The sequence below is a fragment of the Mytilus galloprovincialis genome, chromosome 5, assembly GCF_965363235.1.
Source record: "Mytilus galloprovincialis chromosome 5, xbMytGall1.hap1.1, whole genome shotgun sequence".
Taxonomy (NCBI): domain Eukaryota; kingdom Metazoa; phylum Mollusca; class Bivalvia; order Mytilida; family Mytilidae; genus Mytilus; species Mytilus galloprovincialis.
Window position 1 is genome coordinate 7,203,292 of NC_134842.1, and position 241,312 is coordinate 7,444,603.

The window sequence follows — 241,312 nt, forward strand, 5'->3', positions numbered from 1 at the left end:
TTTCATACTTATTTCATATTGATGGCGGTTAAATAGGAGAAAAAGTCATCCATCCGAGGAAAATATTGATTATAAAATGTATCTATTACTAATGGCAAAGGTAAATACAATAAGCATTTTAAAAGAAATACATTAGTTATCTGTAATTTCAAATGACAAAAAGTGGCCGATGCCACTTAATATACCAGATAATACGAGTCAAGTATATAGTCTTTTTTGGTACTGTTTTTGTAAATTTTATTGCATCTGTTATTTTCTTCTATGAGCACGCGGGATAACATCACCCTCTTTTTAATGCTTTATTGTTACTCACCAGAAAATATTACCAATCCATGGTCAATATAGTGTTTTATTTTCATTGGTACTTGAAGTAAATGGCTAAGCTTATGACATTCTATCGGTGCTATTTGAAAATAAAACTGAAAATTCAAGACTTAACTTACATAAGCTTTTTTTTTTATTGTAATACATAGTTAAATATTTTTATTCGGAGTAAAAAGCATCGGTGGTAGAACAGTTTAATAATAAGATATGAAATATATTCAATATCATAAAAGTTCTGATATTCTATTGAATTATATGAATACTTGTGATTTCACAACCAATGAACAGACATTTAACATACAATTTGATTTCATTGAATAGTTTAAAATAATTGATTACGCATTTTTGGTTCGAAATAGTTTAAAAGAACTGGTTATGTATTGTTTGATTGGGATCGACTAAAAAGAAAGATTTGATAAAATTTCAGATACTTTCGAGGCCAACCAGTTGTACAGTGTTTAATAAAAAGTTAATTTAATAAAAAGTTAATGGAGTGCCATTAAAAAAAATAGAAAAAATAAAGTTAAATTGATAAATAAATTTCAAATAACTTCGTTTACAAATAAACAAACGGTGGTAATGAAATGAAAGTTAAAACACAACTGCTATCATCTTATGGCACACATCATTTGAGGTAAGATATAAGGTAAAACTCTAAGTGATTATCTACAGATCTGTATCAAAAATAAATCACGGACAGATTGATTTTAATTCAAACTAATGACAGATACTAGGTTATAATTTGGTACGCAAGACGCGATTTCCTCATCAGGTGCGCTCGAATCAAGGAGTTGGAAAGCGAGATCAAAGACAAGGTTGAAGAGCATCGAAAACAGATATTATCTATCAACTTATTATAGAAAAACAAGAATTTTAGTGCAGAATGTTTGGTACCATGTTTTTTAAACTCAAGCTTACTTGCAAAGAGAAGTAAAACAACCAATTAACAGTCATTGGTCGTTGAAAAAAAGCATGGTTAAGGTAATGAGATGAACAGTCGTCAGTGATAAACAGCTACAGACATATACAGCCGCACACAGTTAGATTAAGAACTATTACTAAAAGCAGGTGCGTTTTTTTTTAAGAAAGAGTCTGTAAATGGTACAATGTGGTATTTAAAACTAGTTTACCTCACCACCTTCTTTGGTCTTTTACCTACATTAATTATGACTTACACTGTTTAAAATTTATGTTTTCCATCTTTTAATCTTCATACTGCTTTACCAGTAGCAAGTATGTATTAAACAGTAAATAGTGAAAGATATTACAAAAGCATATAGACTAAATTATGGCAATGTGGCCACATACGTTTACTAAAGTTTGCAATAGTTGATTCAGAGGAAATTGTTAAAATGTTTTTGTTGTAAATTCGGCGCGAACACAACGCGGGAACGTCACTTATGTCTTATATTGTAACGTCAAGACTTTGTGACGTGTCACTTGTATACTTGGGTATTATATAGATCGATTACATTATTAGAACATGCAACGTTTTATTCCTTAATTTACGTATTCCCGACATTTTGGTGCCGTGTCCAATGGATTTGAATAAGCTGAAATCGATTAGGAAAGCGAACAGAAGTGAAGTTACAAGACACTTACGGAAAATCGACGATTTGAAAAACGAAGCGGAGTTAGCCGGGGTAGATCTTTTAGCAACATTTGAAAGTGTGGAACAGAAGAAGAAACTTTTAGAAGATTTGAATCAACAAATTATAAGTGCAATCGATGCAGAGGATATTGAAGAAGAAATTCTCAACACAGATGAGTATACTTTAGATTTAGAAACTAAACTAAAACACTTGCGTATATTCATACAGAGTTTAGACAATTCGAATAATCATAAACATCAGCAGTCTACTTCATCATATCAAACATTAAATTATGAAGCGCCACCTTTTATTCCTACTTCATGTATTGAAAATCAGCAACAGAGTTGTATTGCACCATCACTGTCAACGTTCAGCAGTCAAACACACCACCTTCCGAAATTAACTTTGCCCCATTTCAGTGGAAATATTATTGAATCGCAATCTTTCTGGGATTCTTTCGAATCAGCAGTACATATGAACCCGAGTCTACCAGATATTCAGAAATTCAACTATTTGAAATCACAACTCGGAGGTGAAGCTTCACATACTATTGATGGGTTCGCATTGACAAACGCTAATTATAAGGAAGCAATTAACGTATGAAAAGAAAGATACGGACACTCGAATAAAATTATACAAGCACACATGAAAGCATTGCTAGACATTACACCCGCAAATAATGAGTTAGCCAGTTTACACGTATTTTATGTTCGCATAGAGGCATCCGTACGCGGATTGGAAGCGTAAAGGCCAATCGCAAGACACTTACGGCACATTACTAGTCCCAATAATTTTGAGCAAGCTTCCCGGAGAAGTAAGGCAACATTTAGCGAGAGATCATGGATCAAACACATGGTATGAAACTAAAATTGAAAGTTGACAACACAGAAACTATACAACTATCATGCTTCGGAGACACTGGCAATACTATACAACACCTAGGTAAAGGTGCATTACTGGTCGAGACAGAGACGAAACAGAAAATACCAATTGATGTACTTGTCGTACTGAAAATAGCCGTTCCGTTCAAAAATCATATCCGCAAATTAGACTTGACTGAAAACAAGTACATGTATTTACAAGGATAAAATCTGGCTCATCCGATCACAGACGAAAGCATATTAGAAATTGACGTTTTGATAGGAGCAGATTACTATTGGCAGTTTGTTGGAGACCAAATCATCCGCGGAGATGTACTTACAGCAGTAAAATCAAATCTAGGCTACCTTCTATCCGGTCCGATAAAGGAAACAGGTATCGCGAAATCTTATGACAATACAATAAAAAACAAAGAGCAAAGAAGTTTCTTTGCAAGAATTGATGATCTTGACCACATTTTCATGGTCATATACCAAGGACCTCAAATCAAAAGACCCTAGGTCTGTAATATGTATGGATAATGAGTTTTATCACTTTACTCATTATTCTCAATATAAAAGGGGGGAAATCAATCATTTACTGCCAAGGTATCCTCGCAATCAACATTCAAGTGTTAAGACATGTCGCAACTAACAATTTAGTGAAAATAATTTGTTGATATATTATATGGTTTTTGAAAATAAATGAAAATAAGCCAAAATCAAAATTAAGAATATGACCTTGACCTTTGACCTTGACCTACGTTTTTTTTTATAACTCTCATATGGAGTATCCGTAAAGCTGTGGTCCAAATGAATATCCTAATCCTGAAGATGTAACGAGCAATTTGGCAAAATAAATTCGTCGTAATCTTTAACGGTTGCGAAGGAGTAGTGGCCAAAAGAAAAACAGTGTTTGGGGAGATAACTCTTACAACGTAAAGTATTTGGTTACGCGGTTGTAAATTTGTAAAGCGTATAAACTATACGATATCATATTCCAAATATTTAAGCGACATCTTTTGAAACATCAATACTACGCAAGAAAAAAATTTAGGCGGAAGAAAAAAAAAATAAAATGAAATAATAATTATCAGAACAAAATCAATAGATCTTTCCATGGAATGGTGGAAAGACCGAATTACAAATATTTGGTTAGAAAATTAAAAGAATTAAACACATTTTATATAGCGGTTATTTAAGAAATAATTCATGCAACCTAACATCATTTACCATTTCATATTATCACAAATAATTTGTATATCATTTTATTCTGGTATCACCTAAGTTGAATTATAACATGCTGCAAAGGACAAAGTTCACCTTAAGCCAAATGTGGCCTTTAATTTCAACTTTATCATAAAATTTCAAAACGACCATAATTTGGTTCTTAAATGGATCTATTTCAAAAGCCTTACTTCTGTGTTAAAACCAATCTCTTCATAAGAGTACATTATTGTCTTTAAAATCAGTATATTTTGGATATATTGTAAAAATACGATGATTTTGTGCATTTTGCGGACCTTAAATCTTGAGAAAACCCTTGGCCGCAACTTAGGATCCTAAATATTCTGTAACCAAAAGTTGCCAATGATGATATTGAATCCCTAGACATAAACACGTTCTGGATCATGGATGGCGGCTAATGTAAATTACCCTAAAAACTGTTTAGAATTATTAAAAAAAAATACCAAAACTGACGTTACAACACAAAAAATGCACACTTAAGGAGTCAATACTTCGTCATTTGTAATGTGATGTCCCAAAATGAACTTTTTTGTATTAATAGTAATATCACAACTATTTCTATGTGAAATATGTAGTATTTTGGCCTGATCATCAAAATCTTAGGGTCAATTTTAACCCTACTTGAACTTACTTCTTTCAGTTGTACCGTCAGTGGCTCTCCGACATACATAATCAAAACTCTTAACTAAAGCATTTAGACTAAATTTTGGCAATGTGGCCACATACGTTTATTCAAATTACCAAAGTTGATTCAGGGGGTAATGTTTAAGTTTTCTGTCGTCTAAGGTATTAAGAAAAAAACTATGGTTCCAAATGGCGAACACATTCAATTTTCGACGGGTTTAGCGGACTGACAGCATAATTCCAAATTCCCTGATTTTTTTTCACACCAGAATTTTTGTTTTATTAGTTTACATAATCGAAACACTTACTCATTTATTACATGCTTCAACATAGTTTCCTTCAACATGTTTAGTTTTATTACCATATTTCATAACTTTTTAACAAATACTACTTTTAATAGATTCACACATCAAAGCGTTTAAAAATTGCAGATATCCGTTTAAGATGAATGCTGGGATGAAAAACTAATCCAAGATATTTTCGTTACGTCTACCAGTTAAAACTCACGATAGGCATATGTAAGACAGTAAAAAATTATGCTATTAAATCAGTATGCAACTTATTAACAATACTTACAGATAAATACATACAGTGCATTTTGAAGGACTTTTGCGGGTAAGAAATAATGACATTATTCCATATATTTAAATATTTAGATATAAATTATACGATGTATTCCTAATTGTATGATAAATCATCAGAATACTGTTACAGGTGAAATATTGATAAAATATAATATAAGAGTATTGATAGTTTAATTATTGACTGGATGTGTTTGTTAGGCGACAGTTGGTTCATGCATATTACAACACAATTCATAAAATGTAATTTTTATATTTTATAATACGTGAGGACTCGTAAAATTAGTGTATTCCATGATTTGTATATGTATTGTTCAAATAAATGAAAAAGGCCATTATTTTAAAATGTAAATCTACCTTAAGTCATCACTGGTTTTCGATTTATTTTTACAATTAGGTAACAATATGTCCATCAATTATGCAATTCTTTGAAATATGTTCACAGGTTAGGGGCATTTACTACTTTATTATAATAAGCATATCCTAGGCCCGAGGATATTAATAGTTGAATAGTCAGTGATTTGGTGCTAACACGATTAATAACTCTCAGTTGATTTATTTAAGTGTTTCTGTAAATTAAGATGTCTTTTCCCTCATGAAAGGTTGACCTGACATGGATTCAGTTATTCTTGTTATGTCCTTTTAGTGATATAGCTCTTTCCATATTCAAGTACTGGTACAGCCTTTGCTATATTAATTTTGGTTTAAGTGTTCCTGTTGAATCAAAGTGCTTCGGACGCAAAAAAAAATATTAACCGTTTTTTCATTATTATTTGTTATTACGCAGAAACCGAAGTGATGACAATTGTTTCGCCTGATTTGATAATATACCTTTTAGAACTGTTATATCTTCCTAACACAAGCGGACATTAAATATAGGGTATTGAGGAATACCAAAAATTATCGTGTACAACTAAAACATAAACATTCCTATATAAGTAATTTCCATCAATGTTTAAAATATTTGCTGAAAATACCATTGAGGCAAATCAATTAAGAACCAATTAATGTCCAATTAAACTTTATATCAATATACTAATAGACTACTGTAAACACAAAAAGATTTAATATGTCAAAAAAATATCGCATCACACTCGATACAGTAGTAGAATCTATATTTTTAAGATTGGGAAAATAGTGTTTGGAATGGATCGAAGCTAGTCGACAATGTATACTACTGTTGCCTTGAGTTGAGGAAATAAATATATGTTAAAGGAACAGATTGAATGTTTATTCTGCTTCAACATGTTCACTTAGTATCAATATTTCGTCTCCAATCAGTAAAGTTAAGTCATGCGACCTGGTTATGCTACTCTAGCATATAATTAACTTCGTAAAAGCCATGTATAGTGAATGTGTTTTAATGGAGATATTATATAACATTCAGTTCATATTTTATGGTTCACACATAGTGATTTTGAAAATAAAAATAAAGAAAGAATTATTCCGTTTAAATTATCTAAACGTAACAATTGAATATATAGGACATATTCCTCGTTCTTATTAAAATTTCACAACTCTTAAGATATGTATTGCTATAATAGTTGTTGGAAAATGACATTTATAGTTTTTTAAATTATGGTTGAACTGTTCTGTATTAGTTTCATACATCAAAAATATACGAAAAAGATTTTAAGATGACATCAATGGTGTCAATATTTATTCTTCGATATAAAGCTAAATTTTTCGATTGATCGTGATATGGACTTGTTTTGTATTTACTTCAGCTGACACCATGAGTGAAAGAAAAGCTGTTATTAAGAATGCTGACATGTCGGAAGATATGCAACAAGATGCGGTTGAAGCTTCCACTCAGGCCTTGGAAAAATTCAATATTGAAAAAGACATTGCCGCATTCATCAAAAAGGATTTTGACAAGAAATATAACCCAACATGGCATTGTGTCGTTGGTAGGAATTTTGGAAGTTATGTAACACATGAAACCAAACATTTTATTTATTTTTACATGGGACAAGTTGCAATATTGTTGTTTAAGTCTGGATAATACAGACAGATAGATGTGTTTTAAATTAAAATTTATGGTCTATATGTATATTCAAAGGATTGTTTTTTTATATCTATAAAAAATAAGAAGATGTCGTATGACTGCCAATGATAAAATTCTCCATCAAAGACCATAGGCAATAACAACTCTAGGTCACAGTACGGCCTTAAACAATGAACAAAACCCTTACCTTTAGAAAACTATATAAAGACCCGAATTGATCTCTTTTCATATAAAACGTAAGTTGGATATCTATGGATTGTATAGCACAGGTTTGGAATAATAAACTATTTCGGACCAGACAAAATAAATGTCATAAATTACCAGACGATCGTACTGCAAAACAATATCATTAGACAACAACAAGGCATATCAAGATCAATGTTAGATAAATTTGGGGGGACTTATGAACGAGCAATTCAAATGGTCTACATAAAGGTGATCAGAATAGAGAGAATAGAAAAGAACTAATAAGAGAAGAAATTTCCTATAGAATGATATAAATGAGAATTTTGGTTCCTTTCCACTGTTTCGATTGAGTCGTTGATGAGTCTTATCGAGTAAATTTGTATCTGGCGTTCCATATTTTACGTATTGTATCTTAAACAGTCACTAGGTCGATGCAACTGCGTAGGTTTCGTCATTGTGGGTATAACCAGCCCAGTAGTCAGCACTTGACATGAAATATAATTTATAAGATTTTTTTTGTAAACTATAGGCCTGGTACCCTTGATGTGTTTTACCTACGGTTATTTGCTTGTCAATGCGCCTTTCCCCATCTAGGAACCTTGACTGTTGTTGTTTCAGTCCTGTTAGGGGGGATTGGTAGATGTAAATTCTACAACTGTCATTCATAGCCGAAGTTTGTAGCATTTAAGGGTAATGAATGGACCAATGGAATCAACACAAATGTTAAAAAACAGTCTAACAAATACAACATGGAAATACAATCAATCAGGTTACTAGACCCAAGTTAAAACAAATCTACGGATTAGTACCTCAGGTGATCGTTAAGGGTGAACAGAAACTGATACATTCTAAAATTCAGTTTGATTTAATTTTGAAATTCGGTTTATGTATGCGTTGAAATTCAACGAAGCTACATTTTGTATTGCAAATGTCGTTACTCATAAAAGGATTCACTCCGCACACGTCTCTTTAATTACTGTTAAAAGCAATACCCTTTCCAACAACAGTGTTAATTTTCTTAAACCTGTAAAACAATTATTGTATAGAGTGAAATTAATTAAAAATCGCCTACCTATCTTTTTTATATTAAATTTATTTCAATGCATTCATGTGTGTAGATATGGTAAGTGTGAATGGAGTTTCGAACCAATTTACATTTAGTTGGTCAGTGACCTTAAGTTTGCGTACTTCATAATTTTGTACACATGTTAGCAAGTTTGGTGGTGTATTTTGAAAGATGGATTTAATACAGGTATGAATAATCTAGTCTTATACGTCAACAAGTCTTTGGACTAGATATGTTATTCTGTTGAAAGAAAGGAAATTATTATCGTTATTGTTTTTATTCATTTTTTTTTAATATTTATCAGAATGGACCAGGCCATACACCATCACAAAAACTTTGCACCTCCCATAACACAAAATGAGTTAGACCATCCTTTCTATTGTTGCCGATCCCCTTTTGATTCTGGAGCTTCAACACTAGTTATCCATATAATGTTTCTCAAACGTATGGTTCTGATCTTCCGTGAGGATGGATTGGAAACTGCGTGTTGGATTCACGGTTTATTATAAACATTTATTATATTTATAATTGATACATAATGATTCTACCACTGTATCGAGTGTGATACGATATTTATCCACTCGAGACAGTTAAATTTTTGAATTTAAAACGCGAGGCTCACCGAGCGTTTTAAATATTTATAATTTAATTGTCGAGAGTGGATAAAGATCGTATTACACAAGATTTAGTTAAGGAATCTCTAATGATTTCTAAACAATATGCGGGCAAACTTATTCTTTCTTTTGAAATGAACTGCAACAAGATGTGTTCTTTCTATGTGATGTCATCAAGCATGGTTGCCTTTTTTTCATGCCGTCACAATTGGAAATTTAGAAGAAGGCAAGAAAGTTTGACGTCATAATCGAATTTTGACCAATGAAGAACTGAGATCAAATAAACCACACGTTGAATAATTAAAAATAATCAACAGATCGGGTAAAGGATAAATCGAGTAAGAATTAGAGAAATTTTGTTATGAAAACAATCAAACTTGAAACTACAGAGGGCAAATTTAAACTTAAATAGTTTTGGCATTTTTTTAAGTCCCATTAAATTATATAGTGTTCCTATTTTTTTCCTAATTTGTCTATTTCAACTTTAGGATTTGAACGTTAATCATTTCAAAGGTTCATCCATAAATGCTGATAGATCGCATCGAGTACATTTTTATTTATTATAACACGATTTTGAATAAAAATAATTTGGTAGAAAAAGAGTTGTCTCGTTGATGCCAAGACACGATTCTACTCCTTTTTAGCCGATATTCAACATAAAGCATAGTCACTTAGAACAGTACAAATGAAATATATAAAGCGTTTTGTATAACAAGAAATTGGAAATTTACCTCAGTACTTTATTTTGCCTTTAAAAAAAATGATTCGAGCGTCACTTATGAGTCTTGAATAGACGAACGCGCGTCTGGCGTACAAAATTGTAATACTGGTATCTATGATTATTTAATTCATACACGTTGATTTAATTCTTGAAAGGTCCGGGTGAGATACTAGCCTTAGTTTGCCTAACTTTTTAATGAAATTTGAACGAGTTTGTTTTTACCCATGAAATCACATTTAACGATGTCTTGATGTCACGAAAATGCATAGTTTTAGCTTGCAATAACCAACAATATAAATGTACCACAATGTTTGTCTTAATAAACAGGAACTTTCCCGTAAAATGTAATTGAGCTAACTTGCGCTTGTTTTTTCCTGAATGATAAATATCAATGAGAATCTGCCAACGATGTCTTAATAGAATTTCAATAGAATGTCGCAACCTTTAGAATATATAAAATCTCTATAAATATTCATCATATTTCAAAAATATGACGCTTTAAACTTTCTCATACTTAACGATTATTTTTAAGTTTAATTTTTTTTAATTTTTTACCTAAATTTTGTATACCAAAAGGGTCGCTTAGCGCATTTCCCCCTTTCTGTATATACTTTAACCAACTCTACTTTAGTGATTTTCTAACTTTGTTGATCTTGAGGCGCATTCAAAACGTGAATATTCGCGTTTATTTTCACTCGCAAATTACGAGATAAAACAAAAACTCTCGCAAAGTTAATTGGTTTGAATTATTTTGTTTCAGTGTTAATTTAATATTTGTAATCATTTCGTCGAATTATATGTCAGAGATATCGTTTCATGATCATTTAATTTTTTAAACACGAGAATTTTCATCTTTATCTGGCAAAATCCCTGTGAAATATTAATTGCAAAGTTTTTCAATTCAACTTAAAAACTATATTTTCATTTCTCAATTTTTCGTTTGAGAACTTTCTCTGAAAGAACTGTTAGCTCATGAATATGTATTTACATGTATGTAACAAGGTTACAGTAATTTTGAATTACTAGGGTGTATAGATATTTCCTGAACTTTTTAAAAAGTATGTATAATCTCTGGTTCATTAAGGGATTCAATATACTCATTTCATTATGCACAACTAGAACAAATGTTTTTTCATGATGTATAATCACTAGAACAAATGTCAGATATTATAACTAATAACTGGAATGAGGGGAAAAAAAATTTTAATATAGAAAAGTTAATAAATGTATAATATAAACTCATATAACACCTCTTTACAAGCCTAAACATCAAAACGCTTTTCTGCATGATTATCTTTTTGATTCACACCGCTTCTGGCTACACCATCCACATTTATAAAAAAAAAAAACATGTTCTTCAGATTGTAAATCTGACTAAACTGCACATCGAAGAGAATAAAGACTGAAATAAATAATCTGAAGTTGCCAAGCAAACTGAATCAGCCATCTCGAATTAATCCTTGTGCAGGGTCCAAGCTAAATTCCATGTTAAGTAGACACGATATTAAATATCCTTTTTATATTTAATGATGACCAATATATTTTTGAGGTATCCTTTACTCGGTCCACATGCTGAATCAGTATCAAAGCATACCAGTCAATGTCGGTCTCATCCAAATTTTGCCTAATACGTTCCGCCTCATTTTCCAGATAGTTGTGTAGGCTCTCTTTGTTTTAATTACTTAGACACATATATTTTGTCATAAAATATTAAACAAATAAAACAGATGTAACATAACATCAGCAATTTTTTGTGTACTATAAATTACTCATATGCACAATATGCATTGACATTCAGAACATGAATATTCGTGTGCTGCCAGTTTTTTGCAAACCATACATTTTAAAAACTATATTTTCATTTCTCAGTTTTTCGTTTGAGAACTTTCTCTGAAAGAACTGTTAGCTCATGAACATGTATTTACATGTATGTTACCAGGTTACAGTAATCTTGAATTACTTGGGTGTATAGATATTCCCTGAACTTTTCAAAAAGTATGTATAATGGTTTACTTTTATAAATTGTTACTTGGATGGAGAGTTGTCTCATTGGCACTCATACCACATCTTCCTATATCTATGAGTTATCACTATCAATCTTAATAGTAATTACTTATTTGTTTATGATGAACCGGGGTTGAACACAGTTAAATAGCATATCACTGCAAACTTACAAAAAGGATTTCACAAATGGATACGGAGTGAAAACTTCATTTACACTTTGAAAGGATAATTGGTTAAATGGTGTTTGTATTATTGTATTGATAAGACCTAAAATCATATCAGCGAATTTGTAAAATAATTATCAAATTTTTTAGTCACTATATAAGATCGGTGATTATATATAATCTCTTATAAAATTAGTGATTATGCATTATCACAGGAAAACTGGGATATTTCACAATCCCTAAAAACCAGGATTCTACATATTCCTTGTAACATATTAACCCTACAATTACGTATTATCGATATTGACACCCTCACCCCTCAATTTACAAATTAACAAAACATATTTCTACAGAGAAAAGAAACATATTTCTACATAAAAGGAAAGGATGAAGATTTGTTGTTTTGGTAACAGGAGGAAGTGGATTCCTTGGCCAACATGTTGTACAACACTTGCAGATCTATGCTGAAAATGTTCGTGAAATTCGGGTATTGGATATGGTGTCTTACGAACAAAAATTAGATAGGTGGCTTACAAATATTCATCTTTCTTATTATGTATTTTTTTGTGAACTATAACATCTAAATCATTTGTTCCTTTGACAAACTAATGTGACCAGTACACTTATTTAACACAGGTTATATAGCTAGCATGTTCAATATAGTAAAATACATTTTTGTTTACGACTAAATGATTTTCAATGTCCCTTTGGTATGTTTCGCCTCCTTTACACTTTACCAAATTCTCATACATATATTATAAGATATAAGATATTGAAATGTTGGCAGAATTGACCATGTCATGAGAACATTTGAACTTAATGTAGTTCATTTTTTTAATGGCGATTTATAGTTAACACATAAGTACAATAATGTTCGAAAATACCTGGTCTGAATATATATATGTATAATCGCAGACTATTTTCAAAGTTTCATTACGATTCACATGATAGGTTAAGGTCTAAATCGATCTTAAACTAGAAAAGGTAATACATTATAACATCTACTTCTTAGCATTAGAAAAATGTGAAAGGAAAATGTTATCCAATGAATGAGACAGACGTTTACACATTACAGGGGTAGCTCTACAATGAGATCATCTACTTCAGTCAAACATAGCTTAAATGTATTTCGTATTTATTAAAATCTTTCTTATCATATTTCGTTTAATACTTTCTAGTTTCTTACTTTTATTGATTTTTCAGACTTCCAGGCAAGCAAACCCTTGCGTATCTTTTCTGGAAGTATAACGGATAACAAGTTGGTCGGAGAGGCATGCCGTGAAACTGATATTGTTCTTCATATTGCTTCCAAAATAGATTATTCCAATTTCCCCGACAAAAAATTATTACAAGAGGTGAACATAAAAGGTATATAATTATTTGAACTCTGAAATCAGTAATTGTAAGGATCAACAATATTCTAAAACGAGAAATCAACCTACGTTAATGAAGGAATTCGTCATTGATTAAGTGAAACAAAAAAATAGATATAATGGTATATGTGGATTAAATAATACCGGTTCCAAAGAGTTAAGAAACTTTTCTGAATTGTTATTTGTACATTTTCTACTTCAACTGACCGATATTCAAGGGGTAGGGTAGATCATGTACCTGCCCCCATGTCATGACGCTCGTCAGCGGTTGTCTTCACTTTTGTTTATCCCGTTTTTGTCATTCAGGGAGTTAGTTTTTTTTCTGTGCTAGATCTTTGGTCGTTTTCTTTGAATTTTTTTTTTTTACTTTCGTCGCTTTAATTATATATTACTCTTGTTCCTTGTTGAAGACTATATATAGATTTCTATTTTATTTCAATGTGTCGTTGAGATTTTTAATTAGACAAAAAACGCATAACACAATGGATTTTCAGTAGGCTGAACGTTTTATATAGGAACGTTTGTTCCTGCAAAAAATAAATCATAATCAGATGTAAAAAAAGACTAAATTAATATTATCATATTTAAGATTTTATTAAGAAAATAACAACAAAAAACTTTATTTTTGACGAATGTTTAAAGCATTCGACTAATATTTTAAATGATATACAACAAATCGAACTTTGGAAAAATCTTGTTAACAACGTTTGAATAGTTATGATCATAGATTATTTTTGGAAGAAATATCTGTTTACAACTGTAAAAGATATAATAAACTGGAATTGTAAAACTATAATTTACTGTTATGATTTGAATTATTTATGTCAAACTGGTAAACTCTGTTTGTTTTCTTTTTAATTTGTCCTATAAATCTTATAATGTCCGCATAAATCAAGAAAACGGTTGTATCATCCTAAGGATAAGAAAGGAGGTTAACAAACCTGTAAAGTAATTTCTTATTGACAAGTAAAACCGAAGGGATCGTTGACATCTTCACTATTTTCATTGATAATGACCTCAACAAACAATAGTGAGCAAATGAATAAGTTTGTACTATATACTATAGATAAACATAATGCCTTGGATTGTAACAGGGACAGGTCAAGCAACTGTAAAAATTGCTTGACCTGTCCCTGTTACAATCCAGTATATACCTCCCAAGTGATACGATATTCCCGTGCTTGCATTTCCTATCATGATTTTCCTGATAGAGGGTTGCTGCTCACAAGGAAGCTATTAAACCAAGTGTTCCAAACGGTGAAGTTGAAATCATCCCTTCGTAAATTTTACGGACGCCATCACGAGTTGGTTGACTGTTATGGAATAACCGTTTCACAAATTATATCGGATATGTTCCTTACGTCGTAACTACAATCCCCTTCCCTTTCATGAATGTGACCTACCGAATTAGACTATTTACCGGATTTGTTATCACATAAGCAACACTACGGGTGACACACATGTGGAGCAGGATCTGCTTACCCTTCCGGAGCACCTGAGATCACCCCTAGTTTTTAGTGGGGTTCGTATTGCTTATTCTTTAAGTTTCTATGTTGTTTCATGTGTACTATTGTTTGTCTGTTTGTCTTTTTCTTTTTTAGCCATGGCGTTGTCAGTTTATTTTCGATCTATGAGTTTGACTGTCCCTTTGGTATCTTTCGTCCCTCTTTTTTTAAAGTGATGGTCGTGGGTTATAACCGTTGAAAAATGTTATAAACAGTCAGGAGCAGTACTTAAACAAGTTATTAATTTCAGTACATTATATAGGTGATTTTTTTTTTTTAAATTATAAAATAACTCAATAGAGTTATTTTCAATTTCAATAAAAGCATGGACTAAATGTCGTTTTCGTGAATTTTTAAATCATTTTATATCATAAAATTAAGACTTTATTAAATTTCAGAGGAGTGAAGAAATAAAGTGTTACTTTAAATATAATGACAATAATATTACTTAAATAATTCATTTTATACATCTTTGAAAGAATTAGTAATGACGCTTATTTAAGGTACATATGTAATTGTTTAAGGTTACAAATTATAAATAACTTCAAGTCTTAATTAAATCACAAGTTTCCATCTATTTATATCTTTCTACTTTCAAGGAAAATGATATTTTAATAGTCCCAAGAGAATAATCTTTGACCCTGAAGCGTCGATATGAAAGATAAGTACGTCAGAAAGGCAATTAGTGATTCAGAAGGATTAGATTTTATATTTCAATGGAAAAATAACCAGATGACTGTGAAAATTTATTAAAGGTAGTAAAATCTTTTTAATTGGACATATATTTGGAAACATTACTTATATTATAAGTAATATTAAAAAAAGCCCCGTTTTCAACTTGTATAGGTAATTCTAAACGTTACCTGTTTAAGTAATGCCCCTGACTGAAAAACAACTATTTGTTGGATTCATTTCAATTTCACGAATTTACCTTTAACGTAACAAAAAACTCATATATAATGACGTTTGCAGTCAGATAGTTTCATTGGGGTCTAATAGTTTCCTTGACCGGTCAAACAGTTAATCGCTTGCAAATTGAAAAATAGTCAAAATATCGTGTACTTTTTTTATATAGAAAATGATAACTGAGGTATAATGATATAGAATATTAAATTAAGATCCCAAATTTAATGTAAAGGTGCATTTGTTCTATGATCATAATACCGATACCAACCCAAAAAAAGCAAATTAATGTAAAAGAAACAATTTCCTAATCTTGAACTATAACCAATTGTGTCTTCATTAAATGACATCTTTACTATTTCATTGATAATTACCTACCGAATCAATACTGATAAAATTATTCAATTCATACGAACTCCTCTTGATAAACAATGTTCACTGTATTTAAACCGGGACATGTCTAGCAAATGTGAAAGGTGATTGTGGTCTAAGGTTTTAGTCATCGAAAATAAAAGGGTACTATCCAGGCCAACTATACACAACGCTTTTATTGCTTCAAAAGGCGCACGACCCAGTTCATATTCTAAACGGCTCATAATACCGCTTTGGATGGAGTTCGTTGTAAGTTGGTGGTATATATGTACATTGAAGAACACAGATACCCTATACCTACTTATTAAACGGGGACAACATCTAGAAAATACTTCTATATTTCCTAAAATTTCATTTGAAAGAAAAAGAAACTTGTTCCATAAATACAGTGATAACTAAATGTGACTATCTATTGAACAATTGATTGAGATAAATTGGGGTTTTTTTGCTTGAATGAAGTTTTTTCAGCGAGTTTCAAGAAAAATGCAAAACGCATTGTCTAACCAGTAAGAATGATACAAAAAGGAAATAACATATTAGTGTATGTATATTACACTAAATTTTCCCAAATTCATGTGATACGTCTCCGTAAGATATCTATATAATAGTGTCTTTTTAGGAACAGAAACTGTATTGAATGCTTGTCGGAGAGAAAATGTTCCATATTTAATTTACTGTGGATCAGCTTCTATATATTTCGGTGGCGAAGAAGCAAGCTAGAGCAGCAACAGAGACTAACATTCAAACTCCATCTAAATTATGTTTTGGGAAATATGCAAAAACAAAAACAGAAGTACAGAATATGGTTCTATCGGCAAACAATTCTTATTTACACAATGGTTATTATAGAAAAGTAATTAGAGATAAAATTTTCAACACTATGGTGTCAGTATTTTCTCTTCATTCCAATTGCTATGTCTATCACCTGTTACAAAGAAAGCATCGCTTGAAGCGTCATCAACACTTCGAAAAAATTTAACCAAGTACAAAGGAAAAGTAAAAATACAAAAATACTGAATTCCGAAGAAAATGTAAAACTGAAAGTCCCTCATCTAACGGCAAAATCAAAAACTCATACACATCAAACCAATCGATAACAACTGTCATATTCTTATCTTCGATCAGGCATTTTCTGATGTAGTAGCTGGTTAATCAAAACTAGTTTTATGGCTAGCCAAGCTTCTTTCTTGAATGACATTCGCATCAAAGATAAGAAGATGGAAATTATCAGGAACTATGATTTGAAAATAAAACTGATAATACAATGAAAAAGTCCTAAATGAACATACAAAATAAAAGATTACAACAAAAAATTGGGATGATCGGGCAATTTGAATGTGTGATAAATAATATCCTCCACTAGTGACAGCTATTGTGTTTTTAATGTTTTAATCTCTTGGTAGTTACTCGTAAAGAACGTCAATCACATGAATTGTGTACTAGCTAACTGATTAGTTGTAATGCTTTATATATCACGATTCTATTTCAGGAAAACGATTGAAGACACTTGCCCTTCTCCCATTTGGAATGTATGGTTAACTAGATTACGGTAATATTCCGGCAGCAGTTCGACCATTCAATGGCAGAGCATTTCCACTAGTCGGTCAAATGAAAGCTAAAATACAATACAGTTATGTTGGGAATGTGGCAATGATGTTTGTAAAAGCAGTGGAGAAACTTCCAAAGTATCCAAAATAAGACGGTCAATATTTCTTCTCCGTAGATGACACACCGCCTGATACTGTTCCGGGTGTTTTTAAGCCTTTCCTGGATCATTTTAGCAGTAAGCCCTCGTCATGGTATATTCCGTATTGGCTTGCTATTGTTATTGTTTTCTTAATAACCTGTTTGACATTTTTGTTGAGATGCTTTACAAATGGTCATTTACTACTGTCACATTTTACATTTGGAAACATAGCATATTTGAATACCACATTTTATGTAACAAACGTTTAAGCCAGAAGATTACTTGGATATACGCCCGTTTACGATTATAATAATGCAATTGCGCAGTCAAATAAGTTCTATGAAACAATCATTTGAAGGTAAACATTTTCAACAAATTTTATTTTTAGAGAATGTGAAAATTCAATAGTCACACATCTACTTTTTTATTTTTTATTTGTATTTCTTATTTCCTTCAATGCTGTTAAATGTATACTACCTCGTGCTTAAAGCTACATCAATGTCATCATATTTATCTTCATAGTCATTGTCCTTATCCGCATCATCATAATCATCATCAATCTAGACTCACACAAGTTCTTTTAGCCATGGCAATATCTATTTTCCCCATGTTAATTATTATCAAATACTTATATATGTACATTTAAAGTCATACGACCACTTGTCTATTTAATGTCCTGTTTAACAAATACAATGACTTTATTTGTAAAAAAAATTTCTAATGTATTTTTTTATGTACTAGTGATTTGACTCTTCCGGAGTATGTGAACACACTCTGGGTCCGTATTGATTGATCTTTAATTTCTAATGACGTTGATTTGCTTCTCCTTTTTCCCTCTGGTCAGTAAAATTTATATACATTTTGTATGTTCTAGACTTGTAGTTTTTATCGACATCGAAATATGTCTTGGTTTTTTAAATATTAAGGTCGTTATCTCCTGCCTTCACGATGAAAACATTTCAATTCTTTTTTATTTGAGATGGATTAAAACCAGATTTATTTTACCATTTTCCAACTGACTATAGCAAGTATGGAACTGACAGTTGTAATCAATTCGTTTGATGTGTTTGAGCTTTTGAAATTGCTATTTGATTAGACACTTTCCGATTTCAATTTTCCTCGCAGTTTGGTATTTTTGTAATGCCTCTTTTGCAATTATGCATAGGTTATACAGGTATTTCTCTTTCTATGTCATCATGCATTCAGTAAAGGTGTTCCTCGGTATACATACATTAACCATTAACTTGAATTGCTGGTCTCTGAATCGCATCCAAGGAAATGGTTCGGACATGTTAGCATGACCTGCTTTATGATAGGTTTAGCGATACTAAATTTCTTGAATACAAAACAAAAGCACCCATATGGAACGTATTGCAATCACTGACACAGTTTCAAAGCTTGGACATGAATATGCGATATTATTAAAATAGTAACGCTCGGTTTTGTAATTATTTGGGTTTATTTTTCTTATCAAAAAATATCGTAAAATTAATGTGGAGACAGTCTAAAAGAGTGAAAAGGAGGAAGGGACTTTTGTTAGTTCAACATAGTATATTTTGTCACTTCCTCCTGTCAGCTTCTCACTCTGAGGCATCGATACAATATGTAAACTTGGAACTGCATTATGTGTTATCAAAGAATTAAAAGAAGACCTGTTAGTTTTTCTGAATTTTTATTGAAATCGATGACATATCTAGGAACTAGTAGTCGTATCCTTGGCTGTAATCTGCAATAAAAGAGAACACAAAAAGTACATACAAAATCAAAATTCTTTAGTTATGTTAGGTTGAGTAATTATCACATGATTAATCAATTTAAAGTTGATTAACAGTGGCAGACATTTTTAAAGAATATAGTTCATGCTTTTTGTTCACTAACGGATTTGTTTATATTATCGTGTAATGCATAGAAACAACTGACAGTATGTATATAAAGTCCACAACACACGACACAATTACATGTATCTTAGCCATGACTTGTTATGTAACAATTCATGCTTTAAAATGAAGGTTCCACATTCAATTTGTTGAATGTGTACTAATTGATGCTCAGGAGAGAATATAACTTATCACGTAACGGGTGGAGCAAGAAAGCCAGAAGATGGTTCCATCCAAAAGTTTGCCTGTATTTATTGGAAAAATATATATCTCATTCCTGTTTTGTTTTAATACACAATATAAAAAAGAAGATGTGGTATGATTGCCAATGAGACAACTATCCACAAAAGACCAAAATGACACAGACATTAACAACTATAGGTCACCGTACGGCCTTCAACAATGAGCAAAGCCCATACCGCATAGTCAGCTATAAAAGACCCCGATAAGACAATGTAAAACAATTCAAACGAGAAAACTAACGGCCTTATTTATGTAAAAAAATGAACGAAAAACAAATATGTAACACATAAACAAACGACAACCACTGAATATACAGGCTCCTGACTTGGGACAGGCACATACATAAATAGTGTGGCGGGGTTAAACATGTTAGAGGGATCCCAACCCTCCCCCTAACCTGGGACTGTGGTATGCCTAAATTATAATTCAATTTACCTGCATTTCTTCTATAACCTGTAATGTTAGCAAAGAGATCGAATGAACGTTTGACTATAAGTGACATACTATATGAATATCAAATAAAAGCTATACCAGTACCATTCAATAGTGAAATTTACTATTGAACGAAGTATTTCAAAATCTGCGTAATTGAAATGCATCTGTAGTCTCAAACTCCATACACCGTTTCGTTCGGGTGTAAAGAAGCGTAGCCAGATGTCACCGCTAGTTCGGGGTTTGCTGTATTCTATGATCTATGACATCGTTTGGTTTTTTTTTTTTTCTCAATCAATTTATGACTTTTATACAGCAGTATACTACGTTTGCCTTCATTTGTTTTGTCCAAACTTGAAAAGAAAAAATGTGTAATGTAATACTTAACTATAATCATGAATTTGAAAAGATCGAATAAAAAAAACAAGATGGTTATTCCTGAACTATATATGTCAAAACCATCATAGTAGAAAGTGGCTTTTACTTTGAAGTCCATTACTTGATATTAAGGTTTCGGAGGTAGTCAGAGGTTTGTGACAAAGTGTTAAAATTTAAACAATTTTTTTTTATTAAACTTAACTCTTATTTTCATCAAGAAACAAATTCGTGACGACATGCGTATCTATATTAATTTCCTATTAAAAGCGAGGTATGCACATATTGTATGTCGAAATATTATTTGATAAAATAAATATAAATCTGATTTGTACTTACGTCTTTTTCCTCCCATCATGCCTCCCATCCCTGTAACGTTGATAAATAGATAATATTATAGAATTTTGGCGAAGGGTTGAAACGCTGTGCCATATTAAAACTTTATTATATTTACAACTGATGCAGATGTTTTGTCGAACCACCAGGCTCATGAGTGCAACTTGAGTGGAAAAGCGAAAAAATAACAAATACAAAAAGACATTGAACAGGATAAATAGCATGATCGGTGGCAAATGAATAGCAGGAGATAATCATCCTGTCAACATACCTCGTCATATACTGTTCATATGCTTATTCTTCTTTTTTTCCTTTGTATTCAATATTCTCTTGTGATAATTTACAGTAACATTTGATTAACAACAAAAGTAACAAAGATATATATTAATCAAACTGCTATCAATAGAAAACGGTTCCATCTTCTAAAAAAAACATACATTAACACACGGTGCTGTCTGGTGTAACTGGATACCTAAGATTTAAGCATCATTTTGGTAAAATCAGAAAAAAAAACAATCATAGGAAAATATTGTGATAATGAATTCATGAAATTTTGTGATTTCATATTTCTTCTAGGTGTATTATTTCATACTTGCTGTTCGTCCAAAATCAGGGAAACTCTATAGCTAGTTCTGTCATTTAAATCATTACTCGTGTAAATGTACCAATCACGAACATAGCTTGCCTTTATCTTTTTTTAGTCATGATTAATTGATACGTGATTTCTTGAAATATATTTTTATTTCGGAAGAGAAAAACATGCAAGCAAACGCCACCCAGAATAAACGATGTAAATAGTATATAAAATAAAATTACATACATAATTACTGCTATTGATATCCATCACAGATGAATAATCTTTTTTATAATAATGTAAATACATTCCTTTTATGTCGTCACACATAACAGTTTTGATATGGATGAAAATAATTTCATACTTATTTCATATTCATTGAGATTACATAGGATTGAAACCTACCCATCCGAGGAAAATATAGATTTTGAACCGATCTATCATGTTTATTACTAATGGCAAAGGTAAATACAATATGTATTTTAAAAGAAATATATTGGTTACCTGTAATTGCAAATGCTAATAAGTGGCTGACGGAACTTAATATACGGGATAACATGATTCAACTGTTTAGTATTTAGAGTATGAATTACCGAAATCATTTACATTTAAGACCTGTTTTATTTCGCCACTTTCTTTGGAAAGTTTGTTAACTCACTCGACTCCAATCTTAGCTATATATATAGTTGAATAGGATAGTCAGTTTTCCTATCAAAGGTCAGTGGGTTTTTTCGGCCACTCCTGCTTCCTCCACCAATAAAAACTGGGCGCACCTATTCATAACTAAATACAAACGTCAGTATGCATGACCATAATATCCAAAATAAAACAAAAGAATTTCAGATCAGGAATACTACAATATATGAATGATAAAAAGCTAGAAAGTATTTACATAATGATATAATTGAAAATATAGTATATGAATGGGCTACTTAGGTATTCATATATTTGGAATTAATTCAGTAAAATATTACTTACCGTAAAATTATTAAAAGGAACCTATTGATGAATTGGTAACCTTTTACAATAAGTTTATAAGATACATAAGTTTATTCGGATTGTATCAACATTTTGCGCTCTCGGTTAACAGCTTCACAATAAAAGTTAGGATGAGCTAATCTGTTTGAAATATGTTGTGTCTGTTTGTTTTGTTCGCGCATCGGTGGCAATATAATGGAATTTGATGCGACTGTCATACAAGTGAGAGGTTTAAATAGCTATAAAACCAGGTTCAATCCACCATTTTCTACATTTGAAAATGCCTGTACCAAGTCAGGAATATGACAGTTCTTGTCCATTCGTTTTTGATGCGTTTTGTTATTTGATTTTGCCATGTGGTTATGGACTTTCTGAATTGATTTTCCTCTGAGTTCAGTATTTTTGTGATTTTACTTTTTTCTACAGGTACAGTCAAACCTGCAAAGCAAATCTTTGTACCTATAGAAGAATTTAGTAAAGTATTTTTGTAATTTGTGGTAATGAAATCCCTGACTTAATAAATTACTTATAAAATAAAGATTACGCTCATTGAAATTCGAAACGGCAGTACAGAAATGTGTAAAGCGAACGAGTTTGGATTTATACATGTTATTAACTCCATAAGAAAGTGCTGAAGCAACATCGTCGTCCAAAACAGGAAAAACAAGAATGTGTCCCCAGTACACGGTTGCCCCATCCATTTGATTGGACTTCAACTTCATCACAAAATACTTCGACCAAAAACTGTAACCTGAAGCGGGACGAACGGACGGACGGACGAACGAACGGGTGCACAGACCAGAAAAAATAATGCTCATAAATTTTGTGTAGAGTGGCTGGTGCAACACACAAATATCTAAATATAGGAAAAGACTTTCATATTAGATGAATTTAAAATAAGAACCTTTGAGTAAATTTCATCACTATTTGTAGAGATTTCTTAATTATTTAACTGACAAAAAAAATTCAAAAGATACCAGTTATATGTTTTAAATTTACCAATAAGTTGACTTTAAACGATTCTTTAATAGGTTTGGTTATAAACAACTAAGATAGTGATATTGACAAAAGTGTACATCTAAGTGTTGGAATGTATCATAGAAGAACTAATTGCAAGATATATACTCCATTGAAGCAGAATTTGTCTGTGTGATACTTTTAGTTAGCGTTATATGAAATTGAAAAATACTACTGGCTTCTTACATATTTTATGACGCACCTGTGTCAACATCTTTAAAATACCAGGAGTAGATTTCACAAAAAAACTTAGGACTAAGATTGGTCTTAAGTCATGAACAAAGGAGTATACGTGTACTTACGATCAATCTTAGTCGTAAATTTTTTTGTGAAATCGACTCCTGATATCTTCATGACAAATTTTGAGCATGGACAAAACAAAGGTGGTTTGTTAAACTTTAAACAACGGCTATGATACTGTAGGCAGTGGCTGTATCTATAAGTATACTGGCACCACTGTCAATGTGACATTTATCAACAACTATTCACCAAATACCCTTCGAAGTAAACAACAACAAGTACGGCTTTTAACTATAAACAAAACCAACAATGTATGTAAGTAATAAACGGTTTTTAAAATATCAAAGTATTAAGCAAAAGAGGGACGAAAGATACCAGAGGGACAGTCAAATCATAGAGGTTTATGTGTTGCTCAGTCTTTAGTTTTCCATGATGTGGAATGCGTGATATTGATTATCAATTTGGTCATTTTTCGTTTTCTTGCAATGACATTGTCAGATAATGTTCAATCAACTAGTTTAAATATCTCTTAGGTGTCTTCTCCTCCCTTTATTGCATATGATAACGTGAACAAGCCCAATGAAGCGAAAAATGAAGACGATTGAAAACGTACTAAGATGTATTACTGTAATTCCGTTAAACTATTGCATACAATTTGCCTTGTTAACAGAGTCAGGAACCTATATTGATATTGCAACAATCTATTTCAGTTTTCAAGCATATTGTATGAAGGATTATACCAGATCTTTATTATAATCACATCACACTGGGTAATGTTAACTACCATGGACAGTTATCCGATACATCTTACACAATTTAGAACTTCTGACAAAAACATGAAAATGCTGCAAAGGAGTAGGTCCGGTAAGGGCAGATTTTGGCCTCAAATTTCAGGTTCGTCTAACGATAGATTTTGGACACTTTTTTAACACTTAAGGGTCTATTTCAATTAATTTGAGTAATGTTTGAGAAATATTTTAACTGATTTAGTCATTAAAAACGCTCCGATTCAAGCTTAAATATGAAAAATCTATCAAATATGCCAAAAAAAAACCTCACTTTTCAGATGGTTTTTGTCAAAAATGAAAGTGGCCGCATCCGTGTTTATCCTCAACCTTTACATATGTTATGTATTATCATCAACTTCAACTTACATTTCAATATTATCAATGAACACGAATGCGGCCACTTTCATTTAAGACGGAAACCGTCTAAAATTTTACTTAAATGCTAAAATTGTGAAGATTTCAGTAATTTAGCACGACTTAATGATGCTAGTACCCGTTATATGTACATTGTATTGTCAAAAACAGCCTATAGTTATGTAGCAGGAGCATTCTACTTTCCAATAAATAGCTAAAAGATTACGATTTCATAATTTTATAAAACTGCTGGGGCCAAAAGGGGGTCTTACTGAACCTACTCCTTTTTGTTATAATGTCAATAGCTCTTCGACGCCATACTCGAAACTATTATCTATTTTATAAATGCTTCTACATGATATCTTTCAACATTTTTAGTCAGATTTCTTTAGTTCATAACTTTAAAACTAATTATAATAGTTAAAGTTGATATTAAATTTTATGTGTTTCACACTTCAAAGCGTCAAATTGTAAGTATACAGATAGCTATATATCCGTTACTAATGAATGCTGGGATGATAAACTAATCCAAGATAATTTTGTTACGTCTACCAGTAAAAACCACGATAGCAATATGCAAGACCGTGAAATAGTATTAAAATCAATATGAAAAGTATTAACAATACAAACAACATATACATACATACATACAGTGCATGTGCAAGGACTTTTGCGGGTAAGACATAGTGACATTATTGAACATATTTGAATATGTGTATATAGATCATACGGTGCATACTAATTTTATGATATGTCATTCTATACTGTTTTCTGTTACAGGTGAAACACTGATAAAATATAATAAAAGAGTACTGATAGTTAAACGACTGTAAGTACATGTAACGTGTGTGCTAGGTGACAGGTATTTCATGCATATTATCACAAAAATTCAAAAAATTTGTTTTTAATTTACATTCGTGAAACAAGTGTATAAATTAACCTGTAAATATATTTGGTTCAAATGATTGAAAAAGTAAACCATGTAAATCTACATTCATGTTATTAGTTTTGATATATTTCCGTTTATAATTCAACATTTGTGTTACGTTTAACTGTTTAATACAAATACTATCTTACCGTCATTGTCATTCCAATCATCCGCTCACAAGTCAGGAATTCTGTACACACAGAAATTATTCCCATTATATTTTCTTTTTTTTAAAGCTCCTTTTTTTCCTCAGACAGCAACGTTGACCTTATATGGATTTGGCTATTCTTAGTTTGTCCCTTTTGATGATATCCTCTTAAAAATGCTTTCTACTCTGGTTCAAAATAACAAGTTTTTAAAAGAGACTATTATAAATTGAATGTAAATAAATAATGGAACTACAAAGGCTTAAAAAGGAGCTTCTTTTCAAGATATAAGCTATTAAAAATATGGCTGGAAATGATTCTCTCAAGATTTTTCATACATTACACATTGGCACTTATTTTGGTCAAAAAGTATGAAAAATAACAGGGATTTAATAAGATTTTCAAATATGGCCTTTATAGTATATCTATATGTTATCAAATTATGAAAAGAAAAGAAGGGGTTAGTGGGTAAATTTTTGAATAACACTACATGGATAAAACCAGAAGATAACAAATATTTCTTAAAAAAAGAGGTGCGACTATCCTTAACATATTCAAGAACTAACACTTTCCTTTCAACGCCATTTTGGTTTTTAGCGTTCCTGTAGATCCGAAGTGCTTCAGACGCACATTTAATCTAAATCGTTTCATTGTTTTTATTTACTATCATCAAATCATGCGCAATAATTGTCATGGCATCAAAACCTGTATAAGTTTGTCTAGGGGCGGGGGGAGTAGCTTGGTTTACCTTGAGTTTCAAATTTGAATATAGCTAACTCTTAACAACACGTATCGCATCACACTCAATGCCAACGATAGAATCTATGATTTTGAAATAGGAAATGATATAAATTTAAAACTTTCCAATGACAATCGAGCAGCTGAATATGTGTTTAAGGAACACACGCGCATGTTTAATTATCATCAATGTTTTGCTTCCAAGCAATAGCGATACAATGTAAGTCATGCTACATGGTTACGCTACTCAAGCATATATCTATCTTCAAACAGTAAATTTGTTTTAATTGAGATGTTACATAATCTATATTCAAATTTTATGGTTTAAACATAGTAATTTTAAATAATAAAATGAAAGAAAGAAATATTACGTTTAAATTATCTAACCGTAGCATTTGACTATATCGGATGTATCCGATCTAACTTTATGTTTGTCTTAAGATTTACTTGATATAGACTGATGTTTTTTATTTACTTCAGCTAACATCATGACTGAAAGAAAAGCTGTTATTAAGAATGCTGACATGTCTGAAGATATGCAACAAGATGCTGTCGAATCTTCTACTCAGGCATTGGAAAAGTTTAACATTGAAAAAGACATCGCTGCATTCATCAAAAAGGATTTTGACAAGAAATATAACCCAACATGGCACTGTATCGTTGGCAGAAATTTTGGAAGCTATGTTACACATGAAAGCAAACATTTCATTTATTTTTATATGGGACAAGTTGCAATACTGTTGTTTAAGTCTGGATAAAAGAGAAAGATAAATATGTTATAAATTAAATACATGGTTTTAAGATGTATATATTTAAAGTATTTTTTTTTTTATGTATAGAAAAATAAAAAGATGTCGTACGAAGGTCAATGAGACAACTCTCCATCAGGGACCATGTAAAATAACAAGTGTATGTCACAATTCAACCTTCAACGATTACCAGAAGAATGCCTCCCCGTGCTTCAGGTCTATACTAGATTATACAGTGTTTGTCCGAGCGAGAACTTCTCTAATATATTCATTACTTTAAGAACATTTATAAAAAAAAATTCAGCCCAATTCTACTATTAAGATAAACGTCACACTCTGGTCTGATCTACTCTATCTTTTGTTTTATTTTTTCGGGTGATTGATGACAAATAGCGTTTGACGTCTTAATCCGAACAGTTTTATCATTTTCAAACAATTTAATTTATTGTGTGCTGGTTCATATTCTGGACGCCAGATTTTACTTCTTTCTTATAAAATCCACATAATCATTCGTACATATAACTCAACATGCAGACATCTTATAAGTTCACGTATTTCACATTCAATCTTTAATGAAAATATTCTTTACAAAGCACAAAGGTATTCACTTCAAAAGCTAACACAACCTTTGAACAGACTTATTAAGAAGGAATATAGTTACGATGATGTTGTCAGGTCATTAAATATTGCATATTTTGGCTTTGGTATTGATTTTCTTATACGTTCATTACGTCGGAATTAAACACATTTATTCTAAAACAAGTTGTTGGCATGCACGGGTTATATTCTTCTCATATATTTTATGAGTCTATAATACTAAACCCCAAACTTGAGGGATTGTGCTTGATATTCATATGATGAAGAAATAATCGTTCGTATCTGACGTTCCATGTTTTGCGTATAGTACATGTGTGAGTTAACAGGTCGGTCGACACTGGTGAGAACATTACTTAATGGATATTGTTTGTGAACTATAGGCCTGATACTTTTGATGTGTCTTGATCAACGGTTCATATCCATGTCAATGCGCGTTTCCAAAACCAGGAAATTGACTGTGGTTGTTCCTGTCCTGAAAATAAATTGCTGAATGTAACTTTATTTATGACCTATTTAAACGTTTGTAGCACTAGAATATATTTAAAAGCAACGCATGAACCATGAAAACTACACACATATCACAAAAATGTTAACAAGGTTTAAATACAACCAGACTGGTTATAGGACCCGATTTAAAACAAATATATTGATGAATAACTCAGCATGTGATCGGTAAGGGTGACAGTTGCATATGGGATATATATATCCCAACTTATTCGATATTCAAGAGCTTGCAGCTCCTACTCAGACTTTGTAAAACGTCATCAGTGTCTTAGTAGAAAGTTGATAAACCAGGGGTATGTCAAAGAAAGTCTCGTCCTTTTTCGAAAAAATTTCATATGAAGGTACCAAGACCTTGTCGATAAATATTCTGTATCAACTTCACAAATACATGATGGTCTTGGTGTATAGATTATGCGTACTAATGCTGTTAATCATCTTAACAACGTGTTTTGTTCTTTTATTTGTCTTTGTTCTATTATTAATATTACTTTTACTGTTGAATTGTTTTATGTGATATCCATTTAACGTGCCTCGGTACTAAAACATCCCGTCAATGTGTTTGTATTATCTTTCATGTTTTGCTGGTGTGTTTTGTATATGCGACTTTTTGTGTTTCTTTGGTTTTTATAACGTGACTCTGTATTTTAATAGATCCCGTCAGTATGATATTGTTCTATTGTAAGTACCGGGCCACGTCCATTTGTATTTTTGTCCATCTGATGAGTTAAGCCTTTTTCAACTGATTTTTATAGTTCGTTCTTATGTTGTACTGTTATACCACTGTCCCAGGTTAGGGGGAGGTTGGGATCCCGCTAACATGTTTAACCACCACCACATTATTTATCTATGTGCCTGTCCCAAGTCAGGAGCCTGTAATTCAGTGGTTGTCGTTTGTTTATGTGTTACATATTTGTTTTTCGTTCATTTTTTTTTTTTTTTTTTTTTTTATTTTTACATAAATAAGGCCGTTAGTTTTCTCGTTTGAATTGTTTTACATTGTCTTATCGGGGCCTTTTATAGCTGACTATGCGGTATGGGCTTTGCTCATTGTTGAAGGCCGTACGGTGACCTATAGTTGTTAATGTCTTTGTCATTTGGGTCTTTTGTGGATAGTTGTCTCATTGGCAATCATACCACATCTTCTTTTTTTATACATTATGATATATTTCTATTGTGAATTAGAAAATACTTTGAACCACAAACGTCAAAAATGGTTCAACACGTAGTACTAGTAGAATGAACTATATGTCGATTCTTATAAATTCTGTATAACTTTTTGGACTATTTTAAATCTCGGTCATTTATGAAATTAGTTCTTTCAAACTTTTGATTTTTTAACCCTGTATGCTAAAATTACCCATGTGGAATTTTAAAATTGTTTGTATATACATTGAACGACAAATTTATGTGACGTAGAAAATTTTCTGACGTCAGACATGCGAATCAATGAATGTGTTTGTAGATAGATGTTTTTGTGTTCTGTTAAATTGTTCCTTTTAAAAATTTACACGATGATGACTGCTGTACCCGTATTTTGATTATTTTATTTATTATGTCAGTTTAGTTCACGCATCATTGTAAATTCAACGGAATTTGATGACACTGTCAACAAAGGGAGAGGTTTAGCCTATAAAACCAGGTTTAATCCACCATTTTCTACATTTGAAAATGTGTACCAAGTCAGGAATATGACAGTTCTTGTCCATTCGTTTCTGATGTGTTTTACTGTTATACCACTGTCGCAGGTTAGGGGAGGGTTGGGATTCCGCTAACATGTTTAACCCCGCCACATTATTTATGTATGTGCCTGTCCCAAGTCAGGAGCCTGTTATTAAGTGGTAGTCGGTTTTTTATGTGGTACATATTTGTTTTTCGTTCATTTTTTATATAAATAAGGCCGTTACTTTTCTCGTTTGAATTGTTTTACATTGTCTTATCGGGGCCTTTTATAGTTGACTATGCGGTATGGGCTTTGCACTTTGTTGAAGGCCGTACGGTGACATATAGTTGTTAATGTCTGTGTCATTTTTGTCTCTTGTGGGCAGTTGTCTCATTGGAAATCATACCATATCTTCTTTTTTATATTTGTCATTTGATTTTGGCATGTGATTATGGACTTTCCGATTGGATTTTCCTCTGAGATTTTTTTTTTTAATTTTTATTCAACAAATTGCACTTTCTATTGTGAACAATATACCTCACTAGTTCAGCATACCAGTGAAGAGTCCCTGTTTGTTAATACCAGCAATCCAGGGTTGTTTTCTGGTAAGCATCAGTATATTAAATCAACTTTAGTTTTATAATGTAACAGCTAAGTTATAAAATTATCAGCAATGAAATAATATATATATCATCTAGCAATAATGACTTTGAAGTATTGGTTTCCGGAAATTTCCTCTGAGTTCAGTATTTTTGTGATTTTACTAATTGCTGATCAAAAGATACATTTTAAAATTCACTTTGATATGATTTTGATATTGGGATTATGTTTGCGTTTAAATTCAACGATTCTACATTTTGTACTGCAAATGTCGTTACTCGTAAAAAGATTCACTCAACACACTCCTATCTTGTAACTGTCAAAAGCAAACGACCTTATTTTTACAGCTAGCCCAACCTCCAACGTGTATGACAGTTTCACATGCGATCGAATTTTGGTTATAGATAATTAACATGTAAGGACTGGTTAAACAAGACACATTAAACGATCTGATTAAAAATGGAGCCTTATAATTAGTTCTGATATTTTAAATAATTTTGTATCAACGATCTGACTGCTTATCAAATTTTGATAGAGAACCTACTGCTCTTCATGCGCATTGGCAGCAGACGTCTGGTATCAGCTTCCAGAGATAAAATAATCGTAATATATTTTTATGTTTACTATATTCTGGCTGTTTGGGTTTTTAATAAATCAGAAGTAAATTTGCCGAATCAAAACAACAATTGTTTCGTAGTAATGGAATAATTGGTCTTCTTTCCAAAAACATTTTGAAGGTGCAAAATATAAGAAGCGTTTCAACAAGTGAAGCCTAATCTGCGTACCCTTTCGGAGCACCTCATATCACCCCAAGTTTTTGACAGGGTTCGTGTTGCTTAATAATTCTTTAGTTTTCTATGTTGTGTTTTTGTGCTATTGTTTTTCTGTAAATCATTTTATTCTTTTAGCCATGGCGTTGTAAGTTTATTTTCTACTTATAAGTTTAAATGTTCATCTGGTATCTTTCCCCCTTTTTGTAACACTGTACTTCGTGGGATAAAATTCATGGATATATTTCACCTTTAAATCTACAAACTAAACTGATTAAACATATATCTTAATTTTGCAGACGGTTCGCAAAAAGCAATCATATTTTGGACAAGTTCGTAACCAAATTTATCTATCTGTATTGCTTATGTGTGTACAGAACAAAGTTGACCGGTTAGTGTGCATTGTGTCTAGCCTATAAAGTCTGGACTATAATAATGTAATCTGATTATGTTAAAATTAAAGATTAGCAAACCTTTGATATTTGATGATACACAATTAGTTTATTCATCTCATTAACAACATTCGAAGCGGGTGAGTTGCATACGAATAAAGCATAAAGGACAAAAGTAAGCTGGTACGTTTTCTTAAATGTTGTAAATTAGTATTGACCACAAACCCAAAAGAACAACTGTGGTCTTTGTTTGAATTGGAAAATGTAAGATTTTTTCTAAAAAAAAAAAGAAGTTATCCATATGATTTTACCCAAACGTTTGGTTCTGAACTGCAATGAATGTTAACTGAAACAGCGTGTCGGATGCACGGTTTATTATAAGCATGTATTCTAGTTTTATTAAATTTAAAATTACAAAGCGCAACTTAAAGCTAAAATATTTTTTGGTTTTTGTTTTTGTCTCATTAAATTGTAAAGAGACATTGAGTTTTTCAACTTTAGTATTTGAACATTAATTGTTAAAAGATTCCTCCATAAATGCTCAAAGATCGTATTTAAAGTATATTGCATTTATCATAGCGCTATTGTGAATAAAATTGATTTGCAGATTTCAGGTTAAATGAACGTAAGAAGCTGAGAGGATAACAAAGTCACTTATAACAGAGGAATGAAATTAATCAAGCTTGATGTATAAAACAAAATTGGAAATTAACTTCAGCAATTTCGTACTTTATTTTGCCTGAAGAAAATATTGATTTGAGCGTCACTAATAAGTCTTGTACAGAAAAAAATACATCGAGCGTATAAAATTACAATCCTGGAATGTATGATGAATTGCATTTATTTCATACACGTTTTAATTCTTGAAAGGTTAGGGCACGACATTAGTTTTTTCTTTATGTTAAGTTTTGCAGAACTTTGAACTTTTATGTCTGTTCTTAAAACGTTGTGAGACAATATTTACAAAAAAAGATTTACTGAAACCGTTACATTTAATGATGTTTTTACGTCATGATAATGCATAGTATAAGGATGCGAAAATGGAGTGCGCTTGCAATAACCAACACTATTAGTACCGAAATATTTGTCATATAAATACAAACTTTCCCTTAAAATGTGTTTTGGTCTATCATACGTTTGGTATTCCAAATAATAAATTTCAATGAAAATCTTCCAACGTTGTCTTTATTTGAGAATATTATTTTGCTACATGTACCTTTAGACTTTATAAAATCCCTCTGAACATGAATTTTATTTCATAAATAATACACTTAAAACATTCCCATACTTATACTTAAAGATAATTTTATCTGTAAAAATATCTAGTTATGTACAAATTCTTGTTGTATACCGATGCAGTCCCTTCTGCATGTTTCCATTTATATATTCATATATTCTTTGAACACACTTTACTATAGCGATTTTGTTTTAACTTTGTTGATGTCGATGCACATTCGCATTTTTGACAATCGCGTGATGCGAGATGAATAAAACGCTCGTATTTTGGTGATTTTTTCCTTTTGCAAAGCAAGTTGGTTTGAAAAATTTTGTAATAGTGTTATTCTAACATTTGTAATTATATCGTAAAATTGTAAGCCAGAGATATTGTTTCATGAACATTTATTTTTTAACACTAAAAGTTGCATCTTTATCTGGCACAATCACTGTATATAAAGGCAACAGTAGTATACCGCTGTTCGAAATTCATCAATCGATTGATAAAAAAACAAATCCGGGTTACAAACTAAATCTACAGGGAACACATGAAAACTTCACATTTACGCTTGAAAGGATAGTTTGTTAAATGATGTTTGTATTATTGGAAACTCCTAAAATCATATCGACGCTTTTTTAAGATATTTATCATTTTTTTTAAGTTAGTATATAAGAACAGTGCTCAAATATAATATCTTATGAAATCAGTGACTATGCATAATCCCATGAAAACCGGGATATTATACAATCCCTGAAAAAAACCGTGGTTCTACATATTCCTTGTAATATATTACCACTACTTGTTATATTTATTATCGCTATTGGTATCCCCCTCTCTCAATTTACAAATAAACAAAACTTATTTCTACAGAAAAAGATATGAAGAAATTTGTTGTCTTGGTAACAGGGGGAAGTGGATTCCTTGGTCAACATGTTGTAAAACACTTGCAGATATATGCAGAAAATGTTCGTGAAATTCGGGTATTGGATATGGTGCCGTACGAACAAAAACTAGGTAGGTGACTTACAAAATATTTATAAATTTTGCCTATTGTGTATTTTTTTCAAATATAGTATCCTGTTCTTTTATCCTTTTGAGTTCTAATGTGACTAGTACATTTATCTTACACAGGCTATATAGTTTGCATGTCCTATATAGTAAAATACAATTCTTACGCTTGAAAACTTATGAATGTCTTTTCAATATCTTTCTCCTCTTTTACACTCTACAAAATTAGCATTCATGTACTAAAAGATATAAAATAAGGACGATTCATATCATGGCGTTGTCAGTTTTTTTTCGATTTATGAGTTTGACTGTCCCTCTGGTATCTTTCTTCCCTCTTCTTTAATATCGATTATACCTGGTTTCAATATATGTGTATAAAGATTGATTAGGATTCACATGATATGTTTAGGTCTTAACTTAAATCTTAAACTAGAAACTTTAAAAGTCCAACAGCTTCTTAACATTAGACAACCATGAAAAGGAAAACTTGACCGAACGGATTAGACAAACGTATACTCATTAAAGGATTAGACAAACGTATACTCATTAAAGGATTAGACAAAAGTATAACTCATTAAAGGATTAGACAAACGTCTACTCATTAAAGGATTAGACAAACGTCTACTCATTAAAGGATTAGACAAACGTCTACTCATTAAAAGGGCTAACTCTACCATTACACCATCCCCAAGGAAAGGATTAGACAAACGTCTACTCATTAAAGGATTAGACAAACGTCTACTCATTAAAGTGGTACCCAACACTTTAACTAGAATTAATTTGGCTCGTTTAATTTTCTTAAAATTTTGACAAAGTATTTACTTTGACCCTTTGACAAAGATATAAAAATTTCAAAAAATTTGAACCAACCGTTTTATCAGAAAAATTACACTGGTTATATAGCAGTTTGACAAACACTTATTTTGATCATTGAGAAGCTTAATATTCCCTTAACAACACAACGTAATTAAAACGTTTAGCTGATTTTACAGAGTTATCTCCCTGTAGTGTTAGGTACCACCTTAAAAGGGCCAACTCTATTAGAGCCATCCCCAAGCGCATTTTCTGTATCACCTTCAGGAAAAAAGCGTTAATGTATTTTGCATTCAAAATATTGTTCTTATTCTGTTTCGTTTATTACTTATTTGTTTGTTACTTTTATTGATTTTTTTAGACTTCCAGTCAAGCAAACCATTGCGTATATATTCTGGAAGTATAACGGATAACAAGTTAGTCAACGAGGCATGTCGTGGGACCGATATTGTTCTACATATTGCTTCCAAAATAGATTATTCTAATTTCCCTGACAAGAAAGTATTACAAGAAGTGAACGTAAAAGGTATACGTATATTTCAACTCTGAAGTCAGTATTGGTAATGATCAACCTATTCTTTAAACGTGAAATTAACCAAAGTTATTAATGCAGGTGGTAATTGATTGAAGGTGAAACATACATACATGGTGTCACATGGGCATTAAATAATAATATTGACAAGGCTATTAAGTAATAAGAAATTGTTTAACTGATGTTGTGTTACTTAACTTATATTTAACAAATATCGTAAAGTCTTGATATCATATTATCGGTTCCAAAGCGTTTAGAAATATTTCTGAATTGTCATTTAAGTTGTACATTTTCTTCAGCAATTGACCAATATTTAAGGAGTAGGGAAGATTAAGCAAAGACCAACAGATTTTAACATCACCATATAATCATTTTCCTTGCCGCAAGTCTTGGCGCTCGTCAGCGGTTGTCTTCACTTAATTTTTCTTTCTCCCGTTTTTGTCATTTAGGCATTGTTATTGTCTGGTTTTGTTTTGATCGTTGGCCGTAATCATTGATTTTTTTATGTTTATTTCCGTCGCCTTTATTATGTATACCTCTTCTTTGATGAAGACAATATGTAGATTTCAATTTTATTTCAATGTGTTTTTGTGTTGTTAAGTTTTTCTAATTAGACAATAACCGCAGAATATAATGTATTCTCTAATATTTGTGCTACTTTAACATTTCCTGACCGGTGTGAGAAATATATTTCTCCTCACCAGTGAAAAATCTGTTCTCGGCTAATGATTGGTTGAAATTTGATTGTGACGTTAAATTTTCTAGTTTTCTTCTGAATTTTCTAATTGTGACGTCATGAAAAAAGGCGACCATGACTGATGACGTCACATCAAAAGTACACAACTTTCCTCAAATCTTTGAAAAGGAAGGATAAAAGGCATAAGAGAAACAGATTCCACCACTGTAACTCGTGTATTACGATATTTCTCCACTCTCAACAGTTAGATTTTAATTACTTAAAAAGCTCGGCAAGCCTCGCGCTTTAAATATTAAAATTTAACTGTCTCGAGTGGAGAAATATCGTAATACACTTGTTGCAGTTATGGAATCTATATTTCTCAGTAGGGTAAACATTTTATATAGGAACGTTTGTTTCTGTAAAAAAATAAATAATAATCACATGTAAAAAAAGAGGCTGAATTAGTTTTATCATATTTGAAATTTCATTTAGAAAATATCAAAAAACAAACTTCATGTTTGACGAATGTTTAAACCATTTGATTAATATTCTAAATGTTATACAACAATTGCACTTTGGAAATTTCTTGTTACGGTGACCTATAGTTGTTAATGTCTGTTTGGTCTCTTGTGAACAGTTGTCTCATTGGCAATCATACCATATCTTCTTTTTTATATTGTAAATCTATAATTAACTGTATCAGTTATGATTGGAATAATGAATGTCAAACTGGTAATCTCTGTTTGTTTTCTTTTTAATTTGTCCTATAATTCTTATTAAGTGTTCAGCAAGCACGAAAACGGATGAATCATCTTATGGACCGGAAAGGAGACTAACAAATCTGTATCTTAATTTCCAGGTCGTTGACATCTTTACTATTTTCATTGATAATGACCTAAATAAACAATAATGATAAAATGCATGAAGTTATACTATAAACAGTTGACAAACAAAATACCTTGGATTTTTACAGGGACAGGTCAAGCAACTATTAAAGGTAATGATCTTGGGTCATAACCGTTCCAAAATCTTATAAACAACTATTTGTTGGATTTTTAACACTGTCAAGAAGAAACCTTTACCCCGTTGCTTAAAAACTCATATTGCAAGTTAAAGGCAGCAACTTATTTTGCCTTTTTTCTTAATTTTGTTGTAGATGTTATACATTACGCTAGTTCTGTGCCTCAAAAGTGTAAATGGGGGAGGAAATCAACGAATTTCACACTTGAACGATGGAAATAAAAAAAATGCCCGAAAATTTCATTTGTAAATTAAGACACAATATCGATTAATGAGTTATCAAAGGTGTATAATTTGAATAAACATAAAAACAAATAATCCTGGTATCTATGATGAGTTTATTAAATACGCCAGACGCGAGTTTCGTCTACATAATAATTATCAGTGTCGCTCCGATCAAAAAAGGTAAAAAGTCAAACAAGTATAAAGTTGATTATCCAAAATTCAAAATAAGGTTGTGCCAAATACAGCTACGGTAATATATGCCTGGGATAAGAAATATATGAAAAAAACCTAATCATAAAATATTGAATACATGAGTCAAGTTGTCTTGAAGAATCGCTGTATACCTATATCTACTTCTGAAAGCCGCAATGTTAAAAAAAAACAGTAAAATATGTATAAGAGCCAATTTTCTAATTTTGAACTATAACCAATTGTGCGCTCGTTAAATGACATCTTCACTATTTCATTGATAATCATACCTACTGAATCAATACTGATAAAAGTATTGAATTCATACAATATCCTACCGATAAAGAATAACCACAGTATTAAAACTGGGACATGTCTAGCAAATGTGAAAGTTGGTTACTGTCTAAGGTTTTATTCATCGAAAAGAAAAAGAGATGATCCAACTATACACAACGGTTTTTTTTTATTCGAGAGGCACACGACCGAGTTCATATTTAAAACGGGTCATATGACCGCTTTGGACAGAATTCGTTGTAAATTGACGCAGATTAAATAATACAGATACCGGGCAAGGGTAGAAAACTGCTTTCTAAACGTGAACATTATCTAGCAAATACTTCTATATTTCTTAAAATTTCCTTTGAAAGAAAGCGAAGAATATGTCTATTAAATATTTACAGTGATAACTGAATGTAACTATCTATTAAGCATTTGATTGAAATTAACATATTTTCCTGAATGAAGTTTTCAACAACTTTCCAGAATCATGAAAAACGAAATGTCTACCCAATATATTACTTTAAGCAAAATATTAATGTATGTATTTTAAACTTAATGTTCCCAAATTCATGTAATACGTCTCCGTAAGATATTTAGATAAATGTGTTTATTTTTAGGAACAAAAACTGTATTAAGTGCTTGTCGGAGAGAAAACGTTCCATATTTAATTTACTGTGGATCAGCTTCAATATATTTTGGTGGCGACGAAGCGAGAGCAGCAACAGAAACTACCATAAAAACTCCATCTAAATTATGTTTTGGAGAATATGCGAAAACTAAAACTGAAGCACAGAATATGGTTCTATCGGCAAACAATTCTTATTTACACAATGGTAATTATAGAAAAAAAAAACTCGACATGATTTTCAAATGGTGGTATCAGTATTTTGTCTTCATTCCCATTGATATATTTGTCAATAGTTATCAAAGGTGTCAACTGTCACGATTGGAGTATCGCTTGCAGCGTCATCATCACTTCGGAATATTTTACTCGACATGAACTACGAAAAAGTAAAATAACAAATGGCAAAATTAAAAGATCATAAACGTCACACGAATTGAAAAAAAACTGTCATATTCCTATTTTGGAACAGGCATTTTTCTATGTACAAAATAGTGGATTAAAACTGGTTTTATAGCTAGAGAAGCCACTCACTTGAATGCCAGTCTCATGAATCAGTTGGAAATTATCAGCAAAGATGGTTCAAAATTAAAACAGATAATACAATGTAAAAAGTACAAAATGACCATACAACATAAAATTTCACAAAAAGAAATAACCATGGGGCAATTTGAACCACAATGCGTGATAAATACTACCATCATTTGCTCCACTAGTGACAGCTGTTGTGTTTTCATGTATTAATCTCATGACATGTATGAGTGAGTAACTACATAAGGAATCATAAACAAGGCTTTTTGTAGATGATAACAATTTCTACAAATTTTTGAAAATAAAAATGGAACCCAACATCCACATATTCCAACATCCTTATTTAACTCATGTCAAACATTACTTAACCTGTCTAAGGAATACAATTATTTCATTGCTGGTGATATTTTAATATATTCTAGAAAATCACTAGAACTGACTGAATAAATTTATAGAATTGCTTGCATCGAATCCATGTTGTTGGGTTCCATTTTTATTTTCAATGGATTGGATGCAAGCAATTCTATAAATTTATTCAGTCAGTTCTAGTGATTTTCTAGAATATATTAAAATATCACCAGGAATGAAATATTTTTATTCCTTAGACAGGTTAAGTAATGTTTGACATGAGTTAAATAAGGATGTTGGAATATGTGGATGTTGGGTTCCATTTTTATTTTCATTTCAAAAACTCAGAATGTATGTTCAAATGTGACGTCATTAATTGGTCATTTTTTAAAATTTCTAATATGACGTCACTTGGCGTTGAGTTTAAACTTATTCGAATGTTTTGCATTTTTCCTGTATAAATTAGTTAATACTTCAGTTTTATGATGTACGTCTTTTGTATAGTCATTTTATTAAATTTACTGTTTGCAAAAGTATAAATTATTTTAAATAAGAGGGATGTTCTGGTACCTAACAGAAAACCCTGGCCGTTTTTGGCACAACTGTTTTCACCTTTTGGTCCTCGATGCTGTTCAATTTTGTACTTGTTTCGGTTTTCAAACTTTTGTATCTGGGCGTCACTAGTAAGTCTTTTGTGGACAAAATGCACTTCTGGCGTATTAAAAATTTTAAACTTGTTGCCTCTTGTTAGCTATTATTCGTGTGTTTCTTTGTCAATTGTGTTCTTCTATTTATTTATATTGTAGTCCTGTAATATTGTGTTGTCATTTTAATGTTATATTTCACATGGCCATAAAAGAGGGAGGTTTGCCACAAAACCTGGTTCGATCCACCATTTTTTCCTTTAAAAATGTCCTGTACCAAGTCAGGAATATGGCCATTATTATATTATAGTTCGTTTCTGTGTGTGTTACATTGTAACGTTGTGTTTCCGTTGTGTCGTTTGTTTTCTCTTATTTTTGAGTGTAAATTCACATTACTATAAAACGGGTCACGGTACTTATCTATCCAAAATTCATGTATTTGGTCTTGATGTTATATTTGTTATTCTCATAGGATTTTGTCTAATGCTTAGTCCGTTTCTGTGTGTGTTACATTTTAATGTTGTGTCGTTGTTCTCCTCTTATATTTAATGCGTTTCCCTCAGTTTAAGTTTGTTACCCCGATTTTGTTTTTTGTCCATGGATTTATGAGTTTTGAACAGTGGTATACTACTGTTGCCTTTATTTGAAACCTTACCTTATTTGGAATATGGATAAAAATAATATGCTGAAGGATTTAGGTCATTGGAACTGCCACCCTAAATTAACCAAAACACGTCTAGCTCTACATCGTCCAAAGGCTTATGCAAATGATCAATAGATTAAAAACTCCGAACTACAAGGTAAAACACATTCTGCTTCAACTTAAACGAAACAATTTGGCACCTACTGCTAAAAATCCTTCCTTTTGAGAGGCACATGAACATGTGGCTTGGTTTAACAAGTTTTCAAATGTCCCAACCCTGCCACTTTAAATCTCAACCAGTAAACTAACAAAACGTGAAAATATTTTGAGATGTTTCTATTTAGCAGCTATGCATTGCACGCTACATAATAATATATCAATGCAAAGGTTGAACATTATGATGACTTTGATTTGAAATGTTTAAGAAAGTTACTCGTAAAGAACCTTTTTACACCTATCTCTTATAAGCTAGCTGATAAGATTTATTGATTTATATCACGATTCTATTTCAGGAAAACAGTTGAAGACACTTGCCCTACTTCCATTTGGGATGTATGGTGAATTGGATTATGGTAATATCCCGGCAGCAGTCCGACCGTTCAAAGGCAGAACATTTCCACTGGTCGGACAAATGAAAGCTAAAATACAATACAGTTATGTCGGGAACGTGGCAATGATGTTTGTAAAAGCAGTGGAGAAATTACCAAAGAATCCAAAACTAGGCGGTCAATACTTTTTCTCCGTAGATAATACACCGCCCGATACTGTTCCGGATGTTCTTAAGCCGTTCCTGGATCATTTTAGCAGTAAGCCCTCGTCATGGTATATTCCGTATTGGCTTGCTATTGTTATGGTTTTCTTAATAACCTGTTTGACATTTTTGTTGAAATACTTTACAAATGGTCATTTACCACTGTCACATTTCACATTCGGAAGCATAGCATATTTGAATACCACATTTTATGTAACAAACGATAAAGCCAGAAGATTACTTGGATATACACCTGTTTACGATTATAATAATGCAATTGCGCAGTCAAATAAGTTCTATGAAACAATCATTTGAAGGCAAAGATGTTTTTTTTTTTATTTTAATAGAATTTGAAGATTCGATAGTCAAACAGTGATCTTTTTGATCTTTTATTTGTAGACCTTATTTCCTGCAATGATGTTTAATATATACTACCTCGTCCTAAAATCTACATCAATGTCAGCATACATATTATCATAATTCTCTTCATTATCCGCATTGTTATATTCGTCATCAATGTAGACTAAAAACGAAGTTCCATAATCCATTAGAATATATTTGTTCCCATTTATATAATTACATTAAAACTCATGTAACCACTTGTCTATTTAGTTTCCTGTTTAACAAATACAATGACTTCATTTAATATAATTTGCTTTTTTTCGAATGTAAATATTTTATATACTAATGAATTGGCTCTTCCGGGGCATCTGAACTCACTCTGTGTTTGTAGGGCCTGTGTTGAATTTTAGTTTAGTTTCTTGTGAGTTAATGTGTGTCTTCTTTTTCTTTTGATCAAAGTTCTGTTGTATTTCTTTGATTTGTGGGGTGGTTGTTCCCTTCGTAATATATCCTATTTTACAAAAAGTAGTTGTTATATCCTGTCTCGGCGATAGAAACATCTCAATATTGTTTTTCGATTGAGATAGTTACAGTAACATTTCATCGACCGGTTTTAGTTTGTAACCTGGATTTGATTTTTTTTTTTTGTAATCGATTACGTCTTTTTAACAGCAGCGTACTACTGTCTAAAGTATAGAAGTTGATACGATAAGCTCAATCGCATCGCACAGAAATGGTTAAGAAATTTTAGAATAAATTTATCAAATATCTGCAGATTATCGACAATAAATTTTCAAAAAGGAAAAGAAAACATCACCCTGAACACCTAAATACAATCACTGACACAGTTTTTAAGTTTTGACAGGAAGATTGAATAAAAATAATATCGATTGTTTGATGTTTTTGTTATTTTATTTCAATTTATACCTTATAGTCTAATTCTAAGTGTGGGGACATTCTAAACGGTTGACAAAGGATAGGAATCTTTTGGAAGTTTAACATAATACTTTTTTGTCTATACCTCTTGTAAACTGTATATATTCAGGGAGTCAATGAGTAAAGTCATAGAATTCGAGCTTCATCATGTGTTGTAAAACAAATTATAAAAAAAGAAGATCTGTAAGTTTTCTCTGAATATTTATTGAAATTGATGACATATCCAGGCACTAGTAGTCGTATCCTTGGCTGTAATCTGCAATTAAAGAGTATACCAAATGTACATACAAAATTGTAATTCTTTTGATAGTCAAGGGTATTGTCACATGATTAATAAATTTAAAGTTGATTTAAAGTGACAGACAATTTATAGAATATAGTTCATGCTATTTTGTTTAATAAGTAATTTGATGATATAACCGTATAATGCATAGAAACAACTGACAGTATTTATATAAAATCCACAACATACACTACACAATTTGATGTGTCTTAGACATGACTTGTTATGTAACAATACATGCTTTAAAATGAAGGCTCCACATTTAATTTGTTGCATTTGTACTACTTGATATTCAGGAGAGAATATAACTTATCACGGTGGAGCGAGAAATCCAGAAGATTGGTTTACATAAAAGTTTGCCAGTATTTATTGGAAAAATATGTATAAAATTGAGAATGGAAATGGGGAATGTGCCAAAGAGACAACAACCCGACCATAGAGCAGACAACAGCAGAAGGTCACCAACAGGTCTTCAGTGCAACGAGAAATTCCCGCACCCAGAAGCGTCCTTCAGCAGGCCCCTAAACAAATATATACTAGTTCAGTGATAATGAACGCCATACTAAACTCCAAATTGTACACACAAAACTAAAAGTTAAAATAATACAAGACTAACAAAGGCCAGAGGCTCCTGACTTAGGCAGGTGCAAAAATGCGGCGGGGTTAAACATTTTTGTGAGATCTCAACCCTCCCCCTATACCTCTATCCAGTGCAGAAAAGTAAACGCATAACAATACGCACATCAAAGTTCAGTTCAAGAGAATTATGTCCTTCATGTTTATTTTACTACACTAGCTTAAACTATAATACAATTTACCTGCATTTCTTCTATAACCTGTAATATTAGAAAAGAGATCAAATGAACTTGTGACTATAAGTGGCATAATATGAGTATCAAATAAAAACTATACGGCACCATTCAATCGTAAAATTTACTATTGAACGATTTACTTCAAAATCATCGTAATCAAAAATTTGTATTCTATGATCTAAGACATCATTTATTTTTTCTCAATCGATTTATGACTTTTGAACAGCAGTATACTACTTTTGCCTTTATCTATTATGTCCAAACTTGCAAAGAAAAAAATATGTAATGTGATACTCTAATTATTACTGTGAATGTTAAAAGATCGAACAAAAAAAACAAGATGATTATTCCTAAACAATATATGTCAAAACCATCATTACTTGATGTTAAGGTTTCGGAGGTATAATTAAAACAAAACATTTATGTAACTTAACTTTAATAATTGTTATCAAGAAGCACATGTGTGACGGACATGCAAATCTACTCATGTCCTCTTTAAAGCAGAATATGCAGATATATTATATGAAGAAATTATTTAAATGATAATATTAGTCTAATTTTTACTTACGTCTTTTTCCTCCCATCATGCCTCCCATACCTGCAATGTTGATAAATAGAGCATATTATACGACTTTTTAAATATCACACATGTGTCATCCCAGAACACCAGTATGATGCTAAAACTCTGATAGAGCCCGATTTTGGTGAAGGGTTGATACGGTGTTCCATATTGAAACATAATTATATTTACAACTGGTTAAGATGTTTTAACAAAACACCAGGCTCAACAGTGCCACTCGAGTCCAAACAATTTAAAATTAACCAATTTCAACAGAACTCGTTGGATAATGTTTGTTACTTTATTTGCTTTGAATTGTTGCCTAAGACAATTAAAATACTTTCTAAAATGCATTCTATATACAATATGCTCATATGTTAAAAAACACCATAATTGAATTAAGAGAGAAAGTAACGTAGTCATACATGCATCAACATTTTTTCATCGAACATAGTTGTATTTACTAGATGCAGTCCGGTTTCAACAACGAGTGCACACTTATTTGGCAACTGATACCTCTCACAAACTTAAGCTTGTACCAACAAATTTATTTTCTTGATATTTTCCATCTTCAGATTTCAAGGTTAACCTTTTGTTTTTGTTTCTGTATAGTTTTTTAAATCTAGTTGACTTAATTAGACTAAAAAAAACTTACCGCCCATCATACCGCCGCCCATTCCACCCATCATGCCACCCATCATCCCACCTGGCATGCCACCCATCATACCACCGGGCATACCACCCATCATGCCACCGGGCATGCCACCCATCATAGGATGCATTCCTCCCATCATACCCCCAGGCATACCACCCATCATTCCTCCTCCCATCATACCGCCCATGCCGCCGCCCATGCCGCCGCCCATGCCGCCGCCCATTCCTCCGCCCATTCCTCTACCATATCCGGCGGCATTTACTGCCACAAAGCATACGGCAAAGACTGCAATAACGGTTTGTAGAGGATTCATTCTGAAAATAAATGACTGCATATATTAAGCTATATTCATTAAACATTAATATTTACCATTGTATTTCTTTCCTTGTTATTCAGGTTGAAAATACCCGCGGACCAAATTCAGTTAGTGCAACTTACATACATATTATATATTTTGTTTTATTTGGACACCGATCAATAATAGTGAAAAGGTCTTTGTTTATTCAAATATAACTGACACTATACTTAGGCCATTTTCCTTCCAAACGTTATGTTCTGTAAACACGTTCACAATTAGTTTAAAAATTAAATTTGTTCTTATTAGTACAAGGGGTTTACTTACGCGTACATGAGATTTTTTACACGTGTAAACGTAATTTTGTATATTTGGATGTTCTTGTATATAAAAAACAAAAAGTTAAAAAAAAAATTGTGGAAGGCAATGTTGACCTTTAGATTTATCGATGTTTTTACACAACATATAATCTTTCTGAGGTATGATACCGAATTTGGTAGCCAACATATGCATGTTTTTGAAAAAAACTTTGATCACATACGTTATAAAGACCAAAATTCTGCTAAAAACAAAAATCATGAGTAGCAAAACTAAATCAGCTTAAATTGGATGATGTCATTTTAGCTTAACGAAGCATAACGAAGGTGTAACCTTTGGGTAAATTGGAGAATTAAATGAAATGAAAATTAATAGCCATCATGTATCATTAAAACAATACTATACCCCGGATCGGTTTAATCTGATTATAAAAACTATCAAGTTATACTAGTATTAGTTAAAAAAAAAAAAAAGATTTTGATTTCGTGAACATAGAAAAACTACAAATCGATCACTAATCTACAGTAAAAAGATTTTTACTCATTTTATTCTGCAATTTTTTTATGAATCTATTTTACATACCTGTGTTAGATGTGGATCCGATGGGAAATGACGGCAAATAGTGGAGTAAAGATCGATGGTCAGTTTGGCATTTATATAGTAAAATAACTCGGAAATACAGACATTAAAAATAAAGTAAAGTTACACGATTAACAATGTTAAAATGTCTGTGATTACTTTCTATGTCATGTCTTACATGTTATATGTAAAACTTTCATTCAACTGTATAACTTAAAGATTGAAGGTTAAACAAATATGTGACTTTATAACTGTAGTATTACATGAACTAGTCGTTAAGATTGTGTAAGATTTTTTTGTAATAATCACAGTAATCGTTATCCTGTTGTACAGGAAGATAACAAGATGTTTCTTGTAAATGGGAATGACCAATCGAAACAAGGAAACGGTGTTTTATCCCATTAAATGTGTCAGAAATTTAAAAGTCGTTTGTGTTTATACATGTAATAACTATACGAAGAATTGTTCGTTTGTCTGTCATTGTTTCTTTTAATTATTTTTGGGTTTTTTATATTCTGTTGAGAGGTCTTATATAAATTGTACCCGTTCATTCGCCCAGGTATTAACTATATAGTAAAGATAATACTCATTCCAATGTAATTCTTGTTTTCCACAACAGTCATTTTAGTTCGTTTTAAAAACGAGTGTGGTTTGGGTGGAAGGGCATTTCAAAGGCTAATTATATATTTTGCCATTTGTATTTTGTCAGCTGTCTTAGAAACCTATGATGTGTCAAATATTCAATCACAATCATAATTCAGAGACAGACCGTCCCTTTGGTATATTTCGTCCCTAATTTACTGTTATTGTATTTAAAACGAAAACCTTAATATGAAGATGCAAGATTGCAAGGTGTGTAGAATACATTACCTAACGGAAAACAGATGCTGGTTTATGTATTGAATATATATGAAAGTGTGTATTTTATTTACCCATTTGTATTCTTCCGTTGCAAATGGAATATGTAAAATAAAAGCAGGGAACCCTCTGGCAGCTGTCCTGGTCTGCTTTTTTAAGTATCCTGGTGATTTGAAGTAAAGATGATAACCAAATAAGCAAACAATTAAAAATAATTGTTACAGTAGTACATATACACTTACACATCTCCATTATGTAAATAATATTAATATTGTATCGTTATATGGATTGAAGATTATGATATTGTTATTATATATTTCTAAGTGAAACAAGTCATCATTTACACAATCAAACAAAATGTGTCTTTTGATGAACACATTACAGACTGTTATTTCTTTACTATCTTAATACGATAAGCATTTAGACAAAATTTCTTCAAATCAAAACAAAATACATTACGGAATATATAATCTTGGACCAGGAGACTGTAATATTCTGTAATAATTTTGTAGGCGAAACGGGCGGCTGGCGCAAACAAAATCCAATCTTGGTATCTATGATGAGTTTATTTGTTAGTCCCCCAGGTTCAACAAATTGTCATTAGATAGTAAATGAATACATTTTACAAACAATCACAAAACAAACAAAAATTTCGTTTTGACAAGGCATAGAATAGATTGAGTCATATTATTTTTTTTTAAACCAACATGTTGTAGAAGCATTGTACAGATTGGGTTATTCTATTATTTTAGAAACGTAAAGGTATACTGACTCATGTGGCTATTGCCAATAACATTAGATACTCTGTTATAATGCATTACTAAGAATAAAGCCTGTACACTAAAGTTGTAACTCAGGGGTGAACCTAATGTTTTATAAGTAGTTATTCGCTTTGTAGGTTGCAATTCTGTTAATATACACAATGCAATTTCCCACTTCTTTTGCGGCTAAAACAGTACCATTTTTACTATGAAGTTTTGTGAAAATTAGTATCCCAGAACGGAAAGTTTATATGCACTACTATTTTATTCAAAGGTCAAAATATAGGGCTGGGTTGCATATTTTCAACATGTATATGCCGTGAACCTCTAAGAGTTTAAACTTATTTTCTAATATGACGTGCTTCTTTAGCTTTGTAAAGAAACCATACTTTATTATCCAATAAAATTAGTTTTCCCATGCGTATATTGACTACGGCAGAAAAATGAATTTTATTAAATTGGTATACGCATTTAATGTATTTCATTAACTTGGGACACTTTTAAACACTAAAATATGATACACATTTTGTTACTAATACTTTTTCAATGACAACAATGTGTTACAATTCGAAATTGACATATTTGACCTAGATACCGCAACGTTCATGTTGGCTGTTCTAACTTCAAAACCCCTCCCACTGAAAAACACGTTTCATCTATCTTGTTAAAAGGCATGTATATAATAATTTCATTAAAACATATGATCTGACGATAAAATATAAAATAAAGTATAGGTTAATTATAACTGTTGTACTGAAATAACAAAATTGTTTCATATTTATGATAAAATGGATTGACCCTAGCAGGGAATCGAACCCCATTCTCCTATATAAAAAAATAGGCGTAATTACCAATATACCACCAAGGTTTCCAATCCATTTTACAAATGCAACAAGATTGTCTCTCAGTATTAATTTTAATCATCATGTAATACAGCATTTGAAATCGTCAGATGCACAAAGGCGTACGTGCCCTTTTATCAACTTTACAGAGTGTAGCTACCGCAAGTTTAGTCCAAATAATTATGACGTCTGGCAAGGCTATTTTTTTTTTTCTGGGACGCCGTTGAAGGAAGGCGTCCCAGAAAAAAATTAAAATAGCCTTGCCAGACGTCGTAATTATTTGGACTACCGCAAGTATAAATGAATCTCTGTCAAAGGGCCCCTCCTGCCAAGTCTCGAATGTCAGCACAACTTTATCAAGGAATCCTCTATCAGATATGAACATATTTACCAATGCTACAATAACCGGCGGAACATTTACCAAATTAATTTAGTAAATAAAGATCGCACTACCCGATTCTCCTTGTGCGTCCACCGCCATTGACAACTGACTTGAAAATGTGCGTGTCAGAAATTGACCTCAAAGAAAAAGACGTTGAATTATAACTTTTCCGTTATTTTGTGACACAAATATTGTTTAAGTTAATAAATTTGTTAATTTCTGTTTCAATTTTAAATTTTAGAAATACACAACTTTGCAAAATTAAACTGGTTTAAACTAGTTGAATAAAAATCGACAGGGAGGTTGATGGAAGAGCCTACACAAATATTGTACCCTTGAACACAGCGAACATAGAAATTACCGTAATTGTCCTAATCAGAATCGAAATAATTGATGCCAGCTATACTTTATTGTAGTTTTAACATGGGTAAAATGTTAAAACTACAATAAAGTATAGCTGGCATCAATTATTTCTTAACTAAAGTTCTATACTACCCTTGCCTTCATTTTTAGACCTCATGAGAATTAAAATTTAGGCACTACCATGTTTCTGTCCTGGTTACATCTCCAATTGATGTCTCTTTGAGATGACACACAGAGATCATTAATGGGAACCAGTACGTCAACAAATTAACATGTGAATGAATATTATATATCGCCACAAAAAAGGAGTGGTTTGAGAAACAGTTGTCTTTACAAAGTGCAACCTCTAAGGTTTTTGAACCAAAGTGAGTTATCTGTGTATATTGTTTGCTGTATCATTTAATAGCTGACTATATGATACGGGTTTTTCTATTGTCTAAGTCCGTAAAATAAAGCAGATACGTAAATCCAGTTCATTTATTTCGATTTTGAATAGAAATATCAAGCTTTTCGTAGTCTCTTTTTTAATCGCGTAACGGTTAAAATACGTTATTCAGAAATGGAATGCATACAAAAGATTACTTTTAATACAGGAAACATATATTAAATAACATGATATAGATAAATTTTATGCTAACAAGGAACACTGTATATTCTTGGATCTTCGTTTTTATATCTTTATCAGGAAGCTTAATACCCCAATTTATGATAGAAGAGAAGATTTTTCATTTCAATGCACAAAAATGTCGACATTTACCTCAAAAGCTAGCATAACCTTTACAAATTACCTATTACGCAGCAATACAGTTAGGGTACTGTAGTGAGATCATTTAGGATGGCAGATTTTGTTACTAATATTGATTCACTAATAGGGTTTTTGAAAAGAAAAAAACACATTTGTTCTAACACTAGTTGTTGGCACGATACGGGAGACTTTCATTTTAGAATTTTCATGTAGCCCGGTATTTTTGATATTTTACTTTTCACTAAACAGAAATAACTGTGCATGTTATGTAAGCATTCAGAAGGCTGTAATTTGGACCATTTGTTATTGAAACAAAAACTCTTTATGATAAAAAATATTCAAGTTTTCAAACAAGTATTAAGTTTTATAAGACATACAAATATTTATCGAGGTATAATATCATTCATGCAAAACGCATTTCGTTTTCATTATCATCATAGTCATCCGAAACTCTGTCAGTAGTTTAGTAACATGTAAGCTGTTTATACATTGTATAATATACTGTGGATTCATTTATTTTCGTGGTTTTGCCGGAGTCAGCATATTAGCCTTTAGTAAATTCGTTGAATATTTAATTTCGAGGTTCATCTGCATCCACTTAATCCACGAAAGCTGGTTTCAAACCAAAAATAATGAATCCACATAATATATGTTTATATTGTTTTGTGGCGAAAACATCATAAGTATGTTTTACTTGATTAGTCCTTTGTGGTTCCTTTGTGCCTGGACGGTTTTATTTATTAAGAAGATGTGGTATGGTTGCCAATGAGACAACTCTCCACAAGACACCAAATGACACAGACATTAACAACTATAGGTCACCGTACGGTCTTCGACAAAGAGCAAAGCCCATACCGCATAGTCAGTTATAAAGGGACTTGTTCTTCAGTCTGTTGCTTAGGTCTCTAAGTGTCTAGGCATTTTGTATTATGAACATTAGGCAATTAACATTCGTAGGAGACACGTACTATACGTAGTGTTTTAGGACGGTTTAGTTGGTGAAGTTTTTACGGTGTTGAAGTTTTTACGGTGTTGTCTTATTTGTAAAACTACTGGTGGTATCGTAGTTATTACAAATTTATATAGTCACTCGTCTCTTAGTCTTTTCTATTTTTTGTTTAATTTCTTTTGTATTAGGCATGTTACGGTCCTCTAAAATGCTGCTATATTCAGTGCTGTACAACTTTGTACCTTTTTCACTTTCGATCTTTTATATCTGGGCGTTATGTATTCGGGTTTAGTTTTCTGTAATTAGTTAATGCTTCAGTTTCTTTATGTATATCCCTTTCATATTCATTTGATAAAGTTTACTGTTTGCAATAGCATGAATTGTTCTATATAATAAGAATGTTCTTATCCCGGGCATAAAAACAATGCCGTATTTGGCGAAACCTTTTCAACTTTTGATCTTCAGTGTTGTACAACTTTGTACTTTTTTCACTTTCGATCTTTTATATCTGGGCGTCACTTGTAAGTCTTGTGTGGACAAGGCGCGTTTTTGGCGTATTGAATTTTAAACCTGATGCTTTTTGTTATCTATTAATCATGTTTTTCTTTGTCTAATATGTTCTATTAATTTGTATTGTAGTCCTGTAATATTATGTTGTCATTTCAATGTTATATTTAACTTTGCCATTAAAGTGCGAGGTTTGGCATGCCACAAAACCAGGTTTAACCCACCACTTTTATTCCCCTTTAAAAGTGTCCTGTACCAAGTCAGGAAGATGGCCATTGTTATATTATTGTTCGTTTCTGTGTGTGTTGCATTTTAACGTTGAGTCGTTTGTGTTTTCTCTTATTTTGAGAAATTGAGATAAGACGTGGCACGGTACTTGTCTATCCCAAATTCATGTATTTGGTTTTCATGTTATATTTGTTATTCTCGTGGTGTTTTGTCTGATGCTTGGTCCGTTTCTGTGTGTGTTACGTTTCGGTGTTATGTCGTTGTTCTCCTCTTATATTTAATGCGTTTCCCTCGGTTTTAGTTTGTTACCCCGATTTTGTTTTTTGTCCATGGATTTATGAGTTTTGAACAGCGGTATACTACTGTTGCCTTTATTTACTTTTTAAATCTAAGGTGAATAGTTTCCTTGTGATCAGCAACCTACACGGATAGAAAAGGGAGATATATCCTCTCTATATAAGAGCTGCTGGAAAGTTGCTACACAGAAATGGATCTGTAATTGTGAGATTCCCTGTTTTCCATTTGTGTTATAAAGGAGCCATGTTTGTGTGTATTCAATATTCTTGTGTTTCACCTGGCCATTTTAACTTTAGGAATATGAATGTGTAAAAGTCTAATTTTCTGCTTCACCAGATACAACTAAGTCATCTGAGTCATAGGGTTCTTTGTTCATTAATTGTACATCACATGCATTCATCTTACAATTAAATATACTAACCCTGGAATAACAAATAAACAATGGTAAAGATAATAAAATAAACGATACAATTCAATAGCTTAAAATACTAGTCTATTACATTTCTATTATCATTTCAGTTAACATGTTCTTATATAGTTAAAACATCCTATATTTTAACCTTTAAACTCATAACCGTTTCTCTCAATCGATCTGACTGAATACATACAAACATCATAAATTCTATACAAACGGTATACGGTTTGAAAATATCAAAATTTAAATTTACAAACAATAAACAATAACTTCGTGCAAATTATCATTACAGATAATTTGAGCTTTGTATATAATTTCTTTATAATATAATATAAATGAATTATCATTTATCATCAATAAAAACATAATTATTTAACTTCATGTGAATCTAGCTTGAATGTTCATAATCAGGGAAGATAATCCCAGTGTAATATTTCCAAAGTGACAATGAAATATCTGTCATAGTCAAGTTATACAGGTAAACATAAATAAAATACAAATGCAATCAATTTACACAGTTAAGTAAACTCACCAATTTGTGGAACTGAGTTTGTACAATATATAACATCAACAGCTACACTATTTAACTTCTATCCTAGTGTCCTTATACATGTTATACATATCAATATATCATGGATCTATGGTCAATACATAATATCGTTATCTGAAATCAATAATATAATTATAAGTACAAGATTCTATTAATCAAATAAATCTTTACAAAAAGGTACTTTCATTTATAAACAAACATAATATCATCTGACTTGTTTACCTTTTAATGTCTACGTCATTATTGACAATACCATACTATACATAGGTCAAGGTCACTGTTAAAATAAATCAAACTCACCCGTACAGCGAATACACAAAAGCTCTTAAAACAACCAAATCATATAATCATCTCTCAAACTAAAATCTCACACTCACTTGGACATTAGGGAAACTTACTTTTACCTTGCATGTTAATGAAATATCATAATCAGGATTCATACTTCATCCATCTGTCAGAACAAAGGCTCTCAATGTAAATAAATGTAACTTACTAAAATATGCTATATTTGTGGTTCCTGACTAAATATAAGTGTATCCAATATCACTGAATGATTCAATCCTTATATGAAAAGTAACTACAAAGACTGGATACTAAATAATTAAACTATTTAAACTTTTGTAAACAAAGACCAAAATTGACCAGCCATTTAATTTGAATTCCCTCTATACAAATGCTATAATGTCACAAGACCACCAATGACCAATAAAATAAGACCTAATCACAAGTAGATTGCAAACGAATCACCTACTTCAATAAATCATCTGCAAGAGATATTTAGAATTAGTACATATAATATAATCAATGCATCCAGGGTAAATGGCAGAAAATCCACTCTACCACAAAGGTATGTACAGTTTGAAATGTGCTCACCTTTCTTTTTTACGGTAGATTTACCAAAAAGACCTTTCCAGGTTTGTTTTTTTTTTTTTGTGTTGATTGTATGTCGTTGTGTCACTGGCGTTTACCCAAACATCTTTTTTATTTGTAGACATGAACTTGTTCAAAAACATTACAGAAATAAAGGCAACAGTAGTATACCGCTGTTCAAAACTCGTAAATCTATGGACAAAAAACAAAATCAGGGTAACAAACCAAAACTGAGGGAAACGCATTAAATATAAGAGGGAGCAACGACACAACATTAAAATGTAACACACATAGAAACGGACTAAGCATAAGACAAAATCCGATGAGAATAACAAATATAACATCAGCCGTTTCATTCTTGTAAAGGAGATTTGAAAATTCAAAATCATATTTTACCCCGCCATATGCTTTATTCTCCTTTGCCAAACTATGATCAAGTTCTATGATCATTAGTTGACGTCTGACTTACTCGATTTACGGATATTGCTGTACTTAAGATTAGGATGTTGTTTTTCTGTTTTAATTGTGTATTTATTACGATAATACCTTATAATAACTTATTATATATATATATATAAATGTGGTATGATTGTCAATGAAACAACTCTCCGCAAGAGACTAAAATGACACAGAAATTAACAACAATATGTCACCGTACGGCCTTCAACAATGAGCAAAGCGCATACCGCATAGTCAGCTATAAAAGGCCCCGAATTGACAGTGTAAAACAATTCAAACGAAAAAACTAACTGCCTTATTTATGTATAAAAAATGAACGAAAAACAAATATGTAACGCATAAACAAACGATAACCACTAAATGACAGACCTATACATACATGATATGGAGGGTTAAACATGTTAGCGGGATCCCAACCCTCCCCAAACTTGGGACAGTGGTTAGAAAAAAACTAGAATGTTGAAGACAAAATTGGAATTACTCCTAAATCAAGAACGGACATCGGCATGATAATGCACATTACATGTCCAGTCAAGTAATGGATGACAGTTCATGACCATGTTTACACACATGAAACATTCAATTATGAGTTTCGTGTTGTTAATTCTTTAGTATTCTATGTTGTGTCATGAGTGCTGTTATTTGTTTGTCGTTTTCATTTTTAGCCATGGCGTTGTCGGTTTGTTTTAGATTTATGAGTTTGACTGTCCCTTTGGTATCTTTCGTCCCTCTTTTTACTATCATCATAAGAATACAAATCAAGTCAGATATATGTTTAAACATTTATTATACAAGACAAAGATGGAATGTTTATGACAAATACTGCTCACATAACGGTGTTCAATAGTCGTATGAATAAGAATCTGAAAGAAAAGAAAGCCAAAATAAGTAAACGTCAGATGGAAATAGAAATATAAATAAAAATGTTGACATTAACTATTGCAGCGTGTATCATTTATTGTTATTCTCTTTTTTTTCTTTTTTTTCTAATTTGAAGCAAATAAAACTTCACATTGATTTTATCTATTGACTGCAATAAAACAAATTAACTAAATTTTGTGTTCTTATTTAGCTCTTGTTGTGACATGACCTTTTGTTAGGCTTTCATCAATCAATCAATACATGAATCTTAATGAGATGACAGGTACATTTGTAGCAATGACAGTCATGCAGTAATGTATGTTTTACTTTAATTTGCCATTTGAGACAAAAAATTAGTCTTTTTTAAATAAATATAAATTAATTCATTATAATAGATATCAGGCTAATATTGTTGTAAGCCAGCTTCTCTTTTCGTCCTTAAACGACTCTTACGTGATGTTTGAATAAAATAATCAAATAAAGTACGAAGTTGAAAAGCATTGAGGACTCGTAATTCCGATAGGTGTTTCCAAATAGAGATAATAACTATATTAAATGTGAGTTATAAATACCTGTGGCTCTTTTATATCCTGCAAAATAATATATATCAATATACCAATATACTTAGAAATATGAATGTGTGTGTTAGTAACAACATGAGATTTAGTGATTTGTTTCGTTGTTTCAATTGTTTTCCTCGGTTTTTAGTTTGTAATCTGGATTTGTTTTCTCTCAGTCCATTTTCGAACAGCGGTATACTACTGTTGCCTTTATTTTAATGTGTACTACATGTTCAACTCAATATGAAAAGTATTAAAAACAATCATATGAAATGAGAACAAATAATGAAGGATCATTCTTTAAATAATTCACAAAAGAAAAAGCAAGTGTCACGAAATCTTAATATGACATTTCTATTCAATTGTTCAGATACAAATAGAACATTCGATAACCGTATAGTACATTATAACAAATTGAATCTTCAATGGACTATGACTTACTTTTGCCACCTCCCATGCCTCCGCCCATACCACCGCCCATTCCTCCCATACCACCTCCCATAGCTCCGCCCATTCCTCCGCCCATACCTTTAAGAATAGAAAACATATATTGAAATAATACACTAAATCTTCCCATAAGAACATGTATTATTTATACAATATACATGGGTTTTTTAAAACTATTATAATATGTTGGACTATTTTGAGATATGCATTTTACTTTGAATATTATTTTGAATATACGCATGTATTTTTGCAAATCAATTAAACCCAAGTCCATTTTTTATGTGCTTTTCCACTGTCAGGTGCCTTTTACTCAATTCTTGTTTTTGGTTGCTGTATGCCATGTACATTTATTTTTGTTAATTGTCTTGTCCTAAATCAGGCATTTAGTTTTCTCTTTTGAAAACATTTATATCAAGGAAAGCATGATAAGAAATACAAGCTCTCGAATATTGTATCAACTGGAAAAAAGTATATATTAATTATACAGAAAAAAACGTAAATGTAGTTAGCTTGAACAAATTGAAATGGAGAAACCAGCAAGTCCTTGACACATTTGTAATAATTGCTAATTATGTGTTCACTTATTTTCAATAACATCTTTGTATTAGAGGTAATAATAATCCATGACAGTCAGACATAAAATGCGTTTTAATTACCTCCCATCATAGCAGCCATCATTGCACCTCCCATCTTTGGCATTGGCATAGGCATAGCCATTTCCATAGGCATTGGCATTCCCATTGGCATTGGCATTGGCATCGGCATTGGCATTGGCATTGGCATTTCCATTGGCATCGGCATCATCATCTTACCCATACCCATACCACCTCCCATACCACCCATCATACCGCCCATCATACCACCGCCCATTCCTCCTCCCATACCACCGCCCATCATCTTACCCATACCGCCTCCCATGCCACCACTCATCATACCGCCTCCCATACCGCCACCCATTCCTCCTCCCATCATACCGCCCATACCGCCACCCATTCCTCCTCCCAACATACCACCTCCCATGCCGCCTCCCATCATACCACCTCCCATACCGCCTCCCATTCCTCCTCCCATCATACCACCTCCCATACCGCCACCTTTACCATAACCAGCACCATTAACTGTGGCGAAGACAGCAATAAATGTGACAACGGTCTGGATGGGATTCATGATGAAAGACTGAAATAAAACAATTAAAAAACATTATTTGCAATTATATTTATATTTAGTTTATTGTTTGCTGATATTGAAAATGATTTATTTTAACCCGTTACGTGCTTTTAGTTTTGGCTTTTATGTTTTTGAGCAAGATTTTTTATTGTTTCAGTAGGACAAAACAATCTTAAATTATTGAAGTTAGTGTACATTTGATGTTACTTTTGTTTTTTGCGTAAAATTAACACTGTTTATTAACTGCTAAATCAATTTTAGAAATGAACTTTACCTCAGTATGATACAAACTTTAAATACCCATTATTTCACCCAAAAATAATTACAGATGACACGTATTAATTTGTTTTTTTTTTCAATTTATTGGATGATATTCAGATTGCACTAATGATGAGAGGCATTTCTAATAAGGAAATTGATTTCATCTTGAGGAGTTTAAGACTGAAAAAGTGAACTGTAACGTTGTTTGAAGTAAAATTACAAAAATACTAAACTCCAAGGAAATATATAAAGAAATGACCATAATCAAAATGCAAAATCAAAAGCCCAATCACAAATTCATCAAACAAATGGATAAAATGTGTCATATTCCTGACTTGGTACAGGTATTTTCTTATGTAGAATAAGTGTGGATTAAAACTCGTTTTATAGCTATCTTTGTATGACAGTCGCATCTAATTCCACAATTTGACAATGATGCGTTAACAAAACAAACAGATACAATAGATAAAATATCAAAATAGGGGTACATCAGTCAACATAAAGTTATTAAGTAATTGAGGCAAAATTTATACGAAAAAAACGTCTGTTTACTTTATTTGTTATTGTATATTATATAGTATCCCTGTAAATATGTTAGCTTCAAGGGAATTGAAAACAGGTATATGTTTCAGATAAGATTTAATTAAATGTCAAAATTTTGATATGAGCGTCACTAATGAAACGCGCGTAGACGAAACGCGCGTCTGGCGTACTAAATTATAATTCTGGTACCTTTGATAACTATTTTGCATTTTTTTCTCAACATTTTACATAATACATTTAAAAAACTTGTAGAATGTTTTAACTAAAATTAATATCTGCTTATCAAATGTCTAAAGGGCAATTTTATCAACTTACATTCACGATATAAATAAACACACATTCACGAGACCAATAAGTATTAATTCATGCTTATTGTTAATAAAATTAACGGTACCAATTTTCTTGCACCAGATGCGCATTTCGACAATCCATGTCTCTCCAGTGATGCTCGTAGCCAAAATATTTGAAATCCAAAGCTTATATAAAAGATGAAGAGCTATATAATCTAAAAGGTCCAAAAAGTATAGCCAAATCCGTGAAAGGAATCAGAGCTTTGCATGAGGGAGATACATTCCTTAATTTATAATAATTTCTATCATTTTGTAACAGCAAATTTTAATAACACAAACAATTCGTATTTTCATGCCAGTACCGAAGTACTGGCTACTGGGCTGGTGAAACCCTCGGGGACTTATAGTCCACCAGCAGAGGCATCGACCCAGTGGTAGTAATAAAATTAACGGTACCAATTTTCTTGCACCAATGCGCATTTCGACAATCTAATATATTTGGTTAACAAAAAGAGTTCAATCATTTGACCATTTACATTTTGATCCTATATGGTTCCACAATTTATTTATTCACATAAGGTATGTACCGAATGAATTGATAGACACAAAATATATGTTACAATGATTTTCACTTCTATCCCTTTTAACTTTTATGATTGCACTCGTTTTTTGTTTATTTTCATCATGAACGTTTAAGGCCAAATATTTGATAGCTTAGGATGAATTGAATGTTCAAATCCCGTAAACAACCAGCCATATGACCAAAATGACAAATATTTATAGCCAAACAGTAAGGACATTGTCACCTAATGGATGATACACCAAAGTTAACTGTTGAAATCTATATCTTAAATTCAAGTACAAACAACATACCTTTAGCTGTAGGGAGGACAGGTTAAATTGTGACCATAATCAGAAACTTAACATCTTTTATAAGGAATTAGCACAGGAAATAGTGAATTCAACTTTAACAACTTGTAAAATATAAACATGCTAAAACATAAGTAATATTTTTATGTGATCATGTATAACTTGTACCTGTTAATTTTATTGTATGTTTTAACATGTCAAACTAGTTCTTGTTACACGGTATGATTGATGTTATGTTGGTCTTTGATTGTAATAGGCGTGTTACGAAATAATATATACTTGACGCTGAGGTTGACAAATTTGACTTTGAATGTTAGAATCGTATCAAAACATAAAAGTGATTTGAAGATTTGATCTAATATACATCAATTAAAATTTAAATTTTAGTGTCTATTTGTTCATATAACAGACTTTTTTTTAAATATTATTATAGACAATGCTGTTGTGAATATTTAAAATTCTATTAATTCATAATATGTGTAACGAAGCCAAGATAAATTATTTTGGGGAGATAAAAACAAATAACCTGTCAACCTTGAAAAAAAGCTTTATATCATTGGTGTTTTTTTTATCTTGCGTTTTCAATATTATTAGTGAAGGACATTTCAACATAATCAAGGTTAGATCTTTTGAAATTTTAACACACAATGTAACCCCGTCTTATCATATAATTAAAATAATATTAGCGGTGGGCCGGATGACGAATATCTTAGCGGGATCAGTTACCCACTTTAATTTGTGTAATTTACTTATCTGACAGTGTTAACCTAGGGCTTTTTAACTTTGCACAATCTGTGTAGTATGTACAAAATAAAAAAATAAATGTGATCGTCCCTTTATAGATACATTTCGTGAAATATACTTATATACTTGAAAATAAAATAAAATTTGTGATTTTTAACGAGCTCTTGTTACTATTTGCAAATGAACTTATGCATATTTATCTGTTCATATATTCGCCAGGGACACAATTTCGCTGTTTTATGATTGTGTGGTGTAAAAACGTATTTCTTAGTATTTTTTTGACTGATTGCCCCTCATTTCACTTCTTTTCACCTTTCAAATTTCTGGTATTCATCTAAAATGAAATTGATTTGATAAATATTGTTTAAAGCAACGGTTATTGGGTTTTAAATAGTTGTTTAAAAAACGGCGAATATGTGTCCCCCTCTGACAAAACATCAGGAAATTTTAAATAGCCTTTAAGCTAACTTTTCAGCTAGATATAATATTTCCCATATAACTTAGAACGTCTATGTGTAACATTAAACATGTTGATCAATTTCTGTTAAATTGCTTGTGATTATAGAATGGGGATTATATTCATATGTACGGGTGAAATACATTTTCCCAGGAATGTCGCACCAACTGGGATATACATACTCCGTATGCATGTCCTGGAATGATGATTCATAAAAAAACAAAAAACATAATTGGGAATCTGAAATCATCTTTTCAGTTCTAAAGGTTTGCTTTCAACTGACATCATTGTCAATTTCTAGTTGTAAGATATGAGGCGGACTTATTTGTATTCTCTTTCTCAAGTTCGGTGAGATCGATTTGTTCAACAAAGTCACCAACTTTTCAATTGTTAAGAGAACATAATCTATATAGCGAAAAGTAAAGTCTGAGGATACTGCTAACTTCTTTTACTTAATGCCGATTGTTTGTTGAAAAATACGTCCTCCAAACTTAACCAATATGTTGTCCATCCCGAAATCAAGCATATGCAAATGTCAGTTTCAAAACAAATGTTATTATAATCAGAGTTATTTTTTACATAGTAGGAATTCGTCTCTCTAAGACACGATACTTGTACCTACGTTGGCTATTCTTTTGTCAACTAATCAGAGTCTAGTATATTTCTATTTTAATCTTTAATCAATCCCAATTCTATCTTACTTTTGAGATATAGTTTTTCATATGTGACGTAATTTTTCTGCTGTTTCAGAAATTTTATATATTCATATGTGACGAAATTTGTAATGCTTTTTCACCATCGTATGTGACGTAATTTTTAATGCCTTTTCACCATCGTATGTGACGTAATTTTCATAATTTACTGCGTTGAGGCCTGGACTGAGTCGGGTGTGTCTATTCTGTGTTGGTCATTCATTATGTATTCGTGTTTGTTTTATGTAATGAGTCAATACTTCAGTTTCATTATGTATATCTGTTATATTCATTTGATAAAATTTACTGTTTGCAATAGCATTAATTGTTCTAAATAATAAGGATGTTCTTATCCCAAGCATAAAAACTTAGCCGTATTTGACACAACCTTTTTCAACTTTTGATCTTCAGTGCTGTACAACTTTGTACTTTTTTTCGCTTTCGATCTTTTAAATATGGGCGACAGTGGTGAGTCTTGTGTGGACGAGGCGCGTTTTTTTGCGTATTAAATTTTAAACCTGATGCTTTTTGTTATTCATTAATCATGTGTTTCTTTGTCTAATACGTTTTCCTATTTATTTGTATTGTAGTCCTGTAATATTATGTTGTCATTTCTATGTTATATTTAACATTGCCATTAAAGTGCGAGATTTGGCATGCCACAAAACCAGCTTCAACCCACCATTTTTTCCTTTAAAAATGTCCTGTACCAAGTCAGGAATATGGCCATTGTTATATTATAGTTCATTTCTGTGTGTGTTACAATTTAACGTTGCGTCGTTTGTTTTCTCTTATTTTTGAGTGTAAATTGACATTGCGATAAGACGTGTCACGGTACTTGTCTATCCCAAATTCATGTATTTGGTTTTGATGTTATATTTGTTATTCTCGTGGGATTTTGTCTGATGCTTGGTCCGTTTCTGTGTGTGTTAGTTACATTGTAGTGTTGTGTCGTTGTTCTCCTTTTATATTTATGCGTTTCCCTCAGTTTTAGTTTGCTACCCCGTTTTTGTTTTTTTGTCCATGGATTTATGAGTTTGAACAGCGGTATACTACTGTTGCCTTTATATATAACACGTCTAATACAACGTTACTGGGTCATTATCGTTACATCTACATCAAGATTATATTCTTTAAAATGTGACCTTTAGTTTGTAACCAGGATTTGTTTTCTCTGCGGCGATTTATGACTTTCGAACAGCGTCATAGTACTGTTGCCTTTATATACTCCTTTGAATGTCAGGAATTTATACATCATTGGATGCACGGAATTCATACATCATGTCCGATCTTTGCTATTATGTTTCCTAATGGACAAAAAGTGAAGATTACGTTTTCGTTACAATATATAGTTTGGTCTCTTTTAACTGCATGTGATTAGATGTTAACTGTATGCAATTGAAACTGATTGTATTTTGTTTGTATTTTGTTGATCGCTTTTGATATAGAATAAGGATTGTTGAATGAATGCCACAGAAACGGCTATCCACTAAAGTCCGAATGACATCATTTGCAACTACATTTATATGTCACATTCGGAGTATGAAATGCTTTTCACTTTACTTGAGGAACTACTTGGACTACTCACTTCGATGTGCGATTGCGTTTGATTTAGTTCCACTTCAGTATTTCTATTATTCTGGTGTTTGCGTCGTTAAATTGATTTGTGTCTCTCTATTTTAATTTGTAACCCGAATTTGTTTTCTCCCAATCAATTTATGCCTACTAATTAGCAACATACTACTAATGACTTTTGTCTCATAAACTAATAGACAGTTGTTCGGCGATGACATGATTTATGAAAAAAGCTTTCTACAAATGTCCGTTTTTAAATGTCAAAACTATAAAGAAACTTAGGTTTCAACTCCCTCAGGCTAATTTGACCATAGATGGTTTTTTTTTTTGGTTTTTTTTTTGTATGTCTTTTTTGTAAAAACTAGTTGTCTTGAATATAGGCCAAGAGACTTTAGAACGTTATGTTATGTAATTGTTTTCCGTACTTTCGCGCTCACTGTTTTATCTAATATGTAACTTAACGTTATGTTACGTATCTAAAAAGTAAAATCGCAAACAAAACTGAACTTAGAGGAAAATCAATTCGGAAAGTCCATAATCACATGGCAAAATCAAATAACAAAACCCATCAAAAACGAATGGACAAGAACAGTCATATTCCTGACTTGGTACAGGTATTTTCAAATGTAGAAAATAGTGGATTAAACCTGGTTTTATAGCGCTAGCCCTTTCACTTTGATGACAGTCTCATCAAATTCTGTTATATTTAAATAGATGCGTTAACTAAACAGACACAATAAATAAAATAGTCAAAATATTGGTACATCAGTCATCATCAAATAACAATTTTAAAAAGAACAATTTAACAGAAAACAAAAGCATCTATCTACAAACACATTCATTGATTTGTGTGTCTGTCGTCAGACATTTTTATACGTCACATAAATTTGTCGTTCAATGTGCATACAAACAATTTTAAAATTTACATAGGCAATATTTATCTTACGACCATAAAGCATCTTAACTAGGAAGACGTTATTTTCTTTCACAAGTATTTCAAAGTTAAAAACCCTCAAGATACTCGTCAATATGACAGTTCTTGTACATCTTTGGCTGTCAAATATTTGTTTTTGCGTTTTCCTATTGACGATAAATCCCGAAATTTGCTGTAGACGAATGTATTTTATAACGTGTTGTTTTTATTTTTACAGCTTTCATCAATGGGTAAAACCCGACCAATTATTGATGCAGGTAAGTCCTGCTGAGTGATTCGGATACAAAAGGGTTTTGTTTTAACAACGTTGTTTCCATTCGTTACCTTTGTGCTTATGTTTTTGTTTATCATTGTTTTAATATTGTACGGAGTCTGTACTGCATCGGGAAGGTGTGGGATGATATGGTAAGTACAGTCAAATACAAAACCATTGTTATTGACGTCTTTGTCGATATAATCTCAACAACAAATATACATTTGTATGTCTGTTTGAATTTTTTAGTCATTTGTGATGAATGTTTATTTGTGACTTCTACTATTATATCCACGATGTCTGTTTGAGTTTCGCATTCAATTTTGTCAATTTCACGGAATTATACCCGTCATACAAGTAAGATTGTTAATAAGATAATAATCAGTTTTAAGGTGATGTGGGAGTCTAAAATAAAAAGGATAGAATTTATTCATTGTTTGCCAAAAATTAGTATCTACTGATATATGTTCAAAAATATAATAAAAACGATAAGTCACCGCGCATTTTCTCAAGCTACAAGTTGTGACAAAATGACACATTTTGTATGGATTATACAGGAATAACACCATTTTGTGATTAGAATCATCAAAAGAAAAGATAGGGTCACCGTATGTTTTTTTCCCGCTAAAATACAAAACAGGAAAATTCAATGTAGATTCCTTCAGAAAATGACCTGTTTTAGAGTTACCTCCCCTTAAAATGCCAATTTTAAAAAAAAAATGAAAACAACCAAAGATAATCTATACTTGCAAAAATATTAATATTTATAAGTTATATTCTTAAAAATTGGTTCTTTTTAATGAAATTCATATTAAATATCCGCATTCCTGCATCAAATTTTGCTAACTTGATAGAAAATCTGAACCTTAGATTGTCTGATTTTTACAATCCAAGATGGCGAAAGGCACCCATACCACCTTAACTCACCATTCTCTTCGGATAATGTCTGTATTCAGGATTATGGCAGTTATGTTCATTCGTTCTGTTGATTGATAACGTTTGATTTTGACAGATTCAACCCACCAATTTTTTCTTAAAATGTCATGTACCAAGTCAGGAAAATGGCCATTGTTATATTATAGTTCGTTTTTGTGTTGTGTTTCCGTTGTGTCGTAGTTCTCTTATATATGAGCGTTTCCCTCAGTTTCAGTTTGTAACCCGGATTTGGTTTTTTTCTCAATCGATTTATGAATTTCAAACAGCGGTATATTACTGTTGCCTTTATTTAAGCACTTGCTCTTTTTTAATCAACATAGCAGTTATTTTTTTAAACAATGTTGATACCATGGATATTGTCTTCTCTCAGACTTTTTGATAAAATGATTTACAAAGACGCTCCTCAACAAACTTTCCTTATTGTACATATGGAGCATTATATAGAAATTGTTATAATCGACAACATGACTTGCATAGTATTTATGTCACGTTTTATGTGTCGTAAATCAAGATACATGAGTTCATCTAGATCTAAATAGGGTGTATGTTTCTTCATTTCGTGTGATGTATAATGAACGCATGTTCGGTTTGTGGCGTAAAATGTGTATTTCGTGTGATGTATGATGAACGCATGTTAGGTTTATGGCGTAATATGTGTATTTCTGCTACTTTTATGTACTGGCAATTGCATTTAAGGTGTGATTGTAATGACTCAACGCAATTCTGAGATAGTTATACAATATGGTAATGGGCCAATCGTAAGAGACAAGGAATTTACCAAAAAAACTCCTGGTTTTTATTGTGTTGTTGGGTCATTTTTCTATGGCATTTTCCTAAACATCTATTTTGAATTATTTAATTTCAATTATATTTAAATATGATTGCCGTATTACTGTTGAAAGGGATAATTGTGCGGTCACAATCATGCACACACCTAGCGATATTCTTTATACGACTGTCCCAAACCATGCTGTTGGATTTTTTTCTCTTTTAAATTGTTTATTTATTTAGACAATGTCGTCATGAACAATTATCAAATACTTATTACAATGAAGAAACCAATAATATTGTCGACAAAATTTTTACTAGCTCCTTATTCACCAACCGTGTCATGATAAAAGTTGATGCATTTGCTGAACAGTAAGGAATAACCCATGACAATGTTTCCTCCAATGAATAAAGGTGTTGTATCGACTAAACAGTAATTCATATAAGGGGTGAACATCATAAGAAAACAATTTAGAAACATGTATAAACATTTATTATAATGTACAACAATGGTAAGTTTCGGACTAATACGACTTCTATGGTGGTGCTCAGTAATCATATGAATAAGAATCTGAAAGAAAACAAAATCCACATGAGTAAACAATAAGTATGAAAAAAAAATCGACTTATGTTTCCTTATGCTTACTAAGGGGGGTTCTCAACTCTACGACTAAAATAGATTTTGCTTGTTTATTTTCAAAATTCTTTGATAAAATATTTGCTTTGACTACCATAACCACGTGGTTGTTAAAAGTGTGTTAGCTTCTATTGTCGTACCTCTAATGTTTTTTTTTCGTAATATATTGTAGTTGTATAAAGTTATAGAGCATTTGTTCATTTATGTATTGATTTATGTATATTAACCATTTGTTCACTGCTGGTGTCTGAGGATAAAAAAACTTGAATCTGATACAAAATAGTGTAATTCCCTTTTAAGAAATGATTATAGTCTGCTAAATAAATATAAATGCTGGTTCTACATACCAGTAGATCTTCTATATCCTGCAATTTAAAAAATACGTGTTTATCAATTTATTGACTTTTATATTGATACAAGATCTATAAATATTTACACTTTCTATATAAAATTATAAAAAGACTTTGTATTTTTGTCAAATAAGTAACCACAAAAAAAGTTCAAATAATGATGATATAAGCGATTCAATAGTTCATTATTATAAAAATTATTCTGATATGATATGCATATCAAAGAATACGTCAATATGATTGATTGAAAGGGTATTTTGTAGAGGATCTGAAAGTCATTAATTTGTAGACGACGTTGACAGACAAGTTAGTTACGATAATGAAACACACTGTTTCGACGTTTCACATATTTATTTTCACTTCGCGTTCATCTTCTAATTAAACAAGAAACACAAAACATTTATTTGAACCAAAAAAATATATGAAGAAGCCATGCCAATTCAGTGACACAAATATACAGACAAAATAAAGGATCAAAAGACTTTATGAAGGATAATATTGTATTTTTAACCGAACCACGTCACTCATAAACATATCATAAAAGTCCTTTTTACTCTGATTAAATCTTGAATGAACTATGACTTACTTTTGCCTCCCATTCCCATTCCTGCCATTGCTCCTCCCATTCCTCCCATTGCTCCACCCATTCCACCGGCCATTCCTCCTCCCATTCCCATTCCTCCCATTGCTCCTCCCATTCCTCCTCCCATTCCTCCTCCCATTCCTCCTCCCATTCCTCCCATTGATCCGCCCATTCCACCGGCCATTCCTCCTCCCATTCTTCCGCCCATTCCGCCGCTCATACCTATGTGGAAACAAGACATATATTGAACATCATATACACTTTACATAATCAATACAAGTAAACAGATATTGTGTACAATATCAACGTTTCATTCATAAATATGATAATGTGTGTCTTACTTTTATGCATGTACAACTTTAAAATATATAAAATTCATCTTAGCTTATAATCGTGTCTAAATGTATACATTTATTTGTTAAAAGCATTGTCATTGATATCATTATAAAATGTACATTACATGTATCATGACTTTTATTTTTGTATAAGTCTTTTTCGTATTTATATTCGTATTAATTTGTAGGTTTTCAATACACCCGCATGAATCGGTTTTTGTATCATTTGTGAAAGGTACGCATCTGGTGCAAGAAAATTGGTACCGTTAATTTTATTACTACCACTGGGTCGATGCCTCTGCTGGTGGACTATTAGTCCCCGAGGGTATCATCAGCCCAGTAGCCAGTACCGAATTTTTTGTGTTATTAAAATTTGCTGTTACAAAATGATAGAAATTATTATAAAATAAGGAATGTATCTCCCTCATGCAAAGCTCTGATTCCTTCCACGGATTTGGCTATACTTTTTGGACCTTTTGGATTATAGCTCTTCATCTTTTATATAAGCTTTGGATTTCAAATACTTTGACCACGAGCATCACTGAAGAGACATGTATTGTCGAAATGCGCATCTGGTGCAAGAAAATTGGTACCGTTAATTTTATTACTTGTAAACATATATATTATGTCACATCAATGAATGGATGATACAAAATGGTGAATTTTGTGTTTTCTCCTATACAGCGTGCACAACAATTAATTGAAAAGTAGGAGAAGAAAATGAAATCAATTTTATTTACCTCCCATCATGGCAGCCATCATTTTAGCTCCCATCATTTTTGACATTCCTGGTGGCATTTCGATTTCCATTTTTGGCATTGGCTTTTGCATTGGCATAGGTTCTGGCATCATCATCATTTTAGCCATAGCTGCGCCCATTCCTCCCATACCACCTCCCATTCCACCGCCCATACCGCCTCCCATTCCACCCATACTGCCTTCCATTTCCATTCCAGCGCCCATTCCTGCGCCCATTCCAGCGCCCATCATACCACCGCTCATGCCGGCGCCCATCATACCACCGCCCATTCCACCGCCCATCATTCCACCTCCCATCTTTGGCATTGGCATTTCCATTTCCATTTTTGGCATTGGCATTGGCATAGGTTCTGGCATCGACATTGGCATTTGCATTGGCATAGGCATCATCATCTTACCCATACCACCGCCCATTCCACCGCCCATACCTATATGACATGAAAATAAATAAATAATATCATTAACACTTTACATAACCATAAATTATAAAAATAAGGAGATGTGGTATGATTGTCAATATCCACCAAATTAAATTAAAAAAGGGATTTACATTAATATTGAACACAATACAAATCGGTTTTGTTTATGTAGGTATCTTACGTTTTCACTTTCCCTAACTTCAACATGAAATACATATTTTTTTTTTTAAATATATTACATTTAATGTCAGACTTACGACATGAAATTTATTACATGTAATCGCAAACTTTCGACACGATTTACATTGATTTTTTTATTCAATTCGTATCTGATCGTTTTTGATTGACTATATTTAAATGACAGGTGAATTATTTTTGTAAGAGGTATCATGCTTAAACATATATATTGTATTATCTGCGGGCAATGAATGGATTATACAAAAGGGTGAAGTTTCTCGACCGTACAGCAAACAAAACATTGAATGGAAAAATGTAATTTAAATTTTAAAAAACAATTCTAATTACCTCCCATCATTGACATTGGCATTTGTTGTGGCATTGCCATTTGCATTGGCATCGGCATCATCATCATCTGACCCATTCCACCGCCCATTCCACCCATACCACCTCCCATTCCACCTGGGCCGGCTTCCATTTCAACCTGCATTCCTTTTCCACCGCCCATTCCACCGCCCATTCCACCGCCCATCATCCCACCCATACCGCCCATCATCTGACCCATACCACTGCCCATTCCTCCCATACCGCCTCCCATTCCACCGCCCATCTTGTTACCAGCAGCTGGAGCGGGTTTCATTTCAACCTCCATACCCATTCCGCTGCTCATTCCTCCCATACCTCCTCCCATTCCACCGCCCATTTTGTTACCAGCAGCTGGAGTGGGTTTCATTTCAACCTCCATACCCATTCCACCGCCCATTCCTCCCATACCGCCTCCCATACCACCTCCCATACCGCCGCCCATTCCACCGCCCATCTTGTTACCAGCAGCTGGAGCGGGTTTCATTTCAACCTCCATACCCATTCCACCGCCCATTCCTCCCATACCGCCTCCCATACCACCTCCCATACCGCCTCCCATTCCACCGCCCATTCTGTTACTAGCAGCTGGAGTGGGTTTCATTTCAACCTCCATACCCATTCCACCCATACCGCCTCCCATACCACCAGGAGCGGCTTCCATTTCCATCTGCATACCTTTTCTACCGCCCATTCCACCTCCCATTCCACCGCCCATACCACCACCCATCATTTTACCCATACCCATACCACCCATACCCATACCACCACCCATCATACCGCCGCCCATACCGCCACCGTAGGGAAAACCATTTACTGTGACGAAGACAGCCATAAATGTGACAACGATCTGAATTGGATTCATTATGAAAGACTGAAATAAAAGACGAAATGGTTGTTAGGAAAAGAAACAAATATTTGTAATTCATTTGTTTTTTCTTTATTGTCTGCTAATATTGAAAATAATTTCATTAGAAGATATTGTTTTGCTTTCCTGACATCGTGTAACATGTGTAATCTATTAACACTGTTTAATATTCGCGCAAGAGGCAAAAGAAACAAAAAAGGGAATTTAAACTCATAAGTAAAAAAAACCATTTTACGTGTATCTATTATTATTGAAATAGTTTTAGGCAATAAGAATATTCATGAAATATATTTCAGTGATCTATAGAATAAAAATAAATGATAAGACCAATCAATTTTGTTTTTATGTATAATTTTGATTAAAAAAATCTCTATGGGTAACCATGTTATATTTCAAGCTACAAGTCATGCAAAATTTCTAAAATGTGCATAGATTTTTAATGAAAAAAAACACAATTATGTAAGAAAAAAAAGTTAGAATTTTGCAATATGATATCAGAAGATGGGTTTTGTTGGGAATATGGAATATATCTACACATTACTTTGTGTCTCAAAATGTATGCAATAAATTATTCTGATATTTGACTGCTATTCAACAATCAAAGATAACAGAATACAGTTCAGCTAGATTAAGTGATATACTTATTATGTATTCAAATACTTAAACATCCTTGCTTTTTAATTTTTCTTTGTGTGGTTTGAGCACTCCTGGTTTATCTACATAACGTTTTTCAAACGAATCATATTTATAACGTTCAACATTCATTTTTATTGTAACGATATATGAATGTCTATCAATATATGTAAAATAGAGACAAGACAATTAATGATAATGTTTTGGTTTTAATTGATGTTTTTTTAAACCTACATTAGAATAGTTACAACAAATTCACGAGGGTATTTTGCATTTTTTAATATGCAATGATTATTGTAAATGTGTTAAAGATATTAATCAAGTTATGTACAGCCTTATTTCCTTTCGGTTTAAAATGTATGTATTCAACAGTTTCTTATAGGAACTATCACCTAAACGTTGAAGTAAAGTTTGATGCATATTGAATCTATTCTATGTATAAAAAAATCAGATAAAAACCAGGAAAAAACGAGGAAAAATTCCCAGTTATTGATTTTAAAAATGTGGTAGTTCAGACCTCATATTTTTATTTAAAATATATCGAATAAAATTTCTATATTTTCCATAAAATTGAGAATGGAAATGGGGAATGTGTCAAAGACACAACAACCCGACCAAATAAAAAACAACAGCAGAGGGTCACCAACAGGTCTTCAATGTAGCGAGAAATTCCCGCACCCGGAGGCGTCCTTCAGCTGGCCCCTAAACAAATATATACTAGTCCAGTGATAATGAACGCCATACTAATTTCCAAATTGTACACAAGAAACTAAAATTAAAATAATACAAGACTAACAAAGGCCAGAGGCTCCTGACTTGGGACAGGCGCAAAAATGCGGCGGGGTTAAGCATGTTTGTGAAATCTCAACCCTCCCCCTATACCTAACCAATGTAGAAAAGTAAACGCATAACAATACGCACATTAAAATTCAGTTCAAGAGAAGTCCGAGTCTGATGTCAGAAGATGTAACCAAAGAAAATATACAAAATGACAATAATACATAAATAACAACTGACTACTAGCAGTCAACTGACATGCCAGCTCCAGACTTCAATTAAACTGACTGAAAGATTATGATTTCATCATATGAACATCATGCACAATCCTTCCCAACGTATGTTTCTGTTCAGGAAAACGAAAAATAAATGTTGGTTCGTTAAAGGATACTACTAAATGTTTTAAATATGTCATGTACAATACTTATGCATTGTATAATTTGAAGACGAAATCGTTCGGGGTGTTTTTTTTAATTGCAGTTAATGAAATAAGATATTAAGTAATTTCAGCTGAATTAACTGGTAGCCTGTTCTTAATTAACTTTCAATCAAAGTCAAATATTTGAAAGCTAGGTATGAAAAATGAATATCACGAACCCTCATATGCTTAGCAATTCCTTTTAAATAATAAACCAACCAATCTAGGGTCATTATTACCTGATGGAGGCGAAACCTTAGTTAAATTGTCAAAACACCAAATAGTAAATTTCTATTAAAACAACCTACCTTTACTTGTAGCAGTGAGATGCTATGGTAATCAGGGAGGACAATCAAGTTGTGGCCATATTCAGAGACTGGACACCTTTTATAATAATTTACTACAGGAAACAGTGCGTTCAACTTTAACGCCTTGTAAAGTAGAAACATGCTAAAACATTAGTCATTTCTCTTTATTATCATGTTTGATTTGAACCTGTTAGATAAATTATACATTTTAGCATGTCAAACTAGTGTGCGATAGATGTAACGTATGTAATCGATTGTAATTAATATGTTACGAAATAGTGTACACTCGATGCTGAGGTTGACAAATCACACGTTTAATTTGGGAACGTATCAAAACACAAATTAAAGTGATTTCCAGATTTGAACTATATGTACGTGTGTGTTAGTTGAATTTTGGATTTTAACTGAAAAATATACTGATTATTTTTTTTATAACTTTTTGAAAACATTATAACAATTTTCTTATAGATATCAATTATTGAATTCGAATAATTCATAATATAATTTGTTGTGAGAATAACGGATTTATAAATTTCTTATCTATGTTCCTTTCATAACACTAAAACTTTTAGCTGTTAAGGTATTGCAATTTCAACAACAAAAATATTAAGATGATATCGGCTGTTTCATTTTACTTCCTCATAACTAGTTGTGTATGCCTTACACTACTATATATCTTTAATATAGATATGATATTTTTAAAAGTTGAATACTGGTACCTACGTCATTTTAAATGTAAAATACATTAAGCCTAGCTTATTTCAAATTAACTCTTTTCAAAGCACCTCCGTGATTTTCAAATATGTTCAAATAAAAGGAGACAGATATGATATACTTTTTAATGAGACAGGAGACCATCATAACAATAATATCAAACGTCATTTCGTGATCTACATAAGGTATCAAACAAAATATATATGTTCTTAGATTCTTAATCTCAAAAGTTACCTTATTCTTTTATCTTTATGAGATACTGAATACTAATATATTTTGTAGTTTTTAATAACCAAAATCATGTGTATTTTAAGTTTTTTTCTGAAATTTGTATAACGAAATATGTTACAGTTTGTATAGCAAAGCACAAATTCCTTTATTCCAACAAGCGTCGAATTTGTCCTATGCAAGGCTTTGATCAATATGCTTGTGGACGTGCATTGACGCTAACTCGTTTGACCGATGTTCGGTCATTTTGGTTATTAATACGAATGTGACTATAGAATATGTCAAATTCAACATTGTCCTTATTCTACAGAAAATGTATTTGTATTCTTGGCTTGCTTACATTATCTAAAGGTCAGCTTAACTACTATAAACGTCGATATTTTCCGAGCAGTCGTAAACTCTAATAATAATGGCTTTTACTTCATTGTGACATATGATTTAACGTCATACCAGAAGGGAAACAATACTTGTCCTATGGTCGAAAGAATCTGCAATGAAGAAAAAAACGAACGAAACAATAAAGTTTTTTTTTAGATTGTGATGAAAATGTATATGTTATTTCGTCGTTATGAAACACGCGCTAAACATTTAAAGTTATTATAATCATATGAAGACATCTGAAAGCGGTGTAACATTAAGTTAATTTGATTCAAGACAGGCAAATGATACCAAAGGGACATTAAAGCTCATAAGTCGAAAATGAAATTACAACGCCAAGGCTATCACAGAAAAAGACAAACAGTAGGACACAAATCATAGAAAACTAAAGACCGAACAACTAGAACCCCACCAAAAGCTAGTGCACCGGAAGGGTAAGCAGATCCTGTTCTACATGTGCCACCAGTGTTGGACTCATGTTAAAACAAACTCGGTAATAAGTCTAGTACGGTAGATCACATTCGACATAAGGAACATATCCGCTATCATCTTATGAAACGGATATTCCATAACAGTCAACAAGCTTGTGATGTCGCCTGTAAAACAACAGGATCATTTAAACTTCACCACTTGAAACTCTTGGTTTAACACCTCTTTTGTGATCAGCATCCTTCCATTGAGGAAATCATGATAACAAATAAAAGCCCTAAAATATCGTATCAATTGGGCGATATATACTTCGTATGTATGCACTGCTGAAATGCTGTTACATAGAAATAGAAACTTTACAATTGGGAAACTGAAATCATCTGTTTTGTCGAAAAGTTTTGTTTTCAAAAGACGCTCATTTTCAATTTTTAGATGTAAGTCATGATATGAAAGATACTCAACCATATTTGTTGTATCTTTTATTTCGTGTTTCATGTCATAGATGCGTTCATCATAGTCACCAATTCAGAGTTATTTAGTTAGAGAATATAATCTATATTGCGGAAAGTAAAGACTTTCCCTTAGAAGAAGTTAATGTATGAAATCAGCTTCAAATGAATGAATCGGAAGGAAGAGGGGAAGTTGGTTATCATGGGAATGCTGAATGTTTGTTGAAAAACGCAACCTCCAAACGTATAAAGTATGTTGTCATACAAGTAATTTTGTATCTTTGTAATGTCAGAGAATTTTCTGTTTGAATCAGAGTGATTATTTACGAAGTAGTATGTATGCCTCCGTTCTTGTATCTACGTTGGCCATTATTTTTATGAAATAAAGCAGGACCAATACCTTCAATTTTTCTTTTAGTTTGTATTTGTTTAAATACTATAGCGAGATGAAAGAGTTCCTGATTGCAATAGTTATGCAAGAAGTATTTAAGATACATAGCCGGTCAACAACACGAATATGGTTTAAATTGTTACTGTTAAATCGATAATCAATGTTTTGACACATTCCCTACATTAAAAGTATAATTAGTCAACCTTAGCGTCTGGTATATACCTTTATTAGTACGTCTGATACAATGTTACCGGGACACGACTGTTACAACCTACAATGTACATCAAGATGATTATATTCCATAATAAGATTTTGCAATGAAAAAAATGAAAAGATGAACTTATGATTCATATCATGTTTAAATGATTCAAATGGGATAACATGTCATAGAAAGGTGTTTTCAAACATATCGATCTCCGGATATATTGCATCACTGGATTTCTAGAATTATCTCACTTTTGGATATCAGGAATGTATACACCATTGAAAAAGGAATAAATACATCATTGGATGTTATGTATTAATGGCATATGATACAGTTAAAGGAGAGGTATAGATGTTGCTAACGTAAAAGTTATTTATCGTGAAATCAAACTGTGACATATCGGGAAAAGATGTATGTTTCTTATTTATCATTCGAACGGATTTAACTTGAAAACGAGTTCAATGACCACTTTTTTAATTGATATTTGGTTTGATTACGTACGAAGATTATCTGTAGCAGTTTTCATGAGAATCTCTACGATGATTTGGTTTTAGATAAGGTAAATAAGCAGCAACAAAAGTCCGGGTTTTTTTCTTAAATCCTGAAACTTTGGTTAAAATATTGTATTTTCATAAAATTGCTTTACAAATCTAAAGCATGCTCATGTACAGAAGAATTTTCGAATGTTTTTACAAAAATCTGCTTCTGTTTATTTTTCAAAACAAAAAAGTAAGGTAATGTCTATCCAACAGATAGAACTGTAAAAATAAACTAATTGTTTTAGTAAATGCCTTAATTTCAACCCCAATTATCTTTTTATAGTAGCACATGAAGGTATATCTTTTATTACATATTTGAAAAAGTCTTAGGTAAAAAAAAAACTTGTATGAAAGTTTTGTCAAAAATTCAATGTGGGATCGAAACTGGATCGTTTGCCCTTTATTCAACTATTAATTTACTGAATTAATACACCATTGCGTGTAAGGATTTAATAAACCATCGGAAGTAATGTTCAAATTCAACTTCGGGTGTAGTGTAATAATACACACATTGGATGTAGGGAACCTTTACACCATTTTATGTTTGGAATTTAAACACCATTCATATAGGAAATAAAGACAACATTGGATGAAGGACAATTTAAACACTATTGAACATAAGTAATATATACATTACTGGAGGTTATGTATTTGTTCAACTTTAGGTGTAGTGAATTGATACTCAGTAGTGTGTAGGAAATTAATACACCATTAGAAGTAATGTATTAATTCAACTTTGGATTAAGTGACTTAATACACAAATTGGGTGTAGGGAACTTTTACACCAATGCATGTAGGGAATAAAGACATATCTTGATGCATACATTTAATTAATAATACACATTTGGATCTAGGGAACTTAATTCTACACCACTATATGTATAGAATAAATACACCACTGGGTATAAGGTATTACAACAACATTAGACGCAGGGAAACCATACACGATTTGATGTATAGAATTTTAAAATACACCATTAGATATAAGCAAATTATACACCATCAATTGTAAGGAATTAATACACCATTTGATATTGAGAAAGAATGCACTATAACATGCAGGGAATTATTTCACAATAATTCGATCTTTACTGTGAACACTATCTTTATTATTGTTATAGATCACTATATGTATAGAATGAATACACCACTAGGTGTAAGATATTACAACAACATTAGACGCAGGGAAACCATACACGATTGGATGTATAGAATTAATACATTATTTGATATAAGCAAATTATACACCATCAATTGTAAGGAATTAATGCACCATTTGATACATGAAAAGAATGCACTATGACATGCAGGAAATTATTACACAATAATCCGATATTTACTGTTACGTTACCTTATTGAAAAAGGGTGAAGACAATCTTTATGTTTTAATATTTTATTTATTTTCTTTTGTTTACATATTTTTTAATACCAAGTACCAAGTACCTGTGCCAAGTCATGAATACAACAGTTGTTATCAATTCCTTTGATGTGTTTGAGTTTTTGATATTGCCATTTGCTTAGGAACAAACCTTTAAGAATTGTCCTCGGAGTTCGGTATTTTTGTTATTTTTCTTTTTTAGTGTATGTAAATGAACATGTTGATGTCTAGTTTGTTGTTTGTTGATCTCTTGTTACAAGGATGTGCAATGTGATTGCGATTGCGATAACTATTTACTAGTGTCAAAATAGCATAATTTGCATTTTTATGTCTCATTCGAAGGCATGAAATATGTAACGTGTTGTTTTCATTTTTAAAGCACTCTGTTGACCATCTGCTGGAAGAATACCAAGTCCTCGATGGTATTATCAGCTCAGTATTGACTACTCCAATACTGATATTATTTACATAACAAACTTCCTTCAATTGTCAGTTTTTGATTTTAATAAAAAAAAAAAAAAAAAATAAGGTTTCAACTTTTTCAAGCAAATTCACATTAGATGGATTTTACTATTTGTTAGTGGGTTTTTTTTTATTACATAGATCTTCAACTGTTTTCGTATATCCTATACACCCTTGACTTTTATATATCTGGCTGTATTTGTCCGTTAGAATGTAAATCCTAAAAATGATAAAGTGCTGTTTTCCTTCGTTGCTTCTTTCAATAAAGACCAAACTCATTAGAGAAGGCAATTCTATAAAATAAAAAGTGGAACAATTCAAACGAAGATACAGCAACCTGATTAAATATAAATACATAAAATTGATATTTATTTTATAGATCCAAATGTAAAATAAACCACACTCACTGATAGGTCTATCATTATTGTTGCCATATAACCAGCAAAATATGCAAAAAGGATTATATTTGCTGTTTTCGTGCAATTTCATCTTTTAACAAATGGCAAAAAAATCATGAACGGTTCAATATATTCAAAAACATAAGTGTGCGGTTATTTACATCACTAAGGTGCAACAATGTGCCAAATATGAACTCATTTTGTAAAAGTGACATTCCGTCGCTTTTGCATGGTTTTCCGGCAGATTGGAACATGATGCATCGAGAAATTGACAGTGAGCACCCGTTGATAACAAAACTTTAGATCAAAACTAAAAAGAGGACCATAATATTCCCATTCTCAAATAAACATGTGTTTGTAGAAATCTGCGTCATAACCATCTGCATATTGGTTTTATCTCTAAAATATATAATGAACAAGGGATTTGTCTGAGACATTTTTGTCCTTTTTCAAAAATATTCCACGGAGAGTACCAAGACCTATTAATAAATATTCAGTGTCTACTTCACAATTAATGTAAGTTGGTCTTCAGTTATTGATTATTACTGAAGTTGTATTTTTTTGCTTTACAGTTTTCCCTTTGTTTGTCTTTTTGTGCTATTGAGTTTTTTATCTCATGATTAATGACGGTATTTATGCATAACGCTGTTATGGTTTTCTTTTAATAACGGCAGTCCCGGTTCAGGTTCAGGTGGGTCCTGATGAACTATAAGGAAAAAAATAGGGATTTATTTGTGTTTTGTTTTTTACAGTGTCGTTTCTATTCGTTTTACACAATGTAATTTTATCTGCATCCTTGTCCCCATACTATCAACTACGAAATCTTTTATTTGCGTCTTTCGAAGATTTAATTGTACGTGTATTTGCATTTTTTGTCAGTTGTAATGCAAGGTAATATGATATTGACTGCGTATCCCAATTATCGTTACATTTACATGACTTATTCGATTGGTCTCCCAATGTTGTCAATGTAACAGAAATATAAACAAGTGTTATTCATGTGGAAATTTTAGCTAGCTAAAAATCAGGTTGTATGTTTTCCATGGGCAGCAAGTGTGCCTCTTCAATGGCAGACATGTACCTTAGCTAGCTATAAATCGGGTTGTATGTTTTCCATGGACAGCAAGTGTGCCTCTTCAATGGCAGACATGTACTGTTGCTAGCTATAAATCGGGTTGTATGTTTTCAAAGGACAGCAAGTGTGCCTCTTCAATGGCAGACATGTACTATTGCTAGCTATAAATCAGGTTATATGTTTTCCATGGACAGCAAGTGCGCCTCTTCAATGGCAGACATGTACTGTTGCTAGCTATAAATCGGGTTGTATGCTTTCCATGGACAGCAAGTGCACCTCTTCAATGGCAGACATGTACTGTTGCTAGCTATAAATCGGGTTGTATGTTTTCCATGAACAGCAAGTGCGCCTCTTCAATGGCAGACATGTACTGTTGCTAGCTATAAATCGGGTTGTATGTTTTCCATGGACAGCAAGTGCGCCTTTTCAAAAGCAGACATGTACTGTTGCTAGCTATAAATCGGGTTGTATGTTTTCCATGAACAGCAAGTGCGCCTCTTCAATGGCAGACATGTACTGTTGCTAGCTATAAATCGGGTTGTATGTTTTCCATGGACAGCAAGTGCGCCTCTTTAATGGCAGACATGTACTGTTGCTAGCTATAAATCGGTTTGTATGTTTGCCATGGACAGCAAGTGCGCCTCTTCAATGGCAGACATGTACTGTTGCTAGCTATAAATCGGGTTGTATGTTTTCCATGGACAGCAAGTGCGCCTCTTCAATGGCAGACATGTACTGTTGCTAGCTATAAATCAGGTTGTATGTTTTCCATGGGCAGCAAGTGCACCTCTTCAATGGCAGACATGTACTGTTGCTAGCTATAAATCGGGTTGTATGTTTTCCATGAACAGCTAGTGCGCCTCTTCAATGGCAGACATGTACTGTTGCTAGCTATAAATCGGGTTGTATGTTTTCCATGGACAGCAAGTGCGCCTCTTCAATGGCAGACGTGTACTGTTAGTAATCACAGTTTATGACCAAACTCAGTAAAGACCCGTTTAAATTCCATTTAATTGATAAATCCTGCACCACTTATCTTTATTATGGTAATACTTACGGTGAAAAGGCGTGTCATTTTGATGCTGATAATTCCGTGGGACAAAACAAAAATAAAACTAATTAACATTATTTGTTGTGGAGGTGCGCAAAGGATTATCACAAAACTACTAATTTGCATTTATGATTGCTGGGCACACACAATGTTTATGTGACGCATGTTTTGGCATGCTTAAAAAAAAATTGGAAGTCGGACGTAAACACTGTATCACAGCTGGTTAAAATTGTGTACAATTCTGCCAAATGCAATAGGTCAGAAGTTTATAATGAAAATGACTATGACGAAAACAGCTTGAAGTGGTACAGATGGGATAATTTCTTAACTAAATATTTTAAACCACTCAGAGGTATAGGAAAATTCCATCACTTCAGATTTACCATTGATGAAGTAGAAGTCGTTTTTGCGAGAGAAACTCTTGAACAACCAGAGAAAATACTGGTACTCCTTAAGGAAAGCTCAAACGTACCGGAGTTGCTCACGACACTTACAGAAGTTTTTCAGCCAGCAGGATTCACAGAGGAGAGAAGGCGTTATCTGTGCAATGAAGTCCGTCCTTTTGTTCAATTTAATTTCCGTGACAATTTTGTCCTCGTGCTTCAGAGGAGTAACATTTTACATAAACTGGTTAAAGTTGGATTGAAAACTTGAGAATCATGTATTGTTTCATTGTAACATGCTATAATGACGACTTCAGTATGTATACTAAAGAAATTTATCCTGTAGAACTTACTTTAAATAAAGCTAATGATAACAATGACCACTGCCCTTTCCTCGATCTTGATATCTATATCATAAACGGGAAGCTTAATACAAAAATTTATGATAAAAGAGATGATTTTTCATTTCCTATTGTTAATTATCCATTTTTAGATGGTGACGTTCCCTTGTCACCATCTTATGGTGTTTATATATCTCAACTTGTACGATTCGCTCGTGTATGTAACAATGTATTAGATTTTAGCGAGAGAAATTTATGTATTACTGAAAAATTATTATACCAGGGTTTTCGATATCACAAACTGGTCAAAACATTTACTAAATTTTATCACCGGTATAAGGAAATAATTCGTAAATATAACTCAACATGCAGACATCTTATACGTTCAGGTATTTCACATCCAAAATTTTATGGAAATATTCTTTATAAAGCACAAAAATGTCAGTATTCTCCTCAGAAACTAACAAAACCTTTAAATAGACTTATTAAAAGGGGATATAGTTACGATACTGTGGTCAGGTCATTAAAGATTGCATATTTTGGCTTTAACATTGATTCACTGATAGGGTCTTTGCATCGGAACTAAACACATTTATTTCTAAAAAAAACAGTTGTTGGCATGACACGGGTTATGTTCTTCTCATATATTTTATGATAGTATGATACTAAACCCCTAACGGGAGGGATTGTACCTGATATTCATATGACGAAGACATAATCTTTCAATCAGTTTAATTGAGGTCTGGAGCTGGCATGTCAGTTAACTGCTAGTAGTCTGTTGTTATTTATGTATTATTGTCATTTTATTTATTTTCTTTTGTTACATCTTTTGACATCAGACTCGGACTTCTCTTGAACTGAATTTTAATGTGCGTATTGTTATTCTTTTACTTTTCTACATTGGCTAGAGGTATAGGGGGAGGGTTGAGATCTCATAAACATGTTTAACCCCGCCGCAATTTTGCGCCTGTCCCAAGTCAGGAGCCTCTGGCCTTTGTTAGTCTTGTATGATTTTAAATTTTAGTTTCTTGTGTATAATTCGGAGTTTAGTATGACGTCCATTATCACTGTACTATTATGCATATTTTAGGGGCCAGCTGAAGGACACCTACGGGTGCGGGAATTCTCGCTACATTGAAGACCCATTGGTTGCCTTCGGCTGTTGTTTGCTCTATGGTCGGGTGGTTGTCGCTTTGACATATTCACCATTTCCTTTCTCAATTTTATTATAAATTGAATTAAATATTGTATACAAATGTATACATGTATTTCCATGTCTCTCTTTATTACGAGAAAAGGACCTATACAGAATAAAATTCATGCACGATAACGTTAATTTCACCACGTTGTCGTGAGATTCTGATGTTAAATATATACATGTATGTATCCGTCAAAACTTTAAAATGGCGAAACTTTGTAAAGAAGAAAGTTAGAGTAAACGTTTTTGTTGTATTCAAATTGTATGACTATAAGCAAAATTGATATGAACAAAACTCAAATTGAGATTTCTATTCGACGCGGCTCATTTGTAGATAAATAATAAAGAATTTTATAAAAATAATCGATAATAACTATCCTTTCTTAGTTCAGATATTTCAATTATACACGAGAAAATATACACTAAAATATACGACCATAAGGGATGGTGTTTGTTCCCTATTGTTAATTTCTATTTTTAGGACTACGGTGATGTTCCTTTGGTACCAGCTTACGGTGATTATATGATCCAAACTGTTCGCTATGTCCGTGTTTGTTGTGACGTTTCTGATTTCAATGAACATAATATGTTTATAACTGGTAAAATATTAAGTCAAGGATTTCGTTTCTACAGATTTCTTCTAACCTTTACTAAATTCTTCCATTGATACAAAGATTTGGTTTTGAAGTTCTGTTGTTCTTGATTCAAACAAAAGTAGCACATCATAAGTTTACGATTATATTATTTACCGAGCCATGAAATTTATGAGAGCTCCAGGAAAACTTATAGATCCTTCTAATTAGTTTTTCTGAAAGGTAACCAATTCAACACTATCAATTGTAATCTTTGAAATATTTATTTTATATTAGAAATATTTAATATTTTATTGCTATCAACATTGATTATTCTATTAGTTAATTTAAATCAATTACTTTTATATAGATACAGTTATAAGAGGCAAATTCATGGCTCTTGAATCTGTCGATACCTGTATCGTGACATTGCACAATGTCATCTCTTTTTCTGACTGTTAATGATGTATTTATGCTAAATCCATAAGATGTTGCATGTGTACTTATTAATACGTTTATCTTAGATGCATGAGTTTTATTTGTTAGTCGTTATTGGCTTTGAACTAGCTGTAAGTAACTGCAAGTACTCTCACAACTATATGTAAAACCTTTAAAGTGTGGGGTGGATAAGTACCAGTCTTCGACCGCTCTGCGTTTTCTGTCAACAAAACTTTGAATTTTTCGAAAACCTAAGGATTTTATTATCCCAGGAATAGATAACCTGAGCCGTATTTGGCACAACTTTTTGGAATTTTGGATCCTCAATGCTCTTCAACTTTGTATTTGTTTGGCTTTATAACTATTTTGATATGAGCGTCACTGATGAGTCTTATGTAGACGAAACGCGTGTCTTGCGTACTAAATTATAATCCGGGTACCTATTCTTGCTGTTTTTATATTTGTATCCATCTGATGGGTTCAGCCCTTTTCAACTATTTTTTATAGTTTGTTCTTATGTTGTACTATTACATCACTATCCTAGGTAAGGGGCCATCAACTGAGTATAGTCCCGCCTTATTTTGTATGTTCCTGTCCCAAATTAGGATCTTGTATTGCAGTGGTTGACGTTTGTTGCTGTGTAACATATATGTTGATCGTTTATTAATTCCACATAAATTATGCTATTCGTTGTCTCGTTAAAATTGTTTTAAATTTGTCTGTTTGGGTTCTTCTGTCACTGACTATGAAATATGGATTAGACCGTAAGTTTTCCTGTATGAATGGTTTTACACTAGTTATTTGTGGGGGTCCTTGTTGTTCCGTTTGAGTTAAGGACCCATGTTGAAGAACGGTCTTTGACCTATGATGGTTTACTTTGACAAATTGTTACTTGGATGGAAAGTTGTCTCATTGCCACTCATACTACATCTTCTTACATTCATTTGTTCATTGTTGAAAACCGTACAGAGACCTTTAGTGTTAATTTCTGTATCATCTGGTCTCTTTTGGAGAGTTGTCTCATTTGCATTAATATCATGCATATCATGTTCTTATTTTTTACCCACCATTTTGATCTGAAAATGCAAATTCAAAGTCGGAAATATGACATTTGCTTTTCACTCATTCCGTTGATTGATAACATTTGATGTAATCTGTTTTGAAGGACTCCCCCTTTTTGCATTAACACTGGAGTTCAGTATTTTTATATTTTTTTTGGTACAATGGCTTAAGATTTCTATCATGATTTTGAATAAGATGATTTATTTTTACAAAAACATTACTTCACCAAAAGTTCCTGATAGAAAACATGAATCATGATATCGAACGTGTTATATTTGACACCATGATGCCTGACCATGACTTGTTTAGTTGATAATTACTGAATATCGATGTTACAGCCCTCCTCTTTTCTTTGTACGTGATGTATAACCGGATAAGATTTATCATAATAACTCCATTTCAATTTTTCGTGTGGTGTGTATTTCTTCGATGTTAAGTATTTGCTGTCCTTTGGGTTAATTTGTTTGTTTGTCTAAATTGAAGGCAAAGGAACTTTGTTATATGATATGCCATTTGTCAATCGTAGGAGATGGTAAATTGACCAAAAAGACGTCTTCGTGCTATTGAGAATTTATTTCATTGACGTTTTCCCAATCATCTTTTTTTTATAAAAACATATTCCTTTGTTAGAAAATATGGTTGTCGTGTCACTCTTGTATTGGTGAAATGAGAACTCACAAACACATTGAATCCAGCCCTAGTCGTTATTCGTCTTTCCTTAATCACAAATGCACAATTTAGAAGCTGCTGCTTCTTACAGTCTGATCGTTTTCTATTTTGATTTATGTGTTTATAACTTTTATGCCCTACTAATAAATTACCATCATTATGTTTTATTCATTGAAGAATCCTTATAAAAGCAAAGAGGATGTTAATGAGACAACTTTCCACAAGATACCAACTGACACAGAAACTAACAATTATAGGTCACCGTAAGACCTTCAATAATGAATAAAATCCATACGGCATAGTACGCTACATGTTTGAAAGGCCCAATATGACAATTGTAAAACAATTCAAACGAATAAACCAGCGGCCTGATTTATGAATAAAAAAAAGAACATCAAAAAAATATATGTTATACAGGCATTACGAAAACTACTGAATTACAGGCTCCAGCCTTAGGACAGGAAAATGCAGAATGTAGCAGGGTTAAACTTGTTTTAATTCGCGGCAACCCTCTACGGGTCTTAATTTCTGATAATGGCAAGTGTTTTACTGTAGAGAATGACATGTTATCATTTTAACATCAATCAAAAATCATATATAAAATAAATCATATTGGTGATTAATATCATGAGTAAACGATCAAGGTATGTATAAACATTTATTATATATTACAATGATGAAATGTTTCTGACTAATCCAATCTAAATGATGTTGTTCAATAGTCGTATGAATAAGAATCTGAAAGAAAGAAAATGGCAACATAAGTAAACGACAATAAAAAAATAACGAAAGGTGTATATCAGTTTTTTTTTCCTTGATATGTACTTTTGAGATAAAGTTAATCGAGGAAAATAAAAGTTTAAAATAATTTTCATGTACAATGTAATTGATTAAATAGAATATAACAATGACTACATTTCGAGTTTTAAATGAGAGGCTAAAAATATATGTAATGTCCTCTATTTGCTAACACGCATTTGTGGAGATGCCACGTTAGGTGATCAATCAATCAATCATCCAACCCTTCAATCATTTAATCACTCAATCAATCTTATTAAGATGCAAAGTATTCGAGTAGCACTGACTATTACACGACAACGAACGTTTTCTTTAGTGTGGATTCTTTTGATTTTCGTGGGTTCTAATTTTCGTGGATTAAGGAAACTTGCATTTTCGTAGATATTTAGTTTCGCGGATTGCCAAAGAATAGAAAATTTTTAGTTCGTTGAACTGTTAGTTCCATAGTTCACTCGACCCAGCAAATCCCCGAAAATTGGTACCCAACGAATATTGATGAATTCACAGTACTTTAATTTGCAGAATTTAAGAAATTATGATATTCTTTTAGATAGAAATAGATGGCGAGTTTTACGTACCAGTGGCTCTTCTGTATCCTGTAATTAAAGAAATATATTTATAAATGGAAGTCGTATAGGTTTGATTAGTTGAATATTAGACATAAGACAAAAACAAATAAATAAAATTTCACTATAAATCTAGAGAAGAGAATTTTAATTTTTTTTAAATTATGTTTTAAATACAAAACTAAAATCAATGTCAAAATACTCAAAGACTATCAAAACATTCAACATATAAAGGAGATGTGGTATGATTGTCAATGAGACAACTTCGTCAAAGTTCAAATGAAATAAATGTCAGCAAATATAGAACATTCTCACAAAGTAAAGCTACAATAAACAAAGACTTACTTTTGCCACCTCCCATTTTACCGCCCATTCCTCCGCCCATTCCTCCGCCCATTCCACCACCCATTCCACCGCCCATTCCTCCGCCCATTCCTCCGCCCATTCCTCCTCCCATTCCTCCGCCCATACCTCCCATCATTCCTCCGCCCATACCGCCCATCATTCCTCCGCCCATACCTATATGAAAAAAGAGACATATAACAAATATCATAACAAGTCAATAAATAATATTAACAATAAAGATGTTTTTTGTTGTTATTATAGTAATATGTGTATTTCTTTTTCTTAAACATGAAATATATCAATGTATAACTTTCGATGTTTGAATTTGAATTCAAATTACTTTCAAGTACTATATATACACATGTAAAAAATAATTAAAAGTGATGTCAATAGTATTACACAATTTACATTCGAATGTTCACAAATAAAAGTAACCCAACCTTATTCTTTATAAATGATAGCATTTTATTCAGTAGAGAAAGACATAAAAGTTCAGCTTAACTTTTGCGGCATTAATAAAATTGAGTTGAAATTTTGAATGTCACACCAAGAGCGTGCTAGACATATTTGTGAGTTATTTGTGTATTTAGTGTTTGTTTTTATGTTAGCGGTAGTTGTGTATTCCTCACGTTCATCAGGCAAAACATTGAATGGAATAAATAGTTAAAAGTAAGAAAACAATATTAGTTCAACTTACCTCCCATCATACCTCCCATCATACCACCTCCCATTTTTGGCATTGGCATTGGCATTGGCATTGGCATAGATTTTGGCATTGGCATTGGCATTGGCATCGGCATTGGCATCGGCATTGGCATTGGCATTGGCATTGGCATCATCATCTTACCCATACCACCCATACCTCCTCCCATACCGCCCATACCTCCTCCCATACCGCCCATACCTCCCATTCCACCTCCCATTCCTCCGCCCATACCACCGCCCATCATCTTACCCATACCCATACCACCCATCATACCACCGCCCATACCTCCCATCATACCACCACCCATACCACCTCCCATTCCGCCCATCATTCCACCGCCCATCATCTTACCCATACCGCCTCCCATGCCACCACCCATCATACCACCTCCCATACCACCACCCATCATTCCCCCACCCATACCGCCCATCATTCCACCGCCCATACCGCCTCCCATTCCTCCTCCCATACCGCCGCCCATACCGCCACCTTTTCCATAACCAGCACCATTAACTGTGACGAAGACAGCAATAAATGTGACAACGGTCTGAATTGGATTCATAATGAAAGACTGAAATATAAAAAGGGAATTTTGTCAGTAAAACAATCACTCAGTAGCATTCTTTTTGTGTTTCCGAAAAGTATTTCAAACGATAACGATGTAACATCATAAAAACAAGCGTGATTCTGTAGATTCCTTTTGTTTTTGTATAATTTATTAACACTTATAAATTGGCAACACGTTTTTTAAACATAATCTTTATAAAAATATGAAATGAATCCTATAATCTCCCCTATAAGGCAATATATGTCACGTAAATATCATTTCTTAAATATATTTGTTGTTTAGTAGATGACATTTATTATGAAAAGAATTTATATTAAGGAAACAGAAATTAGCTCGCACAGTAGGAGAGGAAAATATTCAACTAAATATGAAAAAAGTTTACTATAACTTTAAAATTAAGTGTAAATGTTATACAAAAATAGTAGCATGTTTACTTTATTCCATTTACAAAATTTAATGTTATCATTTTATGTCATTCCAAAAAAATATATATTGACTCTTTCTCTTTCTTATAGCGACTATAGGAGTGATAGCTGAACATATTGTCCCTGTACGTTTGTTAGCGTAAAGGGAATAATAATCACTTAAATACTTCAAACCTGAATATTTTACCATTGAAATATTCTTCTTTTAAAAAGATTTACAGAATAAAATAAGAACAAAATGAAATGTATGTAATACGAAAATGTGGCAACAATTAAAGACAAAACATAACTGAATGATATTTTCAAATCTGTATACATGGTGTTTCGGTGTTTTGTTAAATTATTGAATCAAACACATCTTTTGATTCGTATTTTAAAAAATTTAGTAAAATTATGTACAAATCTTTATTGATATTTATTTTTTTAATTCAATAAATTGCTCAAACATATTTGCTAAATATTTCAATACATTTATTTTTTTTTAAATAATAAAAATATAAGAAGTATTGAAAATATATATTAGGCAATTAAATTATACTTCGACAGCATTTTTTATGTTATTGCTTTTCAGCTGTGTTAACGACAATGAATTACCAAATGTATGATATAAAAAATATATAAATAAAATATATGAAGCTGTTTGTGTATCGAATAGTAGTTCCCTTTAAGTGATTTAGCTTCTTACGTATATTAGAGCTAGCATTTTATTGGTTTTAAGATTAGGGGTTGAGGGATATTGATAAGAGTAAATGGCGAAAAATCGTCCTCCGACCCATCGAATTTATAAAGCGTAAATTTCATTTTTTTAACAATATGCAAGTGACAGTTTCTAAAACAAATTGTTTCAATATACACAAGACATTAAAAAAAAATTATTTCACAAATATTTTATTAATATTATCTATTCGACGTAATCCTATAGGAAGACAAGGGATCTCAAAAAACATTCACAAAGGAATGAGATATTAATAACAACGCAATGTTAATCGTAAATTCATAAGTTTGTTTCCTATTTTAATTTTGTTAACGTAAATAATAGAATTGTGTCGAACTTATTACAAACATTTTACAAGCATTTTTCAAGGTAAATAATATAATATTGATTGTTTTCTGTGCATTGCAAAATCATATGAACATTTATCCAAAATGAAGTAAATACGTCATCGAGTTTAATTCGTGATAATTCTGACTTTGTATTTGCAATTCAAAACGCTAAAATGAAATCACTTTTTAAATATTTCGCATTTTGGTCTGTTTTGTTCAACACAACGAAAAGAAATATAAATAATTCATAACTGGTCTTCCCAAAGACTCTTTTTGAAAATACAATGTCAAAGATTATTTAAGATTAAAGATTTAAACAGAAAACTGATGATTTCATCAGAATAGAAATTATAATCAAATGCTTAAGCAGATGCACGTGTTCAACACATAGATTTAAAATGAAATTAAGTTAAAGTGTTTATATCAGAAACAAGTGTCGGTTTCGTTTAACTCTTTATATTCAATACTGAATAACAAATTAAAAAAACACTGTATTAATGTATGTAGTGACGATCGTTCTGGAATTGTCTTCACCAGGAACGTTTAAAGCCGAAAACTTGAAAGCAAATGATGTTTAGAAACAAAACACGCAAAGAGCAATATGACTTAATAATAACAGCCAAATTCTTCTAAAGTTATTATAACATTAGTTAAAAGGAAAAACGCAAATCCTAATTTACTATAATACAACATACCTTTAACTGTAGCAGTGAGAGGGTATAGTATGCAAGGAGGACAAGACAAGTTGTGGCTAAACTCAGAAGCTGGAAATCTTTTATACGGATTTACCACAGGAAGCAGTAAATTCAATTTTAACAATTCGTAAAAGAGAAACATGCTACAACATAAGTTATATCTTTTTATTATCATGTTTAATTTGTACCTGTTAATTTGATTGTAAGTTTGAACATGTTGAACTAGTTTTTTGTAACCTATGTCGATTGATGTTACCTTGGTCATCGATTGTAACACAATGTTACCGGAACACGATCGTTCTATATACCTTGTACATCAACATTTTATTCATTTCAGTGTGAAACGTAAAATGAAAAGAAGAACATATGATTTATATCATGTTTTTATATCTATATTGGATACATGTCACAGTTAGGTGTTTTAAAACATTTTTATGTTCTTTAAATGTAATCCATTAAATGCTTTTCATTTCATAGTGAACATCGAATGATTTGTAAGTTATGCAAAATGATTTTGTTCTGACAATATTTGTAAAATTCATATTCCTTTTTATCCAGGTTTAGATTAGTTGCGCGGAATAATAGTTTGTAAAGGATATGAAAATTGTTTTAGTCGGTAGACTAAAATTTCAAGATGTTAATGTTAATATTAATGCTTTTTAATTACGATTATCACTTTTTGGAACCGCCATTGCTGGTCTATTTGAAGCGCAAGAGTTTCCATTTGGTTTTTGTTTGATGTTCAATCCTAGTTTTCTTATTTAGCTGTCATTTTTTATGGTCACCTTGGCATCCACCTTTATTCTACATACAATGTGAATAAAGAATGGGAATATTTTGAATAACAAGATTTGTTGTATTAATAATATGCAATGATCGCTGCAATTATACTTGGGAAGAAAAATTTAGGCCGCATTTCTTTCTTACCACAATTTTGTAAACGTTGTGCCGCGTTTGTTGGTTTTTCCTAACTGCTACAAAAGTAGAAACAAATACATCGTGTAACAAGTCTTTACTGACCCTGTTTGAACTTTCAATAATGCATGCACATGTTGTTGGTAAACAGACTTTTTACAAACGTAGATACAAATACTTCGTTAAATCAGATTGAAGTTAGAAGCAAATGTAGTGTTTGCGCTAACAAACGACAAACTGCAGACGCATTTTTAGCGTTTGCATAGTTTGTCAAAGTTTATGTAAACTTTGCAAACTTGTGTTTGAAAGAAATGATCAAAATATGTGCGCGCTTAGCCGTTTGCATCGTTTGTGTTAGAAAGAAATTCGGCCTTAGTCTTAAGATAAGGCGAAATATCATATATAAAATTTAGCATAAATAAATATCAATATTTTTTATTGGAGCGTTATACGTTTATGTTCCGGACCATATGAATATTGGACCATACGCGTATGGTGATGACCATATGGGTATACACTCATATGGTCGGGTTAATTAACACTCTGTTACAGTTTACTTTTAATACTTCCAAACTCTTCATATGGTATGAATAAAGGCAACAGTAGTATACCGCTGTTCAAAACTCATAAATCCAGGGACAAAAAACAAAATCGGGGTAACAAACTAAAACCGAGGGAAACGCATTAAATATAAGAGGAGAACAACGACATAACACCGAAACGTAACACACACAGAAACGGACAAAGCATCAGACAAAACACCACGAGAATAACAAATATAACAAGAAAACCAAATACATGAATTTGGGATAGACAAGTACCGTGCCACCTCTGATCTCAATATCTATTCAATACCGTTCATTAGAAAGACGATATCATATAGTTAATTTTATTATTATATTATATTAAAAAGATAAGCTAAATAAAAATTAAAGGTTCACAAGGTTAATTTTGCTTATTTGTCAAATTCATAGTAAACATATTTTATACCGATGGTCATTAGCGATTTGTTATTACGAGTGAATTGTAATATGTCGACTAAAAAAATTCCAAAGTTTTCTTAATGAACTGTTACACAAAAAAAATCAGTGGAAAGTAACATAGTTTTTTTAAAGTTGTCTTGTGAATATGGTGTATTGAAGTCATTTTACGATATTTGAGATCTATAGCTTCTTAAAAACACCGTAGAGATCCGAATGGTTAAAGACCTCGGTTTCACTGTACGCAACTGCATAAAGGCTAGATTTTCACTCGCAAACAAAAGGTGTAAATGAAAAGGATCGTGCACTAATTTCTTGCACTGCAACAAAGCTATGATACCGTTTGGAAGTGAATGTCACACCAAGCCTACATGCAAGAATGTAACCAGCGATGAAACTAACTATGGCATCAATATTTAATTTTTAAGTAGTTTTTGGTTTATAAAATTAATAAACTCTCGTGTAACCATCACTGGTTGTTTTAGATAAAGTTTTTGTATTATTGAAACGTTTATACTGTAGTTTAAAAAACAAATACCTTTATGGTCAAAATAATCATATGGTCCGGTCCGTTAATAACCAAACGAGTATTATACTCGTATGGTCGAACCATATGAGTATACGCATATGGTCATGACCATACACGTATGGTCCAAATACTCATATGGTCCGGAACATGTACATTACACATTTAACATTAAATTGTACATACGAAACAATAAAAGTTTTTTAAAAAATTATTCAAATTCAGTCTTTCTTAAATTATACTTTCATAAAACGCTTTGGCTCTTTCGATGCATGACCCATATTCATAAAGAGGTTTATATCCAAGCATAGTTTTCGCTTTGTCGTAAGTGACATAGAAAGTCGTATTAAGAAAGGCTAAACTACCAAACGAAAAATGTACTGTCGGCAAAGTTATTCTCAGGAACCGTAAAATAAATAGTATACAGAAAAACAGAAACATTAAAGACATCGCAATCCAATATGGAACATGCCATTTAGAGGTCTTAGTACCAAAATGGTTAAAAAATGGTTTCATTGTTTCAGGATATGAGGCTGGTGGTGTATCGTCGGCGGCAAAGAAAAAATGTCCTCCAAGCGACGAATTATTAGGTAAAGCTTCTGCTGCTGTGACGAACATCATTGCAGTGTTTCCAACATAACTGAACTGTACTGTAGCATCCATAGGTCCAACCACAGGGAATGTTTTACCCTTGAATGGGCGAACGGCAAGAGGTATCTGTACGTTGTCCAATTCCCCAAACATAGGCAAAGGTAGAATTGCAAGAGTTCTCAGAACATTTCCTGCCATAAATAATACAGTTAATAAAATATATGTTAAATGTTATATTAATTTATTTGGGAATAACCAAAGTTTTAAATCTGTCAGTCTTATTCCTTAATAATATCATGATATATTTCATTCTTAAAAACATTAAGTTATCTTTTATTTTTATTATTATTATTATTATTATTATTATTCGATATTATTATTATTATTATTAAATTAGAGGTCTTAAATATGTGAGGATCGATTTTTCGAATACATGTCCTCCTCGTGACGTCTGTTAAAAGAAACATGTGTCAATCAAATTATAATTTCTAAATTTGGAATTCTGTATTCTCGGAAATTACATTTATTCCTCCGGATTCATGTTGATAAAATGCATACATGGCTCACTTAGTCAAACATAGTGTATGATCTCAAACGACACATGCAATTCAATTGCATCAAGCTATAGTTTAGTACAAAATTTATATTTTGGGGATGCTGAGGACCACCTTCGCGTTTAGGATTTTCCTGCTGCATTGCCTGTCATCTGTATCTTCCCCATTTCCATTCTCAATTTGAGTTGTTCCTTTTTTCTACTTAATTGTTGAACATAATACATATATCACTACTATTCGGTCAAATTTTTAAACATGGCGTAAGTACTTACCATTATTCAATTTAGAACCATTGGCAGATAAGACCATATCTTGTGCTTTAGCTTTAGACGAGGCATAGGCTTTATAATAGAATCTAGATGGTTGTGAAACAGATGTTTCTGTTCCGTCCATCACAGCCTCCGGACCAAGATATAATGAACTAGAACTACAGTAAATAAGGTACGGCACATTCTCCTCCCGACATGCATTCAATACGACCTCTGTACCTGTTGTGGAAATGTTAACAATACAAATTAGATGGGTTTCAAAGCATTAAGAAGTTTTACTGGGATACATGCATAGCAGAAGATGCTTTTTCGCTAGAAATGCTCTTCACCTCGAGTTTGATTTGTCTTTTTAAAAACGCCACTTTTGAGTCAAATTAAAGCAAACTTGGGGGTAGAAATGAACTTTACCATTAGTCGTCAAACTATCATTTTCAGCTACAGTTAGCGTCAAATTGATTGAAATGTTACACTGATTCGTCTAAATATTAGGGATGGCAACGAGTACTCGAGTACTCGGGTACTCGCTCGGAAGGCCGAGTACTCGAGTACAGTTTTAATACTCGGATACTCGTTTGCCTGTTATACATCTTTCACATTTCCACTAACTTTAACTCCATTGAAATATCCACTTCGTAAAACTAAATAAAATTAATTAACAATATAAATCTGTTTATCCTGAGGCTACTATTTGTTATAGTAGTCCCATCAACGGCCTTTCCTTCCGCGAGGGAAGGTTTTCATCTGCACTACTTGTAATACTTTCATGAATTAAAAATAAACTCATCACAAGCCGTAAAAATTTCTTTTGTTTGTTAATCAAGAATTCTATGTAAACGTGATTGGTATGAGATATACATTTAAATTAATTAAGATTACCCGCATGCGATTATGCGCAGACACTGCCTAACAGAAACACTGCATCCCACCTAAAAACTAAACTTTTCAATAGACGTTTTAGATTCATCCGAGTACTCGCGAGTACTCGAGTATCATGACCGAGTATCCGAGTATTAAATTTCAGATCTTTTGACATCCCTACTAAATATCCTTATCGTGATTCGTCAGAGGTCTAAAAAAAATTATCGTTGCGGTTTTTATTGGAAAAATCTAGCGTCGTCATTCGAAAAAAAATCAATAGATTTTTTTATCGCATAGAATAGAGTACATTTTATTGTCATGAATCATAGATTACCGTTAACGTCATTCGGCAACAATTTTTATAGTTATTCGTCATGAGGGTATGCCTATTACGAGCATCAAACATGCGTCCTGTGTAATGATTCATAATTTTGTGTTTTTGATAATTTTCACGATGATCAATCACCCGATCTCCTTTCATTTTGAGTTCATGCCATTCCATCAAATTTCTCTTTCATTTGTGAACAAAGCCAATTACAAGGTATGACTAAGACAACTACATGCTTTTCGTTGTCCAATTTGTCCCCATAAAGATTTTTGACGATATGGAGGCAAATAAGGTCATCATCACAAAAAATGGTATACTGTCATAAACGAAAACATTGAATGTCTTTAACTAAATGTTGAGCTACCTTGAAATAGATTTATTAGGTCTTCATAAATTTGTTCTGTTCATTTATATATTTCTTATTTAGTGTGACGTCCATTCATATCACTGAACTAGTACACATTTTTGTTTAGGGGCCAGCTGGAGCACGCATCCGGGTGCAGGATTTTCTCGCTGCATTGATGACCCATTGGTGGCCTTCGGCTGTTTTCTTTTTGGTCTGGTTCTTGTCTCTTTGACATATTCTCAATTATCATTCCCAAATTTAGTTAGTCTTATAAATGAAGGCTACCTTTGACATTAACTTCATTTAGAATGGCTTGGTTAGGGAACTGGTTGTAGTCAATAATGGACGCAACATGTAAAACAATATCAACCCCATGGCAAGCTCGTTCTACTAAATCTTTGTCTGTTATACTACCGGTAAATGTTTGCATTGGCTTCTTAATCTCAAATTCTAAAAAATGAATTAAACACAATAATATCTTACATAACAGCGTTAATGTACATATTTTTCATTGGTGATACATACACGTGCATCCTTTTCATTATTGTCATCATCTGAACGGCATTGGACTAGCTTTCGGTAACTACAATTACTCTCAGATGTGTGTATTTAAGGGTTGATAATTTATTTTTGGTGTTTTGTATCGTTCTAAGGAGATATGTACTTATCAAGTACTTGTTATAATAGTGTGCTCTTACGAAAATGTCCCAGGGGATTGGATGCCCGCATCCATATATAATATAGTATTCTGTGATGCCTTTACTAGTATGTAACTCAGGGGTAATCGTTTGTTCTTGTTCATAATATTGTTTTTTCGCTTATTGGTTTGTAAATCAATCAGGTCGTTAGTTTCTCTCAATAGATATAAAAAGAAAAGCAAGTTATAAAGGGATTTAAACTGTTTTAATCTGTCCTCTCGGTGACTTTTGAAGCTTTCTCTGCATTATATGTTTTGTTCATTGTTAAAGGTCATATGGTGACCTACATTTCTCAGTCAATTGATCTCATGTGGCCAGTTCTCACATTGACAGTCATACCAATTCTTCCTATTTTTTATATTGCAGTGCGTGGTTGATCTATAATTTCTTAAATACAGCTGTAATTAACTGTATATTCAATTCTACATATCAAACCGATACACCACTGTTGTCTCATTTTAGTAAAAATAACGTTGTTAAAAGTATCAGTATATATATTTACCTAGCTTTTGCTTATAGTCGACCACATCTAACACTCTAATTTCTTTAACATTTTCTCCATAGAGTTGTAAGTGTTTCACAACATGCTGACCAAGAAATCCACTCCCGCCTGTTACCAAAACAACGTGTTTCATGGTTGTTTCCTGTGCGAAAACAAACAAAACATTTGCATAAATTTTCTAAAATTGTCCCATTTTAATATTTGCATCTGCACAAACAAAAATCATAAAAACTACTTCTAGTGTGTTCATGTTAGAAAAAAATCTGGTTCAGAAAGAGACATTTATTAATTTTCCAAGGTTTGGAGAACCATGGTCATTGAATAAAGAATATCTGTTTTTTACATAAGCAATACGACAAGTATTATAAGAGGAGTAGAAATAACTGACCTTACCAATGCAACAGAGTTCACCCTCGGTATTTCGTGAGTTTCATGTTGACTATACTTTTGGTTTCTGTATTAATTGTTGTGTGGGCTTTGAAATGTCTGTTTACCTTTTTATTAGGCACGGTGTTTTGCTCTATTTCGTCAACTCTTTTTTTTAAAGTCTTCTAATTAACTTTTCCACTTTGCAACTACTTACCCAACAGATGTCATGTACTCCTTGTCTTCGTTTTTGTATAACTATGCTAACTTGCTGCACTTCACTTTTATCAATTGTCAATCAGGTTATCACCACAATATTTTATCAGTCTAGACCTTGTAGTTGTTATCAGTTATTTACATCCCGGTTTGTGTTATTGCCAATAAACAAATTGTGCACAGAAAATTGAAAATAAATTATTAGATAACAAACATAAAAGAAGTCGAAAACTTTTAATTGAAGAATTGCAATAATGAAATAAGTGCATTTTAACGTTATAAACCATTTTGCATTTGAAGTTTTTTACGATCGATCGGGCAACAAAAAATGTATTCTTTAATTTGCTATTCTTCATAACGGTCATTTTTAAATGGATTGTATTGTAATGCTTCAACAAATGTTTTATTTTGGTTGATGCAGTAAGACATGATTTCTGTTTGTGGCCTATCTTTAAAGGAAACATAACTGTGGTACAGCATGTATGATGTCACAAATCTCGACTCTGATTTGACGAAATTTTGGACTTGAATAATAACTCACAAAAAAAACTGCATATGTTACAACAAAAGGAAAACATTCATGATATTACGGACATAAAATCAAACATAAAAATGACATTATCCAGATGAATGAAAATAAATTGAGATAAAGAAGGTTTCATTATCACCACTGTCATAATATTTCGTGGGTTTGTTTTCGTTTATAATGCCTTTTATATATATATATGTTAGTATTTTAATATCACCGACAGGTCATTAGATCTGCAAGGTCAATGAACTAGGCTATTAATAGCTCGAATGCTATAAGTAAATATCTTATCTATTTTGAGTACTTAAAAGTGCAGTCCACAACTTCGAAGGCGTAATAATTACCTCAAATAGTTACAGATGATACCTCGCTGAAGTACGTCAATTATTTATATTCATTATTCAAAATTCAATCATGTACATAGCTAACTATATGGTATGGGTTTTTTCCATTTCTGAAAACCGTAGTGTTTGCTATAATTGCTAACATCAACTTCATTTGATTTTTTTTTTTGGATAGGTGTCTCACTGGCAAGTATACCACACCTCCTTATTTTTTTTATATAAACTTTCATGCCGACTGAGACCTTACGATTTATTCAACTTAGTAGTGACTCTGCAAGAATATAAAAAAAAATACCGAGCTCCAAGGACAAAAGGAAAACACCGGTCATATTCTTGACTTGGTACAGGCATTTCCTAGAAATGATGGATTAAACCGTATTTAACAGCTAGCTGACGTCTCTATTGTATGTGTTTCTTTGCCTAATACGTTCTCCTATTTATTTGTATTGTAGTCCTGTAATATTATGTCGTCATTTTAATGTTATATTTAACATTGCCATTTAAGTGCAAGGTTTGGCATGCCACAAAACCAGGTTCAACCCACCATTTTTTTCTTCAAAAATGTCCTGTACCAAGTCAGGAAAATGGGCATTGTTATATCATAGTTCGTTTCTGTGTGTGTGTAACATTTTTACGTTGTGTTTCCGTTGTGTCGTTTGTTTTCTCTTATATTTTAGTGTGAATTCACATTATACTATAAGACGTGTCATGGTACTTTTCTTTCCCAAATTCATGTATTTGGTTTTGATGTTATATTTGTTATTCTCATCAGATTTTGTCTATTGTTTAGTCCGTTTCTGCGTGTGTTACATATAAATGTTGTGTCGTTGTTCTCCTCTTATATTTAATGCGTTTCCCTCAGTTTTGGTTTGTTACCCCGATTTTGTGTTTTGTCCATAGATTTACGAGTTTTGAACAGCGATATACTACTGTTGCTTTTATTTGTATAACAGTCTTTATCGCTATTTTGTGCATTTTTCCTCTGATCATTTTTGTGATATTTTTCATATCATTCTACTCGCTTGCGATGGAAAATTGTAGCTAGAAGCAAAGGAGTCACGTGGCGTTGCTAACGAAATTGACATGAAATCGAATCGCCGACCAATCGTGGGAAAACTGGAAAGCCGGAGTGACCTGCATGAATCGCCGACCAATCGTGGGAAAACTGGAAATAGTGGCATATTGAATGATTTAACATCATAAGTAATGTCATGCATATAAACTACGCAACACAAATTATAATTCAACTTTTATAAAATAACTAACAACAGAAACGATTAAAATGATGTATGACATTTTTTTTGTCACCCAAGTAATGCATTAATATAAGAAATCATGGAAAATATTAAATAGCGTCTATAATCCATTGTGGATGTGGTGAACAAGTGACCAATAGCCTCATCCATCCAATGTCAAGGATACATTTACTTTTTTATTTATTTTTTATTTTTGTTATGTGTCGTTAGTTTTCTCGTTGGAATTGTTATACATTGTCATTTCGTGGCCTTTTATAGCTGACTATGTGGTATGGGCTTTGCTCATTGTTGAAGGCCGTACGGTGATCTATAGTTGTTAATTTCTGTGACATTTTGGTCTCTTGTGGAGAGTTGTCTCATTGGCAATCATACCACATCTTCTTTTTTTTTTATATATACTTGTGTATTTATCAAAAATGTAAATATAGTATAGTATTTTTAGTATAACATACAAAAGAGATTTTTGCACAGTATGATTTACAATGACTACCACTTGAATTCTTTTGACAGTTAAACAAATTTAAGAACTTACAGAATTACAGTAAAGTCGTCGTTAAATCATTGCGAGACAGTAGTATACATGGAAAGATGAGTGTTTGAATTCAAAGTCTTCAGCAAAAAATATTAAACAGTATTTTATTTCAAATTATCTTCGAATAGAAGGTATTTGATCGTCTGACTGCAGTATCATAGTCATAGATGGGTTCGTATTCTAGCAATGTCTTGGCTTTGTCGTAAGTAACATAAAAGGTTGTATTTAAAAATGCTATGCTCCCGAATGTGAAATGCAAATTTGGCAAGTTGACTGGTTTAAACAGACGAACTATATAAAGTAAACAATAAAATAAAAACATCATAAACATCGTAAACCAGTAGGGTATATACCAGGTTGATGGTCTGGAACCTACTAGATCTAAAAATGGTTTCATTACACCGGGCAATGTATCTGGTGGAGTGTCGTCTGCAGCAAAGAAAAAATGGCCGCCAAGAGCTGGATTGTTCGGTATTGATTCTGCTGCTTTCACAAACATCATTGCTGTATTTCCAACATAGCTATATTGTAAAATGGCTGTCATACGACCGACTAATGGATAAGTTGTTCCTTTGAAAGGCCTTATTGAAAGTGGAATAGCCATATAGTCCAATTCGCCGTACATTGGTAACGGTAGAATGGCAATTGTTCGAAGCTGTTTTCCTAAAATGATAAGTTAAACTGATTGTTTTATTTTGAAAAGAAATTGATTTAATTGCTTTAAATTATGTGTAGTGTTAAAGTCTCCATGTTCCAGACATTTTACCAGAATAAAACTCAAGGTTTTTAAAAAATAAATCAGATTGCGTGTTTCTGAAGAAAAAAAAACAAACAAACACACACATACTTTCATTACTGTTTTAACTCTCGTTTTTTCTTTTCAGATTTATCTCAATATCTAAAACTACATCAATCGTATTTAAGCATATTTTTATGAATTGTACAAGAATCTTCATGTGTGTTTGAAAATACCTTTTCCAAGTCAGGAAAATTACAGTTATTGTCCATTCGTTTGATGTGTTTTATCATTTTGCCTTTTGGTTAAGATCTTTCCGTTTTGAATTTTCCTCGGAGTTTGTTATTTTTGTGATTATACTTTTTAGTTTTTTTGTCTGTATCAGTATCAAAGAGAAGATTTCCTAAGTTCAAAAAACTTGTATCTGATCCATGATTTCTAGGCTTTAAACAAAAATATACTAAATGTTATGCAACCAATTCTCTCATAATTATAGTATGATGTAAAAAATATAATAACGAATATATACCATTGCTTAGTGTTGTTCCGTTTGCAGATATGACTATGTCTTGTGCTGTAAGTTTTGAATACGCATATGCATCAAAGTATAATTTTGATGGATGTTTTACTGTCGTTTCCGTTCCTCCACGTGACTCCTCCGGTCCGGCAAAGATACCACTGGAACCACAGTATATTAGATAAGGAACATTCTCCTCTCTACACGCTTCAATAATAGTCTGTGTACCTTTATAAAATATGAGTTGAACAGTAAATTATATTTTATATGAGATACAATGAATGAAATGCTAGTGTTATATACTAAAGAGCATTTTGTTTCTTTCAATTTCTTTTAGTCAAAATGTATGTTTTTTCGTGTGTTAATTGCTCTGTGTGTTTATGTTAGAATTGATTGTTAATGTCTGTATCATTCTAAATGTTGTTTCATTTTTTTTTTTTTTCGTGAGGATAATTATGTGTAATGACTTTTTAAAGGCTGAGTTTTGTGAGATTTAAGTAGTTTTCATTTACGTATGAGGTTTTGCGACGGTTTTTTTTTTAATTGTCGTGTCTTCCGTTACAATAATGCCTGGCTTGTGTTATATCATTATGCCTTATTAAGTGTCGAAGGACAATAATGTCACGCATTCGAAAGTCAACCCAATAATGAACACGCACAATGCTTAGCAAAATAGTGATTTTACCTAATATATTTACTTCATGTAGAATCTTTCTATTCGGAAATAATGACCAGTCAATCATAGAGGCTATATGTAGAACAATGTCAACACCACGACAAGCTTGCTGGACAAGTGCCTGGTCGGTTATACTCCCTGTATACGATAGTATGCTTTGCTTTGCTTCAAATTCTACAAATAAATCCGAAATTCGTATCATTTGCATCCGTTTTCTTTCAAATCAAATAATTTCATAAGGTACTGAATTATAATCATGAAATATAATTAAAAAATAAGCATTTTGTGGTTTCCGTTTTAATGTAGAAAACTGATAGTTTCAAACGATTTTTGCAACTGAATTCATATTTCATGAGTAAAAACATTATCATGAATGCCAGAATCGTCCACGGTCATACTTGCCTGAGGTAATTGCAATCTTAGTTTTTACATAATGTTTTTAACTTAAATTTATACTGGTTAATTATAAAAACCAATACCTAGCTTTTGTTCATATGGAACCTTGTCTAAAACTCGTATTTCTTTGACGCTATCACCATACAGCTGTAAATGTTTCACTACATGTTGTCCGAGAAATCCACTTCCACCCGTTACCAAGACAACATACTTGCTCATCTTGCATAATTCATTCTGTATGAAAAAATGTAATAAAATGTTTGTCATCTAAAAGGTGCGACAAACGTAGTTATAATACTTGGAAAAGTTGTTAGTGGTTGATATTTGATGGTTAATATTTAACACCACTATCAGCACTCCTGGCTAAATCATAGGTCAATTTGTTGAGTGAGTTTTCTCAACCGACCTATAACAGGAAAAGGGGCAATCTTATTCAACTGAGATCGAAATCGAGAGCATCTTGCCCGAAGTCGGGTTCGACATCATAACAGAAGTGTTAGCAGACCAGTAATCACTGAAGATGGACCACTTCGAGAACACACACCCCTCCCCCCTCCCAACACCACCCATCCTCGTTGCTATAGGCAATCTGGTATGATCTCAATATCCACTATATACCTAGTAATAATTTTTACATTACAATTAAATCAAAGTCCTTTTAAATTTGTTCTAGATGCTGTCCTAAGTTAACTGTCGTTCATGTTATTTTATTAATCAAATATTTAATTGAGTCTTAACACTATCTCTTTATCTAGACAAATATTTCAAGCAGTTCTAGCTTAAATGCATGCCTTTTTTTTAAATCAAGAAAACAATGTATACATTATATAATGATGCAACTACTACTTACAAACTGGATCTATCAATACTATACTAGACGGTCGATGTCCAACTGTCTATCTTAGAATCAGTATAAATATATCAAATTAATATAAATAGTCATAATATTTAAATATATTCGTTTTTATTTATATGAGATAACATTTTACACGTATCGATATTAAATTCAAACACCTGTGCCACTTTGTAAGAAATTGAAAAACTAATAGAATATATTTCTCTAAAAAGTAACATTTGAAAATGAATAGGATAAACTCGGATGAGAAAAAAACCTGTGAACTATATTTGTTCCATTGTCAATCTCAATAAATGAACTCGATTGATTTGAATGATGTCGAAATTTAAACATAGTTTATGCGAAATATGCAGCTTATTTTTTTTTTGGACTGAAAAAAAGAAGACAAAGAGCATTGCTGACTAGGGACAGGCACATACAGTTATTGTTAGATTAAACTACTAGTTTTTTTTAAATCTCAAATAAGAATTAGAAGATACCAAAGGGGAGATACAAAATCGTCAGTAGAAGAGAAAATGAAAATATTACTGAAAAAAAAAACTAAAATCAAGGAAAACGTGGTAAACTGAAGACTTTGCAACACGCACTGAACTAAAAAAAAAATACACTCATCATGTCTTTCAAGAGGTATAGGAACGAGAACTCAAAATAATCTGATTTTTATTTTCATAATAATGTTTAATAGACTTATTTTTATATATTTTTTTTAAGTCTGAAGTTTTATTACTAGCAATTTGCGTCCTTCTAGACATATTATTAAAGTAATTCATCGGAAATGGGGAATGTATCAAAGAGACAACAACCCGACCATAGAGCAAACAACAGCAGAAGGTCACCAACAGGTCTTCAATGCATCGAGAAATTCCCGCACCCGAAACGTTCTTCAGCTGGAATACATGCATACATATGCATACATGTGTGGTCAAAAGTTTGACATATCAAATTAACTGTCAAATACTGCAGGCTTGAGATGAAAAAGACGATATTTATTAATAAACTTCAAATAAATGAATAATAATATACTAACTCTCCAATCTCAATTTTATTAGTTATAAGTTACAAAATTAATGAATATAGAAAATAGTTTCATTCTACTGCACTTTGTATAGATTTCTATCGGGACTTTAATCATTCATTATTTAAATAGTGTCAATGCGTGATAAATGTGATAACACAAGGTCACGTGGGTTATAACTAGTTCACTAGTTTACCATAGTACTTAACTACTTTTAAAAATATCACACATAACAAAGGTAAGAATGTAAACTATTTTTAACATGTTTAACTTCCTGTTTTTCTTATATACTAGTATTATTGGACCGAGTTTATTTTATATAGCTAGCATGATGGTTGAATAGATCATTCATCATCTGGAATTTATAAAAACTACATTATAGTAGAATTTGGAAAATACGTAAATGAGACGAGAAACACTGTTTATTTTTTTTTATAAAAAGATGGCCATTGGAACCTTATGTTATTATGATTCAAGCTTAAGTAGGCCTTAAAAAATTATTATGCAAGTTCACGTTTTAAAAAGAAAATTGTGTTAACATTTCCCAATCTTTATTATGTGAAACAGAAGACAACTCAAAAGAAAGATGGCTAGTGGTGTTGTCTTGGTAACTGGTGGGAGCGGATGTTTAGGACAACATATTATCAAACATTTACACCTTCTGGGAACTGATGTCAAAGAAATTCGTATTTTAGATGTTGTGAAATACGAACAAAAACTAGGTATGGCCTCATAATAATATTTCATAATTCCTTTGACAAATGCATCATGAACATTGAAAGTTACATGTGATTTATCTTAACTGTTACAATGTTTTTTTTTAACATGTGTAATAAAGTTTAAGAAAGTCGCCATATCAAGAATAAGTAATATTTATTTAAATGTTTTGAACTTTGTGAACTTTATTCTCACAAAACTACATGTCATAGTTACAGAGAAAATATATATTTACAATTACATATATGATTTTATAAGCATGCACATGTGTGAACAAATAACGTAACTTAACTTGGAGGACTGACTTTCACCAGTATTGTTTTTATAAACTTACATAATTTTTCTAAAATGATAATATTGTCTGAATTAAATAAACTATCAAATTTGTATGTATTTGGATTTTTACAGCAATATTCAGGTAGAAATTTCTTTCTCTCTAAATGTAAAGATTTACAAGTCATTATATAATGATATTCGTCACCGATTTCACTTGAATTGCATAGATGACAAAGTCTGTCGTTTCGTGACAAGCCTCGCCATCTTCCCGTCTCAATTGGTAAACGGTGACTACCGCATCTAAATTTGCAGTATACAAATAATAAATTATTAGGCAATATGTTGAGATAATTCTCAAATTTCAGATTATTTTTAAAAATTCTATAACATAGACATTTAGGTAAGGTTTCTATCTGTGACAAACATAATTGTGTGAACTGATCTTTAAGCTTTTGTTCCACACTTTTTGATACCCATTTGTCAGCAAAATGAAGGTTCCAAATATTAGACATTCCACAATTATTAAAAATATTTTTAATATAAATCAACCATTTACTTTCAAAACCATAGTTATTTAAATTTATAAGTAATAGTTTATAAAGAACATGAGCAATTTTATACTCTTTACCGTTTATAATTCTGCCCCAAAAATTTATCATACGAACTTTTGCATAAAGAAATAATGGGAATCTGCCCAGTTCTGCATAAACTATACAATCTGGGGTTGATTGCTTCAAATGTAAAATGAGTTTACAAAATTTTAGGTGTACTCGCTCTAACAAGTCAAAGTTTTCAAACCCCCAAATCTCTGATCCATATAACAAAATAGGTACAACAGCCTTATCAAAGAGATCTAGTTGACATTCAATAGATAAGTTATTAATTCTACTTTTCTTCAAGATAGAATACATAGCCTTTATTCCTTGATCTCGTAAGTATTTTCTAGTTTGTAAAAAAGAACCACTTTTAGAAAAAAATATTCCTAAATATTTATAATTTTTAACAATCTCAATTTCATTATCATTAATAAAAAAATTCAAATTTTGTGGAAGTCTGCCATTTGCAAAAACAAGAATTTTTGTTTTATCAACATTTACCTTAAGTTGCCATTTGTTACAATATATGGCAAAATTGTTTAACATATTTTGTAATTCAGTGCTACTATCCGCTAATAAAACAGTGTCATCAGCATATAACAGTAAGAAAATCTTAAGATACACATCTAGTTCATTTTCTAGGTCTGCACTTATTGACTGTAAACCTTTTGAATCTAACTCTTCTAAAAATGCTTGTAAATCGTTTAGATATACAGAAAACAGAGCAGGCGATAGATTTTCACCTTGCCGTACACCAATTTCGCAAGGGAAGAAGTCAGATTTCTCATTATTGAAAACAACACGGGATTTTATATCATTATACATATTTTGTATAACTCGGAAAAATTTTCCGTTAATATTATTATTCAACAGTTTAAATAAAAGGAGATTTCTTTGAATAGAATCAAAAGCTCTCTGAAAATCAATGAACGCACAAAATAACTTTTTCTTCTTTAATTTCAATAGCTCGAAAAAGGCATAAATAGCAAAAATATGATCATTTGTGTTGTATCCTGGTCTAAAACCTGCTTGGTTTTCTTCTAAAATTAAAAACTCATCTAAATAATCACCAAGTCTACTGCTTAAAATGGAAGTAAATATTTTACCTAAACTTGATAGTAATGTTATTGGCCGATAGTTTTTCGGTTCCCTTTTACTACCTTTGTTTTTAAACACTGGAATAACATTTCCTAAAAGCCATATTTCAGGTAAAAAACCTGTATCAAAAATTAAATTGAACATATATACATATATATCTAACATCAATTCAGAAGATGATGAAATATACTCATTTATTATCAAGTCGTCACCAGGTGACTTATTATTTTTAACACTTTGTATACCTTTGATAACCTCGTCTCTTGTTATTGTTTTGTTCAAAAAATAATTTGATCTATCACCATCAAAATTGTTATCTAGTTCAATATTTGCTCTGTTAAGAGTATCTTTATTCATTTCTTTAAAAAAATCATAAAACTGTTTGATATCAATGTCATTATTCACTGGACATTTAAACTTATTAAAAAATTTCCAAAAATCACGTGGCTTTTTCATACGTAATTCTTTCATTTTCTTCTTCAAGTCATGATTATAGAGACGAATGCTATCATCCATAGTTTTTTTATACATTTTTTCACTATTTCGTAGTCTAACTTTGAAAATATTAGAACCGTAATGTTTATACAATCTTAATGACTTTCTATAATCTCTTCTACTATTTTTACAATCGTGATTAAACCATTCTTTATTGTTATATTCTTCTTTTGAATTACTACAATCTTTCGTAACTACACCAAAAGTTTTTTCTGCTGAATCAAGCAAAATTTTAGTAACATTGGTAACAATTTCATTTACACTGTTTTGATCTACTTTACTTATATCATCATGTATTTCTAAGATATGTGACAATAAATCATTAACCTCATCTCTGTTTATGTTACTTTTAAAATCAGTACTCTTTTCATGTTTCCATTTACCTATGTATTTTTCATTATTTCTGATACATGTATTTTCTTTTAGCATATCTGTTTTTACATTACAATCTAATTTTAAAAAGATTGGTTTATGAATATCCGAATATAAATTGCTAAATTGCATTATTTCAAAATCAACAATTTTCTGAAATATATTTGCCGAGCCCATTACGTAGTCAACTACGCTTGAGTTACGACTTGTCGGGTTACCAACTTTGTCAGATAAAAATCGACCGTTCAATATAAATATGTTGTTATTTTTACAAAAACTGATAAGCTTTCTGCCATATGTATTAACTGTTTGATCTTGAGAATTTCTTTTCCTCGGTATACCAAGGTCGTCTAAAATGCCTATTTCAGAAAACTCATTAAAATCAATCAATTCATTTACAAATGTATCATCAAAATCATCTATATCATAAAAATCAGCTAATGTACCAGTACGACTATTAAAATCGCCAAATAAGCAGACATATTGTGAATCTTTATACATATTATGCAGTTCTATTTCTATCTCAGATATAGCATCATCTGCTGTATATAAAGTATTAATAGGTGGAATGTAAATAACACCACATATTAGATCTTGTGGTAACTGTACTAATTTCTTACAAATTTTAAACCAAAAGACAAAAGGACAATTTGAATCAATTGGAGTGATATAATTGTTTAAAGAACTTTTATGTCCAAAAGCTAAACCACCTGATCTATAATTTGAGATTTTTTTTCTATTTTTACAATAAAAAGTAAAATTTTCTAAAGATATATCATCTAAGTCATCTAATTTGGTCTCTGAGAAACAAACAATATCATGCTCTTGTAATAAATTTCTAAATTCTGGATATAAGAGTTTAGACTTTAAACCACATACATTTAGTATCAATAATTGTAATTTATTGTTTTCTTTAGAAGTAAAGTCAAGACAAGTCAAGTTTATTAATACACTCAGGCACATATTGTGTGCAACAAGAGCAGCATTATGTAGTATACAAAATAATAAATTGCTCAATAAATATTACAAATAAAAAATAACGCAAACCTTTTATCACTACGGGTGAAAAAGAAGTTTTCAGTATCTGTGAAATAAGTTTAGGATAGTACTAGCGTAGAAATAATTTTTCAAGATAGATTATTGATAGAGTTCATGCACTTCGCACTAATTTGTATAGGCCAGGCTTTAAATTACGTATCAGGTTCGTCAGAATTAATTCTATTCCGCTTCAGCATTTCCCGCAGATTTGGTATCGGACGATTCCATGAGTTAAAATCACTGGGTCGGGTCGAATTAATTAATGGACATTTATCCGATAATTCATCGGCTTCAAAAATTTGGCTGTTTCTGTTCGGTATTTCCTTGCGATCCATGTATTTTGATACTCTGTCATCGTTTGTTTTGTACAATTCTCCTTCTATGAAAAGTTTATCTCTTATCAAAACAGCTTTCTTTCGGTCTTTCTTTGCCTGCTTTAAAACAGGATATAGGCTTTTCCTCTTCTTTTCAATTTTTACAGGAAATTGTGCGCGGACAGAAATGTTTGTCCCCTTTAATTTGTGACAGTTCCTCATGACTAACTGTTTATCTTTCAAAGATACAAACTTAATCATTATATATTGTCTTTGCTTTCCGAAACGATGTACAGAAACGAAATTCATATTTTCAACGATTCCGAGTTTTTTGCGGATAAAATCCCTTACAATGTTCTCTGTATCCCAATTTGGCTCGTGCTTTAATCCGGATATAATGATATTGTTAGTCATTGATCTCCATTGTAACTCTTCGACATCGCTCTCCATATTTGACAATCGGTCATTGACGCATTTTATATCGAATGTGTTTTCTTTGTTATCTTTTGCTTCTTCTAGCAATGATATTTTCGACACATTTTCTTTGCAGCGATCTATAATTTTATGCACAACCGTACTCATTTGTTCTCCTTTTTCTTCGATCATTTTATTTCGGTTCAACACAATTTCGCACTTCTGTTCCACGTGTTCAATTCTTGTTATCATTGCGTCTAATTTCCCCTCAAATTGCGATATCCTTGAAACTTCCCGCTCAAGCTTTCCACATTTTGTCTGGAGATCTGCCACGACAGCAAGTACAGAGTTTAATATAGAGATAGTTTTGGTATCAAGTGCTTTGTATTCCGACATTATTATTCAAAATATATATAATAAAGTTATTGTTGTTGCAATTGAACGCCGAGAGAACAATGGAGAACAATCAATCTCCACTAACAACCCGACGACGTTAGCAACATTAGCATTAGCTACAAATCTCTTGTAGTAAACGAAATATTCAGAATATTTTTCATTATTGTCGTGAAATCTGTAAAGTTGTTGAAAAATTAATTTTACCGTTCGAATAAAATCCTCAAAATCTATGACTCCATTCCATTTGTTAAGTTTATATGCTGGCCTAGATCTTACTAGTTAGAGTTTTTGCCGGAGCAAAAAAAGCATGACTGTCCTTGCCAGTACTTCCGCCAATCAGTGAATAGAATTAACACTTTTACTACGGTGAAAATCTGTTCCGCTTGAGTAATTTGGTTGACAACAACTGTTCTTTAATCCTCCTTGACCTCCTTAACTTGGGGTTTGCGATTTACGGGGGTCTCGACCAGTGTTTCTTGTTTGATTATTAAGACCGTGGATGGAAGTTTTCGGGCGTGCCCCTCGTCCAATATATAGTTGTCTTTCATTTGTCTCCATTCTTGCCTCGTCGCTTCTGTCAGGTGGGATGAATTCAGCCCCGTCAATAAATAAACGATCCTTTTTTAAATGAACCTTCCGTTTTTGACTTTTGGCTTCTTTGAAGTAGGGCCACAGTATCTTTCTCCTGTCATTAATTTCTTTGGGAAATTGTTCATTCACTCCAAAATGGGTCCCTTTCAACGCCGAAGCAGCGTATCGAACTTGCTCCTGTCTTTGAAGTTTTTGAAACGACAAACTATCGGTCTAGTATTGTATAAGTTTCTATTTTGTCGGTCTTTAACAGAAGATTCCTTTCCAAATCTGTGTGCCCTATGGAAATCGATAGCGGAGTCCATTTTCATCTCATTTCTCATGAATTGTCTCAGTAAGTCCTCCGTATCCTCTGTTTCATTGGTCAGGGGTAGTCCAGTAAACACCAAATTCTCCCTCATAGATCTGGTTTGCAGATCTAAGTGTTTATTATGTAGGTTACTGAGATCAGATTTTAAATTATCAACATCAAGTGACATATCATTAAACCCAGCTTGTAACTGAGAGACTGAAGAGGTGACTGTCGTATGATCTGTTTTACTTATTTCAAACTGTTCATTGACAAATTCCATGCTTTTTTCGACATCGTCCATACGTTTAGAAACTTTATCAACATTTTTGACGAGATTATTCATGGTTGATTCAAATTTACATAGTTTTTCATTAACTTTATCTAGGGTTGTGAGTTTTTCAAAAATCTTATCTACTTTGAGTACTAGGGCCTCTATTATACCCTGAGTATCGGTACCTTGATTCATAGTAGATTGCATAACAGGTTGCATCATATTAGGGAAAGGACTGGAAGTAGTGCCAGTAAAAAAATCTGGTGATCTCTGATTGAACATCTGCATATTAGACTGTGGTATTTGCATCTGTTGCACATTCGGTGACATACAATAGGTATTCATATTCATCTTTTTTTGTAGATAGGTTGTCAACAGAAGTGGGTTTTCCCTCAGACTTTGATTTATTTACTGTTTTTATTTCATTTACATTGTTTGTTTTTTATTTCTAGCGTGAGCACTGTTCGTCGTTAACTTACTTGGGTTTTCTCCACTGTCATTTTGTCCTTTCGATTTTTTTCGTTTCGTCCCAGATTTGCCATTTTTCTTCGAATTCATGTATTACACTAATATGATCATTTTATGGAGTAAAAGAGAATCTCACATAAACCACTATAATGTTAATTAATCCATTTTTTTTAAATTTTCAGACAGAGAAAAAATGTATGCCTCTTATTTCTCGCACATGCGCACCCACTGTTTCATAATTTCTTAACAGATGAATATACATACAAGTATACGCAAATGTGCGAAGCATGAAGAATGTCTTGATCTCCCTTTTAATATTTGGTTTGTTCAACTTGAAATTAATAACATACGATTTACACATGAAAAACATCAAACTCATGTTTCCTTCGATTTTCAACAGAACTTATGATTAAAAGGGGATATGGGGTATATGTCTTGAGTTCATCTGGCATAGATGGCAAATACAGGGTAGGTTAAGGTAAAGGTGGCAGCAACACAGTTTCATACAAGATAGACCTGTAGGTTCTTTGAAGTATTTATAACCCCTTATTTTTCGGTATAACTCCGTGAATTTCGGCACGGGTTACATCAAAGTCTGTAGGTCTATAATTGACACTGTGGCTGCTTTAAACGCAAGGCCGTATACAATAGATACAAATTTATTAACACAAGTTTACAGCTTGAAAGCTAGGGGAAGACTGCCACAGCAATAGTTTACAAAACATACAAAAATTCATTAATCCCAAGTTAAGGACCTTAAGAACATTATAAAAGGCTCTCATGCAATATATCTTTCATTGTCTAATCTTTTGCAATAATAAACGGATTATTGTCCTCCGGCTTAACTTAGCAAAATAGCGATCATTGCATCTTTTGAACGGTTGAGTATAAGTTTCGCACTTTTGACAGCCATCGGATTCAATAATATTTATGGTTTATGGTACCGGATAAGATCTTTCCGAGCACTGAAGCTGAGAGAGGAAGAAATATTTTGTCTTACAACAGGCCACTTAAGGACCACTCTAGGAGTTGTTATACAAATATTTTTTTGCGTTCAGAGAGCACGTTAATCAACCTATTACATGAAACTTCGGATTAAATGTCGTCTCCATTACGAACAAAAGTGTCTGCGTATGTGTACATCCCACACAACCTACTATATACCACACTTTAGCAAGGGATGGGAAATCTTTAGTATGAAGAGTTAACCCGTGTTGAAACCAATATTAATTCTAGTCCCCAATAAATTATTTCTTAAATAACCCACAATGCCGTACCATATATAATGCTCGAGGTTACAAAAGTACTTTATCACTGATATCATAGCAGCCTATGATCATCATTTCTACTATCAATAGCTGTCCTTCACATTTAATGTCATATAACAATGTCACAAACTGACATTAAGACACCGCCTGTTTTAATGCAGAGAAAAAAAACTGTACAAATTTTGAAAACAGAAAAACAAAAAGAACATTTTGATTATTTCTTTTCCGGAGCATCTAAGATCACCTTAAGGTTTTTGGTTGAATTGATGTTGCTCCGTCATATAGTTATTTTTTATGTTGTGTTTTGTGTACTATTGGTTTTGTCTGCTGGTCTTATTCTATTTATAGCCATGGCCTCGTCAGTTTATTTCGACTTAAGTGTTTGGTTATCTCTTTGGTATATATATATCGCATGTCTTTAATATCGCTTTAAACTCTTTTAAATTGGTTAATTGATGCGCACCCAAAATAGATTAGATAATCTTTATGTATAAAAGTCCTAATAATGTTGATTGGTGAATGGAATAAATCTAGTGAAGATTACCAAAAGTTTGTAAAGCATAAATGTTTCGTTCATAAATATATAATGTTCTTACATTCGTTAAACCATTTCTTGTGCATGTCTGTTTCAGATTTTGAAAAAAGTAAACCAATGAAAATGTTTGTTGGAAGTATCACTGACCAATCAGTGGTCAATGAAGCATGTGATGGCGTGGATGTTGTTCTTCATATTGCATCACTGATAGACTGGAGGTTATTTCCTAATCATAAGACTTTACACGAGGTTAATGTCACAGGTAATGGTGAATAGACAAAAATAAATTCGTGCCGCGAAATTGTGTTTCAGTTTAGAAAAAAATGGTAAAAGAAAAAAAAGTACTTCTTATTTGGTGTAAAAATAAGAAGATGTGATAGGATTGTAAATGAAACAACGCTTTACACAAAAGACTAAATGGCATAGAAGTCAATATAACAGTATAGGTCACCGTATATATGAAATAAGAAGTTGTGGTGTAATTGTCTATGAGATGAACAAAATCCATATAGCATAGTCAGCTTTAAAATGCCCCGAAATGATAAATGTAGAACATTTCAAACGATAACATGTACAAACTCAGTATATTTCTCGGTAAGTATTGTATGCAAGTCCAATCAAAGAAGAATCCGAATCTACATGGCTACAGTTATTCTAGTATAAACATGTAATGCAAATGATAACACACTTGGAATAGGGAATATCTATAACCTTTAATGAGATCTGTTCAACTTTATAAGACATATACATGTATTAGCAAACATCTTTAGATATTTTAACCCTGCTTCGTACTCGACTGATTTACTGAATCGTTTTTTTTAACGGCCTAGTTTAAAGGGTAGTAAGAATTAAGTCAACTGAAAGCTATGTCACATTTATTGTGGTTATATTCGTTATACAAATTATTCTGATTTCGAGCCGGCTAGCCTTTGCTCCTTTATGTCGTGTGTTAAGCGGAGAACCGGCAAATACCAACTTTAAAGTCTTTCGTTTGATATGACCGGGTTTCGAACCCATGACCTCCTGCACTTGAAGGGAACACGCGTCCATGAAACCATCGAATCGGTTACGTAACTATAAGATATTTAAGCAGCCTGAGGGAAACCGCGAGAAGAGAAAACGAGTACTCCTTATATTAGGCAAAAATTTATGTTATAAATACATTATTCTATTTTTGAACTGCTTATATTTTAGTGTGCTTCTCCGGCCCCTATGCCTTTGCTCATATCTTGAATTTGCACCTCCATGCAGTCAATATATAGTGGAAGTTAGTTACAAAGATTTGAGCTGGTTGATCAAATGCAGACAAAACTACATAGAAACATATCTAAAATGTACTTAATCTGATTGTAATTTTTACTTTTTATTTGAAGGAACGGAAACTATTATGAAGGCATGTAAGGATAAAAATGTACCATACCTAATCTACTGCAGCTCTCTTAGCATATTCTATGGTCCACGGGAAATAAAGGCGGGAACTGAGACTTCAGTGCAACCACAGACTAACTTGTACTTTGGAGCATATGCTAAGTCAAAGTCAAAAGCTCAGAAAATGGTGTTAGGAGCAAATGGAAGTAAACTCAAAAATGGTAAATAATACATGTACATGTAATGTGTAGTATCCAGTCGACAAAGTACTCATTTTAAACAAATTAATACCTTACACAGAGTAAAAATATCATTTTGATTACCAATCTTTGGTACAAGATTTTGAAGTGAACGATATTTTTTGTCTTCGTGTTACGATTTTTATTATAACCTATAAAACAGTTTCCTACATATTTCAAAATGATGTTAAACAATCAAAATAACAACTTTCTGTAAGCGTACTACATTTATTACAAAATAACATGGAGGCCAAATTAATGCATTATATATATATATCTGGGAACATAAAATTATGTTAGTCAGCTCAAGATTTGTTTTAATCACTAGCGTTACACAGTTTATTGTTAGTTTGTACTAACGAGTACTCCTTATATTAGGCGAAAATTTATGTTATAAATACATTATTCTATTTTTGAACTGCTTATATTTTAGTGTGCTTCTCCGGCCCCTATGCCTTTGCTCATATCTTGAATTCGCACCTCCATGCAGTCAGTAACCATAGGAATAATTTGGAAGTATTAAAGAAGCTGTAACAGTAAAAACCAAGCAACTTATGAAGTTCAATTTTGAATCATTGTATAAAATTTTATAACTTGAAGCACTATAATACAATAATATCTTAGCGTCTGTAAGGTCGGATTTATAAATACAACAGTATCAATGCTAAAGAAAATATTTAAATTGATTATTAATTGGTAACTCATGATTTTTATATAGGAAAGTCTTTAAGAACATTAGCAATCCTGCCACTACCACTATATGGCGAACTTGACTACCACAATATTACACCAAGTGTTCAACCGTTCAAAGATAAAACGTACACTCTGATTGGACCAATGACAGCACGTGTACACTATAGTTATGCTGGTAACTGTGCTTATGTGTTTATCAAAGCAATAGAAGCTATTCAACGGAACCCAGAAGTTGGAGGTGAATATTTCTTTGCAGCAGACGATACACCACCGAACATATTCCCGGAAACCATCAGACCATTCTTTGAACAGTTTAATGTCAAAACGTCATCCTGGCATGTACCATACTGGTTAATAATGTCATTTGTATTTATTGTTTATTGTGTATTTTATGTTATACGATTCTTTACACCTGTAGATTTAGTAAATTTAGGATTCACAACCGGAAGTATATCGTTTCTGAACACCACGTGTTACGTCACGTACGATAAAGCCAACACGTTACTGGGATACAAACCATTATACGACTACAAAACTTCTATTGAAATGTCTAAACAGTTTTACGCAAAAGTTGTTTGATGAATATAATTTAGAAACGGATGTGTCAGTGAGATTTTTTTTTTTTCTATAAGTATGACTTTTTAGTATGGCATGATATTAATACATGTAATTCAGCAGTGATTTTCGTTGTTAGTTTATCATACATGTTGTTATGGTTACTTGGAACATTTCTAGATGATTATATACTACATTAGTAACTAAGTAAAACAAATTATGCATCTACTTTATCTGATCATTAATAAATTTGATGAGTAGTCTTGTACCTAAAAATCATTACGGACGTTGGTGCAGAACACCACTGCTTGCATATTATATTTCAACATCTGTCTGTTTTCTTAATCATAATTCATATGCTGTCTAAATTAAATGTCAATGTTTTGCGTTGTATATGTATACATTTAAAATTTAACATGTTTAACACTGACTAACTTTTTTTTTAAATGTTCATTAATTAGTATAGTGATTATCTTGGTAATGTTGTGTGCTCTTCTTTCTGTTTATTGGTGTTTTAAGGATGTTAATCTTATTCAAATAACTGTATCTTTTGCGCCTTTTTTTTTTTTTGCATCAGTATAGTGATGCTTGTGTATGGATCTGTTACCGATTGATCTGAGTAATTTAATCTTCAGTAATCACTGACAACACATTGGTTGTGAGTTCGAACAACACACGTGGCAGGAGCGTTTGATTTCGATCCTAATTGACTAGGATTGTCAGATTTCCTGACGAAGGTCGGTGGTACTCTCCAGAATCATTCATCAAAAGAAAAACGACCTCCATGATATATAACAAAACTGTTGAAGTAGGGTCAAACACAATCAATCAATATAGTGTTTGGTAAATCTTCTTGATTAGAAAATCTTGTTACGAATGTTGCTAGTTTGTTCAATTTCAACATTGATTTTTATATACGTCAAAGAGGGACGAAAGATCCCAGAGGGATAGTCAAACTCATAGATTGAAAATAAACTGACAACGCCATGGCTTAAAAAAAAAAAAAAAAATAACAGACAAATAATAGTACAGAAGACACAACATAGAAAACTAAAGACTAAGTAACACGAACCCCACCAAAATCTAAGGGTGATAGCAGGTGGTCAGGGAGGGTAAGCAGATCCTGCTCAACATGTGGCATCCGTCGTGTTGCTTATGTTATTACAAATCCGGTAAATAGTCTAATTCGGTAGGGCACATTCGTAAAAATGAACGTCTATCTTTCTAACTTTCCGTCAAACATGTCAAACTAAATTATCATAAAACATTATGATAATAGTGAGAGGATGGTTCAATAAATCGATGGCACTCTCTCGACTGTTGTATCAAAGCCATTATTGGCATCCACAGCATACTCATACAGATGTAGATATTATTCAAAACGTTTCGTCAAACGTCTACAAAAACCCGATGTAGTCACAATTCAATGGCAGCAGAAAAATGATTCGTATATCAATCTGATTGAAGGCAGACAGAGATTAAAATAATGCTTTCATGTAAATATGTACACCAGAAACGACAACGACACAAATTACAATACAGTGCATATTTGTACCCTTTCGTCACTTGCCATACACTGCAATACAGTCAAATTATCGAAGTTTAAAATAAACAATTTCGCTTGTACAAATGTATTTACCAGCGGACGGTAAAGCTATAGACGAAAAAGACGAACTAACTAACTAAATGGTCACAAATGGACGTGTGTGTTTCAATGATGAGTCAGATTCACAATTGAACCAAGGAAAAGGAAGATATCGTTCAATTAATTTGATAATTGGTATATATAATTCTTTATTCGGCTGATATTATATAGCAGGTACTTGTTCCACCTAGTGTACAGAGCACAACTGTATATCCCTTGAGAAATGGCAATGCTATCATTGTTCCGTTTTGAAGATTATCTCTTACTAAAGAATCTTTCATACCATTAACTATTAGACTATAGAATCATACCAATTTGTCCCTTCGAAACTCAGACTCTATATCAAAATTTAAAATCTAAGTAAAAAGGTTAAATACCACAAATAAAGATGTACCTAAGCACTTTCTATATGCACCGAGGAAACTAAATATGATTCTAACACAATTCAGATGCTACTCATCTTTCTTGAACTATGACTTGTTTAGAGTCAATATAATTGCTGATCCATTTTGTTTTTGTTGATGCAACATTGAGACTGTACCCCATGTCCTTTTCGACTGTTCTTTATATACACATCAGAGAGAAATTCTGATGAACAATCTAAGATGGTTTCCTGATGACCTTATAATGAATGTTAGGTTACTAACATCTGGTAAGCCAATCCTCTTGTATGAACAAGACGTGAATATATTTTAACATGTATTCGAATTTATTAAAAGTCCTGAGAGATTTCTTGGTATGTAGAAAAAGTGTATTTGCAGTACATTCACGTCATCATCATCTTCATTACAAATTTTTACGTTATTTCGATTTCATCTTTTCAATTGATAGATTTGTAAAGTATCGTATATTTTCAATTATTGCATGCTCATATTAATATTGTATTGTAATTCATTGTTATTCGGAGCGGACTTCATAAGTATGGCTTACTTGTGTCCAATCAGTTTTACTTTGAGTAAATAAAATATGTTTAAACTAATAGCAGGTACTTGGTTTTATTTGTGAAAAAACACAATCTTATTTTCAATAAAATATGTCTATCATTTCATCCAACTGTATGAACTGATTTAACGTGTTCAGCTGCATTGTTGTATTCACTTACTGCACGTGAGAGGTTTAGCTAGCTATACAACTAGGCGTATTCCGCCATTTTTTACAAGAAAATGTCTATACCAAGTCAGGAATTTGACAATTGTTGTCATTCGCTGGTGTGTTTGAGCTTTAGATTTTGCCATTTGAATCAGGACTTTCCGTAATGAACTTTCCTCTTGAGTTCAGCATTTTTGTGATTTATTTTTTCCCAATATCACCCCTCTACTAGCTACACTGGGGCTAAATAATAATAAAAAAACAACACTTTATGGTAACAGTCTTGAATGGACATAATGTCAGATTTTTTTCTCTTTCTGGTTCAGAATACCGAAAATTTTTCCTTTTCTATTATTATTATTTAAAGCTATACTTGATACAGAGATTTTTTCTGTGTGTTTTTTCTCCAACTATATCTCACATATCCTACATCCCCAATGAATGTGGTTGTTAAATTTGATAGATGCTTTTTGAGCTTCTTTTTTAAATATTTGTTTGGTTTGAGATTGTGACAGTGATGACTGCTGTACCCATATTTTGACAGTTTTACCTTTTATGTCTGTTTTGTTCACGCATCGTTGTAAATGTAATGGAATTTGATGTGTCATACAATTGAGATATTTAGCTCTATAAAACCAGGTTCAATCCACCATTTTCTACATAAGAAAATGCCTGTACCAAGTCAGGAATATGACAGTTGTTATCCCTTCGTTTGATGTGTTTGAGCTTTTGATTTTGCCACTTGATTATGACTTATATCTAGAAATTGAATATGAGGGTCGGTTGAAAACAAAACTTTACAACAAAAGAGATGATTTCAGCTGCCCAATGGTGACCTGTTCAATTTTAAACCAAGAGTTTAGTTAACTTAAATCATCATTTTGTAAATTTTACGAACTTAGCACGAGTTAATTGACCGTTATGGACTATCTGTTATAATAGATGATATCGGATATGTTCCTTATGTCGTAACTACAATCCTGTTCCCTTTTCACAAATGTGACCTACTAAATTAGACTACTTACCCCTATTTGTGACATTTTTACTTATTGTGTCTGTTTGTTTCGTTCACGCATCATTATTACTATTATAAAGGTTGATGCAACTGTCATACAAGTGAGAAGTTTAGCGCAATAAACCCATGCTCAATCTACCATTTTCTACATTTGAAAATGCCTGTACCAAGTCAGGAATATAACAGTTGTTGTCCATTCGTTTGATGTGTTTTATCATTTTATTTTGCCATATCATAAGTGACTTTTCGTTTTGAATTTTTCCAGAGTTCAGTATTTTTGTGATTTTACTTTTTTTCCATATATCCTACATCCCCATTTAGAGGAGAAAAGATTATAGTGACATAATGGCATAGTTATGATTGACTTTTGATGATTACATAAAGCGTTTGAGTTACTGTCCGACATATTGACAGGTGGACTACAATATACAAAAAGAGTTCCTGTAAACAGAGCCATGTTTACAAACGATGTTTCCCATCTACCTTGCATAGAATTAAATAAATCAGAATATGTAGTGTTGTTTGTTCCTCTTAAGTTTTATCATAAGTTTGTATCACCTAATGTATAGTTTCAAAAGAAAATGTTTCTAAATGTCCTTCTTTTCATCTGTCCTAGTTTGATCAATATCTCAATATTTCTGATTCTGATGAAACATGTGTGTAGGCACCTCATTAAACAAATTGGTAAAGTTTCCTTTGTGTTTGGAAACCCTGCAAGGTGTAAGAATTAATAAATTAAATGAATAAGTTGAATTTCAAGTAAACCAACATCTTCCAAAATTTACTGTTACAACCAAAATTAAAGAGTAACATTGAACTTTATACTATTACCTCTTAAATTGATACATGTCATCCTCTTACCGATATCTTCTTTCATATATCTACGTTTTATTTCAACTAACTTACAACCTGGAAACCAATTTCCCCCAATGTTTTTATTTATATTAACAGTGCATTGGACTTGTTTCATTCTTTCATATATTAAAAGGCTTCTTTTCTTATCTATATTTTCCATCTGTTCAAATGTCATTCCAATCAGACAGGGGAAAATCACATTAAAACCAGATGCTCCGCAGGGCGCAGCTTTATACGACCGCAGAGGTTGAACCCTGAACAGTTGGGGCAAGTATGGACACAACATTCAAGCTGGATTCAGCTCTAAATTTGGATTGTGATTAAATAGTTGACACAGCATAGGTTTCTGACACATAATGAATGTGGTCTAATGAACTTAAAATTTTTTTTGCCTTTGAGCAATTCACTATGCTGTTGAATATTAATCCTCTCAAAAAAATGTTTGAAGAAATTTTTTTTTTATTTATGATATTTGAAATGAAAAAAAATTGAACCCCCCCCCCCCCAATTTTTTTTTCACATCCCCCTTTCCCTTATTCCAAAACTGATCTCAATTCAAATTTCTAATGGAGTTTGCAACAATAACTACTCATCTAAATACATATTAAAATGTAAAAAAAGTGCTTGTTATCACTGAATGGTAAAGATTGTTTTAATTTATCAGTTGGTAGTAAAAGTGAATATACATTGTATATTGTATAAAGCAATGATTTAAGTTGATTCAACTACTATTCTGGACAAAGAAAGATAACTCCAATTGAAAATATGAAAATTTCTTGCTATTGCACAATATTGTGCAATTAGATATTTCTTGTTATTGTGCAATACTGTGCAATTGAAAATATTTGCTATTGCACAATACTGTGCAATTGAAGATTTCTTGCTATTGCGCAATACTGTGCAATTGAAAATTTCTTGCTATTGCACAATACTGTGCAATTGAAGATTTCTTGCTATTGCTGAATACTGTCCAATTGAAAATCTCTTGCTATTGCACAATACTTAATATAATAATTTTGGATCCTGATTTGGACCAACTTGAAAACTAGGCCCATAATCAAAAATCTTAGAACATGTTTAGATTCAGCATATCAAAGAAGCCCAAGAATTAAATTTTTGTTAAAATCAAACTTAGTTTAATTTTGGACCCTTTGGACTTTAATGTAGACCAATTTGAAAACAGGACCAAAAATTAAGAATCTACATACACAGTTAGATTTGGCATATCAAAGAACCCCAATTATTCAATTTTTGATGAAATCAAACAAAGTTTAATTTTGGACCCCGATTTGGACCAACTTGAAAACTGGGCCAATAATCAAAAATCTAAGTACATTTTTAGATTCAGCATATCAAAGAACCCCAAGGATTCAATTTTTGTTAAATCAAACTAAGTTTAATTTTGGATCCCCTTGGACCTTAATGTAGACCAATTTTAAAACGGGACCAAAAATTAAGAATCTACATACACAGTTAGATTTGGCATATCAAGGAACCCCAATTATTCAATTTTTGATGAAATCAAACAAAGTTTAATTTTGGACCCTTTGGGCCCCTTATTCCTAAACTGTTGGGACCAAAACTTCCAAAATCAATCCCAACCTTCCTTTTATGGTCATAAACCTTGTGTTTAAATTTCATAGATTTCTATTTACTTATACTAAAGTTATGGTGCGAAAACCAAGAAAAATGCTTATTTCGGCCCCTTTTTGGCCCCTAATTACTAAACTGTTCGAACCTCAACTCCCAAAATCAATCCCAACCTTCCCTTTGTGGTCATGAACCTTGTGTTTAATTTCATTGATTTCTATTTACTTATACTAAAGTTATTGTGCGAAAACCAAGAATAATGCTTATTTTGGCCCTTTTTTGGCCTGTAATTCCTAAACTGTTGAAACCAAAACTCCCAAAATCAATCCCAACCTTCCTTTTGTGGTCATAAACCTTGTGTCAAAATTTCATAGTTTTCTATTTACTTAAACTAGTTATAGTGCGAAAACCAAGAAAATTCTTATTTGGGCCATTTTTGGCCCCTAATTCCTAAAATGTTGGGACCAAAACTTCCAAAATCAATCCCAACCTTCCTTTTGTGGTAATAAACCTTGTGTTAAAATTTCATAAATTTTTATTCACATTTACTAAAGTTAGAGTGCGAAAACTAAAAGTATTCGGACGACGACGATGACGACGACGCAGACGACGACGCCAACATCATACCAATATACGACCAAAAATTTTTCAATTTTTGCGGTCGTATAAAAATGAACAATCCCCCATAAACCTTCAACAGTGATGGAGGAAAAATATATTAACAAAAGTACAAAACTCCGAAGGTATTCGTTATAGAGAAAGTCTGATAAACCTGATAAGATTGAACCCTTGACTAGATCAACCACCTGATTGATTGGAAAACAAGTGTCATATTTCTGACTTGGTATAGGCATTTTCCAAGAAAAGAAAGGTTTAATCTGGCTCTACAGTCAGTTAAACCTCACATTTATACGTAAATAACTTGAAACAAAGAACACTGAATATTTTAGTTGCTGTTGTAGTTTTTGGAAGTTTATTTGTAATGGGTAAGAAATGTGCTTTTATAACAATATGAAGTCATAATTTGAAAATAAAACATCTGGTATTTACTTTATCAAGTTATTTAGTTAGACATTACACATGTATAATGACCAAATATGCCTGCTGACCTTTTATGTACAGATAGAATAAATAGCCAACACAAATAGTATAAATGCTCAATTAAACTGAATACAAATACAAAATATTGAAATATTTTTTCGTCACTATAACAAAAGCTACACTCTTATAACTACATTACAATAAAATTGATTCATCAACTCACAATAAACATTAGATTATAAAAATAAAATATTTTGTCCTATCTGGTTACTCATAAGAACTGGTTCCTTTCCATTTTGCCAAATAAATATAAGTCCCCTATCCTACACTAGTATAATATACACAGGATGATAATGAATTTATGTTAAAAAAAATGTTATCTAGATATAAAAAAAAAATCATAGAAAGGCCTTTAGAATACAAAAAATCTCTGGAATAAAAAAAAGTAAAAAGTCCAAATAAAGTAGGAAACATAGGAGCATTGAAGACCCAATATTCCAAAAGTTTTTGTCTAAACCAGCTACACTTATCTACTCCTGGGGCCATCATCTAAAGCATTTCTATAATTCAAGTTCTCTTCTAAAAGTTTATTTTACAGCCTATATTTAAAGTTTACCGTTAATCCCAAAGATTTACCAAATTTGCTAATTTTGTTCAGTATTACTGCGAAATATTGATTGTCTCTAGACATATTCTCCTGTTGTTAATAAAACATATTAAAAGTTTCTTGTCTACAGGCTAAAATATTCAACCAAAATCACTCTAATGTAATATAACACTTGATAAGTTTGTCCAAGTGCTTTCATGTATACCTTTATGAGGAACACTCAACCCAAAAATTAGAAAGCGAATAATGTATAAAAAATACCTTAATATGGCCTGAGATATATAAACAAAATAAACAAGAGTGAAAATGAGTCGCCAAATTCATCTAAGGTAAGCTGGACCTGAGTGAGTCGGAACCTACATTTCATAATAATTTCTTAATTTATCAACAAATTTACTGATTAAAATAAATGGCTAAAACAATAATGAAATGTTTATGGAATGTGTGACATGACTGTAAACAAAAACAAGTAAACATCCCCACAATAAGTTGTATTTCTTTATGAACTGCTTTTTGGCATTAATCAGTTAAACTGACTTAACAAATAAATATATAACTACTATCAAAACTATCAGAATTAAAAGCTAAATTGATGATTATTTTATGATTCCTTCATTCGACCGCTCATTAACATAAATCAATTACAGTAATGGATAACTTATACAAATATGCAAATCATTATACCATAAATTCAGAAAATAATGCTTGAATTTATTATAATTAATCCTTAACTCTTGCAATAATGCAAATTTTAATTATGTGATTGCTAAAATTTAATGAAGAAAAATCGTTGCAGATATTTTGAATGGGTGATTTTATTGAATTCATGAAACATTAGCATATTTTGTATTAATAAAAAAAGCAATAATATCTGAATTAACAGTAGTTTTTGATTTATGCATTGACCTTTCTGGATAAAATATTCACAACATGAAAAATTTATATCAACTTAAAATAATATTAGTTCTTTCTCAAGATTGAAAATAATAATGTACATGTATTTCATCTTACCTTATAGATAAAAATATAAATAAAATCAAAATCATAAAAACATTTAAAAATCTGTTTTCTGAAATAAATTTTTTACAGCACTATGTCTTAGAGACTTACAATATAAAAATATACATTATATTGTGATTTGAGCTGAAAACACCAAAGTTTAATGTGAATAAATTCACAGTTACAACATATACAAATAAATCTGATTTAATTGACAAACTTCTGACATAAGGATGTGAACATGTGAAGGTGTACACAGGAATGATTTATGAAAGTGAAATGTTATAAATATTTCATATCACAAATCTCACTTAACCTCTCACCAGCTCATCTGTCACTTCACCTGTCAATGCTGTTTCTACATGGAATCTCATACTACATGTTTATGAGCTACCATAAAGCCTTTATTTATCAAATTTTTTTGATCTTCACAACTTTACACAAATAATGGGTTACTTGTTAATACTTATAATAAACAAGAGGTGTACAAATGACAGCAAACTTAGTTTTCCTTACATTACATTACATTACACTATCAAACAAATCGATTGACATTGGAGACTATAATTTTTTCTAATGGAGAGATTCGTTTCACCCATTATTTAAATTTTTGAAATAGGTCCAATTGAGAACAAATCAGTGGTCTTAATAATTTACATGCCTTTTTGATAAAGTTGAAATTTAGGTCATATTTTGCCAAAAGTGAAAGAATTGTTTGGACTATTTAAACATTATAATATGGAATTAAAGCAGCATTGAATATATGTCTGGGAACTGATTATCACAAAATGTTTATACAGATATGATTATGGAATATTTAAAGTTATTTTCTATGTATCATCCACCTTAAAAACATAAACAAAATATATCAAATATACTAACTATCTATCCTTCTACCATACACAAAAACATGGTTTTGCAAATTTTGAGGTTATATATCATCAAATTATGCTGTAAAATGCTGATTTCAAGTATTTGAAAACATTTCTCAAAATAGCATGAAAGCTACAAAAAACAGTAAATTCTAGATACTTAAATTCTACATTTAAACCTAGTCTACAATCAATACATTAAACAGACTACATACAAAACACAGATGGATAGTGCTTCAATGAATGCATTAAATGTATGAGACAAAAACTGATGTATAGAATATATAAATGAATATGCTGTTTCATGATATTATGCATAAAATGAATACTGTGGATTCATTATTATTCATGAAATACCAATTATTGTGGAATTTGTGGGTACAGGTGAGCAACTAATCTAAATATTCAATAAGTTACAAATTTTCTATAGGCTTGTATGGAGACTTTGGCGAATCCTTGAAATCAATTATCTGTGAAAATACTAGTTATCCTCAATCCACTTGGTACCCAGGAAAATAACTGAATCCTAAGTAGTATGAGACATCTCAGTATTTCTGAATGTTTTGATCTACTTGTCAACATGGTCAATGCAGAAGTAATAAAAATGACAATGAAAATATTTAAAATAACAATTTAAGGATGTACTCTTCTGACTTTTCTATTAATATCATTCCTTTTCTATTCTTTTCATCAATCTAATGTCATATTTTCAACTGTTCAAAGCAGTTAACTGGGCTATTTGAATATATATCTTATTGTTTAACAATTTTCCTTGTTGTCACCCTTCAACAATAGATATTTCATAACAAATTCATTAACAAAACAAGTACATATAACTTTAGCTGCCATTTTCATTTGAAACTGGTGAATTCCACATTTTCACAATTTACTGTATTTTGACTAGAGGTCTTTCCCTTTTCAAGTTGTATCAAGTCGAATCATTCTGAGTTTGAAATTGTCCGCTAAAACACAAGCTGCCTCATTAGATCCACCACAATATCCCGAGGAAGAAAAGACAGTTAATAATTTACCCTGTTGCTGAACCTGAAAAATAAAAATGATTTATGAATGAAGTCCAGTGGCAAATATTTCAGGCATATTAAAGGGGGAAATATAATAATGTGATATAAAGATGTTTTGTAGTCTGCACAAAGACATGCCAACTACAAGACAAGTTATATTATTCTTTGAACTTTCTATTAAAGTGTGTATGTTGGCAGAGCATGCACACCAGCAAATATTCATTTGAAAGTCTTTGGTTTGACTGGGTAAAGTCATTAAAAATCAAATAATGGTCATTGGGATCCATTGCAAACCAATTTTCTGGTAGTTCACCATTTATTTAGTCTCTTGGTTTTCACCAAAAAACTAAATACAATAGCAACTGCATGTATGAACTAGTCAAGAATTATTTGAGTATTTTTTTTAAACCTCTGTTTTCTAACGCCATACAATGAAAAGTACTTTTTGAACCTCTATTACCCTTGCACTATTTACTTAAGTGCATTCCACATTGAACAGGATTAAATTTGGATAACTGAATAAATGAGCAGAATATAACAATCTACAAGAAAGACATATTGTTTAAAAGACTGCCAATTGTTTCCTTCACAGTTGTAACCTTTACTGTTTAAAAATCTTATACAATGTTTAATAATACTGTTAAAAGAGTATACTTTTTTTTAGATTTCAAGCTACTTCTTTTATGCTTGAATAACTTATTTTTCATTCACAAAATGAAATTAAATGAAAAACAAGAATGTGTTCATAGTACAAGGATGCCCCACTCGCACTATCATTTTCTATGTTCAGTGGACCGTGAAAATTGGGGTCAAAACTTTAATTTGGAATTAAAATTAGAAAAATCATATCGTAGGGAACATGTGTACTAAGTTTCAAGTTGATTTAATTTAACTTCATCAAAAACTACCTTGACCAAAAACTTTAACCTGAACTTCGCACTATCATTTTCTATGTTCAGTGGACCATGAAATTGGGGTCAAAACTGTAATTTGGCATTAAAATTAGAAAGATCATATCATGGGGAACATGTGTACTAAGTTTCAAGTTGATTGGACTTCAACTTCTTCAAAAACTACCTTGACCAAAAACTTTAACCTGAAGCGAACGGACGCACAGACGGACGAACGAACGAACGGAGGCACAGACCAGAAAACATAATGCCCCTCTACTATCGTAGGTGGGGCATAATAAGCCAACATTATTGATGCCATGATTTACCTGAAAACCTGCCTCCTGTACTTCATGTGCCCTGATGACATGTGATAGTCCATTTATATCTAGAAATGAGGTTAATGCTTCAATACTAAAGAAATGTGCCGTCCCTCTCCGTGAGTTATACACATAACCTTTCTGTTTCTCTAACTCCTCCTTTAACTCTGGTGTAACTTGCTCTACACTGGAAGTCACAAAAATAATGCAATTAAAACAAATTCCTAATGAACACTTTAGTATAAGATTTTGTAAAATTCTGATATAAAAAATTCAAATTAATTGTTTAATGTGTGGATTTTCAAAATTAAAAACAAGACAAGACCATACTTTGATTTAAATATAATAGTTTACTTTTATAAATTGTTACTTGAATGGAGAGTAGTCTCATTTGCACTCATACCACATCTTCTTATATCTATTGTACTAATTTTTAAGGACATGTTCCATCAATTCTTGTTATCAAGTTATGTGTTTCTAAAACACAGCTAAGAATGTTTCCAGGGTTAAATAAGTAAATAAAATTTGAATATCAATCCTTGCATTCTCATTTTCTACCAAATATAGCAAATGCAAAAGCACTGAGCATCTCACAATAAAGAGCTATATCAAAATATCATAATTTTTCTCAGAATGTGAAAGGTTGTTACCTTCTGTGTCATTTGGTCTCTTGTGGATAGTTGTCTCAAGAAAATGTCCACTAAACAATGTTTGAAATATGATTAAGGGATAAAGCTCAATACAAACCTGATTGGATCACTCCACATTATTTCCCAAGCTAATGGACTTTCTATTTCTGGGTCTCTCAGTGGACAAGGTACTTTGTTAATGTTTTCTATCAAACAACTTTCTGATTCAGGCCCTGGTATACCTCCATGTACACAAAATATCTACAATGTTCATTGGTCAGTTATAACTACTGTATTACTGTATTAGGTCAAGATAAAGGATTGCATCATGTATTACTCACTTTACCAAGTATCTAAACAGAGGACTTTAGTATTTTTGCAATTGGAAGTCTCCCTCCAAAAATGATATTGGTTGATGGTTGATACAGCAATTAATAAAATGTACTATAAACTATTGATTCTTCAAATTAAACCAGATCGTTAGGTTATTCTTTAGTCTAATTATAAAATGTCATTCAGTAGGTTTATGTTTTTTTTCCTCCCATTTCATATCTTGGCATACAATCAAAGCATTCATTTAAATAGTCTACATACCCTATCATCTACAGTAGCTGCTATTGGCATACAATCAAAGCATTCATTAACAGCATCCCAGATCTGAAGACCAATACTATCTCCAAATTTAGCAATACACTCACTGTAATACAATATTAGGACACTATAGCTAGTAGTATTTATTATGATTAGACCATCAGCACAATTTAATTTTTTCCTTCAACACTTCATACATGTACTGTAAATTCAGAAATTATTTCTTGAATTATTGTTGCAATTTTGAAATGACCAATCAATATTAGAAATTTATTATTTCAATTTTTGAAAATGCTGAATTCATTTTATATTTTTCTGATGTGTTAATCTTTGCAATATTAGCTTTACAAAACTTTATAGACTTAGTTGGTGGTTGGTGTTTTACCATTTAATATTTTTGTTTATGAATCTAAATATCCTTTTTTTTTCAAAATAAATTACAAAATGCCTGTTTATTTCTATCTTTGTGGCCTTCCACATAAGTGACATTTCCAAATAAGCTTTTTTTTAAAAAGTAAATGAATTCAATAGTGTGGTAATTTTTAATATTGGAATTTATAATCATTTCATTACAATCATACACCTTTTAACCCTGTTTTGTAGATTATACTTACGTTTTAAACGAGAACATTTCTTGAACACTTCTGAGTTCATGGTTACCTCTTAGAAGTACAAACTTTTCTGGTGCTAACAGTTTCTCAGCAAATAAATAGGAAATCACCTGAATTCAGATATGAAGTTAATGAAAGACAACTTTGCAATTTCTTCATTTTAAATATTAAAACATGGAGAAATTTTAAGGAGGATTTCTTATGCAATTTAAAAACATTCTTTTCCAAGGACGAATGTAAGACATTAACAATTTGATAAAAATAAAACTAGATCTGTGTTCGTTTTTTTTATCTGCAAGTTTTCATGAACTAATTTCTTTAGGCAGAAAAGGATGTCTCTGGATTTTTAAATTGAGATGTATGTCAAGAAATGATTAAAAATATGGAAATATCTAGTCAGAAAAAATAGTTTTACCTCAACCCCATATTCTCCTCTATCTACATAATCACCAAGAAACAAGAAAGAGGCTGGTGTCAACATTGGACCCATCCTCCACAGGGCTTTCTCAAAACACACTAAATCTCTGTAGTTACCATGGATATCACCTGAAACAGAGGAATTTCAAAACTGAACCAATCATAATAAAAATTAAGAAAGGACATTTCAGTGAAAAGAGTTCTGAATGCATGCAAAATAATGGCTTATTTCTTTAAATATTATATTAAAGGTTAAATTGATATATTCTAAACTTCATAGTCACATTTTTCACATTATTTTGTGATTTTATTTAATGATACCCTTTTTGATTATATAACTTTTGACATATTTCAGGTCTTAAACATCCTTGGCTTTCATATTTTATACACTGAGGCCCTAGATTGTTAATCCAGAAACGCACTTTGGACACATGAATTTTTTTTGTTTTATACATAATGCAATTGGCTTTATTTGTTATTAACAGCAAATCATGTCTTCATTTAATGAAAAATGTGAACTGGATTTTCTGAAATTAAAACGGCAAACCAGCAATACAAAAAAAGGACAGTTAGTTTTCTTTTATACAATTTGTTCCGTATATAAAACTGCACAATATTTTGTATCAAAAGTCTTTGACTGAATAAAAATATTAAATTGTATTGTATCAACTACAAATAAATATGATACCTAAAATATAAACAGGGGAGGTCAGTTTGACAAGCCTTGGTTCATCAGATAAGATTTCTTTGGTTTGTCGACATAAGGTTAGAAGGCATTTAGCTAAAGCATTCTTTTCCACTTGTCCCCAGTCAAAAGCTTGCTGCAAAACAGAACAATAATAAATTAATGACAATACACATCTCTACTTTGACGGCAGCATTAATATAATTTTGTATCATTTTGAGTAGGTTATTTTATCACATGAATTGTTAAGAAATACTGTGATTCCCTTGTCAAATAAAAAAAGATATATATTTCAAATTTGAGTTAAATCCTGAAAATTTTAACACCATACAACAAAATGATGTTGTCAAAGAAGTGAGAATACATAGAAAAAGATAAAGACAGTGCTCATGCACAATGCCCATTTATGAATTAAGGTGTTGTTCTGTCACTTGTTGATTTTTTTTTTATTCATTTGAGTTTTTGAATTAGTTATTATGGAAGATTATTCTGATAAATGTAAGAACATTCTACAAGGACAAAATAACCAAAACATATATATATATATAACTGCTAGTAGTCTGTATTTATGTATTATTGTCATTTTATTTATTTTCTTTTGTTACATCTTCTGACATCCGACTCAGACTTCTCTTGAACTGAATTTTAATGTGCGTATTGTTATGCAATTACTTTTCTACATTGGCTAGAGGTATAGGGGGAGGGTTGAGATCTCATAAACATGTTTAACCCCGCCACAATTTTGTGCCTGTCCCAAGTCAGGAGCCTCTGGCCTTTGTTAGTCTTGTATGATTTTCAATTTTAGTTTCTTGTGTATAATTCAGAGTTTAGTATGACGTCCATTATCACTGTACTAGTATACATATTTTTTAAGGGGCCATCTGAAGGACGCCTTCAGGTGTGGGAGTTTCTCGCTACATTGAAGACCCATTGAAGGCCTTTGGCTGTTGTCTGCTCTATGGTCGGGTTGTTGTTGCTTTGACACATTCCCCATTTCCTTTCTCAATTTTATTTTATACATTAGTTTATGCATTTCCAGTACCAAACAAATCCATTTTTTAAAAGAGTTACTAACAATTTCCTTCATATTTAAGTCTTCATTACATTCTGGATCAATTTAGTGTTTTTATTTTAAACATTCATTTATGATTTATTGCCAATAACAAAAGATCAGTGAAAGATTCATTTGTCTTAGAATAAACGATATAATATTATATTTGTCATCTCAATAAGAAAGACAAAACACAACATAAAATGTCAATTACAGTAATCCATTTCTATTGGTTAAAACTCTCACCTTAGCAGGACTTCCATTATCTCCCTTTAAAGCTCTTTCAAAATATCTTAGTCCTGTCAACATTTCATTTGGATGTGACCTCTATCAAATATAAATATACAAATATAGAGAAAAAATATTGAAAGAACTAAATATCTTCATAATTTAATATGCTGTGTTCAAAATGTTCACTTTTCTATTTTGGTTTACCAAAATAAATACATACCAAAAAAAATATGTCAACATGAAAATTAAGCTCCTTTTTTAAAACAAGAGTGCACACGCTGAAATGTCTCGCCTTCTATACTAATCATTGATATTATGTTGATAGTCCTAAGTATAAAGCTTAGTTTTATTACAACTGTCTCATAAACTTAACATTAACCAAGATAACTAAACAAAGACCAATGAACCTTGAAAATGAGGTCAAGGTCAGATGAACCATGCCAGGCAGACATGTACAGCTAACAATGCTTCTATACAACATATATAGTTGACCCATTACTTATAGTTTAAGAAAAATAGACCAAAACACAAAAACTTAACACTGTGCAATGAACCGTGAAAATGAGGTCACCGTCAAATAAAACCTGCGCGACTGACATAAAGATCATAAAATATTTCCATACACCAAATATAGTTGACCTATGGCATACAGTATTAGATAAAAAGACCAAAACTCAAAAACTTAACTTAGACCACTGAACCATGAAAATGAGGTCAAGGTCACATGACATCTGCCCGCTAGACATGTACACCTTACCATCATTCCATACAACAAATATAGTAGACCTATTGCATATAGTATGAGAAAAACAGACCAAAACACAAAAATTTAACTATAACCACTGAACCATGAAAATGAGGTCAAGGTCAGATGACACCTGCCAGTTGGACATGTACACCTTACAGTCCTTCCATACACCGAATATACTAGCCCTATTGCTTATAGTATCTGAGATATGGACTTGACCACCAAAACTTAACCTTGATCACTGATCCATGAAATGAGGTCGAGGTCAAGTGAAAACTGTCTGACAGACATGAGAACCTTGCAAGGTACGCACATATCAAATATAGTTATCCTATTACTTATAATAAGAGAGAATTCAACATTACAAAAAATTTGAACTTTTTTTTCAAGTGGTCACTGAACCATGAAAATGAGGTCAAGGACATTGGACATGTGACTGACGGAAACTTCGTAACATGAAGCATCTATATACAAAGTATAAAGCATCCAGGTCTTCCACCTTCTGAAATATAAAGCTTTTAAGAAGTGAGCTAACACCGCCGCCGCCGCCGGATCACTATCCCTATGTCGAGCTTTCTGCAACAAAAGTTGCAGGCTCGACAATAAATTAGGACACAACAATTTACATCCTATGAGCTTTCTCAGTCAAATTGCAAATATTTTCAGTGTCACATGTATAAAGCCATAAAAGCTAATGAATGACAAATATTCGTAGTTACTGTATGTCCTATGATAACTGAAAAGTTTATTGTTTCTATTATCTGTAGTCACAATAAATACGAATAAAAATTGTCCTGAAGCTTAGTTTCTTTAGCTCATACATGTTTAAGAACAAAAATAAAGATGACATCCCCACATAAATATAAATTTAAAATTTAGAGTCTTTAACATTAACTACGTGCTTCTTTTGAGCTATGAACATTAACATTTAGTTTATGGCATACACACCTGGTTAAATGAGTCGATTGATCCCATCCTCTGAAATCTGTTGATATCACCCTCTAGATGACTAAAAGCACTCCCAGATACTGCTGTTGTGCCTAAAAAGTAAAGAAATAGATAAATAAGGTATGCAGAAAGAATACAATAATCAAATTAAATTCCTACTTTATTATGCAAGGCATGCTGATTTCATGAAAAAGTTTCACCTTAAGGTTATCGCAAATGCTACAAAACTCAGCAAATTTTTACACATGACAGAATGTTACTTTGTATTTCTTTGGAGGCTACCTTCCATAGATGTCTACGCAAAGGCCATAGTTGATGCAAATAAATAAGAATTTTCAATGTTCATGTTTTATGACCAAGGGTAATAATTTTTCAACTTTAAACTTTAAGGATCTTACCTTGTAAATCCCATAGCTTGACCACATCAGCCAGTACACCTGTTCTCCTGACTTTGATGGTATGGGTAGCTAATTCATATCTAGGTAATTGGGGATGTTTCGCAGATAATGGTCTAACATCTGGTAACTTAAATAATTCACCATCTGTATCTGAAATTTAAGAAGTAAAAAGGTTCATAATTATTTTACAATTGTAAAAGAAGTGTTATTGGCACTCATTACTCATCCTCTTATATCTATTAACATAATATTTTATTTCAATAATCCTGTCTGTCATTCTGTAATGAAAAATTAAGAACGAAAACTACTGATCAAATTCACAGTTGAGTATAATAAACAAAATTTACACTTTTGGTATTTAGCTGTATTGTGTCTCCAAATGACCTGTAAATACGTCATAGCAATTTGTAAAACTGAACCAAAACTTCCAAACTTTAAGCTTGTGACTGTGAACCCACATGTGTAAACATTTTGATGTCAACAAGTTGACCTAACATTGTCTTTTAATGTTTATATGTACAACTGGGTGTTCCTAAACTCCATGTAAGCCAAACAAAGTCTGAATTTACAAGCATTTTGAAACTAGCTCAAACCAAGTGTAACAAAAGTCTCAATACTCAAACTATTTTGCACAAACTGGGAAAATTGAATTCAAAAACTTTATATAATTTGATAATAAATGAGAAATTTTCAATGAATAAATGAAATTTGACAATAACCTTGATAACTCATAATTTTTCAAAGTTCAAATTTCATACAGTATATAACATGCATAAAGCATTTTTTTTTAATTTATCAGCTCATACAATCTTTTTAAATATGTAATTTACAAATGATTACTAAGAAAAGATTAATTCATGCATATACAAGCTTAAGAACAACCATTAAAAAGTCTAATGCAATTCTGCAATAATTTTATACTAAAATGATAAAAATGTCATTCCTAAAACAGTTACTGTAAATTCAGTAATTATTGTGTGCATTTAAAAATTGCAATTTTGTCATTTTAGACTTAAATGCAATTTTAATTATTACGATTTTGAGAAAAATCCTGTTTAATTCATTTAAAACATTTCAAAATGCGAGTTTAAATTATTGCGTTTACAACTCTGTCGCATTTTTCGCAATAATAAAAACCTCGCATTAATTTCTGAATTTACAGTAAATGATTCATGATTATCTACTCTACATAAAATCACAGACAGCATATCAACTTTTGAGACTTCAATAAATGTGCATATATTCATTTTTTTCGACTGATTTTATATCATTTTAAAGAGTAATGCTAATTTTTCAAATACCTTGCTTTTCATTAATTTATATAATGGGATTCCAAAAATAGGGCCAAGAATATACTCTGAACTTGTCACACCAATGCATGGTTGTGCAAAATTCCCATATTTTGTTTTCAAATTTACAAGGGAAATCTCTTTTAAGTGACTAGAAAGAAAACTATCTGTAATTCTGAAATAATTTATATGCTGATAGTTCTTAATAAATACAAACAAAATTAAAGCATAAAAAGTGTTTACAGTACAAAATGTACTAATTTTCTTGGTGCCTAACAAAATTGATCAAAGCCAACAATCAATCTATTGTTTGAATAACCTACCTTTATTATAAATAACATATCATTTTATATAAATTTTCCTAAGAAATAGTGCATAGCTGTATAAAAATTTATTAAGTTATGTAAAAGTCCACATATGACATTTGTAATCCATGATCATTGCAGAATGCCACATATGACATTTGTAATCCATGATCATTGAAGAATGCCACATATGACATTTGTAATCCATGATCATTGCAGAATGCCACATATGACATTTGTAATCCATGATCATTGAAGAATGCCACATATGACATTTGTAATCCATGATCATTGCAGAATGCCACAAATGACATTTGTAATCCATGATCATTGCAGAATGCCACAAATGACATTTGTAATCCATGATCATTGCAGAATGCCACAAATGACATTTGTAATCCATGATCATTGAAGAATGCCACATATGACATTTGTAATCCATGATCATTGAAGAATGCCACATATGACATTTGTAATCCATGATCATTGCAGAATGCCACATATGACATTTGTAATCCATGATCATTGAAGAATGCCACATATGACATTTGTAATCCATGATCATTGCAGAATGCCACAAATGACATTTGTAATCCATGATCATTGCAGAATGCCACAAATGACATTTGTAATCCATGATCATTGCAGAATGCCACAAATGACATTTGTAATCCATGATCATTGAAGAATGCCACATATGACATTTGTAATCCATGATCATTGAAGAATGCCACATATGACATTTGTAATCCATGATCATTGAAGAATGCCACATATGACATTTGTAATCCATGATCATTGCAGAATGCCACATATGACATTTGTAATCCATGATCATTGCAGAATGCCACATATGACATTTGTAATCCATGATCATTGCAGAATGCCACATACATTGTTTTATCATATACTCAAAAGTTAAATTATCATTGTCAAATTATGACATGCATAACAAACTGTATAAATCAAAATAAATTACAGTAAATTTCTAATGGCTCAACAATTTAAAGTTTAGGAGGGCATTAAAAAAAAAAGAACAAAACAGAAAACAGGTTCATTTGAAAATGAAAACTAAGTAAGAGACATTCAAACATTAAAACAAAATATGCATTTATAAATGTCTAAATATTAAACATATTGTACTGGTAAATATAGCCAAATAAAATAAACTGCATTTCATTAGCATATCATTTTTAAATGAACTACCAAAAATACCAGTCTTCGTAAAATATCTGTTCAACTCGTCCATAGACAATTCTGTAATCATAGGTTTACCAGGGATGACATTCATAATATAAACCAAAGAAAGAGTTATAGGAAGAGAAGATGAGTTCAAACAGTTTCATTAAAATTATAACAAATGAAAAGCTTAAAAAGTTTATAGTGAAGTCTGATCTAAAATGATGGTTTCAGTCTTATCTTCCTAAAATAGTATAGTTCTATAGTAAGGTGATCAGTCGCACTCGCTTATAAGGAATTATACAATCTATACAAGATAGCAATGTATATTTTCAATTTGATTGCTTCATAATTTGTGTTTTTTTTTAATATCTTCACCTATCTTTTTTTATTGTTTTGAAGTTAAGGTTTTATGATTTTATTTGAAATTGCATGTTTCTTCCTGGAATTTTTTGGAATTTTCACCTTTAATGTTTCATAGGATTTTCTATAGACATAAACCTAGGTTATTTATTTCATATAAATATGTTCCCATTAAATATAAATAAAAAACTATTCAAACACCAAAACTAAGCATACAAACTATGTGCAAACCAAGTGTTGCTCACCATACAAATCATATTTATATCAACACCTCTAAATACATAGAGCAGTTATTTGATAAACTCCACATTTACAGTGACTCAAAAAAAAATCCCCTCTTTTTAAAATATCAATCACTCACCACTGGTTACTATATACAAATATGTAAATGCAAAATGTTCTGTTATTCAATCACTAGTTTTAAAAATATGTTCAAAATGGGAATGATTCCTTTGTTTAAAATATGTCTATACCATTTTAAAACTTAATCTTATAATTAAGCAGTTAAATAAAATAGTATTATCATATTTCATACAGCTGCTAACCAGATGCTCCGCAGGGCGTAGCTTTATACGACCGCAGAGGTTGAACCCTGAACAGTTGGGGCAAGTATGGACACAACATTCAAGCTGGATTCAGCTCTAAATTTGGATTGTGATTAAATAGTTGACACAGCATAGGTTTCTGACACAGAATGAATGCGTTCTAATGAACTTAAAATTTTTGTTTTCTCTTAGAGCAATTCACTATGCTGTTGAATATTAATCCTCTCAAAAAAATGTTTGAAGAAATTTTCTTTTTTATTTATGAAATTTCAAATGAGAAAAATTGAACCCAATTTTTTTTAATCACATTCCCCTTTCCCTTATTCCAAAACTAATCTCAATTAAAATTTCTAATGGAGTTTGCAACAATAACTACTCATTTAAATACATCATAAAATATTAAGATGTAAAAAAACTGCTTGTTATCACTGAATGGTAAAGATTATTTTAATTTATCAGTTTGTAGTAAAAAGTGAATATACATTGTATATTGTATATAACAAAGATTTAAGTTGATTCTGGACAAAGAAAGATAACTCCAATTAAAAAAAATCTTGCTATTGCACAATATTTTGCAATTAGATATTTCTTGCTTACTATTCTGGACAAAGAAAGATAACTCTAATTAAAAAAAAATTTGCTATTTCACAATATTGTGCAATTAGATATTTCTTGCCATTGCGCAATACTGTGCAATTGAAAAGACTTGCTATTGCACAATACTTAATATAATAGTTTTGGATCCTGATTTGGACCAACTTGAAAACTGGGCCCATAATAAAAATCTAAGTACATTTTTGGATTCAGCATTTCAAAGAACCCCAATATTTCAATTTTTGTTAAAATCAGACTAAGTTTAATTTTGGACCCTTTGGACTTTAGTGTAGACCAATTTGAAAACAGGACCAAAAATGAAGAATCTACATACACAGTTAGATTTGGTATATCAAAGAACCCCATTTATTCAATTTTTGATGAAATCAAACAAAGTTTAATTTTGGACCCCGATTTGGACCAACTTGAAAACTGGGCCAATAATCAAGAATCTAAGTACATTTTTAGATTCAGCATATCAAAGAATCTAACTGATTCATTTTTTGTCAAAATCAAACTAAGTTTAATTTTGGACCCTTTGGACCTTAATGTAGACCAATTTGAAAACCGGACCAAAGGTTAAGAATCTACATACACAGTCATGACAGTTAGATTCGGCATATCAAAGAACCCCAATTATTCAATTTTGATGAAATCAAACAAAGTTTAATTTTGGACCCTTTGGGCCCCTTATTCTGTTGGGACCAAAACTCCCAAAATCAATACCAACCTTCCTTTTATGGTCATAAACCTTGTGTTTAAATTTCATAGATTTCTATTTACTCATACTAACGTTATGGTGCAAAAACCAAGAAAAATGCTTATTTGGGTCCCTTTTTGGCCCCTAATTCCTAAACTGTTGGGACCTAAACTCCCAAAATCAATACCAACCTTCCTTTTGTAGTCATTAACATTGTGTTTAAATTTCATTGATTTCTATTTACTTAAACTAAAGTTATTGTGCGAAAACCAAGAATAATGCTTATTTGGGCCCTTTTTTGGCCCCTAATTCCTAAACTGTTGAAACCAAAACTCCCAAAATCAATCCCAACCGTTCTTTTGTGGTCATAAACCTTGTGTCAAAATTTCATAGATTTCTATTAACTTAAACTAAAGTTATAGTGCGAAAACCAAGAAAATGCTTATTTGGGCCCTTTTTGGCCCCTAATTCCTAAAATGTTGGGACCAAAACTCCCAAAATCAATACCAACCTTCCTTTTGTGGTCATAAACCTTGTGTTAAAATTTCATAGATTTCCATTCACTTTTACTAAAGTTAGAGTGCGAAAACTAAAAGTATTCGGACGCAGGACGACGACGACGACGACGACGACGCCGACGCCGACGCCAACGTGATAGCAATATACGACGAAAAATTTTTCAAATTTTGCGGTCGTATAAAAACCTGTAGGGGCATAGAAAAAAAGTTTTTGAAAATTTTGGAAACTAATTTTATACATGTATACAGAAAAGTAACGAATGAGAAATAAGTTTTAGAAGAAAATATTGAGAAAAAAAAATATATTTCTCTGACAACAAATTTCCAGTTATTTTAAACCTGATATTTCTATTACCTGTCATATTTAATTTTCTGGGAGGAGAGTTCCTGATAGAATCTAACATCTTTGGACGAAGTCTCTTTGATGATGGTGGTTCCATACTTTCGTCTTTCATAGGTGAGGAATTCTCAACTGGTTTTTCTAATCTAAATCATAAAATAAATACTTTTTGATTCTTGCTCTTAGCGTCTTAAGTAAATACAGTGGAGTCTATATGTGCACTTACTTTCAGGCAAACAGAAACTGTTATATTTTCTTCAATTCTTCTATCTATATTGTTATCATGTATATGTATGATGGATTTTTTTTAACTGGAGGAATTTTCAACCCATATGGTTCAATTCTTGGGGTATAACATGAGATTAAATTTTCTTTAACATCAAACAACCATTATCAGAACCACCCTTTATACCGACAAACGCAAAAAAAAGATGCCCCTTCATTTTTTGTATGACCATATTTCTTCGTTATCCCTTTTTTCATATATATATCCAATGTAAAACCTCAAGAATAAAACATGGAAAATAAATACATCCTTTGTGATAAGACATGCAACTAGTTTTTCATACAATACTGCACTTTTAAGTTACTGTGACTTCATTAATTTTCGTTTGTACCAATTTTCATGGATTCAGTAAAACTTGCATTTTTATGTATACTCAATTTTGTGGTTCATCAATTTCTGCATATTATCATATACAAAATTGTATTTCTTTGCACATTTGAATTTGTTGTTCGCCTGTTTATACACGACATCCAAAAAACTTGGTATCCAACCAATAATAAAGAATGCACAGTATATCAAAAGCTGCATTTGCTAAATTTTGAAATATAAAAATCTTATTCAAACAATTATTTACTTGCTAAATAAACTTACAATTTTAATGATGTTGTAGATGAATGTTGAAGTCTGAATAGTACTGATGTTCCTCTAAACTTCAATTGTCCTACAGCCTGTAAAAACTCTCCTAATGGTAACTTATTCTTACTCTCAGCTCCAAATAATCTGTAAAACAATATGAATGTAATAAAAATACATTGTGAATTGTAAAATGTACCCATATGAACATGATGAAAGCATTTGCTGTTTAGTTAAATCTTATGCATGCTGAAGGATGTATCATGTAGGAAATGGAGCTCTCGCTGCATTGAAAACTCATTGGTGGCCTTCGGTTGTTTTCTGTTCTTTGGTTGGGTTGTTGTCTCTGTTTCCATTCTTAGTTCTTTTGTGATTTAAATACAAAATGTACCTTTACTCTTGCATTTGCTGTTTAATATGTTTCAATCTCATGCATACTAAAGGATGTGTCATGTAGGAAAGAAGAGCTGTCAGTATATTTTTAAATAAAAATTAGCTTTATATTTAGGACCAGATCTGTCGATCTTGGTTCAAGATAGGTTATTAATTCTACAACATCATAATGTACATGTGTACTTAGTTTCAAGTTAATGTAACAACAAACTCCTTATAAACTACCTTAAAAACTGTAACCCTAAAAGGGACACACTAACAGACTGACTGAATGTCTGACAAACAAAATATTGGATGGAAGAAAGATTGGACAGATAGAATATCAGACAGATGAACAGACCAGGAAACATTGTGTTCCCTTATGGAAGAAAGATTGGACAGATAGAATATCAGACAGATGAACAGACCAGGAAACATTGTGTTCCCTTATGGAAGAAAGATTGGACAGATAGAATATCAGACAGATGAACAGACCAGGAAACATTGTGTTCCCTTATGGAAGAATGATTGGACAGATAGAATATCAGACAGATGAACAGACCAGGAAACATTGTGTTCCCTTATGGAAGAAAGATTGGACAGATAGAATATCAGACAGATGAACAGACCAGGAAACATTGTGTTCCCTTATGGAAGAAAGATTGGACAGATAGAATATCAGACAGATGAACAGACCAGGAAACAATGTGTTCCCTTATGGAAGAAAGATTGGACAGATAGAATATCAGACAGATGAACAGACCAGGAAACATTGTGTTCCCTTATGGAAGAATGATTGGACAGATAGAATATCAGACAGATGAACAGACCAGGAAACATTGTGTTCCCTTATGGAAGAAAGATTGGACAGATAGAATATCAGACAGATGAACAGACCAGGAAACATTGTGTTCCCTTATGGAAGAAAGATTGGACAGATAGAATATCAGACAGATGAACAGACCAGGAAACATTGTGTTCCCTTATGGAAGAATGATTGGACAGATAGAATATCAGACAGATGAACAGACCAGGAAACATTGTGTTCCCTTATGGAAGAAAGATTGGACAGATAGAATATCAGACAGATGAACAGACCAGGAAACATTGTGTTCCCTTATGGAAGAAAGATTGGACAGATAGAATATCAGACAGATGAACAGACCAGGAAACATTGTGTTCCCTTATGGAAGAAAGATTGGACAGATAGAATATCAGACAAATGAACAGACCAGGTAACATTGTGTTCCCTTATGGAAGAAAGATTGGACAGATAGAATATCAGACAGATGAACAGACCAGGAAACATTGTGTTCCCTTATGGAAGAAAGATTGGACAGATAGAATATCAGACAGATGAACAGACCAGGAAACATTGTGTTCCCTTATGGAAGAATGATTGGACAGATAGAATATCAGACAGATGAACAGACCAGGAAACATTGTGTTCCCTTATGGAAGAAAGATTGGACAGATAGAATATCAGACAGATGAACAGACCAGGAAACATTGTGTTCCCTTATGGAAGAATGATTGGACAGATAGAATATCAGACAGATGAACAGACCAGGAAACATTGTGTTCCCTTATGGAAGAAAGATTGGACAGATAGAATATCAGACAGATGAACAGACCAGGAAACATTGTGTTCCCTTATGGAAGAAAGATTGGACAGATAGAATATCAGACAGATGAACAGACCAGGAAACATTGTGTTCCCTTATGGAAGAATGATTGGACAGATAGAATATCAGACAGATGAACAGACCAGGAAACATTGTGTTCCCTTATGGAAGAAAGATTGGACAGATAGAATATCAGACAGATGAACAGACCAGGAAACATTGTGTTCCCTTATGGAAGAAAGATTGGACAGATAGAATATCAGACAGATGAACAGACCAGGAAACAATGTGTTCCCTTATGGAAGAAAGATTGGACAGATAGAATATCAGACAGATGAACAGACCAGGAAACATTGTGTTCCCTTATGGAAGAAAGATTGGACAGATAGAATATCAGACAGATGAACAGACCAGGAAACATTGTGTTCCCTTATGGAAGAAAGATTGGACAGATAGAATATCAGACAGATGAACAGACCAGGAAACATTGTGTTCCCTTATGGAAGAAAGATTGGACAGATAGAATATCAGACAGATGAACAGACCAGGAAACATTGTGTTCCCTTATGGAAGAAAGATTGGACAGATAGAATATCAGACAGATGAACAGACCAGGAAACATTGTGTTCCCTTATGGAAGAAAGATTGGACAGATAGAATATCAGACAGATGAACAGACCAGGAAACATTGTGTTCCCTTATGGAAGAAAGATTGGACAGATAGAATATCAGACAGATGAACAGACCAGGAAACATTGTGTTCCCTTATGGAAGAATGATTGGACAGATAGAATATCAGACAGATGAACAGACCAGGAAACATTGTGTTCCCTTATGGAAGAAAGATTGGACAGATAGAATATCAGACAGATGAACAGACCAGGAAACATTGTGTTCCCTTATGGAAGAATGATTGGACAGATAGAATATCAGACAGATGAACAGACCAGGAAACATTGTGTTCCCTTATGGAAGAAAGATTGGACAGATAGAATATCAGACAGATGAACAGACCAGGAAACATTGTGTTCCCTTATGGAAGAAAGATTGGACAGATAGAATATCAGACAGATGAACAGACCAGGAAACATTGTGTTCCCTTATGGAAGAAAGATTGGACAGATAGAATATCAGACAGATGAACAGACCAGGAAACATTGTGTTCCCTTATGGAAGAAAGATTGGACAGATAGAATATCAGACAAATGAACAGACCAGGTAACATTGTGTTCCCTTATGGAAGAAAGATTGGACAGATAGAATATCAGACAAATGAACAGACCAGGTAACATTGTGTTCCCTTACTATAATTAAATATCTTCATACTTAGCACTCTTAACAGCATCTTCTTCCACAGACTCATCATCTAAACTCAAATTCTTAAAGCTTCTGATGTCTTTAACCATGTGTCTGAAATACAACAATAAACACTTTTTAATCAAAGCACATATATAAATTATTGTGTTTTTAAACAAAAATAAAACATTGCTACATGCAGCTTTTTCAACTGTGAAGAAATTTAAACATTTTTCATTAAATTGGTTTAGTGCTGCTCTACCTGTTGGTGTACTCGTAAGGTCTTCAATAATATATTAAAGATTCATTGTCAAATAAACAAAATTATTTTAATAAAGTTGTCTCATTGGAAAACTTACATCTTTTTTACTAATTTCTTGATCTTTATTCAAAATTGTGTATGTATTAAAAATTTAAGTAAAATAGCTGAGAGAAAGCGGTCATGGTCAATTGTAAGTTTGATGTCAATATATAAACTACCTGAACTCATCATATTGTAAGTGTCCATCAGAGTTTTTATCATAGAATCTAAATATATATCTACATCTCATCTCAGCAGGCATACCACCATGCTGTGTACTGGGTTCTAATGCAGCTAATCCTAATAATACTTCCTTGAAGGTCAAAAACTTTCTCTTGTGAAGGTCAAATGCTCTGAAATAAAATATTATAGATCATTAAAACTTTTAAGTCTTTTGTTTCATGGAAACAATGACCTCTAGCACTATAACAAGCATACTACACAAGACCACAGAGGAATACAACATTTACATTCATTTTAAGGCTGTCCTAACTTTTGTTATTCAAATTTGATTGTTTGATCTATAAAACTGAACATGACTGGATATTGACCTCTGTTATGGCATTGACATCTGTTATGACATTGACCTCTGTTATGACATTGACAGCTGTTATGATATTGACCTCTGTGACTGGATATTGACCTCTGTAACTGGATATTGACCTCTGTTGACCTCTGTTATGACATTTTTGATCTGCATTTGTATTTTCTTCTGAATAGCAAATTTTTAAAACTAAAATAATTGACAATCAAAACATTTTCTTTTTTAATTACTGTTGCAGCAATATAAATACTTCAAAGTGTGCATCATTAACAAAAGTGAAAACATTCAACAAATTTTCTTTTCCTTTACACGAGAAAATTTGAGAATATTCAAACACAAGTGTAGAAAAGAAAGAATCACTACAAGTAAAGTTTAATTACCTGAAGAAATCTGTGACGTTGTCATCAACTTTTAAACCTTTAAACTGCATGTACTTCTCAAATACCTCATAACTCATATAATGACTTGGTAAACAGAAATCCATATACTCTTGGAAATACAAAGCTTGCTCTGGAAAAGTGAAAAGATGTGTCAAATAAGATTATGAAATGTTTTAATTTTTCAAGTATTATTAAGAACATCTAGTAAAAGGATTGTGTGACTTCAGATTTCTATTAAATAAATAATGGTGATGATATAAGAAAAGATCAACTGAACATTTTTAGGAAAAACTATAAATGGATTTAATTTGAGATAACTGGCCTTACAACATAAGAACTAATAAATTCCTACCTTTCTTGCCAAACTTGGCAGATTTGACCCTGATACTAATATATTCCTACCTTTCTTGCCAAACTTTGCAGATTTGATCAGTGATTCTGGAGCAGTTAGTTGTGATGAATCTACTTTCTCTGTTTCAATGTATTCCACGCAAGTCTCAACAATGCTGTTACCATGAGCACCTGGTATTCAAGTAAAAACTATATGTACTTTTATATCATAATATCATACTACTTTCCTCCCCTTACCTCTTTGCAAAAGGTTAATTGTATTTCAAATTTATCTTAATCATGTATGAAATCTGCAGTGTATCAAAATAGGGGTTAGATTTAAATCAGCAGTTTCTCACTATAAACCAAAAAAATAACAAATTACATAGCAATACGATTTCTTTGTCTCACTGTTGAACTGGTCATGACCAAAAATGAAAGTGAGTCATATATACATGATATAAGATAGCTATCTCTAATAAATATAAAAGAAATGAATCATTTAAAGCAGTATGGGCTTTGCTCATTGTTGGAGGCCGTACAGTGACCTGTAGTTGTTAATTTCTGTGTCATTTTGGTCTCTCGTGGAGAGTTGTCTCATTGGCAATCATACCACATCTTCTTTTTTTATATACATAATAAAATAAACAAATGACCTGAAGTAAAAACATGTTTAAATGTTACCCCCCCCCCCCCCCCCCTTTCCACCCTCCTTTAACCCCGCCATATTATGTATGTATGTGCCTGTCTAAAGTCAGGAGCCTGTTGTTTAGTGGTTGTCGTTTGTTTTGTCATATTTTTTTCCTTAAATTGTTTTGTTATAAATTATGCCTTTATATGTTCTCAATCGATCAATTACTTCACATTTTTAATGCAGACTATATATTATGGGTTTTTCTCATTATTGAAGGCTGTACGGTTGCCTATAAATGCTTACATCCAGTGCATTTAAACATTGGTTGATAATAGTCTCAATGGCAATCATGCCATACCTTCTTATTATGATGTATGTGTTTATTTACAAAACATTCACATGGGTGTAAAGTAATCAATGACCTTGACACTTAAACAAAAGGTAACAAACCATCGTGGAGGTTTTTGACATAATGCAAGGGTTCCAACCCCAGTATTCCTGATGGAACAATCTTTAATCTGTCTTCCAGTTCTTCAAACGAAAGCCATACTGCTTCCGGTACACACTAATATAAATATAAAGAGAATATTCATAAAATATATTTTTATTGATTAAGGATTTTCGCTCGTCATGTTTTGGAATTTTTGTCAGATTTTCGGAATCCCCTGGTTTTTATCCATTTGAATGCCTTTAAAAAAAATTGCCCATTGACCCCCATTTTTCTTTTTATAAATCTTTTGCATGTATATTTTTAAGCCATTTGTCATGTTTGTAAAAGTCTTAAAAAAATCTTATTTATATTTTAATAGTTTTTGAGAACTTTAACTTGTCAATGATAAAGCTATAAAAAATCAAGAGAGAACATTTTCCTGCCAAAAAATCAAGCACATTGACCTCTATATATTTTTTTGCTTTTTTGCTTCCTTAATTAATCCCCTAACAATATATACTAATTTTATGAATAGCTTTTTATTTTGAAACTGAGTAGTGAACTTCCTTATTAATCAAACAAACTTCATCAAGTATAATTTTATGAATTTTGTTCTACTTCTTGACAGACTACCGGCAAATAAACATATGCTTTAGGTATTGTACATGTTGTATGTGACACATGCAGTCAGAGCTCTGACATAAACAAGTCAGAATAAAATGACTTCCATAGGTCAGATATAATTTGATGCAAGTGTTGTCTCCCTTCTTGCACTCAACAGAATATGACTTGTACAGGTCAGTTTATGTCAGACTTTAATTTATCATAAAATGACTTCCACAGGTCAGCTTTTGCATAAAATATTGTGACTTAATATCTTCATATTCTAATAAGATTTATGTCCCTTTTTAATACATTTTGACTTAGAGAGGTCATTTTTGTTCTGACTTGAAGCAGTCATTACTACCACTTTGTTATCAATCTCCATAAAATATAGTGATTACTAGTTTCGAATCAAAGAGTTTAAAAAGTGGGGCTCGTCATACCTTCTTCTTTCCAGAATCTTAACATAATATATTTATCTCATCAAATTCGATCATTTCAAAATTAATACAAACAAAAACCAAAGCAGAAAAATGGATCATACAATTTTCTGTCAATATCAATAGATTTACAAAATACAATATTGGATACATTTACTAGTACCATGACAATACTTCAAATCTTCCAAGGAAAAAATAAGGGATCTATTTTCATCCACTTTTAGCTAAATTTATCAAGAGCAAAACATTTATTATTTTAATATTTCATTGAGGTAAATACTGTTGTGCAAACTGACTCAAACAAGTCACACTATGTTCTGACTTGAAAGAGTCAGTCAAAACTAAACTTATTTCAACCTTTATGTCTTGTACTGTCATATTGATTTAAAAATGTATGGGAAAGCCAGATATAGGACAGAGAAAATATTAAAGGTCCCCTAAAGTCACAATGAGGACTATAAAAAAAAATATTTGGTATATTCAATATTTAAATGCATTTTCTTTTAAACAGGTCAAATCATGTTTTGACTTATAACAGTCAGCCCAAAACTAAATTTATTGAAATTTTTAGAGTGGGGCACTGACATATGATATTAAATGAAAGTATGGGAACGTCAGACATAAGAAATATATGTAAGATCCCCTAAAATAAATAACCATTTGACTTAATTGTTTCTAAACATTTATCAAATAAATTCACAAATGGCAGATTCAGAAGCAGGGCTTAAAGGAAGTACACCTAGCTTTGATTGGAAAATTTGTTCTGCAATCTGACTTGAACAGGTCAAATCATGTTCAGACAAATTGACTTAAACAGGTCAAATGGGCATGTTCGGACAAATTGACTTAAACAGGTCAAATCATGTTCTGACTTAAAAGAGTCTGTCAAAAACTAAATGGCTTGCAAAGTTCTGTAAAAGTCGTGCATTATCATGATTGTGATGTGATTGTTAACTTAGAATGTATGGATACAAGTAGGAAAAAAAAATCACAAAAAATTAAGTCACAATTATAAGAACTATATATATAAAAGATAATTTGGTATATTTTTGATACATTGTATCTTAATATTTCATTGAGGTAAATCCTGTTGTGCAAACTGACTTGAACAAGTCACATTATGTTCTGACTTCAAGGAGTCAGTAAAAAACTATACTTTAATCAAGTATTGCAACTTTAAGTCTGGGATTGTCATATGCATTTCAGAATGTATAAGAAACTCAGATAAAAGACACCCAATAATAAAGTCACAAAAACGTGGACTATAAAAAAGTGTATTTGGTATACTATTATTTAATATTCAAATGTATTTTGTTAACAAATTTCTCCAAATTATTTTAAAATTTTATTATATTTCTGTATTTTCATGACTTTTTTTCTGTTAAATTAACATTTGGAACTTTCGGTTTTAAAAAACATTAATTTATTTTAAAAACCATTTGACTGAATTGTTTCTTAAAAATAATTATGAATTAATTAACTCAACAGTAGCAGATTCAGATATGGAGGGGGCTTAAAGGAAGAAGACTTAGTTTTGATTGGACATTTTTTTTCTCTCTGTCAACTGACTTATTAACAGGTCAAATCGTGTTCTGACTTCAAAGAGTCAGTCCCAACTAAACTTATTTCAACTTTTAAGTCTAGTTTTTTCATATTGATTTAAAAATGTACGGAAAAGCCAGATAAAAGACAGAGGAAATAAGGTCCCCATACGGCGCAATAATGAGGACTATAAAAAGTTTATTTTGCATATTCAATATATTTAAATGTATTTTGTTTTAAACCGGTCAAATTATGTTCTGACTTCAAAGAGTCAGTCAAAAACTTCACTTTAGCTAATCATTACAACTTTTTAGTCTGGCATTGTCATATGCTTTAAGAATGTATGGGAAATTCAGATAAAAGACACCCAATAATAAAGTAACAATAATGAGGACTATAAAAAAATGTGTTTGGTATATTTTATATTCAAATAAATTTTGTTTACAAATTTCATCAAATCATCTTTAAATTTTATTATATTTTTGTATTTTCATGACCTTTCTTTTCTGTTAAGTTAACACATGGAACTTTTGGTTGTAAAATATATTATTTTAAACCATTTGACTGAATTGTTTCTAATAAACCTATCAATTAATTAACTCAACAGTAGCAGATTCAGATAAGGGAAAAAGGGGAAGAGAGGGGGGGGGGCTTAGAAGAAGAAGACCTAGTTTTGATTGGATTTAATTTTCTCTGTAAACTGACTTTAACAGGTCAAATCATGTTCTGACTTCAAAGAGTCAGTCAAAACTAAACTTATTTCAACTTTTAAGTCTAGGATTTTCATATTGATTTTAAAATGTATGGGAAACCAGATAAAAGACTGATGAAATAAGGTCCCCTTAAGTCACAATAATGAGGACTATACAAAAATGTATTTGGTATATTTTATATTCAAATGTATTTTGTTAACAAATTTCATCAAATTAATATCTTAAAAATTTATTCTATTTCCGTATTTTCATGACTTTTTTCTGTTAAGTTAACAAATAGAACTTTTGGTTGTAAAAAACATTATTCTAAAAAACATTTGACTGAATTGTTTCTTAATTATTTTTTTTTAACTCAACAGTAGCAGATTCAAATAAGGGGAAAAGGGGGGGGGGGGGGGGGCTAAGATGAAGAAACCTAGTTTGATTGGATTTTTTTTTTCTGTAAACTGACTTTAACAGGTCAAATCATGTTCTGACTTTTAAGAGTCTGTCAAAACTAAACTTATTTCAACTTTTAAGTCCAGGATTTTCATATTGATTTAAATTATATGGAACATTTTTATTTGATATATTGAATATTCAAATGCATTTTGTTTTTTTGAGATTTTCATCAAATTATCAAAAAAAAAAAATATTGTATTATTTCTGTATTTTCATGACTTTTCTTTTCTGTTAAGTTAACACATGGAACTTGTGGTTGCAAATTTTTTTTATATTTTAATAACCATTTGACTGAATTGTTTCTAAAAAAAATCAGTAATTAATTAACTCAACAGTAGCAGATTGATATTTAGTGGGGAGGGGGATTAGAGGAAGAACACCTAGCTTTGATAGGACATTTTTTTCTTGTCAACTGACTTTAACAGGTCAAATCGTGTTCTGACTTCAAAAAGTCAGTCCCATCTAAACTTATTTCAACTTTTAAGTCTAGTTTTTTCATATTAATTTAAAAATGTACGGAAAAGCCAGATAAAAGACAGAGGAAATAAGGTCCCCATACAGCGCAATAATTAATGAGGACTATAAAAAAGTTTATTTTGCATATTGATTATTCAATAATTAAATGTATTTTGTTTTAAACTGGTCAAATTATGTTCTGACTTCAAAGAGTCAGTCAAAAACTTCACTTTAACTTATTATTACAACTGTTAAGTCTGGCATTGTCATAAATATATGCATTTAAGAACGTATGGGAAAATCAGATAAAAGACACCCAATAATAAAGTCACAATGATGAGAACTAATATTTTATATTCAAATGTATTTTGTTTACAAATTTCATCAAATCATCTTTAAATTTTATTATATTTCTGTATTTTCATGACCTTTCTTTTCTGTTAAGTTAACACATGGAACTTTTGGTTGTAAAATATATTATTTTAAACCATTTGACTGAATTGTTTCTAATAAACTTATCAATTAATTAACTCAACAGTAGCAGATTCAGATAAAAGGGAAAAAAGGGGGGGGGGCTTAGAAGAAGAAGACCTAGTTTTGATTGGATTTAACTTTCTCTGTAAACTGACTTGAACAGGTCAAATCATGTTCTGACTTCAAAGAGTCAGTCAAAACTAAACTTATGTCAACTTTTAAGTCTAGGATTTTCATATTGATTTTAAAATGTATGACAAACCAGATAAAAGACTGATGAAATATGGTCCCCTCAAGTCACAATATTGAGGACTATAAAAAAAATGTATTTGGTATATTTTATATTCAAATGTATTTTTTTTAACAAATTTCATCAAATTTATATCTTAAAAATTTATTTTATTTCTGTATTTTCATGACTTTTTTTCTGTAAAGTTAACATATAGAACTTTTGGTTGTAAAAAACATTATTCTAAAAACCATTTGACTGAATTGTTTCTTAAAAAAAAATTAATTATCCCAACAGTAGCAGATTCAGATAAGGAGAAAAAGGGGGAGGGGCTTAGAAGAAGAAGACCTAGTTTTGATTGGATTTAATTTTCTCTGTAAACTGACTTGAACAGGTCAAATCATGTTCTGACTTCAAAGAGTACTTATGTCAACTTTTAAGTCTAGGATTTTCATATTGATTTTAAAATGTATGACAAACCAGATAAAAGACTGATGAAATATGGTCCCCTCAAGTCATAATATTGAGGACTATAAAAAAAATGTATTTGGTATATTTTATATTCAAATGTATTTTTTTTAACAAATTTCATCAAATTTGTATCTTAAAAATTTATTTTATTTCTGTATTTTCATTACTTTTTTTCTGTAAAGTTAACATATAGAACTTTTGGTTGTAAAAAACATTATTCTAAAAACCATTTGACTGAATTGTTTCTTAAAAAAAAATTAATTATCCCAACAGTAGTCGATTCAGATAAGGAGAAAAAGGGTGGGGCTAAGATGAAGAAACCTAGTTTGATCGGATTTTTTTTTCTCTGTAAACTGACTTAAACAGATCAAATCATGTTCTGTAAAAAAAAATTTGAGAAGAACATACTTAGAAAATCAGACTAAGTTTGGTGACTTTGTTGTCCTTCAAGAAGTGGTACATATAAATACATAATATTTTCACTACAACTATCTATTGGGTGTTTTTTAAATATATTTTTTTAGCAACATTTATAACTTTGTAATTTATGTTCAATTGTACACTTGTTATTCTTACCGGTAATATATATTTTTTTGGGAACAAAATCTTGTCAGGGTTTCTTATGGTACTAGCATGACAAGAGCATTCATATTCTTAAATACTCTAAACATTAAAAACAAGTCATTATCTTCAGATCATTCTGAGTCTTTCTGGCCTTATTAAATTAAAGTCAGAACATTCAGACTTTCATAATAAGTCAGAACATTCAGACTTTCATAAGTCAGAACATTCAGACTTTTATAGGTCAGAACATACTGACTTCCAATGTTCTTCTCACTTCTGTAGAAACAAAGACTATCTATATTTCAAATAAAAGGTTAATGCTTTATGTGGCTAAGCATCTGGGGTAAGAATTATAGATGTGTAACTTCATAGGAAAACATATATGCCATATAATTAGGGATTGACCCTGTATGTCATTCAAATCTTCTTGAAATGACGAACAGGAATATTATATGGTTTAGGGGTGGTGATCCAAACCATTTCAAAAAGGGGGATGGGGATGACCCCCATGGACTTTCCCTTTATTTCATTTGATTCGTTGTATTGTCCCATATAATAATATATAGGCTTAAGGGGTGGGGATCTCAACCGTTTACAAGTTTTCAAACATGAGGGGGTGGGGTGACCCCAAGGGACTTTATCTTTATTTCATTTGATTTGTCTTGTTGTCCCTTACACTAATATATATATGGTTCAGGCCTGAGGGGTGCGGATCTTGACCATTTACATGTTTTCACACAGTAGGGGTGAACCCCCCCCCCCCCAAGGGACTTTCCCTATATTACATTGGGTTTGTTTTATTTTCCCATACAAGAATATATATAGTTTAGGGGTGGGGATCTCGACCGTTTACAAAATATAAGAACATTCGCAAATGGCAGGGGAGGGGGTAAACCCAGAGACTAGCCCGGTATATTTCATTCAAATCAATTTGACATTATAAAAAGGAATATATATGGTTTACAGGTGGGGATCTCGACCATTTTCAAGATATAAGATCATTCTCAAATAACAAGGGGTGGGGCGACCCATAGAGACTAGCCCAGGGGCGGATCCAGCCATTTTAAAAAGGGGGGTTCCCAACCCAGGATAAAGGGGGGGTTCCAACTATATGTCCCCATTCAAATGCATTGATCGGCCAAAAAAAAGGGGGGTTCCAACCCCCGGAACCCCCCCTCTGGATCCGCCACTGTAGCCTGGTATATTTCATTATACTTTACAGCGAGAAAAAATTGAGTTAAGGGAGCAGGGATCTCGACTGTTCAACATTGTCAAATGACAGGGGTAGGGTGATCCCTGGAGCCATGTTCATAATTGAAAAACCCGTTTTGTGAATCTCTTTATAATGTAACTGTTCTCAAGTTAAAATCATTTTTAAAATAAAAATAAAAAAATATTTCGGTTCTTAAACCCTCCCTTCCCTTTACCTTTATTAAAATTATTCCGATTTCATTTCATTTTCATTAATATCAATATTCAAAAGATCGTTTTTCTCATTGGGAGAGACGAAAAAACAAATATATTTATAAGCCGCAAACTCGGAAAGGTTAAAAAGTCAATTCATGATTGAGTTTAAAAATAGAAAAATCACGTGATGATGTTCAGCTCGAAGCAATAATTTTACTTTTAAAATTGCAGTGTTAATACTGTTTAAGACAACACGAGTTGTCTCCCGAAAATAACAGTTCATTATCATAACAACATTTTCTGACCTGAACAAGTCAGAATTGTCAGACACCCGGTCATCTCAAAGGCCACGCGTCCGTATTTACAGGTCACGCGCCTTCATGAAACAGCAACAAAATCACTTGCAAAGACCTTCTTCACACGCAAAAAATATTAAAATGGCCAAGAAAATACGGAGGTAATATGTATTACCTTCTGAAAATGACCACATTGACCTAGATTTGCACTAAAAAAACGTAAATAATCACTATATTTTCAATAACTTCTCGTTCGAGAAACTCCCAAAACAACGACTCTCAAACACGTGATCTCTCGCAAAAAACCACGTGATCGTAATAGAATAGAACAAGGCGTAGGACAAGGAGGGACTCTTAGTGCAGACTTGTACAAAATCTATATAAATACACTTTTAGACATTTTAGCTGATTCAGGATATGGAGGCAAAATTGGATCTATTTCTTGTTGTGCTCCTACTTGCGCAGATGATTTAGCCATTCTTAGTAACTGTCCGTATGAAACGCAAATTTTAATTGATATTTACTTTGATTTTAGTAAACGTGAGGCATACTTACTACAACCAGCAAAAAGTTGTGTTATACAGTCTAAATCACGTCACCATGAGAAAGTAAATGAAAATTTTTGGAATTTAGGCAATTCTGTTCTTCCAACTTCTAATAAAGCAACACATATAGGAATATGTCGTACAGACGATGATTCATGTAAAGCAACAATAGATGAGAATTTAAAGAAAGCAAGAAGGACACTATATAGTTTAATGGGGGTTGGACTTTATGGCGAAAATGGACTAGATCCACAAACTTCAATGTCAATAATGAATACTTATATTATACCGATAATGTTTTATGGATTGGAAATAGTAATCCCTAGAGGAAGATGTTTAGAAACTTTAAATATCCAATTTAAGAAGTTCTTGAAACAATTGTTATCTTTACCAAAAACAGTAGCAGATCCTGCTATATATATGATTTCTGGGATGTTACCTGTAGAAGCTCAAATAGATGTAAAAATTTTAACTTTTTATGGAAATATTACTAGACAAGGAAAAAATTCTATTGAATGGCAACTAGCAGAAAGGCAATTAAATGTTAAATCTATTAATAGTAATAGTTGGTTTAGTTTACTGAGGAAAATATTTTTGAAATATGAACTTAATGATCCTGCACAATACTTAGTTAATCCAATTAGTAAATACCAATGGAAAAGGGAAATAACTTCCAAAGTTCAAAAATTCTGGATTGAGAAGATACTGAATCAAGCAAAACTTTATACCAGTTTAAGATACTTATCGTTGATATATAAACCAGGACAATGTCATCCTATTGCAAATACAAATACTATGAATTCAAGGGAAATTATTAGAATTCCTACAAAATTGAAAATAGCTACTGGGAGTTACATTCTGCAAACAGTTAGAGCCAAGTTTAAAAGTAATACAGAACTGTCTATATGCAAACTGTGTAATGAAACAGAAGAAACTTTACCACATTTCCTATTAACGTGTAAAAGTTTAGAAGATATCAGAAAACCAATTTTGGAAGATTTAATTAATTCCTGTAGTGAAGAACTAGCTGCTTTTAATATGAAAGGTGAACATTTTGACATTTTACAACTGATCATAGATCCCTTTAATTACATGACAATGTTAAGAAATGAAAAAGTTTTTAAAGTGATACAGAACATTATAGATCCAAAATGTAGGCGATTATGTTACAATCTCCATTGTGAAAGATATAGACTGTTGCAATTAGATGATATAAAGAAAAAGAAAAGAAAGTAACATTTTATGAATCCTAAGTGTCAATTGGTTGTCTACTCTTAAACAGTGATATCTTTAGATAAATATTTTTAGATTTTAAAATATTTAATGATTTGATGATATTGACATTAAGTCCAATTTTATCGTCAAGAATATGATGAACAATGTAAATAGTGTATAGTGATATTGGTGGAAGATATTTTTATTCATGATGTGAAAAACCAATACTCGGAAGAGGTGTGCCTACATTGGCAGAATATATATTACAGATTACAGATTACAGTATGTGTCTTAGATCGGCGGCAAATTCAAAATATCTTCTGGTTTGACGGACTCGATGGAAAACTACGCAAAACAAAAATTGACCCGTACAGGTCAGAATTTCAAAACATTTTCTGACTTGAAGAAGTCATTTTATTCTGACTTGTTTATGTCAGAGCTCTGACTGACATGTATGAGTCAGAGAGATGTATATTTATGTCAGATTTTTGTTTAAATATCATACAACTTTAAAATAATACTTAGTTTCTTTAAACATGATGTATGATGTCATAACAGAGTTGTGATGATATTAAAACAATCACAATGAATGTGTTTTTGTCATGCAAGCTGGATTTTTCATTATACATGTATTTTTCATTATACATGTACATGTATGTCATTGTTCATGTATGTCATTGTACATGTTGTATGTCATTATACATGTATGTCATTGTACATGTTGTATGTCATTATACATGTATGTCATTGTACATGTTGTATGTCATTATACATGTATGCCATTGTACATGTTGTATGTGCTGCTGATTTAAGGAGACCCTTTGTGATAATATAGCAAACTGATGTCTTTAAACCGGGTTTGATTGTACGGTATATACTTTGGTCTTAGGAGGTTTGTCTCATTACTGATCATATCATTATATATATATATTTATATCTATCATATCAATAGATATTTATTAAGTCAAGTTAGGTTCAAAGTGACCAAGTAGTTGCAGAGAAGATGACTAAAATGTAAGTTATCTAAGGCTGGATGCATTATGGACCCTAAATTGATGACAGTAAGTCACATACATGTCACTTTGGGCCTATGGTCCAGTTGAGTTAAAAAAAAAGTGTCAAAATTACCGTGGATATTTCTTTGATAGGTGTAGCCAAATATATCAGGTTTACTGCAGTTGGAGCGTTAACAAAGTGAAGAAAGTTTGTTTTCACTACCTCCTTAATTCCCACATCCTGGCCTGTTATCTGTAATACAAAAATTTATATTTTACAATAATTTTAGCATACATGTACTCTTTTTGGCAATGCTAACAACATGACTAAGGTAATATTAAGGTTAAACTTCAATCACTTATTAATCATTCTTTATAATGAGAATTTCATCAGACATGGTCTTTTTCTATTACATTTTGTATGTCACATAGCACAGGTCATTCAGGTAGCATTGACATCAACATGATCAAAAGACATGACGAGAGAACTTTCTAATTTTGGAATAATGATGTCATTATTGGGAAGCAGGACAAATTGCCCCATTGGTAAATTGCCCCACTGGTAAATCGCCCCACTTTTTCACCAACTCCATGAACTCATGATCACCCCATTTATAAAAAAGTTGCCATGAACTGGTTAACCAACTTGCCCCACTTTTTCGTAGAAATCCAGAATAGTTTAAGAAAGTTATTAAAATTACAAAAACTTTAACCACAGAGGGAATATTTGTGGACGATGAAGACAATGACGCCGAGGAAGGAATGTAGGATCACTAGGTCTTGCTTTATCGACAAAAACCATTATCGTCAAAGTACGGTCTTCAACATGGAGCATTGGCTCACACCAAACCGAGAGCGATAAAGGGCCCCCAAATGACTAGTGTAAAACCATTCAAACGCGAAAAACATGTTAATCTAAGGTTTTCATAGGTATTGATTTTATTTATGATTTGGACAGACATGACCATGATGACAGGGACTAAATATACAACAGGAATGCATCTTTTGCATCAAGTGGGGCGAGTTGGCATTACTAAATTCATCAGGATTAATCTATGTTGCAAAAGTTGGGCGAGTTGACAGACCCCATATTTAAGAGGGATTTTTCAAGTAAAACTTTACATAAATGGAGCAAATTATCCAACCTATTTTCAAACCTTTTTCATAAGTGGGGAGATTTTTCAGAAAGTTGGTAAAAAAGTGGTGTGATTAGGTGTCCATTATTGAATTATCCCTAAATGTCACACTTACATTCATAAATAAATACAATGGCTAATAACATGAATAAATACACTTACATGACTTAGTTCATGTAGTTAAAAGTTGTGAATTTAAAATGCCAGATTCGATGGGTCACTGTGAAAACTGTCCAAATATTTTGATATAAGGCATCAAAGAAAAAAAAATATAATAGCCTTTGAAGACGTCATATTAATCTGATAATCTGGATAATTACTTGGACTAGGATCTGATCTGATCAATTAAAGTTGGACTGAACCTTACCAAAGAAATAACACTCTTTTGAATCATTCACGACTAAAAAGCATAATTAATTGAGACTGACATATCTTGTATTTTGAACTAATCGACGTCACCTTTCGTAAGAGATTCTGTGCCACTGTGTGTAATGTTTCTTCCTCATTTCTTTGACAAGTTGGTAACCATAACCCTCCTGTTTCACATTTTGTTAGCAATATTCTCTGATCTAAAGTTCTGGGGATTAAAACTGTTACAGACTCTAATTGTCTACCGGAAGGCATTGTGTTTTGCGACGTACTGAATGTTTTAATTACGAAATACAGAGATTTTGTGTTTTGCCATTTCAACCGGAAATTCCCATGTGAAAGAAAATTTCCCACATACAAAATATTTTGTAACTCAACTGCCACAGCATAAAAAATATTTTTATGGTTAATTAAAGAGAAATTGATAGGATAATTTTACAAAATATAGTCATTATTTTTGGGAGGCTCTAAGTTAATAAAAAGTGTATAAAAAAATTATTGGCTCATAGCATATCAAATATTATGCAGTAAAGTGTCAATCTGCTATAAACAAATTTTTTTTATAAATTCCGTATCTGTATGCATAAATAAATTTCTACATAATTAATTTCAAAAATGAATTCAGAAAGTAGTTTTTGAAATAGACAAAAATGGAAGCTGTCGATACTATGTACTCCTATATATAAAATATAATGTTCGAAGTTACAGACCTTAGAGTCACACTTTACCACAACTTCACGTGTGATTTGTTTATAAAAAGAATTGTTGACAAAATTGTATAGTAGGTCGCATAAATTTAAATGAACGTCTTTTACATGGGGGTTCATTCTGGATATTCGCACTCAGGGGCACCCAAAGGGTATCCTGTCAACAAGTACCTGTGCCCCGTTTCAGGCACAGGCACTTGAAACAAGTGCATGTGGTTTCAGGCGTTTCAGATTGGTCAAAGGATCTTCAATCTTCAATCTTAAGGCCTGTTGGCACGAATTGTCCCATTGTATGGTTTTCCTCTCTGGTGCGTTTTCCTCGATGTATTTTCTTCTCTGTGCTTTAAGGCCTAAAAAAAATAATGTTGTGTTTCCGATCACCCCCTTGAAATTTTGAAGGAACGGTAGGCATGGTAGGTAGGGATTTTTTTTTTTTTAATTTTTTTGTTATAATATTATGCTTCATTGCTGTCTCGGTTTTGTTTAAATGCACGAACACTAGTAAGGGATTTAATAGAAAGAGATTCATTACCCACTTTAAAAATCTCCCTGAGATAAATTTTAGTGTACCCCTTTTAAAATCCCCCTGAAATAACTTTTTAAATTAGTTTACCCCCTTTTAAAATACCCCTGAAATAAAACTCAGTCAAAACCTAAAAAAAATTTGGGCAGCACTTCCCCTAGGAAATAAGCTTTTTAAACCCAATTCCCCTATTTCAGGACCAAAAGTTTGGGATTGTCAGAGAAAGAAATTGAGAAGATGTGGGGCAGATTCATTTATAGGAACATGAACCAAACATCATCCCAAACCTACAGATAGACAAATATATTGTATACACTGTACCTGGCAGGACACTTTTTTTGGCAAAGCATTTGTGGCTTTTCATCAGAATGTCTAAAGCGTTGATTGGCTGACCAGTTTCAGATGGATTAATATCATGTTCATTTTGAAGGATGGTCTGGCATGAAAATTTGATAAATTCAATTCCAAAAGATTGCATTGTTCCAACAGTTGTACGTGTTATTGTCATCAATCCCCGGTCATTTTTGCCGATGGCCGAGCACAAAATTTGTGTTGTGTATTTTTTTTCATCGATGTTAGACATTGGATGAATTTCATTGCTAATGTCAAAAAAGGTGTTACTTTCTGCATGTTCTGTAAAATTTAGAAATATTTTTTTCTCCGCGAAATGGTCACACTTTCCGCATTAAACATGTTAAACATTGAATAGGACGCGTTGTGTTGCCATGTTCAAACACTGACAAACGAAAATAACTACTGCGCATGCTCCCGCATATATAATTAGCCAAGAAGATTCCACTTTCCAGTACATTCTAAAAATAAGCCTCAAGTTTTAAATTAGCTTTGTTTTCTTTTGGGGCAATAAAAAGATCAAGGGACTTAGAATTTTTTATTTTCTTTCAGAAAAAACGGTCGGTAGGTATACAAATTATTTTTTTTCCCACATCAGCCTTAAAAACTTTTGAGTCGGGGGTCTGAAAGACGGTCGGTCAGGTGACCGGAAACACAACTTTTTTTTTTTAGGCCTAAATTTGGTATTCGCTGGTTAAGATTGGGATTGAGGAACAGCAGTATTAAATCTGCCCGTTCTGTCAATGTAATGTTCCACTGTTTGTAATTTGGCTTTTGTCTCTTCTGTGTTCTCGCCGTCCAGTCTCGTTAGCATAGTAGCTAAATTCAAGTTTCTGACCCCGACCTCTTTGGATATTTGGTGTAGCATATCTTCTCGTTCGTTTTCATAGTAGGGACACTCCATAAGGAAATGTTGAGGCGTTTCAGGTGTTCCACAGTTGCATGACTCTATGGCGTTGGTTTGGCCTACTCGGTTCTTGTAGTAATTCAGTTCTGTATAGCCAGTTCTTAGTTGGGCGAATATACTGAAATGTCTTTTAGTTGGGAAATCATACACAATTGACATGATTGAGTGTTTTGTAGTTGGTATTTTTTCATAAAGGTCCCTGCCTCTCTCAGATATTTCCCATCTTCTCTGCCATTTATTTCCTGTACTTTTGTATGCTGCTTGTTTGACGTCCTGTAGTGTTATGACGTTATTTTCCGGTGGTAATAGACGTATTTACACTTGTATGCAAATTTGTCCGCCATTACGTAAAATCACACAGGTTCCCGTAAACTTTGACATCATAATTTAAAATATTTGACGTCATAATTCAAAAGTGATTGTTGCTTGACGTCAAAAGGTGATTCGGAGTCGATCTAAGGGCATTCGGAGGCAAGATACAGCTAAATACCAAAAGTGTAAATACGTTTATTCTTTTGCTTCCTCTGCCGCTGTTTTTGCAAGGATGTCAGCCTCATCATTACCAACTATGTTGGCATGTCCTGGTGTCCATGCTACAATTACATTGAGTCCTTTTTGCCTAAGATGTTCAATATTTTCTTTTATTTCTCTTATTACGGAGATGTAGCTGTTTGGGGCCCAGTTCAGTGTAAGTAATCCCACGGCGCTTTGACTGTCAGAGAAAATTTTGATTCTTTGTATTGCATTGTAAATGTTTTCTGTAATGCAGTATTCTAGGACCATGAGAATTGCTATGAGTTCTGCCAGAAGGATGGATCCTCTTTGTGCCACAGGTCTATGTAATCTGGCAGCAGGTTTAATGTGTTCAGCATAGATAATTGCACCTGCTCCACAGTGTCCTGGGTTCCCTAAGCATGATCCATCTGTAAACGATATTGCTTGTTCTTGTGTGCAGTCTCCCATGAGTTGGTTAATGGTTTCCTGGCAAAGTTCTTGTTGCTCATTTGTCCTCGATTTTGAGTTGCCTAGTTGACTCCAATATAGAGGTTTTAATTGAGTCATTTGAGTTTCTCCCAGTCTTTAGGTAAAGGAGAGGGTGAGCGCTGCTGGATAACTCTAGTCCGAGATTACTCTGACGTCCAACGGCTGTTTTGCCAGACAAGCTGGGGCCGTGGGACGTCAGAGCTCGTCCCATATCAAAAAGTGGATATTTGCCCACCAAAAATAGATGCGCTGCTTCGTCGCTTCTGATGCCGACTGATGGCCTTGGAATTATATAAATCGGGCATCAATCTGTTCATTTTTCATTTATCTCTTCATTTATGTATAAAGTTTCACCTACCTGCCAACCTTTATTTTTCCATATTTTAACAGTTTTCACAGTGACCCATCGATTTCGGCATTTTGCCTTTAATTTTCAAAGATAATCACGTGACCACGAGAAAATAGTGATGATTTATGCAAATGACCATAATGTAACACCTCGTTCATTTACGATGCAAGTTATCTAAATGTCCAAGAGCTTCCGATTGTAACGTGGTCGGAACTAAATTCTTCATACCGATTTCCTGTAAAGGAGGTGAACAATCGTGGTTGGCTACTAAATGTTAAACATCGATCTCCCATAAAGGAGGTGAAAAAATATAAATATTTGCAAATTTTGAGTCTCGAGACCACGAACTCTCTCGTAACTTGACGTCCATTTGAAAGTGAAAGTCTAAATGCTGAAATCGATGGGTCACTGTGAAAACTGTTAAAATATGGAAAAATAAAGGTTCGCAGGTAGGTGAAACTTACATAAATGAAGAGATAAATGAAAAATGAACAGATTGATGCCCGATTTATATAATTCCAAGGCCGTCAGTCGGCATCAGAAGCCACGAAGCAGCGCATCTATTTTAGGTGGGCAAATATCCACTTTTTGATATGGGACGAGCTCTGACGTCCCACGGCCCCAGCTTGTCTGACAAAACAGCCGTTGGACGTCAGAGTAATCTCGGACTATCACCCGATATACCTGGTCTTCTTTCTATACTCCTTATCGCCATCTGGAAATCTGTACCGCCTGACCCAAGAGTATATTCTGCTTGAACTTTTGGCGTCAAACAACAATCACTTTTCCATTATGTCGTCAGAATCAGATATTTTCTATTATGATGTAAAAAAATTACGGGAACTTGTGTGTGTCCCCTGGTTGCTAGGTGAACTAACTGTAGTGATAGTGATGGTATTTAATTCAATATGCAGCTGGACTTGTATCTTCGTGACCGCAGGCTCTACAGGACCTAGTTGTTAAAGCATTGATGTTACACTGCTACCTCTCCTGTAGTCACTCATGATGAATCTTGCTGCCTGTTGTTGTATAGATTCAATGGCTGTAATATGTTGTTTGGACAAATGGCTCCAAACAGCAAACGCATATTCAATCTGACTTGTGTCTTATAGCTTGGTTCTTTGATGTTTTTTCGGGCAGCTGCTTATGTTTCTTCTCAAGAATCTCAATGTTCACCAGTTCGGCACTCACTCAAAACAGGACCTGCCACCTGGTTAGTTTGGCATCCGAATGAAATAAAGTGAATTTTACTTACATGCATGCATGACAAGTTAGAATAGTTATAATATAAAAAATAATTTTTATATGGCTACTATATCCATGATATCAATTTGTCCTTACATTTGTCTACCATGCTTACGAAACACAATATGTCTTTGAAAATTTGAAGGATTAGACTGTAGGGCCTTAATCATGTTAAGTACCTTTTGTCTCTTGTGGTGATTTGTCTCATTTAGTTTAAACATATTTATTTATAGTGGATTTGGGAAACAAGTTTTTGCAACTTTTATTAATCACTTTCCACTTTGCAGGTGCAAGTGCTGCCTTGTCTTATTGGCAACATCTTCTTATTTATATATATATATATCAATATCTGTATATAACTTTGATATTATTTTATTTACCTATATATATAATATATCTGTATATATATATACATGTATAGGGTTAATAAAATAATATCAAAGTTATTTTCGAAATTAACATACCGGTATATGCAGACACTGTTTTAAATGTTGCATCCATCTGACTTCCAACTACACACACACACATTTTCTTTAATCATGTTTATAAACACAACAATAGAAAACTTTGAACTATTTTATTTGATATGTTGAACCCAAATGAATGAAGCTAAATGTTTTTCTTGATATTTTCAGATGACAAAAAAGCAAGTGTGTGAAGTTTGCACAGAAAATGAATCCAAATATAAATGTCCAGCTTGCCTTCTGAAATAGTAAGGCCATTTATTTATAGTTGTTGTTTATTATTAATATTATACCTTGAATTATATGATAATTATTTGATAGGCTAATACAGAATTATGTTTCATAGTTTTCCAAAAATTGGCAGGGTCGCTAATTAAACCAAACAAATTAAAGCCTCCATTGAACAACCCTATTATTCCTACATTGTAGGTGAATAACCCTTTTAGTAACTCATTGAGCAAGTGTTAACTCCCAATTATAAAGTATGACGTCACTTAACGTCTGATAAACAAAAACAAATATGGCAACAGCCAGGTGAGAATCCCTTTGAGTAACGAAGAATCAAGATCAAACAAGGCTTGAAAATTCATCTAGTGTTGACAATATCTCTTATAAACAGCCCTTTTCAGGGCCATCTACATTTACAGATGAGAGTATATACAAAAATGTTAATGTACACAAAACAATTTCTAATGTAAGTGTTTTGACAATCTATTACAATATTTTAATTACTTTTAATTGTTTGTTCGGTATAATAAACATGACAAAACAGTTATGGCCCTTTGAGTTGGTAATTATCCAAAATTGTCAACCAAAGTATATTTTATGAATCAACTCCTCAGCGGCCATAACTGTATTTTGTGTCACATTGTTTTACATTGAATAAAACTTTGAACACATTCATTGACAAATTTGCAATCTACATTGTGTATACATGGTATAGAAACTTATGAACTATGAAGCCAAAGGAGCATATATATAATGAACATGAATTTGGTAACCCAGGGAGAAAAATCTCATAGCATTTATCTTAACATTCTTGGTGATCATGGTGATAGTGTCAAGAAAGTTGAAACCTATCAATCATGTCAATGTAAAAAAAATGAATAACAAATAAACAAGCAATCCTACAAAATAATGTTTCCTGATTTAATTTTATACGGCCATTTACAGGATGTTTTATGGTATTCCTCTGTCCGTCCGTCGTCAACATGTCAGACATTAACTCAAACACATTATCAAAAGCACTTTAACCATTTTGCATAAAACTTTGGTAATTGTTTATATCTATTGATGTGAGCTCCCTTTAGTTTTTTTTAGCTCACCTTTCCTAAAGGGAAATGTGAGCTTTTGCCATCACTTGGCGTCCGTCGTCGTCGTAAACTATTTCAAAGATCTTCTCCTCTGAAACAACTGAACCAATTTAAACCAAACTTCATCTGATTGATTCCTAGGGTATCTAGAATAAAGTTTGTGTTTTAATTCCCATTTCATCAAAAAACATGGCCGCCATGGCTAAAAATAGAACATAGGGGTAAAATGCAGTTTTTGGCTTATAACTCAAAAACCAAAGCATTTAGAGCAAATCTGACATAGGGTAAAATTTTTTATCAGCTCAAGATCTAACTGCCCTGAAATTTTCAGATGAATCGGACAACCCATTTTTAGGAAATTTTTGCTATTTTTGGTTATTATCTTGAATATTATTATAGATAGAGATAAACTGTAAACAGAAAAATTGTTCAGCAAAGTAAGATTTACAAATAAGTCAACTGGTCCAAAATGGTCAGTTGACCCCTTTAGGAGTTATTGCCCTTTATAGTCAATTTTTAACCATTTTTCGTAAATCTTAGTTATCTTTTACAAAAATCTTCTCCTCTGAAACTACTGGGCCAAATAAAATCAAACTTGGCCACAATCATCATTGGGGTATCTAGTTTAAAAATTGTGTCCAGTGACCCTGCCAACCAACCAAGATGGCCACCATGGCTAAAAATAGAACATAGGGGTAAAATGCAGTATTGGGCTTATAACTTAAAAACCAAAGCATTTAGTGCAAATCTGACAGTGGGAGAAATTGTTTATCAAGTCCAGATCTATCTGCTCTAAAATTTTCAGATGAATTGGACAACTGGTTGATAGGTTGCTGCCCCTGAATTGGTAATTTTAAGGAAATTTTGCTGTTTTTGGTTATTATCTTGAATACTATTATAGATAGAGATAACCTGTAAACAGCAATAATTTTCAGAAAAGTAAGATTTACAAATAAGTCAACATGATTGAAATGGTCAATTGACCCCCTAAGGAGTTATTGTCCTTTATAGTCAATTTTTAAAAATTATCATAAAATTTGTAAATTTTTTCTAACATTTTCCACTGAAACTACTTGGCCAAGTTCATTATAGATAGAGATAATTGTAAGCAGCAAAAATGTTCAGTAAAGTAAGATGCACAAACACATCACCATCACCAAAACACAATTTTGTCATGAATCTATCTGCGTCCTTTGTTTAATATTCACATATACCAAGGTGAGCGACACAGGCTCTTTAGAGCCTCTAGTATGAATTTTAGATTTTATGTTTCCGAATTAAGGGGTTTTAGTCATTAAAAAAGGGTGAATTTTCCAGTTTTTCATTTTAACAAAGTTACATCTGTGTCAATGTGTGTTAAACTAAGACGCTCTGCATGCCATCTGACAGTATATCCACATGTATGTTAATGAACCTTAACTTTTTTATGAACCAGATGATGGTTTTATCTGGTTTGCAATGTTATATTTACTTGCATTATAAAAGTATGATTGTTAAAGAGACAATTATCCACCAGAAATTAAAATATAAAGATTTAAATATTCCTGTGGTATAAAATTAAAGTAGACTCCCTTCCTAACCTTAATTGTAAAGGTATAACCAATAGATATTTTAATTATAAGTATAATTTATGTATTGAGAACCACAATGGACTGCATTCTCGTAAACTACATTGTCGTAAACTGTTTCAAGACATATGATTAAAGAAAAATATACTTGTGCATGGTTGTCTAGATCTGATTACATAACTATTTTGTTTCTGTTTTATTTTTCAGTTGCTCATTGCTATGTTACAAAAAACACAAAGGTATGAATTAAACACTAGAATTTTCTGGGATGATTGGTATGACGTATTGTATATCTTGTAATATTTATTTAAATTTAAAAAATATATAAACTTTTTATGTCATTGATTATATACCAAACCCTTTAAATACATGATGGATTGATCGATTCATTGATAATGTCAATGGTTAACATCACTTTCAGTATTATTATTATTTTTATGGCAGACAATTTTTTTTCAAATCTTACTCATTCCTGCCATAGTTGAAGGTTGATAACTATGTTGTTAAAGATATCACAACTTAATATTTTTAACTGATATTCAGTTTTTAGTTATAATGGTTATAATTTTTATAGTACATGTATAATTCTAACAGTTTCAAACTCATTCTGTACTATATTGTCATGATTAATTTGAAAGTACTTAGCATTCTAGCATTAACTTGTTTAGAAACATTGAAAAGCTTACTGATAATTAGATTATGCCTGCATCTATAAGCATTACTAGGCCAATGACAAAGCATTTGTGTGCTGTTTTTTTTTAAACATTTCAAAAAGTTTCAAAAAGTAATGCTTGAACTCTATTTCAGATTTCAAATATTTCATTATTTTCTCAAAATAATGAAAATACAAATGTACCAACAAAAGTCAGTTTATAGGTGTTATTTTGTAAGAGATTCAAAAAAAAGTTTTGAACAAAGCTATCCAAGACATGTTATCACCTTGTGCATACAATTTTCAGGAATTATAGAGAATCTGATTTATCATGTATATGCCAGCTTCTAATAAAATAAATGTGCAATATAGATTAAAACAATCACCTTCCTATCCTCTATCTTATATTCATTTTTAAAGAAAATCCCTCTCTTTAGGTAATTTTAAAGAGCTCAAGGTACCATTTTCAAACCAATAACTTCTTAATGTATATTCTTAAACAAATGTATGGTACTTCAAAACAGGAGTGGAAGTGTACACAAACCATGCAAATAGCCTTAAATTGTTACAACATTATTGAAAATACAAGTATTGGTATACACAATCTCACTGTTATTCACAAACACATTATTGAAAATACAAGTATTGGTATACACAATTTCATTGTTCACAAAAACATTATTGAAAATACTAATACCAGTACTGGTATAAACAACCTCATTAAGATGCCTCAGTGGCTGAGCTGTCTAAGTAGTTACTACTGTAATCACTAGCCAGTCAACACTGAGGTTGTAAGTTCAAACCCCGCTCATGCGGGTGCACTTGACTCCAAGCTTAATTGACTAGGATAGTCAGTTTTCCTTTTGAAGGTCTGTGGTTTTCTCTGGGTACTCTGGCCTCCTACACCAATAAAAACTGGCTGCCAAGAAATAGTCTAAATGCGGTGCTTAGAAGTGGCGTTAAAACACCATCAATCAAAAAAACAATTACAGTTTCATTGTTATTCACAGAAGCTTGCAAAGACACCAGAGACAAGACAGAACAAACAAAGAAGAGTGAAGAAGACACCAATGTTATTCATTCAGGTAGTTAGGCTTGATATAAAGATGTATGTTAGATTTTTATTTTAGTTTGCTTAGATTTTTACAAAATTGAAATTCAAACAACATCTTTTAAGTTGTGTTTCCAAAAGGGTGTTGCTCTCAATAAAATGATAACACCAATTAGAAATTAAACTGAACTATATGCAAAGAAGTTTCAACTTACCTTATGACTTTCTTTTATTTGTTTACATGCATTAACCTTTTGACATTTTTATTTTAGTTTGCTTAGATTTTTAAAAAATTGAAATTCAAACAACATCTTTTAAGTTGTGTTTCCAAAAGGGTGTTGCTCTCAATAAAATGATAACACCAATTAGAAATGAAACTGTGGACTATATGCAAAGAAGTTTCAACTTACCTTATGACTTTCTTTTATTTGTATACATGCATTTAGCTTTTGACATAATTTTCGCAAATTATACAATGCTTTTCTATATATTTACAGTTGAACAGACTGAAGAAAGAGTTTCCGTTGAAAAGTTGGAAGAATTAGGTATTCAGTACTTTGATTTTGTAGTTACACATGATGTTCTGGAAGTCCTTCTAAATATAGCATGTTGGTTTACTGAAACTATATTAACTAGCATACTATTTTATAGTACATCTACCATACAAACATCGGTTTGAAAGGATCAAAATATAAATATAAAATCAGAAAAAGATACATTCATGTAAATTCAAACACCAGTTTAATCACGTTCACACACTTTTCTTTTTTAATTCGCATTTATTCGAATTAACTTATTCACATTTTGTTAATCCGAATTAAAAGTTAACATCGTTAGGACAGTAAAGCTAATTTGAGGCCCATTCCAATTCAAATTAGAATTGACGTTAGGACGTTAAACGTTTCGAATGCGAATTAAACTAATTTGAATTAGTTAATGCGAATCGAATTCGAATTACGTGTGAACTCAGCATTAGTTAACAGCGACACTGAGCGTCTGAGTAGGAATACTTTTACATTTGCTCTAAATATGGGAGTAAATGTGATGTGGCATCTAAAGAGAGAGAAACATTTATCAGAAGTCTTTTGTTTTGCTTTATCTTACTCGTTTGTCAATTTGTAATAATATTGTGTCATATTGCAACTTATATTGCAATAATTAAAAATTGGCTATTATATGACTTCACAAAAACATAAACATGATAAATGAAATTCATTTTCCGCAAATAGTATGCACAATTTAATATAGGCTCAAAATGATCAAAATAATTTTTTTCCCAATCCAAAAATTACTTTCATGTAAGTTCATCAACATCAGACATCAAAAGGACTATTTTTGTTAGCGTAGTACATGTACTACTTTTACATAATATGTTTTAAATATTAGTGAGTGAATTAGTGATGTGATAGTTTAGCAAATATGTCCCAATGTATTTTTCGTATTACTTCATTTATTTGTATACATGGATTTACCGTTTGAACTTGTTGAAATATTATCAAATCTATAGAAATACTTTTATTTTTCTTAGCAGATGAACAAACAGAAGATAGAGTTTCAGTAGAAAAATTGGAAGAATTAGGTATTGTACTTTGATTATTATTATGCAACTATTGATGTAAATTGAATTAGTTCAGTGATTTCATTGTCATTCTGAAAAAAAGATTACATTTATTTTCTATCATTCTAGTCTCAAAGATTCAATCTTATAAGCAATGGCTCAATGATTAGCACAGAAAAGCTATTAGGTGCTGTGAGATAGTTGGTGCAGCAATCATATCATAGATTTTATATGAATGTTGATTTTTAACTAAATTCCCAAGATATTTTGTGATTTGCAGATTGAGTGTTATCTCCCTTTTAATAAATCATCTATGTTAGTTGAAAATGGCTAGAACTAGTATATCAATGTGCACATTTTTGCATTAACAACAACTGACATGTTTACACAAAAATCTTTCTGAGGTAGTCAAAAGTTTTCATACAACTTTTAAGTAGTTCATTTTTAAGGGCTCCACCAGTTAAAAAGTACACTTTTAAAGCCAACTCACATATGTTGGTATCAGTCACCATTGTCACAATTACGACGTTACACACTTAAATATAGTTCACAATATTTCTCATATCTGTGTACATATGCACAAATGAACTGTGAACAATGTAAGTTTTATTTTCAGAGTAGTTCACTCAAGATTGCTCAAGAGGGAAAACAGCAACTTGTACACAAAATGTTAACTTTAGACTTTTTAGTTTTGGATTCTGTCTTCAACTTATCTGCTTTATATCAATATTACAAAAAAAAATATCAATGCAAAATGTATATGCATGATATGAAAGACTTTAACAATCTTTATACACAGTATCTAAAAATATTTTTCCTCTTATTTTGTAGAGCACTCTGTGCCCTTGAGACAGATGTTGGAGAACCCACATTTACGTACAATATTACAAAATTTGGCCAAATCAGCGAACCCTGCCAAACAAATGGAGAAATTCATGCATGAACCTTTATTCCTGGAATTTGCTGACGAATGTTTACAAACTGTTGAACCTAGTGCACCAGATGTAGAGATGGATTCAGATTAAATTGTCAAATTCAAATGTTTTTTTTTCTGTCAGATGTCTTCCATACAGCTGATTGCATTGTAGAGCTATTTTTAAATTTATGACTTCAGAAACTTTTACGAATATAGATAAAGTAAGATGTGGTATGAGTGTCAATAAGTAAACTCTCTGTCCAAGTCACAATTTGTAAAAGTCAACCATTATATTTTAAAGTCAAAATATGTTCAACATGAAGCCTTTGTGCATAACGGACAGCAAATGAGAAAACCAACAGTTTGTGCACAGATTTTCCTGAATTGTAGTGATTAATCTGACATTTTTGTCCATTCTTCATAAATAACATTAATATAAATGCATTGAATAATTCCTGAATTTACAGTAATCAAGTTGACATAGAACACTTTGTGTAAGGTGTGCTCTTAAACTGTCAAACTGTTGTTGACTGTACTGTGGTCATATGTAGCATGTTGATTGGATGATGGTGTGTGGGAAAAATTACCATTTATATGTTTCCTTTGTGGTTAGTATGTGTCTATAAGTATTAGGGTGGTTTTGTCTTGACGTTCTTTTAATTTCTTCTTCCCAAAATATACAACAAAACAGTCTTTATCAAACTTTGGTGTCATGTTGTTATTTATATGGTCCTCTGATGCTTTATAGTAAGGTTATTCTCACTGTGTGGGTTATTCAGTATACAACAAGAATGTGTCCAAAGTACATGGATGCCCCACTTGCATTATCATTTTCCATGTTCAATGGACCGTGAAATTGAAAAAAAAATCTAATTTAGCCTTAAAAGTAAAAAGATAACCAATAGGGAACATGTGTACTAGGTTTCAAGTTGATTGGACTTTAACTTCATCAAAAACTTTAACCTGAAACTCACACTTTTAATTTCTATGTTCAGTGGACCATGAAAATGGGGTCAAAAGTCTAATTTGGTTTAAAAATAAGAAAGATCATATCATAAAGAACATGTGTACTAAGTTTCAAGTTGATTGGACTTCAGTTTCATCAAAAACTACCTTGACCAAAAACTTTAACCTGAAATTCACACTTTTAATTTCTATGTTCAGTGGACCATGAAAATGGGGTCAAAGTCTAATTTTGTTTTAAAATAAGAAAGATCATATCATAAGGAACATGTGTACTAAGTTTCAAGTTGATTGGACTTCAGCTTCATCAAAAACTACCTTGACCAAAAACTTTAACCTGAAGTGGGACGATGGACGGACAGAGGAACGAACGAACGGACGGACAGACGAACGAACAGACGGAAGGACGCACAGACCAGAAAACATAATGCCCCTCTATCTATCTAATGACTATTGTAGGTGGGGCATAACTAATACAATCATTATAAGACACACTGAAATTACTTCCCTATATATATATAATTTTATTTATAGTGCAACCTGATATAACATTTTTACATACATTAATACAAAGTCAATCAGCCAGCCTTCAAAGGCTTAGGAAGCACTGTCAATTTATATCTATAATTTGTGCTAATATTTAAAATATGAAATTAATACTTCAAGAACATTTTAAAACAAGATTATTTAAATATCACAATGAGAAAGTAACTGAGTTCTGATATTTGAAATATTGAATATATAGTTTGACACTATGCCAGTGAATATTAACTATAAAATAAGGGAAACCTACATGAGGCTTCTATAGGAAGTATCTAGGGTGGCAGGGGTAAAGTAAAATAGTGATATATATTCTCCTACCAACAGTTGACATCATAAAATAATCTATTGGTGAACATAAACTTGCTCTCCTTGGGTAAAAATTAAGTTAAGGTTGGATAAAAATAAGAAATATAAAAAGAAGATGTGGCATGAATGCCAATGAGACAACTATCCACAATAGACCAAATGACACAACAACTAACAACTATAGGTCAACGTACAGCCTTTAACAATGAGCAATGCCAATAACGAAAGTCAAAGAATATTTTCCTTCAATTTGTGTTTGTTCCTGCTTTAGAATGGCAATAAGTAAAATAAAGTGCAAATATATGACAAAGTTTATTTTCTAAATATCATATAGAGATAACAAAATATATGAAAAAGTTTTGTATATAAAAAATAACAAACATATTGCCCCAAGTTAGTTTTTGAAAGTAACAGTGTTGTGAAATACAGTAGCAGTACTAGTTATCAACATGGAAATAGTTTAAACAACCAAAACTAAACAAATCATAATACAAAAATATTAATATTGTTTCCGATCTACAAGGCAACAAAAGTATACTGAAAAATGTTCTACAGTATTGCAGTTATACATATCTAACACAGCTTGTTCCTTTATTTTATTTCATTAAAACACATGCACATGAGAAAATATACTAAGAGACATTAAAATAAACAAACATGTGAAGAATTATTCTTATTTGAATTTATCTATGTTTTGTCTGGATTGGACAAAGTCAGCTAATTATAGGATGGTGATATTGGTCTGGCACATTCATCAAAGTTGTGAACCTGCTATTAAGAAATTATTTAGATATTGTTTTCTCATTTTTCCTGAATGGGAACAAGGTGATTTATAAGCAGTTTTGTTTAGTTTTAAACCCAGCCAGACCTTTGGAATTCTACACCTTCCATTTTGGATTTGTTTTCAAGATTTTAATTTTTGTACATTTTTTATATCTGTATATTTAAATGTGCAGTATAGACCATTCACCATTGTTTAACCCGAACAACCCAACCCGGCCATTCAAACTTTAATCCATTTTTTCTGCATAACATAATAATTTCTGTTATATCAAAATTATTTTTATTTGCAATATTTCTCTCCTACAAAACAATTTGATTGTCTATTTGTTAAATACATTTTAAAGATCAAATGTAAAAAAAAAAATGTTGACCATCACCACATTTGTAGCAAAATTCAGAGATTCAAATCTGCAGCTCACATTAGACATACAAAATAATCATGTATAAAATGTAGCAAATGTTGAACAATTAAAGTTATTTCACCTGTTAAATATATCTATTTCCTATTTACAAAATATTCAACATCAGTAAAACAATGTCCCTTTTTGGCAAGATATATTCATCTATACTCAAAAATCCTTTTTAAACATCTATCATATTGTTTTTAAATACTTATCAAATGGAAACAAACATTGTCATCAGACTTAAAATGTTGTAAGATAACATCTTATATTATTAATCATAACTTCAATCATATTGAAGTTAAGTAACCTTGAATGGTACTACAATTTGACTATTTAGAATAATGTAAACTTGTTATATAACTAAGCAAGTCCAGCGTTCTGAACCATAACAAGCAATTTAAAATAGAACTGTGGTAAATACCATTGTTTTCAAATTCCTAGATATGGGAGACAACTATTTAAATCACAAAACTAGGTAAATGAGGATTTAATCAGACAAACATAAACAGCTCTGAGACGCTCTTTCATCAAAAAATAAATATACGATAAACAAAAGTGAAAACAAACATGAGATAAAACTTGCAAAAAACATCAAGATTGCATGTGTTAGCTTGCTAAGCATACCACACTTGATTACACTTGTAATACAAAGAATCAGTATAGATACAGATTTACTTGAGATCATAATCCAACACACATCCCTAAATATTATGCATGCATTGTTAATCTAGTCAAAACAAAATAGTTTCTTTAAACCACAACTAAGCTACAAGATTTTAGCTACATTATCATTAAATAAACCCTTTAATTAAATTTCGAAATATTAAACAATAATATTGCATCCCTTAACCATTCAGACAAATGTTGTTCTATCTAAAAAACAACTTATACACAAAAGAGAACAAGTCAAGTATACATTTAGCATTAAATATACATTGTACTAAACTAAAATTACATTCCTTAATCACCAGACAAAAGTTGTACTATCTAAAAAGCATGTACTGAAAAATTGTACAAGTATAAATTAAAATCCCTGTACCAAGTCAGGAATATGACAATTGTTATCCATTCGTTTGATGTGTTTGGACTTTTGATTTTGCCTTTTGATTTTGGACTTTCCTTTTTGAATGAGTTCAGTATTTTTGTGTTTTTACTTTTTCAGAATTTTTAAATACCAGTATTTAGTGGTTTAAATTTCAAACAACACATGACAAGGCAAGTATGATTAAAGAGAATTTATAGATATAAGAAAATGTGGTATGAGTGCCAATGAGACAACACTCCATCTATTCACAATTTGTAAAAGTGAACCATTATAGGTCAAAGAATGGTCTTAATTAGTGATATTCCACAAAAAATACCACTTATATCTCACATTGTTGTGCATCAATAAAACATATTTTAAATTTACAGTACACATATAAGAGATCATAAAAACATTCGTACATACAACAAATAACCATTATCAGTGATTATAACAGAATGCTTTCTCTAAAAAATAAGACAAATTCAAGCGGTTGATACATTATACAGCAAAAAATTGACAAAACAGTATTCTTAATATACATTCTAGATACAATGAAATTGTCCCCCCTCCAAATCTCTTGTTATTTTTTCATACTCATTATAATTTGCTGTGTATTTCTATTACTTAAATTTTAAGTTGTTCTCAAGTTGGTCAATTATGAAAACATACTACAGAACAGAGCCTAATCTGTTGATGTCCAATGTAAAAATTAACTTCTATGCAACATTGTGACTATTGTAAACAAAGGTACATCATTTGACATTTGGTTATTTCCTGTCATATTATTTTTCTTAATGTCAAGTATCAAATGACCAATATATGTTATGGACACTCCTTTCATTAATTCAGTTCTAAAATATGAAAACTTCAATTAATTACTGAAATAGTTTCATTCATTATAGATTCATATCTTTTCTTTAACAGATGTGCAGACATTTTTGGTTGTCTCTGCCTTGTAAACAGTCCTTTTCTATTTCCTACCACTCTGGTTATATCTGTAAAACAACAACATAGTATTGAAATATAACTGTTATTATTGTATAGCAATATAATATTTCCCACAGAATGTTACCAAAAGTTAGCGTGCAATAAATTCCAATATTGCACTAGTGCAATAAATCTTAGAAATTCATGACGTCACCAACGACAAAATCTTTGTTTAAACTGTAATATTAAAATTGCAAAAATCTGCATAAAAAGCCTTTAGAAAATATTTACTCTGTTGAAAAGTTTAAAAAAAATGGTACACTATGAATAATAATGAATTTACATGTGTATCCTATACATATATACAAGTATTCGTCACACACATGTTTTGATCTAGATATTCATGTCATACAGGGATTTTAAGGATTATGTCTCCATTCTGAGCTGTCAAGTCAACATTAAGTTTGAGGACAATATGAACATGAAACTTTCTAGTCAGAATGTTATTGCCTTTACATTTAGTATGACCACACTTTAGTTTCTTTACGATGTACAAGTTACTATCAGTAAGTAGAAGGAATACTACAAATATGACGTTTACAATTTATGCTCCTATGAACATATTTCTCATTCTTGATCACAAATCATTGTTACCTCGACTGGCCAGCTGGGCTGTCTTACACAACAGATGGAATTATAAAAAAAATTCTGACTGGCATTAATTGAAAGCTAGTAATATTGATTTAAAAGAAATCATAATTCTCATTTTTCATTTGCACATTTTAAAAGTTATCTGTCCTTTAAATAGTAAATGTTTTCTATTGTCCCTCCTTGGTATCCTTCTCTCTTTAAAAGTGTTTAGAATTATAACCTATACTATGGACCATACCTTCCTTTGTCATGAAATCAGCAAAGTTCCACACCATTTCTCCAACTAAGAATTTCTTCCTCATCTTATCAAATGCTGCATGATACTCTGAGAGAAATTCTACTTGATATTCTTCAGTAAACACAAAGGATGGACTCTAGAAATAGAAAACTTACTCAATGATTGTATTGTCAACTAATCTTAAACTACCTCTAAGAAAATGAGCAACAACAAAAAACTACTACAAGTATTACAATTAAGTTTAAACTACTACATGTATTGCAATGAAGTTTAAACTACTACAAGTATTACAATGAAATTTAAACTACTACAAGTATTACAATTAGGTTTTAACTACTACAAGTATTACAATTAAGTTTAAACTACTACAAGTATTACAATTAAGTTTAAACTACTACAAGTATTACAATCAAGTTTAAACTACTACAAGTATTACAATTAAGTTTAAACTACTACAAGTATTACAATCAAGTTTAAACTACTACAAGTATTACAATCAAGTTTAAACTACTACAAGTATTACAATCAAGTTTAAACTACTACAAGTATTACAATCAAGTTTAAACTACTACAAGTATTACAATTAAGTTTAAATTTCCTTTGTTCAGCAGCTTACTCTGTTTTTCTCATTATAATTTTAAAGGTTGAAAAAAGTGATAAATAGATCATTTATTGGCATTTTCCCTTTCTGTCCTTTAATCATTATTCAACTTATACTGATACTTGGGCTGATATGGAAAATACTATGTAATAATCCATAGTTAGGCCAATTAAAATTAATTGATAGATTTTCATCCCCGCCCGCCCCGATTTTTTTTATTTTTGAAAAAATTACGATTTCCGGATTTTGTTCATTTCCGTTACCGGTAACTGTCGACAATTTCGTTTCATGTAAAATTTCATATTTCAAATTTCGGTTTTCGTATTCTTAGAGTATTCTTACTGAATGATTAAGTCAATATATTCTGCTGATCTATGATGACAACATCATTTACCGAGAATAGAGATTGATTACGAGAAGGGCATGAAATATTCGGGTTACGAGTAATACGCTGTGTTCAAGAACGCAAATCACCGCAAGTCACACCTTCGATCTATTTTATTTATACCATGACTTTGTGTCAAGAAATTTGGACTGTGAATGAAACCCAAAAGCGTAAGAATCGTGGAACACATTTGACTGGAATAAAGAAATTGACACGAGCATGAACTTTTTAGATTGGTGACCGTATATTGAGTTCAGAAAATCGACAAACATACGCTTTTTTAATTTATTAATTTTAGCAAGCTCTTAGATTAAGAATTAGCCATGTCTTTCGTTTTTTGCAGAAAAAACAGCAAACATTATCTTTCAAAATACACATGATAGAATCATTAAACAACTTTATGTTCTACATTGTAACTATATATGCATCTTGCATATTAAGGACCAAGCCTATTATTTCAACACCGTTTGAGTTTTCATTTTATTCTGTACTTATCGTACTAGCATTGCATATCAATGCATTTGCTTCATTTTATTAGGACAACAAAACAGTGCTTAGAAAGAAATACATTTGATGTAGGTAGTCCAACTGAAGAGAGCATTTCTCCACATTTCTGCTGTGTTCTATAAAAAAGGTTTCTAAAGTGGCAATTACATGTAGAACAGGGGTTGCCAAATCATATATATTTATGAATTTCAAAAAGCGGCACCAGCATATGGAGTATATGTGTCTCAATTGATACGTGACTCTAAATCTAGCTCAAAGTATGTTGATTTTTGTTGAACGAGGAATACTGCTTTCTCAAAAGTTGCTAAGACAGGGTTATAAATGATCAATCAAATTAAGGTCATCACTCAAGCAATTTTATGGTCGCCATCATGAGCTGATAGGCCATTATGACAAAAGTGTGTCAGCAATCATATATATCTATGTGATATTCTTCCTCAGTCGTAACAACCTTCTATCATTACCGAGCTGAACAAAGAAATAACATGACGGGTGTCGTATACGGTGGAGGTAATGCTTACCCTTCAGGAGCATTTGATTTCACTCCAGGAATTTAGTGGAGTTCGTGTTGTTTCCTACTTATTATTTGTATAACTGTTGATGTAAATGTCTTTTGGTTTTATGAGTCTCTGGTTACTCCTTGGTTTTGATTGTTATTGTCTTATATAAAATACTTTATGGATGTATTTACATGATATAAGCTTATAATTATACTGCATATATGAATAACACGTGACAAGAAGGTTTTATATGAAATAAAATTTAAAAAATAAAATCCTCCCACCCGCCCCATTTTTTTCAAAAATTTGGATGAAAATCTACTAATTAATTTTAGTTGGCCTTACTATACCTAATATAATCAAGTGACAGTGTCTGCTCTGTTACCACTATTATACCTGATGTAACCCTATGACAGTATCTGCTCCATATTATGTTACTATTATTATACCTGATTTAATCCTGCGACAGTATCTGCTCCATATTCTGTGATTATTATTATACCTGATGTAATCCTGCGACAGTATCTGCTCCATATTCTGTGACTATAATTATACCTGATGTAATCCTGCGACAGTATCTGCTCCATATTCTGTGACTAAAATTATACCTGATGTAATCCTGCGACAGTATATGCTCCATATTATGTTACTATTAGTATACCTGATGTATCCTGCGACAGTATCTGCTCCATATTCTGTGACTATAATTATACCTGATGTAACCCTGCGACAGTATCTGCTCCATATTCTGTTACTATTATTATACCTGATGTAATCCTGCGACAGTATCTGCTCCATATTCTGTGACTATAATTTTACCTGATGTAATCCTGCGACAGTATCTGCTCCATATTATGTTACTATTGTTATACCTGATGTAATCCTGCAACAGTATCTGCTCTATATTCTGTTACTATTGTTATACCTGATGTAATCCTGCGACAGTATCTGCTCCATATTCTGTTACTATTATTATACCTGATGTAATCCTGCGACAGTATCTGCTCCATATTCTGTTACTATTATTATACCTGATGTAATCCTGAGACAGTATCTTTTCCATATTATGTTACTATTATTATACCTGATGTAATCCTGAGACAGTATCTGCTCCATATTCTGTGACTATAATTGGTATATTGTGATGTTCACGCCACTTATTCATATCATATTCCACTTGTTTTTGTATAACCTCAGTATGGCCACAGTCATGATACCATGCAAAATATCTGTTTATACATAAAATGTCAACATACTTGGTCTGAAAAATAGAAATCATTTATCAAGTGTTTTATAAAGACTCAAACATTAGAAATAGTTTTTTTCCATCTAATAAAAGAGTATGGCTCAAATACATACTGGTAATCACATTGTGTGTGATACCATACTGTAAGTTGTTGAAACTGATCAAAACTCATAAATAAGGAGATTAAGTTTGATTGCCAATGAGGCAATAGTGTTCTAATGTTACAATGAGGCAATAGTGTTCACATGTAACAATGAGGCAATAGTGTTCAAATGTTACAATGAGGCAAGTCACCTATTCTCAGAATAAGTGTCCACGCTTGTGAAATCCTTGTCGCTGATGCCCGAGGGGAGTATTACAGCATATATCTGTCAATTATTGTGATTTTTATACGAAGATATATATAATTTAATGATTTCAATCAATTTATTTGACTTGCCTACATTAGTTCAGTAAAATTTTAGTGTCGAAAGTACGCTAATTTCACCAAAAATGCATGTCGCCAGGCATAGGGCTATAATGAAACAACTGCCAAATAAAAACCAATCTATAGTTCTGAACAATGTAAAGTGTTTTCTTGTAGCATATTAACGTTACAACAAAGTGAAAAAAACAGTTCTCATTCAAATATATACATTTTTTCAATACACCTTTTTTTCTGATGTCGCCGAAAACTATGTAATCTACGTTGTTAAGCTTAAAATTTATACAATTTTACTACATATAGTATTTAACGAATGTTAACTAGACCAAACTTATTTTAAAAGTATTGCTGTTAAACATATGTACAAACTTTGTCTTGAAATTCATTGAAATATTTTTTTTTACATTTTATGAAACCGAAAACGAGCGTTGCTATAAGCTTGTAAGTTACGTTATAGCGATTACTAACATAAGTATGTGAATTAATGCTTATTGTTTGCCTTAAAAGGTACACCTTATTGTAAAGACCAATTAAATACCCGGTGTTTTAGATTTGAGGCTTTAGAACTTGCTGAAAAATTGAAAATAGATGGTGGTTGTAATTTACGTTTTGTAAATTACGTTACCTGCTATACAATATGACAATAAAACGCGACGTTAGTACGGAAATTTTGACGTTATTCTACCGCCAGTGGTTCTTTGTTTTCATATTTCGTCTGACGTCATATAAGGAAAGCGTCATTTGACCTTCAAGGTTTTTCAAAATATATGAATGTGGAATACTCAGCTTAAATTCAGGTAAGGAGTTTATATTGTCTTTCGTTGTGATTCAAGATTATATATAAAGTTAAATGCATATTTATCAAACCTTTTGTGATGCATTCATTAGAAGCTATAAGCATTTACAGCATGTATTTTCAATTTAAAAACACTAGAAAAATTGGTAATTTACGTGATCAGTAGTGTCCGAATGTTATGACTACAAATAAGGTACAAAGAAGTTAGCATCCCAAAAATTTATAAAAATAGACATAATTGTTCATGAATTTTGCAAACTTATTCCATTGTGTATCCAGATGTGTAAATATATTGCATATTTGCTCCTTTGAATCCCTGATAACGTAGCTTACTTATGGCTACAGAAAGGCTTATAATTTATAACATTTCTTTTGCTGTGTCAAGTCAAACATGTTTTGAAAGCATGTAAACAACAGCAAGGGTGTTTATCGTTATTTTAACGGCTTCATTACTATTTAATTTCCAAGTATCCTCTCATTTAACGTGTGCAAAATGTTATAACGTAGACTACACAACTTGATAACGTAGATTACGCATTCTTATTAAGAGTATATCAAAGAATTTCTACCATCATTTCAGATAGCTGGCTTTATAATGCTGTAGTTAATTTGTGTTCTGTTGATTTAATCAAATTTTATTTTATTTTCAGAAATGGGAAAATCAAAGGCTGAAATTCAGAAAGCCTATAGAGAGCGAAAAAAACAGAAAGAAGGAGAAGCTTATCTTAAAAAAGAAAGAGAAAGAGTCAAAGGATACTATGTGCCAATAGAAGAAAAGCCACAAAGAAAGGCAAATGAAAGGTGTAAAAAGGTTCGTGAATGGGTTCGACAACATAGGCTAAAGAAAAAGAATCTTACCAAAACAGTAGCTAATAATTTGGAGCAAACCAAAACAGTAGCTAATAACTTGGAGCAATGTTCAGAAATATCATCATCATCAGATGTCACATCTACAGTTAACATTGTGACTGAACAATTGATAGTTAAGTTACCGTCACTGGCTACAAAGAAAAGAACCAGAACTAGAGTAAATCGTGCCAACGCCAAACATAGAAGAACAATAGCAGACCTGACAGACAAAAATGAACTACTCAATAGAAAAATTAGGACCGTATCAAAGCGATATCAGAGATTAATAAACAGGGAAAAGAAAACACAAACTATCATAAGAAATCCTACTACATCATCCTCCTCCAGAAATAGCCCTTCTACATCAACATCAATTGCTCTGACACCTAGAAAAAGAACTATACAAGAAATCAGAGAAGAGGGTCTGACACCACATAAGGTTCCAAAAAAGATCCAGGAAAAACTACTCTTTGCAAATGTTATAACAGAAGAGATGGGGGCTGCTTGGAAATCAAATGGGTTGAAGGGAAAACACGTTTTGAAGAAAATTGTTAACGGAGAAATAATCAAGAAGTACAAGATGAAGAAAATGTTAGGCATCAAATCCGGAATAAGACGTCATCACTTCAAGGCCACAGTGTGTTCCAACAAATTGCTCTATTTTCCTTTATTGAGGAAGCGTGTAGAATCAAGAGAAATACTTCGTGGAGACGTCGTCACATTCTTAGAAAGAGACAATAATAGCAGAATGATGCCTGGCAAAAACGATAAAAAGAAAACTGAAACCGGTCATATACAAAAAAGAGTTCTTAACGACAGCATGTTATTTTTGCATCTCAAATTCAAAACTGAGTCACCGAAGAAAATTTCACTTGCTACCTTCTGTCGTTTGAGACCAAAGCATATATGCCTGACCAAACATTTAAGTAGAAATAAATGCCTCTGCCAAAAGCACCAAAACATGGCGTTAGCCCTTAAGAACATGAAAACGTCAGGTGCCAACGTAACCATCAATCCCGATGAATTTGTAAGGCAGCTAAAAGACAAGCCACTCCCAGAGATACTCTCAGAAATTCGAAATGAAAATGTCAGGTATGAACAGTGGAAAAAGGTTGAGATGGCAGATGGCAAAAAAAGAACAAAAATTGTTGAGAGAGAGGAAACAAGGGACAGCTTCATTTCAATTGTACATACTCAAGTTTGTGATTTTCAAGAACACGTGTCAAGAGTTCGACTTCAATACCAAGCCTTAAACAATCTGAAAGAAAATTTACCGTGTGAAAATGTAATCGTGCAGATGGACTTTGCCGAAAACTTTTCATGTACTTCAGCCGATGAAGTTCAGAGTGCATATTGGAATTCGAGTGCTGTTACCCTACATCCAGTTGTTGTTTATTTCAAGAACGAACAGAAGGAACTTGAACATAAAAACTATGTCTTCGTTTCCGACGATCTTGGGCACAACATAGGATCTGTTTATACCATCATTCAAAAGCTTTTGTCTGAAATAAAGAATCATGTCAATAATCTGAAGGTTGTTCACTACTGGACAGATAGTTCACAATATCGTAACAAGACGGCCTTCTACATTGTGTCTGATCATAAAAATATATTTGGTGTCAATGCCATTTGGAACTATTTTGAAACCGGGCACGGAAAAGGGCCATGCGATGGCATTGGGGGAACATCAAAACGTACCGCAGACCTCGCCGTCAGACAAGGAAAAATAACAGTACAGGATGCACCTGAGTACTTTGAAAGAGTGCAAAAGCACCACACGAGTGCTAAATACATTTATTACAATTCAACAGAATGCACATATTCACATTTTCCTTTCTCAATTTTACAGATAGCAGGTTAGAGATTTCAGAGTTCAACAAACACATAATTCCATTGAAGGGAACAATGCAGGTCCACTGTGTGGTTGGTGTATCTAAAGGTATAGTCAAGACGACCGTGACTTCCTGTTACTGTGAGGAATGTTTGATAGGTAATTTCCATGATTACTCAGAGTCAAACATATTGAAAGGAGAGAATGCTGGTCGTGTTGTAGTACCAGAAAAAGAGGCCAATATAAATCAAAATGAGCATGTTGAAACAGCTGAAGTCGAAGCTGACAGGATTGAGATACTCATCGCCGTCGACCAATTTGTTGCGGCAATATATGATAATGCATGGCACGTTGGAAAAATAACAGACATCGATGAAACTGATAAAGAATGTCAAGTTAATTTTTTGCGGCCAAGTCAAGGAAGGAATACTGGAAATCCTTTGTATAAATGGCCAAATCCAGAAGACAAAATATGGTTACAGGTCACAGACATATTGTGTAACATTAGAGAGCCCAATAAAGTTGGACGGAGTGGTCGAAGCTTTGAAATTGATCCTCAGGACTATAGAAATGCCTGTAGTTTGTTACAGTTAAGATCTAATACTTAAACAGATGCTTAAAAACTGAAAATCAAGAAAGAACGTTCTTTTTTTATAAAGTGTAATTTACGTTATATTTGTAAAACATTTACAGTTTAATGATAAAACACCCAAAATGTTGTTACAATATTTCTTTTTTCATACATTTTGAAAGAATTCAGGAAGAAGGATGAAACAATCCTGATTATGAGAGAATTTTTCTTTGTAAGATACGTTACAGTTTTGTGTAATTTACGTTATTGTTTCATTGTTGGCAATCCAAGTTTGTTATGAAAACATTTTAAAAAGATGTGTAGTAATTATTTTTTCATCAGATGAGAGGCAATACACAACATGTAGAGTGTTTGCATACACTGAGCATGTTTTTTAATACTGAAAATGTAAGCTGTCATATTATTGTCATGTTTTATACCAAATTTTTATCAGTTTATATTTCGATCCAATGTTTTTTTTAATAGGAATTTTGAGGAGAAACTTTTACAGTTATTTGACTGTATTATTATCAGTTTATTTAGCCATTGAAAACTATTCAAATTTACAAAATATGTTTGAACTATTCATTTGAATCTATGCATAAGTACCTGAAACGTAGATTACAGCATACTCTATACCCATATTTTGGCATTGTATTTTCTTTTTTATTTCTATTGGTTGAGATCTGCCGTTTTGCATTTTGATTTGTTGTATGCTTATGTTTGAAATAAAATATAAATATTGATGTTTGTTACAACTTTTTGAATTAGAAATTATTTTCCAACCGTGGACACTTATTCTGAGAATAGGTGAATAGTGTTCTAATGTTACAATGAGGCAATAGTGTTCAAATGTTACAATGAGGCAATAGTGTTCTAATGTTACAATGAGGCAATAGTGTTCACATGTAACAATGAGGCAATAGTGTTCTAATGTTACAATGAAGCAATAGTGTTCAAATGTTACAATGAGGCAATAGTGTTCTAATGTTACAATGAAGCAATAGTGTTCACATGTTACAATGAGGCAATAGTGTTCTAATGTTACAATGAAGCAATAGTGTTCAAATGTTACAATGAGGCAATAGTGTTCTAATGTTACAATGAGGCAATAGTGTTCTAATGTTACAATGAGGCAATAGTGTTCTAATGTTACAATGAGGCAATAGTGTTCTAATGTTACAATGAGGCAATAGTGTTCAAATGTTACAATGAGGCAATAGTGTTCAAATGTTACAATGAGGCAATAGTGTTCAAATGTTACAATGAGGCAATAGTGTTCTAATGTTACAATGAGGCAATAGTGTTCAAATGTTAAAAGATCATGTTTGTTCTAACAGAAAAACATTATGTTTGGGTTTAGTGGCAGTACTTCGCTTTTGTGAATTATAGAAAGACATTTGTATATTTCAAACTGTTTTCTATATTGACTGAAGACACTATGCATAGAGAGACTTTATAATCATATGACATTATAATATGTTACATTAATAATAAGAGTTGCATAAGTTAGTGTCTCTGTAATGCAGCTAATTCTTAATAACATATCTTAACTGTTTACTAGCTGATCAAAATACCATGATGATATCTGATTTTAGATATTGCAGCAAGAACAAGAATGTGTCCTCAGTACACGAATGCCCCACTTGCACTATCATTTTCTATGTTCAGTGGACCGTGAAATTGGGGTAAAATCTCTAATTTGGCATTAAAATTAGAAAGATCATATCATAGGGAACATGTGTACCAAGTTTGAAGTCGATTGGACTTCAACTTCATCAAAAACTACCTCGACCAAAAACTTTAACCTGAAGCGGGACAGACGGACGAACGAACGGACGAACGAACGAACGGACGGACGAACGAACGAACGCACAGACCAGAAAACATAATGCCCCTCTACTATCGTAGGTGGGGCATAAAAAGATAATTATTGTATAAATTATAAAATACCTACAGCATAGTCACCATCAGGTCCTACAGCTGCTACAAATGTAACCGGTCTTGTTGGGTCTAAATTCTTTGTGTGCATAATTACAGATCTACAAATAATTACATTTAAAATTATTAAGGAGCAGAACAAAATAAATGTATAGAAATATCTGCTGTGTAAGAGTAAAAAGCTTATTTTGTAAATCTATAAAATTTTCAAATGAGAACTTTTTCACTTTTCACTTTTTGTAAGTTTCCAATAGAAAGTATTGGAAATAATGTTATTTCCCTTTGTTGTCATGTTTGATGGGAAACTGGTTGTGAAATTTCAATGCAATCTGCTGATTACTTTTGCAGGTTTTGAAATCTATAAAAAGGTGTAAAATAAATATATAAGCATGTCTCATTCTAATTACTGTCAATTCAGAAATTATTGGAAGGTTTTGTTAATGCGAATAGTGTGAATATTTGAGTATGAAGAGCATTTTGATATCCAATATATGTACCAGAATCTGTAAGCAGAATTTCCTGAAATCACATTAATCATATTGTCCATATTTCATAAATCGCATTTATAATTGCATGCAATAATTTCTGAATTTACAGTAACTCTGATTTGGTAAGTACTTGAGAGATGAAGTTTTAAAGCTTACAATACACCTTATGGCTATTCCCGGCTGACCCGAGAATCTGTCCCGCTTGAATTATTGAAGTCATACAACAATCACTTTTCCATTGTGGCGACAGATATTTTGTATTGTGTCAAAAATTTATGGGAGCCTATGTGATGTCCAGTAATGGCAGCCAAATAGAGATAATTTGGTGTATAGCAAATTTCTTTTTAAATTCACCAAAGCAAAATAAATTGATATAATCAATACAGAACTATTATACAGACAATTATTCAAATCATTTTACTTGTAACTCACTTGAAGTAATGCTCTGCTTGTGGTACTGTGACTAGTGGTTCATTAGCTACAGACCAGATAATGACCGCTGGTCTATTCTTGTCTCGTCTGACCATCTCATTCATTACCTCTAAATGATGTGACAGTGAGGCATTACCAAAATTAGCAACACTGAAATCAGAATTAAATTCCGAAATAAACTTTTACCTATTTATGTAATGTAAAAGACAAATATGTAAACAATTCATTAGCTTATAATAAAATGAGGATAATTTTCTGAAATAATATTTTTTCACCTCTTGTATAAAAGACAAATACATGTAATGTGGATTCATTTATTTCTTGCATTCCAATCTTTCGTGGATTGAGGGAAAATTGTGTTTTCATGAGATTTAGCTTAATTCGGTAGCTATAGATAGTTTTGCCATAGGTAACATAGAAAACTGTAGAAAATTTGAGAAACATTTTAAAATGAACTAAATTATTGTATACTTGTATTAAGTGAGTATCACATACACAAAAAGGAAGCATGTGTGTGTATAATATAAAGTGACAGACTAAAACCTATCCTATCTGTTCTGATATTTGTGTGCGAAGAAACCATCTTAAACCAGAGCTATATGACAACTGAAATATTAATGGTTTAATAGCTTCCGAATCTATGAAATCACTTTTACAAGGCTCTCAATATAACACAATTATTTATAAATATGCAGTACCAGTATATACATACGAAGTTATTCCTACACCAGGACTTTCATCAATGACTGCTATCCCTTGCTGATCACACTGATCCATGATTTCCTCAGCATACGGGTAATGTGAGGTTCTTATACAGGTAGCTCCTAACCATTTCAGTAAGTTGAAATCTTTCGCTATCAGAGCATAATCTAGTCCTTTACCTCTTATCTAGAATATAAAATAATTTACTTGGTAAAGAAAATAATCATTTTTCTGCCGTTCAATATTAAATTTTGTACAGTAATTGGCCTTGATTTACTTTAGGGGGCCCCTGTGAACTAACTCATAACAGTAATGTTGTTAATTATTCCTATCCCTGCAACTAACCTTCACCCTACCACTGGTCCTAGCCAAAAAAAACTAATCCTAACCATAAATGAACCCTACTCCTTAACTTTAGCGTTCCTTGAATAAAAAAAGAAACAGCAAAAAGAAGAACAATTTAATAATTTCTCTAAAAATTTGAATAAAGAAAGTTTTAAAGTAAATTTAATAAATTCTTACATCAGAATCTTCATGTCAAGGTAGACCATGACAATAAAATGGTTTGTTGTTACTTACATCAGAATCTTCATGTCAAGGTAGACCATGACAATAAAATGGTTTGTTGTTACTTACATCAGAATCTTCATGTTTTGGTACGCCATGACAATAAAATGGTTTGTTGTTACTTACATCAGAGTCTTCATGTTTTGGTACGCCATGACAATAAAATGGTTTGTTGTTACTTACATCAGAGTCTTCATGTTTTGGTACGCCATGACAATAAAATGGTTTGTTGTTAATCAGTAGTTGTGTACTTGTGACTTTGACGGTCCGTACACCGAATGGTTGTCTGTATACATCTATACCTGCATCAGATGTCATTGTCACCTATAATAAAACATGTTATATCATTATTGGTATTATAAAACGGTCAATAAAACATAAACTATAAAGAACTCAACATTATTTGCTAACATCTATGTCATCTATGATCTCTAGTGGATAGTAAAGTATTATTGATAAGGGCTATTCCAGAAAAAAATGTATGGGGGGTGGGGGTTGGAAGGCAGTTTTTTGTCAGCACCCACCACCCAGACAATTGTAATTGAGAATTATAGTGCATTATAGTGTGAAAAGTTGCTCTGATACCCATCACCCATGTATTATTAATACAATGTGCCTTCCAACCCCCCCATACATTTTTTTCTGGAATAGCCCTAATCAAACCAAATCTCCTTATCTTATATCAAAATAGATCTATACAGAAGTTAATTATCAATTAAAAAACATCTACTGTAAATTCAGAAAATTCAGTGCATTTATTATTGCGATTTTGTCATTTTAGACAAAAATATTATTTTAATTTTTGTGATATTGAGAAATATCCTGTTTTAAAATTAAAATTCATGTAAAAAATTTGAAAATGCGTGTTTGAACTACCTGTCTTGTATTTTTCACAATAATAAAAACATCGCAATAATTCCAGATTTATCAGTAGTTTTTAGATATTTTTTAGGGTTTTATGTTACTTTAACTGAAATTAGCTACACTAAATAGGTAAAAGGGTTTACCTTCAATAGAGAGTTTAACTAGACTGGAACATTTTCAGTGTTTATCTCCCTTTTTGGCATATGCATGTTGCTTACAAATGATTGCCAAATTAAATGTTTACTTTTTTCCCAATATGTTGAGAGAAGTTAATTTTGAAGTTGCTATTGGGAAAAGGTACCTGATTTTTGAAGAAGATTGCTGAATGCTGATGGTAGGTTTTTTTTTAACTTACATACATGTACATCTCATTGACATTACTACCACAAAATTATTCTAGGTCTTTAAAATATATTTATGTTGTGTATTTAAATCTTTCATTGAAAAATTGGATCCTCTCTTATTTTAACAATCACCGGGTCGTGCGGGTGCACTTGAATCCAATCTTAATTGACTAAGATTGTCACTTTTCCTATCAAAGGTCAGTGATTTTCTCAAGGAACTCCTGCTTCCTCCACCACCAAAAAATGGCTGTCACCAAAAAGCCTAAATGCGTTGCTTATAATTGGCGTTAAAACACCAGAAATCAAATCAAATATATTAACAATTACCTTTAATGTATACATATAAGCAGTTGGCTTTTTACTCATACCAAAAGGCCACCATAGATTAACATTGTGTATAATTATCTGTTCGTTCTGTTTAATACTAGTAGCAACAGCAGTACCATCTGCATCGAGAACTTCAACTTCAATGGTTGTGCCATTTGTTGGTCCTCCTCCGGCAATTAAATAATCAACAATACCTGTAAATATAATCATAAAATGGTTATCCATAATGTAGCAATTTGACAATCTTAATAATATATAATACAGATTCATTCATTTGTATGGGTTCCAATTATTTTGGATTGATGAAAAATTGTTTTGTGGTAGATATTTGATGGTTTTGTCAAAATCTGCATACAAACCTATAGATAATATTGACACTTTGTTCTTGGGCAATTTAATTTGTAATGGCTTCAAAATTGTTGTTTCAGAAAAGAAATAATAATCAGCTGTTTGTGTATGACAATATACATAATGCAAGATAAGCATATCTTTTTGAAATTGTATTGGAATCTTTTTGGATTGGAAAGATGAAAGTAGATTTATATTTGTTTACCTTTATTTAAAAATAAGTTTATTATGTATTATATGGTCAATCTTCTCAAATCATGGAAATAAGCTGTTTCCTTATATTCTTGTAAGAAAAAGAAATAACATTTACCGTATTTATCTGATAAATGTACGTACTACATGAATTGTTAAATTAGGATTAAAATGGTAAATTTATTAACTCCATATGACAGCTTTTTGTTCTTACACTTTCAGGCCACATTTGTTTTGTATTTAATTACTTACCATCAGATCCCTTCACGTCTGTTACTATGGTGATATCATCAATATAATCAGTGGGTGTTGTATACAGTTTGACAGAGCGATGTATACCAGCATAGTTGAAGAAATCAAAAGAGATATCTTGAACAAAATAGCCTGGTGGATATCTTTAATTAAAACATTATTTTTTCTTGCATTCCATATGAAACGAAATTGATGTAGATAAAAAACTTTATACTGTAAATTCAGAAATTATTGCATGCATTTATGACTGCAATTTTGTACTTTTAAACTAAAATGTGATTTAAATGTTTGAATTTACAATATTTCACCTATAAAAGCATTAATACGTACTGGAATCATTCTATTTGAGAGGTCAAGATGTGTTGACTGATTAAATGTATGTGCCATAATGCTTGTAAGATCACACAACAGAAGACGGATGAAGACTTATTGTAAATGACAGAAATACTTTACACTGGACATAGTGTTCATCAAGATGATTGAACTCAAAGATAGACACAGAAGTACATTGTAGAAGACACTGTCCCAGGTTAGTGGAGGCCTGAGTGTTTTTTTAATTGTTTCACATTTTTTATGTCAAGGCATTTTAGTCAACTATACAGTATAGGTTTTTCTCATTGTTGAAGGGCATTTGGATGCTAGTAATAGCTTATACTACTTAATTTGAACTCAGGTTTATAGTTTTCTCATTGAAAATCATGACACATTTCCTTATTTTTGTAGTGTTGCCTTGATCCCTATATTTTTGTGTTATCAGACCTCTGCTCAAAACTGGTTGAGTTATACGACTTACCTATTAGTATCTTTCATATAATGGATTGTCCCTGGAGGCAGAGTACTGGGTGTTAGAGTGTTGTTAACTGCCACAGTAAGTCGGTTTGCTCCATTAATATTCAAAGAGGACTTGAGTTGTACTTCAAAAGGAAGATGGCCTCCAACATGCCTTAAAACCTCTTGAGAATTTACCCACTGAAAAAAAAAGAATAAAGTGGAAACATGAAGGAAATGTAAAAAAAAACAAATGTTTAAATCTATTAGCACATACATGTACTACAGACTAAACAAATAATACATTTGAACTTTTATGCAATATTTTCAACAAAGGTGCACAAACATCAATACTGAGGAATGAATATTATTTCCCTATACATGTGATTTTTTTTGTAAATTTTCTTTATAGAAATACATTCGATTAAATTCTGTTTTGTAATATATACGTCAAATTGAGTCATGAAAGTTTAATAGACTTTCAAATTGATGAATATGAATTAAAGTATGGCACATATCTTAATTTTTCTTTTATTAGTTTGATAAATTGCTGCATACAGATCTGTGCAAAATGTTTCATATTGCATGTTTCATATTGCATTTGTTTGTAAATTTTGAACTTTATATACATGATATACATTTACTTACCACAATAGTGTTATAATGAGCGCTATCAAATCTTAGTACAACACGTTTCTGTTGCCATTCTACTGGAACAAAGAACTCTGTCTCGTACCAAACCCAACCAATAAAATCTCTCAACTTTTTATCTTGTGTTATATCATTATAACTGGCTGGTACTGGCATAGGAATAACATCTCCTGTCTGTTGTAAAAATAGATTATTGAAATATCTATACTTCTTATAAAATAGAAACCAATAAATGAATTGAAATATTATATTTAATTTTTATCAAATTATTTATTCTGCAATCAACCTTTCTAATCTGCTATACAAATACAGGTGTACAGATAACATTAAGCCATATTTGTATAGTATATAAATATAAATAATAATTCTGCTTCTTCCGTCAAGAGCAAATGATATATAATTATCAAATTTCTTCCAATATGAATTTGGGGTCCTCATCGCTAATCACCAAATATAGTAAATTGTATGTCTAAGTTTATACTTTGAAGTAACTTGTATGTCTAAATTTTTAACTTTGAAGTAAAGGCCACTGTATGATCTATCTTAGTATTCAAACATGTCTGAGACAGAGCTGGTATAATGGTATCTAGACTATTACATGTGATTTGGGATGGAGTTCCATATTGTTACATTTCAAATAAGTTGACTTGCTTTTTGGTATTTAATGTATACATGTACATTTTATATTTTTTTGAAAAAAACATTGTACTTGATATGTTTTAGTCAACTAAGCAAAAAAATAAAATAGCCTTTCAAGAAGTCATAATTATTGGAACTAGGTGTAGCCTAAATGTTTTGCAGTGGCTATTTTGTCAGCACCAGCAGTGATTAAGGTTCATCTGACATAACAAATGGACAAATATGGCCATATTTTCACCTCAAAAACTACTCTGGGTTCAGACTTACCAGTTCAGTTTGGAAAGTTTTAAGGCCTGGCATCCACTAGATATCTAAAAGTTAAATTTGTTTTGCATATCAGAAAGATATAATCTTTTTTGGATTATGAAAGGCATTATTTTTGCCAGGCCTTAAAACTTTCCAAACTGCATGGGTATTTATGTACACTGCCTAGTTTTGGAGGTGAAAATACAGCCAGATTGAGGATTGTCCATTTGTTATGATGAACCTTAAAATATCACAATTAAAGGCTGCAAAAAAGCATATTTCCATAGATATAGAATTAAAAATAGCCATAATTTGCCTAAAAATTGTGTAGCCATTTCTGTTTCAGACTTTTAATTTGCTTATAACCAGATAACCAAGACACATAAACATAAAAATGTTCCCTTATGAGATAGACTGCAGCTGTAAATCTATATTGTTTTTTAAAAATTCTCCTTATTACTATAAAGAGGGGGCAGGACCTTTTTTCAGGACCTCATGATTGGGTGTTATTAAGGACAAGTTATTAAGGTTGAGATTTCAAGATTGATTCTTTTTGGATCCGGGAATTCTTTTTTTCGAATTTCAGAGTGTCGGGTTTTATAAATTTCTTAACATTTGGAACCTCAAGATTTCATGTTAATAAGCCCAGGATCAGGACCCCAAAGACCCCACCCCCACTTATAAATGTAAACATGCTGAGCACCTGAGACAGTGGCTGTGTGTACCACTTTTTCAAGAAACCTTCATTTCTTGTAGGAGACATGTCAGCTCTAAATTTCCACATCCCATTCATTTCAATTATAGTACGAGTTTCTGAAAACCTCGGGTACAACATTCCCGATGCATCAACATTGTTAATAATTAATAAAGCAAAAAGATAGATTTGCGTCGGCATTTCTCAAAATTTTCCACAGTCATGTGACAATTTTGTACAAGATCATGTGCACTGTACTGCTAAAATATGTCTGATTACCAACAAATATCAAAACAAATGTACAATTTAAGGATTGGCACCGATCGATCAGTTTTTGAAGGGCATAGTTTTATTTTCAAATAAAAAAAAATATGTAGAATGGCGAAGCTGTAGATGGGTTTTGAAGAATGGATAATGACAAAAATAAAATAACAAATGCGGGGAGAAAAATTAGCAAAAAAAAATTAAAGAATAGAGAATATTGGGTGCAAATTTTAGCCAGACAGAGTATAAAAAAAACAATTGTGGTAAATAAATGAATAAAGGTTATAAAATAAATCATGAATTTACAGAAATGATAAAGAAATCATATAATTAACGTTGAAAAAACACCATCAGGATTCAACGGGAGCTACCATTTGATTTTTATGGGGGGGGCTAGGATGAAATTTGAAGGCAGGATGAGACACTTTGCAAAAAAAAAGGCAGGATGACATTTTAGGTAAAAAAATTCAGGATAAACTAATAAAAAAAAAGGCAGGACCGAATAGAGTGAAAAATAAAAAGGCAGGACAGAGATTACAACTAAAAAAAAATGCAGGACAAAATTTTTCATCCTAGACCCCCCATAAAAATCAAATGGTAGCTCCCTAAATGATACTTATGAATTCTAAACAGCACCGTAAAGTAAACAAAAAAACGACCACACCTTTAAGTTCTATAAAATACATAGACGGACCAGGGGGCTGAAAGCCTTCCCCCTTTTTAGTGGAAAAAAATGGTTGATTTCAAAGGAATCATTGGAGCATGCCCTCCTTAGGCCAGTCAATTTCTCCGAGGGCTAAGTAGTCTGGCACTTATCAGTAAACATATAAATTAGTAAGAGAGAAATAATAGAAAGGGAATTGTAGCAAGTCTATACACCTGTAGGGCTCGGAGGTGCGATGGGGACGCTGAAGTGCGATGGTCCTTTCGCTGAAGTGCGATGGTTTAAACGTTACGTTAGATATTGTGACGTTTTCAAATACAACATTATTGAAAACAAAATGGATTCGCATGCAGAAGAATAAGATTTGTAGATAAAGTTTTATGCGTACACAGCTGGAAAGGAAGCAGAATGAAACGAACAATTTAAGGAATGTATCTCCCTCATGCAAAGCTCTGATTCCTTTCACGGATTTGGCTATACTTTTTGGACCTTTTGGATTATAGCTCTTCATCTTTTATATAAGTTTTGGATTTCAAATTGTTTGGCCACGAGCATCACTGAAGAGACATGTATTGTCGAAATGCGCATCTGGTGCAAGAAAATTGGTACCGTTAATTTTATTAAGTCGGGGACAGTTTAAAGCATTTGAGAATTCGATGGAGGTTTCCAAAATGTGTAAATCTAATTCAGGCAGCAAACCATGGGTCACAAGGCGGCTAAAAGAGGATCTGAAACCCAGTTCGAAAGTTCAAAACATGCAAAATGAGGCCCCTCATGGGGGGTCCTAGTAATCACATAATCACCATTTTTTGCCAATATAATCACATAATCATTAAATATTTGCTTATCTTTAGTAATCAAATAATCATAAACTAAAAATACAGTCCTAGGTAATCAAATAATCATGAAATATTTGGCTTAATAATCAAATAATCATTAAAAAAACGGCCAAGTAATCACATAATCAAAAACCCCATGAGGGCCCTCCAAAATATATGCCATTGTATGCCGCAAACTTTGTGTACGACAAGTTTAATGTCGTCATCTTAATATCGATATTGGCTTCTCTCTTTAAGTATACTTAACACGATTTTGTCTGGATAGTTTGATAATAAAATTATATTAATTATTAACATAGTTTTCGTTTTATCAAGTATAACTTACTTTCTTTTATTTTTGAGACGAGTCCTGCTTTGTAAGAAAAAAACGTACTTTTAAAAGCAACTTTATTGTGCTTACAGTATTATTTTCCTGAAACGGGTTAGGCCAAAGTAACCCGATTGGTCCTACTTGGTGTTCTTCTAAATGTCGGCTGCTTAGAGGAAAAGCAACTTATTTTCAAGCTTTTGAAAAAAATAAAGTATTTGGTTTGATCTGACCAGACATAAAATCCAATCATTCAAATGCGAGACATAGCACGCAAATTACTACACTGCAACATTGGGTTCTAACTTCAGACTATCGTTGTGAGCTATAGTAAAAATGTATACACGTCACAGTTATACCATCGCACTTCAGCGTATCCACCAACGCACTTCAGCGTATCTAGCAACAAGTTAGCGTCACAAATTATGTCACCACCGCACTTCAGCGTGGACCATCGCACTTCGGCATGACCATCGCACTTCGGAGTACCATCGCGGTTCAGAGTCCATAATTTAATTTAGGATGTAACGCGTCTTCTGATTGGCTGACGTTATTTTGTTATAAGCCCATAGGCATAATTTAGTCATGTGACCGTGACGTCATCAACGTTTTCATGGTTTTCTACCATTTAAAATGGAATTTAGAATTAAATTATAAGAAATGACTGTAATATTTTTTCTGCCTATTCGAAATAACATAAAAAATGTGGTGCACACTGTTAAATAACCCGCTACGCGCGTTATTCAGTGTGCACCAAATTGTTTATGTTATTTCTTCATAGACAGAAAAAATATTACAGTCATTCCTTAAATATATGGAACAAGTCAATCATAATTTAAAAGAATTTTGTCGCTTTCAATGTAATAGGTCAATTCCACAAAAAAAGCGTGGTCGAAATTGGATCGACGATCGTTGATACCGCGTCAAATGAAAAGTCGCCATGATCGATGCTCCGTCTGCATTTAAAAATATCATTTTTTAAAACAACACTTTCAATGGACTAGTCCGTTGTTGGAAATGTGTCCTTGTATGTCGTAATTTCTATTGCCAAAGTAATCATGACGTTTTATTCATTTCTAATAAATTTATTTGTTATTTTCTTAATTTTTAAACTAAATTGTTATTAGCCACTGGACGAGACGAAAACAACAATTATCCAAGATATTATCTTCACCGGCAGTGTCACAACTTATGCACACGACTTGTAAAATATAGAAAGATATTCATAGAATAACTAATTGAAGAATTCAATTAGAGAAAAATATTCAACGAGTGACCGATCCGCGAACAACACATTAATTCACGAATGCGCGTAGCGCATGAGTTAATTATCAGTGTTGTCCGATCACGAGTTGAATATTTTTCGATATTTGAATTCGTTAATTAGTTATTCTTTTAATTACATTGGCAAATGCTTTTTTTTAAGAAATTAATGTAAAACATGTAAGGTACTATACTTTTTTTTTTACGTATTCACAATTTGTTTTGATCCGCTGTTATCGACGTCTCCTTGACAACGCCTATTGCTGTATGACGCCAGAGAGTGAAATAACCACGTTTATTTCAAAATTAATGTGAAATTATCGGGTTTTTATTTCACTGGGAAATCAATGTAATTCATTGTAACTTACCAATGTAATAAAAAAATTAACAGAAGGCCAGTACAAAAAGGATAACAATAAAAAAAAACAGGTCATAAAAAGAACCCGACAATACTATGCCAACCAAAACGATATGTAAGTCCACAAATTGAAAACACTAAAACAGTTATAGCGTTTCCTGCACCAATTGTGTTGTCCATTGAAAAAAAATCATTTTGGCGATAAGACTCATTCGGTGATGACACAATAAATGAAATATAAATGTTCAAAATAAATAATGTGTAGAATGAGTGTTGATTAAATTATTAAAAATAAATGAGAACTGTGAGCATGGTACAGAGATGATGTTGCCACTTGCATATATTTAGATTATAAAAGGACATATTAACCCAAGAACTATGAAAGTGACGCTTCCAATTTATCCTTGATCTGAGTTTTGTGGTAATAAGCTTTGTGTACAAGTTCATTTACATTTATAGTTGAGGCAAACTATTAAACGTTTGAGAACGGAAGCCAACATTTCAGCATTTCTTCCATTTGTAAAGAAGCTTAACTCTAGAACGGATTTATGTCTGCGATAGTAAGCGTTGTGTATACGATTCATAAAAATTTGGTTGAGTTAGTTAGAGAACGGAAAAGAAAAATTCAACAATTTTTCCAATTTAAAAACGGTTAAAGTGACGCATCCAAAATTAGGAATAAGTTTCATAACATTTGTTTGACGCAAACTAAAGTAAGAGAACGGAAACCAAGTTTTGGACGTACGGACGTACAGACGGAAAAAGGCTAAAATTTAATGCTCCTTCGCAACAGTGGGGACTGAAAAATATTGCGAAGGGGCATTAAAACATTATTAATTAGTACAGTGGCGGATCCAGAGGGGGGGTTCCGGGGGTCCGCACCCCCCCTTTATTTTGGCCGATCAATGCATTTGAATCGGGACATATGTTTTGCACCCCCCCTGCACCCCCCCTTTGCCCTGGGCTAGCACCCCCCCTTTCGAAAATTCCTGCATCCGCCACTGTAGTATTATGTAGTTATACATGTTGTATATCAACATCTTTAACTTAACTTTCTTTTTTAAATAATCCATCTTATGATAAAATATTATATTGTAGTTGCAAGCCGCTATAAAAATTTATCTAACATGTTTAATGTCTTGAAATGCATTTGTATTCAACTGAGTTCAAATATGTCTATATTCCCCGTTAATTACAAATGATCGAGTATTGCAAAATTATGAAAGTGACGTATACATATATCATGTATATGATATGTGTGTATTTATAAACAATTCTTATTTTTAGCTCGCTGATCATAGGAATTAACTATTTTATCTATATTTAGACATGACCAGATTCGACAATCGATACTGTGTGTACTATTATATATTCTCGTCAACTTGACTAGTAAATGGTATGTTTCTTTCTTATAATATATTTAATTTTTGAACAATCTAATTAATATGTGTTTAAGATATGAACGTATACACATTTTACCAACATAACTGTTATAATTTAACCAAAATAAACCCGATGTATAGCTAGGCCAGCTATATTTACCGTAGTGATCTGTGTAAATTTGGAGAATTTTAGATCATGTATGTCCATCCTGAAAGTCTTAATGCATGAAATAAAGAAAATTTAGAGTGAAATTTTTCAAAATAATGAATTAATTCATAGTCTTGCACAATACATTCAATACAACTGTTTTGCCATCGTGTATTAGATCGTCCTGAATAGTCATGAACTATTTGCCACTGGAAGTTATAAAGCAACCAACAATTAATCAACGTGTATTAGATTTTCATATGTGTAACTTATTGCATCTTTTTAAAATATAAAATGCTCCCAAAAAAGTGATTGGACAATTTAAGCCAGAAGGCTTAATAACACCAAAGGAAGGTTGGGATTGATTTTGGGGGTTATGGTCCCAATAGTTTAGGAATTAGGGACCCAAAAGAGGGCCCAAAATAAGCATTTTTGTAGTTTTCAAACAATAACTTGTGTTTAAGTGAATGAATCTCTCTGAAATTATACCACAAGTTTCCATACCATTAAGGAATGGTTAGTAATGACTTTGGGGGGTTATTGATTAAAATGTTTTGGAATAAGGGGCAAAAAAGAGGTTAACAAGGTTTTTCTGTTCAATAGACAATTAAGACAATTAAAAAGCAGTGTAAGGGAGGTAATTAAAAACAGTTAACATACAATGTTTGGTATGTTCGGATCAATTTGAGGTTTTGGACTTATTGTAAAAAAGGGGTGGAGGTAGTAGTTTTCAAGTTTCTCAAATTCCAAATTTTTTATTGCACAATATTGCAAAGTATAGATTTGTAAGATCTTGACATCTGTTATTATGTCAAGAATTTGATCACAATCCAATTTCAGAGCTGTATCAAGCTTGAATGTTGTGTCCATATTTGTCCCAGCTGTTCAGGGTTCGACCTTAGCGGTCGTATAAAGCTGCGCCCTGCGGAGCACCTGGTTGGTATATAGATAGGACAATGACAAACGAACTCGTTAACGTTGATTAAACATACTTTTTATGCCCCACCTACGATAGTAGAGGGGCATTATGTTTTCTGGTCTGTGCCTCTGTTCGTCCGTTTGTCCGTTCGTTCGTCCCGCTTCAGGTTAAAGTTTTTTCAAATTAAAGTATTGACCCCAATTTCATGGTCCACTGAACAAAGAAGAAGATAGTGTGAAGCTCAGGTTAAAGTTTTTGGTCAAGGTAGTTTTTGATGAAGTTGAAGTCCAATCAACTTGAAACTTAGTACACATGTTAACTATTATATGATCTTTCTAATTTTAATGCCACATTAAAGTATTGACCCCAATTTCACGGTCCAGTGAACATGTAAAATGATAGTGCGAGTGGGGCATCCGTGTACTATGGACACATTCTTGTTGGTTACAAAAATCACGAATCAATTTACACACGCAATCAATATTAACTCAAGGGTTATGACTCAGTTTGTCTTATATTATTGTTTTGTGGACTGCTATAATAACTGTTGTCTCTTTGACATATTCCCCATTTTCATTCTCAATTTTATTATCTTTTTTTGGCAAATGCTTTATTATTTTGGTTATTGAACATACATGAGTGCATTTGTCTTTAGATTCATGAGAAATATGCTGTGTAAAATAATGTTTTATAAAAGTAAAACAATATTTATTAATAGTTTACTTTTCAGTAGATTGCTCGAATAGAAATGGATAAAGACGTCGCCAAACTAAGTAGTCACAAACTTTCTACAGATCTATCTGATCACATTGTTACGAAAGTTGGAAATATTGAGGATGGTACGAAAAAGATAAGAATTGTCCATATATCCGATACACATATGGAACATAACGGATTTTTGCCAAATATTCCTGATGGCGATATTTTAGTCCATTCTGGTGATTTTTGCAGGATAGGATGGAAAAGATTACTCGTTACGCCAGACAATGATGGATTTTTAAGGTCTATCAACGAATTCTTTGAAAAACTTCCTCACAAACATAAAATATTTGTGGCGGGAAACCATGACATGGTGTTTGATATAGGTTCTTGTGAAGAAGTGCAAAAGAAACTTCCAAATGTAACTTATCTTCAGGACTCCTCAGTTTCGATTGAAGGAATTAACTTTCACGGATCACCATGGACATTATATAAGTGGACATCTTACAATAGAGGATTTTGTCGAGAACGTGGGAAAATAGAACATTTTTGGGATGAAATATCGACTGATACTAATGTTCTAGTAACTCATATACCACCTCATGGAATTATGGACACATTTCCAAAGAAGTTTCAGCTGTTTAAAAAAGTATATAAACATGGAGGATGTCCTTCACTTAGAAAGACAATACAGGAAAGAGTTCGGTTAGTATGATTTACTTTTTAATGAGGGTCTGATGGGATTAACATGAAAGAGAATAATGAGCCAAATGTACAGAGAGAGCATCCAAAAAAGTAAAAATTAGATAATCAAAGGGTGCTAAAATATAAAATATACAGAAATGAAGGGCCCCTCTTTATCCAGACCAATTAAACATGAAAGTGTATAATTCAATATTTATACATGTATAAACATAAAAAAAATACATGTAATTTGCTGTATACACATACAATTTCGAACTGTTTTTTTTTCATAAATGCACAAATCATCAATTCAATCAAGCTGTTTCATGATCAACAGACATTAAGTATTTGACCAATTTGAGCCCAATATGTTGATAATGATAATAGAAAGTAGAAATTTTACCGCCTGACCAGGTTATCGTACGAAATACTTTCTAAATAATTCACCACGAGTCGACAACGTAAGCCATGGTATTGTCATTTTAAAAATCCATGTATAGCATATACTATATTTAAACTAGAGAGAGTTTAAAAAATAATGAACATGATACATCCACATGACAACAAAGATCTAATATGCTAATCCTTTAGTTTTTGTTTCACAGTCCAGAATTACATTTATTTGGCCATGCCCATGGTGTAGCTGGAGTGGAGAGTGTCGACGGAACAGTTTTCTCTAATGCAGCATTCCCTCACAGAGAATTAGCCAATGTTTTCGACTATTACATCTGAGACGAAAATAAAAACATGAAATGATAGTATTTCTTTGCAATAGCCACTCGAAGTTTGTTGTGGCGCATCATTATAAATAACTATTATAATATTATTGATATACATAATAATTCCATAAATGTAAATTACAAAATTCATGTACACATTATATGGTTGTTTTTATCTTTATACATCACACTTTTGTACAATGAACTCACGGGTTTCTGGTCATTTCAAGAATCCCTTTGTTGTGGACGATGTTTTATCCTAATTTCACGACAACTATGTAATGTTTCTCCAGCAGACTAAACCTCAATCAAAATTGTATATGCAAAAACCATTATTTGGAATGCTCACTAAAGAACTTCGAATTAAAACTATATATCTGTACATTATTCACGATCATTTAAAAAAATCAAAAGTCCGTCTTTCTCTTCATCGGTTATAAACATGAATAAAAGGACGATGAAAATCTCCTATCTTTATACTGGATACCGTATCTACACAAAAATCCTAATAGAGAACGATTTATAGCTGGGTCGTCAGGATGTTCGACTAAACATATTTCTAATTATAAAGTTCTTACCACCATTCTTTCCAGAGTAAAAAATGTCCCGCAGAAATAATGTGATGAGTTATATTCAACCAGCCATGTCATTCAGATGTGGAATCTGAAAAATTCTATAGAGCTACACCAAAATCTGCAATCACTATCTTAAAATTTTTTGCAGTAATATCAACCCCTTAGATTTGTGTACCCTTTACACTACTATTCCCCACACTCAATTGCAAGATCGATTACATCAACTCATTAAACATTTAAACAAGAGCTTTTTCTGCAAAAATTGGAAACGTAGATACAAATTTCTTGTTTTAGGTTTTAAACAATATTACGTCGTGAAGTCCAACATTGATTCCAATAAGGCAGCAACCATTTGATTTTCTGGGGGGGGGGGGGCTATGGTTTTTTTTTCTGGACAAATTATTTTTCTCGCCTGCGGCGAAAAACAATCTATTTTTTTCACAACAAATCGAAAACAATTTTTTTCTTTCAATTTTAGCATTACATATAGTGGCAGCTGAGGGTGAAACAAGCAAATTTTTTTTCTCAGAATCAAAAACAAATTATTTTTTTCTCCAAAAACTGGAAACAAACTTTTTTTTTCCAAAAAAAAACCATAGCCCCCTCCAGAAAATCAAATGGTTGCTGCCTAACACATACTCCGAAGAAGACATGTTGGACTTGTTTGACAAAATATTTTTGAGTTCAGTGATATGACAGTCGATATTCCTAGGGTACTAATTGTGCACCACTTCTGACCGACCTTTTTTTTAACTAGCATGAATTAGAGTTCATACAGCATCTTCTAAAAGACATACACAGTATCTTGTAAAGCTCTTCAATTTTACTTTCATATATATTGCTGATGTTCTGTCATTCAGTAACCTACATATCAAGGAGTGCTAACATCTCATTTATTTCAGTGAAATTAAGGATACTACAGAAGGTCTGCTTCATATCGTGATATGTTCGTCAATGTTGACACAGTTTGACGACTTCAAAAGGGATGATTTCAACTGTCCAATTTCCAACTTCCCTTTCCCAACATTAATATACCCTCTACTCCATCGTAGTAGGTCGTTTCCATATCTCAGTTATGACGTTAGCCTCGTGCATGTCCACACTACACGAACTTTATATGTAGGGGTGTGTTTATACACAAAACTGATCAATCAGAATTACAACAAAGAACGAATAAAATTGACACGATCACCATCAATAATTGGTTGACTGATACGAGTTTTTTTTTTATTTTCTAGCAACATGTTCACTCGGTTTTAGATCATCTTTAGAAACCAGCAAAGTCGTTTCATCTGTAGTTTTAGTGATTGTGCCCTATCCCAGATTGTGACACAATTTTACTGAGTGTGAATTGGTATGGCGGGTGATGTATGCGTTGCAGAAGACGCTTACACTGTCGATAAATCCGGTCTCATTTCGTTTGGAGTTAATGCGATTCCCTCACTTTCTATGTAATACCTTGATGTGTCTATCCCTAATAGCATACTTATCACATAACAATGATCAGACGACTTGTTTACAGGAAAAAGTATTGTCTTAACTGTTTTTAAGTTAAGCTAACTGATTAGATAAACTCATTGGCACATATTTATAGAAATGATTATCATCCAGTCGCCAGAATATAGGTCACATCATTTCAAATTAAAAAGAAACATGCGGTGACATTTACAATTTTTGCGTTGCATTAAAGCCCGGGCGAAGATGACATAATATCATTTAATCTTGACATTGGTGAGTTGGGAAACAATCTTAGGTGGGTGGGCTCCTTAATTATATTTTGCAACCATTACCAAACTGAAGAGTACTTTGCAAAGTATTAGAACATAGGAAGATTTGAACATAACCGGAATGACATAAAAACAAAAACAATTCAAGGCATGAACGTTTAGTGGTTGAATGTTAACGAAAAAAGTAAAATCACAAAAATACTTAACTCCGAGGAAAATTCAAAACGAAAAGTCCCTAATCAAATGGCAAAATCAAAAGCTCAAACACATTAAACGAATGGACAACAACTCCTTACTTGGTACAGGCATTTTCTTATGTAGAAAATTGGGGATTAAACCTGGTTTTAACATGACTTGATGGCTGCACACGTAGTCACTGCTTACAAATGTAGCATCAATGTTGCAAAAGATATGCGGTCACAGAAATTTTGTCTATACATTTAGTCAACGTATCAATCCAGATTAAAATGATATAAAGAAACATATCTTTCAACAATACCAACTACATAAAAATAAGGAGATGTTTGAATTAAACAGTGCTTCCATAGATACGTAAAGCCTAGTTCATTCCACATGCGGAACAGACACTACATACCATTCAGGAGCACCTGAGTGCACCCAAGGTTTTTGATCAGGTTTGTGTTACTCAGTCTTTGGTTTTTCTTTATAATGTTTTTTTATAGTTATAGTTCCCTTGTCAGTTATATTTTTGCTATAATTTTGTCTATTAGATGTTTGAATTTCGATTACCACTATGAATCTTTTCGCTCTCTTTTATTAAATTTAAAAACTAGTTCGAGGACGGACTTTCTTCAATAATAATAATTCCTTGTACAACGAATTAAGTGTCATAAAAGCACCCCAAAAGATTACCAGCTTATACATTCCGCCGTTGTGTTACTGTGCTATGCTTTTTTTGTATTTTTGACTTTAATTTTTGCTTATGTTCTTTTTTTTTACAGTGTCTGCACTCCGTTTAATTTTGCTTTGTTGTTGACATAGTTGTTTGTTTTCATTATGATTAAGATAGTAACACAATATTGACTGCTATACCCCAATTTTTGACATTTTTACCAATTATGGCTGTTTGTTTTGCTTACAAATTGTTGTCAATATAATGAAAATTTACGCAACTGTACTAAAAGAGAGAGGTTTATCTAACTATAAAACCAGGTTCAATCCACCATTTTGTACATAAGGTAAAGCCTATATGAAATCAGGAAAAGGACAGTTGTTTTCCATTCGTTTGATGTGTTTGAGCTTTTGATTTTACCATTTGTTAAGGGACTTTCTGCTTTGAATTTTCCTTGGAATGCGGTATTTTTGTTATTCTACCTTCCAGTAGGTTTGTATATTTATTCTAGACGAGGTGTTTGGGAGGGGGAGGGGGAGATGAAAACGATATATGACCACCTCGTCCATAGATATTCACAATTATATATAAGATTAAAATCAGTTTTGTGGAAAAGATCCTAAATCAGCAGAAAAACTAGAACCGCACATAAAATGCTTGCTTTTCCCCTGTACCAAGAAATACTAATATAATCTAATGTCAAGCCTGACAATATTTACGAATGAATCACGCATGCTCGATTTATGACGAAATAATGTTATCTGTATCTAACACAAAAGCCCCATAATGTCTACAATCTTGGTGTAAATTAAATTATTTAAAGGGATAAAACACATGACATTTTATGTTTTTGTTTTATATGTTATACTTGGTTTTGGGTGTAAACCTTTCTGAATAGACCTTTGTGGCCTTGGGTGTTACTCAAATGAATAGACCTTTTTGGTTTTTGGTGTAACCCTGTTTGAATGTATATTTTTGGATGATTTGATAATTTTACCTAGTGCTTACTATATTTCGTTTCGGAGAAGAATGATACAATTTCTAATGGATGATATACATGCTTCTATAGGTTCCATGCTGATTGATATATTCTTGTTGTTACTGGTATTGATTCTATAGGTTCCGTACTGATTGATATATGCTTGTTGTTACTGGTATTGATTCTATAGGTTCCATACTGATTGATATATGCTTGTTGTTACTGGTATTGATTCTATAGGTTCCATACTGATTGATATATGCTTGTTGTTACTGGTATTGATTCTATAGGTTCCATACTGATTGATATATGCTTGTTGTTACTGGTATTAATTCTATAGGTTCCATTCTGATTGATATATGCTTGTTGTTACTGGTATTGGTTCTATAGGTTCCATACTGATTGATATGTGCTTGTTGTTACTGGTATTGATTCTATAGGTTCCATACTGATTGATATATGCTTGTTGTTATTGGTATTGATTCTATAGGTTCCATACTGATTGATATATGCTTGTTTTTACTGGTATTGATTCTATAGGTTCCATACTGATTGATGTATGCTTGTTGTTACTGGTATTGATTCTAAAGGTTCCATACCGATTGATATATGCTTGTTGCTACTGGTATTGCTCGTTAACATTTGGCAAAGCAGTTATGTAGTCGTAGTTTTGATTAGCTCTGAACTTGATATATTGTAGACTTCAAACTGTAATACTTTAACGTATTGACTATAAAAAGAAGATTTGGAATGATTGTCAATGAGACAAATCTCCACAAGAGACAAAAATGACACGGAAATTAACAACCATAGGTCACCGTACGGCCTTCAACAAAGCCCATACCGCATAGTGAGCCTAATGTATGTACAACATAATGAACGAAAAACAAATATGTAACACAGCAACAATAGACAACCACTGAATTACAGGCTCCTGACTTGGGACAGGCACATACAGAATGTGGCGGGGTTAAACTAGTTTGAAGGCGCAAACCCTCCCCTAATCTGGTACAGGGGTGTAACATACAACATTATAACATTCTTAAACACAGTGATATACAACAACAGCAGTTAAATTACAATCTTTATCAAAAGGTTTATTATGACAAAACACAAATTGCAAAAGTACAATTCTTTAACTTGTAAGTTGAAACATAATGTTAATGTTTTATTTTTACCACATCATTCTTATCGTATCGAGGATTCTTTCCTCTTCATTTAGAAATTAATGACAATGAAATATAATGCTAATTTGATACTTATTAAGTTGCACAAGTAAGACATTATATATACAGCAATAATAACCACATTATTTTTTGCTTTGGACATGCGCATAACGAATGTCATTTAAGAATAGAATAAACGTTAACAATGTGATGTAGAGAAATGTAGAAATAAAATCTGCCAGTAAAACCATGATCGGGACAAACATCTTCTTGTATTTAATCAACTTACAACTTTAAAAAAGGTTTAAGGATGATATGTAGTTCTACTTCATGCTAAATAAAGGTTAACAGAAATTCCCTGTGTCTATAGAAGCAGCATAATCTTATTTTAAAGTCATTAGTTTGTACAATGTGATCAAACAAAGCGAACTTTCCACTCCGTAAGCAAAATTGTTACGATAAGACCAATGAGACAGTTAAGTCATGTTCAGCTAAAGTTTTCTTTCTGTTTCAGTTTTGGGATATTTAAGTATTAATTCGGTGTGGTTTCTGCCAGTTACAATTTAATATATGTTTAAGGTTATGTTTTCTTATACAGGTAAACAGCGGTATATTACTGTTGCCATTAAATATGTTGGAAGAAAAATAAATGCCTAATCATGCACGGGTGTCTGCTATATGATTTTCATTACTGTCCATATTTGGAAAGTAATTGTAGCATTCACCTCTTCGTCGGACGTCTAATGTATGACAGTGAAGGCCTCCACCAAATCTGTAACAATCTCTATATGGCACACGTATACATTTTATACCTGGAATATATCAATTTCAAATAATATGTTACAGTGTATTTATAGTAAACCGATAATTTTATACAGTCATCAAACAAACTACATATACATCTTACTATATAACAGAAGACTTTTAACGGTTTTAAAACGACCACACAAAAGTCAAAGATTTCTCTTTCTGATAATTTCATTATGACAATGTCTGTCATGAAATCAAAATGATCAGTTTACCGTTGGAACAGCCATAAAGCTCTGATCATGTGCTTCGAGTTTATCAATTATGTTCATCAATTTATATATCAAATTCCGTTCGGGAATAATTGAATCTAGAAAATGAATCCTCTTTACATTGAAAGCAAGTAATTTATCCAGTTTCTTTTTGTTAAATATTTGTTTGTTTTTGTTGTGATTAAGATTGAGACACGGTATTGACTGCTGTACCCCTATTTTGACATTTTTACCTATTATGTCTGTTTGTTTTATTCGCGCATCGTTGTCAATATAATGGAATTTGATGCGACTGTCAAACAAGTGAGAGGTTTAGAGCTATAAAACCAGGTTCAATCCACCATTTTCTACATAAGAAAATGCCTGTACCAAGTAAGGAATATGACAGTTGTTGTCCATTCGTTTAATGTGTTTGTGCTTTTGATATTGCCATTCGATTAGGGACTTTCCGTTTTGAATTTTCCTCGGAGTTCAGTATTTTTGTGATTTAACATTTTACACACTCCGCGTACTTCTTATCTGACATAACTTCACAAGACTACAACAAAGTTAGGTATAGCAGTTTCGTACCTAATGACTCTAGAAAGTTGATGGTAGGTATTTCAGTTTCCTCAACAACAGCTCTATCTGGTCCGACTAATAACATATTCATACTTAACCAGGCACTGGACATACATAGATCAGGTACCGTCATGGTGTTAGGAGGTGGAGCATCAATTATCTGAAAGAAAACAATTGACATAAGCCTGTAAAGGTCAGTGATATTAAACTTTCGACAGTTAAGACTTATTTCAACGAAACTGATATTTTATAGGAATATACAGAATAAATAAAGTCAAATAGAAAATAGATCTTAATGATGTCTTTGTAAAATATTTTCAATTAAACCTGGCTCTGTGGTTGTTTAGCGTTGATGACCAAATTGTTATACACAACTTTTGATTTTAGTGTAATTCAATTTATTTGGTAATATTGGTGTACTCCAACTATTGGAGAATGACAAAAACTCACCAAAGACACAATGCTTATATTTTAGTACACCAGACGCGCTTTTCATGCTTATAAGACTCAGCTGAGTTTGAAGTTAAACACTTAAAAAGACAGCTATTGCAGGAAGATAAAGAAGAAGGAAAAAGATTGCCTTCAGGTGTCTGTTGTAGTTCGTGTGGTTAAGTTTCTCATTGGTATTCAGCATCTCTTTTCATTTAGAATTCAAACATTTGGTTTTCAGTAGTTATTAAGCTGTTGTAAATATTACACCTACAACATTTTAGAATGGTGTTTTTCACTGCCAATCTAAATACCAAAGCATCGTATATTTCACTAATTTCAAAACACGACCAAATTATAAATGCCTATACATATCTCAAAACTGCAATTTTTAATTGTTTTCACCAGATATTTAGTGTTTATCTAGAAGGACATTCCTAACATAAACGAAAATACTATAGGAAATAATTATGTTTATTTTCTTCAGAATAAAATTTATTTAAATTTCGCTAAAATGTGTTTCGATATAAGTGTAACGAAAATGGGTCATAGTTCATTTATTTTGATGTGAAATACCAGTTGTCTTTTCCTGTTAATTGTGTTTCTATATGTATATAAGTTTCTCCATAGTTGGAGCACCGTCTATTTGTTAAAACACCCCTAAATTTGGTATAGTCTTGATTTTCACCCCTTTAAGTATAATGAACCGTTCCATATGGTAGTATATAAACCAGCTCAAGACAGAGAAACTTTGTCAGTTATATGTGGACCGTTGAAGTGATAACATCAGGGATTATTTTCCAACTGGTAAGTAGAGTGAATTAAGTGATTCCAAAGGATATATAAATAGTGTTCGGATTTATATGTGGATATTGCAATAGTGATTGTGATACAATATATAAAGTGAATCTGATATATATAAGTGGTTATTGTATTAATGAGAATACAAGGTGTATACTTGCTGGTGTTGCAAGTTGTACTATGTGGAAGTGTGAATACTTCATAGATTTGTATTAGTGAGAATACAAGGTGTTTACTTGCTGGTGTTGCAAGTTGTTATATTGTGGAAGTGTATTAGTGAAAGTTCTCTGTGTTAAACCTTACCAGTTGGATAATATTCATTGTGTGGGAACTCAAAGGGATAGTTAGTGCTTGAGTTCAGCTGTGTTATATATATATATATATATATTCCTTGTGAATTGAAACATTGTGCAAGTGTAATAGTGTCATTGTGTTATTGTGGTAAGTTGCAGACTAACAAGGTGATACTACATATTGGTGGACGTTGTAAATAGAAGTTGTATATATGTGATTTTGTGTTCATACGTTTTGTGTGATATTTGCTTGATGTATGTTGCATAGTAATCTGTTGGTGACATGGTGTAATAAAGGGCCGTATGCATGTTGCATAATAATCTGTTAGTGACATCGGAATAAATCGGTCTGAAACATGTTGCATAGTGATTGCATAGTGACATTGTGTATATATATTCTGTTATGATACAGTGTGTTTATGCATTGTGAATGAGGTACTTCACCTTGCATTTTGATTTATGTGCATCGTGCTGTGTATATATTTTTCGTTGTAAATCCTTTTATGGATGTGTTGATTGTTTGAATAGGACAACTGGTTGTGGTGAAAAATTGAGTTGAACACTTGAAATCCTGATTTATTCAGATACGGATCCATTGATCGCCCGGTTACACGTTACATATTTAAATCAAAATGTAAACTTTGCCATATTGTAGCAAAATTCCTTTACAGCAATATAGAGTGTTACATAAAAAGTTTGTTTTATAGAAATAAATAAAATTGTTGAAAAATATTTGAAGGATATGTCAGCTTTCTAATTTTTTTCTCTTTACATTTGAGTAGTTTTGAACAACTTTCTGCTTTTAGTAACATTAAATTAAGCTGTACCAGATCCACAGTGATGTCTGTTCAGGGGAAGCCAAATACAAAATACATACGTTGATCAGCTGACAAAAAGAACCAACAGTACATCCAAACCGAGACAAGGAATCAGAGCAGATACGCTATCCGTATGTTCATGCCAGTAGCGATGTCCTGAGCTGGACGGCGTATGATACCCTATGCCTATGGGGTGAACAGTTCATCAACGGAAATATCAACCCTGTGGTCAGAATAATCTTAAATGCTACCAATGCCACTGCACCAGAAGTACATTTCTACAGTTATTGTCGCTTCAGTAATGATCGGGACAAAAATATATAAAAACCCAATAAAAAAGTTTAAGAGCCGGGTTAACTGAAAAAGAACATAATTATAGCCACACCCGGACAATGCAGCAGAGTTAAGCACGAGGAAGATTGAAACAAATTGTCCCTTCCTCTTTTTGGAGTCAACTAGGGTGCATCGACTTAAATTCTGTAACTTGCAGAAATGTTTTATTCATAGTCGTTGAATAACTAAGTATTCGAATCCCAAAACCAGAAATGTTAACGTGTCTTCATCTTTTCTTCCTACCAACCCCACCCCCTCCAATATCCAATTTAGTAGTAAACTAAATTATTTCTAAACGGGAAAATTACACGATTTAGTAAAATAAAATAAAAAATAAAAAAAAATAAGAACGATTATTCCTTTCCGATTTTTTTAACATTTCTTACATCATGGATGATGCTGTTAGAGCATAGAGTTAAACTGTTTATTTATAAATGCAGTCTTTTATTAAAAACTCATCTAAGATACCAGTCTGGTGATTTGGTACTCCAGTCGCGCCTTTCAATTTATATATGACTCTTCAATAGCGCTCTATTCAAAATAAAATATTCATTAGTCGCGCTCAAAACAGTTGGAAGGTCAAATCACATATAAAGTTGAAGAATTTAAATCATTCATTATTACAATCCTATTTTAAATAAATACTTACTTCCCAATTAGACCCTTCGAAAATTCTCTCTTTATCTTCCTTAGCGATTGGTCTCTCTGGGCAATTGACGAGGATACCTTTTCTCTCTTTTGTAGGTGGTACCAGAGGAGCCAATGTACTGTCTATTCATTTTTGAAAGAAAAGAAAAAAATGCTTATGCAGATATATAAGAGCAAATACGATTTCATATTCAATAATTATCAACTTAAAGCACTAAGTTATAATATAGTTCAAATTTCTTAAGAGCTGCCTTGTCTTTGAAAGTCCGAAAACTGATTATATATTTTCTCGATGAAATGCAAGTAATTTTGATTCCTTCTTTTCTTTTGTCGCATTATATTACCTTGTTTTTCTCTTTCGTGCAACTTGTATGTTTTATTTGGTTTTTGCCCTTTTTTGGTCTCTGGTCGATACTTGTCTCATTGACCATCAAACAGTATCAAATCTAATTCTAATACGGATAGATGAAAATGTGTAATACCGATGACGTTGCCTTGCTGAAATTGCTTTTTGGTCCAAAGTCCAATACGGAAAAAGCCATAGTATTTCATGTGTTCATTCAGGATACTCATTAACGGTTGCAAATGTTTTACGCCTTCAAGTATAAACGGAACAAATCAAAGTATTTTTGTGTGCGACATGTTCGATAACTAACACCAAAAATCACGCATACAGTAATGGTCCAGTATCTGATTTATTCTTCCCATGTACTTTATATTTGCTTGATAAATTGAATTGCATTTAGTATTAATTACTTAAACATGTTAAACAGATGGTAAGAAATATCAACACCACTACGACTTATAGAAAATAAAAGTTACATTATGATTTATTGGACCTCATCTATTCGATTTTCAGGGCTAAAGTACAGTTACCCCATATCCTATATCAGGGCCAATACACATAAAGTCAGTAAATAGTTATCAAAAGTACCAGGATTATAATTTTATACGCCAGACGCGCGTTTCGTCTACATAAGACTCATCAATGACGCTCAGATCAAAATAGTTAAAAAGCCAAACAAATACAAAGTTGAAGAGCATTGAAGTCAATAATCTTATACTACAAATTAATGAAAAGGATACTTAAAATACAACCTATATGAATTGGATATAAATCGTCAGGAAAGTGAATCTCGTGCACACGATAACCACGAGATTTCACGTGACGTCTCAGCCATTCGATGCCTTTCTTATTAGCTGTGGTGCTCTGCTGTACTATCAGATCTTTCCCTAGTCTCAATACTTCTGCAGCGTCAAACAACTAGATAAATCAGGAAAATATAATATTATGGCATTTTATCTGTTTTCGTGGCTGTCAAAAATATTATGAAATAAATTGTATTTTTATGAGTACTTGATTTCGCTGTATTGACAAGTTCAATTGAGTTCTACAGGAAATTCATATAAATGTTTAAACCCTTAAATTAAGTACCTATAAAGTTGAATACCATTAATACCGAACTCCGAAGAAAATTCAAAACGGAAAGTCCTTTTTCAAATTGCAAAATCAAAACTCTAACTCATCGTACGCAAGGAAAACAACTGTCATATTTCTGACTTGTATAATGAGGTGTACATAACACGTCATATCATGCCTCAGTATTGTACATAACACATCATATCATGCCTCAGTATTGTACATAACACATCATATCATGCCTCAGTATTTAACACATCATATCGTGCCTCAGTATTGTACATAACACATTATATCATGCCTCAGTATTGTACATAACACATCATATCATGCCTCAGTATTGTACATAACACATCATATCATGCCTCAGTATTGTACATAACACATCATATCATGCCTCAGTATTTAACACATCATATCATGCCTCAGTATTGTACATTTGTTATCATGCCTCAGTATTGTACATTTGTACATAACACATCATATCATGCCTCAGTATTGTACATTTGTTATCATGCCTCAGTATTGTACATTTGTTATGATGCCTCAGCATTGTACATTTGTTATCATGCCTCAGTATTGTACATTTGTTATCATGCCTCAGTATTGTACATTTGTTATCATGCCTCAGTATTGTACATTTGTTATCATGCCTCAGTATTGTACATTTGTTATCATGCCTCAGTATTGTACATTTGTTATGATGCCTCAGCATTGTACATTTGTTATCATGCCTCAGCATTGTACATTTGTTATCATGCCTCAGTATTGTACATTTGTTATCATGCCTCAGTATTGTACATTTGTTATCATGCCTCAGTATTGTACATTTGTACATAACACATCATATCATGCCTCAGTATTGTACATTTGTTATCATGCCTCAGTATTGTACATTTGTACACAACACATCATATCATGCCTCAGTATTGTACATTTGTTATCATGCCTCAGTATTGTACATTTGTTATCATGCCTCAGTATTGTACATTTGTTTCATATTTATAGACACAAATACGAAAGTACAAAGAGGCACATAAAAATCATAAGAAAGAAAAAAAAACAAGTATAAAAGAGGCTGGAATATGACACAAAGTGCTGTTCGAAAACTGCTCCGACTTTGTTAAAGCTAATTAAAAGCCCAGATATAATTATAAACCTATCGCAATACTTATGGTACGAAATGATTTAATAACTTTTCCATGAAATATAAGACGAGAAGTTAAATAATATAAATATTCTAAAGATTTTATTGATTGTGGATGTGCAGGATTCGCACTCGCGCTGTGCGTTTGTTGAATTTCTACTAGAGATCATAAAAAATGTCACTGCATACGAAAAAGCTGTCGCCGAAATAGAGTAGGAGAAGATAATAAATCAATAATACATTACTGAAGATTTTGATAAAAAAAAAAGGGATTTTCTTTTAAAATGAGATCTTTGTTAACGAGTTTTATAGTAAAACTTAGCCATTCAAGTATATAAAACATTATCATTTTTTTGGGGTTAAATTTGAGGTATCATTTGGCTTCAATCCAAATGGAGCGTAACCGGATGCGTCGACATGATAATCGTCTTCTGCTATGCATGTACCCCCTGTCATGCAATTCACACTCAGTAAAAAATGCCACAATTGTGAAGAGGACACAACCGATCAAGTTATAGTTCAGACGACTTACTGGTACTTAGTACATAAAGCCATTTGACCGCGAAAACATGTCGCTAGTGAGTTTAGACACTGACATCGTATCGCCCAGCCAATTCGTGATGGAGACCGTAAAACGTATGTAGTGTCGATCTTAGTTGTTCTTCGTCATAACTCTGTTGGAGCAGTTTGTGTGTAAGGAACTCATCTCTGTTAATGAAGTCGGTATAGTCTGAACATGCACGAGCAAAACGCAATAACTGATATATCTGAACGCCATACGATGAAATATATGTTACTGCTGAAAATTGGAAGTTGGCAATTGGTTAGTTCAAATCATCACCTTTGTCATATATTTTAGATTTGAAGGAAAAGATTAAGATATGACGCAGGCCTTCTTTTTGATAGTATCATTAATTTCGAGTTCACTGGGATATATATGAGATGTAAGCACTCGTCAAAACATTTACTAAATTTTATCACCGGTATAAGGAAATAATTCGTAAATATAACTCAACATGCAGACATCTTATACGTTCAGGTATTTCACATCCAAAATTTTATGGAAATATTCTTTATAAAGCACAAAAATGTCAGTATTCTCCTCAGAAACTAACAAAACCTTTAAATAGACTTATTAAAAGGGGATATAGTTACGATACTGTTGTCAGGTCATTAAAGATTGCATATTTTGGCTTTAACATTGATTCACTGATAGGGTCTTTGCATCGGAACTAAACACATTTATTTCTTAAAAAAAACAGTTGTTGGCATGACACGGGTTATGTTCTTCTCATATATTTTATGATAGTATGATACTAAACCCCTAACGGGAGGGATTGTACCTGATATTCATATGATGAAGACATAATCTTTCAATCAGTTTAATTGAGGTCTGGAGCTGGCATGTCAGTTAACTGCTAGTAGTCTGTTGTTATTTATGTATTATTGTCATTTTATTTATTTTATTTTGTTACATCTTTTGACATCGGACTCGGACTTCTCTTAAACTGAATTTTAATGTGCGTATTGTTATTCTTTTACTTTTCTACATTGGCTAGAGGTATAGGGGGAGGGTTGAGATCTCATAAACATGTTTAACCCCGCCGCAATTTTGCGCCTGTCCCAAGTCAGGAGCCTCTGGCCTTTGTTAGTCTTGTATGATTTTAAATTTTAGTTTCTTGTGTATAATTCGGAGTTTAGTATGACGTCCATTATCACTGTACTATTATGCATATTTTAGGGGCCAGCTGAAGGACACCTACGGGTGCGGGAATTCTCGCTACATTGAAGACCCATTGGTTGCCTTCGGCTGTTGTTTGCTCTATGGTCGGATGGTTGTCGCTTTGACATATTCACCATTTCCTTTCTCAATTTTACTCATTGAAATGTGCGTTAGTATTAGGCGACAGAAAATCATGAATATATTTGAAAGTGAAATTAGATAAATTTTCAAGATTTGTTTATTTTTCTGTATTTGAGAAGGTTATGTATAAATTTTGTCTCATGAGTACGAAACTAAGTTGGTCAGTTGTTGTGGACAAGTAGTACCCATTAGCATACGGACTGTCTGTTGAAATATTATTCCACCAAACTCAACAAATATGGTGTCGATCAAAACGTCAACCATTGCGATCTCATCATCTATGATGTATTGTAAAACAGTGTTCTTCACAAAGTAAGATTTTCATAACCTAAAACAAGGAATTTGTATCTACGTTTACCATGTTTGTAGAAAAGGCTCTGTTTAACGAGATGATATAGTCGATCTTTCATTTGAGCATGGGGAATAGTAGTGTTAAGCGTAGAATATATCAAAGATTTTGATATTATTCCAAAATTGTAAAGATTGGATTGAAAATCTTGGTTTAAATCTTTAGAATTTTTCAGAATCGATATTTGATTGATCCCTACCGGTTCTGTTTCATTGATTTGATATTTATAATTCCGTATCCATTGTTTACGTTCCTGACAATTGATGTCCCACGGAAAGTCTACGTTATACATATCATCTGCCATGGTTGGTTTCGGAACCATCGTCCATAACATTTCTTTATCCTTTTCGAAGTAATCGTTCATGATTTTCCTAAAAATAAATTAGAACTATTTGTTAATTACACAACTTATATGTCCAAGAATAATACAAATCAAAACCGAATTTTTAACCGAAGAAAAAACTACAGCGAGAGAGTGCCGCTCGGTCGATAATACCTATCAGAGGCTACCAAATGTACGGGTTAATAAATAAATGAACAATATTGTGTTTCAAAAAAATGCTCAAAGTTTACATTTAAGTAAGCTTTAACTACGTAACCTGCTAATCCATCAACCCATCCACCAATCCATCATATATCTCTCCATTCATCATCATCTCTCGTCCAGAAATACAACTCTTTTCTAAAGTAAGGCGTCCTATTGGTTGTGCAGGATGCATATACGCAGACTAGTCGGTTGAAATGAAGAGACGTTAAATCCGATGAAGGGCGAGTGTCACACGTTAACGAATCAATATACAACAACGGTTTGAGCCCGGTCAGAGTGAAGGCATTAAATCCGACACGTTACATAAATTACACTTTTAACAACTTTTGAGTCCATAGGTGTCTTTAAGCAGAAATTGTCAATCCTTGAACTACTTTTCTGTAATTTTCAAGTAAAATATCACGTGCACATTTCCAACTTTTAATCCTAATTGTACTACTTTGCAAAACATTAACCTATCAGAAAAATATCATTTATTTGTTATCTTGACTTTACATGGAATGAACCGACCGGAACGGACAATAACTTTAATTAATTCAATCGATTATCACTGAAGTGTTTTGAATCGAGACAATTCAATTGCATTCCTACCTGTATGCCATGGACTCAAAATATCGAGCTCGTCTGCTCATTGTGGTTTCTATAATCTCATTTCCTATTACCAACAGGGTGTCACGTGGACAGGAAGCTCCATGTTGATGCGCAAGTGAAAAGAACGGTGTCTTCGCTGGTTGTGTAAAATCGATTTTTTCCGGTCTTCTGACTGTGACATTACACTGGGATGTAAGAACCCTCTCTAAGTTGTCCATTTGGATAGCTGCTTTATCTATATGCTCATCACTTCGCTTCCCTGACCTGAGAGAAAAAAAATACTATCAATATATCATTGATTGATTGATGCTTGCAAACATTCAGTGGAAAACATTTCACACATATCTAGGAGGAAACAAATAAACAACTGATACAATGAGAAGGCTCTGCAAGGCATCATGACCGGACGATACTAATAATTTAATTCTCCACTTTTAAGTATATTTTTACGTTAGAATTTATAGATATCGTACGAACTTCCATAATTCATAATTATAACAATGCATTTCACAAACTCCCTTACTATTTCAGAAATTCTTTCACATGCATTACTTTAACAAATTAGTTGTAACATTTATACCTATATGTTTTTGTGTATGTCTTGAGTCAGGAACATCTTTGTATGTTAAATTTTATTGAAATTAATGTGTTTTGTTATTGAGGAAATTTGGTAATGGTTTGCCGATCTGTAATAGTATTTGCTACATTTAATCCCTATATATGCACTTGATCAGTGTTGAAAAATGTGTGCTGACCAGAGGATATAAAGTTTTGCTGTTTGTGTCTATAAGTTGCTGTCTCATTAGTTTTTACCATACATCTAAATCCTCATTTACCTCTGAGGGGGTTTAAATCCTGGTTCCTCGTTGGGTACACACCAGAAGTCTGATACTCCAATTATGATTTCTTCCAAAGGATCCCAGTCATTATGGGAGTTTACAATCGTCATGGCTTTAGTGTTGTTTTGTTGAACAGCTGAAAATATAAACAAATAACGAACATGACAAACGAGGCAATGAACAATAGAAAGGTAAAAAAAATAATTTTTATGAAATAATAGGTCCATATAATGTGTCTGTATAACATACCTGATATATATAACAATTCAATTTATTATTTATAAAAACTTTTTTTCAAATACTTCGTTTTATTGGTCGATTACTTTCCCTGACAGCTGTTGGTTACATGCACTCGTCTGTTCTGCTTGTATTTATGTCTTCATTGTTTGAGGGCAAATTCAAATGCTATGAATGTTTTTTATATTTGTAACACAACACATGGTTATTTGGATAGTTTAGGCAGACCACCGTCATTTTACGGTGAACATTTATCCAATTGTATTGCCAGAAACAGTAAGCGATGTATAATGTTATCTCAAGTGATTCAACCAAGTGACTCCTATCTGTGTGGGTTATACGTACTTTTTTTCATATTCATGAGATTATGTCATCATGTGCCATTTTATAGATTATATGACATGTTCCAGTCAACATCAAAACAAAACGATGAACACATATAACTCTCATTTATAACTGTTATCTTTTTTTTTTATTGTCAATAAAAAGTAATCAATATTTTAACCATTTTATATTTGTCCTTTTCTTTTTCTTCAGAGCAAGAACACCTGGAGGTCCGTTAAGTACACCTGTGTTGTTCTCAGAAAACACCAACCCATTCCCTGTTTGAGTACTGTTGTCTAGTAAGGTACTCTTGGACTGTACGTCAACTTTTCCCCCCTCTTCTGCTGCACTTGCTTCAGTTTGAACACGTTCCTCTATTTTAGGGTCATTATCTGCATTATTTGTTGAAACCTTTGACATCTCCTCGAATTGTCTCTTGGAAATCAGTATGAGTTCCTTCGCCATGGCACTAAATATACCCTAATGCTGATGTTTGGTAGAATTTTATTATATCGTATCAGTAGTCTTTTCTTACTCCGATGGTTTTCTGTCTTTGAGCCTAATCTAAATATAACGGATCTGTATGGTGCTAGTGCTTTCACGTATTTGGTTTTGTTTGGAAATATACCTTTGTAAATGATCAATGCAATTTCGGATAATAGGTCAATTTGATCTGTGGTGATATGAGACAAAACAGCTTTTCTTTGTTTCGGAGTAATCTCGTAAATAAACTTCAAAACAGTTTTATTTAGTTGCATGCGTCTACTCATTGTACTGTTTGGTAAGAAATGAACATCTTCTAAGCATGACACATACTTTTATACAGGTTGATACACCACACATACGTCACCTGGAAATATACCAGTTCGTAACATGTATGTTTTATCTCGACGAGTGGACAGGTCTACTAAAAGATAGTTGAAGGATTTTTCAGTGGCTTTCTGGAAACTATCTAAAAAATATTTTGTCTTGCCCGGTAGAATTTGGGAGGCAAATGACGAAAGCTGTCTCATGTCTCTAGGGTTTCGAAATAAAACAAAATTTACACAATTCAAAGAAATACTTCTGGCATGTTTCCCAGCACAAAATAAATTCTGCGAGATGAAACAGCATGATGCCATTCTGTGATGACTGGTTACAGTAAACAATTGCAGAACATCATCCGACTGAACAAGTTTAGACATCAAGTCATCTATTATTATCAAAGCGTGTTTCATGTCGTGAGTGAACTCCTCTATTGTCTTTTTATCCGGTAGACCTTCGTGAAATGTCACATCTTAATTCTCTCCTCGCATTTCTTGGAATACAGGTTGGTCTTCGGAATACGCATTCAGTATTCTCGTCCGGGGTTCGGTAAACATTACATTCGCATTTTCTATTAATTTTTTGGTGAACATTGTCTTTCCGGATTGGGTGGGACCAACTACACACATCGTCGTTGGGGCCATAAACGGTAAAAAGGACTTCATTCGACATCTTCTTTCGGTGATGTCCTTGTAAGAAATGAAGGGGTTGTTAGGGTGACATCAAATAAAAAAAAAAAACACTTTCATTTCAATGCCAATGTTTTTTTTTTTTATTTCAATAAATAAACAGTTGATTACAATACAAATCTTTTTTTTTTTTATTTCAATAAATAAACAGTTGATTAAAGTACAATTTAACTAGTTCATCGTTTTGTTTTAATGTTGACTGGAACATGTCATATAATCTATAAAATGGCACATGATGAATATGAAAAAAAGTACGTATAACACACACAGATAGGAGTCACTTGGTTGAATCACTTGAGATAACATTGTACATCGCTTACTATTTCTGGCAATAAAATTGGATAAATATTCACCGTAAAATGACGGTGGTTTGCCTTAACTATCGAAATATTCCGGATCAGACGAATTATTAAATATTACACATAACCAGTGTTTTCCCGCATTGGGGTATGGATCTGTATTGATGATATATATCTGTGGAAAGTGATCCTTTGTACGAAACGGAAGTCCATTTTTGGCAGTTATCTTAAAAACACCACCACGTCTTTGTAAACAGATGTTATTCTGTAGTATTTTTTTCAGTTGTTGCGAATTCATGGTTCTACTATTTGTATGTTTCTTGTTTCGTCGCAAGTTAAAATGGCCTGTGTCTGATAGTAACACAAGCAATTTATAGTCTCTTTAGTAGCCGATTTAAACCTCATTTCTAATCTAGCATTTCCGTTTCTCACTAGATTTAAAAATTCCTCCTGAAAATCATACGGGTTTAATGTAAAAGCGATGAATGTGTATCCTTTTCCGAAATCAAAAAGGGAAATGGTGAGGGCAGTATCTTTGTTCCACTTTTCACATATTTCAAATAACCTGACATAAGCAGACGTATAATTTCTGTTCGTTCCAAAATCTAGTTTCATCGGTGACCCATATACATCAACGCCATTAATCTTTAAAGACACCGATTCCATATTAAAAAGTGTTTAAAATCGAAAGGATTGATCGTGTAATCACCATTAACAGCCTTTTGTGGCAAAAGTCCAAACACAACCTTATCTGGAAGTACTTTTGGAAATTTGGAATACCAATATAACTCAGTGACACCTTTCTGAATGACGTTCTGAGTAACGTGGCTTCTGTTTATCAAATATTTGGCTGGATGCTCTCTAAGAAGATTTCTGTGATTGATAATGACGCCTGGATCAGGTTTGCACCTACATGTGCGGTATAATACATCTACAATCTTAACCTGATAATTGAGATCAGCAGGAATGGTGTGGAAGACCGGAATAATTTTAAGTATATATCAACTCCATTTATCAAATATTTGTCCAACATAAGAGAATCTTCTAATAGATTTCCTTCTAACTCGAATATTCTTGATTCTTTGGTGTACTCGTATCTGCTATCATACCCCGAATTTAATGAATGAGAGGGAGTTCATTGGGTCGCCGTCTTTCATGAACAACTGACTCTGAAGTTGTGAATTTTGTTCATCGCTGCCTGATGATAAGATTGTTTTTAAGTAGGCTTTCTACGGATAGTTATTTGCGTTGACTGAAACCAATTTGTTGTTCATGTACACATCCACATGAAAAAACATACTATGTAGTGGTTGGTTGATTATACCGGTGTGTTCCTGTGCGACTAAATGTGACCCGTCAGCTTTCAATATTTACATTTTAACACAAAGACGTGATTTTCGAAGGTCAATATAGTCATTTCCAGCCCCAGATATCACTATTTCAATAGCTGTAGATTCATTTACTAGGTTCGATATGGGTCGTTCTTCTGTATTAAACGTTTCAACGATAGCTACCTGGTAAGGTGGTGACGCAAAAATGGATAATTCCATCGGCTGTCCAATTGATTTGTTATCTTCACTCAGAAAGGCCATTTTTTTTACTTACAATTTCCGCTTTTTCTTATTTACAATATCCTTCCAAACACTGTCAATGTAATCTCTATTATGTTTTCTTATTCTTGAAGTCTTTGTTTTACGCTTTTTTTTAATATGTATTCTTGGTGACAACTATCTTTTTTCTGACACTGTTTTTTTTTCTTTTCTTAACTTTTATACTCTTAAAAATCTTAACATGCAGTTTTTTCTTACTGTTGTTTTCCTCTAATTTGGATTCAGCTTTTTCTGCATCTGCTTCAACAGGTGCCACTAGTTTATTTTGTATTAATGTTGATTCTGTTTGTGTAGAATTAGGATTCACTGGAATCAGGTAGGATCATCTTCCGTACAATCCACGACCGGTTTGAATTTTGTTCTGTTTTCTAAAATTTGTATGGATCGAAAGATTTCTTTGTAAAAGTTTTTGCACATCACCGGATCCGTGACGTAGGTTTGACTATTCATTTTATAGTACATACGGAAACTTCTTCAGGTGAAGTGTAAAAGTCACTTTGTTTTTCAAAAATGAATCATTTTTTCCGTTACCATCCTATATATACATGCAAATCCACCAATTCATTTCTTTTTATGTCTTTCACTTCACGTTGTGGAACCCTTGAATTAAACTTAGATGGCCATCCAAGTCATTTTACGAATACTTCCTCTTCCCTGTTCTCCTTATTTCTTCTCTTTTTTATATTTTTTTCTATTTTATACGTGTTGGTATCGTCTATTGTAATTTTCTCAATTTCGTAACGGTAAAAGGATCCAGCCAAAATTTCGCCTGACATGTCTTCTAAAACGTATCAATCCCGATTTTCTCTGATGAATCTTTTGTAAATCTTGAAATATTCTAACGTCCAATTTTCCGAATAACCTTTATCAGATACTTTTTTCAAGTATGACACCCTCACAATGGCTCCGGAATTAAATTTGAATGTTTTTGTTCTAATTTTCTTTTTTTTTCAGATTTCACCGGTTTTACGTCAACTTTTTTCCTTTTTCTATTCTCTCTCGTAATGTACATATGTATCTCTCTTTGTTACAGATGCAAGTGTTGCTCACCTAACGATTTGTGTGGTGTATTGTTGTAACTTTTAACTATGTCTTGTAACACGTCTATATATCAATTAGTTTGTGTCTGCATGAAGTAAGCGGCAATTCTGTTTCTAATAGTTCTGATCACTCTTTCTGCATAGTTGGCTTTAATTTGACTAGTTTGTGTGTAAAAAACATGATTTTTTTCCTTTTGTTAATATTTCTTTACTTCAGATTTAAACTCTCCACCTTTGTCAAAACGAATCGTTTTTGGTTTTATGGTGTTATTTTGTGTAAATATATTTTCCAGTGCTTTAGTTACTGATAAACTTTTTTTTTTTTATCTTTCAATGGTCTCTAATTATCAGGTACAAAGTAAAAACGTCAATCAACACTAATAAAAATTTGTTCCCTGAATTAAACTTTGTAACATTCTCCATAGACATCAAATCGCCATCAAACTGTTCATTCATACAACTCACGACAACTCTATTCCTTTTGAAACTCCTTCTGACAGGTGTTTGCACCGAATATGCTTCGATTTTTCTTAAAATGTTTTTCACCTGTCCTTTACCTATAACCTTGTAAACTTTGTCAGGACCAGAAATTGTACATCTAATAATGTCTTACAACCTTATAGTGTTCATTTTATGCTTAACAATTCTGTTTAGTCATCGTTTAAAATATTATAATTTAAAAACATTTTATTGTATCATTTGATGAGTGTTCATATTGTATTTCAAAATATACAATTCCTTACCAGACACAAGTTGTTTCCTTTTCCCTTTTTCCTTTTTCGATTTTTTTTTCCCCTCAAAATTTTTTTCACAAATTTTTTTTTCCTCAAATTTTTTTTCCCTTAAAAATTTTTTTTTTCTAATTTTTTTTCACAAAATGTTTTTTTTTCCTCAGAAATATTTTCCTCAAATTTTTTTTTCCTCATTTTTTTCGTTTAATTATTCATTTTCTATTTCCTTTTTCGATTTTCATTTCCTTATTCGGTTTCTATTTCCTTTTTTGATTTTCATTTCCTTAAAGGAAAAAGAAACAGAATAAGGAAATGAAAATCAAAAAAGGAAATAGAAACCGAATAAGGAAATAGTAACCGAATAAGGAAAAAGAAACCGAATAAGGAAATGAAAATCAAAAAAGGAAATAGAAACCGAATAAGGAAATGAAAATCAAAAAAGGAAATAGAAAACGAATAAGGAAATGAAAATCGAAAAAGGAAATAGAAACCGAATAAGGAAATGAAAATCGAATAAGGAAATAGAAACCGAATAAGGAAAAAGAAACAGAATAAGGAAATGAAAATCAAAAAAGGAAATAGAAACCGAATAAGGAATAGTAACCGAAAAAGGAAAAAGAAACCGAATAAAGAAATGAAAATCAAAAAAGGAAATAGAAACCGAATAAGGAAATGATAATCGAAAAAGGAAATACAAAACGAATAAGGAAATGAAAATCGAAAAAGGAAATAGAAACCGAATAAGGAAATGAAAATCGAAAAAGGAAATAGAAAACGAATAAGGAAACGAAAAAAATGAGGAAAAAAAATTTGTGAAAAAAAATTTTGAGGGAAAAAAAATTCAGTTTGGACTTGTAATATTTTTCAAAATTTGAATATCGAAAAAGGAAAAAGGAAAAAGGAAACAACTTGTGTCTGGTCAATTCCTTAAATCATGGACGGATAAACATATTTTGATTAATAAGTGTGAAACTAATGGAGGGGGTCCCATTTGATTTCAAACCGTAATATATAAATATAACAATACTATTTAATAAATAAACTTATTTGGAGGTAAACAAATTTCCCTCGCCTTATTTTTGGCAAATACCCCATGCAAGTATGATATATTTGTTTATCATATACTTGTATAAAATATTACTAAAATTTTACAGTTCAATAACATTTGAAAATATCAAAAGGCTATGAAAGGATTACTAGGTTTATTGATCAGATTCCTAAGAAACTCCATAGCGGGCTGATAAAGGTACCTTTATTGACTGCTTCCGGAATGTTATCACATGCCTTTCCGTTAATTTCCGTGACGTTTATCACATGTAAGTTCGTGCGGCTCTTGGGCTGATATCATAACCTTGGGCCGATAAAGGGTCTGATATGAAAAATGCCATGTAATAATCTATACATAAAATTTGTATTTGGTAAAAATATATCGTTATTCGAGTCTGATCGTAAAATATAGTGTTAATAAGAATAGATGACTTTAGCTGTACGCCTCAGAATGTAATAAAATTAGATAAAAAGAAGATGTTCAGGTGAAAAATCTTTTATTTTTATTTTGTATTGAATGATATATTATCATAGCAGCATCGAGTATATATCCCTTCTCGAAAGTTCTGCCATCGACTAGACTCCCCTCAGTTATATAACATTGGAAATCTTATCAATTTGAAAAGAACGTTCATTCATTACGTCTACAAGGTATTTTTTAACGATCTTATCTAAACTATTACTTATAAATACATTAACGCTAAAATATCATAATAAATTGGTTATTTCGTAAAAGTACATTACAGTGACAATTTCATATGCATAAATACTTTGAAATTTTTCATCCATAAAAGATTAAAAAAAATTTAAAAGTATCGTCTCTTTTGAAAACTCAAAAATTAAAATTACTTAGTATATAATTTAAAATTCACAAGGGTGCGCATGGGATTGGTTTTTTTCATTCCTAATTCCTTTCCCTTGGCTTCCCGTCTCTTTTCGTTAGAATCCATTTCCTTTTAGCAGTCCCCTTGTCCCTTGTGAGTGTTCCAAATAGAAGAAATACATGGAATTTATGCTATTTATTTCTCACGGAGTAAATATTACTGCCCTGAATAGTCTTTCCATAAGGAACATTTGAAATGAAATTGTCTTTAATAATGTTTCCAAGGGTATATCTTTTATATAAGAAACAAATATACTTTGATATATGTGCTATGCAGTGTAAACCAAAGATTAAATTGGTGCATTAGGTATTTTAAATCTTTCAATCACTTTTGTGTTTTGATACAATACCTATGCACATTAAAAGTCTTATTTGTCAACCTCAGCGTATATAATGTTTATACTATTTCTTAATATTATATATCATTTTTATAGTTTTGTAGTTTGGTGAAAGTCAGGGTTTCGGATTTTAGGATGGATAGACAGGCTAGCGGAAAAAGTGGGTACCCATATTCCTGCAATAAACCCCTTCCACAACTTTTAACTTAAAAACTTTCGAACGTTACATACTGTCCGTACTACATACATAGATGCTGTGCCCCTTTTTCATGTATTCATTTCGGATATTGCTGAATTTCCGGAAGTTGAAAAAACTTGTTTATTTTACAACAAAAATGCACATATGACCAATATCGAGGAACCCTTAGTTTACTTTGCAAATAATCTAAAGTATAATTATCTGTTTTATTATACTTCACGTTAAAATGCCAGATTTTGATTGGCTAATACGGGGGAGATAATTTACTCTATCCCATGGCTGAGCGGGAGACAATTTTTTGAATGTCACCCTCTCGTGTAGACCAATCAGAAATTGATAATTTAAAGGACAATTAATTGAATTTACATCAAACAATTAAAGACAATGCTTAAGTTCTAAGTTTTGGCTCAGAACTTTTTCATTAACTGTCTAAATGAAAAAAAAATGAAAAAATAAAACATCTTCACTTCTGTTGATTTTTCTAATACCCGTAACGTTGGTATGTACATGACGTCATAGTAAAATACTTTGAGTTTAAAATTCAACTGTAAAAGACAATAATGAAAGGACATTCAGTATAATAAATTGAATAACACATAGCTGAGAGGGTGATAGAGCAGATTGGTACCCCTCGAAAAAGCAATCTAATTAAAAACCGATCTCTCATCGCTCCTGTTTCTGATATGTCGCGTGGCGACATATCAGAAACAGGAGCGATGAGAGATCGGTTTTTAATTAGATTGTCGAAAAAGCATTGTCGCCACGCGACATATCAGAAACAGGAGCGATGAGAGATCGGTTTTTAATTAGATTGTCGAAAAAGCATTGTCAACCTTGGCTTCGCCGCGGTTACCAATGTTTTCACGGGGTAACAATCTGCTCTATCACCCTCTCAGCTATGTATTATTTATATATTATACCTACTCGGAGGTAGGCCTATATCTGAAACGTCCGTTTCCGTTCACTGAATATGTTATAATAAACAAAAAAGAAATGATTTATGCAATTTTTTTCTCATCCAGCCCATAACTGTATTAACGTACGTTTAACCCAGTTTCAAATGGTGCATTTCAGTTTCAGAGAATGCTTGCTTCAGTTTGTACGGGGTCTGCGTTTATCACATGTCTCTAGTAGCGGTTGAATTAGTCCATTGTTTGATTTTGTTTTGTCGCCGGGTTTGTCTTTGTTCTTCAATGTTCCTTCTTCTTGAATTATTCTTATTGATGACAACATGAGCGATCAAAAATACCAAGAACAATAGCCTGTCATTATTTTATTTTTTTGTTTTCCTATCAATTACTTTTTTCTTAAATGAAAAGCTTTAAGGCAAATCTTATAAAATAAGGAGATGTGGAATGATTGCCTTTTTGACAACTATTCAACAAAGTCGAAATGAAGCAGATGTAAGCAGCTTTATCTCACCGTACGGCCTTCAAGAATTAGAAATTCAAAAACCCCACAGCGACTAAGGCCCCTGCAAGACAAAATTGGCTTCATGTTTTGCAAGTACATACACACTGACGAAATTTTACGAATTAAGTTAGAACCAGTTCAAAGACATAATTAAAATAACTAAACCATATCAAATGCATATATATGAGATATAATCTTATAAATTACCATAAAGCGTCGCATGCATCATGAATCTAAGTAAAACTTAAAAATGGAAACCATATATATGGCCGTTTTTCAATAAAAGCGTACTTTCTTGTCCCAGCCACTTTAAAAAAAATGTGTTTGATCTTTGCAAGTAATTTTTTGTGCAGTCAGTACATTGAATTAGATATAACAAACAGTTTGTTTTTTAGAGAGATTGATAAGATATTGATTCCTGAATGGTCCAAAACAACCAAAATGGCATGTCCCTAGACCGCCTGTTCAACATTCATACTCTCAAATATCGTAAAAAAATGAAGAAATAAATATTAATTTTACTTAATATAAGTTCTTTAATAATTCAAAAGTATGTTTAGAGCCAACATATTTTAATAAACAGCTTTGAACATAGGATTTTTTATTTTAGAAGGTGTGTCCCTAACACAATGTCCACTACGAAACGAAGTCATTAAAACTTGCTTATAAACAGTTTTATTAAATCAATGTAAATTTTTGTTTGCAAGAGATATAAACATTAGGGTCTTACAAAAAAAGTGATGCTTTTATAACGGCAATTAAACTGTTGGTAAGAAAAATTGAGCACATCAAATGGACCAGAGTGATACCATATTTTTGTAAATGTCCACTACGAAACGGGTCAAATCTCCTTCAGTAACTGGTTTTAAAATTATGAAAAAAATATCAGTGTACAGCTTAATAACGCTTTGATGAATACAGTCAGTCTTGTTACTATTGCAATATTGGGGTTGTGAGAAAAAAATAAAACATGTGAATACGTCCCCTACGAAACGGTCCCCTACGAAACAAGTTTGGGAGAAAAACGTTTCGTAGTGGACACTACCACTACCATGCAGTCTTTTTTTTTTTATTCTTTTTTCAATTATATTCGTGCAAAGCAAATAACAAAGGTTAGTTTCACGTAACTTTTATTTAAGAATTGAATGCTTCTTTTTGTAAATTTATTGGGGTGTAAAAGCGTTGACCGAAGTACATTTTGTATGAAGCGCGGAAGCGCTTCATTCTAAAAATGTACGCACGGTCAACGCTTTTACAACCCTATAAAGTTACAAAAAGAAGCATTCAATACTTATAATTACATTTTTTTTAGCTATGATCATGAAAACACGAATTTTATATATTTTATTATTTAATTCACCTGTGCACTTTATTGTTGGAGCACGTGTTATCATGAAGAAAAGTTGTATTGAGCAATGCAACTGCTTACGGAATAACACGTGATGTACAGTTAGCCAATCAGAATAAAATATTATAATGAAACATACATCTAATGTAATTATTATGTTTTTATTAACATAGAATAGGGTTGATGTCAACTACGAAACTTTTTGTCCACTACGAAGCGGTTTTGTCAATTACGAAACGCATCAAAATGTCCACTACGTAACATGAATTGTACCTTCATATGTGAAGTACTGTCTAATCTTTATCAATAAAAAATGGTTCTCCAATTCAGAAAAAAATGAGATTTTTCTAGTATATAACGTATACAAACTGGAATGTCTATAGGAAACATTTAAAATTGCAAAAATATGTGTGTTTAGAAGCAGTTTCGTAGGGGACAAAAGTCCCCTACGAAACAGTACACAAATTATGAAAATAATATCATTTTAAAGAGTATTTAAGATTGCACTTTTTGTTTACAAACAGGTCTATAATAGAGGTATTCAAAATAACTCTTGAAAATAAATTTTAGACTAGTTGATTTTCCATTTTTTTTAGGTCTGAAAGGAACGCTTTTATTGAAAAACGCCCCTATGTGTTTAACAATTATTCCTCCATAGCGTTATTAATAATGCAGTGTTCTGGATCCGCTTATGACATTATGTCTTTGTCTTTTCCCTATTGTTGCATATTATTCGAGTCTAAAATTGTACATACCAAATAATCTGAATTTAGGAACAGCTTTATTGTCTAGACTATCATTACCTAAGTTTATTATACTTCAAGTACTAAAAAATTAAATATTTGACAAAATCAACTCACCTGTACAACTCAGAGCGACCCCAAAAGTGTATAAAGTTATCTTAACGTGAAGAAAATTTGATGATGTAGATGATTAACTTTGCGTGACACTTAATAGTTATAGCCACTACAAACCGGTAAAAGTCTGAAAGGGTAAGGATATTTATACTGCACTCTTTCTATTTGAGCAGTCAAAATGCGTTCACTGTATATTTCTATATCGTATACAGTCACTGACCCGATATCACTTTTCCTCATAAATATTTAAAATAGAAGTTGCCGAAATAACATTTAATTATTCATACGACCTCTTCAACCTGTTCTTGTTTCCAATGCATACAACGATGCGTGGAACGACTCAACCTTGTTTCTTTTGCAATTATTGGAAAAAAAATATTTCATTTATTAATATTTTTTGTTTGTTTGCAACCTATAAATCATTATGATAATGAACGATGGACAGTCAGTGCGTGAATTTTTCTTGCTACCTGATTGGAAGATATTACGAGACGTGAATAATCAAAGTTTATTGATTGGTTAGGACAATCCAAACCTAGTAAATGTCCTTCAATCCCGTAGAGTATCGGATTTGTCCTCTCTATTTTTGCAATTAGATTTTGCCTGGTCATTAATCATGCATATTCATGATATTGGTACACAGGTGACTTTTATCTATAAATAGTCGAATCTTCTGGAGTTTCGTAAACAACAACGTTAAACGATATATATACTACTTCATAACGTGTGACCTCACGTGTGTGGTAAAATTTGTTGATTGATGCACGTGGATATTCTAGTAAATGAATTAATCTACAAAGCGAGAGCACTTTCCATTTTCATCAGCTAAGAGTCGACTAGCCCTTTTTGAAAGGCTAATGCTTGTTATGCTTATGGTTGATATTTTAGTTCATACTCAAATGATTTCGTTCACCATCGAGTGTGGGTTTCAACAGGTAAATGTACATTTCAGTGTGTTGAAAATTTCTCCATGAGCATGATATGAGGCCTTTTTAAAGGGGATTTCCCCAAATATTTAAATCAAATAAATAACCTTAACGCATTTAACAACAATTGAAAATGTTTTTTTTTAGATTGCAGTATAAAGACAATAATAGTGCATTGACTTGACATTTCAATGATATAAGGATTCGGCCCGAAACGGGGAAATAGCTCGGCACAGCCTCGCATTTCCCCGTTTCTAAGCTTCATCCTTATATCGTTGATATGTCAATTCAATGCACTATTATTGTCTATGTACTCAAATTCTTCAGCTCAATCGCTTACGACTGGATAAGTATTTCTCCTGAGGTACATGTTCCGTGTAATGTTTTTGGCTTTGATGGATGTATGAATAAATCGTCTACCATTTTATAGAATCGACCGCAATACAGTTGTTCGTATCTTACAGCGACTAAAAAAGGCAATTGAAAGATATGTTTTCTTATATATATATATAATGGTAGTATACCGTTGTTGTCCTCTAGTCCATTTCTTTTTTTTGTCTGGCGTTGTTAGTTCATTTTTGACATACGATGTATGGGTTTAATTGTCCTTTTGGTCTCTCGTTTACAAGTGTTTTGGATAGAGAAGTTATTTGTTAATATAAGATAAACAGTACCTACATCGTGTGCACAATAACAGATCTATAGAATTTATCAGTTTTATCATTTTTATGGTAATTTTCATCAATATACTGCTTAAAAATGTTTAGTTATTTGACACACTCAGGAGTTTCTACCCCGGGAGCGTGTTAATACAACCACTGCATTAATGCAACTGATTGTTGAAGTTTCATCACCATCACCATCTCAGAGAACAGCACCCGTGATGACATAAAATATCATTATTCGACCATTTTTATAAATTTAAATAAAAATTCAGAATAATAGAGTTCTTCGTATTCCCAGTGTTTATCCAGTGTCTTTTCTTAAAAAGCTTTTATATCTTTTATAACTTTATCTGGTGTTTTATTCCATAATTTGGCGATTCTTAATGCAAAGCTATTTTCCTAAGACTAGTTTTGAATCGTTGGTGAATGATTTTGTTTATTATTAACTCTTGTGTTACTTGTTTTCTGTGTTTGATATTAGTTTGGGAAATTATCTAGTTTCCATTTAGTATCGTATATGTCTCATTCATGTCCCCCCAGACTCTACTAAATGACAATGGCGGTAGCCTATGCTTCTTCAATCTTCCTAGTTAGCTAAATTTATTGAAACCTGGTATCTGACGTTTTGCTTTTTTTTTGTACATTCTCGATTTTATCCATATATTTCTTTTTAAAAGGTACTCATTCTGAGCTCGCATAGTCTAAGTGTGTTCTAACAAATGGTTTGTATAGTGGAAGGAATTCCGCAAAAATTGAATAAGCTTTGTTTACTTTTTCGCAAATATGCTTTTCAAATGATAGATCTTCATCTATGACCACTCCTATATTATTCTCTTCTTTACATATGCTAATCTTTTGACCTAATAGGTTGTATGATGTGCTGTACATGTCGTCTTTTGAAGTTCGACTTAATATATTGATATTTACATTTTCAGAGGCCATGCATCGCTCAATTTTTTAAGTTGTTTTAAATCATTTTGTAGTATATTTTCTATACTCCTGAAGTTTTTGGTTTCGTCGTCAATTAATTATGCATCCGATGTAACGCAGTCTGACAGGTCATTGAGATAGAAAACAAATAACAGGGGGCCTAATACTGAGTCTTGTGGTATTCCTGATGTAACCGCTTTCCATTCTGAGGTCTCCCCATTTACTGAAACTCTTTGTTTTCTATATGATAGAAAATCTGTTATCCGGTCTAAGATTGGATTAGTTATCCCAAATTTCTCAATTTTCTTTAAGATTACAATATCACAAAATTAATTTCTAATGGAAAAGTCGATACCATGTAACAACAATTTTGCCAGCTTTTAAATAAATAGCTATTTACTATTCTTCATACACTTAAAGAAATACGCGCAGCACGCTGTTTGGTATATGGAAAGCGAATACTATTGTCTCTAATTTAATGAACAAGAAATTACATGTAAATTTAAAAAAAAAAACCATTAAATAGTGTCTTCGGCTGCTCAATCATATATAAAAACAGATTATTTTGTGATTATATGATTGATAAAAACATTTAAAGTACGTTTGAATCTTATGCAACTTTTGGGTTTATAGACATATCTGAAAACTTGCTGCTAGCGAGTGGCTGCTAGATTGAGCCTGGTGACTAAATCTTTAGTATTCGTAGACAATACACCTTATCGCTATTTAGTCCATTCCGGGAAAAACAGTCATTTATACAACTTCCTGTTTGAGGTCAACGGCCGAAAAATGGAGGTCATCAGTAGTGAGCTGAGAAAGAAAAAACTTTAGTTTGTGATCATCAAGAAACTTTGATATTGTATGATCCACTTTTTTCGAAATTAAAATTGAAGTAAAAAAATATTTTGTTTGAAGTATTTACGGTAGTTTAAACAGGTCTCATTAAAAAGTATCATGCATGGTGAATTGTTTAAACAGGGTCCCAGATAGCTTCAACTGGATGAAAAAGTTGTGTAATTTTAGAACTTATCCGGAATGGAATAAATAGCGATTAGGTGTATTAAACTGACTGATAATAAAGAAGTAAGGGTTTTAAAGTACAATTTATACAAACAAGTTTTAATATGAAATATACATATATTAAACAAATTGGCCAATCTACAAATCATAGATGACAAATATTAATTAATAAAGAGATAGTTGTTGTATATTACTTATTATTGCATTGGAGTTGAATGAGGGGGGCAAGGGGGGGTCCCAATAACAGCAAAACAGCAAATTCATTTGGCTCATAACAGATAACAAGGAATTAAAATGGACAAAAACAGATAACAGTAAATGAAATATCAAAATGATATGGTCTTTGACAAATCAGTTTTTCTTATTACGGATATAATCCTTTGTAATGCATTCCATTTTCTATGACTATGTTTTTAGTATTAATTTATGTATCTAGAATGTGTTTAAATTACTACTCAATATATTATAATATTTTTTATACGCTCGTTAACGGAACGTATTATGGTATACTGTTCTGTTGTCAACATGTCGGACATTAACTCAAAAACTCTTTAACCAATTTGCATTAAACTTTGGGAAATTGCTTATATCTATTGACGTGAGCTCCCCCTTTTTTTTTTATAAATTTTATTTGATTTTAAGTTTCTAGGTAATGGGTTTTTATTCAATGAAATTGGTGTTTTTTTTTCAGTTTTCTGATAATATCTCAAAAATGCTTTTACAAAGCAAGGCATTTTGGTGAATTGTTTATATCTATTAACGATGATGAGGTCACTTTCAATTTTTATAAATTTTAGATTTTACGTTTCCGAGTTAACGGGTTTTATTAATTAAAAAGGGGGTATTTTCCAGTTTTCAGACATTAACACAAATTTTTTTCAGTAGTTCTCATGAAACTTTGCTGAAATGTTATATCTATTGTTGTAAACTCCCTTTTGATTTTTATTAATTTTAGATTTTATGTTATTGAGTTAAGGGATTTTATTCATTAGAAAAAGGTGGTATTTTCTAGTTTTCAAAAATAACTCAAAAATGCTTTCAGCAGTTCTCATGAAACGTTGGTGTATTGTTTATATATATTGACTGAAGCTCCCTTTGTTGTTAATAAAAAAATGACCTAAAAGAGTTTGAATATTCTGATTTTTTCTAAATGACCATCTAATCAGGTGTGTGAATTTTTCTTAAACTTCGAACGAATTTTGACACTCCAAAAGCAATTTATTCCACTATTTTCAAAGGCCTTATTTGAAAAAAATTTTATCAGGTTTTTGATTGTACCAAGTGTACTAGAAAATAGAATACATAGTTTAGTAGGGAAACAATGGCTTGAAAGAAATAAATCGTTGTTTGTAATGAGTTATGTGCAGCTTCGGACCCAAGTACATGGTTGGAACTTTCATTGTACAATGCATTTGGTTCTGCTTTGAAAAGAATCACAGAGCTGAGTCTATGTACCATATTATATAAAAGGTTAAGTGGTTGTTAGGACCTAGTCCTTAATTGAGATCCTTGTCAGATATTCCTGGCCATATGTTTTCCTTTTTGTCATATTAAGAATTGTTTTAATTTAATATGTTCGTAGGGGAAACAAGGAACATTATTCTCATACAAAAAATTAAGATAATTCTAGATCAGTACACATTCATTAAAAAAATGGAATTTATTACAAAGGATAATCATAAGATATACTTGAATTGTCCTGGACCTCACTTCTGTGATGGGTATATGTTAATGGAATCCTTCTCTAAATACGGGACAAACATTTTAGTAGTGGTAGACCCCACTGTCCAATGATCTTCAATTTATACCGAATATTGACTGTCAGAAAAAATGCTAACATTCCAGTTTTCAATAACAGTTAACAGCAAATACATTATCACAATAACAGATAACAAAAAAACTAAAAGCCCAATAACAGCTAACAAAGAATAAGACAATAACAGCTAACAGCAAATATATTTTCAAAATAACAGATAACAAAGAATTAAATTGTCCCATAACAGCATAACAGTTAAACCCCTTGTGCCCCCTCTTGAATAGATATCAAGTCTGAAAACACATCATGACTTATTTTAATGAAAAGTTAAGGTGCAGTGCTTTTAAATACTTGTTAATTTGTAAGTTTTTTATATAAAATATTTTCTTTATTTTATCTTGTCTACAGATGAAATGTGTGTGGTAATTTTCATATAGGTTTGTGAATTTATTGTTTCAGTTTACCAGATGCTTAAAAACAACCTAGCATAATAAATGTTGCCTAGCAACGGTTCAAAAATTAATCATTTTCCCCAATGAAATTTATCTAATGTTCTTTGATGTTGCATATAATGTTGTATTCTTATGTATTATCTTAGTCAAAATTATTTTATTAGCTCACCTGGCCTGAAACTCTCCATCCAAGTCACAATGTATAAAAGTGAACCATTATAGGTCAAAGTACGGTCTTCAACACGGAGACTTAACTCACACCGAACAGCAAGCTATAAAGGACCCCAAAAAAATTACTAGTGTTAAACCATTCAAATGGGAAAACCAACGGTCTAATCTATATAAAAAACGAGAAACGAGAAACACTTATGAACCACATCAACACAACGACAACTACTGAACATCAAGACAACGGTAAGTGTTGTTGAGTTGATCAATTAAATACAATTTAGAATGGGTCATTACTGAGTTTGATCATAAACTGTGATTTATAACAGTACAAAAACAAGTCTGCTATTAAAGGGGCACTATTAGTGCCCTTTAAGAATACCTACAATCTGTCGAAAAACTTTGTTGACGAAACGTACATAAGTATTATCAAGGAGAAAATTAACAGCTTCAAACATCTCATCACACCTCCAGTAAGTATATTTAGCATATATTTACCTTTCTCATTAGAGAAGAAGGCTTTAAACGAGTTGCAGCAAATATATTTGCATTCAGATTTACCAAACGACCATTTAATTAAATAGGAAAACTTTTGTTTGAAAAGATTATGTGGAAGTGTAGTGTAAAGAGTTGAAAAGTCAAAACTGTCAACAGAGTCAAAAGGACCATCAAAAGCACGTAATTTATCTAAAACCTCCAAAGAATGTTTTACACTCCAAAAATAGTATATTCCACTATTTTCATATATTTTATAACAAAACATTATGATATTAAGTTCTTTGATAGTAGTTAAGGAACTAGTTAAAAGCAATGAAAGATAAGTTGTGGAACACTTATTTGAAGGCGAGATGAAACGATATTTTACTGGGTTTTTTGTGTAGTTTAGGTAACCAAAACATAGAAGGGACCTTCAAATGTTCAGAAGATGCCTTAAGCTGTGATGTAGTTGTGATATATAGATATAAGAATATGTGGTATGATTGCCAATGAGACAACTCTCCATCCAAGTCAAAATTTATAAAAGTGAACCATTATAGGTCACAGTATGGTCTTCAACACGGAGCCTTGGCTCACACCGAACAGCAAGCTATAAAGGGGCCTAAAAATTACTAGTGTAAAACCATTCAAACGGGAAAATCAACGGTCTAATCTATATAAAAAACGAGAAACACTTATTAACCACATCAACAAACAGCAACAACTGAACAACATATTCCTGAAATAGGACAGGTGCAAACAATTGCAGCGGGTTTAAACGTTTCAATGGTATCAAACCTTCGACCTTATCTGAAACATTAGTGTAACATCACAACATAGAAGACACACTGTAAAATATCAATTGAAATGACTTAACACAATCAAAAGACATATTAACACAAGTGAACTTACACTTGTTGGTTTTCCCGTTTGAATGGTTTTACACTAGTAATGTTGGGGCCCTTTATAGCTTGTTGTTCGGTGTGAGCCAAGGCTCCGTGTTGAAGGCCGTACATTGACCTATAATGGTTTACTTTTTTTAAGTTGTTATTTGGATGGAGAGTTGTCTCATTGGCACTCACACCAAATCTTCCTATATCTATTACACTGAACGAATATGCTTTTCAACGGATGTACAGTTTATATATATCTTTACAGATGTACAGTTTATATACATCTTTACAGATGTGCAGTTTATATACCGCTTTACAGCTGTACAGTTTACATACAGCTTTACTGCAGTACAGTTTATATAGTTTTACAGACGTACAGTTTATATACAGCTTTACAGATGTACAGTTTATATACAGCTTTACAGCTGTACAGTTTATATACAGCTTTACAGCTGTACAGTTTATATACATCTTTACAGATGTACAGTTTAAATAAGCTTTACAGCTGTACAGTTTATATACAGCTTTACAGATGTACAGTTTATATACAGCTTTACAGCTGTACAGTTTATATATAGCTTTACACATGAATGTACATTTGACATGCATCTTTAGAACTGTACATCAAGATTACTATAGTCTTAGACCTGCTGTACTACACGGAATGATTGTTATCTCGTACACTTAAAGTATACTGCTACTTGTTATTATACCACGTGGGACAAGCAGGATGACAGCGATATTCCGTGAACTCTACCATATTTATTTTTAGAAATATTAATTGTTTTGTAAAACTTCTTTGACACATACTATGATAGTTCAATATATTTATTATTCAACCGCAAACATCATCTGCGTGTTAATAATAGAAATCCATATTATAAATACTTTCAGCTAATTAAAATTTAGTCACCTACATGTTACATGCACACTATACAACATTCATTGATCACGTGACTAGGTGTAATCTTTTTATCCCTTTATTGGCATTATTAAAAGCCCTTTGTATTGATTTTGAATATTTGTTTTATTTAATTCAATATTATTGATAGAGATTTTGACATTTAACCTTACAAAAACTTAAAATACTGGCAAGAATTCAAATAACCCATGTGAAAAATGCTGATAAAATTACAACATTAAATTAAAGTAAAGATTCGAACACAATAATAGAATTTTTCGTTGGTCAAATTGACAAAATACAATTAAAGTTTAAAAGTCATGAAAACAGAATAGTAATAGTTAAATAAAATTAAGTACATATTGAACTATTTCTTAATTAAAAACTAAATTTTACTAACAATATTGAAAATTGTCCTGTTATCGGATTACCATAACGCCGTTGACATTGTTTAAAGGTGGAATTATAGTAAAAAAAATATTGGTATGACAACTAGTATTTTTGAATCTTAATATATCGTGTAAAATATGACGAGTTGCATTTTAGAGTGCTGTCTTTCAAGTATCATTAACTTTGTATATGATATATTATCTTGTTTCATACTGATTTCAACCTTTAACTTGTTTTAAATGTTTTTAAATATATAAAAGATCACAACAAAATCGCCTGTTATTGTAAATGAACAACATATGATGGAGATAGTGGGTAATATTTCTGATCGAATAACCCCGGAACTTAAACTGAAGCTATATTCTGATTGTCTGATGAGTTTACTGTAACGTACGAGAAAAAAAATCGACAATGGTTAGCTTCTATTCAAAATGATAGACCTGAATGAGGTGACAAGCCTACCCTGTAAGCTGGCATTTTGAAATAATCACACAGAATGGACGGTCAATTCATGTTCGTAAATCTACATCAACATGTTTTCGACTATGTTTCAATAAATGTATTCTTGACAGTAAAAAAAATTCCGGACAGACTCAATAAATAATGTATTATTATTTGACATCAATAGTATAACATATGAATACGCGACATTCTTTAAACGATATTGCAAGATTATTGATCATTTATCTTGAGACATAAAACTAGCCCTTAGATTTAGCTATTGTTTATATCATATAACAATACAAGATCAAACATTATCATATATTTAAATTCAAGGAATCAAGAGGGAACTTTTTGACACAATCGGCATCCCCAATTTACCTCGACACAACCGACATCCCCAATTTACCTCGACACAATTACTGTGGATTCATTTATTTTCGTGGATTATGGAAAATTTGCATTTTCGTGGATATGTTACTTCGTGGTTTTGACAAAGTATGCATACGGCCTGATAGAAAATTTGTACTTCGTTGAACATTTATATTCGTGGTTCACCTGTACCCACGAAAACCACGAACATTTGTATTTAACGAATAATAATGAATCCACAGTATACCTTTCCTATTAAAGCGACTTTGCAATGGCGTAATATGGTGATGATGTTCGTTCGTTCATCTTTCCTTCTATTAATCCGTGGTCTTAAAACGATCATATTTTCCATGTACATCAAAGGAAAGCACTTTTATACAATAAGCGAATGACATCGGGTAAATCTTCTACGATGTGCTTCC

The 241,312-nt window shown here is 32.1% G+C and overlaps 13 protein-coding genes across 18 annotated transcripts in view; 5 read left to right on the top strand and 8 right to left on the bottom strand.

Moving 5' to 3' along the window:
- LOC143076982 (3 beta-hydroxysteroid dehydrogenase/Delta 5-->4-isomerase-like) overlaps positions 1-16,862 on the top strand; it is a 20,894-nt gene extending 4,032 nt beyond the window's left edge. The window contains exons 2-4 of the mRNA XM_076252874.1: positions 12,383-12,514; positions 13,233-13,357; positions 16,762-16,862. Coding sequence (XP_076108989.1) covers positions 12,383-12,514; positions 13,233-13,357; positions 16,762-16,862 — 358 coding nt within the window. The remainder of the gene's footprint in view (positions 1-12,382; positions 12,515-13,232; positions 13,358-16,761) is intronic.
- Positions 16,863-32,131: 15,269 nt separating this feature from the next.
- On the top strand, positions 32,132-42,860 carry LOC143075047 (3 beta-hydroxysteroid dehydrogenase/Delta 5-->4-isomerase type 2-like). 2 transcript variants are annotated; one of them, XM_076250302.1, is made up of 5 exons: positions 32,132-32,267; positions 34,214-34,357; positions 35,526-35,690; positions 38,706-38,921; positions 41,389-42,860. In XM_076250302.1, the coding sequence occupies exons 2-5, from the start codon at positions 34,222-34,224 to the stop codon at positions 41,940-41,942; spliced, it is 1,071 nt and encodes a 356-aa protein (XP_076106417.1). In that variant the 5' UTR covers positions 32,132-32,267; positions 34,214-34,221; the 3' UTR covers positions 41,943-42,860. The 2 variants fall into 2 exon arrangements, with proteins under 2 accessions (XP_076106417.1, XP_076106416.1); XM_076250301.1 differs by having other exon boundaries at positions 32,166-32,310.
- A 12,542-nt stretch (positions 42,861-55,402) lies between these two features.
- LOC143074290 (uncharacterized) lies at positions 55,403-57,408 on the bottom strand. The gene is made up of 4 exons (XM_076249819.1): positions 57,157-57,408; positions 56,495-56,581; positions 56,066-56,083; positions 55,403-55,495 (listed from the first exon to the last, which is right to left on the bottom strand). Exons 1-4 carry the CDS (start codon positions 57,404-57,406, stop codon positions 55,473-55,475), a joined length of 378 nt encoding a protein of 125 aa, XP_076105934.1. The 5' UTR covers positions 57,407-57,408; the 3' UTR covers positions 55,403-55,472.
- Positions 57,409-66,468: 9,060 nt separating this feature from the next.
- Positions 66,469-69,745, bottom strand: LOC143074291 (uncharacterized). The gene is made up of 5 exons (XM_076249821.1): positions 69,599-69,745; positions 68,636-69,082; positions 67,564-67,782; positions 66,975-66,992; positions 66,469-66,561 (listed from the first exon to the last, which is right to left on the bottom strand). The coding sequence occupies exons 1-5, from the start codon at positions 69,738-69,740 to the stop codon at positions 66,539-66,541; spliced, it is 849 nt and encodes a 282-aa protein (XP_076105936.1). The 5' UTR covers positions 69,741-69,745; the 3' UTR covers positions 66,469-66,538.
- Positions 69,746-85,621: 15,876 nt separating this feature from the next.
- LOC143074292 (uncharacterized) lies at positions 85,622-90,566 on the bottom strand. Its single transcript, XM_076249822.1, has 5 exons — positions 90,125-90,566; positions 87,384-87,963; positions 86,687-86,860; positions 86,354-86,371; positions 85,622-85,715 (listed from the first exon to the last, which is right to left on the bottom strand). The coding sequence occupies exons 2-5, from the start codon at positions 87,952-87,954 to the stop codon at positions 85,693-85,695; spliced, it is 786 nt and encodes a 261-aa protein (XP_076105937.1). The 5' UTR covers positions 87,955-87,963; positions 90,125-90,566; the 3' UTR covers positions 85,622-85,692.
- A 2,174-nt stretch (positions 90,567-92,740) lies between these two features.
- Positions 92,741-97,382, bottom strand: LOC143075049 (3 beta-hydroxysteroid dehydrogenase/Delta 5-->4-isomerase type 2-like). The gene is made up of 5 exons (XM_076250303.1): positions 97,275-97,382; positions 96,692-96,833; positions 95,777-95,941; positions 93,963-94,178; positions 92,741-93,327 (listed from the first exon to the last, which is right to left on the bottom strand). The coding sequence occupies exons 2-5, from the start codon at positions 96,822-96,824 to the stop codon at positions 92,777-92,779; spliced, it is 1,065 nt and encodes a 354-aa protein (XP_076106418.1). The 5' UTR covers positions 96,825-96,833; positions 97,275-97,382; the 3' UTR covers positions 92,741-92,776.
- Positions 97,383-100,019: 2,637 nt separating this feature from the next.
- LOC143075050 (3 beta-hydroxysteroid dehydrogenase/Delta 5-->4-isomerase type 2-like) lies at positions 100,020-103,213 on the bottom strand. The gene is made up of 5 exons (XM_076250304.1): positions 103,110-103,213; positions 102,343-102,493; positions 101,873-102,037; positions 101,200-101,415; positions 100,020-100,597 (listed from the first exon to the last, which is right to left on the bottom strand). Exons 2-5 carry the CDS (start codon positions 102,476-102,478, stop codon positions 100,044-100,046), a joined length of 1,071 nt encoding a protein of 356 aa, XP_076106419.1. The 5' UTR covers positions 102,479-102,493; positions 103,110-103,213; the 3' UTR covers positions 100,020-100,043.
- A 1,481-nt stretch (positions 103,214-104,694) lies between these two features.
- Positions 104,695-116,519, top strand: LOC143075051 (3 beta-hydroxysteroid dehydrogenase/Delta 5-->4-isomerase type 2-like). The gene is made up of 4 exons (XM_076250305.1): positions 104,695-104,852; positions 113,369-113,533; positions 114,645-114,860; positions 115,597-116,519. The coding sequence occupies exons 1-4, from the start codon at positions 104,717-104,719 to the stop codon at positions 116,148-116,150; spliced, it is 1,071 nt and encodes a 356-aa protein (XP_076106420.1). The 5' UTR covers positions 104,695-104,716; the 3' UTR covers positions 116,151-116,519.
- A 6,745-nt stretch (positions 116,520-123,264) lies between these two features.
- LOC143075052 (uncharacterized) lies at positions 123,265-159,214 on the bottom strand. Its single transcript, XM_076250307.1, has 19 exons — positions 158,971-159,214; positions 157,509-157,628; positions 147,005-147,119; positions 145,993-146,112; positions 145,591-145,720; positions 144,846-145,019; positions 144,396-144,479; positions 141,091-141,219; positions 140,229-140,359; positions 134,381-134,530; positions 133,983-134,074; positions 132,302-132,382; positions 131,008-131,140; positions 130,318-130,448; positions 129,906-130,012; positions 129,295-129,397; positions 128,819-128,961; positions 128,081-128,258; positions 123,265-126,883 (listed from the first exon to the last, which is right to left on the bottom strand). The coding sequence occupies exons 1-19, from the start codon at positions 159,133-159,135 to the stop codon at positions 126,758-126,760; spliced, it is 2,412 nt and encodes an 803-aa protein (XP_076106422.1). The 5' UTR covers positions 159,136-159,214; the 3' UTR covers positions 123,265-126,757.
- Positions 159,215-159,597: 383 nt separating this feature from the next.
- LOC143075053 (zinc finger HIT domain-containing protein 3-like) lies at positions 159,598-171,592 on the top strand. Of its 4 annotated transcripts, none has more exons than XM_076250308.1 (7): positions 159,598-159,661; positions 164,582-164,658; positions 167,499-167,530; positions 168,954-169,031; positions 169,492-169,539; positions 170,523-170,573; positions 171,384-171,592. In XM_076250308.1, the coding sequence occupies exons 2-7, from the start codon at positions 164,582-164,584 to the stop codon at positions 171,575-171,577; spliced, it is 480 nt and encodes a 159-aa protein (XP_076106423.1). In that variant the 5' UTR covers positions 159,598-159,661; the 3' UTR covers positions 171,578-171,592. The 4 variants fall into 4 exon arrangements, with proteins under 4 accessions (XP_076106423.1, XP_076106425.1, XP_076106424.1 ...); XM_076250310.1 differs by having other exon boundaries at positions 170,526-170,573; XM_076250309.1 differs by having other exon boundaries at positions 168,954-169,028.
- A 1,987-nt stretch (positions 171,593-173,579) lies between these two features.
- Positions 173,580-194,714, bottom strand: LOC143075054 (beta-glucuronidase-like). Its single transcript, XM_076250312.1, has 12 exons — positions 194,485-194,714; positions 192,894-193,070; positions 192,271-192,446; positions 191,478-191,620; positions 190,686-190,879; positions 189,334-189,474; positions 188,594-188,769; positions 187,882-188,031; positions 186,978-187,062; positions 180,388-180,564; positions 177,311-177,446; positions 173,580-176,489 (listed from the first exon to the last, which is right to left on the bottom strand). Exons 1-12 carry the CDS (start codon positions 194,674-194,676, stop codon positions 176,362-176,364), a joined length of 1,875 nt encoding a protein of 624 aa, XP_076106427.1. The 5' UTR covers positions 194,677-194,714; the 3' UTR covers positions 173,580-176,361.
- Positions 194,715-199,486: 4,772 nt separating this feature from the next.
- LOC143075055 (UPF0046 protein C25E10.12-like) lies at positions 199,487-202,882 on the top strand. Of its 2 annotated transcripts, none has more exons than XM_076250314.1 (3): positions 199,487-199,566; positions 201,350-202,023; positions 202,608-202,882. In XM_076250314.1, the coding sequence occupies exons 2-3, from the start codon at positions 201,368-201,370 to the stop codon at positions 202,732-202,734; spliced, it is 783 nt and encodes a 260-aa protein (XP_076106429.1). In that variant the 5' UTR covers positions 199,487-199,566; positions 201,350-201,367; the 3' UTR covers positions 202,735-202,882. The 2 variants fall into 2 exon arrangements, with proteins under 2 accessions (XP_076106429.1, XP_076106428.1); XM_076250313.1 differs by having other exon boundaries at positions 199,508-199,566; positions 201,353-202,023.
- Positions 202,883-207,932: 5,050 nt separating this feature from the next.
- On the bottom strand, positions 207,933-231,630 carry LOC143075057 (glycine amidinotransferase, mitochondrial-like). Its single transcript, XM_076250318.1, has 8 exons — positions 231,503-231,630; positions 219,678-219,816; positions 218,842-219,105; positions 217,903-218,074; positions 214,022-214,187; positions 212,925-213,046; positions 209,611-209,761; positions 207,933-208,833 (listed from the first exon to the last, which is right to left on the bottom strand). Exons 2-8 carry the CDS (start codon positions 219,788-219,790, stop codon positions 208,679-208,681), a joined length of 1,143 nt encoding a protein of 380 aa, XP_076106433.1. The 5' UTR covers positions 219,791-219,816; positions 231,503-231,630; the 3' UTR covers positions 207,933-208,678.
- Positions 231,631-241,312: the final 9,682 nt, after the last annotated feature.

Coding starts and splice junctions, on each gene's coding strand:
- LOC143075050 (XM_076250304.1), bottom strand. CDS start 102,478: ATGAGCAAGTATGTTGTCTTGGTAACGGGTGGAAGTGGATTTCTCGGA. Junction 102,038..102,342: donor TCCATATGAACAAAAGCTAG/GTATTGGTTTTT, acceptor ATTTATTTGTAG/AATTTGAAGCAAAGCAAAGC. Junction 101,416..101,872: donor ACATGAAGTAAATATATTAG/GTAAAATCACTA, acceptor TATTTTATAAAG/GTACACAGACTATTATTGAA.
- LOC143075054 (XM_076250312.1), bottom strand. CDS start 194,676: ATGCCGACGCAAATCTATCTTTTTGCTTTATTAATTATTAACAATGTT. Junction 191,621..192,270: donor TATATGAAAGATACTAATAG/GTAAGTCGTATA, acceptor TTTTAATTAAAG/ATATCCACCAGGCTATTTTG. Junction 177,447..180,387: donor CTGTCTCAGGATTACATCAG/GTATAATAATAG, acceptor TTCTATTTCTAG/AGTCCATCCTTTGTGTTTAC.
- LOC143074291 (XM_076249821.1), bottom strand. CDS start 69,740: ATGCAGGTTGAAATGGAAGCCGGCCCAGGTGGAATGGGAGGTGGTATG. Junction 69,083..69,598: donor GCCAATGTCAATGATGGGAG/GTAATTAGAATT, acceptor CATGTCATATAG/GTATGGGCGGTGGAATGGGC. Junction 67,783..68,635: donor GATGGCTGCCATGATGGGAG/GTAAATAAAATT, acceptor GTTTCCACATAG/GTATGAGCGGCGGAATGGGC.
- LOC143075047 (XM_076250302.1), top strand. CDS start 34,222: ATGAAGAAATTTGTTGTCTTGGTAACAGGGGGAAGTGGATTCCTTGGT. Junction 34,358..35,525: donor GCCGTACGAACAAAAACTAG/GTAGGTGACTTA, acceptor TGATTTTTTTAG/ACTTCCAGTCAAGCAAACCA. Junction 38,922..41,388: donor CAATTCTTATTTACACAATG/GTAATTATAGAA, acceptor ATTCTATTTCAG/GAAAACAGTTGAAGACACTT.
- LOC143075055 (XM_076250313.1), top strand. Junction 202,024..202,607: donor ACAATACAGGAAAGAGTTCG/GTTAGTATGATT, acceptor TTTGTTTCACAG/TCCAGAATTACATTTATTTG.
- LOC143074290 (XM_076249819.1), bottom strand. CDS start 57,406: ATGGGTAAGATGATGGGCGGTGGTATGGGAGGAGGAATGGGCGGTGGT. Junction 56,582..57,156: donor GATGGCTGCTATGATGGGAG/GTAATTAAAACG, acceptor CTATTCTTAAAG/GTATGGGCGGAGGAATGGGC.
- LOC143075057 (XM_076250318.1), bottom strand. CDS start 219,790: ATGACGATTGTAAACTCCCATAATGACTGGGATCCTTTGGAAGAAATC. Junction 214,188..217,902: donor AAATCAATGAAACAGAACCG/GTAGGGATCAAT, acceptor TGATTTATCTAG/TTGTTTGACGCTGCAGAAGT. Junction 208,834..209,610: donor CAACTTTCTAGAGTCATTAG/GTACGAAACTGC, acceptor GATATATTCCAG/GTATAAAATGTATACGTGTG.
- LOC143075052 (XM_076250307.1), bottom strand. CDS start 159,135: ATGCCTTCCGGTAGACAATTAGAGTCTGTAACAGTTTTAATCCCCAGA. Junction 145,721..145,992: donor TGCAAAGTTTGGCAAGAAAG/GTAGGAATATAT, acceptor TCACTTTTCCAG/AGCAAGCTTTGTATTTCCAA. Junction 130,449..131,007: donor CTCCCCTGTTTATATTTTAG/GTATCATATTTA, acceptor CCTCTGTTTCAG/GTGATATCCATGGTAACTAC.
- LOC143075049 (XM_076250303.1), bottom strand. CDS start 96,824: ATGAAACACGTTGTTTTGGTAACAGGCGGGAGTGGATTTCTTGGTCAG. Junction 95,942..96,691: donor CGACTATAAGCAAAAGCTAG/GTAAATATATAT, acceptor TTCATTTTTTAG/AATTTGAGATTAAGAAGCCA. Junction 94,179..95,776: donor AAATGAAGTTAATGTCAAAG/GTAGCCTTCATT, acceptor TTTCCACAACAG/GTACAGAGGTCGTATTGAAT.
- LOC143075051 (XM_076250305.1), top strand. CDS start 104,717: ATGGCTAGTGGTGTTGTCTTGGTAACTGGTGGGAGCGGATGTTTAGGA. Junction 104,853..113,368: donor GAAATACGAACAAAAACTAG/GTATGGCCTCAT, acceptor TGTCTGTTTCAG/ATTTTGAAAAAAGTAAACCA. Junction 114,861..115,596: donor TGGAAGTAAACTCAAAAATG/GTAAATAATACA, acceptor ATTTTTATATAG/GAAAGTCTTTAAGAACATTA.
- LOC143075053 (XM_076250308.1), top strand. CDS start 164,582: ATGACAAAAAAGCAAGTGTGTGAAGTTTGCACAGAAAATGAATCCAAA. Junction 167,531..168,953: donor ATGTTACAAAAAACACAAAG/GTATGAATTAAA, acceptor TGTTATTCACAG/AAGCTTGCAAAGACACCAGA. Junction 169,540..170,522: donor TGAAAAGTTGGAAGAATTAG/GTATTCAGTACT, acceptor TATTTTTCTTAG/CAGATGAACAAACAGAAGAT.
- LOC143074292 (XM_076249822.1), bottom strand. CDS start 87,954: ATGAATCCAATTCAGACCGTTGTCACATTTATTGCTGTCTTCGTCACA. Junction 86,861..87,383: donor GATGGGAGGTATGATGGGAG/GTAAGTTGAACT, acceptor TTTTTCATATAG/GTATGGGCGGAGGAATGATG.